The following is a 270,989-nucleotide window of genomic DNA, read 5'->3' on the forward strand; positions in this document are numbered from 1 at the left end:
ACGTAGATTGGCTGGTTTGCGAACAGACTGCTTCCCAAACTCCTCCGCACACAAGTTCCTGCTCAGTCTGCATAGCAACCACCCAAATGCAACTCTAAGGCAAGATGACAATTCTGTTAATGGTTCATAAAAGTACTTCAAAGATAAATGTAAAAAGTATTCAAACCACTTCTATCAAAGTTTACCCAACTAAATAAATGAAAATGTCTTTTAATAGTAAATCATAAGGATAAATAATCTTTTTAAACCAAGCAATGATAATTCATACACAAATCTTCCAACAGAGAAAGATACTAATTATTTAACATTTATTCAATTCAATTCAATTCAGTTTATTTATATAGCGCCAATTCACAAAACATCGTCTCAAGGCACTTCACAAAAGTCAGGTACATACATTCCAATTAATCCTAACCATTGAACAGTGCAGTCAGATTCAGTTATTTATTCAAATTGGATAAAAAGTTTTTCTGTCTAAGGAAACCCAGCAGATTGCATCCAGTCAGTGACTTGCAGCATTCCCTCCTCCCGGATGAGCATGTAGAGACAGTGGACAGTCACTGGTGTTGACTTTGCAGCAATCCCTCATATTGAGCATGCATGTAGCGACAGTGGAGAGGAAAAACTCCTTTTTAACAGGAAGAAACCTCCAGCAGAAGCAGGCTCAGTATGAGCGGCCATCTGCCACGACCGACTGGGGGTTTGAGAGAAAGAACAGAGCAGAGACACATAAAGAATACAGAAGCACTGATCCAGGAGTACTTTCTATGAGAAGGAAAAGTAAATGTTAATGAATGTAGCTCCTTTAGTCGTTTCATCTAGAAAGAAAGAACAGATAAACTCTGAGCCAGTTTTTAAGGTTAGAGTCTGAAAGAGAGCACAGAGTTTGTTATAGTTAAGCTCAGTCAATTGCCATGTCTAGGAGAGAGAAAGGGTTAACTTTTTTTATTCTGAAGAAAACATTTTTAACGCTTATGATTGCTGTGTTGATTTAGATGGTTTACATTACTTTACACAGTGTTTTAGCCGGGGGGTTGTCTCAGGGCCTGGCATCATCTGAATATTTTCATTTTTCTGATCTGCAGGTTTTGAGGCCTCAGCAGGGATAAAAGGATGCCAGCGAGATTGGACTGAATTAACCTGCAAAAAACCGTACAGTGGACAAATAAAAATAAATATTTCCATAATCAACCATGAGCAAAACAATCACATAAATGTATGTGAAGAAAGAATTAGTTTTCCCTTGTTCCGATATGTGAAAAATAAAGAACTCTGGTTGATGGTCAAACCAAAACCATCAATCCATGAAATGATAGAAATAGTAGCAGGTAAATGGCACTCAACTTGTAAATAAGGATGATTAAAATATTGCCAATGATTAGTATTATTGGTTTTACAGTTATGGAAGTGTATTTTTTGAATCTGATGCTTTTGTTTCAAAAAATAGATTTACTGTATGAAAGATAGACCTTTACTGCTAGAAAAGCTGATTTCTATATTGCCATTATGTTTTCTACAACAGTAAAATGTTAGAACACACAATTTGTCTTTCTGACTTGCAGATGGCTGTAATGCATCAGGTCAAACAAATAAAACCATCAGATGTGATTATCCAAATCATTACCAGTCAAAGATCACGTTTGTCTGCAGCAACAAAGAGTTCACCTGTGAAAATGTATCCACACACACATCTCAAGATTCAACTTGGAAATCCAATCATAAAAAGCCCTCAGTCAACGTTGTTTCTTGGTGTAAAATTAAAGAGAAGGAAACAAAAAAAAATCATGATAGACTCACTCTAAGGGTTACAGGTGAATCATTATGATGTTAACTTTTGAGATTGTGTTACTTTAAGGGGAGCTGATTATCTTATGCTTATTTTCCACAGATATTACAACCTTCACAAAATCACCAACTGTTGGAGAGAACTTCACCTACTTTTGCAAATATAATGTTGATTTCAGAAACCCTGATATATTCATCTGTAAGGGAGAAGATCCAACTGATTGTCAGGTTGTTCAAAACACTAAAACTGCACTTGAGAACCCGAGGTTTACAATGAAGAATAATAAGAGTAACGTCACTATAACAGTGAGAAAGGTAACAGCCAGTGACTCTGGCACATACTGGTGTGGAGCAGAAAACCCTGTCAAGAACAAACAAATATTCATGCACAGATTCTTCTTGAATGTAGGTGAGTCTGATCCTAGTTTGAACTGTTGAAGTGAAAAATGTTAAACATACATTAATATGAGATGAAGAAATGCCTGATTTATTTACAGGGTACATTTTATCACAATGATAAATCTTTTTGTTTTCAAGGTAAACACTCTGCTCACATGATAGAAATAGAATAGCATCTATTAGCATCTGCTAATGAAGAGATAGAAGTGTTTCTGGGCTAGACAGGAGGAAAATTACAGGATGTGGTTTTATTCAGTAGTCATTATTACAGGAAGGGCACAGCATGCTTGCTTGCGGTGGTGCTAATATTTTCATTTCCTGTTTGCAAAGTATTGTGTTAAACCATAGATTTTGGAATGATTCACCACACACCTTTACTTAGATCAAAAGACAGAATTATATGTGCACACCTCTATTAATAATTGTTTATATCAAGCTGTAGGGAAGAAAAACAAAAAAAATAGTCTTGAAAATCAGGATTTGTATAATAAGATGCACACTGTTGCTGCTACAATGTTACTTGTTTTCATTTGTTCCTGTAGTTGGTTGGAAGTTGTGGTGATCAGAACATAACATCTGTCACAATCGTACGGTGGCCCTGAAGTGCAAACAACATCAACAAGTTACTAAACACAACTACAAATTATAAAACACAACTACATTTTAAAAAAAACACACATTGGAATGAGAGCCTAAGAAGCAGAAATTTATTTCTAAAAAGAGAAACTAGAAAATCACATCTTAAAGCAAACAGATTTGTGGAGGATGTCATAGCACCACATAGAGGAAATTAACATTTAGCAAAATGTATTACACGCATGATGATGTAGATGAACTTGCATTTACATAAAATCTGATTATTTTTAAGATTATGAATGGTTTTTATGTAAATGCTTTTCATTTAAGTCCGAACGTCCACATCTCCTGCTCTTTCAACTACATCTTCAAGTGTTTTTGGTAAGATAACATTCTTTATATCCTTAAATTTATGTTGCTGCACAGGATTAAGGAGGATAAGCTGTTTTTTATTTAAATTATATGCATATTTTTATTTTGATTTGTTTGGGTATTTTTAGTAACAACGTCAATGCCCCCTTCTCCTATAACTGCAGCCGCTACAGGTGAGAGAATATCCTCTATATCCAAAACATCTTGTTGGACAAAAAGAAAAAGATGCTTACCTACCTACACAACAGTTTAACTTTCAGTTTCTGTGAAATATATTTAAACTTTTAAACATATGGTGATCATGTCATAATTATTGTTTCAAACAATGCTGTTTCATGCAGGTGGCTTGCGTCTGTGGGTAATGACATCAATCATCATTGGAGCAGTTGGGCTGATGCTGCTTCTGTTGGTGATAGTAACATTTTATCTCTACAAACGTAAGAATTTACATAATTTATTATCACAACATAAAGTAAAGATCATACTGATTAAATCAATTCACATACATAGGAAAAAGCAAGTTTGATTGAATTTTGAGGTATTTAAAAATGAAGAGCAACCATTCAAACCCTACGGAAGGGATCCCTTTGCCATTGCATGGGGATAAAATCTATTTGTTTTTGATGTATCAAGATGCAAACATGATTCTGAATTAGTTAACCAATGTCAGAACTAGATCATCTTTATTTATAACCTAATCTCGAGGAATGCCAAGGGTGGAACTCTGGTAAGTGGTACCAAAAACTGCAGCGTTTTTGAAACACGAATAACATGAGAAACCATATCACACTGTTTCACCCGGAAGGAATGGAAAAACTGCTGATCTTAGAACCATCAGTCAAGTGATGTCAAAGCTCCAAGCTAATTCGGAGAAGGCAAGATCAAAGTGAAAATTTGTGATTGTTGATAGTGAGAATCAGGGCTTTTTAGGCTATGGAGTGCTCAAGACACAATAATCCCAACACCACAAGACCAAAGCATCGGGAGTGTTATACAGGACAGCTCTGGCGTGGATAGCCATTGCAGTGAAATCTTTTTACTATAACATATGTAGTGTGCAATTTATGCTGTGTGGCAGCTATAGCATCTTGTGTGCCGCAAATGAGAGCAGTAAACGAGGCACACAGATGTAAATATAAAAGGCACTGTAACAGGAACCTTTCACACAAGATGTTTCTTTCATAAAACCAAGAAGACAAGCCACCCCTAATCTCTCTCTGATCATCGATAAATCAAGAGTAGACAGTGTTATTCCACAGAACTGTACGTTTACAAAGAATTTAGCCAGCAGGACAACAAAAAGTGTTTTGTCAGGGATGTTAGCAAAATTCATAAAACAGCGTCATAGTTCTTCCCATATCGTTTTTTTCAAAACAATAATAGGCAAACAAACTGTGTAGCGAGCCTTTTGATTGAACAAATGCTTCAAAATTAAATGCTATATCACACAATCTTCCTCTTCTCAAAATTATTTCTGAGTCTTGTTTAGGCTTGTACTGTATACCCTACTTCTGTCTGGTTGCACAAACTCATCACTACAGCATGTCCTCGACCAGCAAAGCCTTCTTGCTCCCATCCAAGTTAGCTGATGCAGGACTGTGACTAACGTGCTTGGCAGACTGATTTCTATCGCCTTTGCCACATTGGTCAAAAAACATGTGGAGCTCCTAAATAATGACCTTAATCTCACATTAAGGTGTTTAGTGAATCGGTCTAGTGTGGCAGAAAAAGGCCAGATTGGTAAGGACAGAGTTTTAGTTACTGATATGGTTTGAGATCTTGGATGTTCTGTCTGGTCAGGACATTTTATACTTCAAACAAACTCAAATGCAGAGCAATGGGAACTCTTTATATGTCCCTTCCACTGCAATGCTTTTATATAAAATGTTGTCAGACACCCCACAAGACAAACGTTACACAGAGATGTTATGTCACATACAAGCTGCAAGAACTTTGCAAACCAGCATTGCAAGAACAGAATGGCACAGAATAGAAAGGCTTTTTTTCAAATCATGCCTTTCTACCTGTTAATTCTTGCTACCCATTTTGCTTCTGACAGGATGTGTTTGTTCAGAAGAAGCACGAGACAGATCATCAGAACAACATCCCAAAGAGGTTAGTGTTTGTATGCCGGGAGAGTGATTTATTTATTTAATCTTCATTTTTTACTTTATTATTCTATACTGAGAAAAAATGGAATTGAATATGCATGTTATCTAAACTTCTTTAATTATTTTCTTAAAAGGAATGCATATATGAAGTGATTCCAGATGGCCAGCAGACAACAGTGACAAGTGTTTATGCCACAGCCAACTTTCCCACTAATGACCCAGCTTCATTGTATTATTCTACAATCAGTTTTCAAACCAGCTCCACTGAAAACATTGATGGAGAAGCTCTGGTCCTGAAACCCTCCACATCATCTTGTCAATATTCTGTCCTAAAGTACAGCCAGAGTTCAACTGCCCTGACTGATCCACCAACAAGATCTACAGACGAATCACTTCACTCAGCAGTCAAGAAGCCACATTAAAAAAATATACATAAGTGAAAGGTTAGACATAAATAGCTTAACTTGGTCGGGATAAATGTCTTAAATACGTATAGGCTGGGATCAGTTGATGTTTTAAAATCTGATACTGTCACGGAGTGACATTTTTGGACTTTGTTTGTGGCTTTGTGTATGTTTACCTTTTGCTTAGATTTTTCTATTTCGGTTTTTGTTTCATGTTTTCTTTTCTCCCTCTTCCGCCTCCTAGTGTTTACTTCTTAAGTTCTTTTATGGTTGTTTTCTTATTATTATGTATGGTTTATTATTATTAGTATTGTAATTATTATAGTTCTTGGTCTTCCCTGGATTCTCTAGTTTTATTTTTCTTTAGTATCTTTGTGTTTAGTTGTGTTTTATTTGTTCCTTTGCTCTCTTCTTGTTTACGAGTTTTTTTTCTGTTTCCTTTCCAGTTATTTCAGTCAGTGTGGTTAGGTTTGTTTACTTTTGTATTCAGGTTTTATTTATAGGTTCTTTGTTTGTTCTCAGGTTGTTATTGTTGTTCCTATGTTCCTTCTAGTTTCTCTGTTTACTTTAGTCATGATTATTCTAGTTTTCTTATTCCTCATTTGATTATTTATCTTTGTCTATGGGTTTGCTTGGTCTGTGTTTCTGTTTATTGTTTATTAGTTACTTTGCTCATCCTCAGCCTTTGTATTTGTTTCACCTGTTCCTTCTGCCGCCATGCCTCCTCGTCACACCTGTTCCCTGTTTTCTCTGATTACCTGCCCTTTGTTATCCCTCAGTATATTAGTTGGTTTTGTGCCATTGTTTGTTGCTGGTTCCTTGTGTTTGTCATACCTCGTTCTCAACCCACGTATTTGTGCTGAGTTTTTCCATGTTTCTGCAGAACCGATCTTATAGGTTTTTGGATCTGGACTTTTGTTTGTACCTGCAGTACCTTGTTTGGGTTCTTTGAAAACCTCTGGAAATAAAGCTGAAAACCTTTTACAACATCCTGCTGCCCAGCTCTTGTCTGCACTTTGGTCTGTCCACAAACCACATTATGACAGATACATGATACTCATCTGTACTGCACTGCAATAATGTGGCTCAATATTACAGCTGTAGCATTTTTATCCTACTTCCTCCACAAATATTGCAAATAATATTGCATATAACATATTGCAAAATGCATGTTAACTATATTTGATATTTTTATGTGTTTTATAACACTTGCAAACCACCAGTACTGCAGCTCTGTAACATGGTGGTAGTTTAAAGGGTTTTATTTGTTTTGGTTTTGCTCATTGTTCATGCAACTTTGCTTGCTGCATTTTTTTGTACCAGAAACAGATGCACCTTTGTCAACAATGTTATTGAAATTGACATAAAAATACCTTTATTCAGCCATTCTGTTTGAGATTTTAATGTTGCTGCGGAATAAAGGATCATTCACTATATGTGACATATTCAAGTATTTGGCCCCAAATGTTATGACAAAAATGTTTCACATGTATTTGTTAACCCAATAAATAATAAATGCTTGTGCACTGATAATAAGCTTTAAAGTGATTGTCCTCTTTATTTTTCAATGTTACCTTTTAGGCAGAACCTCCAGAACTACAGTTTATTAAATAGAAAATATGTAAATTCACACAAGTAAACAACAAGGTAAATTATATCACATGCATCACTTCAATATACATCATTTTAGATAAACACAGAAATTATGAACACATGGTTTTTATGATCCTTGAGTGTTTGGGTTGTGGTTTTCATTTATTTTTTTGATCACTTCTGAGTTCTTTATTATTGTTTTGAAAGGTTTTCCAAATTTATTTAATTTCTTTGTTTTTGTTATTGTTAGAATGGTGTTGCCATATAGGTTAATTCCCTTAGGTTTGGTTTCCTTCTTATTTCTTGTATTATGTTCTCTGTGTATTTTATTTAATCTTCAAGATCAGTGTAAGCATATTTCCCCCCTTGGTTTCTAGTTTCATTTGAGTCTAATTTAGTTCCCTCTGTGTTAATTATTCACCTTCCCTCGGTTTCTTTGTTTTGTTCTCTTCCACAACTGTTCCAAATACCCTTTCCCCCATTATCTCACCTGCATTCACTGTCATTTTCCGTCCTTTCCTCTATAAATAATCTCTGTGGTTGTCTATGTTTAATGCTGGTTCCTCATGTTACCTTGCCCATGTTCCACGTCTTGTTCTGTTCTCTGTTCTGTTTTCTTTTTCTATTATTTAACCTCCTCCATGGTCATCCCAAATTTGTGTCTGCATGTTGGCCCAGCTCTCAACCTGCAAAACATGACACGGGTGACCATGGCTCTTATTATAAATCAGTATAAGCCAGTATGACGTAAAAGGAAATTACTTTACTTGTACAATGATCACCTGCACTGTTGTATTGCTCTCGCACCCAATACTGCTCTATATTTACTCTCACTCACTTAAAACTGTGCACATATATTTATATTACATTGTAGATATGTTTATACTGTTTAATTTGTACTGTATTGCACCGACTATGCCAAAACAAATTCCTTGTATGTCCAAAAGCGTACTTGGCAATAAAGCTTTTCTGATTCTGATTCTGATTCTGATTCTGATTATTGCAAAAGAGATACCGGTGAATTCTTCTGTCTCAAAAATGGTTCCTTTAGAGCTAAACTGTGCTTTTGATACAGACAGGGAATCATACACAAGATGATGGGTGTATTTTTAAATGGTAGATACAAATTATTAAAATTTGTGAAGAGCATTTAGACGTTTTAGGGTCTACTGAATGCAACATGAGAAGAATTGATTATAGGAGGTGAATAAAGGATTTGTGTTATAAATGTAGAAAACGTTCGGCCCGAGGACATGTTTCTGAAAACCTCTACCAATGTCTCATGATGCTAACATTCATTGTTTTAGGCCTGGTGCTTCATCATCCTTGCTAATAAATGTTAGAAAAGACTCATACATGTAGGTTAGCACTAAATCAATAGACTGCTGTATCTCTACACAAGTTCAATACAGTAAAGTTGTAAAGTATGTACTTTGTATTTTCTAGGCACAAAGGAAATAGGGCAACAAATTTAAGTTTCTAGACCCTCACTTTTTATTCCATATTTTGTGGAAGAATAAAAATCTAAATTTTCTAAGACAAATAGCTCAAATCCCTTTCACAATAATTACAGTATATGTAACAGAGTCACTAAATATCATCCATTTTGGTCCATCTAGAAGTTCAAGCCAAACATGTTTGCTGAAAATATTTTTATTATGTTGTGTTACTGACTGAGACCTCAGAGACACGTGGGCAGTCATGAAACCTAGGTAGGTAACATGGTTAGACATTACTGAGGCAATAGAAGATGCTAACAAGGTTTGCTGTTCAGTTCACAGCACCTCCACTTGTTAAATAAACTTCTGTTGTTTCCCAGTTGCAACTATGTTAAAATGTGTAATTAAGTATAATTAGTACCCTCATGTCCAAAGTTTAATTGTTATACTATTGCTGGAAATGGTCATAATAATATTGATTATGATTAACCAAGACTTTTCTTTACCATTACATAATGCCCCCACTCTCAATGAGCTGTAGCATCCCAGTCACTAAATATATACACAGGTAGGAGCTTTAGGGGCAGTTAGAGTACATCCTGCACATTAGCAATATGGACACACCTGAAATCTGATATCCAATATAGGATCCAAATGGTGCTTGCTATTGTGATATTGCATGTACTGATATTGCAATGACGATTGCAACATGACATATGCAGCTCTATTTTGCTGTCTTTTTTTGTATTGTACAAACCTTTTTTGTGAAGTCACAACAAAGTAAAAAAATTATTTAATACAAACATTTTACTTGATGCTGTGTTTTTGTGGACTTAAAGAAACTCTCTGAAGCAAACTGATCTGAAGTGGTTCTGACAGGATTTAGAATGGTAACGTGGTGCTTAATCCACCTGTACCTTTACCAAAGCCTATATTAATAACAAATTTACATTAAATGCAACACATCTGTGAACAGAGTAACGGATGAATGTTTGTGCAACAATACTGGGCTTTCTATGTTATCTCAACAACCACATTTCCTTCCGAAATAAATTAAAGGTTTTTGTCAGTGGAGTTGTAATTTTGCTAAAAAAAAAAAAAGAGAAGAAATTCTTCTTTGTCTATCTGCAGATTAAAATATATCAAAAAACGTGTTTTGTGATTGTAGATCAGAGTGTGTAGTTGTAAAAAAAAAATGTAAATTTGTAAAGCATAAGATTAGGCTTTGTGCACCCCTAGAAAAGACGTTCTGTGTCTGTAAAAAGGATTGGTACTTGCATACACAAGCTACAAAATTATTTTTGCAAGGGTCTGTTTATAGATACAAAGCAAAAAACTGCATAAAAAACTCTCAAGTTCGGTTACTTGTGTGATTTTCAACTTGCAAATATAATTTATAAAAGGTGTCTTCCTCTCAGCCGATTGGTCATTGTCATGTTATTCACACATTTAACTATCCAATTAGAGAACAGATTGGTTTGGCTGTGGGAGTGGCACTTTACTATGTTGCAGGTCCTGGAGCACATTTTGAAGCTGGAGGACAGCACCAACACTTCTCTAGATCATGTAGGCATTACTTTATGGTTTAGCATGATTTACAAGCATAAAATATACATGATTGGCATCTATGCCCATTACTGGCTTGGTTGTTTTTCTATTAAACGTTTCAGCAGTAAATTAATATGACATAGAGTAGTCTTGCCATTTTATTTCCTGAAAATTTGATTTTCAATAAGAGATGGCAGAAACTGAAACTTCAACATCCATTAAATTTTTTGTGTTAGTGCCTAATTTAATGCATAGTTTTCCACTAAAAGGGTTCATTCAAAAACTCTCCAATGCTGGTTTAAGTACAATTAGGCTTAAATTGTAAAATTCGTCTTTAAAATGCAGGACAAGGAGACGTTAAACAAAAATATAACCAGATTGTCCTCTCAGTCAATGTCTCCCACATATGATCTATGTGGATCTTAAGCCCCCCATGCCCCTCCATCTGTGGCCCCTCTAGTGCATGAACATCATGTCAACTTGGCCATACTGGGGCTTCTCTTCAATAAATGTCCTCCATAGTTGCTATTGGGAAGGTTGGTGATGACGAAACGTATGGTACCTATGCCACTATACACACTATATAGTATAACCCTAACAGAAACAGCAGTGGAACTGAAAATTATTTGTGGCCTAGCAGTCTGTTGGTTAAATTTGTCATGCCACAATAACCAACGGAAATGTTCTCATGCTCCTCTCTGTCTTTGTCATGTTGGCATTGGTAGCTTATACCAACACTTTTAAGTATGTTTCAAATGCACAAAAAAGGAAAAGAAGACGCTTAACGACTACTGTGCTAAAATAACAAATGTCCCCTCACCTCCCACCATTGCAGAGTGTTTCAGGTATTTCCAGACTTAAGTTCACCACAGTCAAAAGACTGATTTAGACATAAAGTTACACATAGAATTTAGATATGGTAGCTGTGGACTGAGAACATTTTTCAGTAAAGTCCTAATTGTCATAAACCATTAGAACTCAGTAAGACCAAAATATAAATGCATTAGTGAACCACCAGTTGCCATGAAATGGTGGTTTGTTAGTGGACCAATATGCAGACAAGGGTGAGGGAGCCACAGGATGTGTAATATCGTCCTTTAATAATTTTAACTGGTGGACTTACAGGTAGCAGTGGAACATGAAACACAGACAGGGTTACAAAATATGGAAAAGGCAATCAACAGAGAAGTAGAGGTAATGGACATGGAGCAGGTAGTAGACAGGAGAAACCAAGTGGTGAGCAATGAAAACCAAAGGGTTTAAATACAGAGGTAGGGTGTAGAATGGACCAATGAACAAGGGGGGCTAATAAGTAGACGTATGGAGCAGCTGGTGACAGGGAGAATACATATCAACTGAAGGAGGGAGGCTAATAAACACAGATGAGCAGGGAGTCCCAGGAAGTAACAGAAACATCTGAACACAAGAATGAATCATGAACCTAAACTACAATGAATGAACTAAAATAACAGAAACTGAAGAACGTAAACAGAGGAGTGCAGAGAAAACAGATGAGGAGCTCATACTCACAACCTAACACAAGAGAGTTATGACATTAGTCTCACATTTCTCTTTATGTTGTGGCTAACCCAATATTTGGATTCAGGAAACACTCAAAAGAGGAACTCAATTCAAGAAGCTGGCTGTAAATGTTAGCACCCACAACTTTGCCACGAGTTCTTCAACATGAAGAGCATCTTTCTACTTATCCTCTCGCTGATGACAGGTAAATGAAAAGCTTCTGGCTGATTACATCATAAGGTTTGATTTGCTATGCTCTGATTATTAGCTATTTAAAGAAAGTTGCAGGAAGCTGCCTGCTTGCTAATCTTAGGACGAGAAACAGATTCCTTTCAACCCAAAAACACCGCCCAGCTTTAAAATAAAAATCATTCGGTAATAAACAGATTCCCTCCTGGAAGTGGATTGTCTTATGTATTTTTTTCAAGACACCCGATTGTAATTTTTAAGGAAATCACTCAAGCAAGAAGCAATTTCTAGGAAGCACCGACACACACTACAGTGTGGTGCTATACAAATTATTTAATCAACACTTATAGAATAAATATTTTATATTTAGTTCATGTTTTGTGTTGTGAATTATTAGTTTTATATCTCTTTTGTTGTTGTTGGTTGTGTTGGGATTTTTTGGGTTTGTTTTTTTACTTGATTTTGGCTGTTGTTTCCTTGTTCTTCAGTCCAGTCCATATATCAGACCATACTATGCAGTATGTGATTAATAAATATGGAATATGAACAAATGAAGGAAAGATTTCATATCAGGGCTATAAAACTGTCTCCAAAAGAAGGTGCCTGAAAGTCAAATAATAAAATCCAGCAAAGAGCTGATATCAGACCCAAGAGGTGCTGTTTATCATCAGTTGATCTTGTTGGATCAAAACAGATCTTTTTGAAATTACCAGCCAAGTTTTAAGCACTCAGCAACAGCAGTTGAAAATCAAACGTTTATGCAAGTAAAGTTATACAATTATTAGTTTGTTTAGATTTCATACTGCTGTCAATTAAATCAAATTAAATTTTAGTATTTCAAGATATAAAATCGCTAAAATAATAATTTAATTGTTTGTTTGTTTTTTAACAGGATAATTTTACCAGCGGTAGTCAGTTTAAAATAGATCTCTCAGTGTGGAATTGAGTAGATGACTGAAATCATCAAAACTTCACTTTCTTCTGCAGGTACTGAGTCCTTGACAGAAGTGAATGCATGCTGGGAAGGATGGGTGGAAATCACAAGTAAATATCCTCACGAAGAGAAAATATATGATAAAGTCCAAGTAGTTTCACCAGCTAGCACCATACAGAGCAATCAGACAGGAAAATGGGAAAAAAGTGACCAATTTTACCTGTACCATGATACAGTTAAAAAATATCTCAGGCTTATTGTTCAACCTTTTAAATCCAAGGACCGTGGAACATACTGTTTTAAATTTGGTCAAACCGCCCCAGCAGAAAGGAGAGAAGTAAAGATTGTTGGTAAGTGGCATTCAATGGGTGTTAAATGTATTAAACTTGACCTTCTGTTTTTCTGTTGAAATCTGGAATTATTATCAACATACAAAAAAAAAAAAAAGAGTAAACAATTTTTCCTTTACATAATGTATCAGTGTGACAATGTTTTACATGTTTATTTGTTTTGTTTTACGTACAGAAAAAAATCATTGCACGACAATCAATCAAACAGCTTACAGAGCAGCTAAAACCAGCATTAGATGTAATTATTCAGATCTGGATCAGTCCAAGATCAAGTTCATCTGCAAGGCCAACAATTATACTTGTAAGGAAATCTTAACAACACAGCTATCTAAGAGGTCAAAAGGAAGATTTAGCCTGACAGACATCAGCACTGGCTTCGATCTGTCAATCAGTCAAGTGTCTTTAAACGATGCTGGTGTCTACTGGTGTGGAGTGAAAGAAAAGGATGACAGTTACCGAGCTGGAATCACAAAAATACAGCTGAAGGTTAAAAGTAAGTCATTTGCATCTTCAGTTTTTCAGTAATTACTAAACAATACTAAAATCAATTTATTTTCCACAGATATCACGATCTTCAAAAGATATCCAACTGCAGGAACATCTTTAAGATTATTTTGCAAATACAGTGCAAATATCTCTAACCTTATAAAATTTATTTGTAAGGGAGAAAATCAAAACGAATGTCAGCACATTGGAAACACCACAAACACAAGTATGAAAGGCAGGTTTATGATGGACAACAAAATAAACCGAACCATAACAATAACATTGAGAAAAGTTATAGCAGCTGACTCAGGGACGTACTGGTGTGGAGCAGAGAACACTGACGAGGAACGCAGCAAAATATTCATCAGCATGTTTGTTGTGACAGTCGGTGAGTCATTATCTTTTATTCTGGTTCTGACCTGGGTTCAGACAGCTAAGTTGTATTGAAGTATGCCAAATATGCAGACATCCATGCAATAAGGAAATGGCAACTATATCGTTTTTCCTTGATTTTGCCTCGAAAGGTATAAAACACTGTTAAGTATTCTTAGATTACCTGTCTCCGATGATATTACAAGTAAACAATTTTAATTTCGTGAAAAAACTTCTATGTTTTTTGTCACTCATTTCAAAAAGTAAACTCACATATAGATTTATTACACATAGGGCCTGATCTTCAAAAGATTTGCGTGTACAAAACCGCACGCAAACCTGTTTGCGTCAGCAAAACTGATTTACAAACGAGGTGGTAATCGGATTGCGTGTGCAAAACAAGCGGACCTGCGGGCGCCAACTTTTTAGCTGTTCCGCCTTCATAGATATACGAAACATATGATAATGACCCAAACACGGCAATTCATGGGAGCAGAATATGCAAATATCATCCCTTACCATCCGCAATGCGATTTTCAAAGCCTGAAACGGTTTGCGGACGCAATTTATGCGTGTGGATTTAGCATGTTTGAAATGTAGGCGCTAACGTAAAAATGTCTGCTGTCACTTTGGCCAGAAGGAGGCATAGATAGAATGGCAGATGACAGGGAGAGGGGATCTTCTGTACATTTGCCAACAGACCTGGGTTATCAAAAATAAAAGTATTAAAAATAGATGAAAATAGAGGATTCTATGTAGGATTTTCTAAGCTTTGATTTGGAGCCAGTCACAAACAAAAGCCATGATATTTCTCCTATGGTAAAACTCCTTGTAACACTCCATACAATCCAGTTTAACATTGCTGCCAGTGATCTGCTGAATGCACACAAACCTGATCATGGCAAAATGCACACATAATTGATCAAGCGCGCACAGCCTGTAATCGCACATCATGCAAAAGTGTTTTGATGTTTATAATATAATTAATAGGAAAGAACTAAAGCCATTATAAGGCAGATTAAATCATTCATTTGAAAACTGGATAATAAAATCACTTCTTTAAAACTTCTTAGTGAGTAAAATCACTATTTTAAGACAGCTTTTTGTGGTGACAAAGACGGTGTATGCTTCAACCTTGTCAATAAACAAAACACATTGCACAGTAAGGTTATGTTTCACAAAGGTGAAATTAATGTTGGTGTTTATGGCATTCAATTTTACCATGCTCAGTATTTCACATCTTCAATTTATTTCAAGTTAATTTTTGTTACTGTGACCCCTCATACACACCCGCAATTTATTTGTAGTACACGCAAATTAGCAGCGCTGTTTAGGATCTTTGAAGATCAGGCCCATAGTGTGAAATAGTTCAAGGATTTATTTCTATTTTGATGATTATGGCTGACAGATAATAAGAACCCAAATAAACGAAGGTGCAAAAAAGTTGGTCCTCCTTTTACATCAATTATTGCTTCAACGTGACATGGTATGGAGGCAATCAGCCTGTTGCATTGCTGAGATGTAATGGAAGCCCAGGTTCCTTTGATAACGGCCTTCAGGTCTGACCCTTGACAATACCCCATAGGTTCTCTTTATAATTCAGGTCAGGTGAGTTTGTGGGTAAGTCAAGTACTGTAACCATGGTAATTGAACCAGGTTTTGATACCGTTGGCAGTGTGGCCAGGTGCCAAGCCCTGCTGGAAAATTAAATCAGAAAGAGGCATGAGGTGCCCTAATCTTCTTATTGTTGATGGCTGTGTTGACTGTGGACTAATTAAAACAAAGTGGACCAACACCAGCAGATGACATGACATCCCAAACCATCACTGACTGTGGAACCATTACACTGGACTTCAAGCAACATGGATTCCATACCTCTTCACTTTTCCTCCAGACTCTGGGACCTTGATTTCCAAATAAAATGCTAAATTTATTACAATCTGAAAAGAGGACTTTGGATCACTGAGTAACAGTCCAGGTCTTTTCCGCCTTAGCCCGGGTAAGACACCTGTAGTCCATGTGTTGATCTGTGCAAAGCTGCCCTTGATGCGTTGACCCCAACCTCAATCCACTTCTTAAAAAACTCCCTCAAATTCTTCAGTGGATTTTGCTTGACAATCCTCTCAAGGTTGTGGTTATCCCTGTTGCTTATACACAATTTCCTACCACACTTTGTCCTACCATCAACTTTTTATGTATATGGATGCAGCATTCTGTGAACAACCAGCTTCTTTAGCAAGGACATTTTCTATCTTACCTTCCTTGTGGAGGGTGTCAATTAGTGTCCTTTGAACATCTCTCAAGTCAGCAGTCTCTGTGGTTGTGTAGCCTACTGACCTGTCTGAGAGATCATCTAGAGGCTCAGGAAAGTTTTGCAAGTGTTCTGAGTTAATTAGCTGATTAAGGTGTGCCACAAGTTTCCAATATTTACCATTTTCACAATATTGAAATTTGTCCGAGATACTGAATTTTTGGGCTTTCATTATCTGTAAACCATAATCATCAAAAAAATAAAATAAAGGCTTGTAATATTTTGCTATATGTGTAATTAATCTATATAAGTTTCATTTTCTGAAATGTAGGGCAAAACGTATGGAGCTTTTTCATGATATTCTAATCTTTTAGCTTTTTTTTGTGTCCAATGTTGTCCCACATGAACATATTCTTTGTTATATATTACAGGTGCATCTCAATATATTAGAATATGATAGAAAATGTATTAATGTCTGTAATTCACTAATCAGAGGGCGATATATGTTGAATATGTATGTCTTTTAATTTTGCTGATTATGAGTTACAGTTAATTAAAACTAACCATTTTTCAACATCCACATCTCATGCTTCCTCAAACCACTCAGCAACTATGCCTGTAAATACATTTAGTGAAAGACTACTGCATTTGCGTTTTATAATGAAAAAAGATGATTCAATCATTTCCAACAATTTTATAATTGATTTATTTATGCGTGTATGATGAGTGCTTGATCACAACTGTATCTGTATGTTGTAGATGGCACGAAGAACTCTTTGATCATTACTACAGTTGTGCTGGTGGTTCTGCTTTTGGTGATAATTTTGATCCTTATTTGCAAACGTAAGAATATCCATTATTTGTTTGAACAGAAAACAGCCATTTGTACATGCCATATTATTAAATGAAACCACATTGTTACAGTTTCCATGCGCAGATTAAATTTAAAGAGCCACGGCAGAAGGATGACAATTTTTGCTCATTTCTCAGACAGATAGATTTTTTCCTAAATCTGTAATGAATAATAATAAATGAAGTGGTAGTCTTGGTTTAAATGAAAGTTTTTTTTGTTGTTTTTTTATTAAATCCTATCTATGACTTTCCATATCTTTTTCTTCTGTTTCTGAAAAGGACGTTCACATTCAAAAAACACTGAATCGAGAGCATCAGAACAACATCCTGCAGAGGTTAGTGTTTAAATGTGTATCTTTTATGTAAAAGTGTTGCTGTACAAATACATTTTGTCTTGCCTGTGACCAGGTTTCTGCAATTTTCAGTAAAAAATATGTGTTTTATTCCTACCTTAGGAGTGTGTCTATGAAGAGGTACAGGAGCATCAGCCAGCCCCAGTGACTTCTATTTATGCCACTGCCAACAATCCCACAAATGATACCACCTTGGTGGAGTACTCATTTATCAACTTTCAAAGCACTTCAGACAATAAAGCTGACAGAGAATCTCTGAATCCCAGATCTGTTCCGAAGTACAGCCAGAACCCAACCATCTCAAATGATCAGCCATACAGATCTACAGACAAAACTCTTTACTCCACATTTATGGAGACACAACAGAAGAAAAATCAAATAAACTGAATTCTGCTACACATTCCTACCCTGACCAATTGATAGAGTTAAATGAATCTGGAATTAATTTACCGTCTTACATTTATGTTTTCTGCTTTGTTTATAATTTACTTATTTGAGCTCATTATTTTATCAAGTTAGCATGATCACCTGTACCTACAAATTTAGCCAGCCTATTGAAGATTTTATAAATATGTTAAAAGTTTTGTGGTTCTACAAAAAGTTGCTTTATCACAGCTTAATGCACTTCTTTATAACTGCTTACTGGATTGTTATGTAATTATGATCATGTGATTGCTTATTTTTTAGTTTGGTTAGTTCCTATTTTTATGAAAAACAAAGTCTACCATATATCAGTATATACATTATTTTTATTACTTATTGGAATATAATAATTTTACCACATTTTGTTTGTATTGTTCAATTCAATTCAGTTTATTTATATAGCGCCAATTCACAACACGTCGTCTCAAGGCACTTCACAAAGGTCAAGTACATACATTCCAATTAATCCTAATCTTTGAACAGGGCAGTCAGATTCAGTTATTTATTCAAATTGGATAAAACGTTTCTCTGTCTAAGGAACATATAAATTCCCTATGTGTGTTAAAAAAAACATACCACTTATCAGCCACCTAACAGTTTGTCTGTAATTTACCGTAAATTGTCATAAGTACAGGAAAGATGATGCTAGGAGGTTATATATGGGGAAAATGTACATGGCGCCCTGCTGATTTTACATGTTTGCTCACAGAATAAAGTTTTTTGTAAGATCTTATGATCTTTCGAAATGGCACTTCTATGGTAAGGTTTTGTGAAAACAGTATAACATATCTGCAATGCTGTTTGCACAGTTTATGATTTGAACTTAATAGTCACTCCAACTGGAAAAAGGCAGTATATTCAGAAAAAATATATTTGAAAGTTTATTCAGCCCTCTTTCACAGCATATAATAAGATCTATTTAGGCAGAAACGAAGTTCACACAGTAACAAAGCATCTAAAACCAGCAGTCATTGTTTAGCTTATATCCATGCCCTCTGTGGGGCCCATGCCTCCTCCCTCCCCTCCCTGGACACTCTGGTAGATGGACGCCATGTCAGCGTTGGATCTAATCTGGTTGGCGAATTCGGCCATGCTAGGACTTCTCTCCACCTCCGGCACAGCCAGCAGGGCGGCGACAGCGCGCATAGCAGAGCGCCGCAGTTCCTCCTGCTTCTCAAACTCCTGCTTTACAGAGCCGGCTTTTACCTGCAGATTGTAGGAGGTGTCATACAGTGTATCTCATGTTGCTTTTTATATATATTTTTCGCCTAACTAGTTATCGCCCCAAAGTTTCAGGTCACCAAACTGTATCAAATGCCATTTGAAAACGGTCCTATTTTTGTATCTCAGTAATAATTTCATAGAAGGTGTGTATTTCAGTACTTTGGTGGTGCAGGTAGCTTTAAGAGGTTCCACCAGTCGGTCCAGTCTTTGGAGGACAGCAGCAGGGCACAAAGAAACCAGTCTGGCCAACATCAAGAAGGTCAACATCTACAGAGGAGAAAAAAAACATGATTACATGTCATGAAGAAATATAAGTACGCTTGACATTTAGCACTTGTGATGTAATTATATAACTTTATTTATTTCCTGCTCACCCTGATATCATAGTGGTCTTTAAGTCCTTCCTCCACATGATCCAGAAACTGCAGGACATCCAGCCCCTCTAGACAGCTGTCCAGCAGAGTGTACATACACTCAAATGCTGCTTTACGCACGTCCAAACCATCATCCACTGTGTGTTTGAAGGGACCCATCTCCACCTGTGGTGCACATGCAAAGCATAAGATCTGCACAGATCATTATTATCTTGAGAGTCTCCATCAGCAAACGCACCTCCCTGATGAGGTCCTTTCTGATCTGGGTTTCCTTGTAAAGGTGAGGCAAGACTGTTCCCAGGAGACCTTGGACCAGAGATGGTTTGTTATGAGCCGCAGAGTTAAACATCACCAAGGCGACACGGCGCACGTTAATGTCACTGTCCTGCAGGGTCTTCAGAAACTCTCCTATCAAAAAGTGAACCAGTGTGATTAAATCTCAGTATAAATACAGTTGTTCTGTGTTGAGGTGTGTGTTGTGTATAGTTGCAGGAAGAAAGTCATTGTTGAAAGAAAGCCATAAGAATTCCCCTCAATTTGCCACAAGCAGTGAAGATGACACAGCAATTATTTGCTCAGGTCAGATGAGACAAACATTGATCTTTTGGCTTTCTCACCCTGAACACCCCATTCCCACCATTAAACATAGTGTTAGTAGCATAATGCCATGAAAACCTTTTCAACTTAAACATAATGCACTACTTTGTGTTATTCGACCACATAGAGTAAAATAAAATTCTTTGTAGTTTGGGTGGGCAACACAACAAATGTGAAAAAGTTCAAGGGTCATGAACACTTTGCAAGGAATAATGTATTCAGAATGCTAAAACAAAAACTTCATGGCAGCTAAGTTCAACATTGTTGTGGCTAAAAGTGAAAGACAGCTTAAATTTTGAAAAACATTTTCTTGGAAAATTGACAGAGCCTTGAAACGAAATCGAGCTCGAGGCTTATGGCTGTCCGAGGCTTCAATGAGCACAGGCTCATCACAGCTGAAGAGCTGAGGCTGAAGAAGGTGGATCCGACGCAACAGAATCGAAAACAGCAATATGTCATGTTTTCTTTGACCTGTTTAATTGAACCTGTTTAATGTTCCAAACCAAATCTGATTATTTCTGAATTAGTATGTCACATTAAGCCTGTAAAACATTTAAAAAGTTATATCACCAGAAACTAAGCATGTATGCAACATAACAGAGGCTCAGCTGAGAGGTAACATGGTGCTCTTTACATGAGGTTCCTCAGAAAGTTTGTTGTTGGATAATCTTAAGTCTGTACACAAACTTTGGTAAGAATAATCACGTGTGTAATAAAAGGTTATTGTAGTTTTGTTTTCCAAAAGTGAACCAAAAGTAAAGATTTGCACCTGATCCTGTATTTTACCTATGGAGTCTTTCAGCAGTGAGTCTATGGGAGCAGGATGGTCAACGATAGTGAACTTTACAGCTGTTACCACTGTGCTGCGGGCCAGAGGGGAACCTGTAATACAACAAGTGAGGGAAGAGTATTAAAAGTTGCTGCCACTTTATAAGATGGCTTATCTACTGTAAGTTATTAAAAACAACTATGCAAATGATTTTTCTGTTCAATTTTCAGTTTCAGTTGCGGTGAACTTTACGAAGACATCAGTGCAAAGCTGGTTTGGTTATTTTCTACTATTCTCTGTAAAACACTTTGCTGTAAGTGGTTTATAAATAAACGTTGATTAAGTTTGATTGATTAACAAAAGAACACCCTTCATTTGTAAATGGGTTTTACTATGATTAAAACTGCGAGAGTGACAACCATAATCTCAATCATTCAGTTAAGATACTGGAGAGACACATTTCTTAAGAAGAGTTTGATTATTGCAGCTGTTAAAGAACAAAAACACCGTTTGACAATTTTCAAAACTGATCATTTCATATTTTCTCTTTTTATTCTATAACTGGGTATATTAAAGCTCTTTAGATTCTACAGCGGAACAAAATGTTAATGCTGTAAAACTTAACAGGTGAGATCCAACATGCTTAAGTAACAGGAAAAAATAACTCAGCCCCCACTGTACCAGCTTTAAGCTGTTGTTTTAGTCTGGGCAAAAGTTGTGCAGGGTTGACTAAGGTCAGTTTTCCCAGGCATTCAGCCACTAGGTTCCTGGTCCCCTCCTCCTGACTCTCACAGTGCTGAAACAACAAAGCCCAGATCGACTCCACATGAGGTGAGAGACTAGAGGCTGGGCATGCGCTGAGCAGAGAAAGAGAAAAAAAAATTAATTAATACTTAATATTAACTGTAGGGCACTAAAGAGCATAAACTTGCCCAGCTCTGTTAAACCTTTGATTTAAAATAAAGATTTTAGATGATGGAGAGAAAAAAACTCAGCAAAGTTACAACAGCAAATAATAAAAGAAGTGTTTTGCATATAATGCCCAACAAAATCGTGAACACCCACCTGATGACCTCTTTTAGTGAGTGAAGCAACAGGTATTGTCTTCGTGGCTGAGCTGAGATCTCCTTCAAAATAAATGGCAGAAACTCATTCAGGCTACCGACTGCCATGCCTCCTAAAGCGCAGGAAGCCGCTGTTTTTATCTGGAAACACAGAAATCTGTGTATGTAGTTTTTCTTACAACAAGCTGTTACAACAGGGGTGTTTTCTCTGAATATGTGAAGTCAAGCTCTGGAGACCAGAGAGTGAAATATTTATTTGTTCTTCGTGCCTTTCTGTTTTCTGCAGGTTTGGAGAAGCTATCAAGCATCCCAGTGAAGAGTAAAATCTAACATTGCTATCCAAAATGCCAGGGTTTGACAAAAGGCACACTGGAAATGTTACACTGAAAAGCTGCTGATTGCCAAATATGTGCGTTTAACATCCAAAACATTTGTAATCCATAACATAAAGAATAAACCATTATTTGTTTTTATTTTATTTCTATTTATAACATGTATAACTATTTATAACATGTATAAACAAGTTCAAGTATTTTTTTTAATCTTTTTTTATTATTTATGTTTTACCTCCTCATAGGTTGAGGAGAAGGCCTCTAAGATGACTCCCTGAACCTCCTTACTTCCTCCCAGACTGCCGTTCCTCCCAACCTCACCCAAACACAACAGAGCCAGAACACGGGCTGACTCTGGAGAGCTGGCAGTCTTCACCTGAGGGAAGAGAGAAAAGAGCGTTAATGAAACACCCAGAATGACATAACTGGTGCCATAGTTCACCAAAATAATAGAAAAGAGTCTGTGAAGTAAAATATATGTTTTGTAATGTAATAGGTGACAGAAATTGTCAGGATCTGGAGTCATCTGCTGCCTGCTGCTAACACCTTTCCAACACTAGGTGCCGCCAGTAGGAGAGTCCTGAGGCGACAGGTGTTGCGCATCTATTCATCAGCTGAGAAGCATAAAGAGGATGGTTTCCAACACTTCGTCACCTGAGTGTTTTGCCTCCGTGGCAATCTTCTGGCCAGCTCTGAAAAACTTTGCAAGAATTGCTGTGAAGGATTTTTTGAAGTATTTTCGTTGTGTGAAATTTAACTTCCCTTGTTACCTGTTCCAGGTGCGATTTCTGCCTGACCTGTCCCAGTCCTCCATTGTGGTACTGGCTATTTCCTGGAATTGGACTGAACCTGGCAAGCGGGGCTTCTTTCCTGACTCTTATCCTCTCCCTGGTGGTTTCCCCGGTGTCTCCAGTAAGAGAATGTTTCAGTTGGGTCATATTCTGAGGTTCAGCCACTAATCATTTCTCTTTGTGTTCTTTCAGTGACGGGAGATTAGATTCGCCGCTTCTGTTGTGCTTGACCAAGTTTTCAATAAACTTTTTTACTCTCTGCATGTGGGTTAAGTCGGCTGTAAAAATCATGACAGAACACTCAGGCCAGCCTAACCCAGCGGAGACCCTTCAGAGAACTTTAGCTGAACATAGTCAGCAGATTCATGCACACGGTTCCACTCTCCAAACCCTCCTAGACCGGCCGCTGCAAACAAACCAGCAGCTAGAGCATTTGGCATCGCTGTTTCGAGGTGCTTGTAGTCCCGAGTCTGCCGCATCCATTGGGGGCGCTGCGGAGCCCCTGGAGGTCCAACATCAGCCACCTTTCCGAGAGGTTACTTCTCCTCACCCTGAGAAGTTCTCCGGATTTTTACTCCAGTGTAATTTGATGTCTTGGTCTTGTTAACCGGGAGAGCGCTCCGGTGGGCGGAGGCACGATGTTCCAACTGCACTAGTTTCGGTGTGTCTTATGAGGTTTTCATTAAGGAGTTTAAACAGACTTTTGATGTAGCTTCAGATCAGTCCTGTACTGCCCACAGGTTGTGGGCGCTAAAACAGCGGAATCGTTCTTTATCTGATTTTTCTATTTATTTCCGTACATTGGCTGCGTCCTCAGGCTGGAGCGCATTAAAGGCTGCGTTTTTTCAGTCTCTGGACGAGCCCATTAAGGACGAGTTAGCCCTCTTAGAGGAACCAGAGGGGTTAGATAAGTACATTGATTTGGCTGTCCGCATTGATTCTCGCCTACGGGAGGGTTCGCTCCGAGAGGGCAGTGGGGCGGTCTTCCCCGTTTCCCTCGTCCCCATTACCAGTATCATTGGAGCCTCAAGTCAGCCACCCCGAGACCGAGCCCATGCAGGTAGGGAGAGCCAGTCTCTCGCCTGGAGAGCAACGACGACGCCGGGAGGCTAACCAATGTTTTTATTGTGGTGCCTCCGGCCATTTCATTTTCGCTTGTCCTGTCCGGCCAAAAGGGCGGGTCCACCGGCTGTGATGGGGCAACTGGTGGACCAATCCTCCAGTAGTAAAACCCCTCGATTCACGTTATCGGCTACCTTATTTTTGAATCATCACGCTGAGGTTTTATCTGCCCTAGTTGACTCTGGCTGCGATTTGAACTTGATTGATTATGATTTTGTTTCCAAGAAACAAATTGCCATAGAGAAGTTGGCCCAGCCCCATCGGGTTTTAGCCTTGGATGGGTTATCACTACATGAGATCCATCAGACACAGCCACTTGAGCTTGTTTTGTCCGGTAATCACCGAGAACAGGTGTCTTTTTATGTTTTTCCCATTGCTCAGAGTACGTTAGTACTCGGTTTCCCCTGGCTCCAGCGTCATAACCCCCATATTAATTGGGTGGATTTGCAGGTGGAGGCTTGGTCTGAGGGTTGTCTCAGTTCATGTTTGCAGTCAGCCGTCTGCCCTACCACCCCTGGTGAGGAAGGTGAAGAGGAGGAACTCCCAGATTTAACCAGTGTCCCCTCCGAGTATTACGACCTCAAAATGGTTTTTAGTAAATCTCGGGCTCTGTCTCTGCAGCCTCATCGACCGTACGATTGCGCCATTAACCTCCTCCCAGGTGCTCCTTTGCCCTCCAGTCGGCTCTATAGCATCTCTAGGCCGGAGAGAAGGGTAATGGAGAAATATATTGCGGAGTCTTTAGCCGCGGGAATTATCCGTCCTTCTTCATCTCCTTTAGGGGCGGGGTTCTTTTTTGTGGGGAAAAAGGACGGAGGGTTACGCTCTTGTATAGACTATAGGGGTTTGAATGCAATTACAGTAAAGGGTAAATATCCTCTTCCTTTGTTAGCTTCTGCAATTGAGCCTATACATGGCGCTGTTGTTTTCTCTAAGCTGGACCTGAGAAATTCCTACCACTTAGTCAGAATCCGCCAGGGAGATGAGTGGAAGACGGCATTCAAGACTCCCCTGGGACATTTTGAATATCTAGTTATGCCTTTCGGCCTAAGTAATGCCTCAGCAGTTTTTCAGGCACTCGTCAACGACGTGTTGAGAGATTTTTTGAATATTTTTGTATTTGTATACCTGGACGACATTTTGATTTTTTCCAGAAGTCTCGAGGAACACCGCCGCCATGTTAGACAGGTCCTACAGCGCCTCCTCGAGAACAGACTGTATGTTAAAGTGGAAAAGTGCGACTTCCATCAGTCGACCGTCAGCTTCCTGGGGTTTGTGTTGGAGGAGGGAAAGGTTCGTGCTGACCCAGGGAAGGTTTGAGCAGTGATGGACTGGCCAGTACCTGACTCCCGGAGGAAGTTGCAGCAGTTCTTGGGGTTCGCCAACTTCTACCAAAGGTTTATTAGAAATTACAGCCAGATGGCGGCCCCATTAACTGCGCTAACTTCCACCAAGACGACCTTCAGCTGGGGACCGGAGGCCGAGACCGTCTTCACCCGACTGAAGAGGCTGTTCTCCCAGGCGCCAGTTCTGATTCATCCTGACTCTACAAGGCAGTTTACACTGGAGGTAGACGCCTCGGATACCGGGGTGGAGCGGTTCTCTCCCAGCTCTCAGACCGGGATGGAAGGCTTCACCCCTGCGCCTTTTTCTCCCGTCGGCTGACCCCTGCTGAACGGAACTACCAGGTTGGCCCTAGAGGAGTGGAGGCATTGGCTGGAGGGTGCCGAACACCCCGTGTTGGTCTGGACAGACCATAAAAATTTGTCGTACATCCAGTCAGCTAAGCGTCTTAATGCACGTCAATCACGTTGGTCACTTTTCTTTTCCTGGTTTAATCTGTCTATTTCTTTTAGGCCAGGACCCAAGAACCTCAAACCTGACGCTCGGTCCCGCCAATTCGGACCTGAAGATTCAGAAAAAAAGGCCGAGTCCATCCTGCCGCCAAGTTGTACAGTGGGCTCGTTAACCTGGGAGATAGAGGACCTGGTGCAGCGAGCCCTCCCTGATGATCCTGGGCCAGGAACTGGACCCCCTGGAAGGAACTACGTTCCAGCTTCAGTGCGATCCAGATTGGTCGGCTGGTTCCATTCGGCCAAGTTCTCCGCCCACCCTGGTGTCAGTAGGACCATCGCCGCAATTTCCAGAAGTTATTGGTGGCCGTCGCTTCACAGAGACGTTAGGGAGTATGTGAATGCCTGCGCCACATAAGCTAGAAGCAAGTCCTCAAATCGACCTCCCGCAGGTTTGCTCCAGCCTCTCAGCATCCCCGGCCAACCCTGGTCCCATGTGGCCTTGGACTTTGTCACGGGCCTACCACGTTCTCAAGGGATGACCGTAATTATGACCATTATCGACCGGTTCTCCAAGGCCTGCCACGTGGTTCCTCTCAGAAAGCTGCCATCGGCCCTCCAAACAGCTAGATTGATGGTCAAACATGTTTTCCGCCTGCATGGCATCCCCAGTGACCTGTTGTCCGACAGAGGGCCTCAGTTTACTTCCCGTGTCTGGAGACATTTCTGTGACTCCTTGGGGGCGAAGGTGGCGCTAACCTCTGGTCATCACCCCCAGTCTAATGGCCAGGTGGAGCGCCTCGTAACGTCCACTTGTCCCGCTGAATGGAGCGACCACTTGGGGTGGATTGAATACGCTCACAACTCCCATGTCTCTTCATCCACCAGCTATTCCCCTTTCGAAGCCTCCTTGGGATACCAGCCCCCGTTGTTCCCGTCGGAGGAGAAGGACATCACTGTTCCTACTGTACGACACCACATCCGGGTATGGAACGCCGCCAGCCGGGCGCTTCACCGGACAGCAGCCCAAAACAAACGCTTCGCAGACCGTCGACGTCTACCCGCTCCTAGTTACCTCGCTGGTCAGAAGGTTTGGCTGCCCGCACGGGACATACCGCTTAAGTCCCTGTCCAGAAAGCTTTCTCCCAGGTTCATTGGGCCCTACGTGGTTGATTCTCTTGTTGGTCCTGCCTCTGTTCGCCTCCGTCTGCCTCCCAGTCTCCGTGTTCACCCTGTTTTTTATGTTTCTCAATTGAAGCTTGTCCAGACCAGCCCGCTCTGCCCTCCGGCCTTGCCCCCTCTGCCCGCCCGGGACTTTCAGGGCCACCCTGTTTACTCTGTTCGCCGCATTGTGGCCTCTGAACGACGGGGACGTGGATGTCAGTACCTCGTCGACTGGGAGGGGTACGGTCCGGAGGACCACTCCTGGGTTCCGGGTTCCTTCATCGTCGATCCCTCCCTGATCCGGGATTTCCGGGCCTCCCAAGCCGCGTCTTCTGGGCCGCCAGGAGGCGGCCGTTGACGGGTGGTGGTGTCAGGATCTGGAGTCATCTGCTGCCTGCTGCTAACACCTTTCCAACACTAGGTGCCACCAGTAGGAGAGTCCTGAGGCGACAGGTGTTGCGCATCTATTCATCAGCTGAGAAGCATAAAGAGGATGGTTTCCAACACTTCGTCGCCTGAGTGTTTTGCCTCCGTGGCAATCTTCTGGGAAGCATAAAGAGGATGGTTTCCAACACTTCGTCGCCTGAGTGTTTTGCCTCCGTGGCAATCTTCTGGCCAGCTCTGAAAAACTTTGCAAGAATTGCTGTGAAGGATTTTTTGAAGTATTTTCGCTGTGTGAAATTTAACTTCCCTTGTTACCTGTTCCAGGTGCGATTTCTGCCTGACCTGTCCCAGTCCTCCATTGTGGTACTGGCTATTTCCTGGAATTGGACTGAACCTGGCAAGCGGGGCTTCTTTCCTGACTCTTATCCTCTCCCTGGTGGTTTCCCCGGTGTCTCCAGTAAGAGAATGTTTCAGTTGGGTCATGTTCTGAGGTTCAGCCACTAATCATTTCTCTTTGTGTTTTTCAGTGACAGGAGATTAGATTCGCCGCTTCTGTTGTGCTTGACCAAGTTTTCAATAAACTTCTTTATTTAACAAGTTCTCTGGGTGTCTCTGCATGTGGGTTAATTCGGCTGTAAAAATCATGACAGAAATGTAGGTTTAGCAGTTTGATCATCTCTTATTTTTGTTTTTCTACAGAATTATTCATACCCCTGGAACGCTTTTATATTTTGTCATATTACAACCACAAACAGAGAATTTCATTGGGATTTTAGGTGACAGACTAACACAAAGTGGTACATGATACTTTGAAAGGTACTTTATATATATAACTGAAAATAATGAGATACTTTGTACCATTATAGAGTGGATTCAGGCATGTAGAGTCACGCACCTGCTGTATAAGGTTGGTCACGGTGCCAGGTGTCTCTTTTGGAGAAGCAGAGGACAGAGCTGCCACACAGCGAGCCACAGAGTGGTAGGACTGTCTGTGCAGGACGTCTGCAGAGGTCTTAGAGCTCTGAAACGGCTCCATTAGAGACTTCAGCAACTGACTAGAAAAGATTGGATGAGAGCGTTATCACAGATCCTTCCTCCCAGCATTTGTTTGACTTTACAACCATCACTGCTCCCAGTAAACTCAATAAGTGTTTGCATCTCTGATGTTATGTGCAGTTTTTGCATTTCTTGTAAGTCTCTTATTGTTTTTGTGCAAAAATGGAAATGAACATGTTGTATATTTTATATTTTTGCTGCACAGTATTTTTTTCTTATGCTATAAATTTGCCCTTACTGTACATAGTTATCATTTTTGTTTAATAAATCTAAATAAAGTGTGTATTTTTGTTTTTGTTTTTTTATTTGATGTCAGATTTCAGAACCGGGCAAAGACCAGATCATTGTTAATACAGGTCCTTCTCAAAATATTAGCATATTGTGATAAAGTTCATTATTTTCCATAATGTCATGATGAAAATTTAACATTCATATATTTTAGATTCATTGCACACTAACTGAAATATTTCAGGTCTTTTATTGTCTTAATACGGATGATTTTGGCATACAGCTCATGAAAACCCAAAATTCCTATCTCACAAAATTAGCATATCATTAAAAGGGTCTCTAAACGAGCTATGAACCTAATCATCTGAATCAACGAGTTAACTCTAAACACCTGCAAAAGATTCCTGAGGCCTTTAAAACTCCCAGCCTGGTTCATCACTCACAACCCCAATCATGGGTAAGACTGCCGACCTGACTGCTGTCCAGAAGGCCACTATTGACACCCTCAAGCAAGAGGGTAAGACACAGAAAGAAATTTCTGAACGAATAGGCTGTTCCCAGAGTGCTGTATCAAGGCACCTCAGTGGGAAGTCTGTGGGAAGGAAAAAGTGTGGCAGAAAACGCTGCACAACAAGAAGAGGTGACCGGACCCTGAGGAAGATTGTGGAGAAGGGCCGATTCCAGACTTTGGGGGACCTGCGGAAGCGGTGGACTGAGTCTGGAGTAGAAACATCCAGAGCCACCGTGCACAGGCGTGTGCAGGAAATGGGCTACAGGTGCCGCATTCCCCAGGTCAAGCCACTTTTGAACCAGAAACAACGGCAGAAACGCCTGACCTGGGCTACAGAGAAGCAGCACTGGACTGTTGCTCAGTGGTCCAAAGTACTTTTTTCGGATGAAAGCAAATTCTGCATGTCATTCGGAAATCAAGGTGCCAGAGTCTGGAGGAAGACTGGGGAGAAGGAAATGCCAAAAGGCCAGAAGTCCAGTGTCAAGTACCCACAGTCAGTGATGGTCTGGGGTGCCGTGTCAGCTGCTGGTGTTGGTCCACTGTGTTTTATCAAGGGCAGGGTCAATGCAGCTAGCTATCAGGAGATTTTGGAGCACTTCATGCTTCCATCTGCTGAAAAGCTTTATGGAGATGAAGATTTCATTTTTCAGCACGACCTGGCACCTGCTCACAGTGTCAAAACCACTGGTAAATGGTTTACTGACCATGGTATCACTGTGCTCAATTGGCCTGCCAACTCTCCTGACCTGGACCCCATAGAGAATCTGTGGGATATTGTGAAGAGAACGTTGAGAGACTCAAGACCCAACACTCTGGATGAGCTAAAGGCCGCTATCGAAGCATCCTGGGCCTCAATAAGACCTCAGCAGTGCCACAGGCTGATTGCCTCCATGCCACGCCACATTGAAGCAGTCATTTCTGCCAAAGGATTCCCGACCAAGTATTGAGTGCATAACTGTACATGATTATTTGAAGGTTGACGTTTTTTGTATTAAAAACACTTTTCTTTTATTGGTCGGATGAAATATGCTAATTTTGTGAGATAGGAATTTTGGGTTTTCATGAGCTGTATGCCAAAATCATCCGTATTAAGACAATAAAAGACCTGAAATATTTCAGTTAGTGTGCAATGAATCTAAAATATATGAATGTTAAATTTTCATCATGACATTATGGAAAATAATGAACTTTATCACAATATGCTAATATTTTGAGAAGGACCTGTATATCCTGATATGTGAAAAGTCTAAGCTTGAAAGTGGTTGTACTTTCTTTTCAACTTGATTGTAGTCTGTACGTAAAAGGCTGAATTAAATGTAAATATGGAAAGCTGGATTCAAAAGTCTTCGTCTTGGCCATTTTCTTGCATTTTGTATGTCCAGATTAGATACTTGGTTGATGTCATTTGGAGGAAAAACGTTCCACTTTTACGTGTTGCACAAACAGAAACGGTTGCTGTCTTGTCATAACAGAGCCACTGATTAACACACATGTTTTACAGAAGCCTTCAAACCTTAACTACATCTGACATGCCATCCTTATGTCACTTAAAATGTCCCCCAAAAGGAGCTGGAACACTCCAACAGGCAGATCAGGTTACTTGCCACCACATGAGGCCAACGACTGAGGTACGTTTAAGTGTAGGATATTTTATAGTCAAGTCATTTATCAGTTTTGGCACTGGTTAACGTTCTCCATACGTCAGCTTGGGACAGCCTTTATTTTGACAAAGTTCCTACAGAACCACAGAAGGCATTACACATCACTTTTACCAGACTGAGTATTACTGGCTGTGATTAGTAAAGTGATTTTTATCAACAGAATTTGTGGAGTTCCCCCTGAAAACAGTAATCACATCATTATTGATTTCTTGAAATAACAAAGCAGGCCTGACTTAGTTGTGACTCAAGAGTGATGTGCACACACTGGAGACATGATTTAATCTGGACTGGTGACGAGAGGGGAGCTCTGATTGAGTTTCACTGTTTTTATTTCTGTAATATAATATAATAGCTTCTAATCAGCTAAGGAGGCTATGACATTGTAAGTTTTGGAAGGTTTTCTTGTACCTTGATGAAATAACAGCTGTTTACAAGCCTGAGGGAAACACAACATTTTGGCATGATTGTAATTTTATACAGCTGGCAAAAAGACGCAGCTCTTTGCAACGTCATCTCTAAAATTACATGGTTATTATCTACAATTCTAAACCTTTGATTGTAAACCAAAACATTAGTAACAAACTGTTGGCAGTTGTCGGTCCTGAACGACTTTCCCACCACATCTGTTATGAGCCGAATACAGGTTTTTAGATGCTAAGACAGTTGAGTTCACCATGTTACCTGTAGCCAAGGTTAGTAGCCTTGCTAGTCACCAGGGCCTGAAGGAAGTCTAGTATAGCCAGAAGTGCACCGCCCTGCAGCAGTGGGGAGTGGATGAGTTTGAAGACTCCAGGCAGCACAGATGAGGTGATCTTTGCCAGAGAGGAGGGGCAGGCTTTGGCCATACAAGTCAGCAAAGTAATGGACACCTAAACAGGGGAAGGATTAAAGTATATAAAACCATGTTTAGCAACAAGGTACATTGAAAATTCACCAGAAAGGCAAGGATTCTGTACGTCTCCACCATCATCACGGGGGGACTAAGATGCAAAGTCATGAGTTAAAGCTTGCATCTTGTATCTTATGGCTGACATAAACACAAGCAGGTTGTGCTGATGTAAACAATGTAGGTTTAAAGAAACCATTGAAATATTCCCATCTGCTGAACTAACTGCTTACACCAATCAGGGAAAGCATTATGACCACTGGTAAAAGACAGAATATCTCTTTATCATGGTACCTGTGGCTTGTATATATTAGGCAGCAAGTGAACATTTTGTCCTATAAGCTGATGCGTTAGAAGCAGGAAAAATGGATAAGCAAAATTATGTTAATTTGAAAAGGGGCAAAACTGTGGTGGCAAGACAGTTTAGTCAGAGAATCTTCAAAACTGCAGCTCTTTCACAATGTTCCAGGTCTGCAGGGGTCAAAGTTTCAAATCGCAGTCATCAGAATTTTAGTTTGTGCTAAATCGCATAAGCAAACGACTGATTGAATGCAGTATTTGATAGAACATTATCATTCAAATGTCATGTATTGATGCTCTGCTAACTGAAGTAATGTTTGACTTGTTGGATGGACTCTAACTTGCCTGAATGGGCTCACATATCATATATAGTTTTAGCAGGTAAGATACTAAAGCTCACTGGGAGGGGTGGGGACATTGTGTAATATTAATCATAATTTACAGTAAAAGTATCGCAATTACATATTTTCCTGACATCTTGTAGCAGTTAATGCTGGTTCTGATAATAACATGTCAGAAGGCAAAGTGCATTAAAGTTTTTTATATATAGGGCTGCATAGCTGCAGACCAGTAAGGTTAGAAAGCATGTTCCCTGATAGGAAAGGCATTATCATTGTGTGAGTACCTGCGATACATGCATGTCGCTCTCATCCACCAGAGGGGGGATCTCACTTAACACAGGCTCCAGAGCTGCTGGCTTTATGCTGGCAGCATGATGGGTGACCAGCACGGTGAGACACGCCAACGTGCTGAGCTTCAGAGCTCGCTGGTTCTTCCGCAAGAAAGATCCCAACACCGACAAAGCCTCCGGGAGGATGGATGTCAGGTCAATCTGGAGCAGCAAGGAATGTAATTTTCATCTTTTTAAAAACAAAGTAAACTTTTATTTTTGAAACGTCATTTAGAAAAAGTTTCCTACTGAACCTTTAATGGAGATGCAGAGATGAGGGTGAGGGTCTTAACTGCTGTCAGTCTCGTTATCTCATTTTTTAACCTGTCCAAAAAGATCACCAAGACTCCAGGCAGCTCAGTCCCCAAGTGGTCGCCAAGATGACACACCATGTGACCCATACAGGAAATAGCACTCTCCTTCACTTCCTGGTCGATGTCTGTTGCTTTGAGCCTCTTCATTGTTACTGAAAACACCTGCAGGAACGAAGATTTAATAAAGAACAGGTGACAAAATAAAACACATCTGGAGCGAAACAACAGCTAATCCAAATGCAAATATATGAAGGAACAAAAACAGGAACAAATAATAAATTAGAACAAAACAATGTAAACAACAACAGGCTTATCCAGTTAAGGAAAACAATCTGTGAAATGGCAAAAAGTCTTATTTTCTGGAGGAAGCGAGGACCTAAGTTTTACTCAACACAAATAAAAAGCCATTCCCAACTCACAGTCTATCCATCTTACATTATAATGTAATCATTTAAAGATAAAATACAGAAGCAATGCAGATTCCTACAAGAGGGCTAAGCAAAACATAACATTCAGATATTTGTTGTAAATAAATCACAAATGCCTGTAATAAGTAGACCCACTCTGTTTACTTTACAGGTTTCTTTTAGACTGAAGCTGGTTTTCAAGCCCTAAAACAATAACTCATAACTCCAACTGGACGATCCATCTCCAGTGTGAGAACCACTGACCTAGCAACATACATTACACATAAAATAAAACATATATAATGTACCTCTTTGATAAAAGGTTTGGGGTCAAATCCTCCAGATGTGGCTGTCTGTCCCTGTGGCCTCATCACTTTGACCAGCTGCTGAGTGACTAGAAGAGCCTCCGAGGTGATCTTATAGAAAGTGTCATCAACGCATGTTAAGACTGCAGGCAGCAGTATCTGCAGGAGCCACAGAGCAGAGTATCATGAAAACTATTATATGATTGGGAAAATTGTACTTTCCTCTGTTGGTAAGGTAAGGTAAGGTAGGTGAGGTGAGGTGAGGTGAGGTGAGGTGAGGTGAGGTGAGGTGAGGTGAGGTGAGGTGAGGTGAGGTGAGGTGAGGTGAGGTGAGGTGAGGTGAGGTGAGGTGAGGTGAGGTGAGGTGAGGTGAGGTGAGGTGAGGTGAGGTGAGGTGAGGTGAGGTAAGGTAAGGTAAGGTAAGGTAAGGTAAGGTAAGGTAAGGTAAGGTAAGGTAAGGTAAGGTAAGGTAAGGTAAGGTAAGGTAAGGTAAGGTAAGGTAAGGTAAGGTAAGGTAAGGTAAGGTAAGGTAAGGTAAGGTAAGGTAATTTATATAGCGCTTTTCAGCAACGAGACACTTAAAGCGCTGCACATACAATTACAATACAATCACAAAGCAAATAAACACAGATACAGGTGAACTGCTGAACTGATCCTTTCCTTGCAACAGTGTAGAGGTAAGAAATGAGGTCAAAGCTGGAATAAAGGAGTTTTAGAGCAAAATATAAAATTTATCACAACGTAACTAATTACAATACAGAAGAAAATATCGTATTATCTTAAACTTTGGTTCCTACATTAAGAAGATACTTTCTACCGCACTTTGAAATTATCTGACTCTAATTGGATGACTACACTACAATGAGAACAATTTTCTAAATTTAAGCCTTTTAGATGTCATGTGTGTGGATTTGGTTTAACTGTTCAACCTACCTTTGTGCTTCAGATGTGTTCACAAAGTATTACATATTTAAGACAAATAAATTAAGGGTTAGGCAGTCTCCTACAGTATAACTAGTGGTTAGAGAAGACCAGGCAGACTACTTATTCTGGATACTGAAATGTCTCAGAGGACAGACAAGTCATATAGGAATAATACTATGAAACTGCAGAAGAAAAAGGGAAAACTACTAGAAAAACTGTTTCGAAGTTCTTTTTTTCCTTTAAACAAATCTAGAAAAAATGACAAACTAAAAAGTGATTCATATAGAACGCATAAACATATTTGTATACAATCTGTTCAGATTATACAGATAAAGCAAGCAAATTTGAAAATGTGTTTTTTTATAAAACTGTTATATTACATGCTTTAATTTTTACCTTATTATTTTTTTAGCATCACAGATTTAGTTATTCTGATCCTCACCCTTTGATTTAAAACCTAAAATTACTTCGGGGGAATAAACAAAAAGTCAAGCCTTTCTAAAGCATCTCTTGAAATTCAACAATTTTAACAAATTAAAAAAGTTTAATTATCAAAACTATTATTGAGATTTGTATTTTAGTTCAAACTTAACATATACTGTAATTACAGTCAATACTGAAGTTAACTTTAGTGTTTAAAAAGCATATTTCTCTATTTCACTTTAAAAATGTGTTCGACCGTTATAACTCTTCTTGATGTTTAGGCTTAACATTTCTGATCATGGTGTGATCTCAAAGACATCACTGAAATCATTAAGATAACTGAAATTGTTCTCACTTAAATGTATCACTTCCTAGAAAATGCATATTAAATATATTGCTTTAAAGTCTTCAGAGCACAGCATTAAAGGGTATTTGAACAACCTGCATGTGTGGCTGAAAAGCTTGAGGAGGGTGGGAGATGAGAAGAACGTGGAAGAAAGACAGAGCATCGATCCTCATGGTGGAGGAGGTGGACTTGTCTGTCAGGCAAAAGACAATCCCTGGAGGAAGGGATGGAGAGAAAAAGAAAGAGATCAAGGAAGAAGAAGGCAAAGGAAAGAGAAACTAAAGATAGTAAAGAAAAGAATAAACAGGTAGTTTCAGTGTGAAAAGCAAAAACAAATTAGAAAAAGTTGCAACTTGTATAACTCTGAAGGTTACTCTGAGATTTGCTCCAAAGAAATAAGGATAATGTGTCAAAATCACTGTGCATGTGTACCAGGTAAAAGGGCAGGTATATGCTCCTCCAGGGATCCAGGTACCGTGTGAGCTAGCTCTGTGAGAAGACAGAAGCAGCCCTGTCGAGATTTAAGACTCTTCTCCTTTAACTGTTTATGGAGAGCCTTCACAATCACTGGAATCTGAACAGATAAAGACACGCATTAAAAATTAATATGTCACAACTGGACCTTAGTTGCATAAGGTTTCCTTTCCACACAGGAAGTGTAAAAATGTTGCTTCATGGTCAATTTGGGAAAATCTGTAAATCCTTTGCCTCTGATCTTCAGCACTTGTTGGCACCCTTGGTAAAGTTGTGTAAAAAGGCCTAAAATAAACTCATTTTTATTACAGTATCATAATCTCAACCTAAAAATATTAGAAAAATCCAACCTTTAATTTCATAACATTTATTCAGTAGTTAAAGATATCCCATGTTTGTAAGAAGTTGCTTTTAACAATACTACTGGTGCTAAACCTATTAAACCTATGAAAACCAACATGCTTTCATGTTGTTGACGCCAAATTCTGACCCTACCATCCGAATGACGCAGCAAAAATCGAGAATCATCAGACCAGGCAATATTTTTCCAATCTTCAATCTTCCAATTTTGGTAGCCTCAGTTTCCTGTACTTAGCTGACAGGAGTGGCACCCGGTGTGGTCTTCTGCTGCTGTAGCCCATTCGCCTCAAGGTTCGACGTGTTGTGCGTTCAGAGATGCTCTTCTGCATGGCTTGGTTGTAACAAGTGGTTCTTTGAGTTACTGTTGCCTTTCTATCAGCTCAAACCAGTCTGGCCATTCTCCTCTGACCTCTGGCATCAACAAGGCATTTGCGCCCACAGAACTGCTGCTCACTGGATATTTTCTCTTTTTCGGACCATTCTCTGTAAACCCTAGAGATGGTAGTGCGTGAAAATCCCAGTAGATCAGCAGTTTCTGAAATACTCAGACCAACCTGTCTGGCACCAACAACCATGCCACGTTCAAAGTCACTTAAATCACCTTTCTTCCCCCATTCTGATGCTCAGTTTGAACTGCAGCAGATTGTCTTGACCATGTCTAGATGCCTAAATGCATTGAGTTGCTGCCATGTGATTGGCTGATTAGAAATTTGCGTTAACCAGCAGTTGGACAGGTGTCCCTAATAAAGTGGCAGTTGAATGTATGTGACTGAAAATATACATTTTAGGTTGAGTAACCCATGTCTTCTTGTATCCCTTGGACATAAATATGACATGACACAGATCTTATTGCTTTTTCAATTCTTCAAAATGAGAAAAAATAGCTAAAACATCCTATTCAAGTAAAGCAGATCTTTGGTAAATCCCGTAAGTATGAAAATGCAAAATGTGGCATCTTGAGGTCATCAAGTCCCCATAACAACCTCTATCTACATGCAACCTGTGTTTAGGAGATGCCAGGAAAAGTCTTTTTTTTTTCTCACTATCACAGATGTAAATAAGTGGACTTTTCTAAAACGACTGGCATTAAACTAAAACAGTATGCTTTGGTCTGGTAATACTATGTTTTCTGCAACAAACACCCCAGGTGGGGCTGGTATAAAACAAAGGATTAATATGAGGAAAGTTGCTTCTTGCCCTATGTGGAGTAAGATAGAAATATTGTGATGCTGTGGGCTGATTCACAACCATAGCCCCATTTGGGAACCTTGTTAAGACTGCATGGCATTATGGACTCTTTAAAATCTGTCAGTAAACCTAACATGCATATTGTTCCACAGCATTAGGCACAATCAACACAGAAATGGTTCAGCAGAAACAAAATGTACTTTATTTTAGGACAACCAAAGTCCCCAGACCTAAATTCAATGCAAACCTGTGAGGTGAGCTGAAGAAAACCATGGACTCTGAACAACCTAGAGAGATTATGAAGACACAAATTGTTTAAGATCCCTCTCTCTGTATATTACTACTGTATATACTGTATATACTAAACCTTGTGAAATGTTATAGAAGTGCCGTCCTTCTATAACACCGGCAAAATGGATTTGTACCAAATATCAACAGCAGGCGAGCCAATAAAAGATTAGATTTTAGGAAATTTTCATACATCTTTAACTGTGGTGCCTATAATTGTGAAGGGAACTATTTCTGTAGCACAATAAGAAAATGAATAAATTTGTGAATCTGAATTTTCTATTCATTCATTCATCTTATTCCATAGTGGGTCACGGGGGAGCTGGTGCCTAACTCCAGCAGTCTATGGGCGAGAGGCAGGGTACACCCTGGACTGGTCGCCAGTCCATCGCCAGAGACATACAGGACAAACAACCATGCACCCACGCATTCACATCTAAGGGCAATTTAGAGAGACCAATTAACCTAACCATCATGTTTTTGGACTGTGGGAGGAAGGTGGAGTACCCGGAGAGGACCCATGCATGCACGGGGAGAACATGCAAACTCCATGCAGAAGACCCCCGGCCAGGAGTCAAACCCGGGACCTTCTTGCTTCAAGGCAACAGAACTACCAACTGCGCCACCGTGCAGCCCTGTCAGAATTTTCTAATTAGGCAAAATCAACTGTGCCCAATTTTCAATAAGATATACTGATAGTTTTAACAATGTAAAAAGTTTGTTTCATGTAATAATAAACAACTCTTTTAGAATGTAAGAGTGAAATTAGGCAGATGAGACTTAAATTTTTCCTCTGATCTCAGTTCACACATATTAAAACCCTGGTTCAGCACCTGTGTCTTCAGTAAAGCGACCGCTGTTTCTTGATCCCGGCTCGCCCCCAGCTCTGAACCAGCCGTAATGAGGCTGTGATAACTTGAACCACCACGTGTTTGCCTCAGGAGGGTGGAAAAAGCCGCAAACACATCAGCCCTGACGTTCTCCTCACGCTCTTTGAACCGGGCCAGCAGAGCTGGACAGATGGAGGAGTAGAAGGAGAGGAGAAGGTCTCTCCGTGTGCTGATCCATGCTTCCAGACACTTTATGGCGGAGCGGCGAACCTTCCAGCTCATGTCGTCATCATCGCTGTACTCATCATCTGATTCTGGGTGGGGTTAGAACAGGATACTTTATTTAAGTATCCTCAAGATTTATTTAAATTCTTTTTTCTAATATGATGTTTATAAGGTGGTTAAACTGAGGAATGAAATTCAGAGTTTTGGATATTAGAACTTTTGACAGAAACCCAGATTTTTCTCCTTTAAGAAGAGCTGAGTCAGTATCTTCGTTCTTAACTGACTAAAAACCAAAGCACCCGAATTTATATCATTAATTAATATATGGGTGAAAAGCAGATTTAGATATTTTTTATCTTAATGTTCTGTAACAGCAGATCAGCTCAATCACAAACCTTCATCATCTCCGTCCTCTATGTCCATGCTGTCTTCATCTTCCTCGCTATCATCATAGTTGTAGTTAGGGTCAAAGGTCATAAACTTCAGACAGAGTTTAGTCACCATGGCAACGTGAGGTGACATCTCCTTTGGACACCTGGACAACAAACAGCACACCCCAAAACAGAAATAAATCTGTTCATGCATTACAGGACTGGAAGAGGGAAGGTTTATTGGAACTTTAGACCTGTTTGGCAAAATGTATAAATGTCTTTGTTCAGTCACACCTAAAGCCATGTAAACAGTGATGTTTGCACCTGGCTCTATTTTATTTTCATTTGTTAAAGCTCACCTTTTAGAGCACATCTTTGAAGGAGGGAACTTAAATGACTTATTTACTAAGGCGTAACCCCCAATTTACTTCAAGTAGTCAAAAAAGAAACACATGTTATAACTTACTGAGCCAATACTGTGCCTTGCAAAATTATCCATACCCCTTAATTCTTTCCACATTTTGTCTCATTCCAACCAAAAACATCAATGCATTTAATTTGGATTTGGGGTGGCAGACTAAAACAAACTAGTGCATAATTACAAAGTGGAAGAAAAATGATGGTTTCCAAAACCGTTTACAAATAAAAATCTGAAAAGTGTATTTCTAAACACCCCCTCACCCTTAACCAAGTGCCACCAGAAGTCAACTTCTTAGTAAACAAAAGACCACCTGTTTGTAATTTAATCCCAGAATAAACACAGCTGTTCTGCGAAGGCATCAGAGGTTGGTTAGAGAACATCAGTGAACACACAGCATCATGAAGATCAAGCAACGCTCCACAAGGGTCAGGGAGAAAGTTGTGGAGAAGTTTAAAGCAGGATTAGGTTATAAACAACATCGAAACAGTGCTTCATTCAATGAATCGTCCTAAAATTGAAAGTATACGGCAGAACTGTAAACCTACCAAGACATGCCAATTCCTCATAAACTTACATTATTTAGAGAAACAGCAAAGAGGTCTTTGATGACTCTGCACAGATCCACAGTTCAGGTGGGAAAAATCTGTCCACACCATTAGTCAGGCACTCCACAATTCTGAGTGGCAAGAAGAAAGCCATTGTTGAAGGAAAGTCATTAGAAGTCCTAATCAGCTGTTCAAGCCATATGGGATATACAATAAGCATGTGGATCAAGGAGCTCTGGTCAGATGGGACCAAAATTGAATTTTCAGCTGAAATGCAAAAGGTTATGTGAGGAGGAAAAATAACACTACACATCACCCTGAAAACATCATCCCCACTGTAAAAGATGGTGGTGGCCGCATCTTGCTCTGGAGATGGTTTTCATCAGCAGAGAATGGGAAGCTGGACAGAGTATGTGGGAGGATGTATGAAACCAAACACAGAGCAGTCCTCGAAGAAATCTCGTTAGAGGCTCCAAAAGACTGGAACAGAGGTTCATCTTAGGACAAACACTCTACATGCAACAAGGACCACGATGGAATAGTTATATCTAAACATATTAATATGGTAGAATTACCCAAATGATCAGGTCTAAATCAAGTGGAGATTTGGTGGCAAGACATGAACATGAATGATTCCTGATGCTCTCCATCCTCTCTGACTGAGCTTGACTGTTTTGCAAAGAAGAATTTACAGAAATCTCAGCCTGTAGATGTGAAAGCTGATAGAGTCATACCCAATAGACTTGCAGCTGTTAATAGTGGCTGTATAAAGTGCTCTCCCATAGGCCCTAAATACAAATGCACGCCACATTTTCTGATTTCTTTTTGTAAAAAGTCATTTTGCTTTCAATTCACAATTATGTGCTACTTCTTGTTGGTCTCTCACAAAAAATCCCAGTACAATGCATTCAAATGTATTGTTGTAATGTGACAAAATACTTTCAAGGGGTATCAATACTTTTGCAAGGAACTGTAAGCCTTACAACAACAGCAGGAGGAAGGAGTGGAATGTATGAAGGAACAGATTTACCATTTGTATGACAGCATTTGGACTGGTCAAAGAACACAATCAGGGCCACATCATCATTATTATTACCCTGAAATGCTGAAACATTTAAGTTAAGTAATGCAATACTCTGGGAACAAAAGCTTTTAGTTAGTGATGGTTTTGATACTTGTTTTCTGATGGTTGGTAGTTTGCTTTATTGGTGATTTCATGATTCATATTTAATACATAATTGTCATCATTTAACCCTTTGTTGCTTTGAAGCACATAACTATTTATCAAAGGGGGGAAAGCACTAATTAATGTAGGAACATGTTTCTGAATAAAACCTGTTTAAAGATTTTACAGACTGTGACTGTCATAACTAAACTATAAAGGCAAAAAAAAAAAACTCAAATGGTTCGATGTAAATATGTGAAGAAAGAACTTTTAATAACATTCATGTGATTGCTGTAAATATTTTTTATCAACAAACCCAAAAACCTGACCCAATAAACAGCCATTCTTGATCAGAGCCAAAGAACGCATCTTATTCTAAACAGGTGATCAGGTTACTTGTATTGGCTTTGTGGTAATGAGAAGCACACTGGGAGATAAAATACAGGACTCGCAACATCAACCAGTTTGTTTGTGACTCTGCATGTGACTTGTGCTGTGCGTGGTGACCTTTCAGTAAATTTCCCAAGATAATGAACCTGCCCAGTGGTTAAGGTTAGGGTGAGGTGAACGTCACATTTGCAGCATCAATTGATGGAAAGGAAATGGGAGAAATTTAATATAATGTTTTCTGAAGTAAAGGAAGCGACGTGTTTGTTTGTACCTTCGAATAAAGGCTTCAAAGGCCTGGAAACAATACTCCCTCAGCTCATCGTCCTCCACACCGGTGAACTTCACCACCATGGGGATCAGTTTCTCTAAATGGTCTCCTACAAAAAAAACAGGAAGGAAATCTACAGTCACAATGAACTATGACACAACAGTGCTTTGATTTAAACAATACCAGTCTGTATCATGTTTATTGATAAATTAAATGACATAAAACACCTACAAAAACGAAGTTTGCCATGACAGCAGGGAACTTTCTGTAAATGTTGAACTTGTATTGAACTTTTTTTGCAACATTTTAGTCTAGACTGTTATCAGACAGTTTAGAACAGAGCCTAATCTTCAAAAGGTTTGCGTGTACAAAACAACACGCACACCTGTTTGCGTCCACAAAGCTGATCCACAAATGTGGTGCTAATCGGATTCCGTGTGTAAAATCAGCAGAACAGCGGGGGCAAACTTTTTAGAGTGTTTGTCATCATGAATATGCAAAACATATGTGCAAATTTGTGGGAGGAGGATATGCAGATGTGATCCGTTCACACCCATTTGTCAAACCTGAAACAGATTGCAGGTGCCCTTTTTGCGTCTAGATTTAACATGTTTGAAATACAGGTAGTAACTGGAACTCAAAAATGTCTGCTGTCACTGTGGCGAGAAGGAGGCATAGATTGCAGAGCAATTGGAGGTGGATCAGTTTGATTATACAGTCACACAATTAAACACGCAAATTTCGTCATTCAAATAGAGCTATCTGCACCTATTTTGCACCTGTTATCCACTGCAATCTTTGACAATCCCGCGCAACACGCCCACTTACTGCACGTTCAATTTTTATTTTGTACAAGCAATTTAGTGCCCCCTATTTGGGATCTTTGGGGCCTTAGAGCTATTCTTGAATAGGAAAAGGCTGTCAGTGCTACATATCATTCATTTCTTCTTTTTGTGTAACCATAGTGTTATACCTGTGAATGAAATGTGGCTTCTGGATTCCCCAGATGTGTAAATGTGATTGGCTGCAGACTCACAACCACTTCCCAGATGAGACAGTCTTTTGAATGTAGGAAAAGTGCACAGGAGTTTGTTCAGCAAACCTGAATTGGCTTATCCTATGTCTATATGTCAATTACAATAAATAAATGCGCAAAGAACCTTTTTAATAATGGGAGGCACTGGGTTTAAAGAGAGAGGAACACCACAGAGCCAAAGGACAAAATGAACATGTTTAAAAGGAGTGTGGATCTGCAATGTCACTATCCTCCAGTCATTTCTGTTAAATTTCAGTGGAATGTATGGGAGCATTAATTGTTAATAAATTTGATAAATCTTCATTAAATAGTGTAATTTTTCTATTTGAACACTGAATGCATCCTGAGTAAAGTGAAAGATTCTCACCAACACGATGGCCGCCCTGCCGACTAACAGTGGCCAAACACTGGATGTATGTCCTCGTCAGTGATGTTTGCGGGTTCTTTGCCAGTTCTTTCAACAGGTGGTCAGTCAGCTGAGAGAAGAGGACGGGACTACAGCTGGGTACCAGGTGGCCGAGAGCCAAGATGGAACGTTTCCTGACAGCCATTCTGGAGCTGGTAAGCTGGATCATGAAGGTGAAAAATAAAATGCTGAATAAATCAATTGATATAAAGTTCAATGTTTTTAAAAAGCAGTAGAATAAAATAACATTGCCACCTGTTTAGATATCTATAATATTTAGTAGCCTTACGGACAGCGGTGGTTCTCATTTATACAACTGAGCTCCAGCTTCTGCTGCTCCTCCAACCAATTAAAAAAGAGAAATGATCTCAGAGTCAGGAGTGCATTTAAGGTTGTCTCCCTGTTCTCAGCGTAAAATTCTTATCATAAACTGCCACTACTCACAGAACCAGTACTCACCAATACTATGGAAATATTGAGTTTTCTATCTCTGAGATAAATATATTAGATTACTGCAGTAATACCAAGTTTAAATAAAGAAAAAAATAAAATCAGTTTGTTCACCACCTGAGGTTGGAAAACATCACATTCAGTGAACCTTTTTCCTCTAGAACTTGAGTTATCTGTACTTCAAGATAAGAGTAGAAACTACCCACTGTGTTATTTGGCTCTAGTGTACACCTACATAATCTGCATTTTCTGTAAGAGAAGTGGGAAGGTAATGAGTTCTTGTTAATGATTTTTGTTCAAATGTATTTTTCACTAGACTTCAAAGTACTTTCGTTTTGACACAATCTTACCTCATAACAAGAGGGTGCTAAAAAGCACAATCCCATCCCAAGACAGAGGCTATCTGACAAAAACAACCCAGTCAAAGATTTTAACTGTTTGCATACAGCTGGACTGAGCTCAGTTTGAAGAAAGATAGGTTGGAACTTCGGGCTCTTGCGAGTTGTAAAAATGCTTCAGACGTTACGGGATCTTTTTGTGTTTGTACAAGAGATATTGAAAGACAAAAGCTCTCAGAAGAGAGAGAAGTAGAGGAGTGTCACGGGACTTACTGTAGTCTTTTTTTGTTTGAATAAAACAGGCATCTTATTAAAACCACAAGAAAGCATGTGAATCTGGGAAGCGTGAAGCTGAGAAAAAAGGCACTACGGTTCCAAGTCCAGTTTTAACAGCAGAGGACAGTATGTCCTTTAAATGGTAACATCTTCCACACAATTTCAAATTTTCCAAGTGGTCTGATGCACAGCATTTATTCAGGTCCATGTTTTAGGTTTACTTTTGTCTTTTCAGTGAACCTTTGTTGTATATAACAGACATTTTTTTTTTGCTTGTTTAAATTTAAGCAGCAAAACACTGCAGTCAACAATCGCAGTGCCTTGTAAAAGTATTAGTAACTCTTAAATATTTGCAAACTTTATACAGCTATAACCATGTCATTGGAATTTTATGTCATAAACAACACCAATTAGTGAAGTGTGTCAAGAAGGAGGACACAGGTTGTTCGACCCTTGTACTCTACTTCACTTTATTCTTTGCTCTCACATCCCTAAATAAAATTTTGTACAACCAATTGCTTTCAAAAGTGATGCAATTAGTAGGACAGGTTCCTCTTGTGTGTGATTTATCACAGTATATATCCAGCTAGTTTGCAAAGGCCTCAAAATGTTGTTAGAGGTCATTAGTGAAGAAACAGCAGCATGAAGACAAAGGAGCACACCGAAAAGGTTTGGATAAAACTTTTTTTAAGTGTTTTTCTAAGCACTAGTGGTCTTATTTTAGTTATTTTTTAAGTAAGCAGATAGAAAGTGGGGTGGAGAGAGCAGGAAGACATGCAGCATAGATCTCCAGGGTCAGGACTTGAACAGCTGCGTCGAGGGCTAAAGCCTCCTTTTCTGGGTTGTACGCTATACTGCTACACCATGCGCTGCAGTCCTGAGAAAAAAACTTGTGAGAGGTTTAAAGCAAGATCCGGTTTTAAATAGAATCCCGGGCTATGAACATCTCGTTTATCCATCATTTCAAAGCAGAACAAGTGTGGCACAACTACAAGCCTACCAACACAAGGCAGCCTGCATAAACCAGGGGTGGACTATTTACAGTCCTTGTATGCCAGCATCCTGCATGTTTTCCACATTTTCCGCAAATCTGGCCTTTTTGAAAGATTTTCAAGAAGAAAGCAATACGAAGTTAGAGTTTTGTCACAAGCCATGTATGAGACACAGAAAACAGAATTTGCTCTGGTCAAACCACAACACTTTTTGGCATTCGTTGAAAATGTTTTGTCAGGAGCAAAACGCACACTGCTCAATACCCTGAACACACCCCACTGTTCAATATGGTGGTGGAAACACCATGCTGCGTTGATGCTTTCCTTCAGTAGGGACATGGAAACTGACCAGAGTTAATGGAAAGATGGATTGATCTAAATACAAGGTATATTCTGAAAGAAAACCCTGTTAGAGGCTGCGAAATGCTTTGACATTGAAGCACAGCTTCACCTCCTGCAGAACAACAACCATAAACATAGACTCAAGAACTTGGATCAAAGCATTTTCATGTGCTGGAATGTCCACACTTTTTTTCCATCTCCCAGTTACACACTGCTTTATGTTGGTCTATTATATAAAATCCTCATTTAATACATGTAGGTTTCTGGTTGTAAAGTGACAAAATGTGAAACATCTTAAAGGGGATAAATACTTTTGCAAGGAACTGTACACATTAGGTTTTCTGTTTGTTACCTGAGGCAGCAGGCTGGAGAGGAGAGAGCTATGAAAACCAACCAGAGCACCACCCAGCCTGTGGGGGGAAAACAAAATACTTAAAATATACAACAAATACTTAAAATACTTCAGTTTATCTGCTTATTTGCTTCTGTGCCTGACATGTTCTGTTGACCTGATAGCATCAAAGATGTCTAAGATGCAGACAAAGAGCTTTGCAGGTGTGTAGCTGATAAAACACTGACCTATAGTTAAAGATTAACTACCTCCAAAGCAGGAGAGTTAATGACCCCCCCCCCCCCCCCCCCCCCTACTATCTCCACCAGCTGTCTGCCCCGTATATGGTCCTATTGCTCAATAATATCTTGCCTCCAGCAGGGTTATTGCAACATACTTTTAATTACGATAATCGTTTTGACAACTAAGAGTAAAAGATGATACTTTATTAGCCTACATCCTATCTAATTTCTTTGATTTATTCCTCATGTGATTATTAAAACAGACTCATATTTACCTTCCTAACATGTCCGACAGGATGTCCAGAGCCTCCAACTGAACAGACACGTCTTCTTGTTTTCCCATGGCACCAATCAGCTGGGAGGTAATCTTCTTACAAACACTGGCTGTGAGACTCAAACCTATCAACCAATGTGGACACAAAAAAACACAGAGAGAAATTTAAGCAGCTCTTCTAAACTCAAAACACAAATTTAACGTCCATTCATCTATGTATTCAGCTTTGATTCCGTCATTTTATGCATCTACGCGTTTTAACTGCAAACTTCTAGCATGTTGGGGCTGCATCAGTAATGTCAGACAGAAACCTGATAATTGGCTCTTCTGGTGCAAGGACACAGCTAAAAGAACAACCAGCCCTCACCTGAGGCAGAGAGTGGCAGCTCAGCGATCACAGCCTTCAGTCCCATGCTGGAAATGTCTCTCAGCTGCTCCTTGTCTGACGTCATGTTGGCACACAGTATGTCCACCATCGCCTCCACCTGAGGCTCCTTCACCTTACTCACCAAAGGGGCCAGACTAAAAATCAACAATATTTTACTTCAGTCGTTGCCTTCACAGAAAGTTTCTTTTTAATGAAGAGAAACAAATGTATGTCTTATTTGATTGTTTAATTGAAATTAAAAGAAAATTTCCAGCCTACACTTGTATAAACAGTATACACACAGTATACACATAATGTATCCCAATTCCTTAATTACACACATAAAATGTTTGACTTGTGTCATGTGTGATTTCTACTGCTGATATCAAAATACTGGTCCAAATCTAGCATTGAAATATTTGGCAAAGTGTATCATTTCTTTACATCTAGACATATTGTAGACCCCCACCCTTTGGGTACTTGTCTGTTGTGAGTTTTACCATTTTACAGCCAGGTTCTGCACCTCTCCGTTCTTGTCCTCCAGCAGTCTGAGCAGCATGTTTACCACTTTTCTCTCGCTGTCCTCGTCCAGTTTAATGCTTTCTTTCTGCAGTTCCAGCATCAGGTCATTAGTGGCCATAAACCTGGATGAGCACAAATGCAACACGGCAAATACAAACATAAAAACAAAGATCCAAAAAATCTGTCAAAGTAAACATAGCAATAATCAAGAAAAAAAAAATCAACTAATAAATCAGTGAACAATATGACTACTCTTGTTTTCCGCACACATTGTGATAATAATCAGTATGTTACAGCTTCCCACACTGAGGATCAAGTCTTTTTTTTTATCACGTGATTGTAATTTTAAGATGTTTGGACTTTAAACTGTTATTTTTGTTCTGAGTGGTCTGTGTTGCACTGCAATTATTAGTCTGGCATGACAAACCACAGTAAAACACCTTAGTCCTTCATCAGAGAAACACAAATTATGTCAAATATCACATCACTTTTAAAGGGTCCAAACAAAACAAAATTCTTGTCATTATTTGTGATCTTGTTTATCTAAAGATAAGAAATCCTTAAAAATAAGCAGAGGACACATGCTTTCGTTTGTCTATCAGGGAACAAGGACACTCCTTTGTCATATAAATTGTGGCAATATTCAAAAGACCATATTGACAAACTAGACTGTCAGAAAAATTCTAGATATTTGGGTACAACCAAATATCTAGAATAACCACTTTACTTTTGTAAAGTAGTATGTTATTACAATGATGAGAAAGGCTGTATTCCAGCTTTTTAAAATTGTCCCATCAGTGAAACATGGCAGTGGTAGTAACATGGTTTGCCCTTGTTCTACTGTTTCTGGTCCAAGGAAAATTTAATGACAAATTAAAAGAATTTTAAAAACTAAGATTTATTCTGCAAAAAGTTCATTAAGTTGAGACAGGTATTGTGTTGTTTTGTTCTACAAATGTATTGTTCAAGACAACCAAACTTACAGAATTGGGACTAACTAAATGTTAGTAAAAGTATTATAAGTGAAATGCAAATGAGAAAAGAAAACAACTAAGATTAAGCAGCTGTATTCAGAGGAAAATACCAATACCAACAAAAAAAAATGTCTGAACCAACATTAAGAAGTTATTTATTCAAGTTCAATTATTAAAGATGGGGTTTTTTCCATAGGGTTTCACACACATGTCAACAGTGTGAAAATGGCATTCACATGACATCAGTCAGACTAAATGTGTCATGTCACTTTCAGAGGTGCTGACAAACTCTTACTTTACCTGAAATCTTTGTCAGTTGATGTCATTTTCTCCAACAAGCTGGAGATATGGTAGGACACACTCGACATGGCGGTAATTTAAAAGCTGGGATCGTCGCTATAAAAGTTTTGATCTGTGGCAAACCAGTAAAAGTGGAGCAACAGATTTACCCCGACAACATGGCGAGGCTGGTGGGCTGAAGGGAGAACAAACGGCCGGTGGAACCTGATACTTGCTGGGCTCTGATAAAAATAGATGGTAGGTCAAAGTGTATTGGTTTATGACGCCCCTATGTGGACATACAATGTAGCACATCTAAGTCATTCATATGTCAGACAAGACTAGACTAGACTCCAACAGAATACACAGAACTATGCAAAAATCTAAGAAATAAATGTATCAGTAACCATATAGGCTAACAAAAGAAATGTAAATGTTCAAAATGAATATGAATTCAATTATTTTAATAAATCAAACAACATAATCATAATTCTATTTTTTATAGCACAGTTAGCAGTTGTTGCATTGATAACATGTGCATCATCAAAATAAGATAAACTTCAATCTTGTCTTCAGTTATTCATTTAAAAACAAAAACAATGGACCAAAGTGCTTCATACTTTTACCAACAACCATAAAATAGCAAATAGAATAAAACTATAATAAAAAGGCTCTGCATTGTTATAAGGTAGTTCTCTGTAATTCTCTCTATTTATACATTTATGTTTCGCTTTTGAGCAAAAGTTGTGTTGCAAACTGCAAATTCGTTTCCATTCTTGTCAATAACAAAAATTGTCTGAATCTGTGTGACGTCTTTCTGTTTGTGGAACCTTTCTTGGCCATTCTTTGTTCCTTCCGGTAGAAAGTAAAGTGGGACTCGGTGGAAGCGGTTTCTTGTTGCCACGTCGGACTGCTTGGTGAACTTAGATAATACATTTAAAAGAGACTCGGGGAAAATATTTTCCGGAGGATTAAACCGCAGTCATGGTGAGTTTGATTACTTTTAAACTAAGCTGCAGGTCAGGTTGCTTCAGGACAACAGTGATGTTTATCGTTAACCGTTAGCTGCTGACTTGCTCACAGAGTTAGCAGTTCGTTAGCTCAGTGGCTAATGACTGGAGGCTAATCTCTCTGTGATCAGTGCATAATCATGATCTGTTTTTATTTTGTTTGTGATTTAAAGGTGTCCGTTATTAACACAGTGGACACCTCGCATGAGGACATGATCGTAAGTATTTTAGTTCATTTTTATTCTTTTATCGTCTCGCTGTTGCTCGAAGCTAACGTTAACCATTAGTGTATAGGATTATGTTTAATTGAACTATATATATATATGTATATATAGTCTTTAATGTTGATCGTAATTTAACGTGCATGTCCATTTGAGAAATAAGAATATAAACTTTGAACAAAAAGTGTAACATGTTTTACTTATTTTTATTTAAAATAGACAAGTAGCAATACTACTGCTAAAATAACATAACAGGGATTTTTACAGTTATAATAAAATTATCCATAAAATTTTTATAGTTCATTTAATTTTAATAGATTCACTTAAGAACACGTACAAAAGCTAAATTTGGAAGTAGTTTTCCAGTCCTTATTTTGCAGAATGTTATTTCGTTTTGCTGTTCTGTTTTTATAAAGTAACACAAGCCTAACAAGCTGAATTTACTGGTTGGGTTAAGAGCCGGCACTTGACTAAACTGCTTAACAGATTTGCCTCACTTAGCTTTACTTTACAAATTGACAGAAATTATAATATCAAGACCTTAAAGCCTAAACCAAGTGTGTTTGTTAATTGGCATAGGGGTGGTTTAACTACTGCAGCGCTTGATACGCATACAGTTACAAGGAAACCTTAACCTAACTTATCATTATAGAAGTTTAAATCAAGTTATAAGTGGTTTGCAAGCAGAAGCTAAAACCTAAAATTGAAACCTTGACAGGTGAAGTTTAGCATCATGTAACAACAGTTTTACATTATTTTAGTTTTATGTTTTGAGTTTATACTTTCAGTTTTTGTCACTGGAAACATGGAAATGATGGAAAAGTAGAACATTCATGGTTCTATTTGTTTCAGCACGATGCCCAGATGGATTACTATGGAACTCGACTTGCCACCTGTTCCTCTGACCGCACCATCAAGATCTTTGATGTCAGGAATGGAGGACAGATACTGGTGGCAGATCTCAGAGGGTAAGAAACAGAACCAGGAGGGCTGAAACTATGAGAAAACAACTACAGGTCCTTCTCAAAATATTAGCATATTGTGATAAAGTTCATTATTTTCCATAATGTCATGATGAAAATTTAACATTCATATATTTTAGATTCATTGCACCCTAACTGAAATATTTCAAGTCTTTTATTGTCTTAATATGGATGATTTTGGCATACAGCTCATGAAAACCCAAAATTCCTATCTCACAAAATTAGCATATTTCATCCAACCAATAAAAGAAAAGTGTTTTTAATACAAAAAACATCAACCTTCAAATAATCATGTACAGTTATGCACTCAATACTTGGTCGGGAATCCTTTTGCAGAAATGACTGCTTCAATGCGGCGTGGCATGGAGGCAATCAGCCTGTGGCACTGCTGAGGTCTTATGGAGGCCCAGGATGCTTCGATAGCGGCCTTTAGCTCATCCAGAGTGTTGGGTCTTGAGTCTCTCAACGTTCTCTTCACAATATCCCACAGATTCTCTATGGGGTTCAGGTCAGGAGAGTTGGCAGGCCAATTGAGCACAGTGATACCATGGTCAGTAAACCATTTATCAGTGGTTTTGGCACTGTGAGCAGGTGCCAGGTCGTGCTGAAAAATGAAATCTTCATCTCCATAAAGCTTTTCAGCAGATAGAAGCATGAAGTGCTCCAAAATCTCCTGATAGCTAGCTGCATTGACCCTGCCCTTGATAAAACACAGTGGACCAACACCAGCAGCTGACACGGCACCCCAGACCATCACTGACTGTGGGTACTTGACACTGGACTTCTGGCATTTTGACATTTCCTTCTCCCCAGTCTTCCTCCAGACTCTGGCACCTTGATTTCCGAATGACATGCAGAATTTGCTTTCATCCGAAAAAAGTACTTTGGATCACTGAGCAACAGTCAAGTGCTGCTTCTCTGTAGCCCAGGTCAGGTGCTTTTGCCGCTGTTTCTGGTTCAAAAGTGGCTTGACCTGGGGAATGCGGCACCTGTAGCCCATTTCCTGCACACGCCTGTGCACGGTGGCTCTGGATGTTTCTACTCCAGACTCAGTCCACTGCTTCCGCAGGTCCCCCAAGGTCTGGAATCGGCCCTTCTCCACAATCTTCCTCAGGGTCCGGTCACCTCTTCTCGTTGTGCAGCGTTTTCTGCCACACTTTTTCCTTCCCACAGACTTCCCACTGAGGTGCCTTGATACAGCACTCTGGGAACAGCCTATTCGTTCAGAAATTTCTTTCTGTGTCTTACCCTCTTGCTTGAGGGTGTCAATAGTGGCCTTCTGGACAGCAGTCAGGTCGGCAATCTTACCCATGATTGGGGTTTTGAGTGATGAACCAGGCTGGGAGTTTTAAAGGCCTCAGGAATCTTTTGCAGGTGTTTAGAGTTAACTCGTTGATTCAGATGATTAGGTTCATAGCTCGTTTAGAGACCCTTTTAATGATATGCTAATTTTGTGAGATAGGAATTTTGGGTTTTCATGAGATGTATGCCAAAATCATCCGTATTAAGTCAATAAAAGACCTGAAATATTTTAGTTAGTGTGCAATGAATCTAAAATATATGAATGTTAAATTTTCATCATGACATTATGGAAAATAATAAACTTTATCACAATATGCTAATATTTTGAGAAGGACCTGTATACTCTCTGGGCCAAAAATTAAATGGCAAATAATATTTTTTCTACTATAGTTATGGTCAGATGGTATTCAGATAAGTAGTTTTATAAAAATATTTATCTTGTGTGCATTTGTTGTTTTTAGACACGAAGGCCCCGTGTGGCAGGTGGCGTGGGCTCACCCGATGTTTGGCAACATTCTGGCTTCATGTTCTTATGACCGAAAAGTCATCATCTGGAAGGAGGAGAATGGAGCCTGGGATAAGATGCACGAGTACACCGGCCATGAATCGTCAGGTCGGTAGTTGGTCATGATGAGGATGGAATTTAATTGTCTTCCTCCTTCTGCTTAGCTGCTGGCTCTCTGGAGAAGAAAGCCAAGTGCTTGTCTGGCTTGGAAGGTTTTGTTAATGTTGCATCCATTGACCATGTGTTTCCTTTCATAAATAACACATTCAACAGCAAGGTAGTTTTATTAGTTAATAAAATGGAGGTTCAGGCAGTGGTGTTTGTATGTGGAAACATGAGTTTCAGCTATTTGTGTTTTGCTTTTCTTTTTAGGTCTCATCGCGTATTTTATTGGTCACTCTGAAACTAACACACTAATCTCATTCATAGGGGTTAGATAGTTTGCATTTAGGAGCACTCTGAGCTTTTAGGCTGGTTTGAGTATTTTTAAATAAGTGGAGAAAGTTTGATGTGTTTCCTGTCCTGTTCAACAGCAAGTTGTGTGCACATTTCATAGCAGACACCAAAGATCTGATTATGAATTGATTCTAAGAGAATCTCGAACAGTCTCAGATGATGCTGATCTTTTCTTTTCTCTACCCTTGTATGTCCCACAGTGAATTCAGTTTGCTGGGGTCCCTATGAGTTTGGTTTAATTCTGGCCTGTGGCAGCTCCGACGGGGCGATTTCTCTTCTCACACTTACTGGAGATCAGCAGTGGGACGTCAAGAAGATTAGCAATGCACACACTGTGAGTGAGAGATGCAGAAGTATATCATTCCTGTCATCATTCTGTTTGTTTTTGTTTGCTGTATGTTTTGAGGTTGAGTGTGTGTTGAGTGTAAATCTAAGGTTTACTTTTGCTGCAGATTGGCTGTAATGCAGTGAGTTGGGCTCCTGCTGTTGTCCCAGGCAGCCTTATTGATCAACCATCGGGACAGAAACCAAACTACGTCAAACGTTTCGTCTCCGGTGGCTGCGACAACCTAGTCAAACTCTGGAAGTAAGTCTCTGCTGTACTGTTGATTTGTTGTATTTCGGTGTGATTTCAGATGGACTCTAAATCTGATGGTTTTCTCGAAACAGTCATTATAAGGATGCTATAAGATCCTTATTTAGCCTTTGATATCTCAGTATTTTAGAAAAATGTTGTCAGTTTTGTTTTTTTATATTTAATAACATTAAATGAATGGTGGTCTCTGTTGTCTGCAAGGCAAACGATCCAGGAACCTCATTTTTGAAGAACTTATGTTTGAAGCATTAATTTCTATTGTTAAACTTCAATGCAAAATGTTTCATGTCTAGCTGCTAGTCTTTTGACAACTATTCCCTGGAAATTTTATGGTTTTCCAGGGGTTTTATTCTGCAGTGTATGGATAATTTTATGCTTTGAGTGTTGCTTTCTGCTTGCAGAGAGGAGGACGGTCAGTGGAAGGAGGACCAGAAGCTGGAGGCGCACAGTGATTGGGTGAGAGACGTTGGCTGGGCTCCTTCCATCGGTCTTCCCACCAGCACCATTGCCAGTTGCTCCCAGGTAAGATTCAGCAAGTTTTAAAGAGACGAACCAAGTGGTTTTATTTGAAGACCAGAGATGTTCTAAGATGTACTTTTTTTGACCGCTCATCAGTGAAATAAGAACATTAAAGAAAGACCCTACCCTTTCACTTTGTGCTCAGGTATTCACTTTTACCACTAGGTGGAGCTAGAGATGATATATCACAATTATTTGATTAGTGGTGTGGTAGTACAAAACTAGTTTATTAAGGTTTTTTCATGAGCAAGCTTAATTAAGCATGATTGCAAATAGATTGTGACATATATGCGTTTCATTGCCATAGGTACAGTTAAAGTAAGTTATAAATACTTGTTGAAAGGGTTAATCCCTTCTCTGTCGCTTTCAGGACGGCCGTGTGTTTATTTGGACGTGTGACGACCCTGCAGGCAACACCTGGACGGCCAAACTGCTCCACAAGTTCAACGATGTGGTTTGGCACGTCAGCTGGTCGATCACAGGAAATATACTGGCAGTTTCTGGTGGAGATAACAAGGTAAAATATAAACAGTACAATATAAATAATCTATTTGAGATCTTAATTTAATGTTCTTTTATGTCTTATTGTGCCTGTAGGTGACGCTGTGGAAGGAGTCCATGGACGGTCAGTGGGCGTGTATTAGCGACGTCAGCAAAGGCCAGGGCGCCGTCTCCGCCATCACAGACAGTCAGCAGAACGAGCAGTGACAATTTAACCGTACAGCGATGACCCCAGCTTTAAATGATTGATTAGCAAACATGCTGGACATTTGGACTGTTGTCCACAGTGACGGAGCTCAATCTGATCTGCTTATGACTGTTGGACGTCTGCTAAAGCTTACACAAGACAAGAAAATGTTTATAAGATTCACCATAAAAAAGATTGAAGAATAAATGTTTTTTTTTTGTTGTTAAAAAATTCAGCCATGATTTAGAAATGTCTTTTTTTCACTCCAACCTCAGTATTTTAGTTTCACCACTTTACACCTTTCACTTCCTCCTGAGAACTAGTCCAAATTAAACTTCAGTTGTAAAAATGTACACACCTTCTCTTCCTTTCCATGTACTTGTGTTTTTAAACATTCCACCTTCATCATTGATGCATCATCAACCTATAGATGATCTCAACCCCCTCCAATGCATCTGCCCATCCACCACATCAGTTTGACTGATCCAATTATGCTTTGAGTTGGAACAGGAGTACGTACTCATGCATGCACATATGTTTTTACATGAGTTTCTTGCTAATTCAGGCTGTGAACAGATCCCTGTGTTCTCCTAACACCATATTTAAACTTAATCTTTTAGATTAAAACCTGCCTTAATCAGTTTCAAACATAAATTAATAACTGAAATGGGTGCTTGATCACTCATGAATGCAACATAATTGTGAGCAGTTTGGATGTTTTGCCTTTAAGAAATAAACCATGAGTTTGTTTTTCACATTTGATATTAAATAACTTCATGTTAAAAGTCATCTGTCATTAAATTCATTGTTTATTATTCATCTAAAAATAAAATGTTTAACAAGATGTTCCTGTTGATCAAATACAAATCAGTCTTCTGCATGGAGGAGTCACATTTTAAGTGCAGCAGCTACGTTGATTTTCAGCAATGAATGTAGTGCCCGCTCTGCTTTCTGGGCGGAGCACCAAATCCAACAGGGCAGAAGTGGTGGGAGATCTGTTCCTTTGCTGCAGTATTTGTTCCTGTCATTTTTCTTAGTCCCAGACAGGAAGTCTAACATGCCGATTAAGGCCCTTCCCTGGATATCAGCTAAATGGTTGTGGTCAAGTTGTTAGAATTTCCTTCACTTTCTGTTTGTTGGTACTTGTCTCTTATAGGTTTAAATGTTTCCTTTAAGTGTAGAAGTGTCACTTAAAGGCTAATTGTAACATTTTTGTTGTTTTTCTTTTTTTTTAAATGATTGTTTTCTCTGAATGCAGCTTCTGCAGTAACAGTACATGTTAAAAGTCTGAAAATGTACAGAAGAATAATCCAACCAGGAGACTGATGATTTATGATCAATGAGCTTAATATTTTACTGTGTACACAAAAGGTCACTGCTGACAGACTGCTTTGATGGATTACAGGTCGCATAAATTATGCAAAAGAGAAAAAGTTATTGGCTGTTGTCTGTTGCCCTGATGTGTCTACAGCTGCTTCCCTTCCTCTTTTTTATTTGCTCTCTCATTTCTCTTTTAGAGCACCGCTGAAAGAAAGAAACGAAATTTTTTTCATGACACTGCTACTTTCAATGAAGAACCTCTAACGAGGTACTTATCCTGAGTCTCATGGGAAAATCAAAGTAACACTAGAAGTGTGTTGCTTGTTAAAACTTTCACAAACTTCACATGTGGGACAATGGTAGCCCTCTGAATTTGATCCAACTGAGGAAGATTTATTGCGTCTTCCAGTGTCAAACCTTTATCCCTATTGTCTTTGATACAGTAAACTGCCATTCACCTTACACAAACAGGAAACCTGTTTTTGATCTGATAATATACGCTGCTGGGCGTGCTAGTTCTCATGTATCTCTGTGTGTTTGTGGGCAACAGAGACACTTCCTGCAGGTTAGACAGCTGCTCTGTTACTGCACAGTACTGCTTGTTTTTTTAGAGGCACGCATTGTTGAACACTTCTGAATTTGCTTATTTTATCTACAACGGTAAGAACTCTACTACTAATAATGTACCTACATTTTCCTTCCTTTTTTTAATCAGTAATAGTCAGCAAGAGACGTTAGTTTCATTTTAAAAATCAGTAAAATGAAACAGTTTCTTTGTTTTTCATCCCCTTGGGCATTATTGAGACAGTTGTACTTCTAGTCAGCATTTCTTCAAGCAATTAGTGTTGTCCTTTTACTTCTACACAATGAAGAAAGAAACATCCAAATGCTACACGAATAGAAATGTTCCTGCAAAAAGTCTGGCGGTTTAACGTTTCTTATCTTCCTTTTTAATGTACGCACCATAATAGTTATCACTAAGCCACAGTTGGTAGTCCTTCAGCCACATTACCTATTTCTTTGACTTGATAAAAATAAAAAAAACATCGTGAAAATATGCTGTGTCTAAATGTAAAAGATGTTCTTATAAAAGAAAACTTCCTGGATTTTGTTTTTAAAGCTAAAGTTTCTTTAAGTTTTTTCAAAGTGGTCTTGATCAAAAGTCCTCAAGGCTTTCTGGAGCTCTTTCAAACTTCCTCTTTGGACTTTGACTGTTTTTTTTGCCTAGTACCTATTTTTAACAGCTTTATTTCATTGCTAAGCCAGTCAACTCTGACCCATGAATCACAAAGGGATAACAAAGTCCCAAGACTTAAATGATCAACCAAATCATCCATTTCCAATTTTTACTAAAAGTGACCGACAATAGCACAGTAAAAGATGTACAAATATATTTAAGCACTGTCAAATTTCCAATGGGCCATCAGCTGAAAACTTGGCCTACAATAGTTGATTAGCTTAAGGATTGTTTTCCTTCTTTTTAAATATGTTCCCATACTGTTCTCCTGTACAGAGGTTTTTAGGCCTGACACTCGTTATGATCACTAGCTTGTTTTTCTAAATACTATACACAGTGAAGCATCATTCCTCTGCCTGATCTGAGGTCCAGTGTGAAGTGTGTGCCATCAGTGATGATTTGGGGAGCAGAGTCCTGCTGATGTTGGTCCACTGCGTTTATCAAATCCAAAGTCTTTGCAGCCATCTACCAGGATATCTTATACCCTTCATGCTTCCTTCTCCTGACGAGCTTTATGAAGATGTTAATTTCATATTACAGCAGGACTTCACACTGAGAACTATACCAATAACTGCGCTTGGTTGGCCAGCAAACTGGCCTAACCTAAACCTGATATATGTAGTATATTGTCACGAGGAAGACTTGAGACACGGAACCGAACAATGCAGCCAAGATAAAGGTTGTTTTTAAAGTAACCTGAGCTTCACGTTAGCAAACCACAGACTAATTGCCTTCATGCCCCAAAGAATTGATGCAGTTTTTCATGCAAAAAGTGCCCTGACCAGGTATTGAGTGCATATACTGTTCAGTACATGGACATATTGTACTTTCTAATAGGCTGATATTTTTGCACTAAAAATCATTTTTTTATGTTAGACTTATTAAAATTCAATTTTCTTATTTATTGAGACATAGCTATGAAGAACTTAGGGTCTACAATTTTGCCCAACTCTTTCCTTTTAAATTTGTTTGTTTAGGCTGAATTGATAGCATCCTCTTTTAACTGGGGAATTTTGACTGTGTGAAACAAACAATTGCAATACAAAACGTAAGCAAACTGAATCACACAGGGTCCTCTGTGGTTATGTTCTCCTTTTACCAAATTCGTTCTGTATCAGTTTTTTCCCCCCCCTCTAAACAGGTCAAAATGAAAGTGGCAGCCTTCAATGTGAGGAACTTGGGACATCAGAAAGTCAAAAACAAATTAGTTTCCCAGTATCTTACTGAGGTAATGGTAACTTTTTTTTTTTTTTTTTTTGTCTGTTCAGCATTTAATAATGAGATACATGCTAAAATTGAAGCATTGTCTGTTGTTTAAATGGCTTGTGTTTTTCCCAGATTATTTCTCAATACAGCTTGATTGTGATATTGGAGGTGGTAGACAAAAGTGGCAAAGCCATGGAGATGTTACTGAAAAAACTCAATTGTACTGCGTAAGTGTAAAGTACAAGTGTAAAATACGTCTCAATTTTGACAACACATACAATCACTCATAGTAATGTTAAAAGCTTTCACAGTGTGGTTTGCATCAGACATTTTTTGTTGTTAGAATTTAACAGAGTTTTCAGCATGGCTGCAGAGTTTTATGTTGAACAGAAAATTAGAGGTATAAGTAGCTATGATGATGCCTTGGAAGTATTATGGTTTGTAAGAAAGATAAATCAGAGACTCATATAAACATTGTATGTCTCATAATGTCTTCTTGTGTTGCATTTGTTCCATCAGTGATCATCCCTATGAAATGATCTGCAGCACCAGTCTGGGCAGAAACACCTACAAGGAGCAGTTTGTTTGTTTCTACAGGTAGAGAGAGATTTACTGCATGAAATAAAAGGCTCTGTTAATGTGTCACACTTAGTTATATTAGACAATGAACGACAAACTCTAACCTCATGTGGTGACTGCAGGATTTAGAAATGTAAAGTCTAACATTCAACAGCAGCAAAGAACATTATACGTTTTTATAAGTGGAGACAAACTGGCAGAAAGAAAATAAAAGCTGTAACTGAATCTCCATTTGTCTGTAATTTAGATAAAAGCTATAGTTAGCCCTGAAGCACAGGTAGCTGCTACATGGAGTTAGAAAAGTAACCTCTAATTTGTTTATCTCCATGTTGAAGAGGATAATTAGTGTAACAAGTGTGTTCAGTGTTCATGTTGCGATACTTTCCAAATAATAGCCTCCTAGACAAATGCAAGTAAAAGTAATTTGCTATCTGTGTTAATAACCAGATAGATAAGATAGATAAACCCGTCTGTGAAAACTTACCTAAAAAAAAATCAACTATTAAACATACACTCAGCAGCCACTTGATTAGATACATTTGTTCAATATCTGCTACCACAAATAGTGAATCATTCAGATGGACTGGTCTAAATATTTCAGAAACTGTTTATCTACTGGGATTTTCATGGACAACCATCTCTTGTGTTTACAGAGACTGGTTTGAAAAAGAGAAACTATCCATGAACTTCAGTTGTGTGCTGATGTTAGAGGTCAGAGGAGAATGGGGAAATTGGTTTAAGATAATAAAATGCAAAAATAGGCAAATTAAACCTATAGGCAGATGGGCTACAGCAGAGGACCACACCATGTGTCTGTTAAGCTACAGGAAACTGAGACTATAACTCACAAAGGTCCACCAAAAATTGTATATTAACACGATGGAGAAACCACCCCTTCAGTTGATCGTAGAGTCAGAATTTGGAGTAAACAGCATTAAAGCGTTGACGTATCCTGCCTTGTATCTATGTTTAAGGCTGCTGGTGTAATGGTATTGTTTCCTGGCACAATCTGGTCCCCTTAGTATAAATTGATTATCATTTAAATCCCACAGCCTACCTGGGTATTGTTGTCCATCCCTTGATGACCATAGTTTTACAATCTTCTCATTAATAATTCCAGGAGGTTCATCGAGCATGTCACACAATTCAAATGATCTCAAACTGGTTTCATAAACATGCCAGCACTTCCGTCGTACTCCAATGGCCTCCACAGTCCACAGACCCCAATCCAGTAGGGCACCTTGGGAGATTCTTGGCTTGGATGTGTCGAGCAGCAATATATCACAGCAATAGGGACCAAAATGTCAGAAGGTTCTTTCTGACACCCTGTTAAATCTATGCCATGAAGATTTAGGACAGTTTTAGGCAAATCGGGTCCCAATACAGTACTAGCAACATGTACTGTACGTAATCCTGTGAGTGGATGTGCTGAACACGTTTATAGTTTGGATTTCTAATGTGCACTGACCAGGAAAAATATACTTGAAAATCGCCGTGAGAAGTTGACTTCTTGTGTACCTAAAAAGGTTTAAAATCTTGCTTATGCGCAAGTAACTTTTTTATCATCGTTTGTGTTTCAGAGCAGACGAGGTCAAGCTTACAGCTCAATATCAGTATGAAGATAATCAGTTTGGAGATGAAGATGCCTTCGCCAGAGAGCCCTTCATCCTGCGCTTCCTCTGTCCTTCCACGGGTTTGTCCTGTTTCATTTTAGTAAAACTTCAGATCACAGCCAACAACATATACTGTACATAACCAAATAATCAAACAATTTATCAGACAATTTTGTGCAAAAATATATTGTTGGGACACCAAGATTTGAAAGCTTTAACAAACCATAAAATCACAAAGATAAATATTTTTGCACCCTCAGTAATACTCAGTAACACTCTTTTAGGCAGACTTTAAAGCGTGCCTTTCCAGTTTTGAAGAGAGTTTCATTTAAGATGTTCAATGATAGATAAGTTATAAGGGTCATGATGCATGAAGCAATCCATTCTAGAAGGTTTGTTGATGATTGTTTACTAAAATAAAAACCATCTAATTTTCTAGTTTTATTTTGAGGTTATGCCATGTTTGTTTCCAGAATTAGCAGCTATTATATACATTTTTAAGAGACATTCCCATCTTAAGTCTTTTGCATCATTAACAACATAATCTCACAGCATGGATTAACTGCAGTCACAATGGTTTATCTTTATGAGCCTGCAACATTTGCTTCCTTTAAATGTTATAGATATGCAAAATAAAAAGAATGTTGTTGAAATAAGTGCTTCCTGAAAGTCCTATTTGTATAGCGATGTACAAATATGGTGCTGCACCACAGAGAGCAATTCATCATTACTCCAGGGTCTCCTAATTACTGCTAAAGGTCTTATTACAGTGGGATGACAGGCTTCCTACACAATTTTTAAAAATCTGGAACAATTTGGAGTTTGAGCTAAGTGTGTACATGTTTGAAAAATAGAGCATGAAAAAATATTTGTGTGCACTGACTTTTTTTTACCTATCCCATGGCATAGATTATGCCTCTGATTTACTATAGCCCTGAAAGATTTATTTGTGCTCATATCTATCTACTGAATGTGCACTGTGTGTTTAGGTTTCCATTATTTGCTTTAATGTCCACTTTCAGTTGTAGAAGACCTAGTCCTGATTCCGGTCCACACCAAGCCAGAGGACTCACTAAAGGAACTTGATGAGCTTTATGATGTGGTCCAAGCTGTCATACAGAAGTGGGAAACTAATGTAAGTTGTAAAATGTTTTTAAAGGTATGTAACTTGAAATTTTGATGGTAAAATGTATTAGATTTTATTGATACCTTTTGTAAAAGTCAGCCAGAAACTCTAGTTGTTACTGTCCTGTTCAAAATCTGTAAGTAATGTAATTAATGCTGAATAATATTTTTGGGCAATCACACATATGGTTGGTTGACACCTTCATTTTTTTCATGTAGTGGGTCATTTGTTTGTCCTTACAAACAGAAGTAAATGCTCAGTGGGCTCATTTGTAATCTATTTTAACACTAATATAATTGATAAACCTGCCCAACATAGCAGGATAATTAGTGCGTTTCAGTTGTGAGGTAGTGGTTTATAACCATATTAGCTGTTTTACTTAAGAACTCTGACAATCATCACTACTCTAAATATTTGTGTACACTAACGTGTGGTTTTGACTTACATTTTATGTCCTTGGCAGAACATCATGATATTGGGAGACTTCAATGCAGATGGGCGATATCTGTCCAAGAAGAAGAAGAAATCAATTCGCATATCCTCTGATCGCTTCTATTGGCTGATAGATGATGATGTTGACACAACGACTAGTAACAAAAATGACAACACATATGATAGGTGAGACACATGTGAGGGCATGTTGTATAAGCAGATTTATCTTCTGTGTTAAGGACAGCTATCTTTGTACAGATATGGTTAAAAAACACCAGATTGCCACTTTAAACTATGTCGAAATGTGTCAAGACAAAATAATAATCACTTTGTCTTGGAATTAGATAAATTACATCAATCCATCCATTTGTCAACCATACATGCTTTGCACTATTTATGTTTTTTTTTTTACTCTACATGGATAAAAGTAAAGATCAATTTGTTAAAAATAAAATAATCATCTTGTTAAGGAGAAAATTTGAATCCTCTTCTTAATAATGATTCTTTGTCTTGTTGAGGTTTGCAGAAACTTTTTCCTGGACAGTCAACTTCAGTCAGGTTGCCGTCCTTTACCTGCCATTGATTATCTTGATTTTTATTTTATTATTCAGTCATTCTGTTGTAGATTTACTTCCATCTTTGGGTTCATCGCCTGTTTTAACTGTCAGATAGATCACCTCCTATCCGATTAATACTAATACAAGCTCACATCATCACCTCTCCACCACCATGCTATTATTAAGCAGTTATTAAGAGGTCTTGGTGCTGATATGCTAAGTTTAGCTTCCACAAAACACATGGCTTTCTGATCAAACATCTCCACACTGATCTAATCTATACAAAGGACTCTGATTTACCAGATTTAGGATTTTTTCATATACAGTTTATCCTTACTAACAAAACGGGAACTGTCTCACACTGTTTAAAGTTCTATTTAATTATATTACTTGTAAATCACATTGTTTAAAACGACACCGATAAAATGCATTGTGATGCATCTTCTGCAAACAGGATTGTGGTGTATGGAGAAGAAATGCTGGATTACATCGTTCCCGACTCAGCAAAGTCTTTCAACTTTCAGGAGACATTTGGGTTGACTGATGAAGAAGTGATTATTATTATTATCCTTATTATTATTATTTAGCAAAGTTGTTCTTCTTGTGCATCACAGATAAATGGTTGACCCTGTTTTACTCTCCAAGGCTAAAGACATCAGTGATCATTATCCTGTGGAGGTAGAGCTGAAGACTGTCCAAACGTCAGCAAAACAAAAGAAGGATTTGCCCCAAAAAAGTAGAGCATCCGCTAAAGGAAAAACTCCACAGAAAGGTACCTTTTACTTTATTGACAGCAGTGACTTGTATTTTGGGGTGCAACTGGCCAATGAAATTGCATTTCTGTTTGAATTTTGTCAGCATTTACTGTAATAAAATATGATCAGTTCCTTTTAATTACTGTCTTCTTTATCTGGATCAAACTTATGTACTGATGTATGACGTGTCAAAAACTCAGATCAACTCCAATATGACATAAATTCATTTTTATGATATTAGCCCAAAAGCAGTAATTGTATAAAGTTGAGTTGTTGCCTAGTTATAAAGCATCATTACTCCTTCAGCTTTTTCACATTTTGCAGTTTGTCAATCACCAACTTAAATATATGTTGTTGGGAATGGAAGTGATACACGAACATAAGGAAGACCATAATTGTAAGGTGGAAGGAAAATGATAAATGGTTTTAATTTTTTTACATGCGTATTTAGACCCATGATTAATGGCGAGTAGAATTAGCAGCAAGTCTCTGGATGTATGTCTCTATCAGCTTTGCACATCAAGACACTGAAGGGTTTGTCCGTTTTTCTCTTAAAAACTCCTCAGATTTAATCAGATTTGATGTAGCATCTGTGAATTTCAATTTTCATGCCAGAAATTTCTAAATTGGAGTTAAATCTATAACATTTAAACAGATAAATATGATATCTAAACCATTCCATTGTAGTTCTGGCTATATGTTTAAGGTTGCCCTGCTAGAAAGTGAATCTCGACCCCAGCTTCCAGTTTTTTGCAGCATATAAACAGTTTTATTCCAGGATTATACTGTATTTCGTTCACTTTTATATTACCATCACATCTGACTGTCAGTTTAATAGTCTTAGCTGTTTTGCAGTAATGCCATGCTCTTTCTATTTTTTAGATGAAGTATTGAACAAGGCTCTATGAGATGTTCAAAGATTGGATTTTTTTTATTAATAACCATGTTTTACACATCTATATCTTTAATCCTGACCTATCTGCTGCTTTATCACCATGATGCTGTCTGTTCACAAATGTTCTCAAATAAATCATTGAGGCCTTCACAGAACAGATGAATTTATATTAAGATAACATTACACACACGAACTCTATCCTAAAATCAACTGGTTGAACTGGATTTTATTTAGAGGTATCATACTAAAAAGGGTGTGAATACGTATGCACACCAAAGTTTTCAGATTTATAAATGTAAAAACATTTGAAAACCATGTTGTCATTTTCCTTTCACTTCACAAGTATACACTGATTGTGTTGGTCAATCACATCAAAGCCCAGTAAAGCTATTAAAGTTTGTGGTTTGTCGATGATTTTATATTTGGCTGAGTGCAAAACTCAGTCTTTGTTCATTCAACCAACAGAAAAGCAGAAGACGACCAAGGCGTCAGAATCCAAGAATAAGAATTCAGCAGCGAAGAGGAGAGAAGAGCGACCAGGTGCATCCAAAACTCCAACAAAAAGAAGACGTTGAGCTACTTTAATTAATCATTACCTAATGCATTGTTTATAGGCCTTGTGTCTGGTAAAGAAAGGATTAAATCTATGCTTATTTAGCATAAATTTAAATTCCTAGCCTCAGAAGAAACTACATACATTAAATAAAATGTTTTTTTGAGATTACCTTTGGAGATAGAGTTATGTTTTACTTTAACTTAATAAAAAGGTGCTATTCGGTCACTATGATGCTCATGATAGTTTTTCCTCATTTCCTTGTTCATTCATTGCTAATGTGATATACACATGCGCAAACACATTAAAAAATCACACAGATCCAGTAATTGCATGACCTATGAACTATATTTTTTCAGAAAACTGCTTGGTGTTTGTTATTTACAACTGTGCACTTTATATATATCTGAAGCAGGTAAAACAAAAGAATGTAGATGCTTTGGCTTCAAGTGCAGCTTTTTCTTGTCTAAACCGGTCACATGACCCTGCTCTTAACTCCCACTGTTTTTATATAAATTCTAAAAGTTTGCAAACAAATTACTTCTACTCCCACTCCTCATAGTACATTAATGATTTATACATTAAAATGTAAGTCTTCATTTTGACCTCTAACTAGTAGCCTACTTGTCTTTCCTCTAAGAACTATGGTTTTCTGTCAAATCTTCTCAGACTACACAAAAGCCACCTCCAGACAGCCAGTAGGACCCAGTAAAATTAATGTGTCTCATCAGCTTTGTTCTCTTGGTGTTTAAACACATGCTTGTGTAAGTATGGGAGGGGCTGATCTTGTGACAAGCAGTAACAGTACCAAAATAAACAGATCCTGAGGTATATACATGTGTTCATACATGCATACTTGACAAGTACGTTCTTGACAAGTGTTGTGATTATGAATCTGAGAATATTATTTAATATTTAATATTAATATTTTATCAAATAATATTTCGGTCTGTTAAGGGTTGTCCTGTGAATACCACCCCAGTAAGGCGATGGTATTAGGACAAAATAGAAAGGTGTGAGACGAGCTCTGACATTATTGAACAGCATAAACTCTGCACACACATGGAATGAATTCACACAATTTCTTAAAATACAAGAATTTATTAACAAAAATAAGTCAACTCAAAGTCAAACATATTTCAATCAACAAACTCTTTACTATGCTAAAACAATCCAACTCAACTACCAAGCAGAATTAAAGAATAATGAAGACTAATGGGCTATGTACAATATAAACAAGTTGATTAAAGATGATTGGAAATTATGACCGAAAGAGTGATGCAATATTACCATGCAATGTTTATGTTTGAGAACCAAGGATTATCTTGAAGGATCTGGAAATGAAGTTAAGTTAGTCTTGGAACCAATTTAGGCAATAATCAGCAACATTTAGACAACCAATCATAATGCAAGATCAGATAAAATATTATTTTAATAAAATAATGTTTTAAAGAATGATCTGCTGAATAAAACCAATCTTCTAGATGACCATTTCTCAACGGTGTCTAATTAGCTGCCTTTATTTATTGAAATAATATTTGAAGAAATATTATTAAGAGAGTATTTTGGAAAAGAGCCAAATCTTTCTGGAGAAATGGGGCTTAATGGTGTTTACTTAGTTATCAAATCTAGTAAATGGTGTTTAGGAACTATTATTCACTAGCTTGAAAACTAACAACCTTTCTGTTAAATATTCTTTAGTAGCAAGCACGTGTTCTTACCAGTTAGCATTTCAGCTAACAAAAGAAGCTAATAGCTTAGCATCAGAATCTACACATACCTTTAAAATACCGTTAATAAAAGGGTTAAAATGCATAAGCGCGGACGGCGCGTTATGATCAATCTTCTGTTTAAAATCACCCTTCAAGTAAAGTTTGTCTTAACTTTAAAAACACACAAAGAACACAACCTGAACACAAGTGCTGCAGATAGCCTGCTAGCACCAAGATAGCTGAGTTCAACACAAACAAAACGTTTAGATCATTTCATTCTAAATCTGTCTCTGCCCAAAACACCTAACCTCATGAACCATGGTGAAGAAACGTTCTCCAAGGGGCAAAGCTTGAGGAAACGTCCACAGTCAACAAGCGGTTAGCTTTCAGCTAACCCCGGGGGTTGAAGGTGCATTCGCTCTGTGAACAAAAGGGTTAGCTCCGGAGAACTGGGCGGCACGTCCTGTCCGTCAACCAGCTGTGCATTACCGTAAACACGGCGGTGCGGGTCGTTGTCCTTTTTTTCAGACTCGGCTTGTAGAAACAGCTTCTCTACTGGGGATTTCTCTGCGACACAGTTTTGGCAGGCCTCGGAGAGAAAGTAAGCAATGCTTATACCTTAATTTCCCCTCTTTATGAATAAAATCACCAGGTACACAAACAGTGCTCCACTCATACTTAACTTGTGCATATGATCGCGTGATCTTATGACACTCTTGGATCCAGTTTGAAGAGTTTATGTCTTTTTGCCAGCAAAAGACATTAGCGTGCTGGGCCTCTCCTGACCGGTCCCACTCGAAGGCCGTGTGGAAAGAGGTCTGCTTGTTGGAGAGGGGTTGCTCTTATTCAGACAGTGGCATCATGGGAAGTCTGCTGCTGCCCCCCTTTCCTCAGTTGCTGGAAGTCAATTAAATGCAATTTATTTTGAAAGTTCCAGAAGAGTCCATACCAGAGTTTAATGTTGAAATCCATGGCTGTGGGTCCCAACAGGAAGTACAGCAGAAAGTGCATGCTGACAAGTATGGGAGTGGCCTATGGCAGTTGGAACAGATTGTACACCCCTCACATGATGGCAACATGTTTGTGGATGTTTGTTGGCTTGGAAACGTAACCTAACAGTTTAGCTCAGTTTACAACCGAAATATGGAAAATTCTTAAAAAGCAACAAGTTATACTAGCTACAGTGGCTGGAATGATGTACTGTGAAGCTGAAGAGAAGGCGACAGAATTAAGGCGGCGTATTCGGGCGAGGGTGAGGGGAGGCATTACTTGTTGTCTTGCCTCTCCGTGTTGGTACAGCCCACTCAACAGATTAAATATGTCATAACAGTGACACAAATTTAATGGCTCACTGGCTTGTGGATTATAACCCTGGTTAGTGTAGGTGTATATTTATGTATAGCAATACATATGCATTTCATTATGCTTACTTTGAGGAATATTAAAGGGAACAGCAATATTTAGAACCAAAGTAATGGCAGATTTTTCATTACTCAACCTTCTTATGCTCATATGACTGTACTCTTAAGCAGCCCTGTAGCCTGTTTAAGCCAACAATTCTAAGGGAAACAAAATGTAAAATGTTCTTTGTTCATCTTCTACATGCTGAATTTATGTATAATTTCTATATCTTTTCAAAATATTTTCTAATTGTCTCTCCATTTCTTATTTATCCATTTTTCTGTCTCTCTTTATCACATCTTTTATCTGTTTCTGTCTCTTTCTGTCTTTCAATCTTTATCTATTGTCTTTCTTTGTTTATCTACCTATGCATCATGTATGTATTTAATTACTAAGCTCAGTCTTAGAACCAGGGGGATTATTTCACCTCCGACAGCCAAACCAGGTCAGGCGCTTTTATTCTCTGGTGACTGGACTTTAGCTGCATGTCAGGGGCAGGTGATGAAACACTTTTGTGTACTATGTTTGTGTACTTGTACCTGACAGTCTGCCCTGGTGCTGCTAGCAGGAGAGGAAGTGCTGCCATTTCAAGGAAATTCGTCGCTTTTAAAAACTGCAGATATGCTTGCCTGCTTTCTAGGTTTTAGAGGTATGTTTTTCTGTGCACTCTCTGTCCGCTGTCAGGAGCACATGTTCACCTGCGTGCGAGCATACGTAACTCAGCCTGTCAGCATCAGAGTCTGTGACAGAGAATCTGAGGAGTGTGTTTTCGTCCAGCTTTTGTCAAGTTTGGCCATAGAAAGTAGAGTAGCGATGACGCAGGGACAGAAATCACTCATGAAGTGATCTAATAAAGTGAAGGACATTAACTGTGAAAACGTACTATTACTACCTTGTTGGTGGGGCGGGGCGCCTTCTTGGATTATTGTGTGTTTTTTGCTCTTTTGGTTGATTAAAGCTTAGTGTATTTTAGACCTGGGTCCTAATAAAGTATCACACATCCAAGAATTATCTATACTAACTGATGATGATATTTACCCTCATCTTGCAAAAAAATATTACACGTTTCCTCGTGCTCATGTACTACTAGGGGTATGCGTACCCCCTGTTGGGAATCACTTCTCTAAAGCAGTGGTTCCTTACCATGCTCCTCAAGGACCCCTGTCCTGTATCTTTTGGGTATCTCCTAGTAGAAAAGGCCCAAAGTCACCAGTTATAGTACTTCTAATTAACTGGTAATCAGAATAGGAGCTATTCTATCAAGGTGAGCTTGCTCAGGGGATTGGTCGTATTGTTAGTGACGTCACCGTTTAACTTTGTGTAAGAAATCTAATGTGAGGCTACAGTTGTGGGAGACCTGAATACTAGTTAGCACAACGTGTGCGTGAATGACAAGTGGGTATAATTAAGGGTTGAATTACATATTCTTTGTTAACTGCTGCAAATGAAGGTCCGGAGTTTCCTTACCCTAAATGACAACTGTGACGGCTCGGTACCTGTGCCTGCTGATTAGCCACGGGCACATCGGCGGCTGCAGTTTGGGTGTAAATACATCATGTTCATGCTGACTAACACTTTTATGTTCATTGTCTGGTTTCAGTACAGTTCCCAGACTGTTATCCCTGCACAAATATGAGGCGTAATTAGTTTAAGCTAACGTTTTATCGGCCGTTGCTCAAAGCTACTGTTAACGCTAACCGGAAGTAGCTTGCATGGCATTTCACAATAAGAGCGCCATGCCGTTTCTGCTACAAGAAGTGCAACGTTAACATTGACAGTGACTTGACACATTTGAGATATCTGTCTGTATAGTTTATTGCTCTGTTTACTAGTGTAATGAGGAGGAGGAATATTGTAATCTTTAATTACCAACCTTTTTTGTTTTATGCTGTTTATACCATGCTGTTGACAGTAATTGGTTAAGCTAATTTATGGATATGTTATTATAACCTAAGTTGTGTTTGTTATTTTATAGGAAACCACACACACACAAATATTCCCTCCTCATATGTTTCCTGGAAATAAAGAGAAGAGGAAATTATTGGATCAGTCTCCAGCACCTTTTCTGACCCGTACTCTGATTGGACTTAAGAAGTGCTCTGGCCAGCACCCTAGTATGAACTTGGTGATTAAACCTAAACTAGCACCTTACAGTCTCTCCAATACACTCCTTGTTGCCACACAAACTTCGTTCTCTCGAGAAAATTAACTCATCTCAAGAATCGTCTTTGATTTAAACAATTTTTAATATGTTTTCTCAGTTACATATGTGCAGAAAAGCACAAATTGAGACTGGAAGACAAAACTTGTTTATTTTGTTCAGATATTTTTGAGCATACCTCAAGAAGTCATATGTTCACACCACCTCACACCCGTTTTTCAGAACAATTCACTGATATCAAAAGGACAGGCTAATGTCAGACAACTGGTTCAAGCCAGAAAAAATATAACACTCCCATCACACACTAACAGCTGGACCATTTCTCATCCATGTGTAAACTAATAGACTTCAAACAAACATGTTACTGGTGTCTGTAAGAAAATCAACCAGGCAGCTGCAGTTCATCTGAAATGCTGCTACCAGAGTTCTAAAAAACACACTGTTACAGTGTCATCAGAGAGAAACTCCTGAACTTCAGACAGTCATTTCTAGGCATTTTTCTCCATTTTTCATTGACCCCAACTTCCCTGACAACAGACCTTGAGCCAGGCGAGAATTGTCCTTCATGATATGAGCTTTTTGGAGACAGCGGGAACTGTAAAGTTCTTCAAGTGTGGATAGAGGGCAGCCAATGATCTTTTGGGCCACATTAATGGCCCTCTGAACCACTTTCAGCTGATGTACCACACACAGATGCAGTAGGTCTTTATGCTCTCAATAGAGCACAGATAAAAGGACACCAGCAGTCTACGTGTTATGTTATTTTCCCCACGCACCCTCAGGAACTATAGCCTCTACTGGCCTTTTTCAGCAGCTCAGAGGTATTTGTGCTCCAGGTCAGGACCTCTTTGATGTGGACTCGCAGGACGCGGAAGTCACCCAACTTCTCCACACAGTTTCCGCTATGAATGTCCATCCATTTTCGGATAATGGACTTAACAGTGCTCTGTAAAATCTTCAAAGATTAGAAGGGTTATAATCTAACCCTGTTGTAAGCTTCTCCACAAATTTTTCCCTGGTGTCCTAATGTGTTGCTATGTCCTCCAGATCCAGACATTTACAGTTTGACTCGCACTGAGATTAAAATACATGCATATGGACTGTTTACTAATTTCTGAAGGCAAGTGAATGCACTTGATTTTCTTTAGGGGTATCAAATTAAAAGGGAATGAACATGTGTGAAGTTACTTTTTTAGGTTTTTTTTTTTATGAAATTTGAAAACCATGTATTCTTTTAGTACTTTGTGTTGGTCTATCACATAAAATCCTAACAAAATACTTGAAAGTTTGTTGCTCAAATGAACAAAATTTTAAAAGGTTCAGGGAGTAATTGTCACAGTGTGTCTCTTGGTTCTGTATTGGTTTACGTTTTAGTTAGGTGGTTGCTGTCCAGTATGATTAGTCTTTGAGTTCCAGTTCTGGTGTCTTATTTTTTAGGTTAAGTTCAGTTTATTGGATGTGGTTTTGATTCTGTAATTAGTTACGTTTAGTCAGGTGTTTTTTCTGTTATTGTTTGGTTAGTCCTTAAGTCCTCGTTTCTGGGTTCTGTTTCCTAGGTTCTCTTCTGTTGACTGTGTTTGTATTATTATTATTATTTATAGATCTGTTCCCCCCGTGTTCTGGTCCCTGGGTGTGTTTACAGTTTTGTTCTTCGTCTAGCTCCTCCATGTCCTCATTTGTCCCTATCTGGTTCACCTGCTCTCTCTGCTTCCCTGACTCCTTGTCTCACCTGTTCCCTGTTCCTCTGATTACCTGCCCTATTGTTTCATGTCCACCTTTGTCTGTATTTAAGTTTGCCTTCGTCCTTTGTTACACGCGGTGTCGTTATGTCTCTTTGGATTTTGTTCTTGCTCCGGATCCTGTTAAGTTCTAGTTTGAAATTGCCTTGTAATCAGGATTATCCTGTCATCCAGCACCTCGCCTGCATGTAAGTGGACTCTCTTTAAATTAAAGAAGAAGTTTCGAACCCACTCTGCTTTTCAATCAATGTGTTGACAAAAACGTTTTTATTTCAAAATATGTTATATATAATATATTTTAAGTCACAATTTTTTATCACATAACTGGTGCTGCAGCAATATAATAGGGAGATAATTATCATGTTTCCATCTGCTCACACTACTCAAGTGGCCTCAAAAATAAATTTGATTAAACTAATTTATCATTCTTGTCATAAACAAACATTTACTGCCTTCCAAACTATCCTCTCCTGCATCAAACATATAGTTACAGCCTTGTTTAGTGAGTGTAACACAGACGGAGAGGTAGCAAGATCTGGTTCGTTTCACAAAATATATTACAATACCTTGTTAAGGTATTGTAATATATGTGTGGTGTGGTTAGAGACCACAACTTATTTCACTATGATAGATTTTAAGATAAAGATTTAAAATTTTATTTAACTGAAATTATGTAGCAAGATGTTGTCACATACTATTTCCAAATATTATAAGAGCAGAGGAGGACTATCGGTCTGTATCTGTCTTCTGCTATTCTAAGCTGATGGCCAACATGAAATGATCCCCCCATGGCATAAAAAAAAATTAGTCACACATTTACAAAAGCCAAATAGCTCTAAAAATGCTTCCATCCCATCCACTCTGTCACAGGGTTATACATGACTTACACATGAGAGTAGAGGGAGACTGTCTCACTTTAAAATGTTAAATGTAAAAATAATCTATATTTAATGGAGGTATTTGAAAAAACACAACATCCTCTTGTTCAAATAAATATTTTGTGCTAGAATTGGTTTTAATGTATATTTTGTAATGTGCCACAGTGATGGCAAACTATGGATTCTTTTAAATTGCAACTACTCATTACAACGTATTATTCCTCATGGGCTTGGTGCAATATACTGCTGTTGTTCATCTATAACAGTATATTTCAGTACAGTTACTTTTATCATTTAGATTTTTTACCTCTTCACACAGCTAATACAGTATGAAAAAAATAACCAGACAAAACTGCTCCAGTGGTGGACTACCAGGCCTGCTCCGGCAGGGGCTGGTGGGAGAGTGTCATCAGTGACAAGATGATTTGACCTGGAAGGAGTGAAATTTCCTGCTATGCCAGTATAACTGATTGAAGATTGAGTTTAAACCTTAAACATCGTTTCAACCTTTGCAGCGTTTGCATGTCCACTAAGGTCAAGGGTACAGGATAGATTAAATAAAGTAGGGAAAGTCGCAAATTAAGAGTCCCCACCCACGACACTCTCTCTCATGTTAAACCTTTCTAACATTGATAAAACACTGATGATTTTATTCTATAGAATAAAATCATCATTTTATTGAATCCATTTTAACATTTGGTTGTATTGGTTGTTATGGCAACCGGTCCTTGAAATCAGAACAGTCTGTTCTTGTAAAAACTGCCAGCAAAATAATCAGCATTCATTAGCGCCCCCTGGCTGATATCTGGAACAGACAGATTGTGAAAACGGCCAAAATCATCTCAGCCAGCAGAAACCACCACCTTTCAGAAGAATTTGTTCTTCTTCCCTCCGGTCGGAGGTACAGGTTGTCAACTGTAAGAAGTGTTATGGAAAAATTCCTTTTACCAAAGAAAGAGATCGATGATCATCACTCAATCAGCTTTATTAATTTAACCTTAAAATGGAGACAGTTTCCAGCATCAGCAATGTGTTGCTGAGCTCAGCCAAACTGTTCTGCCGACAAAGGACACCTACTAGGAAGAGCAGAGGTGATAATTAAATTAATTCTCACCTAGACGTCTCGACTCCTCTGTATTAATATGTTCCCTTTATCATGTATTCTACAGTGGGGGTCCAGCAAGAGGAAGCAGGACGGGAAGTGAAGGGCCTTATGTCAGGCCAGCCAGTGTCTCACCTCAATAAGAACAAAAGGCACTTTGAAACATTTTCCATCACAGGTGCAATTGGTGCAAGTATGCAATAAAGTTCCTAATTAACTTTGACCAAGCTTGACAAATTTTAGAATGTTTAACAATTTTATTGTTTTTTTTTAAAGAAACCTTGTCAATATGTTTGATTGCTATTAAGCGTGGACATTGAGTCGACATGTGTGAATTATGCCATGATGTCTGTGTTTGACTGCTGCTGTGCAACAAAATTCCCCTTGTGGAACAATAAAGAACTGAACAGAATTTGGCATGAATTATTAAAAATCTACTGCTGAGACATCTAATATGTTGCACTCCGAAACTTAGAACACAGGCACAATTGTAACAAGAGGTAATCCTTTTTAAATGTTATCAATCAGTCAATTAGTCAGTTAACCAAAGTTTATTCATAAAGCACATTTAAAAGCTATTTGCAAAGAATAAAGTGAAAAAAGTTTGTTATATAGAAACAAAAAAAATCCAACTGAACATCGGAAAATCAAATGAGATTAAATAAATTATAAAACAAAAGTCTTAATAGCCTGCTCAGCTTGAAGCATAGGAAAACCATTGTGTTTTAGGCAAGGGTTTAAAACGGTCTAAGTGACTAACTGGTAGGACTGGTTCCATAGATTGGTAACCTCCACCCAGAAAACATTGTTTCAGCTTTGAGTATGGATCTGAGAATATTCATCAATAGGCAGTTTGGATATGTTTTTATGTGAATTGCCTTTGTGGTACAGTATTGGCAGTGCTGGAGCCTCAGTGCAGCAAGACGTTTTGGCAGATAGAGTAGTACGACACACCTTCTTGAACCTTCTAGCATTGGCAGGGTAAACAGTAAAGCAGAGACTTATATAGAAAATATTTACCTGTTTTTGATCAGCATTGACCAAAAAAACGGTCTCTTAAAAGTTGAATAACGTCATGCAGGTTTTCTGCTATCAAAAAATTAGTTTTCTTCTATATTTTGTATTGATATTTTGTCTCTCCATTAAAATTATCCTATTATAAATTGAAACTGGTAATTCTGTTGAGCAATTAAATCACTGAAATTAGAATTTAAAAAATCTGACATGATTTTTATGGTTATTTATTTATTCAGTCAATAATTTCTTAGGGATTGCAGCATGCAAAGGTGAAGCCATGTACAACCATCAAATAATCATCCAACTGATCTGGTTTTACCAAAATTATGTATCTAAATAAATTTACTGTGGAGTGTCCTTTTTGCATAGGATAGTTTAGAAACTTCTGTTATTTGCACAGAATCATTATGAAAGATACATTTTCGTGTTTTGCTTCATGAAATTGGTATCGATGTTTTTAAATCAAATAACATAAACAAATCTACAAAGGAGGAAGCCTTATCATTGCATCAGGAAACACCGAAGAATGAAACATGAGATACATAGGTTCATAACAGTAAAATATTACAATTAAAGAAAATATTCATGGGTAAATAAGAAAATCCTTGAACTTCAAATGTAGATTAATAAATAAAATGTCTTACTCATATTCATGGCCTTCCGCTTCATCCAGGACACCTCTCCCCAGACACCTCCTCCAGCCTGTCCAGGGGAATCCCATGGCGTTCCCTGGCCAGCCGAGAGACATAGTCCTTCCAACGTGTCCTGGGCCGTCCCCTGGGCCTCCTCCCACTGGGGTGTGCCTGGAACACCTCCCAAGGAAGGTGTCCAGGAGGCATCCGGTATAGATGCCCGAGCCACCCCAACCGGTTCCTCTCGATGTGGAGGAGCAGCGGCTCTACTCCGAGCTCCTCCCGGATGGCCGAGCTCCTCATCCTATCTCTAAGGGTGTTGCCTGGCCACCCTACGGAGGTAAGCTCATTTCAGCCGCTTGTATCCAGGATCTCATTCTTTCGGTCATGACCCAAAGTTCATGGCCATAAGTGAGGGTAGGAACGTAGACCGACCGGTAAATCGAGAGCTTTGCTTTTTGGCTCAGCTCTCTCTTCGCCATAACAGATCGGCACAACGTCCCCATTTCTGCGGCAGCTGCACTGATCCATCTGTCAATCTCCCACTCCATTCTCCCTTCACTCGTGAACAAGACCCCAAGATATTTGAACTCCTCCACTTGAGGCAGGAACTCACCTCCAACCTGAATAGGACAAACCACACTTTCCCAGTCGAGAACCATGGCCTCGGACTTGGAGGAGCTGATCTTCATCCCAGCCGCTTCACACTTGGCTGGGAACCGCCCCAGCGCATGCTGTAGGTCTTGGCTAGAGGGGACCAGCAGGACCACATCATATGCAAAAAGAAGAGACGGAATCCACTGGTCCCCAAACCAGGCCCCCTCCGGCCCTTGGCTGTGCCTAGAAGTCCTATCCTTAAAAATAATGAACAGGACCAGTGACAAAGGGCAGCCCTGCTGGAGTCCAACATGCACCGGGAACAGGTCTGACTTAGTGCTGACAATGTGGACTAAACTCCTGTTCCGCTGGTACAGAGACTGGATGGCCCCTAATAAAGGGCCCCCGACTACATACGCCTGGAGCACCCCCCACAGGACACCACGAGGGATACAGTCGAATGCCTTCTCCAGGTCTACAAAACACATGTGGACCGGTTGGGCAAACTCCCATGAACCCTCAAGTACCCTGCAGAGGGTGTAGAGCTGGTCCAGTGTTCCATGACCAGGACGAAAACCACACTGCTCCTCCTGAAGCCAAGGTTTGACTATCGGCCCCAGGGAGGCTGAGGAGTGTGATCCCCCTGTAGTTGGAACACACCCTCCGGACAACCATCTCATAAAGGGGGACCACCACCCCAGTCTGCCAGTCCAGAGGCACTGTCCCCGACCGCCACGCAATGTTGAAGAGGCGTGTCAACCATTACAGCCCCACAACATCCAGAGACTTGAGGTACTCAGGGCGGATCTCATCCACCCCCGAAGCCCTGCCACCATGGAGCTTTTTAACCACCTTGGTGACTTCAGCCTGGTGATGAAAGAGTCCAACCCTGAGTCTCCAGCCTCTGCTTCCACCAGGGAATGCGTGACAGCAGGATTGAGGAGATCCTCGAAGTAGTCCTTCCACCGCCCGATAATGTCCCCAGTCGAGATCAGCAGCTCCCCACCCACGGTGTCAACAGTGTTGGCGAAGCACTGCTTCCCCCTCCTGAGACGCCGGACGGTTTTCCAGAATCTCTTCGAGGCCAACCGGTAGTCCTTCTCCATAGCCTCACCGAACTCCTCCCAGGACCCTAGAGCCAGCCTAAGCATATGGAGATCGGGCCGCAAGGTCCCCTCTTTCATCCGCTGCCCAGTCCTTTGTGCACCGGTACCTCATCGTTCCCCCTGCAGGTGGTGGACCCACTGGGGGATGGCCTCGCGTTTCTGGTTCGCTGTACCGGGCAACGTGACGTGCCTCGATTTTGTGGTCTTACTTTTCTTGAAATTTAGGTTGCCTATTTTTCGTCATGACATCTGGAAACCCTTTTATCAACACTTAAACATCCAGTGGTTTCTGGAAAGCTTGGTTTATTACCATCACCTTATTGTCTTTTTTCCTAGTCCTGTGCGCTTTTATAGCTATTGTCAAGAGTGGTGTAGCGGAGGATCCCAGAATGCAGACGAGCAGGAAGCATCGGTGGTAAGTAAACTGATTTAATTAATAAAACTTACTTCAGAAGGTGGTGGCAAAAAACAGGCATGGACAGACATACAAGACAGGCTTGGCATGGGCAAAGGACATGGAATGAACAGAGAGTGAATGATCCAAAATGTTTCCGTGAGGAATAAACAGAACAAAGGTGTATAAATTGAGCATTGTTACAGGTGGAAAAACAAAACTGATTATCGTGGTACAGGTGGACCGAATGAGGCTTATTGTAAACAGACAGGAGAGAACAAAACATGACTGGAGCAAAACAGAAATTCAAGAATACAAACTAATCAAGAAAACATAACGTACAGAACATGAAGTAGAACACCAGAAACCAGAGCACAGCTAGGAAAATAATAAACAGAAACAAGATCCAAAGCATAAACTGAAAATAAGAATAACTTGAACCCAAACAAAGACCCAAACACCTTCAAATCATGACAGCTATTTCCTTTACCTTCATTTTTCCCTTCATCTTGTTAGATTCTAAATCTAATAATAAATATAATCAACATAAGCCCTTGTTTCCTAGTCCGTATTGGGCAGATACATATGTCTAATGTTTCAGGTATTACTCTACTGCAGCAAGAAATTGTACAGACCAGCATCTTATTACATCTTAAACTGCACAGTTTGACACAAGTTACTAACAATATTTCCCAATATCAAGCTTGTACAGTGTGACATGTACAACTCTTTTATGATTATTGAAAAGGAACATAGTGTGTCACCTATCTGGTGAAAGATTACAACTACTTGTCTGTGCATGGGATTCCCACCCTCCATTTAGCATGGGAAACCCACCATCTTTGTCACGTTCTTCTGATGTTTGCATGTATCAGCGTGGCTACTTGTGCCAATTACTTGTACAAAATAGTCTTACAGAAAGAGAAAAGTAACATTTGCCCATTGCTATTCAGTAAAAACAGTAGTGTATTTTTGTTTTCCCTTCAGTGTCACCAAAAAGCTGAAAACATAATATCAATGTTTGCAAAAATTGCATGTGCAATTTATGTCTTTTCTCAAAACTTAGGAAAAAAACAACAAAAACCTATTCCAAATAGCTGTAGTGGGTTGTTTTCAAGTTCTTGTTGTTTTAAATCTTACATTATAATAGAACCAAAGATACAGCCTCAAAATAAAGTCAAGAATTTAGGTAAATTCTTTAAAATCCCTGGTGACCCAGCCGTATACTCTTCAGTGCAGGATAAGGGGGTGACACTTTTGGCTAAAAAAAAACATCAGTCTGACAACTATATAAATGTAATATTGCATTATGTTGCTTTTTGTGTTATGGTTGTCTTTTTCTTTGCTATTATTAGCCTACTGCATTTTATTTATTTTTTTATGAAATGTAGTACTTTTTGGCTTTAAAGTCCATTAAAGAAAAGTGTTATGTTCCCTTTTTGGAAAGGAAGAAATAAAAAAGTAGAACATGGAAAACACTAAGATAAGACAATGTAAATATATGATGTAAACGTGTCCTCATATTATGGGAACTAAACACATTTTGGAGCTGTGTTAAAAAGAGGCTGAAAAAGCACACTGGCTGGAGATAATCAGTTATCACATGTGAAACTTTTATTCTTGTTAGAATTTGTTCATTGTGTTTTTGGCTTGCACTTTCTCCTACAGGTCCTTCTCAAAATATTAGCATATTGTGATAAAGTTAATTATTTTCCATAATGTAATGATGAAAATTTAACATTCATATATTTTAGATTCATTGCACACTAACTGAAATATTTCAGGTCTTTTATTGTCTTAATACGGATGATTGTGGCATACAGCTCATGAAAACCCAAAATTCCTATCTCACAAAATTAGCATATTTCATCCGACCAATAAAAGAAAAGTGTTTTTAATACAAAAAACGTCAACCTTCAAATAATCATGTACAGTTATGCACTCAATACTTGGTCGGGAATCCTTTGGCAGAAATGACTGCTTCAATGCGGCGTGGCATGGAGGCAATCAGCCTGTGGCACTGCTGAGGTCTTATGGAGGCCCAGGATGCTTCGATAGCGGCCTTTAGCTCATCCAGAGTGTCGGGTCTTGAGTCTCTCAACGTTCTCTTCACAATATCCCACAGATTCTCTATGGGGTTCAGGTCAGGAGAGTTGGCAGGCCAATTGAGCACAGTGATATCATGGTCAGTAAACCATTTACCAGTGGTTTTGGCACTGTGAGCAGGTGCCAGGTCGTGCTGAAAAATGAAATCTTCATCTCCATAAAGCTTTTCAGCAGATGGAAGCATGAAGTGCTCCAAAATCTCCTGATAGCTAGCTGCATTGACCCTGCTCTTGATAAAACACAGTGGACCAACACCAGCAGCTGACACGGCACCCCAGACCATCACTGACTGTGGGTACTTGACACTGGACTTCTGGCATTTTGGCATTTCCTTCTCCCCAGTCTTCCTCCAGACTCTGGCACCTTGATTTCCGAATGACATGCAGAATTTGCTTTCATCCGAAAAAAGTACTTTGGACCACTGAGCAACAGTCCAGTGCTGCTTCTCTGTAGCCCAGGTCAGGCGCTTCTGCCGCTGTTTCTGGTTCAAAAGTGGCTTGACCTGGGGAATGCGGCACCTGTAGCCCATTTCCTGCACACGCCTGTGCACGGTGGCTCTGGATGTTTCTACTCCAGACTCAGTCCACTGCTTCCGCAGGTCCCCCAAGGTCTGGAATCGGCCCTTCTCCACAATCTTCCTCAAGGTCCGGTCACCTCTTCTCGTTGTGCAGCGTTTTCTGCCACACTTTTTCCTTCCCACAGACTTCCCACTGAGGTGCCTTGATACAGCACTCTGGGAACAGCCTATTCGTTCAGAAATTTCTTTCTGTGTCTTACCCTCTTGCTTGAGGGTGTCAATAGTGGCCTTCTGGACAGCAGTCAGGTCAGCAGTCTTACCCATGATTGGGGTTTTGAGTGATGAACCAGGCTGGGAGTTTTAAAGGCCTCAGGAATCTTTTGCAGGTGTTTAGAGTTAACTCGTTGATTCAGATGATTAGGTTCATAGCTCGTTTAGAGACCCTTTTAATGATATGCTAATTTTGTGAGATAGGAATTTTGGGTTTTCATGAGCTGTATGCCAAAATCATCCGTATTAAGACAATAAAAGACCTGAAATATTTCAGTTAGTGTGCAATGAATCTAAAATATACGAATGTTAAATTTTCATCATGACATTATGGAAAATAATGAACCTTATCACAATATGCTAATATTTTGAGAAGGACCTGTAAATTGAGTTTTATGTAAAACTAATTCAGTTAGCTTAAAGAAGGCATGTAGGGAAAGTCAAACTAATCAAAATATAAATAGATGCTATATGCTCCAAGCTATGCTTACATTATTATTCATTTAGTGCATTTTTGTTTTCTGCTCCACAAACTAAAGATGCTTATTGCATTCATCTTATTGTTACGCTTGATCAATTAAAACAAAGTTTCTATTAAACATTATATGCATAGGTTAAAGTTTTTCAATGTTGATTGCATTATACAAACCCTGCTGTCAAATCAAGTGAATCCTTGATTCAGTTGTGATTTCACAGTTGCAAATTTTCACCTACCTGTGAGAAAGGAGTGTATGAATCACATATGGAGATAACATTTAGGTACATGATATCTACTCTCTGGTAATATGCTCTAAGTGACGCAAAGTAGGTCAAAACAGTTCTAAAGAATTACCTTCCCCCCCAGGGCAAAACGCTTGATTTTAGGGTGAAAAAATATGGAACAAAAAGCAATAACTGCATCGATGAATGGGTTAAAGATTTAAATTGTCATGCAGAGGTTTGTTTAGTCTTAAGATTTAATAAAAAGGTTGAGGTCAATAATTTCAGTCTGTAGTCTAACTTTTCTTTTCTTCCTTTACTTTCCTTTATCATGCTGCTGCAATGTACTTTTTTTTCAAATGTTTTTTGCCATCATTTAAAGCACTTTGAATTATCTTGTTGCTGAAATGTGCTATACAAATAAACTTACTTTGCCTTGTCTAGTGCTGTTACAAGGACAGACAAGCAACACAAAAAACTGACAAATAAACTTTCTTTATGGTGATGGGCCTTCAGGAGCTCTCAGTAGCATTTTTGCATTTTTGTGTATATGAAATCCTGTTACTGATAATGTGAGTTTCTGTGTGCCAAATGATGAACTGCTTAACTCCTTTAAGAAATTGGTGGATATTTGTTTTGATTAGTTTTTTGGGAAAGTTTTATCTGGGTTCTTGAGTTTTGAACTACCCAGATATTACCTTTCAGGTTTTGCTTTGATTTATTATTGATATGTTTTTTAAAATCAGAAACATTTAACTTGATGGATTTTTTTTTTTGTTCTTGGCTCTTCATTTCAGGAAATTTTGTTTAATGTTATGCCCCTCAATCCTCAGACAAACCCAGGGATCTTAACTGTATTTTAAAATCAAATTGCACATCTTAAAGTAACAGCTGAAGCCTGAGCGGTTTTGTCCATACCAATTCCTAAATTTGCTGGGCCTCATTAATACTAATCAAATGCTTAAACAGATTATCCTCTTGGTTTTTACTGTAAACTTCAGTGATGATAATCTATAGTTAGATTTTTTGTAACAATATCCTTGACAATAAAAATTATAGTTTTAGAAAAATTGTTTCTTTCCTGTTAAATAAACCTGTGATAAGGTTTTGGAGGAGAGAGTGCAATGATGTGAGGTGGCATCTTCCTCACTGGAAAAACAATCTCAAAACACAGAGATATTGAGATGAGATTATACAACCAGGGGCAATTCCTTATCTCCTTTCTAAGGGACTGAATTCTAGCCTCAAAGATGTCAATGTTGATCAGAGACTTCCTCCAGAATTTTGGAGTGAAGAGGAAGGACTGGCCTATCTGCAGTCCTAACCTCTACCCAGTGAACAGTTGTGAGATCTCCCTCAGGCGAGCTGTTCATCCCAGATGGACTGCCACAACCACATTGACTGACTTGCAACAAATTTTGACCAGCTTGTCTTAAATAAATTAATTGGTATTTCACTAGCATGTCTTGTTTCTTCAAGCTTCAAACATTTATTAAACAACACCAAGCAAGAGTCAATAGTAAAATAAGCAGTTTGTCATCACCAGAGGGGATTTTGCAAGTTTTTTATGGGCACAGCCTGCTCAATTCTGCTGCTCAACCTACAAATGCATTTTTTTTTTTTACTAATGTGACACCATTTAAAGGGAAATGAGCAAGTTCTCCTACGGCCTAGGAGTTGCTCCCAAGAGGCATTGTTATAACAAAAATAGTTAACCAAACACAAATCTCCCTGACTTTATGTGCTAAGTTTACATTAAGCAACAATTTAGACAACTTGAAAGAAAATATCCACACCCTAACTTGAGCCTATCTTATCTATATGTTCACCTTCTACACCAATGTGGTACTGAGACAACATTGAACAACATGAAATTCTAAGGTGATTAAAAGAGGTTTCCATTACAAACTGTTATTTATATTATCTCTGCTGCATGGCATTCATTTAACCCACTCCCAACCTAGTAAAATTGTCAGTGCAACTAGTCAGTCTAATTCCTTTGTCAATCATTTAATCTACTGTTTGATGTTTGAAATCAAATCTCTCTCTGTTTTATATGAAACTCAGAGAACAGCTTTGCTCACACTGACACTGCACAATAATTCAAATCTAGAGGTGAATTTTAATCTGAGTGATTTGTTAGCAGTAAATGCCCCAGTGAATGTGTGCATGAATGACTTAGAAAGTGGCAAAACAATTCATAAGGTAGTAATGAACAGCAATCTTGCTCTCAACATATGTTGTGTAGGTCAAGTGCATTTTAAGTGAAAATAGTAAAGGAAATCCTTTCCAGTGCCAACGATTCTTTGAAATAAATGGAGCCTGCCCTTCCTGCCCTGACAATAACTGTGGGATCTGCACAGGTGGACGTGGGTTGATGTTGGACACGTAATAAAACACTGTCGGGTTTACCCACCCTGAGTGTATAAAAGAGGAGTGGACTGAGGTTGCCAGGACAGAAAGTTTGAGGAAACTACAGACATGCTCAGGTTTCTTTTGTTGACTTCTCTTGCAGCCCTGGGTAAGTTCCTCCTTATTCCTTTTTGGAGATTCTGCACAGAAGCCCCAAATGCACTTAAATGTGATATTTCACTTGTCCTTTTTCCTGGATCTCTGTTTTGCTCAGTGCTGGCTGTGCCCCAGCCCAGGTACCTGGAGGATGAGCTTGGTGAGGGAAGAGTTGTGGGTGGAGAGGTGGCCAGACCCAACTCCTGGCCCTGGCAGGTATACTTCAAATCTTTTTTGACCTTATATCTCATGTGTTGCAAGCATGCAAACCTAATCAAAAACACTACAATACAAGATATGAATATCTAAAAGCAAGTTATTTTAAACTACAACAAAGTTTTCATAGACATATGTAATATTCTTTTGTCCTTATGCAGAACCTGACATTTTTTTTCTTCCTTCAATTAAAGCTATAACCAGGCAACTGATGTGATACCTATTAGTTGATATTAAACTTAAATCTATAACTGTGCATCAGTTTTTAAGCAGATCACATCCGCTCTACCTTTCCCCTTAAATCTTTTTCTAAAACAAATGCAGTTCATGAATCATGTTTGTTTACTGGTATTTCTAAAGCTCTCTGTTGGCATTTTTTCAGATCTCCCTTCAGTACAAATCTGGAAGCTACTTCTACCACACCTGTGGAGGAACCCTGATCAGGAGAGGATGGGTCATGACTGCTGCTCACTGTGTGGACAGGTAGGAGTCTTATGCATCACAGAAAAGTTGTAGAGGTTCTCAAAGACCTGCACATCATTGTTTCATTATACTCAAACTTATTAGATATTTAACTAAAGATAACCTGAAAAATACCTGAAAAAAAAGTTTCTCTTCTTCATGGCGAAAGATCCATGACTTGGCGTGTTATTCTTGGAGATCATGACATCAACAACAATGAGGGAAGAGAGCAGTACATGAGCGTCAGCCAGGTCTACGTCCACCCTAACTGGAACTCCAATAACGTCGCTGGAGGGTTAGTAAGAACACAGGTTCACTCATTTCATAAGGCGTAAGGAGAAAACATCACAGACCTATACATCATCTGCAACATGTTACAAAAATTACATTGCATTTAAGTTTTAAAGCATGAAAAATGTGTGTGATTTTTATATTTAGTTATTTATTTGTGGAGGTGATATCAGTAGTTGCTCTTTATTTATTTATTAGATGTGTATGACTTGCTTTGACTAGATCTATTATTTCAAGTAATTAGATTAACTTCAATGTAAACAAATATAACTTGAGATTGTTTTCTCTTCAGCTATTACTATAACTTCTAGGGAAGTGCAGCTAACAAGGAAAGTATAGGATTAAACAATTAAATAACTAACAGCATTATCTCTCTGAAAAAAAAAGTTTATTTTTCCTAACTTTTATTAAAAGATGAATGATTCCTGAAGAAAAACAGCATAGCTTTGATGGGTTTAGGATAGAGTAGCAATTTATTCTGATGGTTTGATTGCTTTTAAGAGAAAAAAATGTTTCTTACGTTTTTCTTTATAGTTTTGGTGTTATTTTTAAGTGGACATAGAGCTGAAAGCGATATCCTAGTCTAAGCTTTAAAAAAACACACCTATCAAGGATCTTAACAAAGTTCATTTTGCTTCCTGCTTATTGTAGTTACGATATTGCTCTGCTGCGTCTGTCCACTGATGCTGTCCTCAACAACTATGTCCAACTGGGCGTGCTGCCTCCCTCTGGCCAGGTTCTGTCCCACAACCACCCCTGCTACATCACTGGATGGGGACGCACTCAGAGTGAGCCTAACAGAATTTCACATTACCATGATACATTTAGGACTTACAAACAGGCTCTAATATGTTTTGTTGTTTTTCCCAGCCGCTGGTAGTCTGTCTGCTCAGCTGAAGCAAGCCTACCTGCCTGTTGTTGACTACCGAACCTGCTCCAGCAGCGGATGGTGGGGCAGCACTGTGAAGAACACCATGGTCTGTGCTGGAGGTGGCAGCGACTCTGGATGTCAGGTGAGAAGTTGGTTGATCTCCCTCTTTTCCACACAATGTGGATAATTAGATTTATGGTTGATAATTATGTACAGTGCTCTGCACAAGTATTAACCCAGTATTAATTAACTTTTTTCTCACCTTCAATCACAAACTTGAATATATATTATTGTGATGCTATGGGGCAGAACAAAAAAAAAGTAGTGTATGATTGCGAAGTGGAGGGAAAATTATAAATGGTTTTCAAAACTTTTCACAATAAAAAATCTAAACACTAAAGCACCTTTCAATCTTTACTTTGAAGAACCAACTTTCATTTTAATCACAATGGCTTTTAGGGTAGGTTTCTTCTAAGTTTGGACATCTAGAAACCAAATATTTTGCTTCTTTTTCTTCCCCAAATAACTCAGGTGTAGTCAAACTGGATGGAGAGCCTCTATGAATTTTCAAGTTTTAAAACATATTTTCAGTTGGATTTAAATAAGAACTTTGACTAGACCACTCTAACACATGAATGATATTGGAGTTCTGGCTGGGTGTTTAATGTCGTTGTCCTGTGGGAAGGTGAAACTCCATACTGTGGAGTCTCGAGTCTTTTACTGCCTCTATAAGGTTTTCTTTCTGCATTAACCTGTTTTTAACTCACTCTATCTCCCCATCTACAATGACTGGCTCCCATGTCCCGGCTGAAACAAAAGTTGCCCAATGTGTAGTGTTGGTTTTTCACCACATAGCTTTCCGCAAGTAGATGTGCTGATTGGTGTTGGCCTATCATATATTTTAGTGTTTGTAATGAAACAAAATGTGAAAAAGTTCAAGGAGCATGAATACTTTTCCAAGGATGTAAGAGTGAATGAAAGTAACCAAAATAAAGTCAGTCACAGCTAGTGTTAATGACTGAGTTTGTTTATGATTTTATTCATTCAGGGTGATTCTGGTGGCCCCCTGAATTGCAATGTTAACGGCCAGTGGGTGGTCCACGGAGTGACCAGCTTTGTATCTTCTCTCGGCTGCAACACTTACCAAAAACCCACCGTCTTTACCCGTGCTTCTGCATACATCAGCTGGATGAACAGCGTCAGTATTTGATAACTCAAGAATTACACTGATATAAATGGTTTTGTCTTTGAACATTGAAACTGATCATTTTGTATTTGCTTTTGTAGATCATGGGTTAAGAAGGGGAGCGTTATCTGTGGACATACGAGAACATTCTGGATTCATCAAAATAAAAGTCATAAAACTGGCATCTACCTTGCTTCTTCATGTTTGCTCAAAGTTTTATTGTGGAAAAGATTTGGTTGATTATCTGATTACTGCCTAAAAAACATTAGTCTGAAACATATTCAAATACGCATGAGATAAAACACATCTAGTCTACAACCAGATGTCACTGCAACATTTGTTACAATATGAGTTATACACTTACACAGCTTGACGCAAATACTGTAAGGCTGTAAGGCTATGTTGTCTCCCGGGGATGACACACATCCAAAGCCCAACTACTCTTCATTAATTTAGTGTACCTATAGTTTCTCGTGGCCAGCCTCAGGTGGATTTTATGTTACAGAGTTATTTCCTTGCTCTCAGCTGAACTTAATCATTCTTCTACTCTTTGTAATCATACCTAAAAGTGAAGAATATATCCGTGTCAGTTAAGACTTATTCCTAAATCACTTTTTTAATTAAAACCTTACACATGTTCATAATACATACACATACAATAAGGGAATGATTATTATTTTTCTTTTATTTCACCTTTATTTATACAGGTAAATATCACTGGGTCAGGAGGTCTTATTTTCAAGAAGGACCTGTTCTAAGTATACATAGAATAAACCAGTTTGTCACATCTTTGGTAAAGTTATGGACCAATCTGGCTGGCTGAAACCGATTTCTGGTATTCTTGGAGGTCTGCTGATTGTGATTTAGGGTGATTTTACTTTTTTTTCCCAAAGAACTATAACACATAGAAATCAGGCAATGTGTTAAAAACAAATGTGCTGCAGGTCCCTAAAAAAAGTTTGTAGTGAAATAAAAACCAGGACTATCCTTATTTGTACATAAAAGGACATTTCCCTTACTTTAGTCAGATTTTTACGAAAAAAAGTAGAAAACAAATATTTTAATTTAAATGAATAACAGTAAAAATCTGATTTTTCAGACTTTGGTTTGCTGATCAGAGACTGGTGCATTACCACCAAAAAAATATATTCTGTAAAATGGATTGCTGCCCTTTTTTTGTATTGCAATATTAAACTATGTCCATAAAATAAATTAATGTTAGTATAAGTAATTTAATCTGAATGACCAGGCAATCAGTTACATCAAATTTAATTTGTGGATCTAGTAACACTAAGTAACTAAACAATCGAACTCAACAAAACTAATGTAAAAAGTTACACAAGAGATTTTCATTAAGGTTTAGATGATGTTAGAAATACAAATTATGTTTAACAAATGTAGAATATCAATGGAGCACTTAATTAAAAAATAGTTGTATCAATATGTTAGATTTATAATGTTTTTGTCAAGCATGAACATTGAAATCAGCAAGAATCAATTTCTAACTTAATGAAATTTTAATTAAATTCATTTAATGAAATTTTTTATATGTGATAAAGAAAACCTTTAACATAAAGCAAGTGCACAACTCTTCTATAATATCCTTAACTTTGTGAAATCAATAAATCCTTGTTGATTAGGTCTTATGTGTCTATTTAGTGTATGTGGTAGTGATAAAAGCTCTCCGAATAAATGTCATGTAATATTGCCCTGTTGCAACACAGATCTTATCTAAATGTAAGCTGATTGAATGCATTAACAGAATATTTTAATTATGCAGATTCTGCAAGGAGCATTTCTGAATTTTCTTCCAAATATTTTTGTAATGCTTTTATAATCGTATAATACCGTAACAGATTTACACAAAAAAAGCAATGTTCATGGTGATTAATTGGCCTTAGTAAAAACTATAAGCAACTTTTGCCGGATTCTGACAAGTATACTGAAGAAAAACAAAAAAGAAAACAAGTGAGGAATTTCAACACTTCACATAATCAAAGCAGGCAAATTATTTTAGGAAATGTCCCTCCTGACTGTCCTTCAGGTGCAGCATGTCCCTTTTTATTTTTTCATAAGCAGTTAAACCAAAGTCTTACTATTCACATCCCCTGTGAACATTGAGAGCTAAGAATAAATCCTCTATCAAGGAAGCATTAGGATTGTGTAGAAAAATTACTAATTCTCTTTAGGTAACTTTACAGTTATAATTAACAGCATCCGAAGGGCCATAAAAGAAAAAGATAATTATATAAATACAAAGTTTAAAGCCAGTAAAAGCACTTTAATAACATATTATATGTTTAAAAATCATACAGAAAGTCTTAGTTTTAAATAAAAATCTAAGATACAAACATTGCAGCCAGACTCATTACAAAAATACAGCAGCACTAATTTGATATTGCCCTTAACTTTTTTACTTGACGTATTTTGAGGAAGTACAAATACAACAGCCTACACCCTTTATATATTTGCTACAGTATGCATAGTTCAATTACATTCATGTAGTCAGAATTTCTTTAGTTTAGCACTTAGTTCAAGTTTAACAATAAACTTTCACAATCGTTCTGACATGATACCGTTCTGCTTTAAAAATATCACACCATGCCCTCAATGGTATCCAGTTTTTGGGGATGTTCGGGCTCACCACCCTGCCTTTCCTGCTGCTTCCAGTCTTGCTGGTATTCTATGAGCATCCTCATGACTTCTTCATGCCCAAACTGCTTGGCATCATCAACTGGAATATTCCCCCACCTGCACATGTGCAGACAAATTTTAAAAAACTATGTAGGAGAATGATGCCAATAGATAGGAGATTTGAAAGAATGTTTGATAGCCTCTATGACAATAAGAATAAGGACAAACAAAGTTAAGGATTCAAGATGCCAAGGTCTGACCTGTCTTGCACAAATGGATCAACTTTGCAGGTTTCGGTGAGGAACTTTACAACATCTTTGTGACCTGAGAACAAACAGGAAGAAAAGATTACACTTTTTAACCAGGGCCAGTTAAGTCATTAAAAAAACAAAAAATCAGAATAGACTTTGTTTGCAGCAGAAAAGAAAGAATTTAACAGTAAGTATTTCTTGTATTTTACAGTATAATGAAACCACATATGGAAATGGATTGGTAAATACACTGACTTTCAGGGAGAAAGAAAGCAAACATAACATACATAAGTTGTTTATGTGTGAAAGATTCATTACAGGTACATCTCACAAAATTAGAATATCTTGAAAAGTTCAGTATTTTTTCTCGCTCATTTCAGAAAGTGAAACATGTGTTATATTGATTTATTACACATGGAGTCAAATATTTCAAAATTCACAATTTCTTGTAATTTTAATGATTATGGCTTACAGAAAATTAAAAACCCCAAATTCAATGTCTCAGAAAATTTGAATGTTACATAAGATCAATAAGAAAAGAATATTTAAAACAGACATGCCAGGCTTCTGTAAAGTATGATAATATTTCTGCACTCAATACTTTGTTGGGGCTCCTTTTGTATTAATGCATTAATGCAGCTTGGCATGGAGGTGATCAGCCTGTGGTTCTGCTGAGGTATAATTGAAGCCCATGTTGCTTTGATACTCGACTGTTGCTGTCCATGTGTATGAGGATGTATCTGTGCATAGTGGCTCTTGGTGAGTTGACCCCAGCCTCAGTCCACTCTTTGTGAAGCTCCCGCAAACTGACAATCCTTTCAAAAATGTGATCATTCCTGTTGCACCTTTTCATAGCACACTTTTTCCTTCCACTGACCTTTCTGTGAATACGCTTGGATACAGCCCTTTGAGAACAACCAGATTCTTTCGCAATTACCTTTTGTGACTTACCCTCCTGGTGGAGGGTGTGAGGTTGTCCATACCTTCTGTCTTCCCATGATTGTGTAGCCTACTAACCCAGACAGAGAGACAATTAAAAGGCTCTAGAAACCTTTGTAGATATTTTAAGTTAATTAACTGATTAGGGTATGACACCATGAGTTTCCAGTATTTGAAGCTTTTAGAATATTCAAATTTTCTGGAACAGTAATGTTTGGGTTTGCATTATCTGTAAGCCTTACAAGAAATGAAGGCTGGACATATTTTGCTCTAAGTGTAATGAATCTGTATAACATATAAATCTCACATTCTGAAATGAGTGACAAAGAATATTGACTTTTTCACAACATCATAATGTTTGCGATGTACCTGCAAAAAAGCTTTCACAGATAAGTAGTTTAAAATCCGATTTAGGAGTGAAGAGCTTTACCTTTTTAATTTGTTAGGAAAGAAAACAATTGGAAACCTTATGTTTATCACTAAAACAAATTTCTTATTTATGTGACTTGTAAAAAAAAATTTTTTTACAAGAGTTTATGAGGTAATTTATTTATTTATGTACAGTTGGACCCAGAGATAGTGAAAGTTGGCCATTAAACACAGTCTAAAAATAAGTAAAAATAAACTTACTTTGGACAAATTGCAGCCATGAGCATAAGCAGTAAAAATTTAATCAGTAGTTATCCTTCAGTCACATACCCAGAAAATAATTTGAGATGAAAAACTGAGGTAAAAATTGAGTTCAGTTTCAGGAAACCAAAAACCAGCAGTTTACATTTAGAGGGGTTGTGTACGGAGGCCGCGAGGGGACATGGGGGAATATATCTTTCTTTTGCGTCCCCATGCAATACTTTTGCGTTCGCTCGCAAAAGTTGTTAATCACCTTGAGAAAGCTGTGCATTTTGGAACAGCAGCACAGATGACAAACTGCTCACAAAACAAACAACACTGATATGGCATTTGTATGGTTTATTTGTCATATGCAGGTTAACATGCAGTCAACAATGCGATTAAATGCTTAAGATAAGAAGAACCGTTCAAATCACGATAAAAACAAAAGCACTAATGGCATGCAAAAAAAAAAGTACACATCATGCAGCAGCAATAAGCAAATACAGTGTCACAGATGTGGATTTGTCCAGAGTTCAGTAGTTTGACAGCTTGTGGATAAAAACTGTATTTTAGTCTGATTGAAGATCATTTTATTTAAGGCCAATTTCAAAATAAAACTCAATAAATCTCAAAAACGGGGGTAGTGTTTGTTCCGAACTATCCCACAGAGTATTGCGAGATAACGCAAAGACTATTGCGTGGGAACACAAAAGTATTGCGTGGGGACGCAAAAGAAAAAAAATTCCCACATGTCCCCTCTTGGGCTCCGTAGTTGTGGGCCCAAGTCAAAGTTTTGATGAGAAAAAAACTTCCAGACAATTTTTAATTGTTGCTGAACAAATTTTAAAACTGCCTGACAAATACCAAATAAACATTTGTCAGATAGTGACTATTTACACATGTTGACTAAGGTGCCTTTCTATTACCATGAGCTGCAAACTGGTATTCATCAACCTAGATGCAAAGACAGGGTGATGAATACCAGACAGCTGAACATTTTGTTTCCAAAAATAGCTGGTGAAATGAGATATGATGGAGGAGCTCACCCTCTGCTGCAGCAATGTGTAGTGCTGTTCTGGAGTCACAGTCTTTCAGGTCCATGTCCATAGATGAGAGGGCAAATCTGCAACATAAGCCATTTTGGCAGCTCACTAGTTGTGTCTGATAAACAATAAATACAATAAACATGAGAATGAAAGTACAATCTACAACCCTGTGGGATTATCATGAATATCAGTGGGAAAATATTTGGGATCACTCCGAAATAAAGAGAAAGCATAACCAAGGGATTGGTTTTTGAGCCCAAGTTAAGAGTTTCTTTGTGATACTAAAGAACAGAACTGTTTCTTGAACTTAACTTGAATTATTGATTTGAATCCTAAATTCCAAAATAATTTGTGATTTATATAAAGGCAAATGTTTTATTTGCACAGCTACAACAGTGTTGGTGAACAACTCACTAACAAAGAAAATCATACATTGGTCTGTGTTTATAAAATTCGAAAGACAAAGACATTTCTCTAAAAGCTTTAGGTGTGCCAACAAAGATAACAACACACTGGATCATTGTAAAATAGCTTTAAAAGATGTATATCAGGCTGTCACCAGGGCTGCTTTGGGACTTGCTTCATCTCATTCCAACCTAAAGGCAGAAATTAAAACTTCTAATCCTGTGGTTGGGACAGTAAGGAGGTCTGCTTTAAGTGCACAGATTGGAGTGTCTTTAAAGCTTCAATCTCTGACCTAAATGAACTTGCTGAAACTGTGACATCAAACCCTTATATTCAACATGCGGCCTGCAAGCTCATGTCTGTGTTTTGGTCTGCAACAACCTGAAAATTCATGACAGAACAACCCTTTCTTGGCACCTGAGATTGTCCTCACACACAGACACTGTTCGAAAGAAGGTCCAGTAGATAGTACCGCAACTCACGAGTACAATTTCCCACAGGAGCTGCAGGTCATCTTCTACACTGCCATTATCCCATCTTTGCACATAAAGTCCTATGCACATCCATCACTGTGTGCTCTGGCTCATCCACAAAACATGACAAATTAACAATCAAGTCTGCAGGGAGGATCATTAGGGCTAACCTTCCCCCTATCTAGTACTTGTACAGGTCCAGGGTCAGGAAAAGGGCAGGTAAAATCTCTGCAGACCCCACACACTCTGGACACAAGTTGTTTAGCCTTTTACCTACAGTTCACAGCTACAAAGCATTATTTGCAAACTCCAGCCACCAAGGAGGCAGTTTATTTCCTCAGGCTGTCGCTCTGGTGAACACCTAACAGTCAGAGTGCCCAGACTGAGGCCATTAATTTTTGTACTATTTCAACTTTGTGTTTCCATTTTTGTAAAAACGTTGTATATATATATATATATATATTTTGTTTTTTCAAAAAAACATTTCTCAGTGTTTTATCTTTATATCTAAATGTAAAATTTCTTCATTAAGAGCAAAGTGGTCACGTCCCCTGTGTCCCTGCTGGGATCTTTGGCTATGGTTTCACTGTCACCGTCTTTGGAAAAGTTTGTTCAGCAAATGAATGAAATCCTCTTTCAAGATTTCTCTTTCAAAATCAAGGGCTCCTGTGTGTGTGTGTGTGTGTGTGTGTGTGTGTGTGTGTGTGTGTGATGTGGTTTTTCACTGTTGGATGCTTATTGGTGGTCATCAATATTTTCTAAGAGATATCAGACACCATGTTATTGACCAAACTAAGTAATTTGGTGTTTTTCTTGCTGACAAAGCGTTTAATCTCACTGATGGTTCCATTACCCATTATTAGGGTTTGTGGCCTGGTGGCTGGCTGTACCTAACCCCGTTTAGGAGGAAATCATTTAGAGTGCAATCTGGTCTTATAGCTCCCGCTAATGTTTGAAGATGAGCTTTCCTTTGGAAAGTCAAGAGTCTTATACAAAGAGGGGCAAACAGGTTTTCTAGTAGAATTCACGTGTTTTCAGTTGCTTCACTCCTATCTTTTGTTGTGACCACAGTCCGCAGATGTTTTCTCCTTTGTTCAGGCGTTGAAGAGACATTTCTCTGCAATGACAATGTTTTTTGTTAGCCGTCTTCCCAGAGCTGAAAGAAGGTATTTATCCCTTGGCTATGGGCCGAGGGAGTACTGTTGGTCAGTTTATTCGCAATTATATCAGCATTCTGTTTCTTGATGGTGCTAGTTAGCTGTCTGTCAGTCTTATCAGTATTTTGAATCAGCGGTTGGGTCATTTCATTTCCATACCCAGCATTTAACTGTACATTCACTTCAAGCAGATGAATTTTCATTTCCATCACAGCTATTTTCTGGTGAAGTTTGTCACAGTCATCTGCGAAAAAGTGAGGCATCTTGTGCTCATCGGCTTGCGTTGCCATGAAAAATGCAGTTTCTTTTAATATTGTCTGGTCCTTCTCGCAAAAGCGGTTAAAATAAAAAAGTGTTGAAAAAAATCTGCTAAAAATCCTTGAGCGTCATTGATTTAAAGTAGTTTAATCCAACTTTTCTGAAGTTTTTGGCTTAGAGATAAGGAGTTGAGAGTAAAAGAATGCAAACAAACAGAGAGCAAGTGGAGAAAGTGTCCGAACAAGCACAGGGGCACAAGCAAAAAAAAAAAAGTGTCCCTTTAGGGAATTTTGCAGAGATGAAGATTATTTCAGTGCAATATATATATTTTTTCCAAATCTAGAATAAAGTAGCTCAGACATATAAACATGACACATCTTTTAAAAAAATACCTTTTTTGGGGGAGAAACATAAATAATGCATTTACTTCTTAAGACTTTTTAAGACTATGCTATGTTTCATGCTTTCTAAAATAATGCGTATCATAGACTTTAAAACTAGGTGATTCCTATACTAAGCAACAGTTTATGTTTATAAACCTAAATAGGGTTTCCCCTTGTTTCAGTTTGTTATTTATATTTTTTGTGTTATTACTCAGACCAGATTTTAACAAAAATCTTTTTATTGCCATACAAGTAACCAAAGCTTCTTGTACCTTCTCAGCGCTGACACATCCCCACTGAAGGCAGCAAACATTAAGTTGAAAACAGACTTGTTCTGCAAATACATTAAAGATGCATAAACAGAAAGTGATAAATGTAAACACATACAGTATATGACACAACACAGAACAAGAGCAGCCTACCCTGTCATCTCCAACCTGCCGACGGGGGTCTTGCTTCTTTACAAAGTGCCTCAGGTTGTCATAATTGTGGAAATTGAATTGTGAAACAAGTTCCTAAAGATGCAGAAGATCGAAACGTTACACATTAATTGCTTTATATAGTCTTCGGGTCAAAGAAATCAATACATTTGATTTATCTATCTTATCCTTTATGACAAATCTTTGTGATGAACAGTTAAGAAATTCTTGAAGTATGGCCAAATATATCATTTCAGAGGTAAAGAATTCTGGCCTTTGACTAAAAATATCTAATCAGTTCAAACCTCAGTCAGTGTGACAAAACATCTTTAAGATATTCTATTTCTTTAACATGATAGCATATTTTAAAATTGGTAAAAGTAAACATTGGATAATATTATGTCATAGAAAAATCAGAAAAAAGATAAAGGAAAAAAATTGTTTATTCTGCATCATTCTAAAGGGCAGACAGAAAGCAGGAAAACACTAGTTGTTCTTCTATGTTCTCGACAATGAAGTAAGATTTTTGCACAAAATGGTTGGTGTGGATATAGCACAAGTAAACATTTGGAGAAACTCAGCAACACAAAAATGTTAAACTTCTAGAGACTAGTTTAAAAATCAGTCTGCTAACCCATCCAAGCCAGAACAACATGGAAACAATTATTGAATGATCAGAAACATTACACAGGGTTCCTACACATTGTTTATGTCAGGATTACATTTTTCACCAGACTCAAATTACCAGCCTTTTCATTCAATTTCTTCCCAAATTTTAAAGTATAAATATCAAAGTTTACATCAAAATTACAGAAATATTTAGCAGTGAAATAAAGAACCCTTAAAAAACCCCAGACTTAAATAGATGGGTTAATAGAGTGATGATTATTCAGGCAGGAATAAAGTCTGGAAATACATTTTTTAATCCAGAAGTGGAAAATATTTAAATCAAACTTCTGAATTTTTCAAACAGGAACCCTAAATACAAATGTCTTTGTTCTTGCCTGACAGAAGTGTATGCCCCGGACACTGTTCCCAACTCTGTCCAAAGGTGGGGACCAACACATCACTCCCATTACGTTAGGGACCACCAGCAGTATTGCGCCAGACACTCCAGATTTAGCTGGCAAGCCCACCTGGAAGATAAGATCAAGAATGCTTCAGGTGAACAGAAGAACATAATTACAGCTATAATATGTTCACTCATACTCACATGAAAAGCCATCTGGCCAGAGAAGTCGTACATGCCACAGGAATGCATGAGGCTCAAGGTGTTTCGCACTGCCTCAGCACTCAGGACTTGATCGCCTGTGATTGGACAGATCCCTCCGTTGGCCAGAGTGGCAGCTAAGACACTTCCCGATTCACAGGTCACCTCTATGGAGCAAAGCTGGCGAGAAAAGAATCATTGAAGTTGCAAATAAATTAACTTATTATTTTTTTTTTAAGTTTAAGTTTAGCAATCTTAAATCAAAATGGCAGATTTTATCTGTCTGATAAAATCGAAGCAGTTTACCTGGAAGTAGAAATCGAGGGAATCAATCATGTCAGCTCCTGGGGGAAAACACTGGTGAATAAAATATGAGAATCAGAAGAACGTCAGCTTAACAATGTCATTTTACATAGCAGTTAAACATAAAATGTCAAATTGAAAGGAACACCAGCAAAACAAATGCAGCAGAAAAAAAGACTGCAATGTGTTTTAGCAGACCTTCTTTTCTTTCATGTAGTATCCAATAGCGAAATTTCTGTCACCAGTTTCCTTTTCTGACTGAAACCTGAGAAAGAGAGCTAAGCTCAATAATGGATTATTAGTAACGCATTGAAGAAGTGGAAATGTAATAATTCCAAACAAGTAACTATTGCACCATACAAAATGGCCTTTTAAGGTATGATGCACTGAAGATTTGTACATGAATTATCATTGCTTAGTTCAAAAAGATTCTTTATCTTTATGATTTACCATTAAAAGACATTTTCATGTATTTAGTTTGGTGAACTTTGATACAAGTGGTTAGAGCATCTATGTGTCTTTGAATGCCAGATGTGGACGTGTGTGCTGTATCAGTACCTGGCCAGAACCAGTTTTATTCAGTAGGACTTGTATTTGTGAAACTGTGTGTAGCCACACCTACGATGCTGTAACATGACTGTTTTTTTCCCCTTTCTTTAATAAAAGGCTGTGACACAGGGCAGCTCCTCTGAGAGAATGAACTGTCTCTCCCTGGCCAGCCAAAGATAACTTTGACTCGCTTGTGTCTTCATTGCATACCTTCTCTGAGTTTATTAGTGTGTCTAACTCTGACATGCACTCACGTGGCATTGCTAAATCCAACATATTCTTGGCCAGCCATCTTTTTCACAAACTCCATACACTGGAAAACAAAAAGAACAAAACTTCTTCACATCAGTACACTTACAACAACCATGGGTCCACGATTTTACAGTAATGGTTTCATAAGACAAGAAAATCTGAAGCGCACTACTTACATAATCAAACTTTTCTGCCTTATTTGAGAGAGGCTGAAAATAAAGAAAAACCTTTATTGTAACAGTAAGTTTATTTGTGGCATGCTACAAATAACACAGTGTGAGCAGTTTCATGAAGGTATTACCGATTGCATAATTTAGTATCCTGCTATCGCTTAGGACAACCAAAAACAGATAAGCAGTGATAGCTCAGCCGTAGGTAATAGCTCAGACAGATATTGACTAAAGAAAAGACATACATTTTTTAGGTTTTTGATTTTAAATTTCTAAGATTAGTCATTAAGAAACTAATGAAAATCATCTAGATAAAGACTGTACATTAAGATGTTTAACATAGTTATAAAACGCATCAACACTAAAGCTGACTCAGTGATCTGCAGGGTTAAATATTACCTATTGCTAAATTTCAATAAATAATATGCTTTTTTTTTTGTTTTCTCATGTTACTCCAAAGCAGCAATATCAGGTAGTATATATGCTTTCATCATTCACTTTTACTAGACATACGCAGATTTATTGTTTGTACATGACCCGAATGTGACAACAGAGAGGTCAATCTGTTTACCTTGATAAGAGAGCTGATCAAAATGGCTCCTGCATTTACCATGGGGTTGTGAGGCTTATCTACAAGGGAGTAAAATGAGATAAATACAAAGTTAAAGAGGAGTTTGGACTTTACCTGGAAATATACTGTAAATTAATTAAACCTCCAACTTAAACTACTTAAGCTTAATTTAAAAACATTGTACAGCATTATCACAGACTGAGTGATGAAGGTGTGATGAAGGTTTTAGTAGTGAGACAAGATGGTGATAACCTGTTACATACCTTCCTCGTCAAGAGAGAGCACATTGAACTTTAGTCCGCTGGGCTCCATGCCGACATAGCTGTGAACATTTTCTGTTCCAGACTCGTGGACAGCGATGGCATACTGCAGAGGCTGCACACATGACTGCAGGCAGAAAGGCTGCTTCGTGTCACCTACAGAATGCCTGAAGAAAGAAGATGGAAAACACAAATAAAGACTACAGGGAAAAAACGTTTTGAGTAACAATGTTTGGGACTGACTCACTGTGTAGAACAAAATACTTAATTAGATAATACTGGACATTTATGGAGCTTTTTCTGTAGTTTTTGATTGTATTACACCTATGACTAGGACTGTTCAAATCAAATCCTAATCCAAATGACTGCATGATGTGCATCTACAGGGGTTGGACAATGAAACTGAAACACCTGGTTTTAGACCACAATAATTTATTAGTATGGTGTAGGGCCTCCTTTTGCGGTGAATACAGCATCAATTCGTCTTGGGAATGACATATACAAGTCCTGCACAGTGGTCAGAGGGATTTTAAGCCATTCTTCTTGCAGGATAGAGGCCAGGTCACTACGTAATACAGGTGGAGGAAAACGTTTCCTGACTCGCTCCTCCAAAACACCCCAAAGTGGCTCAATAATATTTAGATCTGGTGACTGTGCAGGCCATGGGAGATGTTCAACTTCACTTTCATGTTCATCAAAACAATCTTTCACCAGTCTTGCTGTGTGTATTGGTGCATTGTCATCCTGATACACGGCACCGCCTTCAGGATACAATGTTTGAACCATTGGATGCACATGGTCCTCAAGAATGGTTCGGTAGTCCTTGGCATTGACACGCCCATCTAGCACAAGTATTGGGCCAAGGGAATGTCATCACTGATCCACCCCCATGCTTCATTCTGGGCATGCAACTGTCTGGGTGGTACGCTTCTTTGGGGCTTCTCCACACCGTAACTCTCCCAGATGTGGGGAAAACAGTAAAGGTGGACTCATCAGAGAACAATACATGTTTCACATTGTCCACAGCCCATGATTTGCGATCCTTGCACCATTGAAACCGACGTTTGGCATTGGCATGAGTGACCAAAGGTTTGGATACAGCAGCCCGGCCGTGTATATTGACCCTGTGGAGCTCCTGCTGGACAGTTCCGGTGAAAACAGGAAAGTTGAGGTGCACATTTAATTCTGTCGTGATTTGGGCAGCTGTGGTTTTATGTTTTTGGGATACAATCCAGGTTAGCACCCGAACATCCCTTTCAGACAGCTTCCTCTTGCGTCCACAGTTAATCTTGTTGGATGTGGTTCGTCCTTCTTGGTGGTATGCTGACATTACCCTGGATACCGTGGCTCTTGATACATCACAAAGACTTGCTGTCTTGGTCACAGATGCGCCAGCAAGACGTGCACCAACAATTTGTCCTCTTTTGAACTCTGGTATGTCACCCATAATGTTGTGTGCATTTCAATATTTTGAGCAAAACTGTGCTCTTACCCTGCTAATTGAACCTTCACACTCTGCTCTTACTGGTGCAATGTGCAATCAATGAAGACTGGCTACCAGGCTGGTCCAATTTAGCCATGAAACCTCCCACACTAAAATGACAGGTGTTTCAGTTTCATTGTCCAAACCCTGTAGTTATTTGAGCTCATTTACACAAGTTTATGGTTTTCAGTTTCTTTAAGGAACGTTCTCTTAATCATCTTTACACATGTTTTTATTGTCTTTCACAATATGATCGCTTAACATCTCAAACACCTTAACAAACAAATCTTTCTAGGCATATAAATGTTCAACCTGAACTCTGTCCTGCTGAACTAATGTTTTAGTTACACCTGAAGTCCTTCCTTTAAATTACATTTTGTTGTCTAAGTATTAAATGGTTAGCTAAAGAAAATGTAAATCCTACCTCTGGCCATCAACTGTACATAAAGACACACCCCAAAGTTTTGGGCTGAACTTGGCCAGCTGGGGGATATAGTCGGCAACCTGAAGCCACAATTTAAAAGAAAAAGGGAAAAAAGGATGGAAATTAAAGATAACCCAGCTTATGATGCACAAGCCTCATATGATTATTTTTAGGAATTACTAAAATGACTAAAAATTTTAAATGTTATATTTAAGATGTCAAAAATTGACACTGTAACGGTTTAACAGTATTAAACATCATCATTAAAGTTTTGATGTAATAAAAAGTCTAACAAAAAACAAGATTACCTTCCCATCACTTTGGACTTGCGCTATCTTGTAGAGTTCATTGATTTTTTGTGCAAACACATCAAACTCAGGGATGATAAACATTTTTCGGAAGGCGTGGATCAGCAGAACAATGTTGCCACCCACACATCTAAAAGTAAAACACATCACAGTGTTGGGGGTTAGGTCCAACAACGGAGTTAATCAGACAAAACTATTATCATGTTTTAGAATCTACTTGGGCTTATTTATCTAATATGCAATGCAAAACTAACAATCAGGACAAAAAATTCTAATTATATTCAACATATGGGGTTTTCTAAACATGACAAAGCATAACAACACAAGCAGTAATTATCATGTCAACCTCTTGTTAGGAAACTGCAAATTTACTCGCATTTTATATAGAACAAACCTGAGAATTCAACTTGTCTAAAGGGGGAGGATAGCAAAGCATTTTGCAAATGGGCTTACAAATGCACCTCAGTGAGGTAGAAGGGAGAATGAAAGGGGCAAGTGAGATATGAAATCATATGGCATAAATATTCTTATGGTACTATTCCCTAAGCAGAAAGACAATTACAGGTACCATTGTCCTTGTATTAAAATGGAAAAATGGATTATTGTTTGAAGGTCAGACTAATAATAATCTGGTCTCATGGCTTCAGCAGCCTAGTGATGAATGGAAACAAAACACCACAAGGCTGTTAGTGCTGGGATAATGCCCAATATGAAGAGCTGTAGAGAACAGCAATGAAAATAAATGCATGGCCGAAAAATATCTATATACAGTCTATATATATATATATATATATATATATGATCCCAGAAGCTATGTTGTGCAGGGCTTAAATGGCAAAGAGGCTTTGGTTTACATGTCAGACAATGAGCAGTTCAGAAGCTGTCTTGACGACCAGTAAATCAAGGCACGTGACGTTACCCGGAACACAGCTAGGCCAAGCCCAAATGAGGCCATCCCCATGGGGGACCAGTGCGAAGAGGATTGGGAGGTGGGCAACAGCGGAGACCTCAAAGACCTGATCACCACATGCTTAGACTGGCTCTAGGTACATGGAATGTCCCCTTGTTGGAGGGGAAGGAGCCCGAGCTTGTGCGAGAGGTCAAGAGATATTGGCTAGAAATATTCGGGCTCACCACCACGCACATTGTGGGCTCTGTAATCCAGCTTCCACTCTGCAGTGGGCTGCAGGTAGAATGTGCGGGTCGGGGTGGGTTTACCTGTCACCCCCCAAGCTCAGTTGTCTCGTATTGGGGTTTACCCTGGTGGAAGAGAGGGTCACATGCCTGCGCCTTTGGGTCGGGGAGAGGTCTCTGATTGTTGTTTTGGCCTATGGGCTGAGCAGCAGTGCTGAGCTGTCCATCAATCACGACCTAATGGTGAGTTGGATCTGCTGAAAAAGATAAAGGCCAGACAGAATTGGCAGGCCCAAGCTTAAGTGTCTCTTGGGAATGTCTGGAGCCCTTGGTTATGGAAATATTCATTGTCTACCTCTGGGAGAGCTTTTCCCAGATCCCAGGGGAGGATAGGGACATAGAGTCAGAGTGGACCATGTTTTTAACCTCTATTGTCGATAAGGCCACCCGTGGCTGTGGCCGTAAAGTCGTAGCAGTAATCCCTGAACCAGGTGGTGGACACAGTCTGTAAAGGATGCCATCAAGCTGAATAAGTGGTCCTATCAGGCCTGGTTGGCTTGTGGGACTCCTGAGGAAGTGCACGGGTACAATGAGACCAAGCGTGCCATGGCTCAGGTGGTAGCAGAGGTAAAAACTCGTGCCTGGGAGGAGTTCCGTGAGGCCAAAGAGAAGGATTTGCCAAGACTGTTTACAGTTGGTGTGAGGAGCTGCTGACATTATCAGGTGGAAGGAGTAGTTCAAGGATCTCCTAAACCCTGCTTTCACACCTTCCATGGTGGTAGCAGAGACTGAGGACTCAGACTTGAACTGATTCATCAACCAGGCCAAAGTCATATACAGGTCCTTCTCAAAATATTAGCATATTGTGATAAAGTTCATTATTTTCCATAATGTCATGATGAAAATTTAACATTCCTATATTTTAGAGTCATTGCACACTAACTGAAATATTTCAGGTCTTTTATTGTCTTAATACGGATGATTTTGGCATACAGCTCATGAAAACCCAAAATTCCTATCTCACAAAATTAGCATATTTCATCCGACCAATAAAAGAAAAGTGTTTTTAATACAAAAAACGTCAACCTTCAAATAATCATGTACAGTTATGCACTCAATACTTGGTCGGGAATCCTTTTGCAGAAATGACTGCTTCAATGCGGCGTGGCATGGAGGCAATCAGCCTGTGGCACTGCTGAGGTCTTATGGAGGCCCAGGATGCGATAGCGGCCTTTAGCTCATCCAGAGTGTTGGGTCTTGAGTCTCTCAACGTTCTCTTCACAATATCCCACAGATTCTCTATGGGGTTCAGGTCAGGAGAGTTGGCAGGCCAATTGAGCACAGTGATACCATGGTCAGTAAACCATTTACCAGTGGTTTTGGCACTGTGAGCAGGTGCCAGGTCGTGCTGAAAAATGAAATCTTCATCTCCATAAAGCTTTTCAGCAGATGGAAGCATGAAGTGCTCCAAAATCTCCTGATAGCTAGCTGCATTGACCCTGCCCTTGATAAAACACAGTGGACCAACACCAGCAGCTGACACGGCACCCCAGACCATCACTGACTGTGGGTACTTGACACTGGACTTCTGGCATTTTGGCATTTCCTTCTCCCCAGTCTTCCTCCAGACTCTGGCACCTTGATTTCCGAATGACATGCAGAATTTGCTTTCATCCGAAAAAAGTACTTTGGACCACTGAGCAACAGTCCAGTGCTGCTTCTCTGTAGCCCAGGTCAGGCGCTTCTGCCGCTGTTTCTGGTTCAAAAGTGGCTTGACCTGGGGAATGCGGCACCTATAGCCCATTTCCTGCACACGCCTGTGCACGGTGGCTCTGGATGTTTCTACTCCAGACTCAGTCCACTGCTTCCGCAGGTCCCCCAAGGTCTGGAATCGGCCCTTCTCCACAATCTTCCTCAGGGTCCGGTCACCTCTTCTCGTTGTGCAGCGTTTTCTGCCACACTTTTTCCTTCCCACAGACTTCCCACTGAGGTGCCTTGATACAGCACTCTGGGAACAGCCTATTCGTTCAGAAATGTCTTTCTGTGTCTTACCCTCTTGCTTGAGGGTGTCAATAGTGGCCTTCTGGACAGCAGTCAGGTCGGCAGTCTTACCCATGATTGGGGTTTTGAGTGATGAACCAGGCTGGGAGTTTTAAAGGCCTCAGGAATCCTTTGCAGGTGTTTAGAGTTAACTCGTTGATTCAGGTTCATAGCTCGTTTAGAGACCCTTTTAATGATATGCTAATTTTGTGAGATAGGAATTTTGGGTTTTCATGAGCTGTATGCCAAAATCATCCGTATTAAGACAATAAAAGACCTGAAATATTTCAGTTAGTGTGCAATGAATCTAAAATATATGAATGTTAAATTTTCATCATGACATTATGAAAAATAATGAACTTTATCACAATATGCTAATATTTTGAGAAGGACCTGTAGGTGGTCAAAAAGCTCCATGATGGCAAGACTTTGCGGGTCGATGAGATCTGCCCTGAGTACCTGAGGTCTGTGGATGTTATGGGGCTCTCATGGCTGACATGCCTCTTCAACATCACAAGGCGGTTGGGCATAGTGCCTTTGGACTGGCAGAGAGGGTTGCCCTGCCAAGGGTATTTGGGAAGTTTGTGGTCACCCCTTCTTGTGAATGGGGACCACAACCACAGACTTCTCAATATAATTATCACATAGATGAGGACAGCTGTAGCTTAGGTGGGAGAGCAGCTTGACTGTCTGATTACTGACTTTTCCTGTCCTTGTGAATTAGACGTAATTTTAACTATTTATGTTGCGCAAATGCATTTTGTTTTTTCAACATGATCTGGGATTATATGGATCTAATTTTGCCTTTAGGTTTGTGAATAAAATACAGTTAAATAATCACCTGTGAAAAAGGTCTCTGTCCATCATCACCTCACCAACCGAGTCCTTCACAGCCTGCCGCAGCTTCTCCATGCACTCTCTGAGCCGAGGGTCTGAGGGCTGAAGGCCAGTTTTTTTCAGGGCCTACAAATATCAAATCAGACTCAACCTCACTGTCTCTGCAGATAATTTTATAAAAAACATATTATAGCATTTGTGGAATTCAATTTCACCAGTTTCTACAGGGCATATTGAATCACTGAATGCTTAATAGGCAAAGAAAAGCTATATTTACAGCATTAAAGAATGAAATGGGCACTTGGTCTCTTCCTTCCGTGATGGTGTAGAAAAGCATGTTTTCCACTCCAGAACTGGGAGATATGGAGTGCATGCTCCTGAGATAAAAAGTAAAGGCTTGAGATAAGAAAGGCAATCATTTTTCCATGGCTTTAAATAGAATAAAATAGAATAGAATTACCTTTATTGTCATTTTATAATCATTATACAATTGAATTAGGATAGATTCTCAGCAGTTTTGTGCATTGCAATACCAAGACAAATAAATAAATAAACAAATGAAAAACAGAAAAAAAAAGCATACTGAGTATTTTCATTTTCAGTTTTTTTTTACTGAAAACTAATTGCATTTTAAATGTAACTGTAATTTATAAATTAGATTTTTTATAACAAATGAACGATAGATTTCGGCTAACTGTCAGGTTATTTTTGAAACTATATCAACAGATAAGAAGTAAATAAAACAGGTAGAGTTGCGGCATTAAACAAAAGTACTTACATTTTATTACGGAAATGATCCGTATGGATAAACGTCCGTCGCTGGAAGGTAGTTGTTGATTTTGTAATCAGACAACATGCTGGATGAATAAAGAGACAATTCCTCCTCGTATTTGTAGTTTTGCAAATAACTTGTAGGAGGTCTGACAATCGCAACGCTCTAAGGCGGTGCATGGTTAAATGGCAGCAACTGACAACCCCTCGATGTGGAGCTGGTCAGAGCAGCACTTTACGGCACCCCATAGTAAAGCTCCACCCGAATAGTCTGAAATGTGAAAACTTTAGGTTAAGGATTTAACCCCGGTTCTCTGAAACATGAGTGAGGTATCTCACTATGGGACACGCCTCCAGCGCCTGTCCCCCAGAAGCTCTATTACATTACGCCAGTCTTGACTGGCAGGCGGAAGTGACGTCCGCTCCCATGGGAGGGACTTCCTCCCAGTATAAAAGTCGACGTCACGTAGGTGATCTTCAGTTTAATAAGCACACCTCTTCCTCGCTCCCTGCAAGGAGGGTGATCTGGTGAGATACCTCACTCATGTTTCAGAGAACCGGGGTTAAATCCTTAACCTAAAGTTCTCTTTCAACATTCATTTCGGTATCTCACTATGGGATATTACTGCTCCCGTATTGTCAGATAAGCTCACTCGAAGACCAACAGATTGCATCTTGTATTCATGGCAATGTGGAACCCACACCCAGCACCGTGTGAGCCAGTGTGGGCCTGGTGACATCCAGTTTATAGAACCTAGTGAAGGTGTGAGGGGTCGCCCAGTTGGCAGCCTCACATATTTCCTCCACAGGTATACCCTGGAACAATGCCCAGGATGATGCCACACCACGAGTGGAATGAGCCCACAGACCTGCAGGGGGTGCAAGGCCTCTGCTCTCATAAGCCATAATAATAGCCCCCACTACCCAATGTGAAAGACGTTGCTTTGTGAGAGGCTTTCCTTTATGTGATGAAGCCCACGACACAAACAGCTGCTCTGATTTGTTCTTTTCACATATACTGGGCAGAGTGTATGCAGTCGTTCATGCTCCTGAGAGGAGAATGGTGGTGGGTAGAAAGCCATTAATTCAAGGGCACGGCATGGCAGAGCCGTAGCAACCTTAGGTATAAAGGCAGGATTAGGTTTCAGTAAAACCCTTGACTCACCCAAAAACTGCATGAAGGACGGGTTAACTGAGAGCGCTTGAATGTCACTCACACGCTTAGCAGAAACCAGAGCAATCAATAAGACCGTTTTAAAGGAAAGCACTTTGAGCTCAACCTGCCGCAACGGTTCGAACGGTGCACGTGACAACGCATCGAGTACCATAGGTAAATCCCATGAAGGAGTGAGGCTCCTCGACACTGGACGGAGTCGTCGTGCACCTTTCATGAATTGACACACCAGGGGGTGCTGCCCCACTGTTTTGTCACCAAAGCCAACGTGACAGGCTGAAATAGCAGCCAGGTACACCTTCACAGTGGAAAAAGCCAAGCCTTTATCCAACAGTGCCTGCAGAAAAGTTAAAACATCCGACACAGTGCTTTGCTTTACGCTCACCATAGGTTTTGCGCACCAACCCACGAATGCCTGCCATTTACCCTCATACACGTTACGCGTGGAAACGGCCCTTGCATTTTGAATTGTGTCAATAACGCTCCGGGGAAGCCCACTGGCAGCCAGATTTAACCCCTCATAGGCCAGGCCCATAGGGCCATGCGCTCTGGATGCGGATGAAATATTTCTCCACGTACCTGCGTCGGGAGATCTCTGCGGAGGGGAAGCCGCCATGGCTCACCGTGTAGCATCTGAAAAATCTCCGCTAGCCAATGTTTCCCTGGCCAGCAGGGAGCTATCAGAATGAGTGAGTGTTTCCCCTCTCGCACCCTGGCGAGAGTAGGAATGATCAGTTCCAGCGGGGGAAAGGCGTACAGTAGGACCGGCGGCCATTTGTGCGCTAGAGCATCCAGCCCAAGCGGAGCTTGTTGCTCTGTCAGTGAGAAAAACATCAGACACTGAGCATTTTCCCCTGATGCGAAGAGATCGACCTCCGCTCGGCCGTACCTCTTCCATATCTGGGACATCACCTCGCTGTGGAGTTTCCACTCTTTGTAGCGGGGATTGCCTCTTGACAGCAGATCCGCGCCTCTGTTCATTACCCCTGGCACGTGAGTTGCTCTTAGCGACAACAAGTGTGAGCTGGTCCAGATTATCAGTCTGTATGCCAGCTCGTGTAAATGACGTGAGCGCACACCCCCCTGTCTGTTGATGTAAGCAACCACTGTTGTGTTGTCCGTTCTGACCAAAACATGGTGCCCTTTGATAAAGGGCAGAAAGTGTCTCAGTGCCAGCATCATGGCCAGGAGTTCCAGACAATTTATGTGAGCTGTCTGTGTTTGTGGACTCCAAACACCGTTTACCATCATCCCCTCGTGAGTGGCTCCCCAGCCTGTCAGCGAGGCATCTGTGGTAATTACCTTCCTCGTCAGGATGGTTCCCATGGTAACGCCGGTGTTGAGAAAACCGGGACGCTTCCACGGGCTCAGCGCGCGTGCACATATTAGAGAAACCAGGACGCTGCGGTGAGCATGGCGTGTGGGGCTCAAGCTGAGTGACGCCACCCACCTTTGAAAAGGGCGCATGTGTAGACGGCCGAGTGTGATGACCGCCAGCGCAGACGTCATCAGACCCAGCAGTCTGAGGCATAACCTGAATTTCACCTGTGTGCCTCTGCGAAAGAGTGCCAGACAAGCCTGAAAGGCTTTTACTCGTTCCGCTGAGAGGCGCGCTCTGAACTCGACTGAATTCAGGGACAGGCCAATGAAGGTGATTGTTTGTACTGGGGTTAAAATGCTCTTTTCCCAGTTTATTGTGAATCCCAGAGCTGTCAGATGTAAAGTAAGCATCTCGGCATGCGTCCTGAGCTCCTCTAAAGAGTGAGCTGCAATCAGCCAATCGTCTATATACGTCGCCAGACGCATCCCCCTTTCCCTCAGAGGCGCGATGGCTGCCTCGGTGCATTTCATGAACACACGTGGGCTCAGTGAGAGGCCAAAAGGAAGTACCAGGTACTCGTATATCTCTCCCTGAAACGCAAATCTGAGGTATTTTCTGTGAGGGGGGTATATAGGGATATGGAAATATGCGTCTTTCAAGTCTATGGAGACAAACCAGTCTCCTTGACGCACAAACTTTATCAGAGCTGCGTGTGTTAGCATCCTGAACGAATACCGTCTCAGATATGTGTTCAGAGCCCGCAGATCCAATATCGGTCACAGACCCCCGCCCCTTTTCGGCACGAGAAAGTATCTGGAGTAAAACCCGTCTCTGCTTTGCTCCTGCAGTACCAGCCGGACAGCTCTTTTGTGCTGCAGGGAAATTATTTCCTCTTGCAGGACGCGAGCGGACTCTCCCCGGGCGTATGACTGTACTATGCCCTTGAAACGGGGTGGGGCTGTCACAAATTGGAGCCTGTATCCCTTGGATACAGTCTTTATCACCCAATCTGACGCTCCACACGCTCGCCACAGCTGAGTGTTGTTTGCCAGTGGGCCTAAAGGTGCTTCCGTGTAAACACTGCGCAACACCGGCTGAGGGATCTGCTGTTCCGCTACAACTGCCAGCTGCGCTCGTCCCAGGTCTGCTTCTTCCACAGAAAAAACAGCCTGCTGTGTTAGAGGTAGGGTGAGAGCTCCCCCTTGAGGCCTCATGTGCAGCTGTGCCAAAGCTGGAGCGAGAGCTCCCCCTTGTGGCCTCATGTGCAGCTGCATGGCCATGTCCTGTCCTTGTGTTATTTTTAACATATTTTTCATGTTTTTTTGTTGTGGCTGTGCCCTCGGCTCCAGGCCTGGATGCGTGCCAGAAAACAACTTTATTGAACATGTTGTGAAGGGGGAAGGTCGTGTTTTTAGACACTGGCGTGTGTTTGTGCACTGGTGTGTGTTTTCTGGCCACAGCTGCGGCTCCACTGAGCTCTCGGTGGCTTTGATCCTCCTCCGCTTCGGTCGGCTCTGAACGATGAGCTCCAACGTCGGCTCTGCAGGCCATTTGAGTTGCCTTGAATGTGGCGTTCTGAACTCGAACTGGGACAGGATGTGTCCTGGTAGGGGGGGTGCAGGTGTCTGGCAGATCCTGCTCTCCCACCCCAATGACGGCTCCCTAGGTAGCGCGCCTCTTTTTCTTTGCGCTCACAGTAGCGGAAGGGGTCGCTTGGTTTCCCGGCGTTGTCGGGGGAGCGAATGGCTTCCTTCCCCAAGCACCTTTGAACTCGGTTTTTTTCCCACGGTCCGCTGACTGCGGCTGAGGCTGGCGTTTGGGGATGCGGTAGGCCGGTTGAGCCGCCGCTTGAGCGAACGGCACACGGGGTGCTGGAGGGGAAGGAGGCTGCGCTTTCCTGGGTAGACACAGCTTTAGCGCTTCACCTTCCCTCTTCTTTTCCTCACAGCGTTTTTGCATGGCTGCCACAGTGGGTCCGAATAAGCTCTTCGGGTCCACGGGGGTGTCGAGGAGCTGGTTCTTTTCCCTCTGAGACAGGCTAGACAGGTTCAGGCATCTAGCTCTCTCCTGAGTGACCATCAGGGCCATGGCTCTCCCGGATGCTTGGACAGCACTTCTGTGGAGACGCAGGCATAGGTCTGTCACCACGCACAACTCATCCCACAAATCGGCCATCGGTGTGCCAGTCATCTGCTCCTGTAATTCCGCTTGGTAAGCGAGGAGAAGAGACGAAGCGTTTAAGGCTTTAACAGATGCAGCCACCGCCTTGTAGCTTTTCTCATTCAGAGTGGACTGAAAAGAGTCAGCTTTGAAGGGAAGGGTGGGTCCTGCCGCTGTCAAGGCTGACTTTTGCGATGGGTGCAGGTGAGATGCCAGCAGAGGTTCTACGGGAGGCAGATGTGAAAAACCGCCGGCCTCCATGCCCGTCCAGTCCAGCGCCGACCCTCCCAGGGCGGGGTTCTTGGCGGTGAGAGGATTGCTCCAGGACCGGGTTGCTTCCTCGAGGCACTTGGGAAAGACCGGCAACAGCTGTCTGCCGGAAGATTTGGCTCTCGGAAGCCGCTTCCCCTCATATCGAGATGTGGTAGTTTCGGTGAGGGTTTCCGGCCACTCGATGCCCAGCTTCTTTGCTGCCCTTCTGCAGACATCATGCAGGTCTGTTGCAGTCGGGTTTGGGGAACCGCAGCGGCTGGTGTCATCCGTCACCGAGGGCTTTGCAACCAACTGGATGGCATAAGGCCCGCAGTCCAGCTCGTCGTCGTCGAGACTGATGGACTCCATTTCAGATTCGGACTCGGCATTAGCAAGAGTACTGAAACCTGGAAGTGCGGCCTCGTCTTCCTCTGGGTCAGTCAGTGGCGCGACAGCGTCGAGCTGATCACCCCAACTGGCTCCAGCCAAAGTGTGCTCTCTCTCATCAGTACCAGGAAGCTCCGGTGGCGGGGGATTGGCTAGCCCCATCATAGGATCAACCTCCGACAGGCTAGCTTGGCGTGCTAGCCTGCGCTGACGAGACTTAAGGGAGAGCCGTGCACAGTGCTCGCAGCTCGCCGGTGACGCCAACGCGTCCTGGGCATGTTGCAGCCCCAGACACGAAGCGCAGACAGAGTGGGTATCTGCCCCAGCTATGAGATTGCCACATGTGCAGGTTCTAGATGGTGGCTTGACTCTGTTCATGGTGAGAACGAGTGCAAGTTACACAACTTCTTAAGCTCCGTTAAAGTTGCAGCTAGTTTGGTGACCAGTTGCAGCGCTGCTGTTTGGCGACAGACCAGCGTAGAAAGGGACTCAGAACAGTCAAGCACAGTTATTGAGAAGCGCTCGGCGACCGAGTTGTTAGCTCGCTTTGTGAACAGTTAAGCTAGCTCAAGTTATTGTAATGACCGTCTGAGAGGTGCTTCTGGGAGCGAGAAGAGGTGTTAGACTGAAGATCACCTACGTGACGTCGACTTTTATACTGGAAGGAAGTCCCTCCCATGGGAGCGGACGTCACTTCCGCCTGCCAGTCAAGACTGGCGTAATGTAATAGAGCTTCTGGGGGACAGGCGCTGGAGGCTTGTCCCATAGTGAGATACCGAAACGAATGTTGAAAGAGAACAGTCAGTATGTCCTGTGGGGTTGCTGGTTTCACAAGTTCAGGGATGCAAACGCTATGCTGCCTTCAGGTTCTGTCGGAATTTTTGCAATTGTCCCTATTGATCGCTCCTTTGCACATTTTGGGTATGTCCCAAGTTTGCTTCTGCTTTTCATTCTTTCCTTGTTGATGTTTCCAATTAATAAGGTAACACATCTGATAAGTAATCAAGTAAGTTATTTCAGTGCAGGTCAGTATAAACTAATATAAGTGATATAATGCTTAATGAATTTTAGTTTGCAGTTCCAATAAGTTAATTAATGGGTGTCTGTAAATAACAAGTATTAAAAGATTCAATGCCATTTTAATTGAATTGTTTCACTATGCTGCTGTTGGCTGACAGTGGCAGTGCTTTGATCAACTATAGTCTTAAAATTAGTGTAGATTTCAAAATATAAGTTGAGACATGGGCATTAGCCTACTTTTATCAAGGTGTAGCAACCATTGCAATGCTGCAGATTAGTTTAACGTATGCAGAGTGTTTAATACTGCTGCTTCTATGTCTAAAATATATGTTGTAAGAAGAATCTTAGTTTAAACTAATAATATTTCACTACATTAAATGTAACTTTGTTTTTATTGAAAGCACTGGGGACAGACCATTCTTTCTTGAAAAATTATACACACATAAAAATGTACATATAAGTATCATAGCATACAGTATAATATACACAAAATACATAAAAGCACAGCAATCTGATCATTAAATGGACAAGGTAGGCTATGGATAGCAGGTACTGTGCTGGGTCAAAGGCATTTTTTTAAAGTCTTGACGAGTTAAACGCTCTTGGAAGGACGAGGCAGCACCAGCTTCAGTCCGATATCAACTACAAAGGAAGGCATGTAGGAAAGAGGGATCCACAGAAGCTTGGCGTCCCAGCCAGCACTGTATCGAGTGCGTGGGTGCGCCGCAGTGAGAGCGTGCTCCATGCAACTGGTCACCTTGGTGAGGTCTGAGTCACACACGGCATTCATGATCAAACGCTGGATCTTGATGTCTGAAAAAAAAAAAAAAACATTTTCAGGTTCTATATTCTACCTAGAAAGGATATTAGTTTGTGATTTCAGAATATTGTAAATTTGTTCTTGATTTATCGTACAATAACCTTGCTGTTATAAATACTGTCATTAACCTAATTTGATCTCATGTATTTTAAAGTTTTTGAGATGGTCTGTTTTATTATTTTGGGACTGGGGTTTTATTAAAAAAAACTTCAGAAAATATAAATGGTTCTTGTGTTTTGGCATTTTAAAATGAGCAATATTTAATATGAAATTAGATTTTTACAGCTTGTGTCATGGGGGAAAGATGTTTACAACCACATTTCTGAAACCAACTAAACTATAAATCATAAAACAGACAGACAGCACTTGGATGAATGGTGTCCTGGGAGAGCCCTTGTTCTCTGCCCACTAAACCTACATCTGTTTATCATTGTATTTCACAAACAGATTCAAGATTTCGTAAATCTCAGATGGCGTTTTCAAGAATCCCTATGCAGTGCAGAACTACTCAGTCCAGATTTGAGTGATTTAGAAGTTGAACTAGAGGTGATGAAATTCAGTCCAGATTATATACAGCTCATTAATTTAGCACCAAAGTGGAAGCTGGAAATTAGATCCCAACTTTGATGTCATTTGCCACACAGTATAAGGCCTTATTTTTTAGTATGCTTAAACAGTGCACAATACAGGAGGGAGCTCACTTCATATTGAGGAAACATGCAGTAAAAAACTTGTTCATGGAGCAATTGACAGATAACTTTTTCACATTACTTATGCCGCCCCAAAACCCTGTACCGCTCTGGGCAGTGAGCCATATCACACATATTAACAACAGCCATTAAACAGACATGCATAAGGTTTTAACACACATTGCTGATGATAGTTCATTATATAAGGCTTTCTTCCCTTTGAAAGTCTGATATGCTTACAGTTGTCCAGGTACTTTTCTCCATAGCTTGCTTTTACTTCGGGGCTGAGCTGATTCCATAGACGGTGCAGCTCCCTCTCGATGGGATCCAGGCTGGTCACGGCTGTCTTGAAAAACCCCGGCTCAATGATGCACACTTTGATTCCAAAGTAGCCTATATCTCTCCTGAAGAAAAGGACATCATACCGTTGTAAAACTTGTTACTTACAATAGAGCTTCACATGCTGCAAGTTAAATTCTTACAAGTCAAACTTCTATGAAGAAAGTTTGTAAATTGCCTTTTACTCGTTTCAGTGTTGATCTTGTAGTTTACAGGTGCTTTGGTCAAAACTAATCAATGGGAATTGTCGGATCCCTTTACTGCACTTTGAACAGTGTTACTTTTATCATTGAACAAAAATGTATTCATTAGTGCCATAATGTTACACCTTTCAGGGAGCTAGAAGTATAAGCTAAAAATGTAAGAGATGGACTTGACATGCCAACAAGTTCTTCTCACAGTGCGCATCAAAAGATAAGTTATATGAATACTACTGTTGAATGGACATTTTCTATCATCATATTGATCAGTTTTACCTGAGGCAGTCAGAGAAACACTCCACTGCAAACTTGGAGATGCCGTATCCACCACCATTTGCAGCCACCCTGCCAAGGACCGATGCCACATTTACAATACGTCCTTGGGCCTTTTTAATGAGGGGCAGGAAGGTCATAGTCATGGCAATGACCCCATTCATGTTCACATTCAATGTGCTGTGGAAATCTTCCACTCTCATCCACTCTGAAGGACCCATGGGTAAGGAACGTCCAGCATTGTTCACTATACCCCAAAGTCCTACAAAGAAAATAAAAGTGAAAAGTTACAATTTCAAAATATGTCACAAATGGCAAATTGATTTCTCATGTATTCATTATGTGATTTAATCCTACCTCTATCGCCAACCTCCTTCTTGGTCCACTCCATGGCAGTCTGGATACTGTCCTTACTGGTCACATCCAGCAGGACCGTCTTAAGGTGAGGCCCCGCTGCTCTTTTTAGATCATCAGCCCCCTTCTCTGTGAGACAGCCGGCCAGAACGCGAAAACCTCTACGATCAAGCTTCTTACACAGTAGGTTCCCAAACCCCGTGTCACAGCCGGTCACAAAGACATACTTGTTAGAGATATTGTCTATCTCCAGACTGTCTCTGTACAGCCACACAAGAATCCACAACAAAGCGAAGGAAGCTGTGATGTAGTACCAGGCATTTTCACTAAAAGAGACAGAACATTGTGATATTATGTCCATATCTGGGATTGGCTCTTAGGTCTAAATTGGAAGCTTATAATATTTTGTTTGGCATCCAAAATTCTTACCCTAGCAGTTCGTATATAAACCGTGTATTCATGTTGCCTTCGGGAGTTTGTTTTTGGCTTCCAAACTGTTCGAAAAACATTCTGCAAAAATGTTTAAAAAGTGAATAAAATGCAAATTACAAAATACAATGTGAATCATCTGAAATCCCATTTAACCAAATCCCTATCGGATTTCATAACATTGTAGTGGAACATTCTTGACAGCCACTGAACACAAGCACTTTGTTCACTAAGACCCTGAGTGTAAATACCTCCTTATTGCAGAACTGTTTCAGTTGCTTTGGGCACATGAGTAATCTTTGGATAATACTCTTACAGAAGAAAGAAAGGCATTTGTAAGGAAGCAAGACCTAAGCAAGGGATTATTTTATTTTTGGGTATAATTTTAATATCCAGGATGGAGCTGCTTGGCTTACAGAACTCCAATTAATTTGCGGGCTTGTTAGTAAAAATAAAAAATAACTTATGCCGCCATCAAAAATACCGTAGCCATTGATAATTACTGTATACAAACACAGTTGGAATAAATACAAATATGTGTTGTATGTGCTTGTAAAATAGTTTAAAACACCTGTATTTTTCAGCATTTTATCATTATTAACGTAATAATGATAATGAACAACTGGAGAGAAAAGTTAACCAAAAAGTGTTCAGGTAACGTACACAAAATAGCTTATTCCAAAAAATCACTGAGTTTCTGAGAAAATTTCACCTTCAACTCTTTAATTCTAATTTAAGCAACACTGTATATTCTGTACATATTGTTTCACAACCCTGTATCTTTGGTTTTTATATTATTTATGTTTTACTGCACAGTATTTAGATCTTTTTAGAGTATTTAGAGGTAAGCTTTCGGTGACCTCAGTCCACAACAAGCACATAATACAAGAAGCATTAATTAATTAACTGCATTATTCAGAGCTGAGAGAATCAAGACAATTGAAACCGTATTCCTACCTTATTCTCTTATTGGGTAATGATGGATCCCCACGGTCATTCCCCTTCCTTTTCCCTTTCTGGTTATTCTTCTGCTTCAGCTCAGAGGGGCTGTGCAAAGAGAAGCTTTATGCCTGAGGCTTATCCCTTAAGACACGTTCACTATTAGTAATCCTCAATCCGTAACTATTTTGTAAATTGTTTTAAAGGAAAAATGAGGGGGGAACAGGGCTGGAAAACTAAAACCCAAAGAATGTTCTGCATTTAGGTAACAGAATACTTTTTTTTAGTTTAGAACACAATTCTTATAGATATAACTGTTCTCAAAATTGGTTTTAAATGACACAGGATTGTATCACACATTAGTACACACCCATAAGCCAAACTTCTCTGTCATAGAAAGGTTTCAGGGGCTCATTCAGTTCATCAGCTCCATAAATAGTTAAATATATATAGCTACACTTTACAGTGGATCTCAAAAGTGTAAATACCCTGTTGGAATGCCAGGTTTTTGCAACATGTAAAGTGAAACCTAGAACAAAACTTTTAAAAACTTTCCCACCTCAAATTCAGCTTAAAAAAAGGTGCCATAACCTGGTTGCATAACTGTGCGTGACCTTGGACAAATTCCTTGTTAATGACCTTTTGATTCAAAAGCAACTTTTAATATTCTTTAGCTATATACTATGTGATGACTGTAAGGACATCTGATGTTCACAGCCCTCTTAAGGTGAGCTTACGTTGTTGCCAGTTTTGGTTCTGGACTCAGCAAGGCCTGGTGAAGCTGTTCTTTGGTTGACTCGGATATATGGTTGGACTCACTGTGACGCTGATAAATAAAATAATGTTAGATATTTACCCAAGACAACTAAATGCTGAAACTGAATTAAAAGATACATTAACTGCTTTTGTCTAAGCTTGTGTGCACTTATGAAACCAGGTTGCCTGTGTTATTTTTACATTTTTTTTCTAGAAGATTTCTTCGCATTTCAATTGATTAATGCAGTATATGTCACATTACAGTTTTGAAATTAATCTTTACTGTCTAATTTTTTACATTTACAAAATCTGCAATTTGACAAGGGTGTGTGCACTTAGAGATCAGTTTTATATACTGTAGACAGTATATAGCCTCTTAAACTGCACATATTGTAACTGCTTTACAAGGTTCCTACCAATTTCTTCTGAAAAGTCCATACTTTTCCATATTCTAATTTTTTAGCAGTTATAACATTCTGGATATTCGAGTACAAAACATTGACTTAATTAGGTTTTTTGTGTGAATGCTTCCCAAACGACAAACTGATAAATTGGGAATCTGAAGCAAACTTCCTAATCTATAATACTTTACAAATCTGGACTGGATTATCCTAGAGGAGATGCCGATTCTTAAAAGATCTTAAAATGTCAGTTTATCTGTAATACATTTTTTTTTATTTCTACAAATAGACAAAATAATTGTCAATGATTTGCTTGACATCTAAACTAGACCCGGATTATGAACCATGGGTCCAGTTGGAACCCTGATCTAAGGGCCTATAGAATCCAAAAGCAGTAAAATAAGTGTGTATTCACATTAGGGTTCTATCAGAATGTCTATATCAAAACATTAACAAATAAAATATGACATTTGGTGTTGCAAATCTATGACAAAAACCATTTCAATATGAATCAAGATAAAAAGCTCTTAATTTTTCACACAAATTGTTATCTGTTAGATAACTGCAGTTTGGAAACTTGAAATTTTTTCCATGCTCAATTTTCTTTTTTCTGTAATTATAAAAACGTGGAAAGTGATCAAATCTGGAGTGCAATTACAGACTTTTTAAGACTCATTGAAATCTCTGGTTGTAATCTTTATTTATACAGCAGAAAGAAAGGGTCAAGACACACATTAGTAAAATATTTTACCTAGACAAGAAGAACTAAAGTAAAAGTTTCACAGCTGCAGCATCAGTCACAGAAAGGCTGCATTTGCTACAATTCGTTTAATGACATATCGAACTGTTAAATAAACACAAAAGCATGAAAGAGGGTGTTATTTGCTGGATTAAAAGTCTTAATAAGTTACCAAATCGAGCTGCAATTATGTGATGGTACGCTGTACCCGGCTGCACTGTGACATAACTTCTACGTCACACATTCCACTGATTGTCCAGTCGTTGTGGTTCTCATGTGTTTTTGTTGCAAAACTTTGTAGAGAAATATCCAAGCTCTTTGCAGCATTTGACAAGAATAAAACCATCAGTTAAGACAAGGTTAAATAGTTACCTACTCTTCACACCATTTGGCTTTATTCTCATATCTTTCCTTCCATGCTGTAGTTATTGTCAGAAAGAAATAAGCATGAAAACACAACTTATGCTGTCATTGTTTTATTATTTATTATAACAGTCTATTTTTCATAACTTATTCAATAAGAAAAAAAATAATAATTATTTTTGTCAAACTTTATTTGACAAAACAACTGAAACAATACAATCCTCACTGCCTGTAGATGTGCATACTGGAGAGGTGAGATGCAAAACGCTAATATGTCCTATTAATGGTTTTTAAGAGATACTTTTAAGAAGAATGTACCAGAGGTTTTATTATGTGGAATAAAAAGATCTGTCTATTTCATATTTGTATTAAATATCCCCCCATAAACATAGTTAACACAGAACACAGAAATATGCTAATAAAATATATTCTTGATGGATCTTCAGCATCATTTTGAGCTCACTCCTTCCAGGTCTGGTGCTAAAAATCAAACATCACCAGTGAGACGTGTCTGAACTACATCGTCAAATGCAAAGTCAACCTCAGTCCACTTCGAGGGATGCGTTGACATGCAGAATAATTTCTTTACTGAAAAAAAACTCAGCAAGGATGGAGTAATGTCTTAGCCAAGTCTGTGCATATATATTCAGCAGTAAATGTACTTTGGAAACACATTGATTTTTATGAGCAAGTGGACTGAAGATGCCCCTTGTGTACATACTCCAGAGCTGTGGCGATCGTTCTCATATCCATCTCGATGCTGCGGGCCCAGTTTTCGACATCTCCAATTTCCTGTTTGAGAGAGGGCACGCAAGAGAACGTTAAAATTTGTCACCTTGTCCAACTTCTAAACAAAGTGAGCATCTAGAGCAGCTTAAGGTCCCCTCCACCTGTATGCGCATGGTTTAACTACATCAGCTCTGAAGGCAAATTGTGATCCAGTGTGTACCTTATACAACTGTGATGTGGAAATCATAAACCTTTTAGGTTCATGTGTCGGGAATACACCTTTTTTTCATAGTTACATAATTCAAATGAAGTTCAAGTTAGAGAACTGTTCACCATTTTCAGGCATCTGTTCCCCTAAACTAACCTTGTTAGGATCATGTAAGGTAAGCTGAGCTTCAAGAGTGAGTGCTCACTATTATTTTCCTAAATAGTACTGAAACCAGTATATTAAACACCCAAGTCAATTCAAGATGATATGTAGAATGCAGCTGAGACTTATTGTTTAGAACCAGCCTTCTAAAACTGTGGTACAACTACCAGTGGTGGTAAATAGCTTTGCCATTATTTGTATATATAATATAAACAAGTTAACTATCATATAGAATCAAATGCAGTGGAGAGATTTATGAGCACCTCAAAGCGGATTTGTCCACACTGGGATACTTGGAAAACATGGAATTCACCAAGATGGTATTTGTTATAAAATGTTGGAGAACTGTTGGTTTCGATAAGCCAGCATTATTTATTTTATAGTGTAGATTAAAAAATAGTAATGAAACAAACATCTGGTTTAGGGCACAGATTGAGTGCAGTATAATTTACCTTTAATGCCTGATTGAAACCCTCCACCATGTTGATCCATTGAGCAGTTTGCTTGGAGAACTGGCTCGCTTGGACTTGGAGTGTCTTAACTTCATGGTCCAGTTTGCGTTGGTTTACGTATGCCTGAGCAACACTAAAGAGAAAAGGGCAAAATAATGAGTTGCCTATCGTTATTATTGAATATCGGATAGCCACTGAGTCGTGTAAGGGGAAATGACTTAGTGCTAAACAATTGGCTGCTCTAGCTCTTACCATGTCCCAAAAGGACTAAAAGCCCTAACCTTTTTCATAAAGAACCAGCATAACAACAGTCTTTTTATAAGCTGACTGTCTTGAATTATTTACTTCTTTAACAATAGTAACAGTGTTATCTCTGTTTGAACTGCATATATGATCAATTATTTCCAGCTAGGAATAGATTGCTAAATTTTACTGGCTCATAGGAAAGTGTAGGTGGTCAGAAAGCCATAGGATAAAGCTTTACTGACACCTTCATGATTCCTAGTGACACTGCAAAATACTGTTAGGGAACAGACAGCAAATGTGGTTCAGATGTTATCGGTAATTTATTTTTACAACCATTTACAAAAACATGCAAGCCTGTCAGTACATTCTGGACCTCTAAAGCTGTCCTTGAACCTAAGCAGGTTGTTTTAGAATGTTAATGCTATTTGTGTAGACTTATTTTTAACTGACTAACCAAAATTAATGAACTGTTAACTTATTGTTACATAATATTTTATAACTTAGATTAATGGTTCTCCGACTTTCCAGTCTCTGGCCAACAAAAAAGAAGTGTCATAGATTTTACACTTTGACTTATGTAAGTTAGAGTACACGAGCACTTCTAATAAGCCAATTAAACAATTGCACAATATACACATACACCATTCTATTTTCATTTATTTTTGTTTACCATTTTCATCTCTTGGAATAACTATCAAAAATATGACTTTAGCAATCTTTATCAAAATCATCCCAAAACTGTCCATTTGACAACCACAATCTAAAGTGGGGTCCTGACCACTGGCTAACATTACATAGACAATAAATTTGCAATCAGTTAACCAAATGTCTATTTACTTCTTTAATTTGATTTTACATCTGTTCTTTATTTTGATAAAAATAACAACATAAAAAGCCATGACTGAAGCTCAGTAAATCAGGCTAAAAGTGTCTCAAACAGTACAAGCATACACTGACACGACACTGACTTAATGTTGAAATGTTAAAGTATAAAGTTAGGACTGCACAATGTAATAACTACAAGAGTGCATCCTCCCACACTGTGATGATTCCCCTTTCTCGCTGACAACCTGCAGCTTATTCTGCAGGTTTGAGAGGACAGCATTTACCCACATAAAAGGACTACCCGCACCACCCACTAACAAATCTGTATCCCTAAACCCCTCCCCTCCTCCTCCGACCCCCAGCCTGCACTAAGATCTCTGAGGACGATATGAATAGGTTCTGGAGCTGTGTGACAATGATGCAGTCAACTTGGGTTTACACTTGATCCTTCCCCATCTCGACTGCCCAAGGACCTACGATAAGATCGTGTTTGTGGCCTTCAACACCATCAATGCAGATTTCCTCGACCACAAGCTCACCTAGCTCACAATGCTGGTCTCTAAGTATCAGTGGATCACCAGCTTTCTGACTGACCGGCAGCAGCGGGTGAGGTGCCCGCCCAGGGGTGTGTTCTCTCCTCTCTGCTTCTGTCTTTGCACAAATCACCCATCTGTGAAACTGAAGCTTGCAAAGGACAATACTGGCATTGGTTTGATCTGAATCTAAATACAGACAGGAGGTGGATAGGCTGGTCCGCTGGTGTGGTCAGAACCACGTGGAATTTAACAAGCTCAAGACTGTAGAGATGACGGCATACTTCCAGAGAACACCCCCCTCACCATCCTCAACAACACCGTGTCTACTGTGGTTCACTTCTGCAGAGAGGATCATCAAGGCTGACCTTCCCTCCAGGACATCCACAGGTTTAAGCTCAGGAAAAGAGTCACTAATATCTCTGCATTTCTCACACATCCTGCACTCAAACTGTTTAGACTTTTATCTTCAGCTCAGCACTACAGAGCTCCTTTTACCAAAACCAGCCACCAAAGAGACAATTTCTTCCCCCAGGCTCTGTCTGATGAATGGAATACCTTACAGCCTGAATAGACAGCTAATGTACTGTCAAACAAAATAAGCATATTTACAATATTATAACATGCCTGTTAAAAAGAACATTAATATATTAGTAAAACCCAACCATTAGCAATGATTGTAAGTTACATTGCCATTGATTCAACAGAAGTATGAACAAACCCACACTAATCTTGCATGACATAATTTTCCATACCCTACGTTGAGGTGATCTACCAGTGCTTCAGTTAGACAGGTGGCAGCAGCAATCGCTTCACGTCTCCGTTTCTCTGCAGGAAAGAATACGTACAGTCGGCATTAATGACTGCACCTTCAGAGATTTGTTTTTAGCATGTGCTAGCATCACGGCTAACCAGCTTCCCCACCCTGTAGATCCTTCCGCTCATTTTGCTTCGCTTGGTGTTCCTTCAGGAGGCGAGACAACATATCGCTTAGATAAACGTTTGCTCTGTATCAGAAAAAAGCTCACTCATTTAACGATTTTTTTTTTTAAATTGTAGGACAAGAAACAAGCGATCAACCGATCAAAAGCGAGGACATCTAGCCTGTCACGAGACCCATCTCCCGGAAAGCTCGTGAGTGTGTCCTTAAACACATCTACACATTTTACATATAATTACATATTATTAAACAAATTTAATTACCAATTATTTTTCCAAGCAAGCTAAAAATTAAAAGACAATTCTTATTTTGTATTATTTGTTAAACATTGTCAAGAAATGACATCAACAATGAATCGTGACCGCCTTCAAAGTAAAAGCGTAAATGTGTGCAAGCGAGTTCTTAACGTGCATGGAAGAAAGCGAAGACATGTTTCCATGCTGTCAAGAACAACCATACTAGCTTATCAAGTTAAATTTCCAATTAATTCACTAACAACCGGTTTGAGGTGGAATGTTGATTCATTTATTAGTTTATGTGTCCTTTATTTAGGAATACAACATTTTATTCTGAAAGGCAAAAACCGGAAAAGCTGGAATTTTAGCTGGCGATACTCAAGTCCCGTTAATGGCTGATAGCTAACTGTCAACAACCCTGTGACAGCTGAGACCGAAGCCCTTTTGCGCTCCATTGCCAACTGTATTTGACAGGTAAGGGTATTTAGTCTTGGCCGGATTAAAAACAGTTTATGGAACAATCGATGTTGCTTGAAGGGCCCGGATGCTCGCAGCATTTCTAACGCAAGCCAATGCACGGTTAGCTTATCCTCGTCTCGAGCAGAACCTCTTTGAACAAAGTTCCCGATAGATGTTTAACTAACTACGAAACCAACAGATCGCAAGACATGAATAGATAATCTTAACTGTCTCGTTATGCTATTCCTACCCTCGCAAGAGTTTGTTGTTGTAGTGTGACTGTTGGCTTACACGATATAAATAAGCTATTAAGACACGTTGTTTACGAAAATTTATGTTAACCCTAACCCAACGTGGTTATGTGGGGTAACAATAAAACGACCGGGTATTTGTTGAATCTCGAATACCATTTACTGTAATATAATGAAATGAAATATCAGTGAAGGTAGGTTGAGTCAGACCTAATTAGCCCAACTGGTTGATGATGGGATTTTCTGTTGTGGAAGGGACTAGACGGGTTCTAGAAATAGACGAGATTAAACCAAGTCACCTTGTGAAGTGTATTGTAATGCGTTGGATTGCAAAATCGGATCGTTGAAGTAAAGTTGGTTAAAATCTATTCACAGTATGCATTGTATTGTATGTGTTAAGTGTATATGTGTTGAGGTGAGTTAAATAGAGCTGGTTCTGCGCATCAATATATAAATTAGGTGGTTTGTTTTTATCCAGACAGAAAAATTCACCGCGAATGTTTTTCTTAGATTTCCTGAAATATGAAAGTTAAATCTATGTCTAAGTTCTTCATAAATAATATATCTAGATATACCACCTTATTTAAGTAAATGAGCTTGCTTTCTTTATCCCTTTGCATGGCTATTGTTTCTATAGTTAGGTTATGACTGTTCTGCTGCCTGTTTAGGCTCATTAGGCAGCATCCTGGTTAAATGCAAGCAGTGTCTTTTGTTTATATCTGTTATCACTATTTCCAGGTTCACTCTTAAAGGCAACTTAGAACCAAATGTTATGGATGAACCATGAAGGCCCAATTGCAAGTCACAGGTAAGTTATTTCTAGGACAAATTGATGAACTACAGATAATGTTGAAACCAGATATTTGCTGCATTTTTTTCTCTCAATGTCTGAAATCAAATCAAAACTAAACCTTTACTGTTTTAGGTCGTTTTGGATTACCACAACTATTTCTGTAGGCTAAATGTGGACATCCACAAATCTGGTTGCTCCTTGGTACAGTCTCTATATACCCGAAACTGTCACTTTTGTCTTTTCACATAACTATAAGCAATTGTAAACACAATGGGAATGTCCAGTAATCATACCTTTCAATGAAGGAGACTGGTTTCCGGTCCCAAAGATGATTGCAGTGTGGATATGTGCCCAAAAATAAAAGCCAAAGGCCTTGTTTGTGAAGATGCTGGCTGAAGTTGGTAAAATGTCATTATGTGCAGTGAAATTAGTCCGGTACTGATAAGGACTGAAAGGCCACTCACAGAGAGCCATTACTCCAAAAGCAATATGAAATCCCAGATCAAAGTCTGCAAATGCACTCAAGGACAAAAAGCTTTTCTGAGACATGTCTTGTGGTCTGATGTAACCAAAATGTTAAATATTTGGCCATAATGACCATGACGAAGCATACATGCCTGAGAATACCATACTAACATTGAAGTAGGGTGGTGGCAGCATCATGTGTGGCTGTTGTGCTGCAGGGACTGGTACACTTCACAAAATAGATGACATGATGAGGAAGGAACATTATGTGGTAAAACTGAAGCAACATGTCAAGAAATCAGCCAGGAAGTTAAAGCTTTAGCACAATTAGGATGGACAGTAACTACAAGCGACTGGTTACAAAGAGGTTAAGGGACAACAGCGCCACTGTTTTGGAGTGGACGACACAAAGCCCTGATCTCAGTTCCATAGGAAATTTGTGGGCAAAGGTTAAAAGGTGCCTGTGATGGCGGCCTATAGACCCGACTGTGTTACACCAGTCCTGTCAGGATGGCAAAAAAACAAAATAATCTCGCTTATTTTTCTCCCATTAAACAAAAATAAAACTTTTTTGGTAATTTTTATGGACCTAACACAGAAAAAAGTTTAGTGTGATTTAGTTTTAGACTGGGAGAAAAAAATGGTTGCCTTTCTTACAGTTTATTTAAATATCTGGTTTCAACTACAGATAGATACTTAATTATCATTTCCATTTACACAATGACATAAAGATGATCCTAAAGTGTCAAAATACAATAAAGTCAAACAAATAAAATGTGTTTAAAACAAATATTTGTAAAGACTAAACAAAAAAAAAAACAGTTTTATAATCAGAAAAAAATCATCACATGTATTTAGTCAAGATGTACAGGCTTAATTATACATGTACAAACTGATGATCTATTAAATATATACACCACAGAACCTATACAGCACATTAGGTAGATTACCTAACTGAAACTTGGTATAAAGACTTATTAAGGTATTTATGTTCTAGGCTTTCCTTTAGCTCTCAGAATAAACCATCGTTTTTCTGCATTGGAGTTGTGTGATTATACCCAGGGATGATTGAAGAACCAGTCTTAACCTGTCTTTTATTTCCACTGATTAACTATAAAAAAGCTTTTGGTATACACACAACTTCTAAAACATACTGTGCCGTGATCTGTCTTTCAAATGGTCAGTAATAAAATTAGCGTGACAGGCCTAATCGCTTGAAAAAATCTACATGAGGTCGGTAAAGTGAATTGTTTAGTTAAATGTCTGGAACTCACAAGAAGATATTGCTTAGAAATTAATAATAATAATGTCTTAATATCCCTTCCAAATACAACTTCTGAATCAGTCTGATCAATGTCGTGTTGTTCATGCTTGTTTTCCTCTTTCCAGTGCTTTCAGCTAAGCTAAAGGAAAACAAAAAGAACTGGTTTGGTCCCAGTCCATATGTTGAGGTAGCTGTGGATGGCCAGTCAAAGAAAACAGAAAAATGCAACAACACTCACAGTCCCAAATGGAAGCAAGCCCTCACTGTGTGAGTACAGCTGTTTGTCTCTAAGAAAGAAGCTACTTTGTAGCTAGCTGAAATACTGCAACTCAAAACGGGAATTGTTTAAGCATTTCTGTTTAATTTTATTTAATTTTAAAAGTCATTATTGCAACACATGCATAGAATTGAATCAAAATATGAATTTAAATGCAACGTTTAATGCACACGATACATGCTTTTTACTTGTGGTCATTTATATCATTGTGCAAACTGGTAGTCATAAAAGAAGTTGTGGTATTAACATAGAGTTATAGTTTTCAGTTCAGTCTAGCTGTCATAATCTAAAGATACAGTTTAACATTTTTGAATATCTGAATCTTTGAGATGCACACAAGATGTTTTCAGGAGGTCCCCTTATAGTGATAAGTACAAAAATGGCTTAAATGTTTAAAATTGAATTTAAACTTTGGATTACATTTTAAAATGCTACCTTTTTACTTCCGCATGCTTGATTATGCACACATAAACTGTACTACAGGCAATTCCATGCCCCCTACTTCAGGATTTATATTAATGACAGCGATGCTCGGTTATGGAAAAGCTATAATCATATAATTTTGGTCACAGTGAAATTACAAATATTTAACACATATAATATATTGCATTCAGTGTACTTTAAATATCAAGAGGACGCTACACTTTCAAAGCAGAATGATAGCTTTCATTTTTAGCTTTATGTTGTTTCTGTGATAGTTTGGTTAAAGTGAAAAGACAGATTTGATTATTTGCACATTTTCGAGTAATGGTCCATGAAAAGCAAGTTAAAACAGCTGAATCTAGAGCATGTTAAAACACTGCAACACCATAGATTTTCAAACAAAAACAAAAAACCCTTGAAGCTTAAAGCATAAACATGTCTGCAAGTAATGCTCTATTAAGGACATCCATGTTTGATTTGCTCGCCTACACATAACAAACATCAGTAGTCAGTCTCTTCTTCAGTGCACGTTCTTACTGAATCTTATCCCTGCAGAATTGTGACTCCAGTCAGCAAACTCATCTTCCGTGTTTGGAGTTATCACACACTGAAGGCAGATATTCTGTTAGGCATGGCTACTCTGGAAATCAACACAGTCCTCAAAGCCAATGACCTTAAATGTGAGTTTACATGTTAACATGTCTTCCATGAAGCTATTTCTTTTTTTTATCTTCTAAATGTTTTGTGTACTGTAAACCTGCTCCTCTCTTAATGTCTAGCATTTGACAGTGACATTGTGAATTTGTTGTAGGATCAAATATTTTGATGAAATTTGCAGATATTTGTTTTCTCAGTTGTTGTTGAGTAAAGAGCTCAAATAAAAGAAGCTGATGTAAAAAGATTTCCTTTGTTGTTTCACTCTGAATTTCTATCAGCTTTATGTCACTGTGCTTTCAAAATCCTACAACTCCCATCCTTTCTTTAGATTTTCTTTTAAAGAACCAGCCATTTATGTCAAATTTTAAGCACTCCTAAGTTACAGTTCTGTTGTCATTCTGTGGATCTTTTATCTCTTTTGCAGAGAACTGATTATTTAACAAGTTCTGCACACATCGTAGTCTCTTATTATATAAAAGTGCATGCCTGTCTCTGCTCACTATCAACATATTACCAACCTTATTCTTTTCTGAAAATGTGGACTTAGAGGAACATTGTTTGCTGTTTCTACTTTGATCCCCAAGTTCAAATCTGAGTTTTGCTATAATGCTGCTGTTGAAGCTTTAGCTTAACACCACGTTTTCTCCTAATCTCAGTGTGTGAGGTGGTGCAGACGCTGCAGCTGTCCTCTGACAGAGACCCCCAGGATGTTGTTGGGGACCTGTCAGTCTGTCTGGATGGCATGCACGTTGACCCAGAAGCCTTTGCACTGACAGAGAGGGAGCTAGGTAAGGGAAGCAGAAACAAACTTACCGTAGAAATAATGGAGAAATTAAACACTTCCTTTTTTGAATTAGAATAGCCAATGCAATATCCTCTTTTACAAATGATTAAACTGGTTTAGTTTACGCTGCTTAACCCATGGAGGACTTCAGTTAAGGTTTACACACCTGCACTACATGCATTAGCCACTAGAGAGCAGTAGAAATGCAGTATATTATTCATCTAGTTCCTTTCTAGGACAGCTTGCACTAGATAGAGAAGTTTTTAAGATAAAATTATTGTATTCGATTGAAACATCACTATCTTTTAATTTAATTGCCATGTAATCACTAATAAGAATATAGGCAATAAAACACACCTTTTCCAAATTAGTTGGAATGGCACTATTAAAGCTAATCAGTGGAAATATTATTAAAAATGATCTAACATTATCATATATGATGTTACAGTTTTTTTTTCTTTTCTTCCTAGCACCTCTTCCAAATGGAAATGCAAAACAAAATGGCAACACAAGCAACAGGTCTTGTAAACCTTTACTCAAAAATCTAAACTTGATTTTTTTTTGTATATCAAGTCGATATTAAAAGATTCCAGATAATGTTTTTTTGTCTTGCACTTTTAGATCAAGCAGGGACACGTCTCCATCCAGTGACTCAGACGACTGGGTCATTGTACCCAATGGTCTTACGGTCAGCGGTAGAGGTTCTCCCTCTCCGTCTGCAGGGGGCTCCACCTCTTTACGTCCTCCTAGGCCTGCCAGACCTCCCCCTTCTATGCCACGAAAACCTGCTGCCTCACCCAGTAGGAAAGCACAAGACTTCATATATTAAACAGCTGTAAAAATATAGATAATACATAAAAAACATACATATTCCTCAGTTACATAGACAAAAGGGCATTAGGCCTTTTGTGTCTACTGACTTCTTTCAGTTAAAGAGAATTCTGCAAAATATTTCATGCCTAACGCATTTCTTTTTGCTCCTTATCATCTCCTTTGTCCCCAGGCTCCTCCAGTAGTTCTTCCCCCAGTGAACTGAGTGAGGCACCAGCTTCTGATGGCTCTTCTCAGGCATCTGCAAGCGGGTGTTCAGACCAGCCAGATGACGCGGGTGCACAAGCAACAACGGCCATTTCCTCACAGACGGCTAGTGGTCCCAAACCAGATGCCACTGTAACAGCCGCTCCAGCTACTACAGCTCCCAGAATCAACCCTATTAACAATGGCCCCCTGCCACCAGGGTAAGGAGCAGAATTAGTAGAACACCAATTCTGATTTAAATTAGGACTGAACTTTTTTATATGTAACTGGATTTAAAATACATTTTTGCATAGTGCCCAATGACAACTTTTCTTGTGAGCTGGTGTCACGCAACTAGAGAGAACTAATTAAAACTTGAAGACACATGGCACTTCCCTTTTGCCGATGCAAATTTGCATATGATATTTCAGGATCTTAGGTTTGTTAGATATTTGTTTGTATTTTTTCATTAACGGAAAACGCATCAGAATTTGTTTGATTTTATTTGTATTGTAGGTGGGAGCAAAGAGTGGACCAGAATGGACGAGTGTATTATGTTGACCACATTGAGAAAAGGACAACCTGGGATAGGCCAGAGCCTCTGCCTACAGGGTACCAAAACAGTTTTTCTGCTTTATACATTGAATACTTATGTAGCAGAATACAATAATAAATAATAAATATGCATATTTATAGCCTTATTTATGGCAAATGACTGTAACAGCTTAAATTTACAACCAGGTTGGAATGTTTTTGATCTTTAAACATCTTGTTCTTCAGCTGGGAGCGAAGGGTCGACCCGATGGGCAGAGTATACTATGTTGACCACATAACACGAACCACAACGTGGCAACGGCCCACTCAGGAGTCAGTGCGTAACTATGAGGAATGGCAGAACCAGCGCAGCCAGCTGCAGGGAGCAATGCAGCAGTTTAACCAGAGGTTCATTTATGGGGTGAGAACAAACACTTTAACTACTTGTACCTTGAATTATGGCTTGGTTTCTTTCAGTTGGGATCTATGAAATATTTTAGTGGATTTCCTACAGCGTGGGCAAAGCTGGCTGCTCCTGATTTTGCGAAGCAGATGAGATTGCAAGGATTTAGGGTCCAAAATCTCATTTTTTATTTTTATTTTCTCACAGTTCTGTAAAACACATCTGGTTATTTATGTATTGTTTGTTTACCTACTCACAGATAACTATGGCTATTTTTAGTACATTTACTAAAATGAAGGTAAACACATTTAATATCTATAAGGAAAAGATAAAGAATTTAAGTTAGATCAGTTTACTTTTTTATAAATTTGAATTTTCTTCTATGTTTCTGTTTTATTAACAGAGACTTTTAATGTCATGTTTGTTTCTGGCTCAGCTGCAGGACCAGTTGGCTGCCACATCTAGTAAAGAGTTTGACCCATTGGGACCTCTGCCACATGGTTGGGGTAAATATATTTTCACAGGGATTCACTTTCAAGTCACTGAGTTTTACAAACATGATAAGGATCTGTTATAGGAATGTAAACATGTAATGTTAGTAGGAGTGTGCAGCAGTAAATTGAGACATAAATATGCACAATGTGTTTTACTTCAGAGAAGAGAACAGACACCAATGGCAGAGTGTATTTTGTTCATCATCCAACTCGGACGACACAGTGGGAAGACCCAAGGACGCAGGGGTGAGGGGATATCATCTTGTGTTTTATGAGTGTAACTGTCTTTAGTAACAGAGCTGTAGATCCATGTTGTACCGTTGAAAAGCAATAACAGGCCAGTGTGTTGCTTAATTTATGAGGATGAATTTGCCTCAACTTGCAAAAATGATTCCTCCTGCCATATGTCGATGTGCCCCTGGGCAAGGCACTTAACCTCAAGTTGCCTACCGATCTGTGCATCGGTGTATGAATGTGTGAGCGTTAGTGAGTGCGATTGGGTGAATGTGGCTCTAGTGTAAAGCGCTTTGAGCGGTCTGTATGACTGGAAAAGCGCTATATAAATTCAGTCCATTTACCATATATATACCTAAATTTACATTTTTACATTAAAAATGTCATGTCGAAAAGCATTTTTTTGTACCCTTCTTAATAATCAATAGGATTTTTTTATTGGTATTATATAAACCAATCCCCTCTTATAACTACTGACCATCTTTTTGAATGTTTCCACTTTTGAGTGATTTGTCTTTGGAGATGATCTCCAAGTCTTTGTGTTTTGAAGGCCTCCTTGCCATCACCCTAATCTTTAGCTTCATCCAGGCAATCTCTTTCATACTCAAGTCAGGACCCTGGCTGGGCCAGTCCAGATCATCATTATTTCATCTAGGGAGACCAAACAAGATTGATTTAAGCCTAAATCTGCCAGGCGTGTGAATCATTTTGGGCTAAAGTTTAAGTTTTATTTTCCATTTTCATGTCCTGTATATTTTTGTTTTTTATTTACATGCTTTGCTCAGACTTCTGAATGACAAACCCCTGCCAGAAGGTTGGGAGATGAGGTTCACTGTTGACGGGATTCCCTACTTTGTTGACCACAACCACAGAACGACAACCTACATTGACCCCCGCACAGGGAAATCTTCCCTGTAAGTTGCTGTTTATAATGTTTATTCTTGCTTGTAAAGGAGGTGATCAACCTGCAGGTCATCCATTCTTGCCACACCAAAAATATTTGTTGTCTTTTTTTTTTTTTTTTTTCAGCGAGAATGGTCCACAGATCACTTATGTTAGGGACTTCAAAGCCAAAGTGCAATACTTCAGGTTCTGGTGTCAGGTATGTGCTTCGTTTATAACATTACACAGCAAAGTGATTTGTTCTTTATTCACTGCGTCTTGTTTTACAATCATAGATTTTATTACTTCATCATTCAGAGAGAAAAAAATCTAACTACTGTGTTTTGTGTTCATTCTCTTAGCAATTATCGATGCCTCAGCATATCAAGATTACCGCCTCCAGAAAAACCTTGTTTGAGGATTCATTTCAGCAGGTAAGGTCTTTCCTTTATACCAAGTTTTGAGGTGTACCCCTGGTCTTTTCTTGTTTGTGGATGAGTTATGTAACTGGTTTAATTTTTGGTTTGCTTTAAAAGATTATGAACTTCCACCCACAAGATCTGAGGCGGAGACTGTGGATAATTTACCCTGGAGAGGAAGGCTTGGACTACGGAGGCGTAGCCAGGTAATCCCTCAGACATTTTGTAATGTAGGTGTGTGATTTTTTTCCATCACAAGTTTGGTATGCAAAGATTTCCTTTGCGGATGTTGATTACATCACCCGATGTTGAAATATCACAAACCATGTTTTAATAAAAGCGTTTGATGTTCCATGAAAATCTGGATCATGACGAATTTCGTCACATCTTTTCATCACTCAGGATTGCTTACATGTTTTGTCATTTGTGGTCACATTTTCAGAGAATGGTTCTTCCTCCTCTCCCACGAAGTGCTAAATCCCATGTACTGTTTGTTTGAGTACGCTGGGAAGGACAACTACTGTCTTCAGATCAACCCGGCTTCCTATATCAATCCAGATCACCTTAAATACTTCAAGTTCATAGGTCGCTTCATTGCCATGGTACCTGTGCTATGAATTTTAAAATCAATTGTTGGCCTCATAAATTTGGATTTACATGTATTTCATTTAAATGCACTGAATGTACATTTCTTTCCTACATCTTTTTCCTTTAGGCCTTGTTCCATGGAAAATTCATCGACACGGGTTTCTCGCTGCCTTTCTACAAGCGGATTTTGAACAAACCCCTGGCTCTTAGAGACTTGGAGTCCATAGATCCAGAATTTTATAATTCACTCATTTGGATCAAGTAGGTAGCCTCTATGCATAACGTATGCAAGGTATAATTTTAAAAAATATCCAGGTTTTCTACTTGGTTGGGAAAACTATGGCATTTAAGTATTTTCCTGGTCTGGACAAGTAATGAAATAGAAAATGGAGTATAGGAAAATATTTGTATTTCCAGATTATTTTCAAACGTTTTCATCAATTCATTCTGCATCTCATCTATTAATCCATCACAGGGCAGGTTCTGTGTTTAACACTAGACCACAGGAGAAATATCTGCTATAAATTCAAAGTGATGATTTATATTTATACTTTAAAATATCTATGAAATCCCTCTGGAAAAATGAGTCTGGAAATTACGGAATTATGACATAATTAGATTTATATGAACTCTGGATATCAGATTTGGTGCAACCTACATTATTTAAAAAACGGGTTGGGAGTTAGGTGGTTTCTTAGATATGCTCTGTTGAATGTGAACCAAATAACAACATTATTGTTACACTCAGCACTTTCAAATAGTCTCTGATTTTGGAAATCTCTCAAGAGTCTCTCAAACCAGTCTTTTTTTTTAAATTTGTAAGTTGTCTTAATTTGTGAGCATGAATTAAGGCTACTTTTAAAAATTGTTAATGTTACCGTTAACTGTGTAAAGTAGTTCAAATAAGTTAGTTTTGTCTTTCTTCGTATTCACCCCCTTAGTTTAGGTCATCTATGCATAACCTAGACTGGCAGCAGTTGGTAGCACTGTTGCCTTGCAGTAAGAAGATCATGGGTTTGAATCCCAGCCTGGTGTTCTCTCTGCATGGAGTTTGCATGCTCTCCCTGTGGGTTCCCTCCAGGTACATTTGCTTCCTCCCACAGTCGTGTTTGGTCAACTGGTCTCTCTAAAATGTCCCTAAAGATGTGTGTGCATGGCTGTTTGTCCTGTGTGTCTCTCTGTTGCCCTGTGATGGACTGGTGACCTGTCCAGGGTGTACACCGCCTCTCGGCCAGTGACCACTGGAGATAGGCTCCAGCGAGATAGATATGTGGGTATAGACGATGGATGGATGGAAGTTCATCTATGTCACATGAATTCACTCATATGAATATCAGACATTTCATTTCTGCCCATAAAACCTTTAAGGATCTGTAAGTGTGTTGCTCCAGTTATTTAAACTGGATTGGTTATAACATGTTTTTTATGTCTTGCAGGGACAATAATATAGAGGAATGCGCTCTGGAGATGTTCTTCTCTGTTGATAAGGAGATCTTGGGAGAGGTCAGTACTCATGAGCTGAAACCAGATGGAGGAAACATTCAAGTAACTGAGGAAAACAAGGAGGAATACATCAGGTACAGCTGCATTTTCTTCCACTAGTTTTCTACTTATGTTTTACTACGTTTACATTCTCCAAAATATAACATTTATGCCGATAGATTGTATTTATTTCTTTCTGCACAGGTTGGTGGCAGACTGGAGGCTGTCCAGAGGTGTAGAGGAGCAGACCCAAGCATTCTTTGAGGGCTTTAATGAAGTTCTTCCTCAGCAGTACCTTCAGTACTTCGATGCAAAGGAGTTGGAGGTACAGAACTATTTGGACTGTTTCTTAACAATCTTTAAAAAGCAGGAAGTTTTAAATATGTTGGATGATTGTGACTAAAAATTACATTAGATCTTGCTGTATTTACTGTGATAACGGAAAAAGTGGCAAAAATGGTTTAAAATTCAACAAAGTATTTTTGGCAATGCATCTATCTCTCTGTATATATTCAGAGTCCCAGAAGCACACATACATCCCTTAAAATAAATTTCACCTAGTATCAGATGGCCTACTTTAATACACAAGTTATATTAAGCAAGAGTACCTCTAAACAGCACAAAATAATTGCATACGATCAAATATTCTTATAGTATGATAACGATAAACAACATGATATCTGACCTAACAGGAGAAGAGAAAAAACTCTATTTCCTGCAGCATAAAAAATGATACTGCAAAGTAGTCTTTCATGGTGGTGCTATTTTCAACCTGTTGTGCTTCTCTCTTTTTTTTTTTTAGGTAATGCTCTGTGGAATGCAGGAGATAGACCTAGTGGACTGGCAGAGAAACACAATTTATAGACACTATGCTCGAAGCAGCAAGCAGATACTTTGGTTCTGGCAGGTTTGTTCTATTACCATTATATTTGTTCATATGATAAGTAAAGCAACGCCTCTCAGCTCTTAGATGTACCCAACCTTAGCAAAAATCTTTAAACATACATTTTCTGGTGCAGTTTTGGAAATAATCTCCTCTTTCATGGAACGCAAATGTTTGTAAACTAAGATCCCACTGTGAACTTGTAGAAGAAAACTTTGTTAAAGAAAATAACGATTGTGGCAAAAGGGTTCAAATTAGATGGTTATTTCTTTAGATTGATGATGAAGTTCAGAAAGTAGGAGGTAAGCCTGGCGTTAAATGTATAAAGTCAGTGTATGTTTTTATTTGTTTTGGCCCATACAGAAGGAAATATACCTGTAAAGTTTTCAAGTTAAAACAGCATTGGCAGCGTGTGGTGCTGGAGTTGTATGAAAGCTCAGCAGAAATATGCTAACTTACATTTTCCAATAAAAAAGAAAATGTATTCCATTTTTCTCGACTGAAGCTATTAGGAAATGTTTCGATAATATGAATATAAATGATGTGTTTGCAGTTTGTGAAAGAGATGGACAATGAAAAACGAATGAGGCTCCTGCAGTTTGTCACCGGCACCTGCCGTCTTCCTGTGGGTGGCTTTGCTGATTTGATGGGTATGCAAAATCCACACAAACATGTTAAAAAGTATGGAAGCAAATGTGTCCCAATATTCAAAAGTAAAATGGATTAATATAGAAATACTTTTTCATTTTCAAAATGAAGCTGCATTTTTTGACCCATAAATAGAATTTAAAATAAATAATTCAAACTACATTTTCATTTTCTTCTCCAAGACTGCTCAATTTGTAAATTCATTTAAATGATAAATAAAATAACCTTTAACATTTCATTTTAAAAGACATTCCATCAAAAAGTGACCAAAATTCATTTTGAAATGTCAAATTTGAAAATTAAAATGTATTAAGAGAAATGCTTTTTCATTTTAAAGTCATAGCTGCTTTTTTTGACTCATAAATGAAATTGCTAATAGATCTTTGAAACTGCGTTTTCATTTTCTTCTTCAAGACTGCTCATTGTGTGACACAACTAAAGAGGCAACGAAGAGGAAAATGCTTTTTGTTTTCATGCCCGCCCTGCAAAAAGTGTTCCATAAATCAAGGCCCTGTCCCAATACCCACCCTACGCCCCTCTATTAAGTGTGTACTTTGTACAAGTGCATGTAAGGGTTGAAGTGCGCAGGTTACAAGCGTGCAAAATTGGAGAATTGGGACAGTAGGGGTTACGTCATCGACTTGCACCTCTGCACCGTAACTGCAACATCAAAAAGGGCAGGAACCAGCGTCTTGTTGCTAAAAAAACTATTTAAAACTGCAACAAACAATTGTTTTGAGGAGAAGAAAGTGCAGGAAGCAAAGGAGGCTTATGCATCAGACTCTCACCGTGCCAGTGTTTGTTTGAAAGGTAACTTCAGTGTTATGACCTACTGACTGCCCAGACTCACTCTGAACCCAGTGGTATCTAACAATGTTGAGGCTGGAAAACCAGTAAAAAAATATATTTGTCGGCTTGCTGTCTAAAGTTTACGCAGTTCTTATTATTCTGATTTGATGGCTGGTTACGTTGACGGTTGTGATTGGTTTTTGCTCAGAACGTCATCTGCAGCAGTGAATTGTGGGTAATATACTTCGGCGAAGTCCGCTTCGATGCAGGCTTTGCCGAAGGGCAGATGTGGGGCACAAAGGGGGCGGGGCTAAGGACCACTCTGGAGAATTGGGACACACTACGCACTCGAACCCATCAACGGGAACGCGCAATTCAGGGACACAAGGGTGGAAGTGCGGGTATTGGGACAGGGCCCAATTTGACTTCGCAATTCCAAGCGGCGCAGGAGAGTGATGTCAGTGGCAACTCTTCTTCTCCTGACCCCTGACCGCACCATTACACCTCTTGCACGTTAGGGAGCGGTGTGCATTGCTCCCGAGATGAAATGAGAGTGTGAAGGTTGTGTTCAGAGACGGTGGGAAATTACCATGTCCATATCTGTGCCAGAGCTGCTAAGGGAAGCCGCAGCTGCCCTGGAAAGGCAACAAAATCTAATAGGGTATGTCCCAATTCAGGGGCTGGATCCTTTGAAGAACCCGGTCTACATGGGCTGGGTCCTTCGTTGACTGCTAAAACCACGGAGGCCGGAAGTGAGCAGCTGCGAATTGGGATGGTCTAGCCTCACCGCCGGGAAGGCTGGCGAGGCAAGCCGGCAGTTACTATGGCGCAAGCGGAAAACTCCGAACACGTCAGAGCACGTTTGAAATTACATTGTAGATTAAAAACTTCTACAATGAATTAAAAACATTTTAGAAGTTCATTTGTGTCACAGAAAGTGTAATTTTTCACAATTTAATCACAGCTTTTGCCGCTGTGGTCCGCCATGGCTGCCACTGGTTGACCAATCTGCTTCGACCCACAATGAATCATGGGAAACGATGGACCGCGCAAGATACTCACGACCCATCCTTCAAATCGGGCAAAAGAAGGACACATTTGTTGGCCGCATTTGAAGTAGTCTCGGAAGGATTCATGAATTGGGACAGCCTTCGTCGCCGCGTTGTGACGTAATCGGCCTACAAATACGGCCTTCGAAGGATCCAGTCCCTGAATTGGGACTGGATCATACTACGTGGGCTGGGTCCAATGTTGACTGCTAAAGCCACGGAGGCCGGAAGTGAGCACGGCGGGAGCGGAAAACTCCGAACACGTCGGAGCACGTTTGAAATTAAGCGATGTCTTGATAAATCAAGCAGATATTTCATGTCTACAGAATTATATTCCTGCACTAAAAACATTGTAGAAGTTCATTTGTGTCACAGCTTCATTTTGAAAATGAAGGAGCGTTTTATTAATACATTTTAATTTAAATATTGGGACACATTTGCTTCCATAAAAAAGATTCTCTTTGCACCATCATGAGCTTTTTCTAATTCAGTTTTCTTGTATCTGATGAAAATAGGAAGCAATGGTGCACAGAAGTTTTGTATCGAAAAAGTAGGAAAAGAAAACTGGCTTCCACGAAGCCACACGTGGTGAGAACATTTTTTATGCTTTTAGAAATGTTGCTTAGCTGCAGGCATTTGATAAAATCCAAAATAATCTTATCATATTATTATATCTTATTAAAATGGAAACTTTAGGCTTTTTAGCTTTTGTTGTCATATTTGAAGTCAGAAAATGTTTATTCAACAGATGCTTTTACAGCATGCAGTCACATGCAGCAAAAGACAAAACAAAAAATTTCACAAGAGTAACATTGTTTCTGTTCTTTCTTTGTTTAGTTTCAATCGTCTGGACCTCCCTCCTTATAAAAGCTATGAGCAGCTGAAGGAGAAGCTCATGTTCGCCATTGAGGAGACAGAAGGATTTGGGCAGGAATAATCCAACGGGAGTTCCTGATTTTCATCCCAACAACCTGTGGATGGATCGGAAGACTGTTGGCCTTCAATGAGCCGGATCCATTTTAGAAAGAAGCACTTTCAGTAGTTTCTCTCTGCAGCCCAGAAATGCTGTCACTCTGGTAGATTCTGTCTGTCTCAATAGCATATTCACTGATAGAAAGCTGTTTCATAATAGGTTCATTATTTAACAAGTGACCTGTGAATCGTCTACACCTTAATGATTTGTTCCTCCCTGATCCACCTAATCTCACATTGCTGCACAAATCCCCACAGTAAGGCGAGGATTCAAAGAAAAATAGACGCCTTTCTCATTCTGGCATGCCTGCACTTGCTGTGTGTTGAGTAGGCGCAGTTTCTACACCTGGAACACTGATTCTGCGCAGTAGTCCTTTCTTTAGAGCCACTTTGTGGGGCCTATGCACCAGTATAATGTATGAGGAAAGAAACTTGTCTGTGTATTTTGATTCAAAATATTAAGATTAATTACCTGAAAGATAAAACACAGTCCTTTGTGATTTGAGGTCATTGACATTTTGTTTTCTTTCTTTTGATGTAAAGGAGGATTAATGAATATTTTTCTAATAGGTGACTGACATGAATTCTGTAGCACATATACAGTTTTTTATTAACTTTTGCTAAATGTGATGACTTTAATTGCAATAATACTTTCTCTTGTTTTGACAGGTTATTTTCTTAACTTTTGAATGAGTTAATATGTTCAACTAGTTTGCACATGGTTTTGTGAGCGGTGAGATTATGACTGCTATTAGAGGAAGCTATTTTTAAGTGCAATAGATTTGTAGAGAACATCATTTTGCCAATATTAGAATCAAACATGGCTTTGATTTGTTTTCCTAAGATTTAGCTTTTACCTTCGAGTTAAATCCCAGTACAATATAAAGAACAGTTGCATACTTTGAATTTTGTATGATTGCTGTGGTTTGCCTTCCTGTAATAGATGCTACCGTAATATCTGTATTCTAGACCATAATTGTTTCCTTAATGTTTAAGTAAGGGAGGAGAGGGTTCTGTTAACAAAGCTGTTACTGATGATCTATTCCCACTGAATGATAGTCGGTTCTCAGCTTGTTATCAAGAGCCCAAATCACTTGTTCGACGCAGGAGTGTGTCAGTTGGGTTCTGCTAAGCTTTGCGGGTGGACTGAAGTTAAGGTGTAAAATCCTAAAGGTCTCATCTATTAAGTGACAGTTGCAGCTTATGTAGAGTTAAAAACAGATTCTTTACAAAAAGACATCTATGCTTTCTTTTCTCCTCATCGTCTGACATTAAATCAGCCTGAACTTCTGCTTTAGAACAGTTGGAATTACTGAAATTATTTCTATTTGCTAAATGCCAGAATAAGGAGATTTTTAGATAACTATAAACTTTCTTCAAATTCAGACGTTTACATACATTCATCTTCTAAATGGATGGATGGATGGACTTGGATCAAATGTTTGGGGTATCTTTCAACAAATAGTTTGCTGGAATTTTGGTCCATTCCTCCAGACCAACCTAGTTTAACTGAGTCAGTTATGCAATCTGCCTTGATCGCACACACCAATTCTTTTTTTATGCGATTAGATAAGAGTTTTGTAATAGCCATTCCAAGACTTTGACTCACTTACCTCTTTTGTAACTAATTTGGCAGTATACCTAGGGTCATTGTCCTTTTTTAAGACCAAAGCTTTGACTTTCTCTGTACCTTGAAATGTTTTTTCAATATATTTAAATATTGTTCTTTCGTCAAAATGCCATCTATTTTATGTGGTGCATCACCCCTCCTGCATAACAATTCCCACACAACATGATGTTGCCACCCCTGTACCTTACAGTTGGGATGTTGTTCCTTGGCCTGCAAGCTTCCCCCTGTAGGGATTGTCGTTATGGCCAAAAATCAAAATTTTAGTTTGATCACACCACAGGATTTACAAAAATTGAGGTGTTTGGCCCTGAGTGCATTTTCTAACTGTAATCTGTTTTTTATGTTACTTTTGGTGTTTCAGCCAATGTTGGTACAGGACATTTTTCAGTATATATAATCACACTTTCTTACTAGCTTCAGCAAGCACCTTAACAACATGTTAAGATGCTTTGTTGTGGGGGTTGATGCTCACATTTCACGCTGAAACAAGTTCATATCTGGACCACCACTGGACATACCCATGCTGTTAATATTTGCACCTTCAAGCATCTGGAAATGGTCAGATGAACCAAACTTGCGGAGGTCCACAGTTGTCTTCCTGGTTTCTTGGCTGGTTTCTTTAGATTTCGCATGATCTCACACCAGGAAGCAGTTCGATTGAGGTTTGCCTTAGAATACATCCACAGGTTCTGCCTCCAATTACATCAGATATTGTGAACTAATGTATCAGAAGCTTACAAAGTTATGACATATTCATCATCTGAGCTTTTCCAAATGGTGCATGGTAATTAAGATTTAACAATTTGAATCAATTTAATCTTGGTGTATATGAAGTTCTGAATTTGAAGACTCGCAAATTTCTTTAGAAAAAATATCTACTTGCATTTAGCAAATAAAAAAAATTATTTGGTAATCCTAACCTAATCTTTATCCTAAAACAGGAGGATATTTGTCTGATTTAATCAGAAGGGTACATGTATTTTTATACAATGTATGTAAATATCTGGTTTCTATTATAAATACACTGAGGAAGTATAAAGAAACTCATCGATCAATACCCCAGGATTGTCCGAGTCAGACATAAGACTTAGTTTCAGAGAACCCTAGTTTTATAGGGTGAGTTGCTCAGACTTGTACATTGTTTTCAAGGATTACAGTAGAGCCAGGCAATATAGAAACTAATTAGTAAAATTTTGAACTTTTTAATGTCAATGATATCTATAATGACCAGACCATCTACAGCATCCTCCCTGATTTATCGTCACCGCTGGTAAAGATGTGTCAAAAAAACCTTAAATCAATCTCTTATTGCAGTAGCATAATCTGAATCCACTAAATCCAGCCCTTAATTTGAGTGGATTTAGTATGTGTGTTGGAACAAAATGCTCCAATAAGAAATAATTTTAATAAGATCTTCAGTAACACAGAGGGTGTCAGCCCTAACAGTTACAGTGAGATAGATGCAAGTGAAGCATTTTTGGAATGTCTGCTTTCTCAAGTTGATCAAAGTTTTTAGGGAATGTGATTTAATAATCCATGACTTCCTGTTTGCCTGGAGCATCACTATGTTGTGACACGAAAGTCCACGTCTCTATCTTCAAAAGTGGGAAAAGTAGATGTGTGCTGCTCTACAATAAAATGGCTATTAACCTCGAAGAGTAAGAAAGAAAATCTCTATTAAGCAACAGATTTCCAGTGTGAGGTTATTCAACTGCAATGAAAGATTCATTTATTTTAAGGCTTTGCAAGGGGCTGTAAATCTAAATTGTCGAATTTCAACTTTCAGCGTTTACTTTCCCAAATTAAAAAAAAGTAAAAGAAATGTTTGTTTCATTGAGGCATCAAAATACAAAGCTGATTTTGCCAGGAGGCTATCATTTAAAAAGTTTTTAATCACAGTGACTGGATTATTTTCAAATGTTTCTAACAATTTGCAGTTATAAGATTGTGGCACACAGGCTTTACTGTTTAGGGAAGATGAGCATTAAGCAGTTTCACACACACTTTCAGACTGGTCTATTTTTTTTTAATTTTTATGTAGTAATGTCATTATTAGCAATGCTCCAATCTTTAAATTGTGATTGTGCTGCAAATTGAGGACTAAAATTTAAAAAAACATATATGTATGTCTGCTGATTCCCTTTTAGGTGACCACTCATATTAAAAATAGACAAAATTCTTGAATTTTGAGTTTGAATTTACTTGCATAAATCACGTAGCTGGTTATTTTTGTTACCAAGTTGTACTTGGATCCAAACATTTTTTTCCCCCTCCATTTACCATTTAACGCTTTCTCTGTCCTTAACTGTATCCAGTTATTCTAATTGTCATTCACCTATTTTGTGTTGGCAGTAAATCAGTCCAAGCACAACAAAGACTGGCTGGTGTTCAAGCTAATGAAGAGATTAATGTAAAACTGTTTGTTTACCCTTTCACATTTGACCAGATTACAGCTCATAACAGCATAATGACACGCAAAGCTGATTGTATTCACTCCTTGTCTCTCTAATCACCACTTTGTTCATGGGACAAACAACTCTGTAGAAATATACAAAAGTGTATTTGAGTTGTAATGATTGCATTGTTGTGAACCAGTGTCAATTGTGTAATCACTGTTTATTTTTTAGCTCTAACTTTTTGATAAGTTAAAGTCAATGGGTGAATTCTATTTATTAAGAACATGAGTTTCATGTATCGATGCTCTAAGCTGACCAATGAAAACAAATGATAGTAAAATGATTAAAATGCTGAAATGTTATTTCAAACATACCTACCTGTACACTCCCTTTAATGTCTTACATCATTTTTTAAACATTTCTTCTACATAAATATAAAGCAGTAAGTTGTTTTCATTTTGCATTTTTTGGAAAAATCCACGTTTCTGGTTCATACCATTGTTGAAAATTCTGACTTTCAAGATTTTACGTTCAAATTTCAAAGGTTTATTCCTGAAACAGTTTTTGTACACTTACAAAATCCTAAAAGACTGCAACCAGCATGAGTAGCTTGATGTTTGACCTTCAAAGTACACATGCATTTCAATAAACCAGAGTATCACAAAGAAGTTAATTAATTTCAGCAATTAAACTGGAAAAGTGAACCACTTATAGATTTATTTCACAGTTTCATATTCTAATTATTTATGGTCATGTTGATGAATACAGCTTGCAGCAAATGATTCCCAAATATCAGTTTCTCAGAAAATCTGAATATTACAAGAGAACAATATAAAAATGATTTACAGTACAGGAATGTCAGCATACTAAAAAGTATGTTCATGTACTCTACAATATATGCACTTAATACTAGTTGGTCAGGGCTGCTTTTGCATGAATTACTGCATGATTGCAGTGGTGTTAAAAAAGCCCTGAATGCTTTAACAGCAGTCTTCCTCTTACAGTTTTGAATCTGCCGTCTCTTATCTTCCTCCTGACACTACCCTTTTTCTCTTATGAGGTTTTGGGAGATTTTCCACAGATATAAAATGGTCGTTAAACCAGGTAGCTATTGGTATTTTTGGCAGTCTGCGTAAGTTCCATGTCTGCAGTCAGTATCTTTATAAAACCTGTGAGTAGAAGGACGTATTGAGTGCTCTAAACCTTCCTGATATCTATTTATTTTCGGAACAATGCTTTTGTCTTGCACTTTTTCCAGCAACTGAAAAGACTGAGAAGCAGATATTGGCTTCACTAAAGGCCACTTACTATTAATTCGCAACCAAGGTCTACATATTTGGGTTTATATTTCTGCTTCTTCTGTTTTATTTTTACTTTTATGTTAAGAGAACTAAAATAAAGAATGTTCCATAACACTTCCTAATATTAAATTTGTTTTTATTATGATGAAAATACAATTGTGGCTTAAACCTCTTCTGAAGGATGATCAAAGAATAAACGTTTGTATTTAATTTTAAGTAAAATCTTACTTCATGTAAAATTATACATAAAAGGTGCCGTCACAATCCATTTAGTTTAAGCTTGTTTTAACAACAAATTTGTGACGCATTTAAAAGCTTACACAAACTGTGTGATTTATTAGAAAGTCACGGAACCTGTAGTATCGACGCAACTGCGGTCGATTTTTAATGTGACACGTGAGTTGCAACCTTTATTTGTGTCCCCTCAGCTCGACTGAAAGTCATGGCAGGTCCTGACCTGATAAGAACTGTCCTGTACACAATGAATAACCTTTTACAGCAGGAGAAATACAAAGCAGCCTTGGCAGTAGTGAAAGGATTCAGGAACGGAGCTGTGTGAGTAAACACTAACCGTGAGCTAGCTTAACTAGTTTTACTTCTTGAACATTTAGCTAAAGCTGCTTATCAGTTACAGTCCTGCAGGAGTTCTGTCCATCCCATACTAGGCCTAAGAAAACTACCATAAATATTATTTGCAGTAGCAGACTTTTATATTGTTAGACTGTGATATTACTTTAAAACAGATGTGTTTTAACTAACTAAACCATGTTTGTTTTAGATATGGAGCAAAGATCAGAGCACCACATGCCCTGGTTATGACATTTCTGTTTAGAAGCGGCAGGTCAGTAACTAATGTGAGCATTTACCTAATAAAGGAAACAACTTTATTTGTCCATCTGCTGTTTGAACAGATTACTTTTTCCCATTATAGTTTGAAAGACAAACTTCGGGCCATTTTGAAAGCCACCTACACTCACTCCAGGAACCTGGCGTGCTTCGTCTTCACATACAAAGGACTTCAAGCCTTACAGCAGAAGATCCAAGGAAAGAGTCTGCAGTCCCACTCCTTCCTCGCTGCCTGTGTTGGAGGATGGCTGGTGTTCGGAGACAACAACAATATTAACAGCCAGGTAGAGAACAATGCACTGTTGGCCAGAAGTGTCTGTTTCATGGTTTTGTCCCTGACCCTATCTGCAAGATTATACATCAGAAAAAAAAACAAACAATTAAAGATGCTCAACGGAAGTTCATTTATCTGCTTAGTTGTGTTCACCTTCTAAAAAACAAAATCATATATATAAATATGCAAACAATAATCAGTGCAACTTTAGACTAAGTCAAAAAAATATATATTTTTAAAGCACTCACTCCTTCATTAGAGGAAAATATACTCTCTTTACTGTGTCATCAACAATCAATCAACAAGTCCTACAGAAACAAAATCAGTTACTAATTCTAATGACACCCGTCATAAAGTTTTGAGATCTGACCATTAGTGCTTCTTCTTGTATCTGCATCTTGGACTTCTTGACAAGCCGACCACAGGTTGTACAGATCCTACTTCCTTCCTACTGCTTGTCATCCCTGGTATTCCACAGGGATGTGTACTAAGCCCTGTGGTTTACACTCAGTTCACAAATGATTGTACTGCTAAATATAAACTGAACACCATCATTGAACTGGCAAATGACCCTACCATTAACGGCTCCATATCAGAAGGAAATTAGTCCTACATAGAAGAGATGAGAGCCTTGTTGTCATGGTCCAGGGAAAGCAACTGGCAGTATACGTCAGCAAGACCAGTTGTGTACTAGAGCAAGCTGCAGAATGAACAGCATACCCTGTCTGCCTTAAGAGATTTGAAGTAGAGAAGCAGCTGATTTAAGATTGCAAGGATCAACATCGGGGAGTCTGAGCTGGGTACATCACATAAATGTAATCACAAAATCAGAGGCTTTTCTTTCTGCTGCAACTGCTAAGATGTTTTCGTGTGGACTCCATAGTACTCAGCAACTTCTCCTTGTGGACCTTGGAAGTTATTCTAGTGGGCTAGGCTAGACCTGGTATGGAAACTTTACTTCTCTATCTAGTAAAATTCTACGGAAGACAATCAGCTCCTTGCAGTGTGTTACCAGGACTCAGCCAGTTGTCCAACATTTGTACAGAATGACCCATAAAAGAAAGACGAGATCACTGAGCACATTACCGCCATTAGTACATCAAGATCTGAACACGTATCAGCAAACTGAAGAACAGTTTCTATCAGCAAGCTGCCAAACTGCTAAAGGGCAGAACACCTGTATATTCATTGAGTAATGTCTAGACTTGACTTGTCTTGACTTTATTAATCCCCAAAGGGGAAATTCATTTCTCCCAGCATAAAACATGACGATATAAACCAATAAAGGTCTAGGAGATACATACGCAGCTGCAGTTATCTAGGACGTACATTTCTGGAGGCTACATGTAGGTTAAAGTCTGACAGCCTCAGGCAGAAAAGATGTGTTGTAGCGCTCCCTAACACATCGGGGCTGCAGTGATCGTTGGATGTGGCTACTCCTTAAGGCGTCCATGGGCTGAGAGACATTGACAATAATGATTTTGATCTTCTCCAACATTTTGTCTCTCACCACCTCCTTCAATGGAGCTAACCTGGTCCTAACAGCTGACTCAGCCATTTTTATGAGTTTAATTATTCATATGGAATCCTTCACCTTTATTCCGGCATCCCAGCACACCACAGCCAAGAAGATGGCACTAGCCACCGATGATTAATAAAAAATCTGGAGCATCTGACTACAGATATTAAAGGATTTGACCTTGTGAAGAAAATAGTCTACTTATACCTTTTTTGTACAGTACCTCAGTGTCCACTGCAGCTTACAGTTGAGGGTAACACAGAGCTACTTGTATGATTCTTGCTCCAGATCTGCCCCTGAGATGATGCTTTCGTGCGGCTAAAATTTACCACCTTTCCTTGGTCTTATCTATATTTTGCTGTAATTGGTTCTCCCCACACCACCTCACAAAGTTTTCCACCAGCTTTCTGGTTCTCTCCACACACCCCACTAAAGACGCGTCATCTGAGTACCTTTGCGGATGACACGACTTGGAACAATACTTAGTCATTAGTCGTTAGTCAGTAGGGAACAGTTTTGTTCCCTGGGGTGCCACGACACTGCATATCAGATCTGACACACAGCTCTGCAACTTCACAAACTGCGGTCTGTCCGTCAGATAGTCAGTGATCCAGGTTATGAGTGATATAATAAGTTATGATGTTACATTGACTTAAGAGTTAATTTTTACATTTATATTAGATTTTTATATTAAATTTATATTTGATCCTTATACTCCTTCTTCAGATTATTATTATATATTTTCTCTTGTTCTTATGTGGTTAAAATACTCTTTCACAATCATTACTTGTATTTCTTTCTTCATTAATTTATCAATTTATTAGTTAGAGGTTCCTTTGTAAAACTTCATTTTATTTATGGTGTTTCATTGCTTATTGAACATAATGAATTTGAATAGAACTAAGTTAAGTTTTGTTTAATTTCCATCTTGGTTCAATAATAATAATAATTTAGACATTATTCATCTCACATTGGATAAATTATCCTCTGCATTTAACCCATCTCTTAGAGATCAGTGGGCTGCCATTGTGCGGTGGCTGGGGAGCATTCAGAGTGGCATTCTGTGGGATTTGAACCAGGGTACTTGTGGCCTCTCCAGGACCAAAATGCCCATGCAATCTAACCACTAGGCCACCACTCCCTTTCACCAACCCCTTTGTCCATCCTGCTCATTCTATATGTGTCCAGGGGCTCACTAATCTCCTGGGTTTAATGGTTTCTTAAATTTTACCTTCTTACTTCAGATCAATATGTACCTACTGTCCAGAATCCTGTTCGCCTTGTCTCGGCTGGCTGTCGAAAAAGGATTCATCCCTGCACCAAAACAAGACCCCTTCCCACTCTTTGCCACACTGGTGTGGGGCATCGTGTTGTGGTTGTTCGAGTATTACCCGCACACCCTCCAACCCTCCCTTCAGTCCTCCATGAATTATCTTTACCATGACAGCAATGTGTGGCACGACATCTCGGACTTCCTGGTTTATAATAAGCCAAGGACTGCTGGTTCTCAGAAATAAAGCTTAAGGCTTTTTTCTTCACTGATTCCTTTCATCTTTTTGATGGAATGATTGTATAATTATTTTATAATTAAAATGTCATGTATCATTAATTGTTGCCTTTTTTTACTTTATCTTGATATGACACTGTACCCCATACCATTTAATGACACTGTTTTCATTTATTTAACTGTGTATATGAAATTTCATCATATTTTCAAAGCCCTTCTTTCACTTCCAATGCAGGATACCTTGTAGAAAATGGAAAAAAAGAAAGAAAATGGGCTTAATTTTAAACCAGGGAATATCATCTTGTTGGTTTAAAAGTTTGAGAAAGAAAAAGTTTGATAAATAGGTGATTTGGGATTAAAATAGAAAGTATTACACCTGGGTATGTGTATTCTTTATTGTATATTGTCTCATTATAAAATTCAACAACTTGCAAACATTTATGGAAACTAAATAACCTGACTCAAATTAATCACAAAATGATGAATCAATTAAAGAAATAAATGGTTCTATGAACAGTTGTATCTTTCTGTGTAAAACTAAACTGGTGTAATAATTAAAACACATTTACCAGGATGAAATATTAAATTAATGGTATTTAAATGAGATTTCTAATAACCAGAAAAACAGTAACTAATGAGCTTTGCCTTAACTTTCACACATAAAGCAGCTATGTGTATACTATCGTTTTTGCAGCTTGTGATAGTTTAGGGTGTTTTGGGTAAATGTAATAACACATAATATATGGCACTGAATTTCTTCAAACTATTTTTGCTGCTTATGTCAGATCCCTAAAGTGATAACTCGAGGTTTGTCTTGAAACGCTTTGCTCAATCCTGAGAGATTCTCAGTTTTCCCACTAATAATATGTCTGTGTTTGGACATTCAGACTTATAACAATGAGGCAAGATGGCGTTGCAAACAAAACTGCAGCTCTGCTCTCCCAAGTGGTTGTTCGACTTCCTGCTCAGGACAGTTCTGACCCAGGGAGCGTCTTGTTCACACTGAAGCCACTTGGGGAACACAATAGGTACATCAGAACTCGCATCACTTTAATAGTTTCTATCCAAATGTTGTTAAGGAACTTCTAATGAGAACGATCAAAACGGACTGTGGAATTCATTTTATGGCGCAATTATATTATGTTTTTGTGTGTGTGACTAATTGCGTGATGTGATTCTTTTAAATGTTGTAATTCCATATGTAGTTTATGTACAGTGACTTGTTTAGTATTGCTAAGTGCTTACATTGTTTTATGAGCATTTGTAGAACTGCAGGAAGTATCATGTTTTTACAGTACATTGTGCAAAGACAAATAAGGAATTTAAAATTGAATTAGAAGCATCAGGGCCACATGAGTCTCATGGTTCTTGTATTTTTAGACAAGATAAGATAAATAATTTTTTTTTAATTTTTTGTCTTAACCTTTAGAACTTTACATGGAAAGGCTTCTTCCAATATTGCTGATTTGGTTCATATACACTGCTCAAGAAAATAAAGTGAACACTCAAACAACACATCCTAGATCTGAATGAATGAAATATTCTCATTGAATACTTTGCTCTGTACAAAGTTGAATGTCCTGACAACAAAATCACACAGAAATCATCAATGGAAATCAAATTTATTAACCAATGGAGGCCTGGATTTGGAGTCACACACAAAATCAAAGTGGAAAAACACACTACAGGCTGATCCAACTTTGATGTAATGTCCTTAAAACAAGTCAAAATGAGGCTCAGTATTGTGTGTGGCCTCCACGTGCCTGTGTGACCTCCCTACAACGGCTGGGCATGCTCCTGATGAGACGGCGGATGGTCTCCTGAGGGATCTCCTCCCAGACCTGGACTAAAGCATCCACCAACTCCTGGACAGTCTGTGGTGCAACGTGACGTTGGTGGAGGGAGCGAGACATGATGTCCCAGATGTGCTCAATCGGATTCAGGTCTGGGGAACGGGCGGGCCAGTCCATAGCTTCAATGTCTTCATCTTGCAGGAACTGCTGACACACTCCAGACACATGAGGTCTAGCATTGTCCTGCATTTGGAGGAACCCAGGGCCAACTGCACCAGCATATGGTCTCACAAGGGGTCTGAGGATCTCATCTCGGTACCTAATGGCAGTCAGGCTACCTCTGGAGGTAGCCCTCCAAAGAAATGCCACCCCATACTATTACTGACCCACTGCCAAACTGGTCATGCTGAAGGATGTTGCAGGCAGCAGATTGTTCTCCACAGTGTCTCCAGACTCTGTTACGTCTGTCACATGTGCTCAGTGTGAATCTGCTTTCATATGTGAAGAGCACAGGGCACCAGTGGTGAATTTACCAATCCTGGTGTTCTCTGGCAAATGCCAAGTGTCCTGCACGGTGTTGAGCTGTGAGCACAACCCCCATTTGTGGACGTCGGGTCCTCATACCATCCTCATGGAGTCGGTTTCTAACCATTTGTGCAGACACATGTACATTTGTGGCCTGCTGGAGGTCATTTTGCAGAGCTCTGGCAGTGCTCCTCCTGTTCCTTGCACAAAGGCGGAGGTAGCGGTCCTGCTGCTGGGTTGTTGCCCTCCTACGGCCTCCTCCACGTCTCCTGGTTTACTGGCCTGTCTCCTGGTAGCGCCTCCAAGCTCTGGACACTACGCTGACAGACACAGCAAACCTTCTTGCCACAGCTCACATTGATGTGCCATCCTGGATGAGCTGCACTACCTGAGCCACTTGTGTGGGTTGTAGAGTCCGTCTCATGCTACCACGAGTGTGAAAGCATCACCAACATTCAAAAGTGACCAAAACATCAGCCAGAAAGCATAGATACTGAGAAGTGGTCTGTGGTCCCCACCTGCAGAACCACTCCTTTATTGAGTGTCTTGCTAATCACCAAATATTTCCCCCTGTTGTCTATTCCATTTGTACAACATCATGTGAAATTGATTGTCAATCAGTGTTGCTTCCTAAGTGGACAGTTTGATTTCACAGACGTTTGATTTACTTGGAGTTAAATTGTGTTGTTTAAGTGTTCCCTTTATTTTTTTGAGCAGTGTATATACTTCCTACTGTAATCTGAGGTACTTGAAACAGGGACTGTCTCATGCATTCATTGTAGGACTAGAGGTAACTGATATTTTCCAGGCTGTTTTATCCAGCCTGTGGCATGTAAGGATTTTGGACTCTGTGGATACTTTTACAAGGCAACTAAAGACATTTTTATTTCAAGAAGCTTTAGGTTAGACTTGGGCAGTTATTATTGGCATTTACCATTATATTGTCTTCTGTATTGTACACTGCTGTGTATTTTGTTGGGTTACCCTTTGTAAAGCACTTTTGACGTCTGTCTATGAAATGCTGCTGTTAAGGTGAAAACTGAAACTCCTCTTTGACTTCAGCTTTCTAACAGATTAAAGGTTCTGCTCAAAACGTATTGATATTTATAACTGTTCATAATTTCCTCCACCTTGACAAGAACCTTATTTGCATCTGAAGAAAACCACCACAGTCCATTTGGTGATTGTTAGCGCTGTTTGTGTTCCAAACATATCGTCTGGAATTGTAACCCACATTGTCTAGTTTGTGGCGCAAGGAGTGAGCACGTGACCCCTAATCTTTGACACAGGCTGTCGTGGGTTCGATTCTCAGCCCATTTGATGTTTACCGCAGGTCCTCCCACCCTATTACCTGTCAACTCACTTTAATATATCAAGGCCTATTGATGAATTATTTTATCTCTAATTAAAATATGTCCTAGTTTCTAGTTCGGCGGCTACACTAATGATAATGTCAGCAGATAAACTTGGCTTTAACTTGAACACATGGAACCTTTCCAAGTAAGCAGAGGAATTCGGAACTACCCGTCTCTCAATTAAATTGCTGTCATATGCTGTTAACTGTGCCAACATTAATAATGTTCCTGACGTCAATACAGCAGCAGACGAAAGGATTGTACAGTTCTTTCTGCTGGAATGAGGATTTTTCCGGTCTCTTTGATGGTAGGGACATCATGTTCATTGTCATCGTAAGCATTCATCTGCTCACATGTATCGCTATAAAGACACATACACATCGGTTGATGATTTTGACCTGCTGGAAATGTAAATAATAAATGTTATCAGTTTTATTAGTATTCTTCAAGATTTTGTTGAAACGAGATATATTATGAATTATTATTAAAACTAGTTATTTGTCAAATTTAAAATAGCTAAAATTTAAAATTAAATATTACACCTGTGCTAAAACCAAATGTAAGACGCAAATGCAAGCCGTCAATACTTTAAAAATAAAGTAAAAAAAACAAAGAAAGACGTGGGTTTAGATTGTCGTCAGGAATGAGATCGGAATTCCCAATTTGGCTGATTTTAGTCTTTAAATATTAAAAAGGAAAACTCAATTAGTAAATGGAAACAATCGCCTCTGCTGCCCACAATTATAGGCATAAACTGAAGATCAGATGTTAGAATATTACTGAACAATTATCTTATTAGTTTATGTGTCAGAGACATACAACAAATCAGCCAACAAAGACACCTAATCAGAATAATATTTTCTAAACAGCGATGTTTTTTCATCTTTAAAATAGTTATTCCTTAAGTTAAAACATCTGGACATCTCTAGAAGCATCAAGTTCCATCTTCTGGGGGAAAAAATTAACATCCACTCTGGCCATCATTTGTAATGCTGCATTTCCTGTTATGATAAGATGATATGGGAACATCCGATTGGCATAATCCTGAGTCAACACTCATGGTTCAAAAATGCGTCTCACCCTTATAATGCGTGCTTGCCTATTATTATTAACTGCTGATTGCAACTAGTGAATTAAACTAGTAAAACTAGTTTGTTTTTTTATGGAGGGTAAGTCCTCCACGTCAGTGAGTAATGACCTCAAATCAAACTCCCACGCTTGCATTAAGTGATATCCTTTCATTACTTTTTCCACTCAGAATGTGTTGATGGAGCTATAAGAGAAAGAAAATGCCAATCAGCTATGAAAACTTTGTATTATGCTTCTGGATTGCAATGGGCATTTAAAAATACAAGTGCAGTAAATGCACTCGTAGGCATGAAGGTCATATTAACTTACATGTTACATATTTAATAACTAGAACTGTATGCAACTATGAATATATCTTGAATTTTCTCTAATCCACACAAAGTCAAAAATATACATACTGTGCAGTTTAAATATTTACATAAATTGTCTTTATGTAAAGATTAACTAGTGTTGGTCAGAAATAAGCTTCTTCTGCTAAACTGACAGCTTCAAGCATGACTTAGATATATCGCCACAGAGATGGACCACCCAAATGTCTTCTGGAGCAAAATATCAAGGTTAGATAAATGAAAGATTAGGGTGTTTGCAATAATAAAGTTGTGTGAAGTTTGCAGGAGTCAATGTGAGACTTTCAAACCTCAGAAATTGTACCATCTGATAAAAGATGAACCAAATCATTACAATAAATAATTGTTTTCATTTAGCAAATATGTAAATAAGGACTGCATGGTGGAACAGTTGGTAGCACTGTTGCTTTGCAGTAAGAACACCCTGGGATCAAATCTCAGCTTGGGGTCTCTTGGCATTAGGTTTGCATGTTCTCCCTGCGCATGCATGGGTTCTCTCTGGGTATCCGAGCCTCCTCCCACAGTCCAAAAACATTGGTCTCCCTAAATTGTCCTGGGTGTGTGCGTGCACGATCGTTTCTCCTGTGTGTCTCTGTGCTGCCCTGTGATGGACTGGTGACCTGTCCAGGGTATATCTCGCTTGTTGCCCAGTGACCACTGGGGATAGGCACCAGCCCCCCCAGCAACTCTGGTATCGACAATGGATGGATGAATGAGATACGTGAATAATGGAAATTCAGCAGAAACGGGCTTCCCAAACCATCTAAAGCTCAGAACAGTAAATGGAAAAAAAGGCAAAAGATTCAGTTTGTAATCTACTTTAAGTCTACAAACTTTTTTTTCTAATTTAGAATCATGTATATTTTAATGCTTTAAGACCAAAGTGCATCCCATATGAAACTATATTAGAGAATGAACAGTTTTAATCTTCTCTCTTCATGGGAGCACTGATATATTTCAGAAATTATCAATAGACCTTCTCATGTGCATCCTTAGATGATATACTCTTAAAAAACAGCATACCTATGTGTACAAACAAGTGGGTAATTAGGTACAGTAAAATGTTAAAAACCTAAAAAAGTAAAATAAATAAAAGGTTTCTGGTTCTCCCTTAGGTTTCATGCCTAAGCTGCTACCTAACATTCTACAACAGTTCACACAAACCAAATTAGTAACATTTTGTTAGATGGGTGAGTCTAATGACACATCAAGTCTGTGTACAAAATGTAACTGTACAAATGTCACAAAACGGAGGGGAGTGTCATGTTGGGGCTTGTTTTTGCTCATACATGTGCTGAGAGCCTTGGTAACAGGAAAACATTTCACTTTCTTTTTCGCAAAATCAACTAGCCTAGGGAGGGGCTAAGGTCTATATAAAGGAGGAAAGTGTCTGTAGGAGCACATTGCATTGTTTTGAGACAGAGACACCAACACATGGAGGGTGAGATTTGTCTCAAAATACGCTTTTATCTACTTTCTTCTTAAATTTCTGAGTTTACAATCAATTATTCACTGGCTTTTGTGTTTCTTGTTGCAGACTTGAGCATTCACCACGCCAACCTGGAACTTTCTGAAAATCTGGGGAGACATCGAACAGATGGCTTCAAGAATGCCAACGCTCTGGTGGTGCGAAGAGGGGCCCCATTTAAAATCAGCGTCCAGCTCAAAGGCCGACCCTTCAACCCCAGGACGGATTCTCTGAGGATTAAAGTCACACTAGGTATTACCAGACTTACATTATGGTTCAAGAGTACCAGGCTCAAATCTGCTTTTGCAACCAGCTTGAACCAACGTTTATCTCCTCGCTCATTTCCTTCCGTTTCTTTACTTGCTCAGGTCAGCTTAATGTAGAGATGCCAGTCACTTTTTCCACAAAGCACTCTTCCTCCCACTGGAATGCCTACATTGACCCAAACAACTTGAACTTCCAGAAACTCTCCATCTTCATCTATTCTCCTGCTTCAGTCTCAGTGGGATGCTACTCATTTCAGCTGTCTGTTTCCACGCAAGATGGCCAGAAGAGTACCGTGGTGGGCAATTTCATCATGCTCTGCAACCCCTGGTGTTCGGGTGAGTAGAGGTCGAAAGAATTGGTGCAAAGTTTTTTTTCAGTTCATTTCCTTTCTTTTTGGAAAGGTTGAAAGTTTTTTGTCTGTTGCTAATTTTGCAGTTGGAGTGAGTCAATCAAGACAGAACTTGCTGTTTTGTATTGATAAGGTTTATCTTGCGGAATAAGTCTTTAATGATGGTTTTGAATTAGTTTTTTAGCCAATATTAATGAATTAAAGTTAATATGAAAAATACATTATTTGAAATGCATAAAATGAGTATTTTTAAAGACAGGTTTTAAAGCTTACTGATCCTTATTCTGAGCCTTAATAAACCAATTAGACTCTTAGATCATCTAAAAATTTAGATTTATTCATGGTAACACACCTTAAAAGTATTCCTTATGACCAGCAACACTATCAGTTAGTATTCTGACTCATTTCCTTGACAGAAATATAAATACTAATAGATATTGAGAATGTTGACACCTTTGATATAACATAAATTCAACAGCATGCAGTCACCCAGAAAATGCAATGCGTTTCATCATAAACATTACTCTGCAGCATTCAGGAACCCAATGGTTCCACTAAGTCTGGATGCGGATAATCTTTTGCACTAAAAATTAAAATAGACATAAATTCAAAACAATAATTAAATGTAAATAAACTGCACTTACTCCCTTTTCTAAGCTTGTCTTACAAATGTGGCACTTTATCAGAAGCCATATTTACTCATTGGCTGTAGATGCAAGTAATTTTTACATCACATACAGTCTTCGATGTTGAGCACATTTTGGCACAGTATTTAAGCTAGTATTGTACCCAGTTACGCTTTACAATACTTACTTATTATTTGATCATCTTTGTACAGTCATGTTCAGTACCAACAGTATCATTTCAGCTGAATTGTCAGATATTAACCCAGTGAGCTGTTCTAAGGAAAGGTTTTCTGTTTTTCAGAGGATGCAGTTTATATTCCATTTGAGGACCAGAGGGAGGAATACATCCTGAGTGATTCTGGATTGCTGTTTATGGGGACCCCGATGAACCTTGTCTCAAGACCCTGGTCCTTTGATCTGGTATGACAGTTATTCCCACCTAACAGAACATATTTATTGAAGATTTTTGGCTAACTTAGTGCCGGAATGTCTTTTACTGCAGCTTGTGTTAAATTTGCTCCATCTTTGCTCATGTGTAAAATGTTTTATAACTTTAAACTATGGCAACATTTAGGAGCTAGTAAAGTAAAATGTTCTTTTTCTTTTTTGCACAGTATGAGCCTGGTGTTTTAGAGGCCTGTCTGGATCTGCTCAAAGTCAGCCCTCAGCATCAAAAAAATAAAAGGAAGGATTACCTGAACAGAGGCAACCCTGTCTACATCAGCCGCGTTGTTTCTGCCATGGTGAGTGCAAACAGACCTCAGAAACAGCATGACAGAAAGTACAAAATTGGAACGAATCACATCCAAACAGTGTTCCTTCGCACAGCTTGAAGGGTATCATTAACATAAAAAAAAACAGGTGTATCCTGAACAGGGACGTTGTGTTTCAAAAGGTTGTAAAGATAGTTACACACCTCTTGGCACGACCTCAGCTGAAAAACGTCATTTGGCACCATACTGTAAATATAGCTTCCTCTCAGGGTAGTCAGCAAGCTACTCCTGTCTAACTCCTGTCTAACGTACAGCATGTGAAATACAAACTTGCACATCGTGTTTTACAACTAAAGAGCAAGGTTGGGAAATAAAAAATGGGTTGTGTTTTCACTTTAGATCAACAGTGAGGATGATCGTGGTGTGCTGAAAGGGAACTGGACTGATGACTTCAAACAGGGTGTCAGTCCCTCAAAATGGACAGGAAGCAAGGACATCTTGAGGATGTGGGCCCAGTCTGGTTACAGCCCGGTCAAGTATGGACAGTGCTGGGTGTTTGCTGCAGTCATGTGCACAGGTATTTATAACAGATTGACTTAAAAACCCTTTCCATATATTGCCTTTGGCAATCTGTGCCCTAATTCTAAATTTTCCAAATATGATCAACATCATAGACATACTTATTGCTGGAAAATATTGTTGATATGTTTTTGCCTGTTTGTGAACATCTGTGTTTTTATTACACCTTTCAGTCATGAGAGTTCTTGGCATTCCTTGCCGTGTCGTCACCAACTTCAACTCTGCTCACGACACCAATGCCAACCTGGTGGTTGAAGAGTACTACAGTGAAACTGGACAGAAGCTTAACCGTAGTCAAGACAGCATATGGTCAGTTGTGATCAATACCTGGATAAATGTGTAAGAATTATTGCTTATCTTTCTATATTTGTGAAATAACCACCTTAATGCTGGACTTTTTGAACAGGAACTTTCATCTGTGGGGGGAGTGCTGGATGACCCGCAAAGATCTTGGGCCAGATATGGATGGGTGGCAAGTTCTTGACCCAACCCCACAAGAGAGGAGCGGAGGTGTGTGAGATGTTTTGCTATTTGGTTTTTTATTTGTTTTTTTTTTCCTTTTGAGGTTTGTTAAACTTTTATTTTAACTTTTCTGTCTTATCTTTCTCCTAGGAGTGTTTTGCTGTGGGCCAGCTCCAGTCAAAGGAATCAGGAATAAGCGTACAGACCTGATTTATGACATCCCATTTGTCTACGCTGCAGTGAACGCTGATGTGCACACAATCATCTTGTCAAGCCAGGATCAGGTAGTTGGCTTCAGCAAAGACACAGAGAAAGTTGGATCCCTAATCTGCACTAAAGCAATTGGCTACCCAAGAGTGCAGAACATCACAGGAGACTACAAATACATCAAAAGTAGGAGCCTCAAACAAAATACATTAATGCATTTCCACCAAAGCTAATTTTGGAAACTGGAATGATGCTAAATCTACCTATTCATTTCTTTACAAAACAGGTCCTACTTCAACGCTTTCGTCAAGAAGCTCCACAATTTCAAACGACTCAACACTTCGCAGAGGTACATTTTCATTTAACGTTTTTCACTTAGGTTAAGGGTTAATTGTTTGAGGACAACATTTCAATTAATTCTGGTTTTCTTCATTTTTCAGCTACTGCACCTGAGGGGGTCTTAGTCTCCTTGACGCTGAATAAATCTCCAGCTCCCGGAGAGCCAATCGCCTTCCTTGTGAAAGCTGTGAACAAGCAGAAAATACCCAAGGTGGTAAAAGTACATCTGAATGCTCAGGCAAAAGAGTACAACCACAGCCCCTCTGAAACCTTCTGGGAAAAACACGGCATCATACAGCTAGCACCAATGGAAGGTAAATCTACTCTTCTCATCTACGCTTCTTACTGTTTGAACCCTTTTTTTTGTCATTATCACAAAACAAATGTTATTCAGTGGCATTTGAAATTATACACTGTACTTAAGTTTGACAGACAAAATTGTAAAATTATAAAAAGTTGCCCTAAATCGACTCTTTGGAGTAGTTTTACATTGAAGCAAAGATCTGCTTGCTTGAGCAACTTCTAGCTGTTTGTTGTTATGAGCTCTGTCTCACAGTTTGGCTTGAAATTATAAATTAGCTTCATATTTACCCTGTGAATAGTACACAATCTGATTACAACTACAGGTTGAATCACAGATTGAAAACTACAGTTGTTATGCATTAGAGATGGATTTGCTGCTTATTTTCACACACCCTCATTATTTCTTTACCTTCTCTCTGTTTCCAGTCAAAGTCGTCCAGGAGCAAATCCTTCCAGCACAGTATGAGCACGTGATGGAAAACAACCTCATCAACCTAGCAGTCGTCCTGGAGGACATGGCCACCCACAAGCGGGTGCTCGCCTCAGAGGAGTTCAACATCGCCAGCCCAGAGCTCATTATCCAGGTACTTATAATATGCCAGTCAAACATTTAGTCTTTTAAAGGTCCGAAGTTGCAGAGTACATGTTGTGGGTTTACTCATCTTTTTATTTATATTCAGGTTGCAGATGAAGACTCCATTGTGCCAAACAAACAGCTCACTGCCACCGTGACTTTCACCAACTCTTTCTCTCGCCCAGTCAGTGGCTTACTGACTATAGCCGGGGCCGGGCTAATTGCTGGCAAAAAACAGTTCAGGTAGGATTGTAGTTTGATTACTTTAACCTCCTGATCCTGTGGTGAATGTTTAGCCTCACATACCTGCCTGTAGTTTATGTATGTAACAAAAGATCACAATTGAGATGGAATGTTGCAAGAGGGGAGTGTCAATGAACACTACATTACAGAAAAGTTAGTCTACTCTAAAGGAATGAAGGTGTGACTGTGTGAAACAAGTCAAAAAGAGAACTCTGTGCCAAAGATAACATAACTCACATAAAAATTTTTGGTTTAAAACTTTAGCAAGCCCTGTATTCTAATTGTTATTTTTTGTCTTGCTGCAGGATGCCGTCACTTCGTCCAGGGGGTAAGGCAAGCCAGTCCATCACCTTGACCCCAAGCATGGCAGGTGTAAAGATGCTGCAAGCCAGTATATCCCTTTTAGACACCGACACAATTAGATGCTTCAAGATGATTTCAGTCAACAGTATTTAACACCTGCAAAATATCCCATGTTTTATTATGATGTGAATATTATTTATTATACTATTTATTTCTGCTACTGATGTATTTGTGAAATGTAGATAACAGTGTGTAAAAAAATGTGAGAAATGATTTTTCATTTATTTAAATAAAAATAATTTAATTAAATGTGTGTTGCATTTTATTTGAAAGCCATATAGTAAACAAACACAGTTTAATACAATATGCAGAAATGTGGAGTTACTTTGTTGCGTTCATTTTTTTGTCCTAAAGAGTGTGACATATCCTCCAAGAATAAACTGGCCATTAAGACTGGAAGTAATGGTTCTAATCTGGGTTGCAGCAGTGAAAATTGGCTGTTTGTGAGCCTGACTACCTTGGCCAGCTTGACTGTGTTTTTATTTTGATTTTCTAGTTTGCATCATTACTGCACAACCAATTTGTGTGCAATCAACACCAAAGACAAATCAACACCAAACTTGGGTGAGGACATTTTCAGATTAGAAATTAGATTTCAGTTAGAAATCTGTGGCATTCAGAGACAATATTTTCTATAGAAATACATCAGCTGCTTGTATGAGTGAAAGATTTTCATTGAAGTAGCTCCCAGATGGCACTTAAACAGGTCCTTTATACACTACCCACTTGTAGAAAGTTGTAAGAAAGGTTTCTATCTTCCAAAAGGATTAAAAGAATAAGACTGACATGGAACATGCTGGATTTGAAAATGTTTGCAGTCTAGGATATAATACCAACCGGTAAAATCCTGAGAAAGTTGTTACAGTTAGTTGTTACAATGCTTTTACCACTTTTTGTGCTACATGTCTAGTAATGACACACATCAAAGATGGTTAGAAAATGTAAATTTCATTATTTGTTTTTGTTTTGATAAAACAGTAGCATTCTCTTTTTCTGGTTAGCTACCTCACATCGATTCCACTCAGTCACATACATAATAGGGTTGTATATCACTTTTCTTTCTAATATGTATAAATTTATGTATAACTATAATGACTATTTAGAACAGGAAGACCAATTAAATTACATGGTATAGTTACAGAAATGGATAAATGATTTAACAATATAGTAAATCAATAACAATATGGTAAATCTTATTTCCTTAAACGTTTTACATTGGAATTCTGTCATTTATTTGCTAAGAATAAAGGTAAATAAATCTTTGAAATGAGATCCTTCTTTTTCATTTAGGCTTTATTTGAACACACACATCTGATCACTTGCACGGAATAAATTGTCTGCAGTTTTCAAACAGAATAAAAAAGCTCGGTTATGTATTTTTGCACTGTAAAACATTTTACATGGAACACTTGTTTAATTTGATTAGAAATGACAAAACATGTTGAAACCACACTTTTACATACACTACATAAACACTGACAATGGGACAATGTTTTTGTCCCATTGTTTGACATTAAATTAGACTAAATATCTTCTGTTTTAGGTCAGTTAGGATTGTCAAAGATTTACTAAATGCCGGACCCAATGACTGAAATAAGATTTTTGACATTTTTTTATTCCGACATTTCGCACCAAAATATGTTCATCTCAGGAACATTATGGTTCCTGGACATTTTCATGGTGTTTATACTTACATACAATTGTTTAAATGTGGCACCATCAGACATCTGGAAATGGTACTCAAAGAGGAACAAGACTTGTGGAGGTTTATAATTTACTTCCTGTTATGATTTTTTTTCAAATTTTCCAATTGAAGTGGCATGTTTGTGGTAGCCACAGGTGTGCCTCCAAATAACTCTGTTATAAAATAACTTGTCAGAAGCTTGCAAAGTGAGAATAATCTACTAAACATCTGAATTTTAAATTCTGTTAAAACATCTCTCAACAGGACTCATCTTTTGCCAAATGGAAATAATTTTGATAATCCCAACTGACCTGAAACAGGAAAGGTTTAGATTTTAAATCATGAAGAAAAAAATGGTTGTTTCATTTTATACAGTGTGTTGGACCATTTGACTGCCACCAGGATCGACACTGGGTCCAGGTAGAGGTGAAAAAACCACTGGGTGCCACCAGCAAGCCATTCTTTGTGACCAACCAGGTTGCCAGTTTAGAGGAGCCCAACGAACCTCTCAGGCCCTCGTCGGTGCCAGACATGGGCACCTCTGGGACACAGCTGGCCTCCAACGTCTCACGACACTCAGATCTACATCCAAGGATGCTCAATCTGCTGCCAGTTTCAGCCATCCCAGCCAATCAGTCAACCTCCGCGTCAGCAAAGGGGGGTTACATTACTTTGGTCCCACCTTCAGACCAACCGGGTCGAACCAGCTCCAAAATTAGCAGGAGGTAACAAATTCCTCCTAACTGTGACAGGCAACTTCATTAAGTGGGTTGAATGCTTGTCAGTACCAAATGACACTGTCATCCCAGCTGCTGCTCTTTATGCAAACCAGATCAAGCCCTACAACAAACTCCTCCACAGGAACAGGATTCCCCTCTGGACAGGAGGAAGGAGAGATTAGTGCATAGGGTCAGCCAGATAGGTGCATGTTTAAAATAAACCAAACTAACATGCACTAATCACTAACAACTTTCTTCAACAGAAACAGTTAAAAATATAACTACCTTTTAGGACACAGTGTTAAACTGTAAGTTGGCATGATAAGCAGACCCTCACAGAAGTGATTAAGAATGATTTAATGGACACACACGTTGCCAGAGATTTCATGCAAAATCTTATTAAGAGAGGTTGGTTCATCTGTAGACAGTCCCACCGAGGCACAGATACCTACTGGCCTAGTTCTGCTGAACTTAATAGAGAAAATCCAAAGTCCACCACAGCAGACACCTTGCAACCTCCACAAACACACCTGGCTTATAACCTAAGTACTGCAATTCAATAGTTTTTTTCTCTCTCTTTTTGCATCTAGATAGTTTAGAGACAGGAGTTATGTTAAACCCCATCATCATTTGAAAGAGCTAATGTGTTTAAGCCTAAACCTGTTTCAAACGTTGATATTTGTTAAGATAACATACTGTATAGTCGCTTACAAACCAGGATTGACTCCCTCACATTTATTTTCCCATGGTTCATAGCGCCACCTATGCCAAAGACACAGGCAGATTCCCGTGCCTAACTGGAATTGGATGACTAAGCTATGACCCCATCATTTGGTTAGCTTGTTTTTTATTTTTTTGGGGGGTTTCCTTTTATTGTTGTTTCACTTTGTCTCAGGGTTATTAAAGCTAATGACCAAAGAATGTGATGATGATGTGAATGTACTGTTTTTGTATTTTCTCATTGAATGACATAGACAGGTATGAGTTAGTCAGAGTTTAGTCCTGCCCAGGCTAACCACTATCCTGCCCAATCATAGGCTTTTGAGGAACGAACTGAATTGTGAACCTCCATTCCTGCCAACAGGAGCACAGAGACAGTTTTGCTGTTTGCTTTGCTTCGCCATGGATCACTGATTTTTTTTTTTTCTCAGCTGAGGACAGAATGGTCCCAGTAGCTTCAAAGACTGCCATTTATCTCACCCCTGAACCTAGGGGGGAATACTGGACCATTTGTTTATATAACCCAGTATGGTCTGCTACCACAACTCCCAGCAGGGATTGCAGCTGATAGGAAGGGGCGTCGCAGCTCTGATGTCACAGTGGACTATATAAGGGCACCGGAGACGCCCACCATTGCTTTTCACACTGGAAACCGAGACCGGTTACCACACAACGGAGGCACGCATCCTTCTGGAGAAAAAAACTCACACGTGGGTTTTCATTAATTGTCCCCACTGGCCAGAAACTCAACAAATTAAGCTTGCGAGGATAGGGAGACTTGTAAGTTTTACTTTACCGATTGAAGACGTGAATTTAACACGGGACCAAAAACCCACGGAGGTTTTCAAGGAGACAAAATTTTCCTCCTTGTTTTATTCCAGTGGACTGCTGACAGTCAGTCATATTTTCCCCCTTTGCCAAAGGAGGCAAACCGACCGTTTTTCCTCTGAGTTTGTTACGGATGCGTAACTACTCCCCCCTGCTACATTTCTATTAGAAATAGCTTGGGCAGGCTAGAGTAGGATTTTAGAGCGATTTAGAATCGCCACTTATAGTCCAATGTGTTGCAATGTCTTATTGAAACTTTTTTGCTTTTTTTCTTCAAAGAATTTTTTTGGCACTAGAGGCCTTTATTTTGATAGTAGACAGACAGGAAGGAGGGGCAAAGAGAGGGGGAGACATTCGGCAAAGGTCGCCGGGTCCGAGACTCGAACCCGGGACGGCCGCTTCGAGGACTATAGCCTCTATATGCACTAACCCCTACACCACCATCTTATTTAAACTTTGATTGCTGTTGGACTCTGAAAGCCACGGCGCTTTGAAACTGTGCGTGTCTCACTGTGTTTGAACACCTGAGCGCAGACTCAGGTGAACTTAAAGTTGGACTGCTAGAACCTCATGGTGGAATATTAACCATTCCTCTGTCTTCACTCTTCGTGTTTTTCCACTGGTTGCCGCCTAAAAGTTTTATAACCCTTTGTGTTTCACTGAGCTCCAACTTTGGGGGTTTTATGACTGCAGCCTGGTGGAGGCCGCTCACAAAGCTTCGACCAGTACAATATTTTCTCTTGTTTTTGCCATAACTGCTGGTTTGACTTTCATAAACACTCAATGCTGTTTTATCTTGTTTAGTTAGTTAGTTTACTCCATTTGTGTAGAACCTTTGCATGCTTGATTAGGTGAAGATTATTGAATCAGAATAGCGAGGTGTATCAGGGCAGTTGATTTAATAAATATACATGTAGATAAAGAGAAAGCGTTTGTGGTTTTTTTGAGTAAGAGTGATTTGTCTGTCAAAATAAGGTCAAAGTTCCCCCCACCTTCAGTGAAGCGGTTGATTAAACAGTGACATCTAGTAATAGTTATCAATTATTACTGAGAACTTAATATTTGTAATTATCAAATGCCTTGAACCATAATTACCACATACCACATCATCTCTGGTTTCGTTTCGTAAGTAATGATTTTTGGTTAAGAAATACATTTTTGTTCAAATTATGATTTTAAATTATAATTCTTGATTAATAATGATCAATAATCCTAATTCTTACAAGTGTATGCAAGTGATTAGTGCATCTTTACTTTGCATAAATCTTTTAAAATATGTAATTTACACAGTGATTGCTTTTGTATGTATTTGTTACTAATGAATTATTTTGCTTATCCATTGACTGAGCAGTTTTGTGCAGAAAGATGAAATTAGACTCCGAGTTCCCCAAAATGGAATTAATTTATTTTTATCATTTCTACTTAAACTGTCAAAACAAATGGACAATAAAGCATTATATACAAACCATGACTAAGCTCACGGGCTTTGTAATCAGCACATGCACAACCATAGCCATAACACTTTATCTACATTACAAACAGGCTATTTGAAAATTAAAGAGCAACAGAAAAGACATCAATGTACAACCCAGAATTACAAAGTACGTTTTCAAGCACCGGTCTAAAATACAGCATTTGCATGTCAGTTTCTTATCAAAACCTTTTTACAATATCATAGCTTTACTCTTTATGGATGATTTTTTTTCATATTCATGCCAAACTGTCACACTAACTCACTGTGATGTAGAATTAAAGCCAATAAATAACTGTCATTCTGGTGCCAAAATATAGACCATATCTAAATATACGAAAAAGCTATTTGACATGAATTAACTACAATTTTAGTAGAAGCAAGCTATTGTGCATTACATAAAATTTTCTAGGTTTAAAAATAGCATTGTCCAAAGAGATGACCTCTTCACAGAGCAGTACAAGACTGGACAAGCGGAACATTTTATCTATCTTGATTCCCCCACAGAGCTCATTTAACAGAAGGTAATATTTTGCATTCAGTGCAACAATTTGGACACAATTCCATAAAATTGAAAAAGTTAAAAAGAAAAGAAATCTTGTTTTTTATATTTTGTTAAATACTTGCAGTACTAACCATAGTTCCCTGGGATTAGTTAAGCTTTGGTCCCTTTTTTTTTTTTTTACATCCACACAGTTTGATTGACACATTTTTGGCTTCACATTTGTGTCCTTTTCTGCAGCTGTGCTTTAAACTTCCCACGTTTCCTCATGCTCACATTTCCTGCTGTTAATGTCTCTGCTGCGATGGTCAGGAATATTGACTCCAAATCAGTCCCAACAGACCAGTTCACAAATGCACTCAGGAAATGAAGAGCGCAAACCTTGACAGCTGCTGCCCTCTAGAGGTAGTCCATCTCCAGTGCATGGCTCAAAGCCTCCAGATCGGGCCGGCAGGACACCCTCCAGAATGGCATGTTCTTCTAATTATACAAACAAAATGCAATATTCGACTTAGGGTTAATGCATAGCATGTAAACCTTCTGCAGATGTCTCTTAGTAGCTAGCAGTAGTACTGGAGATGTTGAGTAGCTGTTAAATATAGGCAGGGGTTTGGTCCTATTGGAAACTACTGACAGATTCCAAACCCTAACAACATTCTAACATTTCAGTTTGAAATATAAAAATTAACAAGAAATGTTTTACAAATGGAGACTTCATAGGTTAGCAGATTTAATGGGGACCCTTTCCAGCAGTCAGTCATAAAGCAACAGACTGGATTATATACATATATTTATATATACCTTCTTGGCTACCGTCTCTTCTTCAGCTCCATCTCCTATTACCACATAGACCGCTCTGCGACCAAACCTCTGAGACACACGCTCAAAACAGCTCTCCTTTCCTTTAAAAATGAAACATATGTATGTATTTTAATGAACAAAACAGAATGTTTGGGTAAAATAAAAGAAGAAGTTAAGTTTAGTGTTTAAGTTTAGACAGTGTTACAGCAGTGTAACGCTGTCTTAGGACAATGGTTTCCAATCTCTTTTTATGAGAGTCTTGCTCCAACAAAAATTATGCCCCAGTGGATGATTTTTATGTCTTCAGTATCACACTTTCTTTAAGAACCGGACTCAGTATAAACTTATCATGTAGCAAATTAGTGCAAAAAGTGACACTTTTTACTCCAGTTTGTCCACAGTCTTCGATTGAAGATGCGGCATCTGTCATTTGCTATGATTTACTATTCGTTCCAAACAATCATAATACAGTTATCCATATGATACTAGTGCGTTTTTATTAAGATATAGATATCTTTCCCAAGGTTGGGAATAATTGCCTTAGGGAATTATTCTCTTTCCCCAAATTTCCTTACCTGTCTTTGTTGCACTGTAAATGTTCTCTATTGGGAAGGCTGAGCCAAGACCGTACAGTAACACCTTGGACAGAGCCGGGATAAGCTGGGTGGTGGTCACCAACACATTCACACAGTTAGGCCTGGGGACAGGATGGTGACAAATATATAAATTGTCACATTTAGCATTTATAGAGAATGTAATTTCTTACATTTCATAGTGTAATATTTGTGAAAACAATCAAATAAACAAAAGCACAAACATTAAAAAACAAAATAGCATTCCCCATTCCTATAGAGAACACAGCAGTAGGATGAACTAACCTGGAGTTGATGAGAGCCAGGGCTTTTAGTGCTTGAGTCAGCCACAGGTCAGTCAGGACTTCCATCTCTCTCCTCAGCTGTAACCATTCCTCTCGCTTTGGACTGCCCAGTAGACCTGAAAAATATATATAGCAGTGCTTGAAACTTTCTATATGTGTGCATACATATAATCAAACAGTTCCAGGCCTGATGCACAAAAAAAGTAGATAAAGATAACTAATTTAACAAACTTTATTTTAATGCCTATAAAGTTGGAATAATTTTTCTTTCAGACACACTTCTTTTTGAATTTTCAATGTAAAATGTTTGGAAGAGATTGACCAACAAGGTTTTGAGAAGATATAGACTGTGCTCAGCCTTGGGGGTTGTTTGAGTTTGAAAAGTATGAAAAAGTTGAACTGAGTTGAGTCAATAATACTAAATCACAATCACTAATCTCTTCACAATAATAGGTTATAAATTCTTTATTCCACTTTATGGGTGACACCGTATACATTTAAAACACATAAATAGTACGGTAGTAACAAAAACTAAAGGGTTTGTGGTATCTGTCTCTTGCAACAGCTTTTCGTTTTGATGTTTTTAGCAATATTACTCCTGAAAAAATATGATCAAACTTGATAGGTTGCCAGAAATATCTGATTGGTTTATCTCATTTAACCCTTTGACACATAGTCTTAGTGTGTCAGTTGAGATTTTTCATTTAGAAATTGGCATGGAATATACGGTGGTTACAAAATGTTAAGAGGAAGTAGGACAAAGGTCAGGCCTAGAAGTGGAAACAACACCTTGGTGGAAAGTTATTTTGTACTGTCTCTGTCATCTCTCTCTGCAAAGTTGATAACATGCTAAAAGCTACATAGTACAGTTAAGATGCATTTTGATCTGAATGCATTGTTCCTTAAAACTTATTTTAGAGGAATTTCTTGTTCATGCGACTGTTTTCAGCAAATATCCAAGGGTTACTTTTCTAGTTCAATGTAATGAACCGTGGATCTAATTCCACATCCCATGGTATTATTAGCAATATTTCACTTTTTTTTCATAGTGGGACTGAGAAACTTTCTTAAAATTTTACATTGTGTTGGTCAAACACAAACCAACTGTTTTGAAGCTAACTGTAATTACTACAACACTTGAACACTTGAAATACATTCCCACAAAAGTGCCAAACACAATGAGGGTGTAACAGACCTCCAACATTATTTTTGTAAGTGTTGTAGATCTCCTTGACTCTGCGGTATCGGAAAGCCAGTTTTCTCATCCAGTCCACCCCTCCATGGACCCCTGACCCAAGGCACAGAGATCCTGCTCCTGCTGGGCTCTGGAAGCCATCCGACCCAAAGTTGTAAGTGCTGCATGTTTTAAATAAAGGAAAACCATCAAAAAAAAAAAAAAAAAGAATTTCAGTTCAAGCCTATTTCATTGTTACACTTTCATCAGCTTGTTAAGGTGAGGCTTTTGGAAATGCATCCATCAATACAACTTCAGTCAGTTGAGGTGATAAAAAACAGTAGTTGGACCATACATCAATAACAGGGGAGTATGCTACAGTAATAAAAAAAATGGTCAATCAAATAAAAAATGCATTTGAATAGTCTCTTTGGTTTTAAAATTACTCACAAAAGTACCCTGAAATGCCCACAAATGATAATGTTTAAAAAAGCATCTTGAATGAAGAACAAAAAAAAAAGCACAGGGAGTAAGAGATATTCTGATGAGAAATCAAAGTACTGGATAATCCTGTGACATATGATACTGCTAAGGAAGTACACAAAATAAAAGCCATGCAGAAGCTTGCATGCTTGAACACACAGATGCACACAAATTATCCTGTTCCTTGCTTCGTCTCCTTACTGTGATTTTTTTTTTTTTGCTAGGTGCATTAAAACTTGGAGGGCAAGTCTGGGTCACATTCTGCAAAGGAACTGGCAGTGTCCCACATCGAAGCTCTCCAGGAATACAAAAGAGGTTTTACCTCAGGTCCTGTCCATTGTCATCCGATGCCACGTCATCAATATGAACCTGGTCACATTCCTAGGAAACGAGAAAGAGAGCAGATCCGTCAAGAGATCTATTTCAGAATGTGTGAGGTGCCAAAGTTAAACAGATTATTGTGGCAAAGTTCACATTTTTCTATGTAGTAAGTTGAAGGAAACTAAATGAAAGCTTTGTAAAGTGTATCTCAGATCTGGGCTGTTAAAACAAGCGTGTTATTGTTTCTTTTGTCGGAACCAGTAATCCAACCAATCACAGTGTAGGCAGTAAAACTTGTGCTTTTCCATTTTGTAAGCAAAATAACCTTCAGCAATAAGAGGGAGAATTTAAAAAAACAAACTTTAAAATAAGATCTATTATATGAATCCAAAGCAGGTAAAAAGCAGAACCCCCCCAACATATATCATATAACAAAAGCATATGCGAACGAACTTCTGCAAAAAAGTATCTTTATGGTTTTAACCAGACCCCAGCTTCAAGACTAATTCTCAAAACCACCTGAAACTGTGCCTTGATTTTTCCTAAAACTACATAAACACATACAGCATACATGTGTAGGTTGTAATTGTCATGCATTGACCCAGGACAGACAGGCTCCCCTATCACATTTCAGTCATCCAGACAAAGACACTACCTCATCCTCCTTACATTGCTGCATACCTCGGTTCCCACTGGCTAGTCGCCATATCCCACTCAGGTGGTATTTGCTTCATCAGAACAGCAACTGGTGACCATATAAATGACCACTTTAATTCTAAACCTGGACTAACACTTAGACTAAAAAACGTCTTACTTCTCAATTGGGAGACCAGACACTGTTCTCATTTCAGAGGTACAGAGTATCCAGAGTTGTATTGGTCATTCTTTTATTTGTCATTTACCAAAAAGTTAAATAAAACAGATGTACCCCCTGTGGCACTGTTGACACAAGTAAGCTTGAGATTGGATAATTGCCCCAACTTGACAGCTGGAGTTGTCAGCCAGTTCCAAAGAACTGCTCAGGAGATTTACTCACCCTCAACTACATAAGAGGGGATGAAAACTGGGTCTGCAAATAGCTTTGTTGGCTCCTTTCACTCCTCCAGACTGCTTCTCCTCCCGTTTAAATAATTTTCCTATTGGATGCTTAGACACACACCTATAATTATGACACAAAGTGTTCCCTTTGTCCCTCTTTAATCTTTTTCTTTTTGTCAGAACAAGGCAGAGGAATGTGATGAAAAACACATGTAGTGTTCAGTCTCTAGTGTGTATTAAAACAGCATTTTTATTCTGTTTGAGTCATGGCTTTCAGAACCTGTATCAATGCCTACCTTATAATTAGTTACACTTTAAGTTGACATATTAGGTCTAATTGTGGAGCACTTATTTGAGCAAAAATGTCCAATTAATATTCTTGCTCTTCTGTTTGTCCAGGGGGGATTTGTTTGAGAAATTAGTGTGGAAAATAAATTAATACAGGATAAATGTTGTGTGAAAGGATTTTTAAATGTATTCATATGAAATACATCAACATGTGAAACCAAGTTTTTGCAAGGAAGACTTTATGAAGTGTTTCATAAATTCTCAGAGCAACAGTTTTCCAGCATACTGGAAAGGTTAGACAACTGTTTAATAATACAGTGAGATCTACTGTACATTGAGGCAAATCTGGATGTGGAAAAGCAAGATTTTTGAACTGGGCTGCTTAACTGGCTTCTTGGATGAGAAAAACAATATCTACAACCTTTTAGGTCTGGATGATAAACCGAAAAGTTACAAACACTGAAATTTGCGACAATGACCCACGTCATTTTGCATGTCGGTATTTCCGGTGTTTTAAAAAAGTGAAAAGAAAAGTAGGTTTTTGTTTTTTAGCTTTAAGACGCTGCGCTACATGTACAGTCTGTAGTCACATGACTCCACCCCATTCAGTCTGTAACAAGAAGTGAAAGAGACAGAGATGTTGAGAAAATGAAGGAAATTTCAAATGTTGAAGCGATGGTAGAGCTGGTCGAGGAGGAAAAGGAGCAGCTCATCCCCCCCAAAAATATGTTAACAGTCGTTTGGCAACATTTTGGGTTCAGCTTGGATGGTAAAGCAGATACTGTAATTTGTGTAATATGTGGTGGGGAGGGGTGAGGGGGTTAGGTTATTATCCATTCATCATTATCGAGGTAAACTGCTCAAAATATCAGGATATTGATTTTAGGCCATATCGCCCAGCCCTACAACCTTCTCAGTTTTAGCCTGTTCTTCTTCTGCTCTGGATGTGTTTAAATTTAAGAACTCACCTCCAGGTCATTGAAAAAGAGTCTTGAGTCGGCTAGATTGAAGATCATTTCTTCCATCCACAAACCCAGAGACACCGCCTTTGATGAGTCCTGTTCAACAGACAGAGGGAGGAAAATGAATACTCCTGATATATAATCCATCTATAAAGCCAAGCAAAATACCGTTGGGAAGACAGAAATCTTCTTTAAACCAAAATATTAGTTTATTTCAAATTACACAGCTTCTTACGTCACTTGAAAAAGTGTCTCACTGCGGGCTTGTATTTATTTATGTATATATGTCTTGTAATTTGTTTAGTAAAATATTGGTGGTTTGGAAACTTCAAATGTGTTCTGATCTTCTTCACAAAGATGGTGACAAATAACGATTTCAAATGAGGGGTCTGCAATCTTTTAAACTTCAAAAACAGGATACAAAATCATAAATTCAGTGTGAGATTGTTTGCCTAAGATGTGTAGATAAGTGTTCAGTTACACAGAATTCCCAAACAACATTTCTCTCTCTGTCATGTCAGTGCAGCTGCCTGCTTGTCTTTATTAACTTCCTGCTCATCAACTGCACTGACAAACAGGTTTCAGGGGGAGACAAGTGTTCATATTTTACTGTCAGTCATACTGCCAGCCAAACGTGAAGTTACGGTTGATTTTCCACCTGATTACTGATTTCAGACAGTTTAGTTTTTCCACTGTCTTCTGGCACTGTTCCTGAGTCCACTGAAGCATTTCAATCTACTAGTAAAAGTCATATCAAATCATAAAAAAAGTCTGTTTTTTCTTTTTTACAATATTCAACTGAATAAAGAAAAATATTGTACAAGCATGGACAGGGATACATCCCTGTCTATCTACAGCTACAGTATGAAGCATTATCTGCATAACCACAACATGAGATGGTTAGCAAGTCGGTGGAGTTATAGCAAAATTGCTGCAGCTGAGTTATCATGTCTAAAGTCTTGTCCACAATCATGTATGGTAACTCTAATGTTAAGATAAAGGCAAACTTAAATTTCACAGGGGTGAAACAACTTTTGAATCTATATGTTTTCTATGTAATATGTTTCTAATTTGGCGACATTAAATTCCTACCAGATGTCCGTAACAACCCAAGCCATCTACATGTAGAATAAGCCCATAATTGATCCATTCATAACAAACTGGATTGACAAAGAGAAAGGTGATGAAAACTCAAAGAAAAAGCAGCAAGAATAGGCATGAAAAGCCAAAGAAATTGCTGAAATGTGTCATTATTTATAAAACAATTCTGCTTCTTATCAGTGCTATTTAACATTAACTGGTTTAGTTCCAATTGAGAGCCCAAGTGCTCTCATAATGACTGACTTACAAAGATGTCAAAAGTATCGTCAGAAGAGTTGTTTAGGGGCCTACGATCTGCAATAACGGGTACAGTTTTTCCATTAAAACAATAAGTAATTCAGCTGACTGCCATGACCTCTATGCCTGTTAACTGCACCAGACTCCACTGCCAAATAAAAAAGCATGTTAAAACATGTTCAAAGTTAAAGGAGTTGCACTGCACTTCACTCCAAAGCACCATTCAAACTGTGAAGTTTGCTGGTGTGAAAATCATGGTGTGGGGTCGTTTCACAGCATAAGATGGTACAGGTAGACCTTCCATCCTTGAAGGAAGGACGATGGTGTTTTTTCTTCTATGAGTTTTTTGGATGGATTGGACTGGCGAGAGGAAAAGCCTGGACTGGCTTATTTTTGTTTGAACTGAAATTGACTGAACTGAGTTAATTCTTATTGTATAGACTATTATTGATTTTTGTTGTTTTTTGCTGGGGACAATTAAATTGTGGTTGTTGGGTGATTCTCCATCAATGTTTCGGGTGATGAGCATGTCTCTGTTTTTTTTCCCCTTGTGCGGGGTTTTGGATTGCAGAATAAATATGTCAGGAGAGAGACCTGGCTGGCACCCCAGAAAGAATGTTTCAAACTCTGATTCCATAATACCGCTACAAGGTCACATACTTTAACTTTATTATACATTGAAACTCCTTCAAAAATGTTTTAATTTCTTCCATCTTGTCACCCATCCTCTTTACTTTGTTCGCTTTACATACTGATAAACAAGCCAGCTGTGGTATGAAACCAGCTTCTGTTATTAGATTGATGAAGAAACAATGAATCCTCACTAACAGCAACATATAAATCATAATACGGAACTTGTCAGCATGGGTGTGCAGTAATTCTAGACTGCAAAAGGAGGTGTGTGAAGTTATGTGTGCCACATTGTTTTATTTGCAGCCATGGGCAAGCCAGAAGGCAGCAGTGTCAGCCAAAGGTGAGCATCTCATTAATGCATTTAGAGTGACAGAGCGGGGCTTTTTCCTGGCTTACAATTACAAGCCACAAGTAGGATAAAAGATGACACAAACAGGGCAATTACAAAATATACCTCTCAAAAATAGGTGTAACATAGAATGAATTGAGAATGAAGGTGTGAAAAAAAGTTCAAGAATGAGAATGATACCGTAAGTATTAGGACAAGAAGAGGGAGACATCAAAGGTTTAAGAGATCATTTTTTCTGGTTGGTTGAGAATTAAAATAATGATCTCTAATGATCTAATGATCTAATTCTTCACACAGGAGCTGCTTCTACACAGTCAGAAAAAAAAAGTTTTTTTTTTCTTTAAATCCAAAAGGAATGAAGGATACATAAAAAAAACCTCAGTTCTCACCTAAGCTCTTAAGCAAGTGGTTTGCTGATATGAAAGAGAGCTGGGGGAATAGAATTCACATAGCAGAGGACAGGATGGGGTGTTGCATGATGAATGAGATAATAGATGACATGATATCAGAGGTTCTCCGGTAACTTCTGGCTCAACAAAAACTGTTGAAAACTAGCATCTTTCAGTCTGCCCTCCGCATTTTTCGAAGAATAGTTTTCTGCTTTACTTTTTAAACCAACCATTTGTTAGTAATAAAAATTCACTCCAGTCCAGTTGGTGGGATCATTAACAAGCCAAAATTTAGAAAGCGGATTACCAACAATAAATGAATTAAACATGAGATTGCTGTAAGAGTAGAATGAAATTTGTGTAAAATATGGTTTTACAAGATTTTAAGCAACATTTAAGTCCTTGGCTGTTTTCTCTGCTGTTACTTATTCAATTCCTCCACTGCATGTCTGAGTTTTAATGTCAGAGTCTGTCCAACCAAGCTCCCCCAGATCCAGCAGTGGGGTGGGAGGAATATTTGGCACATGAGTCACATTTCAACACATCCGCAAGGCCCAACTCGCTCTTTGCCTCTGCCTTGCTCTTTCTTTCCAGACCTTCGCCGGGGCAGAGAAGAAAAAAAAAACATCGACACACAGGGGCTGCCAGGGAGCTTAAATGATCTGCAACGCTGCTCTCAAACTCCCATCAGCCTTGTGTCAACCCGCAGGGGGGCCGTGAGAATTCAAAACACTGCGCCTCGGCCAAAAACAAGAAACGCACCACTGTCCACCCCTTGTCAGCTGCCGGTCTCTTATGTAAAGGTCTTGCTGGCTGTCAATCTCGCCGCGGGCTGTCAGGGTAGCCAAACAACCCTGTTGCATTATGAAAAGAAACAAGAGGGCAGAAGGCAAAACATGGCCAGCGTGTGAAAATGTTCAGAGATGAGACCTAAAGGTTATGGACTTCAACTGTTACTCAAATAACCAGGTGCTCATAGAGACAAAGGAAATATTTCAGAAAAGTAGGAATCTGTGTTCACTGTGAAGACTCTGAGCAAACAAACTGTCTGCCTGCTATAATCACCTACAGTACTGTGGGACTGGGATTTGTCACAGAGCATGACTCTTATGGTAATTGACAAAGTGAAGGGTCAGATATTCGTACCTTGCCAAACCGTGAGGAGAAAGTTCCTGTAAGGAGCGAATGGAAAATGATGATGGTTTCATCCAGATCCCAGATAAACACACGCTGCAGTGAGATAACAGATATGTTAGCTTCATGACAGTTTGTGTACGTGAAAGGGAGAAAGATAAATGTTGTTGGGAAATACCAATAATTTCCAACACAGTGTGAGAGGGTCTTTACCTCTATATCAGAGTCAAGAGGTGGAGCGGGGTCAATAACTCTTTTTCTTCCTCTCAACTTACTATCGGATCCCCTTCGTCCTGGAATTACCTCTTCTTTACCTGGTGTTGGCGGGCTGGGCGGTGGGTGGTAATCTGCTAAAAGAAAATAACATTAATCTCTATGAGACATCTTGCAATTATTTATGTTTCTTTCTACAGGTCAACATCTAATTAGTAGCCACGGAAATAGTACAGGGTTGTGAGTATTGCTTTGAACTAATTTATCTTAACTACAGCAGTTAGTTTTTAAAAAGCTGTCCAACAGAGATTATCCTAAATTTTTGAAGCAATCCTTTGATGGAATACACAGCACCTTTCAAATATATTCAGTGCATGTTTTTAAATATTGTCATGGTATAACCACTAGCTACAATGTAGTTTATTGTAATATTATGTTAGAGCAACACCAAATAGAATACATAGGGATTAATCCTTCTTACTCTGATATTCCTCAGTGAAATCTAGTCTAACAAATTTCCTCCAGAGGTTTTCAATCCTCCTGAGTGAAAGTTTGAGATTTTTGTTTGTGTAAAAAAATTTAAACCATGTATAATAATACCTCTTACTTTGTGTTGGCCTGTGACATAAAATCCCCCAAAAAGAGAGAGAAGTTTATTGTTGTGATGTGACAAAATCTAAATGAAAGTTTAAGGGGTATGAATACTTTTACAAGACACCATATATTGCAATTACATTAATAGAAAGTCACACAGGCGAAATTGTAAACTATAAAAATACAAGAAAAAAACATTCCTCAAAACCGACCAGAATTTTGGCAATTAAAATGGACATTTAATATGGATAGGTTATGTCTATGAAAAGAAAAAAGCAATTTCTGTTCTTAACCATCTTTGTGTTATTGATATACCAATTTATTCTTCATTTAAGTACACTGAATAAATGGTAATCTTATCTAATGAGTAACTAACATCAAACACTGGTTAAGGAAAAGAACTGACCCCCTATCATTTCCCCTGGACACTGACAATCTGCAAACAAGCAACACATTGGTGCATTAAGCTTTACTGTTCAGCAGAGGCTCTAAAAACCTTAGTATTAGTTTTGACTCTGCTTTGTCTCTTGATCATCATTATGGACAAAAAATGAACAAACTGTTTCTTCCAGCTAAGAAACATCTCTAGGCTTTGAAGTGTTTTTTCAAAGGTTTTATCTCTTCTTGCCTAGACAACTGTAACAATATCATAAATGGTTTGAATAAGATAAGATAAGATAAGATAAGAAAAACAAAGTAAAAACTTTGTTTTAAAATAAATTATCCTTTAATATGGTGTTTTATGTTAAGTAATTGTGTTTTTGGCAAGTTTAATGTAGTTTTTTGTGCGTTTTCAACCGTGTTTGTCCTAACTTGGCGTTTTTTAAAGCGGTTAGTTTTTTTTTCCATTGAAAAGTGTTATATAAAACCATTTTCCTTATTTTCTGAGTGTTATTAAGGTCTAAAAAACAATTTCACAGAAAAATAAGAAAGCAAGGAAAAGGAAAGACAAAGATCTTAAAAAGAAAATGACTCCTTACTACCTATATGTGACTCCGGGCTGGGATTGGGCATCATAACTGGGTGCTCTGGGTGCTGATAGGCCAATGGAGCTGCGATTGCAGCAGGACTGATGTTGCTGCTGGTTATGTAGGGACTGTTGTAGTGATGAGAATTATAATAGGGAGAGTACTGACTTTGACTGTAGCTGGAATATGCAGAAAATTCCTAAGAACAGAGACAATAACGTTATGCAGTAGAATCAAAATGCAAAAAAAGGAAATGTTAACAGTTAGTAGGTTGATAATAATTATTAAGCCTATTATCAAAAGCCTCTACCTATATGCTTTCTATAACAGATTCATCTCTTTGAATATAAATCCTCTAAGGGTAAGTTACTTACTTGTTGGGCTGGGTTGAATGGGGTTGAATTTGAGATTGCATGTGTCCCTTGAAAGAGTCCAGATGAAATACCAGCACCTAAGAAAATAAGAAATGAGGGGAAAAGGAAAAGAGTGACAGTTTTCCTTAATATGAAGCAATTATAAAAAAGAAATTATGTGATGCACTAGGAGAATGTTTGACTGTTTCCATCTGATAATAATGCTTTGCTGTAACTTTGTTGCATCTGATCTGATCTGTAAAGCAGTGTGTAGGAGGAAGTAGTGAGGCTCCACTTCTTTCCCGGTGACAGCTCAGAGCTGCAGGAACTTACTCTGGGATTTATGACTGACATGACAATACAGGTGGGAAAGTATACAGCTCCTGCTCTGCTTACAGCTGTGGGAATCTTCAAATAAGATCAAGCTAAGACAGGAATGTCTTCCTCTAAGCAATCTCCCCTCACCTGCAACATACTGTCTATCTATGCTGTTTGTGAGGTTATAATATTTTCTTGTAGCCCTGTCATCTCCAGCCACCACCCTGTGCAACGTGTTTACCTTTAACTTTACCCATGTGTGACTACATTTTCCAAACTTGAATTAAAACAAATTTCGATAGATGTTGGATACAGGCCAATATGAAACAAATGAGCTATTGAAAACACACAGGCAAAAGAAGAGCAGCTGTGTTAGACTTCTCATAGCATGCAAAAAACTTCCGTGAAGATTTAAATTTGACCAAAACAGCATATTTATTCAAAACATATCTTTGTGGGACGGCAATTTATCATGGGGCTTCCAGTTTAATGATTAGCAACTATAGAATTAAATATTTTACTGGTATTAAACATAGGCATCACTGTAGCTGATGAGACAATCTTTAGATTTAAACTTGCAGGTATTTGGTCTTAAAACAGAAATTAGTTAGAAATCACTAAACTAAAAACAATTACTTATAATTAAGTTTAGTTATGCAATATAAGTTTTATCCATCCAGACATTTCAAACAATAATATGAATGTAAATTTCTTATGGATTGTTTATTTTAAAGAAAAATATTTATCCCTTTCATATATGAACAAGTTTTAAAATTAAATAGGTGAATATTTTTACCTGTTTGGGTTTCAAGTGAAAAAGAGTCTAAAGATAAAAGATAAAATGTCTTAGGAACAGGGCTGTACGTAAAATTATTTTGCTTCTGAAATCTTGTATTTTTCCATAAAAAAAATATTATGCTATCATAGTTAGAGATGCGCTGACCAGGCTTTTTTTCATGGCCATTACATATTTGTGATTTTCTATAAGGTCTGACCTCCAGATTTAGATTATTTTCCTAACTACTGTAGCACATAAATTACATAAATCTGCTGCAGGTTCTTTAATAGAGGTGCTGGCTTTGAATCCAACAGAAAATGAAAGAACAACAAGAATATGGCAATTTATACATCCAAGAATCAAAACACCGATTTGATGAAATATCTTATTACATCAGAGAACTGGGACAGCAAACAAAAGATTCAAACAACAAAATACACTTCTGTCCTTTTCTGGAGCATAATCTATTTCTGACTGTAATAAGGTATTTCACATGATATTTTTCAATTTATTTTGTCATCTGAGTAAATAAACTGATAAATCTAGCATGGCTAAAAATTCTATGCGAAATATCTGTCGGATGAAATTAGTAGTCTACTTTAAAATATAAAATGACCAATTCCAAAATATTTCTTAATTACTGAAGATTTTATTAGAAATCTTAGATCAGTCAAGGCATGGGCCAGCCACCAGTATCTGGGTATACCAAGGTTTTCAAGAGTCAAAACCACTAAAACGTCCTGTAATACCACTCTTATGGTTCAAATTACTTCTTATAAGATGCCAAAGAATAACCTGAAGTGACCAGAGTTTTCTGCTACTATATGGAGAATAGAGTAACAGAACACTACCCATCCCCCACCTGTTGCTGTGCAGTGCTTTTCAGTTGGTTCTAAGAAGACTCCTAGATTTTCCTGTGCTTACAAGACAGACAAATTAGGCAGTTATTTTCCAAATGCCATAACTTTAATAAATAATCCCTGATCATAACACCCCCAAATAGCAGCTTTTGTTACATTGTAGAAAGCAAAACTGCAAAAAGGCCCAAATATTCTCTGCAATACATTTGAAAATAAAAATAAAATACAACATTTAGTGGTGGTGTAGGGCCTCCTTTTGTGGCTAATACAGCGTCAATTCGTCTTGGGAATGACATATACAAGTCCTGCACAGTGGTCAGAGGGATTTTAAGCCATTCTTCTTGCAGGATAGTGGCCAGGTCACTACGTGATACTGGTGGAGGAAAACGTTTCCTGACTTGCTCCTCCAAAACACCCCAAAGTGGCTCAATAATATTTAGATCTGGTGACTGTGCAGGCCATGGGAGATGTTCAACTTCACTTTCATGTTCATCAAACCAATCTTTCACCAGTCTTGCTGTGTGTATTGGTGCATTGTCATCCTGATACACGGCACTGCCTTCAGGATACAATGTTTGAACCATTGGATGCACATGGTCCTCAAGAATGGTTCAGTAGTCCTTGGCAGTGACGTGCCCATCTAGCACAAGTATTGGGCCAAGAGAATGCCATGATATGGCAGCCCAAACCATCACTGATCCATCCCCATGCTTCACTCTGGGGATGCAACAGTCTGGGTGGTACGCTTCTTTGGGGCTTCTCCACACCGTAACTCTCCCGGATGTGGGGAAAACAGTAAAGGTGGACTCATCAGAGAACAATACATGTTTCACATTGTCCACAGCCCAAGATTTGCGCTCCTTGCACCATTGAAACCGACGTTTGGCATTGGCATGAGAGATCAAAGGTTTGGCTATAGCAGCCCGGCCGTGTATATTGAGCCTGAGGAGCTCCTGACGGACAGTTCTGGTGGAAACAGGAGAGTTGAGGTGCACATTTAATTCTGCCGTAATTTGGGCAGCCGTGGTTTTATGTTTTTTGGATACAATCTGGGTTAGCACCTGAACATCCCTTTCAGACAGCTTCCTCTTGCGTCCACAGTTAATCCTGTTGGATGTGGTTCGTCCTTCTTGGTGGTATGCTGACATTACCCTGGATACCGTGGCCCTTGATACATCACAAAGACTTGCTGTCTTGGTCACAGATGCGCCAGCAAGACGTGCTCCAACAATTTGTCCTCTTTTGAACTCTGGTATGTCACCCATAATGTTGTGTGCATTTCAATATTTTGAGCAAAACTGTGCTCTTACCCTGCTAATTGAACCTTCACACTCTGCTCTTACTGGTGCAATGTGCAATCAATGAAGACTGGCTACCAGGCTGGTCCAATTTAGCCATGAAACCTCCCACACTAAAATGACAGGTGTTTCAGTTTCATTGTCCAACCCCTGTATATATAGCTAAAACGAAGCCAGAGGAGGAGTTCTGGAAAAAACATATTTACAGACAAAAAGGTTTTTTAATTTTAAATGCAAAATGTAAACTGCAAAATGTAAAACTGTCCTTAGTGGGCTGTTTTTTTAGCAAATAGGATGTTTTAGAGTCTGTACACTCCTGTTCCCGATTATTCAATTACTATATTAGTTGCCGATTATTTCAATAATCGATTAATCACGATTAATATATATATATATATATATATATATATATATATATATATATATATATATATATATATATAAGCTGTGGCAGTAATTGTACCATAGCTTTCACCACAGCCGATTTTTTTCCAAAGCCAAAAAGATGACAAAAGAGAGATTATGACTCAGAGACAGAAACCTTCCCAGACAACACAACAGTCCTTTAAACAACAAGAAAAATAGAGGTGGTCTCTCCAGTAAACACAGAAAAGCCTGCATTTGGTTTTAGTTGTGTACACAGTATACAATAAGCTTTTGGAAGGGTTTTGTGTGTGTGTACAGTATCTTTGTGTGTATTGTGTGCAGTATAATGAACGATGAAAACATTCTAAATACATCAACTATATGAATGTTGTGGAAATCTATTACCCTTTGAAGTTCACAGTTAATGATTTATATATGAGAATATTCAAACAAATTTATTTTGTTTAGGAACACTGTCCCTCAAAGTCTAATTACACTGTTAAAAAGTCTTTGTTGGTCCAACTGCGGTGCTCTAACAAAGCTGTGCAGTTTGTCAAAGGGTTCCATCAAAACCCTGTTTACACAAACATTTACATTCCTCTGTAATGTCTCACATCTGAATATTTCATAAAAGAGAAAGTACAATAATAGAAAAATCATGGATTTTCCTTAAATGCATGAAAAATAGCTGTTTAGGAGTTAACGTATGTCTCGAGAATGATTAAGCGTGTCATTCACATTAAATGGCAAATAGTTTTGAACTCAGCCCTTCAAAAAACCACATTTTAACACATAACATTTCTAAACAGTAAACAATACTGTGAAGACAAGGCAGCTAATCAGTTGTTGATGGAACTGGGAACCAGACTAAAACTCAGAAAAAAGATGCGCAAGGAAAACAATAGCATTATAAATAATTAAAAAAACAATATGATACTGATTGACTTGGATCTGCACACATCTTTATACTGGCATCCATTTCACAGTGACATGAGCATAATGTCTTATTAAGTCACATCAGTTTATTACTAAAAACAGAAAAAGCAAGAAGCAGAGAGTAGCAAGACATTCATATTTTCTTAAACTTCCTGAACATCCATCGTGTCACCTATTTTAGTTTTAATATTAGAGACGCTTTGATTATAATCAACATTAATTGATAATATAACAATGCTAAACAACACTATATAAGTAAAAAAAACTACAGAACACACTTACTAAAAGAATTATGTGTATAACTATCAGGCGGCAAAAGTTAATCCGTGTTAGAAGAAAACATTTGACTTCTCGCCTTACTTTTTAAGCACTGACTTGCGGGTAGACACAGACCTGTTACTGGTAATAAGAAGGCTCCTGCATTTTTCCGTCGCTTACAAGGAAGACAAATTCACCTAATATAATTTGTTATACTTATTGTAGAGTGCACAAACACCTCAGATTCAGTCTTTCACCTATGTTAACTGATCACTTCAAAATGTCGTTGCCATGGCTCTAGCAAAAATAACCTGGTGTTACTACAGGTGACGATCTGCAATCTTCAAAATATGATTGTCTTCATGACATCAACACTTATGCTCAAAAATGTTTTTTTTTTCTGAATACTTTTCAATACATGTCAAAGTTTCACCTAAATAGATAATTTCATTTTAAAAATTCAAGAAGTCTCTGAAAATCTTAGAAATAATCCATAATTAGTTGTTTAGCTTGAGTCTGAACCTTTATTTTATTAAACAGAATGTTAACTTGTTGAAAACTTTGCTACTGAAGACAGCCCCAATTGTGAGATAGTATTTTGGCTACAGTAATAGGCACTGTAGTCTAAAGAAAGTGTTTTTTTTTTTCATTAGCCATCCAACATGGCATGGCATCAAGTTATCCCAACGCCCCCTCTGATTGGTTGATCAGCCCTCTTGATGTCTCCTCTCAGAGGGCCTGCTCCAGAGGAACTCAGCTAAGTCTGGGTAATGAACAAACTGAATCTCAGAACAAAACACTCTTGTGGATTTGGTTGAGATAAATGTTTTTGTTTGCATCATATAGTATGCCACTTTCGTCTTTTGTTGAGTAAAACTGTGCAAGACTCCAATTTTCCATCTTGAAAGTGTGTGCTGAATCACCTCATAACTTCCTTTAAGAGAGTTACCCAATTCTGAATCTAATGGGACGGAGCCTTTGAATATCCAAAAACCCAGTGCCAGAGGAGACACTATCGCCTGGCCATCTGAGAATGATATTAATCATATCAAGCAATCATTATTGCTGCACAAAAACTAAAATACCAGTGTTTAAATATCTGGAATTTACAGAGACGGTTTTTAACTCTATGAGGGATACAGAATCATGTCCGAAGATGATCTGTTTATGGTTATTTAACATTGTTTCTCTGCTTCCATGCAGTGGGAACAGCTTGTGTAGCATCTGCAACATTCAGCCAGCTCACCCCTCCGTAAAATGCCCCTTAACCTCTCCCCTATCACACACAAGGTCAATTTCATGCTGGTCTCAAAGCCATAAAGTCTCACCGAGCAAGTCATGCTTTGGGCGCCGGGCGACTGAGGAATGTGTACAGCACAGTCGTTCGCACTCAATCACAGACGCACACTGAGATGCAGGGAGCTGCACACCCTCCCAGGCCTGAAACATCTTTATCTAAGTACCTTTATCAGAAAGAACTTCTGGACAACTTCTGTTAGAGCCATAAATATTGCTTTTACCCTTCTGCCTGCTTTGTTTATTTGCTTCGGTCTGCAAATACTTTTCAGTCCCTCTTTCTTTAGAAAAAACAGAAACAAACGCATGCATGCTGTGTTGTTGGTCTGAGTGGAGAAAGGGGGCCTGACCCCCAGAAAAGAGGAGGGGTGAAGAGACTTTTGACGCCAGAAGCCCAGACCGCAGCTAATAGAGAACAGGTGTGGTGGCGAGGATAGAAGAAGAGAGGAGAGGAGATACAAGGACTACAGCAGCTACAGACACTCCTGTAGCTGAATCAAATATGATTTAGAAAGGGGTGGTCCATGAGTGCATGCAGTGTTTTAAACTGACCATGTGTGTGTGAGTAGCTGTAGAGGCTTTGACTCGGAGGGGTGCCGCTGAAGTTTGAGTACCCCAGTAGTCCTGTCTGTCCTGGAGAGTGACTCAGACCATCCTCTGTTTTTATGTCTAAAATAAAAACAACAGAACATTTATGATATCTTCTACAAAAAACAAAGCAGTGTTCAGGATGGTAAAATAACACTAGAAGAGTTTTATTTACTGTTGTCAGCTACGAATAACCAGCATTTAAATATTTAAATATTCCACCATTTCTTATTGGAATCTCAGACTATGACTAGTAATCTGGAAGTGAAAAATCTAGAAAACATGATAGCTGTGGTTCTTGATTTTATAAGTCAATAAAATGTTTATGTGTTTGTTTGCTAAATTAGACAATATTTTTACCAGGCAATAAAAGTGATTTTACTGTTTAGCACTACAAGGCACAAGCTGAACTGCGACCCTCCATGGGATAAAGCAAGAATATGAAATTAACGGAAGTTTAGTCAATGCATAACCTTTCACTTCGCCTTGAATACCTGCGTCTAAACTTGGGCTATATCCAGCAACCAAATGCAACCAAAGATGCAAATATGCCAAATGAGGCTAGTCTGGATTTGAAAACAAATTTAAAGGGTTGTTTTATGGTTTGAACTTAAACTTTTGTCAGTTTAGTGGTTATAATACTGAAATATCACAAACCTCAATCCCTTTCTGTTTGAATAGCTAAACAGTGTTACAATAGTGGTTTAGACAATGTAGACATCAGCTTTTAACAGTATTTGGCTACTTATACTAAGCCAGTTCTGTTGGAGGTTCTTTTTGTTAAAATGAAGAGGTTCATCTTCCTTGTCACCATATTCTTGGCAAGACTGATAAATTCCTACCATGAATGATTACTTCCTGCAAAGATTGAGAACTTCCTGCAAAGGATGATAATTTCCTGCAAAAGACGATGCACATGAACTTCATGCATTGAAGAACAATTGCCTTAAGTTGGCATTTGTTGTTATTTGGTGCTATACAATTAAACTAAATTGAATTGTACTGGCAGATGAAAGCATGATACAACAACCTGTCTCAGAAAGACTTAACAATGAGGATGTCAACCAGATGCCCCTGGGACATCATAAAGTATGATCATTTTTGCACAGCTTCACCCAGGCCTGACTACTGCCAGTCATTTAGAATCAAGAAATTACTTAAATAGAACCTTTCTGGCAACATGAGGCATGCAGAAATATCTCAAAAAGAAACACATGAATCCCTATTCTAAAGAAACTGAACTGAAAAAAATGTCATTCATATCCTTAAATCTAGAAAGGACTACAAAGCAATTTCAAAGGGTTTGTGACTCCAGTAATCCACAGTTGACAGCCATTATCTACAAATTGATAACACATGTATCAATGATTAACCAGCCCAGGAGTGACTGCTCTGCCAAAATTACTCTAAGAGCACTTCCATGATTCATCCAGGAGGTCACAAATAAACCCAGATTAATATTTAAAATAACATCTAAAGCACTGCAGACCTTACCACAGTTAAGGTCACTGTTAATGATAAAGCGCTGTGGATTGTTTTTTATGCCTTGTTTCAACAACAATTCATTAAATCAGATGTCAATTATTGCCCCAACTTCTGGTGTCTTACAGATAAATTTGATTAAATACCCAAATTCTCCAACAAAACATTGGGTTGTTTGTACTCACTGTAAGAGGGCATGCCGTAGCCTTGTGTGTGGTGCGTGTACGCTGTGTATGGTCCTGCGGGTTGAAGGGCAGGGCTGTACTGAGTCTGTCCGTATGCTGCCATCACTGTGATCCTATAGAAGGAAAACATAAAATGCGATTGTTACAGCACAATTGTTTCTGGGAAATTTAAATGTAGTGAGAGTGGGAAAATCAGAAAAAATTAGAGCTGTTGCTTCCCTCCAACTTCAAAGAGCTACTAAAAAGCACAAACACTCTGAACAATGTTGGAATAGCCTCGTCCAAATTAATTTCTTTTTATTTTGTTTCTATATTGAAAAGCAACAAGACATAAATATATTGCTTGAACAATTATAACACAATTCCTTTTCAATATAAGTGACAAAGGTCATTTTGGACATACATACCAAAGCTCTGAATGTGAAGCAGTCAATGAGAAGAGCTGTGAATGAAGTAAGCAGATAACTTTTTGTTAATAAGAATTGGTTAAATTTTTAAATAGGCTGGATAACCTCACTAAGGAAGCATTGTCTTGAGTAAACATTTATTTTTCATTTTTTTGCAATGTGGTTTACAATAAGGTGACAAAACCTGTTTGATAACTTCAGAGACTGTTTGCTCTTTACTTTTTTTTTTTTATTCTCTCACCTGAACCTATAGAAAGAGCTGTATCTTCTTAATCTTGTCACCCTTCTCTTAAATCAGATTCGGCTGAAGACATCAACTCGCCTGTGGAAACAATCAGGGCACAGATATGGAGCTCAGTGACCCACGATGACCTGCATTTCTGTTTCATCAGTTTTGTGGTACCTAAAGCAGGAGAAAAGAAAATTTAATCAACTCTAGGAGGTAAATATGTGTAAGGATGGAAAGACAATGTGTGATTAAACATTGTATTAATTTAAAAAGTTTAAGATACTTTGGCAGACAAAATTGTAAATTAAGAAACTGTTGACTCAAACTCCTGTTTGGCACCTGTACTCCCTAATGTCTGTCTAGTCACAGAAGGAACTCGAACAACAAGAACTAAGCTATGTTCACTGCCAATGACAGTCCCAATGACAAACAACAGAGCTATGTTAAACAGAACAAGGTTAGACTGCAAATCCATTATAAAATACATGGATTTTTGATAGAGTTTTAAATTACCTGATTATCCAAAACTAAAACTTATTTGGGAGTTTATCTATGAATTCTGCTTAACTTGAATTTCAAGAAAATTACACAAATTTCTCAAAGCCTGCAATACAGTTGTAATGAGAACTATACATACACCCATCATGGTTATGAATGCCATACTAATTTATCACAGTTAATGATTTTTCTGAATTGCTCTTTACCCAGGGAATAATGAACACTGAGGAAAAAAAAAAACCTCATAGAATTTTAGAAGTCAGTGAAGATCTAATGAGAGAAGCCAGTAAGAAGACCCAGAAGGCCAACCTTTGGTCAAAAGCAAACTGGCTAGGATCTTGAGGAACAATGCAGAAACTACCAAGGTTCAAGCCTTCAATGAACTGGAAACTGCAACAGTGGCTTTGACCACAGAGCAACTCTTCAAACCTACCAACCAAGAAGGAAGTCCCTGCTTCAAAATCCACATTTTCAAACCCGACTACACACATGGACTCACATGGACTACCTTCTTCCACACAAAGTAAACTTTCTCAATGCTTTTGTGCAGAACTGATAATTAGCTACTGGAAATGTTATCTTGCTGCTTTCGCTGCACAGAAATGTCACGTAGACAGTTGGAACAAAGGTCCTGCCAATCATAAATCACAATTACTTATTTCTCCTCTGTAAAGTAATAATGTTTCAGTATTTTTCTCCCTTGTCTAATTAAGTCTTGCTTTTGCACTAATGAAAAATGTATGTTGTTGAAGGTTACTGTTTCTTAGAAATTTAGAACATTCTTCAAGGTTTACAAACATTGAATGGCCAATTCATTTTATGTTTTATGTTGAAGCTAAACAGGCTGATTAATTTATGAATTTCATCAGATGTCCATTCTCTTTTCATTTCTTCTGCATTCAGCCTCTACTGTTTTTGCAGTTGCCTTTGGGCCACTCTGTTGTATCAATGATGCAACTGACCTACAATCTTGCTGAAAACCAGACCAGAGATAATGATGACAGTCATGATTTGTTAAGGCAAAATGTTTTTAAACCAGCAAAGTGGTAAGAATTAAAGAAGATAAAAATACATTTTGTTGTTTTTTTTCACTTTCAGAAATGCAATCTTTAATTTTAATACTTGCGTTTGTGTTAATCCGCTGATTTCATCACAAACCATAAAAAGTCAACGTTTTTTTTTCCACATATCCTGGTATGATCTTATTCACAGCAGATTTTGAAGCTGCACATCTTCAAAAACCGTGTGTCACTGCCGAGGCACTTCCTTGTTCAGGGTGAGGCTCAAGAGCAGGCCGTCCAAGGCCACGGGAACTACGGGACACCGGAGGGGAGATGAGCACAGCTCAGCAGAGCTGTGGAGAGCCGAGGTCTGAAACTGAAGCTAAAACAAACTCAGCGGGGCCACAGGGGGCCACAAGGGCACAAGGCCAGTTCCACCACCTTCACCTGGGTTCCAGGGATTTGCTAGACCGCTGCTTCTTTCACGGATATCAGTTTCTAGCTTTTGTGTGTTGTGCATAAAGTGAAAATAAGGTTTGAAACTGTTAAAAGGAAATGCTAATAACCTAACTATACAATAATAAATCGATGACTGCACAAGACTGAATGAGTTTTGAAGACTAAAAACTAGCTTTTTCATATTTTCACTGACGACATTTGAAGCCAAATGAGAATATATGTTAATGTGATGATTCATGACATTCAGTCACAATCTTGCATTTATGTATACATATTTAGATGTGGTAAAAAGAACCAAAAAATCTCCAAAAGCCTAATTAAAACATTTCCTATTTGTATGGGCAGCTAAAGAGTACATATTCATAAACTTAGCCAGGTACCTTTAGTGACTAAGTAATAAATTACCTAGGCATGAGTAAATAAAATGGCAACTCTGAAATAAAGTCTCTTGGTTAAAAGCATTCTTTCTACTTTGATCTGTTTACTTCAGCAGTTTGTGGAAAGACATCTAAGTCCTTCACAAGAAGGAACATCAAGTGGTGACCAAAGAGTTTTCTGTTTCATATTACATTTCACAATGTTATAATTCAAAGGCTATGTCCATTTCATCAATTTTTGTAGGACCCAGTGAGTCTAAATGACAACTGCTGGAGTGATTGTGCCAGTTGTTTGAAACATACTGACAACCTGAGCTACACAGTTAAGCTGAAATTTTTCAAACCCCTTGCAGATTTAGATTTTAAATGGTTTTTATTCAGTCAAATATTTTTTTTCTCATAGGAGACAGAGCTATATCAAAAGATAATAAATCATCTAAACGGATTAATCCTAACAACTGATTTCTCTGCTTTTATTTAGAACTTATTTTAAAATGAAATGCTGAAAATTATTTAGTCTTCTCCATTATCCATGGAAAAATCTTTAGTTGCATCAAAGCAATCAAACCCTTCTTTCAGTTGCTAACCAGCTTTTTGCATGTTTACAATGGTATTTTTGATGATTCCAAAATGTTATATTACTTCAAAATAGGCCGATATGGACGTAACAGTTTTTGACAACATTTGTGGTATTTATTGGGATAACGTTATAAAGTTATAATAAAAAGTATTCAAAAAACATTTTTTGGGCTTTAGACTTTGGCTAGGATTGGATGTTACTGGAGGTAAAGCCCCAAAAGCACAAATACTGCTCTAATAAAAATGACAACCAAAAAAAATAAACAAAAGGAACAGTTGACAAATTTTTGTATATGGTACTTCAGGACACCAGTGACATTGGGCAGTGCAGTTTTATCACTAAACATCAAACACAAACTGCATTTAAGTCCTTTTTTAAGTCCTTGTTGTTCTTGTCACTCTAATGAAACCAACGGTTGAAAAAATGCTTTTAGTTTTTGAAGTTACCAAACATCATAATGTAGTTTATTGTCGTTTTGACAAATCAAAATTCTAACGCTTCTATGCTGAAAAATATTACACGATAACAATAAATAGTATGATAATTGCCCACCCCTACGTCCAATCAAAAGAAAAATGTTGGTGAAATAAAGGTTACTTTAAACCTAAGTCTGCCAGGGGTATACATACTATTTTATTAAAATTTAGAAGCCAGCATATGGTGAATTACTGACTAAAAAGTCAAAAACCGACGGTGGTACCCTTCATATAGAAACATTCTTCCTTTATTTATTCATACCAGCAATATAAGAGGTTGGGGGTGTCATTAGTTGACTGGTGGTTAATAGTGAATAAATTAGCTTCAGCTGGCCTTTTAATTATTTAGATAGGTCAAGTTATATGACATTGTAGATGCTTGTCTAATTAGATATGCATTTGCACCCTTAATATTTTAAATGTGCTCCAATCTGTCTGAATATGATAAAAGAGACATATGACGCATTGTAGTGACGGTCTAATGGTTTGACTTTAATCGAAACAGCCAATCAACAGCCTGATAAGGTGACTTGCTGGTCTATAATCATACCATATGGAACCCCACCTGGAGCCCTTGATTTAGACGGTCAGCATAAGTGCCTAGGGGAAAACTGGAGGGGCTGAATCACTGTTGCACAGAGATGTCTCTTCTTAGTTGCTGATAAAAGACATGGAACAATGGGGCCCCTTATCTAGGTCTGTGGGACACTGTCAGGGTTTTTTGTGTGGGTCAAATGGTGCCATCTGCCAACTACTACCCTCTTTAAACATCACTGATACACAGCTGATACACAGCAGGGTAAACAGGAGAGGAAAAAGACAGTCAAAATAAACAAGATTTAACCATTTTGAATTTGATATGGTAGTCTTTGATTACAGAACCAACACTTCTTAGAATAAATGAATATAAAGGATTTACACACAAGCTAGAGTATTGGATTTCCCCAGCTGTTTTTCTTTACAAAAATCTGTATGTAAAAAGCAAAGACAAAGGCAGTTAAAAAAATAAAAGGAAGTTATAACTTAGCAAACATTTTCTGTTTAAAATCTAAAATTCAACCTTGTTACCAGGTTCATGTGGTTTTTTTTAAGAGCAAAATTATTAATATTTGTTTGGCTTTTCCACATTTTGTCATGGACAAACTAAGTGTAGCTAATTGAGAAGTAAAGTGACAGACCAACTTCATAACTGAGAAGTAAAAGGAAAATAATGCATTGTTTTCAAAATATTTTACAAATAAAAAATCTAATTGCACTGTGTACATAGGTAGCCTCCCTTTCAATTTAAAATCCCAAATAAAATCCAGTGAACCAAATGCCTTCAGTGGTCAATTCAGTTCATTTTCAAGAACAGTTGAGTTATAAAACACATGTCAGAAGCTTTGAGCATCTCACAGAGCACTGTTCAATATTTGATCTAAAATAAAAAGAGCATGGCACATTTGCAAAGCTTCAAAGACATGGCTGTCCACCTAAACTGACAGGCTGGAGAAGCAGCTGGAGGAGTTGCAGAGATCCACAGATTGGGTGGGAGAATCTTTTGACAGGACAATCATTACTTGTACACTCCACAAATCTGGCCTTCTTGGAAGAGTTGCAGGAAGAAAGCTATTGTTGAAAGAAAGCCATAAGAAGTCCCATGTAAAGTTTGGTACCGGCCATGTATGTAATACAGCAAACATGGAAGAACAGATGAAAGCAAAATAAATGGTTTTCCTGGAAGAAATCTTTTCCAGGAATAGTTTAGAATGGTTTAGAGCAATGCTTATTCATGTGTTAAAATAGCCCAGTTTAAGTCCAGACTTCAATACCATTGGAAATCTGTGACAACACTTGGAAATTGCAGTTCACATATGCAAAGTTGATCGAGACATACCTGCATGCAGTAAAAGGTAGTTCTACAAAGTAAAGACTCTGGAAAGCTGAGCACAAACCATAAATTACTTTCCATCCATTTTCTTTTCATTTCACAATTATGTTGGTGAGTCGCAGAAAATAATAAAATACACTGAAGATAGTGGTGGAAATGTGAAGCACTATGAAAACGTTCAAAGTGCAAACACTCTTGCAAAGCACTGTAAGTCATTAGTAAGGCTGAACCTAACTTAGAGGTTTATTGCAAGTCTCCCTAATCAAAACTAGAGCTGCACAATATATCAAATCACAAATCTGATGTGTGCAACATTGCAATCACAAAGAACTGCTTGGACACAACGTTTGACATTCAATGCTATTTCAATTTACTGATCATGTATTTAGCTAGTTAGTTGAACTGGCCTCAATTCCCACAACGGATATAGATTTCGGTGAAAAGTTGCTAAAGCCCCCAGAGTATGGTGAGGACATTGTAAACATGGGTAAAAAAGGGAGAGTGAAGAGCAGCCCTAATCAAAACCATGTGCCGTTCGTTGAATAAATGTAACCATGTTTTAATTGGGACTGAACTAAATACTTCCTATTTCTAAACAAGTATCTATTAATGTCTAAACCATACTAAGTACCATGTAATGTACACAAAATAGAAAGAATGCCAAAAAAACTGAAATTACGCAACGTTTTTTTGGTAAATTTGAAACATCACTTATCATCACATATATTGTTTCAAGTATGTGTAGTATGTACCCAAACACTCTAGCCTCCAAGTATAAATTTTTATGAGATGCAAAAGTCTGAAGAAGACAACAGTGATAATCATTTCATGGATTCAAGGATTGTTATTGTCGTACTAGTTTACAGTCTGATTTAGAATTCCTCTGTCTGCTCTGGTTCAAAACATTTTTGGAGCCATGCCTGGAGTTTCTGAACATTTTCACTGTTGTGCAGAAAAATGTTCCTTTAAAGCAGAGTGCATTTTTTCAATCAAATGTTAATCTGTTGAAACTGAGCTTTCATTTAGTTTTAAACTGTCCTGATTCACAATAAAAAAAATAAATAAATAAATAATTTACTTCCCAAATGCCAACATTTTTATGACTTCCTTGTCAGAACTGTAGACATGTTTAACTGGTGATCCTGAATCAGACAAATGAGTCACACACTAGCAAACAGTTGAACCAGGGGTTTTGTGGTATTCCCCCACCCCTAAACGACTAAACAAAGCATCCTTGTTATTTGCAGTTTTATCACTAAGAAATTATGTTCAGGATGGTTAGGTAAGGCTTAAATAAATAAAACATTTTATACTGAGCCTCATCGGCCTTTTATATTAGTTTCTGGGTTTTCTTTGATCATTTCAAATTACTTAATATGGTAAAATATTTAGGAAAATTGTGAAAAGAAGCCAAAAAGAATATAGTCCCAACTTATATTGACTGGGCTATGTTTGCATTACCACCTAAATAACTGGTAAACATGAGTGACCATTTAGGACCTTCATGACAGAATAATCCATACATGCATGCACACACATACACACAAACACCTTACTAACACTCAACTTACACTAAATCGAAACAACACTGACTACATATAACAGCAGGCCAAGAGCTCCTGTTCCAGAAACAGAGGGATTCAACAACAGGGTCCAATTAATCTCTGGCAGCACTGAACCTGTTGTCGACTCTGTCTGCACTCTGTAACTTTATCCTCGGACCTGATGGACTTTTCTTTTCACTTGAGTAACTCCAGTAACAAGACTGCTTCAGTCCCAGGACTCCTCTCTGTCTCTAACAAAAATTGTCCTATACGACAATCTTTCCCTCTGATGCTTAAACATCCACCATTTGCTTGTTTCTAAATTCCATTTAAAAATAAAATGCCTCCTATTCCCAGCATTCTGACTCTTGTTATTTTTATTTTTTTTATTTTGGGGACAAATAAAAATTTTTTTTTACATATCCCTCTTTAATATTGCAAAATTGCAGCAAGACCACCTACTCCATGGCCCAGACCCTGTCTCCTTCAGAATCAGTGCCCCGGGACGGGGGTCAGGAACAGAGACAGCTGGCAGACCTCCCACCAGCCTAGAGGAGAGGGTGTGGGGTTGGAAGACTTGGCTGACCCCAGTCAGATGGTGGTCTGGCTCCCAGGTAACAAACATCTGGTCCAGTGATGGGAGGGTGGTCGTACATTCAGGAGTGACACACGCCTGACTGCTCCTGCCTTCTCTAATGAACTCGCTCTCACACGCAAGGGCACACACACTCTGAGACTCTGGTTTATTAGTCATTAGGATGAAAAGGTTCGTCCTCAATCAGGCTCTTTTGCACTGGATGGCAACTGGCCGCCCTAGTTGCTAACAGCTGGCCAGACAGAACTCATTGGTAGGCGAGGCTCACAGGCCCTACAGACGCACTGAGGTCCAGTTACATCTTTACAAGTAGAATCAGTAAATAACTGTGTCTTATGGGAACAGAGACAGCAAGAATGATGTAGAGTAAGGTTGAAGAGGAACTGAAATTACGTTACCTGACGGAAAAACTATTTTTACAAAAGCCGCACAAAGAAAAGGTTTTGCTTGAAAAAATTATTTTGAGAGCCAAAGATTATTTAAATTAAAAAGGAAAAATATTTTTATTCAAACTATTTTTGCGACATGTGGGGCTTTACCATTTTCAAAACGAATTAAAGACTGCAGAGATAAGAAATGGGGATAGCTTCTGTCTGTCGACAGCCCAGGATTTATCTGGGGACTAAAAACATGGTAAGAATATTTCGTTATTTATAGAAATTCAGAGAAAAAATTGGTAACATTTCAGTTGCAAGCTCTTTGATGGTAGTATCTCACAAACCCTCACTTTCTATGACAGGAATTGCCATTTTGTGCACATCTTCAGTATCTAACATGAAATCGAGAATCTTGCAACTGAGTAGGACTTTTTTATATAAACAAATATGTCCCCATTTATACCATACGATTGGGTTCATATATTAAAAAACTGAATGTACATTTTCTAATTTATTGGTGTTTAAGGTAAGGAAGTCCAGAAAAATATGTTGAACTCTTTAACCTTTAAATTTTACACTACATTTCCATGTTGCTTAGATGGAAAACAGTGTCCTTATGTGTTTCTATTAAAACATTTTTATATTATAAATTATGATGATATAAAAATGGATGACTAAACCTTATTTATTCTAATGTTTTAATTAATTATTATATCAACAAGCAATTGTTTAAACCTGGCCAAACTAACTTCCTCCAATAACTATCACTTCTTGCCTTTCTTACACTTTACAAAGTGTTCTAACACGGTCATGCAAATATGTCTTAAATGAAGCAAGTAAATGCAATTACGACACCTATACTTAGACAAATTTACTCAGCACCCAGAATGCTCACCAAATATGAGAAACAATGAAACAGAGAATTAAACAACACTTCCCTACCTGAGCATTTGCTGCAGCAGAATTTAGCAAAACTAAGAGACCTTCTGAGAGATCTGAGAGACCTTCTGTAACCTTGAATTCATGCAGGTACAACTCCCACCCAGCAAGAAAGGCAAGGATTGAAAGAAAAAGGAAAGGAGAGAAGGATGCACAGAAGCTGAGAGACATTAAGACCCAAGCAGCTGTGAAGGGGTATAATAGAATTGGTGCAGATAAAGTCAGGAAGAGCAGAACTTATGAACCTATGAAAATATTTATCATTCCACAAACGTTTGGCTACAGAGAGGTTTGGAATTAATTTGTGTTTTCTTGGGGGGGTTCAGTGTACAGGATGGGGAATTCTCCACATCCCATGACTTTTTAGGTTGCTGCTTATTCACAATTTATTAGACCGGGTAATAAGAACCATGAAGGCTGAGGGGAGAGAAGAGGAGATCAACTGAGAAGGGCTTCAGGTCAGCCACACAGAGGCAGTCCAGAAATGGGGCCTGGTGTTATTAGGAGAGGAACCACAGTGTTAAATCAAACACAGTCGAGCCCACACGTTTGGTATGTGGTCTAAGCGCACTGCTCGGCAGCCTCCAGCAGACCCCTGGATGTTATTTGTGGGGCTTAAAATGAAGGAGATTTAGTAGGATTTACAGCCCATTGAGACTAGAAATATGATATCGGTACTATCTAAACTAATACCTATTTTTCTCTGAAGGTTTGTCTTAGATAATCAAAACTGACAAGAAAAGATGTGCATAGATTCTGTAATGAAAAACCTAAGGGTGGGAGTGAAATTACTGAGCATCAGCCTCGGTGCAACCTATTTATGCGTTTTTACTTCCCAACAGGAGCGTTCGCAAATGAAAACCTGCTCTAGGGCCTATGAAAATATCTGTAGACTAGGTTCGTATCATATAAATAACCATATAAATAACCTTGAAAAATCTAGAACTTACAAGAATATACAATTTAATTAAAATATTTTTATAATTCTCTCCAAATGACAGAGCCAAGTTACGAGTTGCAGCTCTAATTCTGCAGTTGAGAAAAATGACAGAGAGACTTTCTGGTCTAAAACCATGAACGGGTCCTTGGAAAAGGAAAAGAAAAAAACATGAATACCAGCTTTGAAAAATGCTCAAGTGTGGCTCCCCTAATTTCCTTTAATGATGGTCTCTGCGTGGCTGCTAGAGGCCTGTCAGTGAAATGGGTGTAATCTTCTGTAGTTACTGAAAGTGAGAAGAAAGTGTATTGATTCAACCAGAACCAACAAAAACAAAATGTTCAAATAAAAATGAAGATCCTCTTGAAAATTACCCTGCACATTGAGAGCCAAATAATCCATTTACTGATGAAAAGTCTTCAAGTTTTCCTGCTCCTTGAAATTACTTAAAAAAAATCTGAATGAATGATAAACGTAATTGTGTTGTATAACATCTGACTTAATTTCATTACTATTATAACTAATATTATTATTATAATTTTTATAACATTTGGTAATAATTAAATTGAGAACATATTTACAGCGCAAAATGCGTTCATATGAACAGAAATAACAGTTTTTCTCAAAACCCATGAATTACAACAAAAATACAATTCTTTAACCATAATGATAATATATGACATAATTCAAAGAGTCTTTAGTTATTTTAGGTCTGTTGTTATTGAAGTTTTATTAGGATTGTTCATTAAAAGAAAAACAAATGTAAATGTAAAATGATCCAACAATTTTTACCTGTGTATGTCAATCAAGTTGTATGTCCAATTAAGAAATTAATTTATAAAATTTTGCGACGAAGTGCATTTTAAATGAATGACGCTAAACCCGCTTTGAAAATAGGAAGCGAGATGAACACGTTAAAAGACGCGAATAATTCTTGGTATCAGAAACAAATTTAGACGTCATACACTCACCAATATTTACAACTAAACGAATGCAGGAAAAATCCGGTAGTCAATCAGAACAGCTGCCGCTCCATGCCAAGAGGAGCTTCCCCGCAGACTTCTCTAGGGTCCCGAAGAGAGCGCTCCCGTCGTCTCGCAGCTCCTCAACGTGTGCGAGAAAAGAGAAAAAACTCAACAGTCGCTGTTGGTTTGCGGGCTCCAGGTGACGGCTTTCTGCAGACAATCAGTCGGCATCGATCTTACTTCATGCTCCTCTACAGCTCCAGGAGGAGTGTTTGCTTCTCCGGAGGTGGGCAAGTGTTAAGTAAATGAGCGAAGATTTTCGGTTCCTCCTCCTCCTCCTCCTCCTCCTCCTCCTCCTCCTCCTCCTCCTCTCTCTGAACAGAGTGCGCGCGCCAGACGTGTTATTTGTGTGCGCGTGCCCCCTGTTTTCTCTCAGCCTTTGGTCACTTTGGCCGTTGCAGAAAGTGCTTTTTCTCCGTATCTCCGCTTTAAATCTTTTGTTTGGTCAAGAGCTCTTGTCCGCGCCTGATTACACAGCAACCCTCCAACTATTCACAGGGACTCTCTGATGCTGCAGACTCTGCATTTGATGCAGATGTGAAGATTTCCTACTTTGCGCTTAATGACTCCAGGGTGTTGACAGGTTTATCAAGACTGTCATCTCCGCTGTATTTGAGCGTGGGTGTATTCTCTCTTCACCTCCAGAGCCTCGATACTCTTGAAATCTTGACAAATGTGAAATTGTATTCAGACAACATTGTTTTACAAGAATTCCGTCGTATTTAAAGTTAATTTTGCTAATTTCTATAGTTGCATGTTGTTTAGTTTTCATTTTTCTTTTGTTTTGGGAAAAACAAAGTAAACAGAATAAGAAAAATATCATTGTAGACTAAAGGAAGACAACAAAATCCTTTCTAAACCCCTAACTGTGAAAGTTTTGTATTTAATCATTGGCCATATTTTATAACACTGAGGCACCTCATTAAAAAGTGCTTTGTTAAACATACTACCTCCCTAAAATATTTTTCCTCATAAGTTATGGGTTTTACATGTACATTCTTTACTGAATATGTGGCACATTCAAACAGTGAAAGTCAAAGATATTCTGTTCTATTTACTATTAAAAAAATACTTGATGCTTTATGCAAGACATGCTTGCCTTTTTATTTTTAAAATAATTACACTTCACGCTAAAATTGTGAATATTCCTGCTTTTGTGTAATTTTACCTTCAATTTTATTATTATTATTGTTATTGTATTTATTTTTAAGATACATTATTCTGTTAAATCATCAAACAATTAAATTGTTTTCCCTGGTTATTAGAACTACAAAGCATATTTAATATTTTTATTATTTCAATGACTTCAATGATGCTGTAAAAATACTCAAAACCTATGTTTTGGTTAACAAGTTTACTTAAGGCTTAGATATTATCACTTATTTCCTGCTGCCTGTGGAAAATGTGACAGATACTGCAAGGCTACCAAAACAAGGCACATCAATGTGTGGTCTTAACGACACCTGCTGAGCAGGAAATCAGTATTTGCCTCTTGTCCGTTAGAGTGCAACCGTCATTTCTTGATGATCCCTTAAAACAGTGGATTAGTGGTGCAGGTGTTTCTTCCTCTCTATGTGTGTTAATATCTGCATGATCAGCATGAGCAATTGTCTCTGTGTAGTTTTTGTAACTTGAGAGAGGCCATTTCGCAGCAAAGAACTATGACTTAGGAGGAAACAGGTCCTCCTGAGCAGGGACAACAGGAAGGTCTTGCTGAAGTCATCCCCACAGCCACAGACATGGGATATGCGAGGTCACCTGGGTGAAGAATCCTGCTATTTTACATCTGGGATGGTGTTTACATGACTGACCTTTCAATGTAGGAGGAAGATTACATCTTCTAGTATTTATGTCTTTTAGAAACTAATGAATAACCCAATAAATTCTTCAGTTTTGGTTTGTTTTTTTGTGATCAAAAATTCAAAACAACCAAACTCTAAGAAGATGTGTTGCAATAATTTTTATTTTTCTTCTCATATTTATTGAACCATTAATAAAACCAAGCTACGTATCCATTCACATATTAAGGATTTCTTAAGATTTCCTAATAAAAAGTAGATGGGCAGGTGCATTACAGAAGACAAATCCAAATCAAGGATCGAAGCTTGATATAGAATTAGTTTCAATTCAGAGAGATTTCCACCCACATCTCCATTCACTCTCACCTAGCAAGAATTTCTTTGGTTAAACTTTTAACAACAGTTGTTTTGGGCACGGCATAAAGCATAGGCCTATTTTATTTGGCATGTTAGATGTGAAAATACCAGCAAGTAAAATGAAACACATGTCTAAACCTATAACTTCATAAACAAAAAATATTTCTGCAGCAGCAAACATGCTGGTGTTTTGAGACAACAAAAGATGGGGAAACTTCTGCTGTAAATTGTGCCTTTAACTCTTCTGATTTGGATGTAATGATAGTGCTCATAAGATGTAGCTGTGTAGCATAAGGTTAGGCGTTACAGAGAACAAAAGACTAATAATTCATATGTATTTATCCTTTGTGTTTTAAAATAACATATTTCTGGGAAGTCAGTTTGCCCCTTTTAGACCTAAATACTCCATTTATTACATTGTGATAAAGTACAGTGATCCTTCTTAAACTTTATGCCTGCTCTGCAATTATGTTACACTGTGGATCTTACCGGTGTCTACTTTCTTTGCCTCAAGCTAGGAAATGTTTGAATAAAACATTTCCATAACTACACTGCTTACTAAATTTTTTTCCATCAAAGTGGCAGATCTGGCCACTGGAAAATACTCATCAGACTATGATTAAGGCTAGTTGAGGTATTGCTATCGATTTTAATTGTTATAGATGTTTAGAAGTTTTCAAACAGAAATAATATTAAAAAGACCTAGCTGTCATGGAAATGTCAACAAATATATATATTTTTTAAATCACACATAAGGTAAATAAAAGGTCGGTAACACTTTATTCAGTAAGCATACAAAATGCCTTATTTGCATTACATAAAAAACATCATAAAAATACTCCTGGATCACAAAGTTTACTATAATTACACAGCGTTTAGAAAAATATCTGCTTCTATTTCCCATTATAGTTTTGGGTTCACTGAAAGTTAAATTAATTGGGGTTGCAACTAATTTGGCCACAGATCTTTTTACAATTAAATTGAATAGCCATACAACTACTGAGAACCTTTGTGCCTTTATGTTGTCATATTCAACTGATTTTTTTAAAAACGAAACGAAAAAAAAGAAAAACAAAGTGACATGATGTCACTAAGGGAAACAATGACAATATCTCAGGAATGTACAATATGCCCAGTCATAAACTAGTCTGCCTTTGGTTTCAAAAGTGTCGAAGCAGGCTGGATCATTTCTTTGAGTGGAATGTGCAGTGGAGAAATAAAATATACCATTGTCTTTGTTTTCCTCTTTATGCCTCAGCTGCCTGCCTCTCCGTCTGCTCTCACACATAGTTACTGTCATTGTGTATTGTTGATATTCTGCTAATTGTTAACTGTTGCTTTGTTAATTGCTCACAGGATTTACACAATAAAACTGTTTTGTGAACAAAACAAAAATTTGTAAAAAAAAAAGGAATCACCTTATTACAAAATAACATATTTAGAAAGAAGAAACACACATTTCCAAATCTCAGTTTTTAATATATAATATAGAACCTTTGAAACCAATATTTTCAGTGGGTAATGTACTATGTACTGTGCACTTAGAACAGTGCAAAGTACTTCCAGGGACAATATCTTCTCTTTATTGTTTGTTCACTTCCATCCTTTCTAAAAAATAATGTTATAATCACACACAGTCTTTCTAATTCTGCAGACATTGAGACCACTGATTAATCAGTTCTGTCATCCAATAGGACAGCTTTTAGCAAGACATTTTCGCATGGCCTGTTCGTTTAACCAGAAGCCTCACCTGTGAATAAGTAGTATCATTGAAAATGTTTGATAGAAATAGCAGGCATCTCTCTAAAACTTAGCAGAGTTACAAACCTTGATTAGAAATTGTGAGGTAGAAATGTACTTTTAGGCTAATGAGAAAATCATCCCTTGTAAATTAAAAGTGTAACTGCACATATATTAGCAGGCAGACACAATCTATCAAGACTTATGGATGCAGATGGACATACAGTCATATTTAATAAATAAATTAGAATACAGGTCCTTCTCAAAATATTAGCATATTGTGATAAAGTTCATTATTTTCCATAATGTAATGATGAAAATTTAACATTCATATATTTTAGATTCATTGCACACTAACTGAAATATTTCAGGTCTTTTATTGTCTTAATACGGATGATTTTGGCATACAGCTCATGAAAACCCAAAATTCCTATCTCACAAAATTAGCATATTTCATCCGACCAATAAAAGAAAAGTGTTTTTAATACAAAAAACGTCAACTTTCAAATAATCATGTACAGTTATGCACTCAATACTTGGTCGGGAATCCTTTGGCAGAAATGACTGCTTCAATGCGGCATGGCATGGAGGCAATCAGCCTGTGGCACTGCTGAGGTCTTATGGAGGCCCAGGATGCTTCGATAGCGGCCTTTAGCTCATCCAGAGTGTTGGGTCTTGAGTCTCTCAACGTTCTCTTCACAATATCCCACAGATTCTCTATGGGGTTCAGGTCAGGAGAGTTGGCAGGCCAATTGAGCACAGTGATACCATGGTCAGTAAACCATTTACCAGTGGTCTTGGCACTGTGAGCAGGTGCCAGGTCGTGCTGAAAAATGAAATCTTCATCTCCATAAAGCTTTTCAGCAGATGGAAGCATGAAGTGCTCCAAAATCTCCTGATAGCTAGCTGCATTGACCCTGCCCTTGATAAAACACAGTGGACCAACACCAGCAGCTGACACGGCACCCCAGACCATCACTGACTGTGGGTACTTGACACTGGACTTCTGGCATTTTGGCATTTCCTTCTCCCCAGTCTTCCTCCAGACTCTGGTACCTTGATTTCTGAATGACATGCAGAATTTGCTTTCATCCGAAAAAAGTACTTTGGACCACTGAGCAACAGTCCAGTGCTGCTTCTCTGTAGCCCAGGTCAGGCGCTTCTGCCGCTGTTTCTGGTTCAAAAGTGGCTTGACCTGGGGAATGCGGCACCTGTAGCCCATTTCCTGCACACGCCTGTGCACGGTGGCTCTGGATGTTTCTACTCCAGACTCAGTCCACTGCTTCCGCAGGTCCCCCAAGGTCTGGAATCGGCCCTTCTCCACAATCTTCCTCAGGGTCCGGTCACCTCTTCTCGTTGTGCAGCGTTTTCTGCCACACTTTTTCCTTCCCACAGACTTCCCACTGAGGTGCCTTGATACAGCACTCTGGGAACAGCCTATTCGTTCAGAAATTTCTTTCTGTGTCTTACCCTCTTGGTTGAGGGTGTCAATAGTGGCCTTCTGGACAGCAGTCAGGTCGGCAGTCTTACCCATGATTGGGGTTTTGAGTGATGAACCAGGCTGGGAGTTTTAAAGGCCTCAGGAATCTTTTGCAGGTGTTTAGAGTTAACTCGTTGATTCAGATGATTAGGTTCATAGCTCGTTTAGAGACCCTTTTAATGATATGCTAATTTTGTGAGATAGGAATTTTGGGTTTTCATGAGCTGTATGCCAAAATCATCCGTATTAAGACAATAAAAGACCTGAAATATTTCAGTTAGTGTGCAATGAATCTAAAATATATGAATGTTAAATTTTCATCATTACATTATGGAAAATAATGAACTTTATCACAATATGCTAATATTTTGAGAAGGACCTGTATGTGTTCTGATGAAGCTAATTTTTTCAGTATAAAATTACCTTTTAAAATAACATTTAAGCAGGTATTAAACATACTTTTCATTAAATCCACATCTTGCATTGAAAAAGTTATTTTTATTGGTATGATTTAATATCCTAATCTTAAATGTCATATTTCATTCGCTGTAAGCAGAAAATCATCGTATGTAACAGAAATAAAGGTTATGTTTGTAATATAATATGTTTCACTTTGTGGATTGAGTTAGTGAACTAAGATTTTTAATAATATTAAAATTTTTTGAAAGAGTGTAAATATAGTTTCCTGAAGATTTTCCAATGCTCAAGTTTAGCCTTAATTCTATCTTCCATTTTTAACATTAGGAAGAATAAGTCTTCATCTAGACTGCACCTTTATGCAGATGATACCATATTTTACTCAGTTGGCTTGACTCTGTGGCAGGTTGTTGAAGAGCTTCAAACTGTTTTTCAGCTACTTCAGACATCACCATATGGCATAAAGTTGGTTTTGTGTAAAGCAAAATTAATGTTGTTTTCCAGAAACTGATCCCATATTTCAAATAATGTTGGTATTTTCATCCTAAGGGTAGAATATGGATCTTTTTACAAATATGTGGATAACTGGCTGGAAAATATTAAGCATTTAGTAAAAAGGCTGAAGGACAGACTTGGCTTTTGCCATTGAAGTTGAGCCTGTTTTAATTCTTTTTTAAGGAAAAACAAAAATAAGCTTAGGCTTAATTTCTGAAAGTCCATAACTATGGAGATATATTCATATGCATGCTGGTTCTTCCAGCCTTTGCTGTTTAGAGTTTGTGTAACACTACTTTTTACATTTGATAATAGATTAATTTATAGCACATACAACTCTATACTTTATCATATGGTTTTTTGGCCCTCTTTAAGCCTAATGAGACAGCAGCAATGTAAATGTCAAAATTTTAGCTTAGTGATAACAAAATGCATGATACCTGCTACCCTTCTGCTGCACATACAGGATTAGAAAACCATTAACCCTGGAAATCACAAGCAGGAATGCTTAAAATATTTGTCTACCAAATGGGACACGGGATATGAAATGATAATACATTCTTAGTTACTGCTGTTTTTTATTTTTACATAAGAGACCAAAAAAAAACCAAATCATACATTTCAATGGTTGTAACTATAAAATACCTTTTAATGTAAAATATAGACTTACATGCACTTGTGATTTTTTTTTGCTAGCATAACTATTGTAGCACATAATATAAGGAGTGTATCTAAAATCTCAGAATCTGAAAGCATTACTTTGCCATTCTCTGATGTGTACTAAAGTTGGAGAGAGGCAAGAAGTAAAATGAGATTGAATCAAAACCTACATCAGTGATAGTAACAAAGAAAGTAATTCATCATGAGTGAGGGCAACAAAAGAAGTTTAATGACCGCAACAAGTCTCAAACTTCAGAAACTGCATAGAATCTTTACTTAGAGAAACATAGAGATGATACACACACAACATAATGCATAAATGCTTTCCAGTTCAGTCCCTGCTTTTCTACACCCCTACTCAACCCCTTTCATTACCCCCTATGTCTAAGGAATGTGGGAATGATTGCCTTAATTTTATACCGTGCACGACTTCCTTTGGTTCAATTTTCACCAACACCATAAAAAAAGAAGCAGTTGTAAGGTCAGCAAAAACCCATCTGGTTTTGCCATTGCTGAGACTTTAATGACCAGGTAATAAAAGTTCAATTTGACAGAAATTACAACAGATGTTTTAGGCTGGAAGCCTCAGACATAGTTGGTTTCCAGGGGAGGATGAAACTCCAGCCTGAAGAAGGTGCCCACTCGTCTGATATACAGTATAAAATGTTTGTACAGCATGAGAAAAAGCATTTGAAATATAGATGGAACAATGCATCAACACAGAAATAGAGGTAAAATCTGTTGTTCATCTATCTAAAGTTAGCATAATGTCCAAAACAACAGTTGTCATCCAGTCATCTAAGAGCCAGTAGATTTTCATCTCATCCCTTCTGCCATCGTTTGTGTCACTCTTCAGGCGTGAGAAAGTGTTGTTGGATGTCACTTTTCTCACCAAACACAAGAAGAGCACCAAGTGCATTAAACATTTAGGAATGTCTCAATGGAAATGTGAAATTGAACACCCTCAGGGCAGGTATTCATTTGGCCTTTATGAATGTTTTCCCATGTGAACAAACCTATCTGTGACTGTGTCAACCTGCATGAAAAGAACAGTTCCACTCCATGTATTACATCTCATTTCAGTCAACAAGGAATCCACAAAATGTAACTTACACTTGTAACAATATTTGCCATTTCTAACAGACAAGCAAAGAGTGCAACCAACTTAAACCTGTAAACTATAATCAAGTCAAGAAATGTTTCTGAAATACTGGTGCTGAGATGACAGCACTTGGGATTGACAGTTGTTCTCAGTTCTCTTGATTTATAAATCCCTGATGAACCCAAATGAAGCAAACCTCAAGCAGTCTCATATGATGGATGATCTCCTGAGAGAATTCCAAAGGGTTTTGCTTTTTTAAAGCCTCTAGCCACAACTGGAACAGACACACAAAAACGTACTTTCAAGTCTTCCATTTCCTTCACACTAGCTCAGAGGTGAGACAGATTCGGTCTTACTAGTTCCCACGAATCCAGGGAAAGCGTCAGACTTAAAAAAAAAAACCCTGCCCTGAAAGAGTAGGGTTTTTTGTTCCAACTCTCTCTTTCTCTCTGTCAGACAAAAACAAGGCAGGTTTAGAGTATTGCATTACCGTTTTGTCGATGTGACCACAGGAACAGGGAGAAATATTTTTTACCACAATAACAGGCACTATTGTTTAATTCACAGGAAATGCTTTAGCTTCCTGGTGATTACTGCGAAGTTACATTGCTGAGAGATGACAATGCTCCCCTGAATGTTTTTCCTTCAGGTAATTGTTTTGTGAGACACTGCCTTGTGTCAGCTAGAGTTCAGATATAAAGAGGAATTATTTACTTGATGACTTACAAATTAAAAGCACTTTTTCTGATTTACAAGCAGCAAGTACCATAACAAGGATGTTACAAATTGAAGATTCGCCCTAGTTATAGTACTGGGAGGAGACCAAAGCAGATGAAACACAGACATTTAAACTTCACTCTTTTTACATTTGCAGTGGTTTGTTTACGGTTTGGTAAAAAAAAAGACAGCATTTAAGTTTTATTTCAGCAATGTGGTTTTGTTCAAATGTTTTTAGATCTTTTATTGCTGTGTAGAGTTTTTTCCTCAACTGGTAACTTTGTCTTTAATTCTTCTTTAGTTATTGGGATTGTTAGATTGATTCATATTCCTTATGCACCACAGAAATCTTTTGAGGCAAACCCTACAAAAATCTGGGACTGGGATCTGGAATCAATATTCAGGCCTTATGCTTTAATATATGCACTTTTCACATCCATTAATTGCATTAAAAACAAAGAGGCATGGACCAGTTACTGGGATCAAGATTTGTCAATGTGTTTAAAAGTTAGGGTTAATTAAATGTTAAATTGTACCAACATACTTTCTTTAAGGCTTAAAAGAAAGTGTGTATGTCCCAGTCTAAAAATATTGCTGTTTTATTGCTGTAGGCTGGTACCGGAACATATAACTGGAACATATAACTCCGGTACCCAACTAGCTAACCAGCTAATATCAGCTTTTTATTCTTGAGCTCATACTCGTACTCCTCCTCTTCCGCTTTATCCAGGACCAGGTTGCAGGTGCAGCAGACTCAAACAGAGACACCCAGACGTCCTTCTCCCTAGACACCTCCTCCAGTTCCTCCGGGGGGAGCCCAAGGCGTTCCCAGGCAAGCCGAGAGACATAGTCCCTCCAGCGTGTCCTGGGCCATCCCCTGGGCCTCCTCCCGGTGGGACGTGCCTAGAACACCTCCCGAGGTAGGCGTCCAGGAGGCATCTAGTATAGATGCCCGAGCCCCTCCTGGATGGCTGAGCTCCTCACCTTATCTCTAAGGGAGTGCCCGGCTACCCTACGGAGGAAGCTCATTTCAGCCGCTTGTATCCGGGATCTCGTTCTTTCGGTCATGACCCAAAGTTCATGGCCATAGCTGAGGGTAGGAACGTAGAGGGGGCCAGCAGGACCACATCATCTGCAAAAGAAGAGACAAAATCCACTGGTCCCCAAACCAGACCCCTCCGGCCCTTCGCCGCGCCTAGAAGTCCTGTCCATAAAAGTTATGAACAGGACCGGTGACAAAGGGCAGCCCTGCCGGAGTCCAACATGCACCGTGAACAGGCCCGACTTAGCGCCGGCAATGCCGACCAAACTCCTGCTCCGCTTGTACAGAGACCGGATGGCCCCTAATAAAGCACCCCCCACAGGCCACCACGAGGGACACAGTCGAATGCCTTCTCCAGGTCCACAAAACACATTTGGACTGGTTGGTCAAACTCCCATGAACCCTCGAGTACCCTGTAGAGGGTATAGAGCTGGTCCAGTGTTCCACGGCCGGAACGAAAACCACACTGCTCCTACCTGAAGCCGAGGTTTGACTATTGGCCGGACTCTCCTCCCAATACCCTGTCGTAGGCCTTACCAGGGAGGCTGAGGAGTGTGATCCCCCTGTAGTTGGAACACACCCTCTTATGAAGGGGGACCACCACCCCAGTCTGCCAGTCCAGAGGCACTGTCCCCGACCACCACGCAATGTTGAAGAGGCGTGTGAACCATGACAGCCCCACAACATCCAGAGACTAGAGGTACTCAGGGCGGATCTCATCCACCCCCGAAGCCCTGCCACCGTGGAGCTTTTTAACCACCTCGGTGACTTCAGTCTGGATGATGAAAGAGTCTAACCCTTAGTCCCCAGCCTCTGTTTTCACCAGGGAATGCATGATGGCAGAATTGAGGAGATCCTCAAAGTACTCCTTCCACCGCCTGATAATGTCCCTATTGAGTTATTGAGCTCATATACAGGTCCTTCTCAAAATATTAGCATATTGTGATAAAGTTAATTATTTTCCATAATGTCATGATGAAAATTTAACATTCATATATTTTAGATACATTGCACACTAACTGAAATATTTCAGGTCTTTTATTGTCTTAATACGGATGATTTTGGCATACAGCTCATGAAAACCCAAAATTCCTATCTCACAAAATTAGCCTATCATTATAAGGGTCTCTAAACAAGCTATGAACCTAATCATCTGAATCAACGAGTTAACTCTAAACACCTGCAAAAGATTCCCGAGGCCTTTAAAACTCCCAGCCTGGTTCATCACTCAAAACCCCAGTCATGGGTAAGACTGCCGACTTGACTGCTGTCCAGAGGGCCACTATTGACACCCTCAAGCAAGAGGGTAAGACACAGAAAGAAATTTCTGAACGAATAGGCTGTTCCCAGAGTGCTGTATCAAGGCACCTCAGTGGGAAGTCTGTGGGAAGGAAAAAGTGTGGCAGAAAACGCTGCACAACGAGAAGAGGTGACCGGACCCTGAGGAAGATTGTGGAGAAGGGCCGATTCCAGACCTTGGGGGACCTGCGGAAGCAGTGGACTGAGTCTGGAGTAGAAACATCCAGAGCCACCGTGCACAGGCGTGTGCAGGAAATGGGCTACAGGTGCCGCATTCCCCAGGTCAAGCCACTTTTGAACCAGAAACAGCGGCAGAAGCGCCTGACCTGGGCTACAGAGAAGCAGCACTGGACTGTTGCTCAGTGGTCCAAAGTACTTTTTTCAGATGAAAGCAAATTCTGCATGTCATTCGGAAATCAAGGTGCCAGAGTCTGGAGGAAGACTGGGGAGAAGGAAATGCCAAAATTCCAGAAGTCCAGTGTCAAGTACCCGCAGTCAGTGATGGTCTGGGGTGCCGTGTCAGCTGCTGGTGTTGGTCCACTGTGTTTTATCAAGGGCAGGGTCAATGCAGCTAGCTATCAGGAGATTTTGGAGCACTTCATGCTTCCATCTGCTGAAAAGCTTTATGGAGATGAAGATTTCATTTTTCAGCACGACCTGGCACCTGCTCACAGTGCCAAAACCACTGGTAAATGGTTTACCGACCATGGTATCACTGTGCTCAATTGGCCTGCCAACTCTCCTGACCTGAACCCCATAGAGAATCTGTGGGATATTGTGAAGAGAACGTTGAGAGACTCAAGACCCAACACTCTGGATGAGCTAAAGGCCGCTATCGAAGCATCCTGGGCCTCCATAAGACCTCAGCAGTGCCACAGGCTGATTGCCTCCATGCCACGCCGCATTGAAGCAGTCATTTCTGCCAAAGGATTCCCGACCAAGTATTGAGTGCATAACTGTACATGATTATTTGAAAGTTGACGTTTTTTGTATTAAAAACACTTTTCTTTTATTGGTCGGATGAAATATGCAAATTTTGTGAGATAGGAATTTTGGGTTTTCATGAGCTGTATGCCAAAATCATCCGTATTAAGACAATAAAAGACCTGAAATATTTCAGTTAGTGTGCAATGAATCTAAAATATATGAATGTTAAATTTTCATCATGACATTATGGAAAATAATGAACTTTATCACAATATTCTAATATTTTGAGAAGGACCTGTAGAACAGGAATGCTAAGTATGGCCAGCTTTGGGAACAAGAAACTATTGAAAAGTACTACTAAATTTAGCTGGTGTTTACCAAAATAACAATAAACAAACATTATAGATTATGTTTTTTCTAACAGTAACAATAGACACTCACCAGCCATTTCATTAAGTACACCATACAAGTACTGGGTTTAGACCCGCTTCTCAATATTTGGTAATCTGCTTTCACACACACATGAACTTGAGTGACATCCAATGTATAGTATGATCCCTCAGATTTAATATTATATCAACATTACATTTGCAGCTATAACAACTAAAATCATCTCAGAAGGCTTTCCACAAAGTGTTTGACCATTTGTTGAGAAGCGGGACATAACACTGGACGAGAAGGCCAAGATTTCAGGGTCTGCTTTAATTTAGTTTTGTTTTTAACTGACAGAAATGGCTCCCATTGTGGTCCCCTGCTGCTGTAGCCGATCTGCTTCAAGATTTTTTTTTTTGCATTTAGAGATGGTATTGTGTATATCGTGGTTGTATGGGGAGGTTATTTGAACTACTGTAAATATTTTTAAACCAGTCTGCCCATTCTCCTCTGACCTCTAACTTCAACATTGTCATCTTGTATCAGCCTTCAACAGACATGCTCCTCCACACAAATACTGCTTACAGGATAATCCCCCAAACATTTTCTGTTTAAAAAATCTGCAGTTTGGTATAATTGAGTCGTTTTGTCAAATTTTGTTTTGGTTGGACACATAATGGGTGCTGGACCTGATATTGATGTACAGGTTACTCTTCTAATCTTCTGAATTTTCTTATTAAATAAATTAGCAAATTCACTGCAGGCCCTGGTAGAGTGGAATTCAGATGCTACATACACAGAAGGGTTTGTTAACCTGTCATCTGTAGCAAACGTGGCACAAGCAATGTTTTTGTTGATGGCTTCAGGACATAAAGATTCCCTTGCATTTTTTAGTTAGGAGCTACATCTGTGAAGTCTCTCTTTATAGATGTCATAGTGAAACTTGCATCCAGTCTTTTGCAAATGGCGTTCAGCTTTTTAGCCCTGCCTATTTTCACTTCTTACTGGTAGCGCATTTCTCCATAGAGATTTCTTTTTACCAGCGACAACCTTCACCTTAATGGGAACAATGGAATCAACGATGTCCGCAATTTTAGAACGGAAGTTATCTACCAGCTCATGTACTAAGTTACAGGACAAAGTGGAAATGGAAGATTAAGCTTGGTTAAATGTTGCACTGTCCTTTTCTTATAATATCTATTTGGCTAATTAAGTCAATGGAAATGATGCTTTCAAAAACAGCATAATTTCAATTGACTCTTTGGTGCACTCTTTTCTCCATTTATTGTTCGATGTGAACTTCAGCAAGTCCACCTCTAGATGTCTTAATACATTTAGTTGTTGCCATGTAAATGGCATATTTACTTTTTTTTACATGTAATTGAAAAAGAATACCTAATAAGGAGGTTGGTGAATCTATATTTGGTGGTGTGGTGCTGTTTGTGAAGCCAGGAACAGCTAGGATTAAACCACCTTAAACCTGTCTGTATATGATCTCACAGTTGATAGGGTAGCTTTTAAAGAACACTTTTACAGAAAACTGTAAAAGCGCCGAAACCCTAAGTTGCTTTAAATCAAGATTAAAAACGTATTTGTTTAGAGTGGCCTTTGACTATGCCATCAAGGCATGATTAGTTGCGTTTTCAGTCCAATTTTCCTTTCATTTTCTTATCCATCATTCTATTCTCTTTATTTTATTTTACTTTTTTAAATTACCTCTGTTGTTTGATTTTATCATTTGATTTGTTTTTCTGTGTCTTTATCTGTGTTTATTTGCTTTGTGATTGTATTGTAATTGTATTTACAGCGCTTTGAGTGTCTCGTTGCTGAAAAGTGCCATATAAATAAACTTACCTTACCTTACCTTACCTTACCTTAACAGGACCACATTATCTGCAAATATCCCGAGGTCATCGGACCTGACCCCTACTGCCCCCTGGCAGCACTGAGAGATTCTGTCCATAAAAGTTATGAATGGAATCTGTGAAAATGGGGAACCATGGTGAAGTCCAACCCTCACCCTGAAGTGGTCAGACTTACTGCAGGCAATGTGAACCAGACTCTCACACCACTTGTATAGAGACCAAATGGCACGAAGTATAGGACCACCAATTCCATACTTACAGAGCACCCACGGGGTATCCTGGGGAAGATGTCTGAAGTCCGCAAAACATATGTAGAATGTTAGGCAAGCTCCCATGACCCCTTGAGAACCCTAGCGAGGGTGCTCCAGTGTTCCACAGCCGGGACAGAATTGGCAAGGGTCCTCCTGAATCCAAGGTTCAGCTACTGACCAGACTGTCAGCCATGATGCAGCATTACCAAGAAATCTATTGTGGGAGGAGAAGGGGTTTTTTACATTTATTTTTATTTCCTCCTCTTTTGACTAAATGGTGCCATTGTAAAATCAGCTTGTGTGTAATGAACAGTGGTAGAGAAAGATTCTGTTTACCCAAAAATTGTACATGAACATTGCATGCCTGTACAAGACTCATATTAACTTCAAATTTACTAACCTATTTTATCTTTGGGGTCGATTTGACCTCAGCAATTTAAACAAAATAAAAAATGTTCCCCAGATTTATGTGTCAGGTACCTCATGTTTGTTTGTTGACAACTCACATAGGCCTTTAAACAAACCCCAATACCCCGCCACCCCACCAACAACCTGCCTTATAAATCTAGAATACTAGTTATGCGACCATGGCGATACATGCAGATCACCATAAAATCTCACTGATTTAACTAAAATAGGTAGGAGATATTGTTTTGTTATTCTAATGGCTTTATATTATTTTATATTATATTTTGACTGAAAATTTCTGTTATCAAGAATAGGAATATGTTTTATATTCAGGGTCAATTTGAATGCAGGAAAAACACAATTGTTCGTCGGCTCTGCCTTGTTTCTTTGCCATAAAAGCGTATGACAAGCAAAACAACAGAGAATGTATTTAGAAATATGATTGCTTTAAATATTGTCCTTCCAGTGTCAGCAGTCCAAACACTTGCCTTTTGACTTGTACATTCCTGCCAAAATGAGTTTTCTTAGAAGTAATTTTCAAGAAAGCATAAAGGAAGAGTACATAGAGCACCAAAAGAGATTGTTCAGAAGGCTGCTGTGCAAGCTTTTATGTTTACCCCTAAGTTGTGTGAAATATCAATATCTTCACAGGAATGATATTTTACCACCCCAGCAGCATGGGAAGTATCAAACTTCTCACTATGTTTCCGCTTCTCCTTGTCGAGTGAACTATCAGTCGTTCACGCACTTCTGTAGTTATGGTTACATGGGGTTATTACCCTAAAGTTTTTTGAAGACCAGATTTCATGTTATACTCACATCAGTGTCAATGAAAACATCCAAATCACATGTGTAAAATATTGATATATCTTATATGTTTTATAGAGCAAAACACTCTGTGGTCAAATTGACCCCAAAGAAGACCAATGGGTACAACATGTTCACAGGACATAAAAAAAATATTGTCATCAAAGAAAATGATATCTCATATTTATTTAGAGATGTTAAATATTGAATGGTGTCAAATTGATAATAGTAGTGTTAAACCACGTAACAGTAGGGTTTCATGTTTAATGTGTTGTTTTTCTAACTCCTTCCGTGTCAGTTTACCCTGTGAAAGCTGAGCATGTCCAAATAAAACGGCTTCTTCAAATTATCTCATTTTAATTTGTATTGATACAGGTGAAGTCAAATTACTCGTGTCCATATGAGCCTAGGTTCTTACAAAATCAACTGTTCAAACCAGTGACATAACTTGAAATAACAAATAAACAAAATGTGGTTGTTTTGATGTTTAAAATACAGCAAACAACGAACACTGGAAAACTTAAATAAAACAGTATTATTTTTATGAAAAGAAAACATCAAATATTGTAATTTTTTTACAATGCACTTGAATAACCCTAAAATTAAACAAACACTTTTTTGTTTTTGTTTGAATGGAGATGATGGAATGTCTACACAGCATATAAATAACAATGACAACACTGTACACAATGGTTAAATAAGATTTGGAAGCCTGGTGTAGATGTTAATATAAAGGGTCGCATACAAAAGCTGGATAAAGAAATGGTTTATATTTTTTTAAGTTAGGCAATATATTTTTTAACTGATTATTAGCAGAACACCCTTTAAGACAGTTCTTGTCCAATCAGTTGCACGAATGGTTGCTATTCAACCATTTGCTGTTGAGTTGATTAACCATCTGCTGTGGCTATTTAAATATTGTTTAATTCTAAATCAAACGTAGGTGGGAGACCCACATTTGGCTTTTGACCCTTTAAACCTGACAAACACAAGCTAACCAAAACCATCAAACTGATCACTGCAAATCCATCATCTACAAATTGTAGCTGGACAGGAGGCATGCATTGATAAATGAAAACATGTTTGTGCTGAAGTGTTTTAAATTTTTTAGTATTACTTTGTGCTCATGTTAACAAGTGAGACAGATGGATATTTTATTGACCATGTGAGGGCATTTGTTTCGATACCATCAGCAAAGATAAAGTAAAAACATACATTAGAAAAAAATGAAGAAGAAAAATGAAAATGCTGAATCTGCATCTTAAAGTGGCAATTTATTTAAACAAAAAGGTTGTGTACAGATGACAATAAGGTGGAAACCAATTTTACTTCCTATGTAATGATAAGCTATAAGGTCTCAACATACTTTTTCATATGTGCAAATGTACACTGGTTGGACCCCGCTGGCTCTCACATGCCTGTATTCATACTATGTTCGTCAGCATTTCGCTCAGAGATATTTTTCACTACAACCTCATAGTGCATTGGTCTATAGAAGAGATAAAGAAGAAAATAAGGAGGAAAATACATAATGACGTACTTTCTAGCCAGGTCATCAATTCAGCTTCTGTATTCTTGTTTTCCTATCCCAGTCACGCTATTGCACATTAGCTTTGCATTTCAGTGACAAAGAAAGACAAGCTGCCTTTGCTAAATAATGCTCCTGGATCGCCTACGTATTTAACAGCACATAATTTGCTTACCAGATAAACCAGGATGCCACAGATGTTTTGGACATATTAAAAAATTCTGCATTACAAGCAGCTCACACACCATGTATACCATAACCGTGTGTCACTATTGGACCATTTATCTGCTACTGAAATATTGTAGTAATAATAACATTATTTAATTTCTTGCTAAACTGTGCATTATATGCTCTTTTGTGCTGATAAAGATTCACTCACCTTAGGAGGCCAGATGCTTGGAAAGTATAACTGATGGCATGACCTAGTGTAACCTTTCTCGTTCATTAGCTAATAGTTGTTTGACCTCTTGAGGGCATTCATAGAGCATTCACATTTCATGTCTAGATGGCCAGTTGATTAAACATGATAACAAAATACAGTAAAACAGTGACATCAGGCCAGAAGTAAGTCCCCCCTTCTAACAGACTCGAACACTGTGAATAGCACACTCTTGATCCCTATACATGCACACTACTCAAATCGGTAGTGCATTAAAACCAATGAGCATATATTTAAAAGAGGTGACAAGGCTTGATATTCCACAAAATTGGCTTAATTTGCTTTTATTTAGACCTGCAAAACATCCATGTTTTTAATATACCAACAGGTCGAAGATATGAAGCAGAGTGACAGCAGCTTAAGAAATAAGTATCCAAATGGAGCGAACTGAAACTGTATGGACAGTATATATTTTTTAAACTAAACGTCGTTGCTTTTCTTCTTCTGCTTGGCAACTATTCTGCTGTGTATTTGTCACCACTCTGTAAATGAAAGGTTTATTGTTGCTGCAGGCAGCACGGTGACCAAAATCTGGCATGCACACAAACTCCTGCAGAGAGTCCTGGCACCCTTGGACAGGTATTGGTGATGGAAATTCAACCTGGAAAGAATCACATAACGGAGAAACAACAAGAAGACGATTAAAGAGTTTATTAATGAAAGATTATTTCTTTGGCGCTCGGACCCCTGAGGAAGACGTAAACGCTGAGGATGAAGTGGGTTTGAATAAGCATCTTAGGGTTATGATTAGGTACGTCTTCCCCCCCTGGGATCCGATCCTGGTGGTGGCGTAGGCCTTGGTATGGAAGGAGTTGGGAGCCTATGGTGGAGAAGGGGTGGAGGAGGGTCAAAGCTCAGCAGAAGAGCGGTGTCTTGCATGCAGAAGGTCTTTAAATGTGATGCCCCGGGAGATGATTGGCCGAGGAGGAGTGCAGACCTGCCGTTGATTGGAGCAGCCAGTGAGGAGTGATTGGACGTGGCGGGGTGGTGAGTCTTCCATGTTGAATTTTTGTTTAAACTCCATTTGTCTTACAATTTGTTAGATTTAATTATTTTTTTCCAAAGAATTCTTAATAATGTCACAGGCTAAATGCCCCAGGATTTAGGGGAAAAACATACAGTGGAAACATATAAAACAGAAGTGCCCATATCTTTACTAGAGTGACTAGGGTTCAATATGGTATTTGTAAAATATATTAAGATTCAAGTGCCTTTTCTTGGAGTTTGAGGTTTGGTTTTTATCAACACGAACAATTCCCCAGTTTTAGTAGACATTGTTCTCAGGCAATTAGAGGAGATCAGGTTTGTTAATTATTTCAGAAATGAATCACACGCTCACATTTTGTATCCTCTGAGTAATCTTTGTAAACTTTTCACCTTTATGAATAAGGAAAGGGAGTTCACAGAACATGGATATCATGTGGTAGAAAAATGCTCTGAGAAGAGGAGACACTTACCAGAGTTACCTGCCCTGGGTGATGAAGACTGAAAGTCCCCCAGGCTTGTTTTGTCTTTTTTTTTTTTATTGTGGAAGAGGCATAGAAGGGAAGGGTTGGAGTAGTAGTAGTGCCATTGGTGACCTTTCAGATTATCAGTTCATTGCCTGGGGTGAATGAGTGGGAAGGAGTAAACCAGAGGAGAGGTGGGGACAGGTTGAGGTAAAGGTAAAGAAGCAATGTGTTCATTTCCTTTTCACACTGCTTTAGGCAGTGGATTTTCACCCAAGCCTCAACTTGGTGCACATTGTCTTGTCACTGCAAAGTGTGTGAAAACTCCGCCCATAACAATCTAAAGGCAGAGGAATAGAAAGCAGAGTTTAGACTTTTACACTCTATGATTAGGCATACATTTCCTCATTCTCGTTGTTGAATGAGGAAAGAACAAACATAGACACTTATGGAAAGATACTAAGGATGAGAAAAGAGAAAACTTTACATATACACTATAAAATGGAGGTGTCCAAGATAATAAAAAATTAAAATTTAATAGTTTCATTTTATTTGCAGAATGACAAATTAGATTAAAAAAAAAAGAAATCAGATTCTTACAGTACAGATTTTGTAGCTTAATAACCTTTTTTTTTCTAGTTATATAACAAATAGAAACAGTCAGATTTTGCAAGTTAGCTTTTCACATAATCTGCTGTTGGTTTTATCTTTGCTTTTAGATTGTTGAATTGCCAAGTGTCAATTGCCAACATTAGATATAATGTCACAGATGCTCTTTTTGGATTGTTTGATGAATGTCCTAAATTAATCAACTTAACCCCCATTTTTTGGTCTGACAAACAATTATTTTACTGATTTTGGATGTAAGGCTGACTTTGCTTTGGTAACCTAAATGACTTGTTTAAGTACTTAAATATGAGGATGCAAGAAATGTTGTATAGTTTTAAGCCAAACAGTGGTCGAGACCAGTTTGTCATAATGTCTCTTCAAAGCTCAGGTCCTCTGTGTCATTTCGCCATTTTGAAAAACACTTGAAAGGTAAAACCACACTCATCATGGAGACACCACAAATTTTGAAAGAAAGCCAGTCAGCGACTGTAACTCGGATCTAATTTCACAAAGTTACTGTTTTGTTAGTGGTTGTCTAGTATAAGAGCTGTTGATATGAAAGGTAAAGGATTTTCTTTACTCTTTACATGAAACAAATGTCTCTCTTTGAGTTTAAATTGCTGTGTGTTTTTTAATCTTCTCATATAAATCCTTTTTGGATTCATCTATGTACCATGCACTGTGCTGTGCTTCCACTGAGTGGTGAGACCAATGTGTTTATGGTCATGTCTGTGAGCGCTCGACAGGCACTGGAACACCACATGCAACCACCCATAATTAGTACAAGACTGTTTGACTTACTGCATTACCCTGTTATTACTCAAACTGAAGGACCAGGCTTGGTTTTAATAAGTCTGAGTACAACTGAGGGAAATTTCAAGCAATCAAAATCAGATGACTATTCATAGTCATGGCTGCTTTTTTTTTTCTTTTCTCATTGCTGCCGAGGAAAAAGTAGCGTGAAACCATCTTACCACGTTTGACGGCTGGATGAAAAAGTTATTATTCCTGTGTTAACAAAGTGAAAGATTCAGTTTGTGAATACATGTGCAACAACACCGGTCCATATTAGTGCAGATTGCTTGCATACATTATTAATGACCTCTGGGTTCACTCTCAAGATTCCAAAGGCTTATCAATAATTCAAAAGTCTGGTCGAGAACAGGCTTGGTATTGGCTGATTTAATTATCTCACTAGTAAGAAGGCTGGTAAAAGGCAATGGTCTTTCTATTAAGGTTATCATCTTATTGATAAACCACCAGGGTATACAGCCAGCTGTCCTAAAAGAAAACAAGTAATGGACACTAAGTGTTTTTCACCAATACTGTGACATGCCATCCATTCCAACTACCTCCTTCCCCCACTTTTCACCGCTAGGCTGTGTTGATGGAGAACAAAAGTAGCTAACTACAGATTCCATCTGACAACATCATGGCAACTCGAAAATGTGTAGCTCTCAGTGAGATATAAAAACTATGTTTAACATTTGAACTTCTTTGGATTTTGCAACTTAATTGGTGCTACTGACACAACACTTTTTAATCATAAGGTATAAACTTTGATTCTTTTAATCCACCTTATTGAGATAGGGTTCTTATACTTATTTCCCTGACTTAGCGCACCTTGAGAAGGAGGGTGGTGAAATGAAAGAGATTTCAGCAGGTCTTAACAGTTCATAGAGAATCATGAGCAGGGTAAAAAAGCTGATATTAAACCTGACTAGCTGTGCCAAGTGATAAAGCTTTAGATCAGGCTGCAGGGCTGTGATAAAGAGACTTTTGGGATTCATAAAATAACCAATGGCTGCAGGGCTGTGTGCAGGTTTCAGTGTGCGAACAACGTTTCTGGATTTGAAATCTTACTGCTTCGTGGGTTGAACTTGTGGGATATGAATTTTGTGTACTGTTGTTATCATTAAATTCAGATGTTTTAAAATAATTCATGAACACTTGGCTTTTATTTTGAATTACGTATGGACATTATGTGGACATTTACATATAGATTGTTTCAGATGAAATTTGTTACAGCTCTATGTTCACTATAGTTTTGTATTTTCAAAGAGTACATCTGTGACCTTTCCTGACAATTTATATTAATATTGCATTTTATTAACAAGGTTAGTCAGATAAACTGAATCCCAACTATATAGCCTCATTCTTTGCTACACCCTGAGTGTTGGGAGTGATACAAGTATGATATTTTTTTGAGATTATGGTAAGGTAACAAGTAATAAGTAATATCCACTCAGCTAAGAGAATGTTGATCCTCCTTTTTCTTCAGTAACACTACTGACCCACTCTGGCAAGAACTCTAGTAGATCCCTAGGGAGTGATTCAATACCTGGCACCAAGATATTAGCAGCAAACATTGCATTATAACATGGCATTCTGCCCAAAAAAGATGATATTCTGTGGCATTCTCACTTAGGTTGGTCAGCTGGCTGCCTCTTCAGCAGGTGTTCATGCAGCTTCACGTTTAACTCATTTTTTACCGAAATGTTGTGGTTTGGTGTAAATTATAGCTAGTAAGAAAACATACTTGATTTATTTAAGTTATGTTATTTCAGGCAGTAGTTGCTCTAAAACCCCTCAGGGCTTAACAGGTTAAGACAATCTTGATATCAAGGCCTTTTAGAAGACAAAAAAAGGGTCTGAACATCCAGTTATATCCATTTCAGTCCAGTAGTGCTTCAGAATAGCTTTAGAGTTCACAATGATTCAACATCTTTTAATATTCTCTCACCTGTCTCAGTGTTTAGCTGATAACCACATTATTGCTACCTGGTATAACATTTTCAACCTGAACCCCAGGCATTAAAAGCCTAGTGGGTTTTTTTTGTGTGCACTTTTTCAAAAGCTGAAGCTTTGTGACACTCTTGCTTTGTAACCCAGCTTTGTTTTTTGTCGTCAATGTACAACTATCAATCAAAATAAATACATCAGTAGCTTGAAGATAGTGAGATGGTCAAGTTTTTCACTGACTGACAATGTCACAATTGTCACAACTCAACTGATTATATTTTATGGTTTATTTATAGTTTTTTTTTACTTTTTTGTCACTTATGGGTTAACAATTATGTGATAGAGTTTACATGTCAAAACAATCAATAAGTAGTAATGTCTTAAAAGAAATAAAATATTAATTCTAATTATTATTTTTTTATATAACGACTCTTGAAGCTGTTGCATTGTTTTTGTTATCTATTATATATATATATATTAATTAATGTATTCCATTGTAAACAAATAGTACTTTGAGCCAAACCGCTATATTATAAGAAACAGAAATTCCGTATGTCCAAACCTCACTGAGGAATGTCTCTTAACTCTGTGAGCTGGGCACTTCATGTCAAGAATGAAGCTCTAAACAGCTGCTGCATCACTTTCTCTCTGTGATGTAGCAAGGAAACCTGAGATGAGCTATTGATCAGACTTCCAGGTTGTTAGCGAGCAGCTTGATGTCTCCATATTCACTTTATGACCCTAGCTGTCCTAGAAGAAGTGGGGGAGTGATGAACGATTGATAAAACGGTGCCAGATAAATCTTCAAGTAAAACAAAGTTAAAGTGTTTAAATTAATTTATTTAACTTCACCAGTTTCATAAAAAAACTAATGTGGCTATCTTTTGTAGAGCATTTTTATGATTTATCTTTAAATAACCACAAATCCCAGCATTGAAACCAAGATTTCTAGTAATAAAATTCAGGGAAAGGCTGGTTTAGCCTCCTTACTGTGATTTTAAAGGTTCATGGGCATATGCTGTGCTTGAGGCAAACCAGGCTAACTTGGATTTATTATTTCATATTTTAATGATTATCTGGCTCACTGTACTCAGCATAATTTATCAGCTTGTCACTCTGGCCTGAAACTGAAGACAAGGCTCTTTAGATTTGCCTACTGCATAAGAAACAGGAAAAAAGAGCAACTGAGACAGTTCAAAAGAAAAGCATGGGGCACAGGGGTGCTAAAGAAACATTTCGGAACACCATTTTGAAAAAGCGCTTCTTAAGCTAAGAAAATAAAGAAGTTGAGGAGGAACAGCTGTGTGCACTGAAGCCTGGCATCCTCGGGATAAAAAATATAGGCAGTTCATAATAAAAATTATAAGTCTGCAGAGTTCCTAATAAAAGCATCCAGATGAGACTATACAGTCAAGTGAAGGGCCCTCTTTGCATCCCTGACTGCACATCCCACCCACAACAGAAGAAGAAAAAAGGTAAGGTTTGGCAGAGGTGAGGAGATGCTGCTACCAAAGCTTTAGACTTCATCATGTTACAGTTGAAGCAAAGCCAGCAGCTGGACAGATTCTGGACTAAACACTTTGGTATTTATGAGCCAGGATGAATACGTGTGCATGTGTGTTTGTGTATGTGGTTTGCTTTTCTGAGCTGAAAAAAGAATGCCAGGGAAACCCCAAACCACCCAGTTTGAAATCTCGTCCCATACTTTACTCATTTTTGCCTTCCCTGTCATCTGTCTCTTTCTCCGCTTTCGCTCTTTCTGCCATCTGGCCTCAGACATTTGACAGATGCACTCAGACAACTCAGCATTAATGGACTGGTCGTTATTATATATATATATATATATATATATATATATACTTTTATATATACTGTATATATAGATTTTCTTTATATATATATATTATTAAAGTGGGTGGAGCACATCACCCCGGTTCTACAGTCCCTACACTGGCTCCCTGTAGCTCAGAGTAGACTTTAAAATACTTCTGTTAGTCTATAAATCACTGAATGGCTTAGCATCAAAGTACATTACAGACTTGTTGTCAGTGTATCAATCACCCAGACCTCTCAGGTCTTCTGGCTCAAATCTACTCTGCACACCCAGAACCAGAACTAAACATGGAGAAGCAGCTTTTAGTTCTTTTGCTCCACTAATCTGGAATAAACTGCCAGAAAACTGTAAAAGTGCCGAAACCCTAAGTTGCTTTAAATCAAGATTAAAAACGTATTTGTTTAGAGTGGCCTTTGACTATGCCATCTAGGCATGATTAGTTGCGTTTTCAGTCGAATTCTCCTTTCATGTTCTTGTCCATCATTCTATTCTATTCTATTCTATTTATTTTATTTTACTTTTTTAAATTACCTCTGTTGTTTGATTTTATCATTTGATTTGTTTTTCTGTGCTTGTATCTGTGTTTATTTGCTTTGTGATTGTATTGTAATTGTATGTACAGCACTTTGAGTGTCTCGCTGCTGAAAAGCGCTATATAAATAAACGTACCTTACTTACCTTACCTATTAATGGTGCTCTTTTTATTCCTCTAAATCTTACTGCAAAAATGTCGATGACAGTTGCAACAATAAAGACCTATAAAAAGGCCATAAATAAGGTTGTTCTCAGAAGTCCTTTATTTTTACAAGGAATACCAACTAAATAAAAACATCTGTCTTCCATTGGTCCTTAGTGAAGTGTAAAAAGTTATGGGAAGATGGCATAGTTGAATTACAAATTACTGAAAATATTTCTTTATTTATAAACATACCCAGTAGCCTAAAATAAAACAAGTGACTAAAGTGTTACTATTGTTACTACAGTAAGCAGGTGAATTCCATTTACATGAATGTAAAAACCAAAATTTTCATTCCTAGCTAAGATTATTTCTTAATTTTAAGCATAATTTTGTAGATTTAACCAAAATGTGACAAAAGCCTTTAGCATCATACTTGAAGTTTAAAATAAGTCTCAGTTTGGTTTTTAATTTGCATTCCCTGAGTAAAAGATGTCCACATAATGTGGTCATCTTTATCTTGTTAAATAGTTCAGAACGTTGTTTGGGAACACTAATATAAATTGCTCTGTGTGACTCTTGGCTTCTGAGACATGCAATGCCTCCTGCTAACATTGCTATTCTTGCTAATTTATTATGCCATGCTCTAAAGGTGCATTTCAACAATAGATTCTTTAACATTTTTTTCCCAGAAGTTAATTCCACAGAACTTTTTTATTTACTGAGGCTATTTCTTGTGTGCATTTCCTCTGTATAGATTACGGATCCCGTCACTGATAGGCTCCACTTTCAGGAGGTGATCTTGGAATACAGATTCAGGTTATACAGAAGAAAGAAAATGAAAGCTCCAATCAGAATTACTATACAACCTGATATGATTTTTTTGGGGATGATTGATTGCGAACCGTAATCTGATCTAAATAAGGCTAAAATAGCTAATTTACAACATTTAAAATACAACTATAGAATAGATGAAAAATTAGTAAACTTTAATTCTGTCTCTGTGTGACTGCCTTTATGTCTTTATTGACATACTGTATGTCTGGTTTCCATTATGAAGAAAGGTAAAATGTTGGCTCATACACCTAAGGCTACAACTAACATCTGTTCTGTTACTGAAACCTTTGTAGAAATTAACCACATTTTTAACAGTTGCTTTAAGTAGTCAATTGTGCCTTAAAAAATGTTTTACCAAGCAAGAGTTGACTCGAGTCATTTGGTGGGATTGTGGCTCAGTGAAAAGGTTGGTCATTTTCTGATTGGAATATTCTGGGTTTGATTCCAACACCCTTCCCTGCTCCATATTGATTTGCCATTGGGCAAGGCTGTTACGTTACCTACTGATATTTGAATTCGTGTAATAATGTGTTAGAGTTTGTAAGTGTGGCTGGGTGAATGTGTCTCTAGAGTAAAAGCTCTTTAAGTGGCTGGCATGACTAGAAAGGTGCTTCAGTCCATTTTCCTAGTACAGGCAGTCATGGGAAACAATTGTCAACACGCAAAAAGTATTTGTTCAAATTTGTCTATCGTCCAAGAGAGTCATGAGGTAAAGCCTCTGCTTATCTGCATCATAGTGAATCAGTTGAGGTGGTCTCATCATCTAAATAAGGTGTCCCCTTGGAGCCTCCCTTTGGGGTTTCTTTTTAGCATGTCCACCTGGTAAACCAATAACATGCATGAGAGACTATATATTGCTTCTGTCTTGCAAAGCCATTACTTGCTGGAGGGATTACAAATTTCTTCTTTGTTGGGAGCACCTTAAGAATACCCTAGAATACGTTTCTGGGGAGATGGAAATAGGTGGGTTTCCCTCCTGGACCTGTTGCTTTCATGACTTGATAAGCATAAGACAGTGATAGATATTTCTCATCACCCACGATTTGCTGATACATTTTACAATTCAAACGGAACATCCAGGGTTTTTAAGTGTCACCAGGCTTTGCTTTTACCAGCTTAACTTCTGGCAAAAATGCATAGTTTGAAATTTTTTGTTTGGGTTGTAAGAATTTGTTACAAAACCAACAGCCTTTATTATTTGACAATATTCCCTTATCATTTCCCTAATCCAACAACAAGCAGTTAGAGCGACTCATGGGGGATGACCTAGATACACTGTGTATAAAAAAAGTGAGTGGTTGATTGCTGTAGTTTTTGTTTAAGGTATTGACAGACATATTTTGGGTAAGTGATGTTGTGTGTATGTATTTGCTTTTAAAACATTTTACATTAATCACAAAAAATGTAAACAAATTCAATGTAAGAGAAAAAAATGACCAAATGATGGCAGGAATATTTAAATATTTTTTGCACATGACTCTGTGTTTTCTTTAACTCTGGCTTCTTCCATAAGCAGTCAAGCCTAGCTCCATGTTCACAGATTTATGGGAACACAGGGAGTCAAAATAAATGAGAGAGAAGAGAATGAGACTATAAATCGCCATCATCACAAGTAATTCAAAGATCACAAAATTTCAGCCAAATCTTTGGTGGAGCTAAAGAGGAAATCCGTAAAGAAGGTAGAAAAAAGAGAACTGTGAGAAAAAGAACAGAGACAAAAAAATGACCAGTAAGATAATACTACTATGATTAGTCATGCCATCCATACTCTTATAAAATTACCCCGCATGCCCTATACACAGCCAGTCACGCAGAACCATAAATGGATATGTCTGTCTTTCCTCTCATTTATATTAATCAAAATGAGTATTATTCCTGGACAGATTTCATGTGTCTCATATAAAAGTATGCTTAATGTAAATACTGATAATATTCCACCCGTATATTTATTTTTCAACTCACAAATCTCCTGTTACATTAAACTCCATTTTTGGGGTTCTCTTTGTGTAATGATGGGACCATTGTAAAGACTATAATGGTAGTTGACTAAGTATCAAAATAGAATCAATCCATCCATCCATCCGTCCGTCCGTCCATCCATCCATTCACATTTTACTTAGAGTATTGAGTTACTGAAATAAATGAACTTAATAAATGAACTTTTCAATGATATTGTAATTAATTGAATGGGTCTGTACAGTTAGACTGCTCTCCGGTGGTTGTTTTTTGATGTGTTGGGTGCTGTGCAGCTAGTTTTAATCTCTGAAAGGGACAATGAATATGGTCCTAGGTTAGATCTGTTTTCTAAGTGCTTAGGCAATTCCCTGGCAGATTTAGGTTTAAACTGATCCTTTCATTCTACCAACATGTTGATTGGAAACAGGAGGCCTTACAGTCTCATCACATAAAATAAATGTTCAAAATACAGTTGGAAACATGCAACAAGCCGGTCAGCAGTTAAAAGAACGGTTTGACTTATGTGATGCATATTTTCCTATTGATCGTTGAAAATAATATAATGGATTTTCACTCTGACAATTTCTCATTGTTGTGATTATGAATATTAATATATTATTTAATATTTAATATTAATATTTTATTAAATAATATTTTGGTCTGTTAAGGGTTGCCAGCCCAATAAAGTGGTGGTATTAGGACAAAACTGAAAGGGATGAGCCAAGCTCTGACATAGTTGAACAGTAAAACTCTGCACACACATGGAATGAATTCACAAAATGTCTTAAAATCCAAGAATTTATTGACACAACTCAAGTGAAACATATTTCTATCAACAAGCTCTTTACTATACTAAAACAATCCAACTAAACTACCAAGCAGAATGAAAGAATAAGGAAAACTAATGTGCTATGTACAATATAAACAAGTTTATCAAAGATGGTTGAAAACCCTGACCGAAAGAGTGATGCAACATTACCATGCGATGTTATTTATGTTTGAGAACCAAGGATTATCTTGAAGAATCTGGAAGTGAAGTTAAGTTAGTCTTGGAACTAATTTAGGCAATAATTGGCATACCTTTCTCTTCTGCTCTTGGTGAGGTCAGACGCCTTTCCACTCTCTCCTTGATCCTCCCCCATTTTTTGCCCTGCTTCAGCTTTTGTCTATGTTTTTCTTAGAGCCTCTGTTCGCATATCCTCCTAATTTGTTCATTATGGGTTTGGTCAGCTGGTCTCTCAACGCAATCGATCAAATTTTCCCGATGGGAAGACAGGGTAAAGGGGAACCCTCTTGTCCCGACAGGACGTTCTTCTCCGGATACGCAATGGATTCCTGGCAGTAGTGGAAGATTGTGGGCCTGACAACAATGTCAGTCGAGGATGTGGAATATTTGTACATAATTGGATTTCTGATAACAGGATTTCTGCTTTTTGGTGTTGGCAGTTACCTGGCTCATCGAAAGATTTGTAAAATAAAACATCAGCAGCTGTTCAAAGCACTCCAAAGCTGCCTGGGATGTTTGAAGGGATCTTTAGAGCTCTCAGCACCCAGACTGATATGTTAAGAGAGCAGAATCGCAAGCTGGCTGCGTTTCCCGGACTCAAAGGTGATATGATTTAATCTTGGAGAAAGTTGTTTGCTCGTTATCTACCGAAAGTACTGGAAATTTTGAAGGCAGGTGGAAAATCACAGCCGGCCTGAACCAAAATATTTATTGTTGGTCTAATTCAGGTGCCCCGATATGGCCTTCACAGGCTTCTTATCAAAATATTTCCCCTGGATGTTCTGTAAATACGACGCTCTGCCCCAGCAACCCCCCTCATCTGTGAACTGAACTGTATGGCTGTTTGATAAAACTTCCATCTCTTCTTCAAGGACAATGGCACCTTCGTCCGTGTTGACAGTCTAATTCTTTGCACACATGATTATACTTAAATATTGGCACCCTCACGAGTCCACCATGCCCCTGCAAAATCTTTGCTTTCTGTGTGTTGCTTTCCTATGCTCCTTTTTTTTTTTTTACCTAAATGTGGATTTCATTTATTCATTTCTTCTCCTTTTCATAGATTTTTAGATTTACTAGTGAAAGGAAAATAATACTAGTCTCTTAAAAATTTGAACAAAAGCTGTTTTTACCCCAGTGACTCAACTTCCTTAGTTAAAACTCAGTGATTGCTTAGTTAAATTTCAATGGATGCAAACGATCGTTATTAATTTTTTGATTTGTCAGAAGGATTCATAGATTTTTAGATTTCTTAGAAGGATTGTAGTATCATTTGATTTGTTTTTCTGTGTCCGTATCTGTGTTTATTTTCTCTGTGATTGTATTGTAATTGTATGTACAGCGATTTGAATGTCTCGTTACTGAAAAGCGCTATATAAATTAAATTACCTTACCTTACCTTACCTTACCTTACCTTACCTTACCTTACCTTACCTTACCTTACCTTACCTTACCTTACCTTACGACAACCATTTACAATGCAAGATCAGATAAAATATTATTTTGAATGAGAACCAAATCTTTGAGAAATGGGCTTAATTGTGTTACTTAGAAAAGAGGGAGAACATAAAGTTAAAAACGGAAATAACAGCAAATAATGTAGAATTAGAGAGTAGTGTGAGAATGTAGCGAAGAGGGTGAAAGTGGTCATTATGTCCTCCAGCAGCTTAAGCCTATAGCTGCATAACTGCAGAGATAGCTCAGGATAACCATTCTTACGATAAGCTTTATCAAAAAGGAAAGTTTTAAGCCTAGCCTTATAAGTAGACAGTTTGTCCATCTAGAGCCCACTGATGGCCATTGTTATACTAAAAAATCCCAAGGATCAGGATACCTCTCTCTGTCAGACTGATTATAACCATTGGAAAAGAGAGGGGGTCATACAGGTAGCAGAAAATCCTCCTTACTCCATCCAAAAGGGAGTGAAGAAGATGGAGGTAAAAAATAAGGAAGATAGCTCAGGATAACCTAAGCCACTCTAACTATAAACTTTATCAAAAGGGAAAGTTTTAAGCCTAGCCTTAAAAGTAGACAGGGTGTCTGCCTCACGGACTAAAACTGGGAGCTGGTTCCACAGGAGAGGAGCCTGATAACTAAAAGATCTGCCTCCCATTCTACTTCTAGAGACTCTAGGAACCACCAGTAAACCTGCAGTCTGAGAACGAAGTGCCCTGTTAGGAACGTATGTAACAATCAGATCTCTGATGTATGATTGAGTTAAATCATTAAGGGCTTTATATGTGAGGAGGAGAATTTTAAATTATATTTTGGATTTAACAGGGAGCCAATGAAGGGAAGCTAAAGTAGGGGAAATATGATCTCTCTTTCTAATTTCCATCTTCTGTGTTTAAAATCACCCTTTAAATAAAGTTTGCCTTAAATTAAAAAAACAAACAAACACAGAACAGAAACTGAGCATGTATGCTGAGCAGATAATCTCCTAGCAATAAGATGGCTGAGTTTTCAACATAAACAAAACCAAATGTCATAAAACGAAAAATGTTTAGATTATTTCACTCTAAACTACTTCTCTCTGCCCAAAACACAGCTTCTTACGTGAACCGTGCTGAGGAAAAGTTGTCCGGGCGACGAAGTTGAAGGAAGCATCCACAGTGAACAAAGGGTTAACTGCAGTTAACCTCTGTAGCTGTGGGGTGGGGCGGCTGGATCTGTCGGCTGGCCAAACTGCACATTACAACTGTAAACACAGTGATGCGGTCCCGTTGTCCTTCCTTCAGAGAGACAGGGTCTCTGCTGGGAACTCTCTGGAACACAGTTTGCTTCCGTAGACCTCAGAGAGAAAAGTCAAGCAACGCTTGTACCTTAATTACCCCCATTCATGAATGAATACCGGACACACAAACAGCAGTTCATTCCTACTTAACTTAGTGCATATGATCGTGTGGTCGTATGACACTCTTGGATCCAATGTGAAGAGTTATGACTGTTTGCCTGCAAAGAGACATTAGCGCGCTGTGTCCCTCCATCCAGTTCCGCTGGGGACCTGCATGGAAGAAGTCAGTTTGTTGCAAAGGCGGGGTTTTATTCGGACAGTGATGTAACAGGAAGTCCGCTGTTATTCCCTTTCTGGCTGTGCTGGAAGTAGGTTAATGTGATTTATTTTGAAAGTTCCAGAAAAGCTCGTACTGGCCATTCATGTTGTTCCCAAGGCTGGGTCCCAACATCATAAAATATAAATATTAACTGATAAGTTCTTTAAAGTTCTTTTAAAATTGATAATTCTTTGAATTTGTTTAATTATCTTTTGAGACATCTCTGTCTTTTTCCTATCATCAACAAACTTCCTTTAATCTAATTTTAGGGTTAAGTGCACTATTCTGTGTAGTTGTAGAGTATAGCTTTCAAAATCTCTGAACATTGGGTTAGAGATTTCAGAGATATAATTCTAAAAAAACAAACTTATGGCTCCAACAACTGTGAATGGTGCAGGTTCCTGCAAACATTGCATTTCAGAGGAGAGCAATGTTGTTGCTGTGTGTTATTTCATGATCAAATTGCACAAAGAAGCAAGCTTTGCTTTGCAAGCTGTCCCATACCACAGATTCAATTCAATTCAATTCCATATATATAGCGCCTATTTATGATAAATGTCATTTCAAGGCATATTACAAAACAAAGGTCAATTCAAACCAATCATACAGATTCCAAGTAAATTACGTACAGTTCAGTCCAATTTGATTCCAGGTATCCAACAATCCAGTCAAGTTTAGTATTTTTTTCAAATTGGTCAAAAGCTTTCTTTCTAATGAAACCCAACAAATTATATCGAGTCACTGATGAGTACTGAATGTCCAAGTCTCAAAACACTTGAGAACTGACTTAGAGTTTATGTTTGAGACTTATAAACAATTTTTATCTCCTATAATCAATTAGGGTAAGTTAGCTACAAAGCTCTCTCAGTGATGCATTTATTTCTGTGAATACTGCTATCCCTGATATAAATCATTTTCATCAGGGAATTTTCTTTAAGGAAACATCTTGCTATTGCAGCAAAACAAAACATATCTTGTGACAACATGTTGAAACTTGGTTTCTCCTGATAACGAGAACTTTCCTTGCTTCGCTCAAGAACACAAGCTCCTGAAACACTGATAAACTAGTCTGAAGCATGGCAATACTAAATGATGGAAGTGGCTGGAAGACAGATCTACAGATATTTGCACTGTAATCATCTTTTGAATTGAAACATGGTTTATTTTTATTGAAATGTTTATCACACGAAAAAGAAAGCTGTTATCTCCTGATGATGCAATATGTTTTTTTCTTTCTATGTGAAGAAAAACACACGGAAAACATTTATGCTCCTGTTACACTGATTCAGACATTCAGCATTGGTGTCAACCTATTTTCACCATATTTCTTTGAATATAAATGCATATTTATAATTCTGGTGATATCATTACAAAAATCTATTTTTAAAATAGTACTTAATTTTATAAAGGTTTCTTCGCATGTTGAATGAAATAATATGCAAAAGAAAGATAATTGTTAAATTGTCTTGAGATTAACAAAACAAACACAAAACAATAAATGCTTTGAATTTCAGAATCAGAATCAGCTTTATTGCCAAGTTCATACATACAAACAAGGAATTTGACTCTGGTACACTTTGCTCTTTGGTTTTGTTTTTGTATTACAGAATATACATATTTACAATGTACAATATACACATATATAATAAAAAGGTGCATTTACAACATCTGTATGCTGTTGTTTTGTACTCTATTGAATGTTCAGCAGAGAAACAGCCTGGGGGAAGAAACTGTCTGTGGGGATAGAACACACCCCTGGGGGGCACCAGTACTTATTGATCTGGTTCGGGAGAAGATGCTCCCCAGTCTCACCTGCTGCTGCCGGTCCATCAGGAAGCTGTTGATCCACTGACAGGTGGAGGCTGGGACGTTGAGCTGGGTGAGCTTCTGGTGGAGGATGTCTGGTATGATGGTGTTGAAGGCCGAGCTGAAGTCTACAAACAGGATCCTGGCATACGTCCCTGGGTGGTCGAGGTGTTGCAGGATGAAGTGTAGACCTAGGTTAACAGCATCATCTGCCAACCTGTTTGCTCGGTAAGCAAATTGCAGGGGGTCCAGCAGGGGGCCTGTGATGTCTTTCAGGTGCTTCAACACCAGCCGCTCAAAGGATTTCATGACCACAGACGTCAGGGCTACAGGCCTGTAGTCATTTAATCCTAGGATGGTGGGTTTCTTGGGCATCGGGATGATGGTGGATCGTTTGAGGCAGGAGGGGACCTCACATTTCTCCAGTGATTTGTTGAAGATCCTTGTGAAGATCGGCGCGAGTTGATTTGCACAGGCTTTCAGGCATGATGGGGAGACGTTATCAGGTCCTCCAGCTTTCTTTGTTTTCATGCGCTGAAAGAGCCTATTTACATCTTCCTCGGAGATCTTTAGTGCAGGCAGAGGATCTGAAGGTAGGGGGGTTGGTTGCTTTATGGGAGGAATTTGTTCCTGAATGGGATGTGGAGGGGATGATTTGAGGTGTGAATGGCTTCTTGTCATGTCTGCAGTAGAAGCCATTCATACGGTTAGCCAGGAGACGACTCTGTTCAGGATGGGTGGGGGGGCTCCAATAGGCAGTCAGGTCTCAGACCGGTCCATACAGCTGAAGTGTCACCAGTAGAAAGGCTGTTCTTAAGATTCTCACTATAGCTTCTCTTAGCTGCTTTAATCTCTTTTGTTAGTCTGTTCCTGGCCTGCTTGTACCGCGCCCAATCTCCACTGCTGTGAGCTTCTTCCTTTTCCCTGCGCAGATTCCTGAGGTGTGGAGTAAACCATGGCTTGTTGTTCCCAAAGGTGCAGAAGGTCTTGGTCTGCACACACATGTCCTCACAGAAACTGATGTATGATGTCACCACATCAGTTAGTTGGTTTAAATCAGTGGCTGAGGTTTCAAAAACAGTCCAGTCTGTGCATTCAAAGCAGGCCTGTAGCATCTGCTTTGATTCCTCAGTCCACTTCTTAACAGTGTGAACCTTGGGTGTGGAAGCTCTTAGTCTCTGTCTGTAGGTTGGGATGAAATGGATTAGATAATGATCCGAAAAACCCAGAGCAGCCCTGGTAACAGCATGATATGAGTCCTTTAAAGCTGTGTAACAATGGTCCAGTGTGTTTTTGTCTCTGGTGGGACACTTAATATGCTGTCTGTATTTGGGGAGTTCATTGGAGAGGTTTGCTCTGTTAAAATCTCCAGGTATTATGATGAAAGAGTCCGTGTATTTTTTCTCCACATCTGTAATCAGCTCAGCAAGATGTTTTTCCGCAGCAGAAGTGCAGCCATGCGGTGGAAAATATGAGCCAATTATTATAAACGAGGAAAAGTCTCTCGATGAATAAAACGGTTTACAGATTATAACTGATAGCAATACAGTACCATAAGTAGGCTGGATGGCATCATTTGTAACTGGTGAGAAAACATTTACTTACTCTTTAGAGAGATGACACTTGTAACAAATTACTTCAACCTTAATAAACTTGTTAAGCACTTTGGTTAAACTCAAAGGGGTCCCTTGCTACTGTTATGTGTGGAATAGACCTTGATACTGATGTTATTTAAGCCTTAAAAAAAGAGTATTCTACACTATCAGTTTTGCAAGTTTTACCACTTACAAAGAATGGAGAGGTTCTGTAATTTTCATCATAGGTGACTACTTCTTGCAAACAGAATACTAGTAGGGGATTTCAAAGCAGAGTTAGGATTAAAACAGAATAGCTTTGGGAGCACCTTTCACTTTATCCTGCAGGCTGCAATCTAATTCAGTTAGGGAAATGCAAAATTCTGCCTTAGAAAGAAAAGGCTATTTAATCCTATGTAAGCCTTTTCAGTTGGACATGTAAAGAATAGCACCTTACGTCAAGAGTCAAATTCATTATTTATTTTACTCCTTTCAATTTACTCTTTTCTTTTTGACTTGGAAATGGCTTAAACAAAAACAAAACACCACCCTTCCAGCTCTTGTATGTATAAACCTTGACAGACCTGCTGTGACAAATATCCTGTGTTATTGTTCATGGAGTATGCTTTGTGTGCTTTATCAAAATAATAAAGACACGAAATTCAACAGTCATTTTAGCGTGTCAGAATGGTTATCCCACTGTTTGAATCAAAATTAAAATTTAACCATTTACATATTTTTAGTATATTATCATAATTTGATGTTGCTTCATAGAGACAAGTCTTTCACTCAGTATCTAACTACAATGTTTGAGATTAGTACATAGACAGGGAGACTAATGTAAAATATGTGCCAATCCTGTATATATACAGTCAGTCATTTTCTACCGCTTAGTCCATAGTGGGTCACGGGGGAGCTGGTGCCTATCTCCAGCAGTCTATGGGCAAGGGGCAGGGCACACCCTGGGCAGGTCGCCAGTCCATCGCAGGGCAACACACAAACAACCATGCACACACTCATTCATACACCTAAGGGCAATTTAGAGTGACCAATTGACCTAACAGGTATGTCTTTGGACTGTGGGAGGAAGCCAGAGTACCCGGTGAGAACCCACGCATGCACGGGGAGAACATGCAAACTCCATGCAGAAGGACCCCAGGCCGGGAATTGAACCCAGAACCTTCTTGCTGCAAGGCAACAGGGCTACCAGCTGCGCCATCGTGCATATATATATATATATATATATATGTCTAAACTCGTCTCATAGATATATGTTTATTTTATTTGTTGTTCATTTATATTTATGATGTAGTGAAATAAATTGATAAATAAATAAAACCTTTAAGAAAGGGGGAAATTTCTTTCTAGTACTATTCTTGTTCACATGTTGCTCATTAACCTGAATTTCAGGATGTGCAACCATGATTCAGTTGTTTGAATTAATAGTTTGAAGTGGTGTGATTCCTTGTTGGAACTCCCCGAACCAACTCCAGTCTCAAAGCACCCAAAACATTAGCTCTCCAGTGTTAACACATGCAAACACTGACTGCATGCAAACATAAATCCTCACACACATACACATACACACCAGTGCATGCACACAACGTCCTTTGCCTTTCTTCCTGAGGTCCTTTTGATTGACAGTGTCTGCCCCAACCAGGGATTATAGTGGAAAATTGTGGGGTGGGGTGAGTGGGTGTCCAGGGGAGGGGTGATAGGGTTTAAGGCCAGAGTGAGGGAGAGTGAGAAAGACGTTCGAGGATTAGGCCACTGAGCTCCACTAACCTGAATGTTTACACAAGCTGATCTCTCACAATGAGACCCCTTTTCTTCCCACAAGTGTCCCCCTCAAGAATATGTTGCCCCATCCAGCATTGATTCAATACAACTGAAGCAGTAACATTCACATTTAGCAAGTCAGACATTCTTTTCTGTCTGATAAAAATTCTTATGATTACAAAATGTTTAAATATTCAAAGATTTGAATTAACATTTGTCTATAAAACCCAAGGAACTCTTGGATAAGAGTTGGATAAGTCAGTCTGTTTTGGAATACATTTTAAATTCAAGAAGTAAAAATCAAACAGTATATTGACTTATTAGTTTTAGTTTTTAGTTTAGTTTTTTCTTTCAACAGATTCAACACTTTTTGTTGACCTAAAAAATATGAGTGTTTAAAATTGTTTTTAAACTATCTCTTTTTTCTTCTGAAGTCTGTTGAATGTGGTATATGTGCAATGTACATGGCATTCCTCTGAAACACATGGATGTGTCTTGTGACACACCCAAATTTAACCACTATTTAATTTGTTAAACATTCTTTTCACTCTTTCCATTGCTTTCACTGCTTGCTTTTCAAATGGACGGTGCTGTGAAAAAGGTTTGGATTTTGTTTGTTTTTGCTTTTTTATCAAACTTAAATGTTCCTCATCATGAAACAAATGTACATCTCAGACAAAGATAACCAAAGGAAATACAAAATTCAAATATTAAATGATGATTTGATTTATTATGTAAAAAAAGCTATCCAAACTAACCAAAACCTATGTGAATTGTAAATGGCCTCTAAACCAATGTTGACTGTTGAGGTGCATCCTTTTTGGCAGAATTTTCTTAGGCACATTAGATGGTTTTCAAACAAGAATGGTCTGTTTAGGGACATGTCACAGTCTCTCAGTTAGATTTAACCCTGGACTCTCAAAAACCTTCTTTTTTAACAGTTAAAATGACAACCTGCTGGTTTGTCTCAGATCATTGTTCTGCTGCATAAACCAAGTGCGCTTGGGTTTAAGGTCTCAAATAGATAGTCAGAAATTGTCTTTCAGGATCTTCTGGCAGAGAGCAGAATCCATGTATAGTAAATTCGAGGTCCTGAAGCAAGCAGCCCCAGTTTGTACTTTAGATGTAAAAGTACAAACACTTTCAAAACAATCCACTCTTGTCTCAGTCCACAGAATATTTTTCTCAAGGTCTTGGGGATCATGAAGATATCTTTTGACAAATGTGAGATGGGCCAACGTGATCTTGTGGTCAACCGTGCTTTTCACTATGGACCTCTTCCATGATTACAAGTTTTGCCAAGTCTCTATCTCATATTTGAACCATGAACACTGACCTTATCTGATGCAAGTGAGGCCAGCAGTGTGTTAGATGTTGTTCTAGATACTTTTGTGACCAACTGATGAGTTGTCAGTGTGCTCTTTTGTAGGCTGGTGACTTCTGAAAAGGTTCTTCCCTGTTCCATGTTTCCTCCATTTGTGAATAATCGCTACTGTGGTTCACTGATGACCCAAAGACCTTAGAAATGCCATTGTAACCCTTTCCAGACAAAAGTCAGTACCTGTTTCTCATATGTTCTTAGATGTCTTTAGATTGAGGCATGCCATGTTGTTTTTCTGAGATCTTTTATCCTACTTCGATATGTCCAAATGACTCTATTTAAGTAACTTCTTGACTCTCAGTGACCTTAAAAATATCATTAGATGAGGCTTTCTTGGCTAAATTTCAAAGTCTCTAACAAGGATCAGGTTTGAATAAGAAACACCAAAAAGTGCAAGTACAAATGCTGTATTTCAGTTTAATGTAGAATGTAAACTGACACTGAGGTTAAACTATTAATGAAAACTATCACACATTGTGAGGGCACATGATTGTGATTATTTTTAGAAAACCACAGCAACTAATCCTGGTTCAAATATGCAAATGGCTGCAGCAGTTTCTTAAAGGAGGACTGAATTTTTGTTTCATCATAATTTTTTAATTAGAGATGTGATAAAATCATTACTGGGAAAAATTGTCATTCACAACTAAAAAAGTAAGAGAGGTAATAGGAAGTTTTACATTTTGCTGGACTTCTTTAATGGCCTTTGCAATTACAAACTCAAAGGGTACAGTTATCAAAAGATGAAGATTTTACACAATTAACAAAAACTACCAAAGCAGATAAAATCTTGGCTATTGTTTTAATGCATTACAGTATAATGTCATTCTAAAGCCCAAATGGGTAAAGAGCCAGTATATTAGTGCCAATCATGAAGCAGACTTCAAACACATTAGCTTGTGCTTTCGTTGCTTCTCTCCAAGGACCCATTTGAGCTGTCCAGAGTTGTGCTGGGGCTCCAAAGACAACACTGGGAGCTATTTGCTTCTCAGATTAAAGAGGCTGACTGAGATAGCCACCTGAGAGCAGCGGTAGTAGAACAAAACCAGAGGTTTTCCCCAAAAAGGGCAATTAACAGAGCAGAACTGCCCATAATGTTTAGCATCACTCACATGAGGTTGTTTTTTCTCTCCACTGAGGTGGAAAAGTAAATTAGCGATCACTCTATGTGTGGCTCTGCCACTGACAAACTGAAAATGGTGTGTTGACAGGCACAGGATTGCTTTCTTTCAAGAGCTGTAACTAAGGGGACATGGCTCGTGGCTAGATAAACACAAAGCAGTCCAGTACTCTTAGACAAGCAGGTTGTGGCATGTATTTTGAAACTGCAATGACATCGAACGAGCTGGCAACTGGAAGTTACTCTGCAAGAAGCTCTTCTTAGTGCTGTGTGCCATGTGGGTCTGATTTTTCATCTTGAATAATTGCAAGTGCTGGGGAGGTTCACTTTGAGTCCATGCCTGTTTGACAAGATGCTGATTCTAGAGACAGAAAAAACATGAAGAGAAGGAAACGCTTTAGACCAAGCCAGCAAGAGCCAAATCATGTCTGCATAGGACCAGCCGTCTACACAATCTCAAACAGGAAAGAGAATGTGGGGGGAAGAGAAGGGGAATGAGATATTGGAGAGGGGTGCTGGGAGCAGAAAAGAGAAGAAAAGTTTTTTAAGGAGGACATCTGGCATTGATTATGAGGGGGCAGGATGGACAAGCATGGTTTTCTGCTTGTTTTGACTGGGCTTTTAAGGGGGAAGTCTATGTTGTTTGTTTTTGAATTGCAAGTGGCTTGTTAATTGATGACTATGAGCCAGGGACACAACAACTGAGCAAAGAAAAGACAGTTTTAAAAATAGATAGTTTTGGTGTCCCAAAATGTATTTTTTAATCATCTGTTTTTCCAGAAAAATTGTTATAGATCAATATGGCATACTTAGAAACTGATTGAAGTTCTGACAATACAAATGAGGAGAAACTGGAATCCATACATTCCTATCTGTCAATTTTTTGCTGACATATTGAGTGTGAGAGTAACCACATGGCACAGCGTCCCGCACTGCTAAATATTAATAAACCATCAAGTGTAGAGATTCAGGCCAAGCCAAACTCAGCACATCAGCATCACAGCAGAACAAGATTGGAGCCTCTGGAGTTTTATTCTCAGCACAGCCAGACTCCATCTACAGAAACATCTTTCCCTGGAGTCAATTGCCCATCAACCAAACATAATGGCTTAAATGAACATCATGCTATCATTCCTCTCACCACTACTTTTAGTTGCTAGAGTTACATGCATTCATAAAGTGGAAGATTCTGTAAATTAGAGAGAATAAAAATGTATGCTTGGGAGGTTGGTTATGGAAAAGAATTGGAGACCAGGAGAAGGCTGCTGGTTTTCCACTGGACTTTGAGGTTGTGATGATAATTGGAAGTGATATCTGCTTCTGCTTCTATGGCAGATGTATACATGTCAGAGGGGTTTGACCTAGGTCTCTGGCACACACTGTTAGGTTAAGAAAAGCCCAGAAGTGGGAGAGGGACAAAAGAAAGATTAGCACTGGCATAACTTCCTTCTGGATATTATCACAAAGTGTTAAGTTTATTTTGTGGTAAAATCCTATAAAACTCCAGAACTTTTATCTCTTGTTATGGAGACTTGATGATCCAAAATAGCCATTCTTGGTTGCAGTTCTCTAAGAGCGAACTTTCGAGTCTTGGGTGTTGGCTGGGTATTGTTTTTCCTGCTCCTAGCAAGGCTTTCAGGCATTCGGCTGGAGCTCTGGGTAACGTCACTTCCTGTTTTCGCTGTTGGTAAATTGTTTGGTGTGTGAAGCTCTCTCGTTTGATCTGATTTCTCTCTACGGTGATATCTCTTACTTGTTATAATACATAAGCACGTTAAAACATATACTTTCTGTTGCTGTATTTAACATTTGGGGACTCTCCGTGTCTTACACGGTTTTTTCTAGTAGTGGTAAGGGGTCGCTAGCTTAGCGTTAGCTCCACCATGGCTACTCGTTCTGCTGTTTCTCTCTCTTAGTCTCCTCCTCTCTCCTGCTCTCTCTGTCAGATGTTCAGTTACTCCTCTGCCTCCTTTAGTGATAATGGTATGTGTAATAAATGTAGCATTTTTGTAGCTTTGGAGGCGAGGGTGTCGGAATTGGAGGCCCGGCTCCGCGCTGTTGAAAAACCAGCAGATAGTCGAGGCCCCGTAGCCAGCGCGGAGCCACCGAGGGTAGCTCCCCGTAGCAGTCCTCCAGCAGAGCCCGCGCAGCCGGGGCCTCAGGCCGGCTGGGTGACGGTACGTAGAAAGCATAGTCCTAGATCCCACCCCACAGGTCACCACCAACCCGTCTGCGTTTCTAACAGATTTTCCCCGCTCAGCGACACACCCGCTGAGATGCCAACTCTGGTAATTGGCAGCTCCATAGTCAGAAACGTGGCACTTGAGACACCAGCGACCATAGTCAAATGTCTGCCAGGGGCCAGAATGGGCGACATTAAATCCTACCTGAAACTGATGGCTAAGGATAAGCGTAAATACAGTAAGATTGTTATTCTCGCTGGCGGTAATGACACCCGGTTACGTCAATCGGAGGTCACCAAAGTTAGTGTTGCTTCGGTGTGTAAGTTTGCCAAAACAATGTCGGACTTGTTGAAGCACCCCCTCCGAGAGGTCTTCTGCGTGTTCGTTTATTCACCGTAAGCTGAAAGAATTCACACCCATTGAAATAACACACTCAGACACCGTTGTATTGAATTCAAAGTACCTGGCCCAGGGAAGCTCTCATGTGACACACACACCGAGACGACTTCGGAGCTTCTCACTTGGGCTCATTGCTTTTATTAAAACACACATGAAAATGGGCAGCGCCCCTGTTTACAGTTTTTTCACACATAGTTACGTACAAACTTTTCCGGCTTACCATATTAAGAAAGTTATTATTCTGCATATCCTGCACCTGCACTCTGCTTTTCTGCTGATATGAGAAGGGAGTACTTGGCCCGTTAATCTTTTCACATCCTTTTCCCACCCCTACAGTTCTTCAGTATTTTTCTGCTTCACCACACTCAAGGCCAAGTTTGTGCAATAACAATTCTGCAGGCCACTAACACAGGTTATACATTTTATTTTCCACACTGGTTATGAACATAATAATAATAATGCACACTCATAATATATCTCCACAGACTCCGTAATTTTTTCTGGTCCCCTCCCCGATCTGACCAGTGATGACATGTTTAGCTGCATGCTGTCATTCAACTGCTGGCTGTCTAGGTGGTGTCCAGAAAACAATGTGGGTTACATTGATAACTGGCGAACATTTTGGGGAAAACCTGGTCTGATCCGGAGAGACGGCATCCATCCCACTTTGGATGGAGCAGCTCTTCTTTCTAGGAATCTGGCCGAATTTAGTTCTCCAAAACTCTAACAACCCAGGGTTCTGTACTGCTACCCACCCATTACCCTATTAAGACAGTGTCTTGACCACGGCCAAAATTAAATAGGTTAAAAAATAATCTAAAAGGAGGAAATCAGGAAAATCTCATAAAAATAAACACAACTCAGACTGAAAAGAAAAAACAATTAAATGTGGCGTACTGAACATAAGATCTCTCTCTTCAAAGACATTGCTAGTTAGTGACCTGATTTGTGACAATCAGATTGATTTATTTTGCCTTACAGAAACCTGGCTGCAGCAAGATGATTATGTTACTATAAGTGAGTCAACTCCTACTAATTATTAAAATTTTCACATTCCTCGAAATACTGGGCGAGGAGGAGGAGTAGAAACCATCTTTCACTGCGATTTATTGATTAGTCCCAGACCAATCAATAGCTACAACTCTTTTGAATATTTAATCCTTAGTTTTCCTCATCCAAATTGCAAAGCACTAAAACCACTTATGTTTGTTGTTTTGTACCGTCCATCAGGCCCTTACTCTCAATTTTTAGATCAGTTTTCAGACATCTTATCTGGTTTAGTGTTAAATACAGATAAAGTTATTATAGTGGGGGATTTTAACATTCATGTTAACGCTGAAAGTGATAGCCTAAAAATAGCGTTTAATGCTATCTTAGACTCAATTGGCTTTGCTCAAAACATTAACAAACCTACCCACCTTTCTCTTCATTCTCTGGATCTTGTGCTGACATATGGCATTGAGTGTAAAGACATAACAATATTTTCTCATATCCCTGTCCTGTCTGACCATTTCTTAATAACCTTTGAGTTTAATTTAACCGAGTACTCCACACCTGAAAGAAAATGTCATTATAGTAGATCATTATCAGGCGATGCTGTAACAACCTTTAAAGAATCTGTTCCACTTTTAATTTCCTCATTATCACTGAAAACCACAGTGGAGGGCAACAATTCTGTTTCTTCCCCTTCAAAAATTGATTCTCTTGTTCATAGTGTTTCTTCATCACTGCGTGGTGCATTAGACAATGCAGCCCCCTTGAAAAAGAAGGTAATCATTCATAGGAGGCTACCTTCTTGGTTTAATTCAGAGCTGCATACTTTAAAGCACAATGTTAGAAAATCAGAGAGAAAATGGCGCTCTACACACCTAGAGGATTCCTACTTAATCTGGAAAAATAGCCTACTGTTGTATAAAAAGACACTTCGCCAAGCCAGAACAGCTTATTTCTCATCATTAATAGAAGAGAACAAGAATAATCCTAGGTTTCTCTTTAGTACAGTTGCTAAACTTACACAGAGTGATAGCTCTGTTGAGCCATCCATTCCCTTAGCTCTTAGCAGTCATGACTTTATGGGATTCTTCTTAAATAAAATTGATTCTATAAAAAGAAAATCTTTGACATACTCCTCAGCAAGTGAGACAACATTGGAAATAACTGCATAACCTGATTTGTGTTTGTACTGTTTTGATCCTGTGAAGCTTCCTGAGTTATCAGAAATATTAGCTTCATCTAAACCTTCAACTTGTATGTTAGACCCAATCCCAACCAAATTATTTAAGGGAGTGTTCCCTCTGATTACCAGCCCCATTTTAGATATGATTAATCTATCTTTAGTAAATGGATATGTACCACAGGCTTTTAAGTTAGCTGTAATTAAACCTTTACTTAAGAAACCTTCGCTTGATCGAGATGACTTGAACAATTACAGACCTATATCCAATCTTCCATTCTTATCTAAAATTCTTGAGAAAATAGTTGCTAATCAAATGTGTGAGCATTTACACAGCAATGACCTGTTTGAAGAGTTTCAGTCAAGCTTCAGAGCTCATCATAGCACTGAAACAGCTCTGCTGAAAGTCACTAATGATATTCTTATGGCCTCAGATAATGGACTTGTGTCTGTACTGGTTCTGTTAGATCTTAGTGCTGCATTTGATACAGTCGACCATAATATTCTCTTAAAAAGGCTGGAATATGCTGTAGGGATCAGGGTGATTCTAAATCACCTTCACTATGCCTTATCCTGCCCAGACCTCTAAATGCACCTAGTCGGTTTAATATGAAAAGAACAAAATTACTTTGATGTTAATTTCTTCTCTCCATCGGTTGAGGAGGGATCAGGTTTGACGGAAATGAGTGGAGGGGGGATCAAGCGTCCGTGATCAAATTAAGAAAAAAAAAAAAGGGTAACTTCTCATCCGTCCAGGAAGGGAAAATTAAAACCGTTAGTCGACTGAATCACAAGGAGGGAAACTCATCTCCTTGGAATTAAACCCTATGTGGGTTTCACCTGCGCTGGGTGTGGCATGGTCTTCGATCGGCATGAATAAACCTGCTGACCTTCTTGTATCAGACAGATTTCTGGCTTTCAAGCTCTTCTGGGAATGGCCTTGTGGAGCAAAAGTTCGCCTGCGAGCTTTTGTCTCTCCAGATATGTGCCTCCGATGTGCTGTCCTGTGAGACATGCGGGAAATGGCCACGAAACTCTCCAGCTCAGCCGGTTTATACTCCCAGTGACGTCAGAGCTGCGACATCTGTTGAGCTGCGTGTGTCAAAATGTGCGACCAAAATGGATGACCCCAACAAGTAAAAACACTCACATTTACATGACATTAACCTTTTTAAAGAAACATTCTTCTAAGAGTATTGTTACTGCACCATACTTTTTACTTCAAATTGAGTAATATTATTTTGAAGTAGCGCTACTCTTACTTAAGTAAAATTTTTGTTGACTCTACCTACCTTAGGTTACTTCACTGAAAGAAGAACAAGCATGTTTTAACCAAGTATGCACAAGGCAGATGCAGACACACCCACAAAGTTTATGGTAAATTTTACACGAGCTTAATTATTATAATGTTTTTTTGGGGTTTTTTGTTTGTGTTTTTGAGGAACCTATTGTGCCACTTGGAATGCAAATATAGCTTACAGTATATCTTGTCACTAGAAGTGTTTTGCACTGTTCAGATATATGTATGTTCACTGCTTTAGATATTGGTTTCGCAAGCTTAATGTTGAGAAAAAGTGAGATTTTGAAATTTGTGTTTATTGTGCATTAACTTTACATTAACTTTGCACTATTTTGTAAATATGTTATTCATTTTCTACGTTTTTTATTTTATTTTACATTTTGAAAATACCAGAAGTTCCATATCATTTTATATTTCTGACTGCATTACATTACATGTCTTTATGATCGGTAACTAGGTACTAGAGCTTAACTAGAGTCTCTTCATCAAATAGTTGATTGCTACTCTAACTTCAGTCCAGTCTTTTTGCTACTTTACCCTCCTATGATTATTTTTTTATCTCCTCTGATCTGGGTCAGGGGCACAGGAATTCATAAGATACTAATTTGGACTTTAGAGACATTCAGATCAACTTGTAAAACAAAGGTATACATTGACAAAAATTACTTTGGATACATTTATTTTATGTTAACTTTTAGGGCATTTCTCAAATTGCAGCACAAGTAATTTATAAAAAAAAATTATAATTTTTAGGAATGTGTTTTTCTTACTAAATACATTTATGCAATTCAAAGGTGGGATTTCACACAATTTTTTAGTGTGTGATGAGTTCACTGCCACAAATTGTATTTTTGTTTGATTTATATCTTTATCAGGTATTAACTGCGAGGAGGTACCATATACAATATATTTAGAATACATCCTAAATTGAATAGATGTTTTTATTAGATTTTTTTCTTAGTTAAGAATTATTGCATCAACTGATTTATACTCTGATCACTCTGATGCAATAAACTGGCTCTGAGGTCATGAACTGCTGACCACTGTTGGGACCAGCAATGGGGACAACATGATAAGAACTTTTCTGGAACTTTCAAAATAAATCGCATCAACCTGCTTCCAGCACACCCAGAAACGGAATAACAGCGGACTTCCCGTGACGTCACTGTCCGAATAAAAACCCCGATTTGCAACACACTGACCTCTTTCACGCAGGTCCCCAGCGGAACTGGACGGAGGGACGCAGCACGCTAATGCCTCTTTGCTGGCAAACAGACATAACTCTCCAAACTGGATCCAAGCGTGTCGTATGCACTAAGTTAAGTAGGAATGAACTGCTGTTTGTGTATCCGGTATTCATTCATGAACGGGGTAATTAAGGTACAAGCGTGGCTTGACTTTTCTCTCTGAGGTCTGCAGAAGCAAACTGTTATAGAGAGTTCCCAGCAGAGACCCTGTCTCTACAACACCGAGTGGAGCAGTTTTTCTGGTCTGAAGGAAGGACAACGGGACCGCCCCACAGCTATGGAGGTTAGCAAGTTAACCCTTTGTTCACTGTGGATGTTTCCTTCAACTTCGTCGCCCGGACAACTTTTCCTCAGCACGGTTCATGTAAGAGGTTGTGTTTTGGGCAGAGAGAAGTAGTTTAGAGTGTAATAATCTAAACATTTTTCGTTTTATGACGTTTGGTTTGGTTTATGTTGAAAACTCAGCCATTTTAGTGCTAGCAGATTATCTGCTCAGTATATGTGCTCAGTTTGTGTTCTGTGTTTGTTTTTTTAAGTTAAGACAAGCTTTATTTAAAGGGTGATTTCAAACACAGAAGATTGGCCATAACACGCCCTCCACACTTAAGCATTTTAACCCTTTTAGTAATGGTATTTTAAAGGTATGTGTTTGATTCGGATGATAAGCTGTAAGCTTCTTTTGTTAACTTCAACCGCTAACAGCTAAGAACACTGCGTGCCTACTAAAGATCATTTACCCAAAAAGATTGTTAGTTTTCAATCTAGTACAATAATATTTCCCAAAGTGTTATTTTTGTTATGATTTGGGGTTGTTTGGTTTTTGGTTTCTGGGCTTTTGTTGGTCTTATTCACAGTTCAAGTTTTGAATCATGTTTCTGTTTATTTTCCTGGTCATGCATTAGTTTTGTCGTCTTGTTCATGTTTTGTCAAGTTTGGTTTTCGGATCTGGTTATGCTTTTGCTTCATGTTTTTCTAGTTTTTGTTCAAGAGTCTCTGTTTTGCTCCAGCCACGTTTTGTTCTGTTAATTCGGATCACCTGCACCTATTAATCTGTCTTCATGTTTCACCTGGTCACACTCCATAAATACACACCTGTTCTGTCATTCATTGTGGAAACATTTTTCATGCTCAAGTCTTGTTTTCGGATCATGCCATGCTGGAGTCCTATATCTCGCAAACCATAACAATTTTACTAAACTTTATAACTAAGTAACACAATTAAGCCCATTTCTCAAAGATTTGGTTCTTATTCAAAATAATATTTCTTTAAAAATTATTTTAATAAATAACGGCAGCTAATTAAACACAGCTGAGAATTGGTCATCCAGAAGGTAGGTTATATTCAGCAAATCATTCTTTAAAATATTATTTTATTAAAATACTATTTTATCTGATCTTCCATTGTGAATGGTTGTCTAAAGGTGTACTGATTATTGCCTAAGTTTGTTCCAAGACTACCTTAACTTCACTTCCAGATTCTTCAAGATAATCCTTGGTTCTCAAACATAAACATTACATGGTAATGTTGCATCACTCTTTTGGTCATGGTTTTCAACCATCTTTGATAAACTTGTTTATATTGTACATAGCCCACTAGTCTTCCTTATTCTTTCATTCTGCTTGGTAGTTTAGTTGGATTGTTTAGCATAGTAAAGAGTTTGTTGAAATATGTTTGACTTGAGTTGACTTATTTTTGATAATAAATTCTTGTATTTTAAGAAATTGTGTGAATTCATTCCATGTGTGTGCAGAGTTTTGGTGTTCAATAATGTCAGAGCTTGGCTCAACCCTTTCAATTTTGCCCTAATACCACTGCCTTATTGGGCTGGTATTCACAGGACAACCCTTAACAGACCAAAATATCATTTAATAAAATATTAATGTATTAATATTAAATACTATATAATATATTCATATTCATAATTACAACACCACCACAAGTTGGTAGCAGCAGGAAACAAATTGCGTTTGAGAAAAACTGAAACATTATCCAGAGGATGGGAAACCAGCTGGAACAGGAGAGCCAGAGTAACAGGAGGATGTTCTATCTGCTTATCAAACAGAAATTCAAGAAGATCTATTCCAAGGGTGAGGAGAGAAGTGTTAAAGACAATATTTGTATCCTGACACTTTCCCCTCATTCTCGTGGCCTTCGATTGCAAGTTTTTGTTAGCCTGTGCAAAGAAGAAAATACATGACCAGTTAGTAATGATCACAAAGATAACATCTGAAACCATTCTAAGTATTATATTCCCGCGGCATTTGTTTAACAGACAAATTGACTCTGCCTTTCACAGAAACCACAAAATAAAACTTTTTTTTTTTTTACAACATCACTATTAATTACAATATGTCCTCATGGGAGCATACTAGTTAGATAGGAAGTAAAAGGTAGTTAAAACAGTGCATGTTAATGTTATGTCTAGTTACTAGGGGGGGGTTTGAATATTTAAATTACATTAAGTTTGAACATTAAAAAGAGCGATTGGAGAGAATACTACGTTCTTTAATTGTGTATACTTTATTTGTTTAATCCACCACAAGCACGTATTTATGTTTCCAACATAAACCTCTTGTAAAAATAAGCATGTTAAGTGTGCTGCTGAGGACATAACAATAATAAAAAAACAAAGAAATCACAACAAATTCCAGACCCACATTAGAAATATATAGACATTTAAATTAGCACCCACAACAGCAATTAACATTTAACATGATTGAAAATCAGATAAGTTAACAAAAACACAGACAAACATCAACATCTCAGAATGATTAATGATTTTGATATTTTTAATTCTTTTGTGTTTTAGCTCAGATTGAGGTTGTTATACTTTGTAAACTGGATATATATATATATATATATTTTTACTAATTTTCTGTGCAATGCCTGATCATTTTTAAAGTTTGTTTGTTTGTTACTTAGAAAACCACTTTAATCTGGCCTATGAAGCATAAAATGGGTACTTACCTCACAAAATGAGCCAGGGCTACTGTACAGGTCCTTCTCAAAATATTAGCATATTGTGATAAAGTTCATTATTTTCCATAATGTCATGATGAAAATTTAACATTCATATATTTTAGATTCATTGAACACTAACTGAAATATTTCAGGTCTTTTATTGTCTTAATACGGATGATTTTGGCATACAGCTCATGAAAACCCAAAATTCCTATCTCACAAAATTAGCATATTTCATCCGACCAATAAAAGAAAAGTGTTTTTAATACAAAAAACGTCAACCTTCAAATAATAATGTACAGTTATGCACTCAATACTTGGTCGGGAATCCTTTTGCAGAAATGACAGCTTCAATGCGGCGTGGCATGGAGGCAATCAGCCTGTGGCACTGCTGAGGTCTTATGGAGGCCCAGGATGCTTCGATAGCGGCCTTTAGCTCATCCAGAGTGTTGGGTCTTGAGTCTCTCAACGTTCTCTTCACAATATCCCACAGATTCTCTATGGGGTTCAGGTCAGGAGAGTTGGCAGGCCAATTGAGCACAGTGATACCATGGTCAGTAAACCATTTACCAGTGGTTTTGACACTGTGAGCAGGTGCCAGGTCGTGCTGAAAAATGAAATCTTCATCTCCATAAAGCTTTTTAGCAGATGGAAGCATGAAGTGCTCCAAAATCTCCTGATAGCTAGCTGCATTGACCCTGCCCTTGATAAAACACAGTGGACCAACACCAGCAGCTGACACGGCACCCCAGACCATCACTGACTGTGGGTACTTGACACTGGACTTCTGGCATTTTGGCATTTCCTTCTCCCCAGTCTTCCTCCAGACTCTGGCACCTTGATTTCCGAATGACATGCAGAATTTGCTTTCATCCGAAAAAAGTACTTTGGACCACTGAGCAACAGTCCAGTGCTGCTTTTCTGTAGCCCAGGTCTGGGGAATGCGGCACCTGTAGCCCATTTCCTGCACATGCCTGTGCACGGTGGCTCTGGATGTTTCTACTCCAGACTCAGTCCACTGCTTCCGCAGGTCCCCCAAGGTCTGGAATCGGCCCTTCTCCACAATCTTCCTCAGGGTCCGGTCACCTCTTCTCGTTGTGCAGCGTTTTCTGCCACACTTTTTCCTTCCCACAGACTTCCCACTGAGGTGCCTTGATACAGCACTCTGGGAACAGCCTATTCGTTCAGAAATTTCTTTCTGTGTCTTACCCTCTTGCTTGAGGGTGTCAATAGTGGCCTTCTGGACAGCAGTCAGGTCGGCAGTCTTACCCATGATTGGGGTTTTGAGTGATGAACCAGGCTGGGAGTTTTAAAGGCCTCAGGAATCTTTTGCAGGTGTTTAGAGTTAACTCGTTGATTCAGATGATTAGGTTCATAGCTCGTTTAGAGACCCTTTTAATGATATGCTAATTTTGTGAGATAGGAATTTGGGGTTTTCATGAGCTGTATGCCAAAATCATCCGTATTAACACAATAAAAGACCTGAAATATTTAAGTTAGTGTGCAATGAATCTAAAATATATGAATGTTAAATTTTCATCATGACATTATGGAAAATAATGAACTTTATCACAATATGCTAATATTTTGAGAAGGACCTGTATATCTACACATAACATACAACTTAACAAAGAAGTACATTGGTTATTATTCCCCCAGTCATACTATTGCATATCTATTACTTATCTTCCTTCCTTCTCAATGGTGTAGGAGGATACACAGCTAGATAATGCTAAAGCATTGGCTTTCTTCTCATCTAACACCACAGCTTAAACAACTGGATCAATCTGAGATTTCATGTATAGCACAAATACGCTCCATTGCTACAAAAGTTGCAGAAGTGCTACACAATTGTTGCACCCTGTCCACACTGAGGAACTCTTCTCCATATGCTAAACTGCTGAAGTTGCAGCAGTGTGAACTAATTTCTGATTATTTCAGCTTATAGTCTTTTCACCAGTTTGGTTAAACTCTATGACCCTAATGGTCAGTAAATGTTTTCATATATATTAAAAAAGATAAACAATACACTGACTCGTCATCGTTGTCATCTTCTGCTTATCTGGAACTGGATTGCGGGGGCCGCAGACTAAGCAGAGACATCCAGGCTTCCCTCTCCTCATACAGAACCTCCAGCTCCTCTGGGAGAAGCCTGGGGTGTTCCCAGGCCAGCCGAGAGACATAGTTCCTCCAGTGTGTCCTGGGCCAACCCCTGGGCCTCCTCCCGGTGGGACATGCCTGGGGGAATCCTTGTGGGGGAAGCATCCAGTAGGCATCCGAAACAGATGCCCAAACACCTTCAACTGATTCCTCCCGATGTGGAGGAGCAGCGGCTCTACTCCAAGCTCCACCCGGATGGCCGAGCTCATCACCTTATCTTTAAGGAAGTTCCTGGCCACCCTTTGGAAGAAGACCCTTTTTAGCCTCTTGTATACGGGATCTTGCTCAAGGAACGCTACATTCTCTCCCCACTTGTGAACAAGACCCCGAGATACTTCACCTTTTCCAGCTTCCCTCCAACCTGAAGAGGGCACACCACCTTTTACTGATCGCGAACCATTGCCTCGGAGCAAACCGATCTTTATCCCAGAGGCTGCACACTAGAAACCGGCTCAGTGCATGCTGTAAACCTTTCTTAAAAGGGACCAGAGATGAAATTCACTGGTCCCCAAACCAAACGCCCTCTGACCCTTGGCTGTGGCCAGAAATCCTGTCCATAAAAGTTATGAACAGGACTGGTGACAAAATGCAGCCCTGCCGGTGTCCAACATGCACCGGCAACAGGTCCGACTTAATACTGGAAATGCATTCCAAGCTCCTGCTCCACTTGTAAAGAGGCCGGATGGCCCTATAAGATGGGGTCCTAATTAAGGGCCCCTTACTCCGTACTCCTGGAGAGTCCCCCACAGGGCACCATGAGGGACACGGTCGAATGCCTTCACAATACCCCTCGTTGAACCGCCACCTTATCGTGATGGAGAGGTTTGAGTGCTCGAATAATCCTAGAGGCTATGTTGCCTGGGGCTTAAATGCCCCTGGCAGGGTCTCCCATGGCAAACAGGCTCTGGGTGATGGGTTGGACAAAGGGCGTTTCAGACAATGAGGCACATGATGTGGCCCGTTGATATGGCCCAATAATGTCCAAAGAAAAATGTTGACAGTTGTCAAACAAAAGGAGGTTAGATATTTCCATGTATCCATGCAGAAATTATTAAATTCTCACAATTAAAATTTTGAAATTTAAATCAGTGAATATTCACATTCTGAGGCTGTAAGGACTGGGGAGGCCCATTTGAATTCATGTAATAATCCTTTTTCTTTTTGCAGAAGAGTACCATTATGACTGAGACTAAAGTAATATATGATGAATTGAGAAATGAATCTTTAGACTATTAAATGAATAATGATTATACTACATGGATAAAATGCCATGAAGAAGAGAATGAAGGACGATTTCTTTCAAAATCACATATTAAACATATCAATGATGGAATTATTGAATTATGATCCTATACTTGTCATAATGCTGTATTTTTGTGGTGGACCAGAGGCAGACAAGTTTGGAGAGAGCAGAGTAGGATCAGTGGGAAAACTCCTTCTTTAATTCTCAGCGCTTACTTACAGGCGAGTGCAGGGCAACAAACTGTCCAGATACAGGCATTGTAAACAGGACCCAAATAAGGGTAAATCCAAAGCTCCAACAAGACGTGGAAGACGTAACCCAAAGAACATATCACGAGGACATGGAAGAGACATAACGACACTGCGTGGAACAAAGGACGAAGGCAAACTTAAATACAGACAAAGATGGGCATGAAACAATAGGGCAGGTAATCAGAGGAACAGGAAACAGGTGAGACAAGGAGGCAGGGAAGCAGAGAGGGCAGGTGAACCAGATAGGGACAAATGAGGACCTGGAGGAGCTAGACGAAGAACAAACTGTAAACGCAGAAACCAGAACACACATCTTAGAACAGAAATACGAAGGACAGGGCAGAAAATACACTTCAATACTAAAAACGGAGGAACAGATCTAAACAGACAATCATCAAACCCATAAAAACACAGAACCTAGACAAATCAATAAGAAACCCAAAAACACAGCTGAAGCATAGAAACTAAAACTATCACCAGAAGTAAACAGGAAAAACACCTGACTAAATGAAAGTAAACAAACACCAAACCAAAAACTTCTAGCTAAAGTAAACAAAAACCCAAAACAAAGTCCAAAATGTCACATCCTGACAATACTAATGACTATACTGATGATTGATGAGTAGAAATGCAACAAGGTTTGATCTTCATGATGATAATTTTTACTGGACTTTGTTAATCAACTATATATGTAAGAGAAGTATTGTTAATTACTTTAATGTCTGAATAAAATAAATCAAGTTAAAGGGATAAACTGAAGTAAATGCTGTAAATCACTAAAAGTGAATACAGTTGAGCAGCAACGATGTTGTAAGATTTAAAGTCAGTGATTAAGAGAAAATTTAAGGTTGTCGGCAAAGACCGAGAATTGGGGAAGTGGGAGCGGTGACTAATAGAAAATCCCTGAGAAACAATTGAAAATTGTTAGCACAAAGCTATGTGATGTGAACCACAAGACTCTGGGAATCTAGTGGGAATCCGGAGAGAAGGATAAGCTTAGCTGCAAGTGACCAATAGAATAATTGGTTACTTGCAAGGCAACAAGAACCAGCCAATAAAGTTACAATCTGATTTATAAAAAGGGCTTTACAAAAAGGGCAAAATAGAGGAACTGCTTGGTTGTTTCTAGCAAGAATTCTTCAAGCAGGATCAAAGACAGGAAAGAACACTGTAGATAGTTTAAAGGACCCGGAGTTGCAGACGAGCTGAGAATTCTGCAATCCAAAGAGGTTCAACCCGTGAGACTTAAAGGACTGTGGCTAAAAAATTGTTTTTGGCTAGAACACTGAGTAAACTTAGTCAGTGGACTCAACAAGCCTGGTTTTTCCAAGTCCCATGTTTCTATACATGCTGGTCAAAACCCTTTTGCATCCTAAGGGGTTTTTCTTAACTCTTCAGACTCTGAAAGCTTCTGTCCCTCAAGATCTAGGTCATCAGTGCGTCTGACCCTCGAGACCTAGGTCATCAGTGCTCTTCTACTCAGTGGAAGGGAACTGAGGACTTCAATTTGCCTTCTGTCCAAGAAATCAAGTTGTTGTCATCAGGGTCGGTTCCACGCATGCAAGTATGAGAGGGCAGACAGAAATGTGAAGGGAGCATCATCATGGGATGCAAGTGTCGGGCCGAAATGCCCCCCTCTTCGGCCCTTTTTCTAAAGAAACATTGGGCCAGAAGGTACATAATTTTTTCAGCAGCGCTATAATGTGAAGCATACGTGGTTATTATGAGAGTATGCAGTCGTAAAAATTGAGCTTTGTTCACTGTGTCCCTTAAATGTAGGAGGAGGGGAGAGAGGCAAGGCGGGCTTGTGCTTGTGTGATTGAGAATTGCTTTGAGGGGGCCAGGCATTTGTTTGGCCCTTGTGTAAAGCCGGCCTCGGTTGTCACCTGAAAGATTCATCTGAGTAGGTGTATGAAAGGTCCTCCATCCCTCAAAACCTCCACTTTGAACACCCCAGTCTAAGCATTAGGGAAAGTTAGGATGAGTTGATTGATTACTTTCGATTACCTGTTCATTCTGTGTTGCGGAATTTTATGCCTTGATTTAGTCCTTTAATGGTAGTAAAAACATCTTGGTGCATGGTTCAAATATAATTATAGGAGGTTTTTAAGGTTTATCTTGAGCCCAAACTTGTTAAAACAACATCCTTGGGACTCAATTCCAAGTCACTAAAACTAACCTAGCCCATTTACCAAGTACAAGTTGTAAAATTAAGGAAATGAGCAGCCATTAACAGATGTGACCATTGTGATTTGGCTACTCAGTCCAGCCAATCCTCGGTTGAAAAAGGGTGTGACTTCTGGACGTAGGCATCAGAGACATTGTGTGTCCTTCCCAACACCAGCTTAAATCGGTTCTTAAGTAATCCTGTTCAGTGTAATACTTGTTAGGTTAGGAAGATCTGGACTCTGTAGATGGAGAGCTGGTTTGCGCAATCCTCTTAGAATTAGGGAGCAGGAGTGGTCAGAGGCATCTAAATTAGGGAGCAGGAGGGAGGGGTTTATCTCATCTGACAACAAAGCAGCCCCTTAGAAATCTCAGAAAACTTGCTCTAGGCCTGTTTTTACTCCTATTTTTGTTTTTGCAGCACTACAGGCTTTTATGATTTTATTTCTTGCAAAGCAGGCAGACAGGAAACAGGTTGGAGAGAGCAGAAAGACATGTAGCATAGGTCTCAAACCCATAATGGGTGCGTCAGGGTCTGAGGCTTCCATATATGGGTCGTGCGCTCTGGTGCTAGGTGCTGCGCCCTTCTTCTCAATCTTTTTAATGAGAATGAGCACTGTTGCTTTGAAGCAGGGATGTCCTTGGTTCAAATCTCAGCCTGCATTTTCTCCTTCTCCTTCCCTGGGTTCTCTCCAGGTGCTCTGGCTTTCTCACAGTCTAAAAGCATGACTGTTTGGTTAATTGATTACTCTAAACTGACTTTAGGAGTAAGTGTGTGCTTGCATGGTTGTGTGACCTGTGTGGTCTACATTGCCCTGTGATGGACAGCTCACCTCTCCAGGATATATCCAACATTGTTCTTCAGATTCTGCCCCCTCTGTGCTGCCAGTCATTATTTCTGCATAACTTTCTTGGATCACAAGACATCTGTAAATATATTTATGAACCCTCTTGCCTTAAGTCTCTGAGTTTGCATGTAGGGTTAAAATCCCCTGTGGTGTGATGGAATTGATTGAGACCACTTTTAAAATTTTGGAAGAAAGTCAAGCTTCTTGGAAAAAAAAAGCATTACATAAAGCACATCCAACAGATTTAGACCCAATGTAGCCTACCACTGTCAGTGTGTGAATGTGTGTATGAGTGGGTGGATGACTGATTGTAGTCCATTTACTTTTTTTTTCCTCAAATATGATTACCTTATAAAACTGTGAAAAGAAACACATTATTATGTTATAAATGTGCACAGTTGCCATGGTTTTAATGATCAGTGTTACCAGGTTAATCTACTTTGCAGATTATAAGTGATAAATCTATCATTGTATATATATATATATGGAGTCTTTCTGCATGGAGTTTGCATGTTCTCCCCGTGCATGCGTGGGTTCTCACCGGGTACTCCGGCTTCCTCCCACAGTCCAAAGACATGCCTGTTAGGTTAATTGGTCTCTCTAAATTGCCCTTAGGTGTATGAATGAGTGTGTGAATGGTTGTTTGTGTGTTGCCCTGTGATGGACTAGCAACCTGTCCAGGGTGTACCCCGCCTCTCGCCCATAGACTGCTGGAGATGGGTACCAGCTCCCCCGCAACCCACTATGGAATAAGCGGTAGAAAATGACTGACTGACTATATGGAGTGAACATGCAGTGTCTAACTGGTACCTATTTAATACATACAGGTCATGGGGAAAGTTTTTAGGTCTTTGGTTGCACACATCCATTGCTTGTGTGAGATTAACTAGACTTTCAACATTTTAATTTGCAGTTAATAAAGGTTAAAAAAAACAGTTCATTTCAGAGGTTATATTTGTAATATAACAAAGCCAATTATTTATCCCCAAGGCTTTGGCAGTCAAACAATGTAAGACTTCAGTTACAGTTGCTTTTTTCACTGTAGTTTCAGTCATGTTGTTTACTAGATTTGGAAGGTCTCTCTTATGCATTAGACAAAATGTGTTGAAGTACATCAGCAAACACAGTTGAGACTTGTGCCTGTGAGTTATTATCTCATCAACCCATCAGTCACCTTGAACCACAACCCTTTGGGGAATAATTGAGAGTAGGCATGCAGCTGAACCCTTGAATCAGCTTTAATTGCCCTGCTAAGTAACAAGAAGCGCTGAAAGGTATGGGAAAATGGCTTAGATAACGTTATTATGCACTGAAAACAAAATGTAAATAGTAGTGGTAGATTTAAATACACTTCACTGCATTGTTTTGTAACTTGCATAGAACTGGAATGTATGTAACATACTGTCTGTATGACTGTAATGAACTGACTAAATATTTCTGTATATAAACTGGATCAGAATTGAAATTAATTTCTATGGACATAATTAACATGCAAGTAGAATATCCAAATCCTAATCTTTCTGATATATTTTTTTCTGATATCCTAGACAGCAACATTTGACAAGAAAATCATACAGCACTATACCAAATTAAAAAAAATATTTTCCTGAAAAATATACAAATTTTCATGGAGGCAGTATTTTTCAGACCAGATTTTGTTTCTGAAAATAGTCTCCAGCTACATAGTGACCAGGTTCTACAGCCAAGGACACACCCAGCCCAGTAGCACAATGTTTTCAGCTCTTGCGGATAGCTCTTTCAACTTCACTCTGCAAATTTATTGACAGCTTTTAAAAATATTTACTGCCCTACTTCCTCTCCCCCTTGGGTTCTGAGCCTGTAATCTCCCCACCGATTCTCTGGATCATTTATCTAAGCCTTTTCTCTCTCCTTCTTCTTTTGCCTTCATCTGGTGCTTTCACTTTCTGGAGGATGGGTGACTGCAGCGTTTGTGAATGAGGGAGACTTATAGAGGTGAACAGAATAAAGGGAGACAGAGAGAGCAATAAACCTTGAGGATTAGCTCCTTCCATGCACTTCGTTTCCTTTTTAAACTTAGAATTTACAGCTGATTAGCCTCCACTGTAAAGACAGGCCCCAGTTCGCGGGAGGAACGCTACAAAACATTTATGCAAGGCAAGGCGCAAAGACCCTTATAAAAAACATGTGTTCCTCAAAGACCCTTCAGAGAGAAGTAAAAGTCTGCAAATGGTTCTTTTTCAGCACGTCACTGAAAAAAGCTATTCCTTGAAAAACTTCTTACATTTGGAGAGTAAGAACACAAAGAAAAACGATTTTAAAGTAAAATGATGTTATAACATTGAAGGAATATATAAACATTTTGAAGAGTTTGTCTTTTTTGTAAACAAATTTGTAAAGACCATATGACAGCCTGCAACAAATTAAGTCAGCCAACTCCTGTCTGGTTTATAGGCTTGTTGCTTTTAACTAAGAATAGCATCCCAACTTCAGTGCATTTTATGTAATAATTTAATGCTATCCTGTCTTTTAGAAAAATGGTAAATTAAACTATAAATATGTGAAAATGGTGATGACCAAATGCAAAAACAAAATGTATTTAAACGAATAAAAAAAACAATTATCACAACATGGCCATTCCATATCTTTTTATATAAAAATGTTGACCCAAAGCAGATTTTCAAAACCTACAGAGCAACAACAACACAAAAACCTAACAGATTTTCATATAACTTTACATTCCACAGAAAAACTTAACAGCTGATTCTCTTTATCATCTTAATGAGGACTGCGAGATAAAACTAACAAGGCATTAAACATTGTATAGCCTCAACATTTTTATTTCAAATAGAGCTACTATCAACAGGGTAAAGATTTAAATCAAAATGATAATTAAATGTGTGCAACGCAGATGAAAAAAGGTTTCCAGAAAGTGCTTAGAGATGAGATTTTGAATGTCACAGTCAGTGTTTAGTGAAAGTACCTGTCGTCCAAAGATGAATATTAGGAAGTGAGATGAATGGCTTAGCATGGCACTGATGATTGATGAATAAAAATGCAACAAGGTTTGATCTTCGTGATGTTAATTTTTACTGAACTTTGTTAATCAACTATATATGTAAGATAAGTATTGTTAATTAATTTAATGTATGAATAAAAAAATCAAGTTAAAGGGATAAACTGAAGTAAATGCTGTACATCACTAAAAGTGAATACAGTTGAGCAGCAACGATGTTGTAAGATTTAAAGTCAGTGATTAAGAGAAAATTTAAGGTTGTCGGCAAAGACCGAGAATTGGGGAAGTGGGAGCGGTGACTAATAGAAAATCCCTGAGAAAAAATTGAAAATTGTTAGCACAAAGCTATGTGATGTGAACCATAAGACTCTGGGAATCTAGTGGGAATCCGGAGAGAAGGATAAGCTTAGCTGCAAGTGACCAATAGAATAATTGGTTACTTGCAAGGCAACAAGAACCAGCCAATAAAGGTACAATCTGCTTTATAAAAAGGGCTTTACAAAAAGGGCAAAATAGAGGAACTGCTTGGTTGTTTCTGGCAAGAATTCTTCAAGCAGGATCAAAGACAGGAAAGAACACTGTAGATAGTTTAAAGGACCCGGAGTTGCAGACGAGCTGAGAATTCTGCAATCCAAAGAGGTTCAACCCGTGAGACTTAAAGGACTGTGCCTAAAAAATTGTGATGAAAATGAGATGAATGGCTCAGCATGGCATGTTTAGCCTGGAGCCAGTGTTTTCTGCTTCATAATGGTGGCTCAATTGACTGAATGTATTAATATGTTATCTGGTTAGGTGCAGTTTGTATTCAGCATTTTGTAGGAAATTATCTGCAAAGTATTGTGAATATTTGAGAAATCACTTATCTGGAGATGAATAAATTCAGTCATCATAAAGTGACAATGATTTCTGACTTTAAGGAAACCCTAGTGTTTTGTTAAAGAATTGGTGATCTTAGCTGAAAAATGCACCACATGAAATATAATAAAATAACAATAATTATATTTAAATGCTATTCAACTGGACTTTTGGCTGCAAAGAAGCTAACAGTTTCAGTAAAACAAATTATAAGCTGTGCTTAAGTTAAAATGAGAACCATCTGGAGAATCAGAGAGAAAAAAAAGTACAATTAAATTTATGTTTGGTACTCATTCTCTAAAATGTTAGCTCCATGACTTATGTCAAAACTAAATGGTCATTTCTTAATTTTCCACAAATAAAACAAATTTTATTTTGTTTTGTTCTGGGTGTTTAATTTAATTTAATTCTCAAAATCACATCACTTCGGACCTTGGGGTCGTCTTACTATTAATGATACCAACCTCCATTGAGATGGTACTCTATTGTCATGGCAAATTAAGCAAAACCATGTTAAACTGATCCGATTCGACACAACCTGACTGGATTAGGTACTAATTGAAAAAGGGCATGAAAATGTGCAGTTAATTGCAAACTAAAGTTTTTGTTTGATCTCATTCCAGTTCACAAGAATAAAAGGCTAAAAGAGGTACATTTGGAAATATATTCTTATTATTCCTCAATAAGCATAAAGCAAAGCAAAACAAAACAGGTATGCTCATGTCTGCTGCAGGAATAATAACTGTTGACACAACATAGGCCCCAAATTATTCATACGCCTGTCAAGCTATTACTTTCATTCAACTAAGAAGTTTTTGTATCTTGTAGAAAATGAGGCAGGCATCACTCAAAGGATAATAAAACAATACAAAAAGGGTACCAATCTTAAAAAACAGTGTCTGTTTTTGCATTTGAATATAAAAGTGGCAGGTTGAAGATTGTTTATCCACTTCACAATAATCAGTGGAAAGACTTTCATTAGCATTAAAGCTTTCAAACTCTTTTTAATGTTGTTGAAGCTGTTTGAATGTTTCCAGCGGTATTTTGATGTTTTATCTTTTGTGATGAGCTCCGAGTTTTTGAATTTGGAAGCCCCCTTGCCATCACCCTAATCTTAACCTCCCTCAACAGATTCTACATCAGAATCAAATTGTGACATTGGCTGGGCCAAACATGATAGTAAAATAATAATAAAAAAACTTTAAACCAAACCCTTTTAAACTGCATGTCAAGTTGCATATGTTTACATGGAACAAATCAGCAGGAACTGTTGATGTACTACCACCTTTTGTAAATAAATATCTATCTTCTCTTAAAATAAAATTTTAAACTGGTTGTTTTGTCAGAATCAGGGCTGATCTGATCATGACATTGTTTAAGGCACTCCAGTTTCTTTACTTTACTGTAATTTGAGTTCATGTGGTCAAAGAAACTGAATGAGAGCATAAAACTGAAAGTGTGAGCAAAAAATAAAATGCTTCAAAGACGTTTATTGTTGTTAAAGACACATACATAGCAGTAACAGCTGGAGTGGACTTTCAGAGCCAAAGCTGCTACGTGTGCTCAGCCTTCCCCACATGCCCACAGAGTACACAAGCCAGCCACAGGTATGTCCCCATCACCCCAGGCCACAGCAGTCCCAGCCAGGGGGCTGTCAGATCCTTTCGGGTACCACGTCAAAGCTAATGGATTGTGACTGTGAGGTGCCAGAGCAAAGGCATTTCTTCCATTCATATACTTGCTGCTGATGCACACAGACTTTCCTTGCTTACTCCCAGCAACCGAAGAGGGACTCTGGACCACGTGTGTGTGAGCTATGTCTGTTTGTACAGACTGAAAATTTCAGTGTTTCAGCTGAGTGAGAGTGCATGGATCCATTTATCTGCTGGAGGGTTTGTGTCTGTGGGTGTACAGATAGTTTTGCCTCACTAAACTGGTTGGCTGATGACTAAATGAAACCTACCCGAGGGGGACATTGTGTGTGTGTGTGGGGGGGGAGTTTGGGGGGGGGACTGTGTCTCAGTTTGGCTGGCTCCACAAAGGTCCCAGTGCCTACAGAAATTTGTGGCAAATAAAATGTTGATCTGTGTGGGTCAAATATGTCACACAATAGGATGGTGCAACAAGGGAAAATAACCTGCAATCTTTTGCTGGAACAGTGATGCCAATACTAGGCTAATTTTCTATTTTATATAGTAGAGTGCCTTGCTAAAGTGTTGAACCCCTTTAACTCTGACTAAACAGTGTTACATGAGATCTCCATAGTTTGGGCCATTGTTTTATAACCCAACCCTGCTTTACACCTCTGCACAACTTTATCCCTGAGCTGTCTTTTGTGTTCTTTGGTATGCATGATGCTGTTTGTTCATAAATGTTTTCGTAAACGCCAAGAACAATTGTATTCACACTAAAATTTAATTATACATATTTTGAGTCTACTTGCTTATTATGTGACTTCTGAAGGAAACTGGTACCACTAACTTTCAAAAATGTAGAAATACATGTGTTTGTTGTCGGCTGCCCAGTTGCACAGTTGGTAGGACTATTGCCTTGCAGCAATAATTTCCTGGGGTCTTTATGCATACAATTTGCACATTTGTGTTACTCTGTCACATAAAATTGTATTCAAAAACATTATTTGTGGATATATGGTGATCAAATGTGAAAGATTTAAATAACCATGTTTGCACCACAGTGTAATTAAAGTTAAGCAATGCAAGCAAAACCTGATTAGTGACTTATCTGCTGTGTTTCAAAACTCCATCTGGAACCATCTCACAAAAATAATCTCTCTGATTTAGCATTTTAATCTGATCATATAAAAGAATGACTGTTTAAAACAAACCTTCTGCCTTGTTTCCTTTTTTAGAACTTGACGTCAGGCCACATGGGGTAATTTACAAAATAATCAATTAGACATCAGCTCCAGTATGAGGTAAAGAGTTGAGTTAAGAAGAATGCTGGGACAGAGAGCTAGAGGATAGAAACTTTAGTTTTGGGCATTGTTTCCAACAGACTTGATTTCAGCTATGCGAGTTTCAACAAAAACAGAAAAAGAATGAGAAAATTATTGTGGTTGACTGCTGTGTGTGGTAACTGGTGTCAGTCTTAATGTTTTATGTAATGCAGTTTTTCCAGGGTTTTGAATTTCTCAGAATGTAATTGAGATGAACTTTTGTATGCCTTGATCCATGTTGTTAGAGTTGAGAGAGTTTAGCAGTGATAGCTTCCTTGAATAAGCTCTTATTATTGTACACTATGTACTTTTTGCTGAGGAGGAATGTGGTGGTGAAGAACTAAAGTTTTAGGTATGTTACATCCAATTTTGTTCCTCAAGGGCCAGTGCTCTATATGTTGTAGGTGTTTCCTTGATTCAGCACACTGGAATTGGATAAATTGGCCATTAAAAAACTTTTGCAGAACCTGCTGGAATGGTGAGGAGGTAGTTCAACTTTCGGAATCAGCTGTAATATAGGAGAGACACAGCCAAAAAATGTAAAACAAAATTGGGCACCACTCGATTTGTTCTTTATGTTAACAAAACTTTGATCCAGATAATTGTTTTTCTAATCAGATGTTTCAGTATGCTTAATTTATCTCAAAGAAATGCAATATATTAGTTAAAATTACAGGTTTGGGTCAAAATGTGATGGAATGGCAACCTTTCCAGGTCATACCCCACTTTAGCCCAATGACCGTCCCCACTGGAACCCTGACAAGGAATAAGCAAGTATATACAGCTAGATCGGTCCAAAAGGAAAAAATAAAATATACGTCTATTACTGTGCCTTTATATCTATTTATATCTCTTACAATTTTTCACATTTTTTCCATGTTACAACCACAACCACAATTAATTCTTTTTGGAAACAACTTTTGTTGTGACTACAGTTGCAAGTTTTCTGAGGTATGTCTCTGAAAGCTTAGCACATCTAAAGACTGAAATATTTGACCATTGACCATTTTGTACAACAGCTTACATTTGGTCATATTGGGTGTAGAGCATCTGGGAACAATAGTTTTCAAGTCTTGCACAAAGTTTAATTTATCTAAACTTTGACTGGGCCATTCCAACACATGCCTTTGGTCTGATCTAAAGTGTTCCATTGTAGCTCTGTCTGTATGTTTAGGGTCACTGTACTGCTAAAAAGGTAAACCTTCATCCAAGTCTCAGGGCATTTTCACACCTATAATTTGTTTACTTTGGTCCAAATGAGTTGATGGGATTGTTAACATGTAACCTCTAAATGTGTTGCGGTTTGTTTTAATACAGAGAAAACTCATAGCGAACCAAAACATGTCACTACAAACCACGTGAGAATGTTCAGTCTGTTTATTGGTCACATGTTTTCAAGGCTGAGGGTACAAAATGTAAATAGATCGTCAGAAACTTGGAGAATGTAACCCTCTTATTAAAATTTTTCTGGGTAATATTTTGGGGAAAATTAGCTGAGCAGTATAGCGAATGGATTTTGAGATGACATTTTGAAAGCTGCAAAGGGTGCTTTACGAAAAGGACATGCAGCCATTGTTTAGTAGCTTTTTTACTCTACCACATCCCACAATGCAACATATACCTGGCTACAGTAAAGCATTTGCCTCAACCCTGCAGCAGAAACCTGTTTGCTGTGTCAGATCAAGGTCGGATAACATTCAAACCAGAAATGAACAGCTCTAGAGTTAATTTGGAATTGTACCAAGACCACCTCTTCCAATCAGTCTCAGTATGATTGTTTTGCTCTACACCTAGCACAGTTGCACATAGCAATTTTACATGTAGGCTTGGTCCGCTACTTTAAACATATCTTCTGACTGTCGTTCAACCGTGGCTTTCTTCTTGGCGCTCTTACTTGAAGGCCAGAGTTGTGGAGTCAGCAACGGAAAGTTATTCTGTTGACAGATCCTCCCATCTGAGCTGTGGATATCTGCAGCTCCTGAAGAGCTAACTTGGATATCTTGGCTGGTTCTCTGATTAATGGCCTCCTAATCTACTGTGTCAGTTTAGGTGGTAAAAAAAGTTAGAAAACCACAAAATCAAAATCCAACTTATTTATAAAGCATATTTAAAAACAACAAGTTTGCCAAAGTGCTGTTCGTACTAAAATAAATATATGAAAGATAAAACAAGACATCCAACAGACATTTAAAACATATAAAATGCAATAGATACAATAGGAGAGTCAACTCACAACTGGTCAGATGCTTTTGAGAAAAGATGTGTTTTTAAAAGAGACTTAAAAATAGGAAGCGAAGATGTCTGTCTGTTGTTTAAAGACAGTGTGTTCCTAAGTTTGGTAGCCAAACTTAGCTCCTCTAAAGTTTTTCCTAGTTTATGGGACAACTAAAAGAAGCTGGTCGGCTGATCTAAACGCCCGCGAAGGAAGATAAGGCTGGAGTAGATCCGAAATGTACAATGGTACAATAAGCTAACAATAAAATTTAGAAATTTATTCTGTAATGCACAGGGAGCCAATGAAGAGAAGTCAGGCCAGATGAGATATATTCATATCTCTGCATGCTAGAAAGAAGACAGGCAGCAGCATATTGAGCAAGCTGAAGCCGTGATAGAGATGCTTGAGTGACACCAGCATACGCAATACGGTAGTCGAGACGAGTTGAGATAAAAGCATATATCACTTTCTCCAGGTCGTGCCTTGACAAAACTGACTTGAGCTTTGCTACTTGCCTTAACTGAAAAAAACCTTTTTGCAAACCAGATCTGATTTGTTTATCACATTTAAATTCAGTCCATAATTATTCCCAGATTTGTTATGTTCTGTCTGAAACATGACTAATGCTAGGCCTGAATAAAATAACCTCTGTTTTGCTTTCATTAAAGCTCAGAAAGTTCAGCACCATCCAAGCTTTGACGTCTTCGAGGCAATCTAACAAGGGTTGGATGAAGCAACGAAAGAAGGCCATCTTTTCTAAATATGGACCCCGATGGGAGTACGTATAAAGAAAACAGAAGATCACCAAGAACTGAGCCCTGAGGAATCCCGCAATAAAGAGAGGCAGAGGCAGACAAAAAATGTTCAATACTAACGCTGAACCTTCTCTTACTCAAAAAGGAATGAAACCAACCTAGTGCTGCACCTTTGATACCAACCCAGTCTCCAAACGAGAGATAAAAATACTGCGGTCCACAGTATCAAACCATAAGACCTAAAAGCACAAGAATCACAGAGTTTCCAGAGTTGTTTGTAAAAAGAATGTCCTCAAAAACCAAGTCTCATTTCCTTTCCTCTCCACATTTTTGTACTGCATTCTGTTGCTATGCTGCATAAAACCCCTATTAAAATACTTTGTGATTATAATGTGACAAAATATGAAAATGCTCAAGTGGTATTTATTTGTTTGAAAGATATTTTTTTCAGTATTCTGTTTAAGTTTTCATAATTTGACTTTGTTGTTTGTTTTAGTGATGGTACTTTAATCAGCTACAAATTAATCAACCCACAAAACTCTGAGAACACTGCAGAGAATAGCAGTGCCGGTTATCAAAGTCATCTCTCTGAATGGGAATACGATGGTCGTCATTGACTGGCACAATTACATCAGCAAAAATGTCAGGCAGGAGCTAGAATAACTGGTCAACATTTTTGTCTGAAATTAGCCTGCAAGGTAGGTTACAGATTGTTCCTTTTTCAACTGTATCAAAGAATATTAGGGTCCAGGGTTGGATAATCTTATTTAGGTTAAAATAAAATAAATATTTGCTTCTTAATATCTTTGACCCGATTAACCATAATGCAGATATACAGGTCCTTCTCAAAATATTAGCATATTGTGATAAAGTTCATTATTTTCCATAATGTCATGATGAAAATTTAACATTCATATATTTTAGATTCATTGCACACTAACTGAAATATTTCAGGTCTTTTATTGTCTTAATACGGATGATTTTGGCATATAATGAAGACCTAAAAGAAGGTCACAAAATGTTTTTATGTAGGTTCACAACAGGTTCTCAGGGGTTCATTTAATAGTAAAACGCCCTTTAGAAATTCTGATGCCACTCTTTTTTTACAAGTACTGATAAACACCTGCAAAAGATTCCTGAGGCCTTTAAAACTCCCATCCTGGTTCATCACTCAAAACCCCAATCATGGGTAAGACTGCCGACCTGACTGCTGTCCAGAAGGCCACTATTGACACCCTCAAGCAAGAGGGTAAGACACAGAAAGAAATTTCTGAACGAATAGGCTGTTCCCAGAGTGCTGTATCAAGGCACCTCAGTGGGAAGTCTGTGGGAAGGAAAAAGTGTGGCAGAAAACGCTGCACAACGAGAAGAGGTGACCGGACCCTGAGGAAGATTGTGGAGAAGGGCCGATTCCAGACCTTGGGGGACCTGCGGAAGCAGTGGACTGAGTCTGGAGTAGAAACATCCAGAGCCACCGTGCACAGGCGTGTGCAAGAAATGGGCTACAGGTGCCGCATTCCCCAGGTCAAGCCACTTTTGAACCAGAAACAGCGGCAGAAGCGCCTGACCTGGGCTACAGAGAAGCAGCACTGGACTGTTGCTCAGTGGTCCAAAGTACTTTTTTCGGATGAAAGCAAATTCTGCATGTCATTCGAAAATCAAGGTGCCAGAGTCTGGAGGAAGACTGGGGAGAAGGAAATGCCAAAATGCCAGAAGTCCAGTGTCAAGTACCCACAGTCAGTGATGGTCTGGGGTGCCGTGTCAGCTGCTGGTGTTGGTCCACTGTGTTTTATCAAGGGCAGGGTCAATGCAGCTAGCTATCAGGAGATTTTGGAGCACTTCATGCTTCCATCTGCTGAAAAGCTTTATGGAGATGAAGATTTCATTTTTTAGCACGACCTGGCACCTGCTCACAGTGCCAAAACCACTGGTAAATGGTTTACTGACCATGGTATCACTGTGCTCAATTGGCCTGCCAACTCACCTGACCTGAACCCCATAGAGAATCTGTGGGATATTGTGAAGAGAACGTTGAGAGACTCAAGACCCAACACTCTGGATGAGCTAAAGGCCGCTATCGAAGCATCCTGGGCCTCCATAAGACCTCAGCAGTGCCACAGGCTGATTGCCTCCATGCCACGCCGCATTGAAGCAGTCATTTCTGCAAAAGGATTCCCGACCAAGTATTGAGTGCATAACTGTACATGATTATTTGAAGGTTGACGTTTTTTGTATTAAAAACACTTATTTTATTGGTCGGATGAAATATGCTAATTTTGTGAGATAGGAATTTTGGGTTTTCATGAGCTGTATGCCAAAATTATCCGTATTAAGACAATAAAAGACCTGAAATATTTCAGTTAGTGTGCAATGAATCTAAAATATGTGAATGTTAAATTTTCATCATGGCATTATGGAAAATAATGAACTTTATCACAATATGCTAATATTTTGAGAAGGACCTGTATAAAGCCCAAGTTTAGTTCAGAAATTAAATGCTTTAACTACATGTTAAAAGCAGTTCACATGTTCCACTGTAGTTTAGCTACTTTTAGAAAAAAAAATACTAATAATAATGAAGATAAGAAGAATAAGAAGAAAAACCTGAGTATTTGAATGCTTCATTCACATAATTTACTTCAATTAAGTTTCAAGAAAGAAAGATTCAGGGAGCTTCAGCCTAGTTAGTTGCATGGCTAAGGGATCTGGCTCCATTAAATTGTGCCAATATAAACACAGCAATTCCTTCCCAATTAGAAACACTAAATGCATTAGACTCGGTGCAATACCAGGGCCTTTTAATGCAATTAATTCAGCCTTACTCTACAGTCGGTGCTTGGAATGACTGGGATAGTATAGGAGGGATACAGTTTCAGTTCAAGGCCAGTCTCTGGAAGTCTGATTGGGCACATTGGAGTCATCATGGAAGTATAAACATCAGGTCGGATGGGTGTTTGGGGTTTTCTTTGGGTCAGCCATGGAACAAATCGTCCCATCGACTGACATAACTTACTTACTGGGCAGCACTGGAGTCTTAAAGAGGAAAGGGTAGATCTGATGAAAAGGAAGCGGCATTTCAGCTGTGTAAATTAGATACAAAGAGGATTTAATGAGGATAAGTCACTACAACTTTGAACTGCAGTCACTCTAAATCTGAAATGACACCTTTTTTTGGTTAGCTAGAAATCCTATAATATCACGTGTTGCCTCATTGTAACATGGAAATATTTTAACGATCAGAAATAAAATTTTGAAAACAATATACAATGTTTATCAATGCAAAGTTTAAAAAAAATTCTTGTCATATTGTGACATTTAATGGTATGGAAAGGCATCACAATTCGATTTACTAAGGAAAGTGTTCAAAGGGATGATGATATGGGGACCACTGATAATTTTTCGAATGACGCACCAAACCAAAACCCATAACAGAACTTAATTTTGTGTCATATACAGGAAGGTGGGGTCAGGCCAGGAGTGACTGAAAGATTTAAAAGTTGCATCCTATGCAGATAAAAAATAAAAACAATTGATAGATTAATTTATTAAATTAACAAATGTTTTAACTCCAGAAAGATTGTCATTTTCATTTTAAAATCAATTTTACCACAAAAGCTTATCAGGCTTTGTAGGGCCCCAGTGTTCTCTTATTGGCTTCACTGTTTGAATAAGTACTATCTGGTTTATTTTTTAGAGGACATTTATTTGTAAAATCTCTTTTTATAATAATCTAAATATAAATTATACATAACTTGGATAGACATATTTCAGTGCTCTAACAAGGTAATGCAGACTGTTCAAAATATGTTGATTTTGGTTTAAAAGAAAACTGCAACACAAAGTAGTGAAGTGTTTTCACAAAGTTGGATATCACCTCTAACTTGTGACATTTGTGTGGCATTTTTAGGAACAGATAGCAAAATAAAACTGGTTAAGTAGGTCTGAACAACACAAGGGAAATAGAATATAATTGTCCTAGGCCTCCTTTGTCCAGCAGGCATTGTTTCATGTGTGTTCCTGGTGTTGTTGGTTTGCCCATCTGCCCAGGGTGCTGTACTCTCTCAAAGATAGTTTGCTAACAGAGCTTTTACTCCATTGCCTCTAATGAAAATCCATACTAAACATTTAGCTCTGTGTGAGAAAGGGAGGAAATTCAATAAGACACATAACACAATTTATAAATTACAGGAAGAACTAATCGAACCAACAGGCAAAATGCTGAGACATTTCTATGATTCTGTTTGTTAATTTTGCCACATTTTGAGGAGAGAATTTGAATGCCTGAGTGAGATGTGTGTGTGAGACGAGGCCAAAATCTATTTTTCCTTACAAAATGAAGTCCAGCTTTGTTTTTTATTCAGTCTGCTCTTCCACACAAATTATCAGTAATGCCGCCAGCAATGTCTCCACTAAGGTATTCCCCAAACTAATGGTCGCTCTTGGACAGCACCGTCGATAGTAAACTAATCTGCAGCCTGCGAGGCACAGGAAACAGATCTCATTAGAACTCATTGAACTATCTTCCAAGGAAACTTTCATCTTTAGACCACTCTGACAACAAGCCTGAAAGCCAGACTAATGTCACTTACTAGTTCTGAGTTTAATGGCTGCCTGAAAATGTCTCGTAGATGGATGAGCAGTAAAAGAGTAAAGTAATCCATGTTAATTTTTTTTTCTTTTCCATTCATGCAGCAGTGAACACATTATGCTATAGTGTGACGTGCTGTAGATGGTTATACAGGAGGTTTTCATACTGTTTTAACGCGTAAAAATATTTGTGACACCTGAAATCCATATTTTCCTTTTAGTGTAAAATGTTAAACAACCATATAAAAAAAATATATATATAAAAAACTAAAATAACTGTAGTCTTTAGAAACATATTTTGCACTTCTGAAACACAATGCATCATCAAAACATAAAAACACAATATTTGTTCTCGCTTTTGTAGTGAACTGATAATTGGAGTTAGGGCTCCACACTGTGGCCAAGGCACAAACAAGCAACTACAGAACTCTAAACTAGATGAGTAATAGATATTCAAAAGCTATTTTCTTGTGGGTGGGTGGTGATGGTGTCTTTTGTATGGAAGCCACTTATTTTGACTCCAGTGTAGAGGGGTCCAACTACAGCCCTTGAGAGACACTGACCTGGAACCTTTATATGCATTTCCTGCTCCAACATACATGAATCAAAACTACTGAAGTTCTGCAGAGGCCTTGTAATAAACCATTCATTCTATCCAGGTGTCTTGGAACAGGGATGTATCTAAAAGTGTCAGCAGAGTGGCTCTCAAGAACCAGAATTATATATGTACAAAATGCTAAGTGAGCGAACCCAAACTGTGGTTAGTTCTCCAAGATGTTTGAAACAACCTACCAGCCGAGTTCCTTCAAAAACTCTGTGAAAGGCGATAAGTGGTCACACCAAATATTGATTTGATTTAGATTTCTCTTTTGTTCATTCACTGCATTTTGTCGATTCATGAAAATAAATGATTAACACTTCCTTTGCTTCTTGCTTCTGGCTTGTGTGTGTGTGTATCTATCTATCTATCTATCTATCTATCTATCTATCTATCTATCTATCTATCTATCTATCTATCTATCTATCTATCTATCTATCTATCTATCTATCTATCTATCTATCTATCTATCTATCTATCTATCTATCTATCTATCTATCTATCTATCTATCTATCTATCTATCTATCTATCTATCTATCTATCTATCTATCTATCTATCTATCTATCTATCTATCTATCTATCTATCTATCTATCTATCTATCTATCTATCTATCTATCTATCTATCTATCTATATATCTATATATATATATGTAATGGGGTTTATTTTAACATCACTATTGATGTGAAGTTTGTCAAAATTGGTTTATTTATTCTTCAAATTCATTTTATTTAATCGACAATTAATTTTTTTCCTGACTTTTATTGATATATACATTTTTTATGTTACTCTTCTCAGTTGGTGGTTACCATAGCAACCAGAAAAAGTCAGCTCTTCTCCTTTTTCTGTTGCTGTCTGTTACTGTGGTATGTATTAGAATCAGCTCTGTATTTTCTTAACAAATATGATTTGTTTACATATATTTTAGATTAATTTAATTATATAAATATTTTCATATTTGATTTTGACATATTTTGTAAATGTTTTAAACTGTTATTGTAATTCATGTTGTGTATTTCAGCTGTGTTTAATGTTACAACTGCTAACTGTTCTATCAACTGTTCATTTGATTACTCAGTAGTTTGTCTAGAGTTATTTATTGTATTTTATTTAATGTATAGGGGCAGAAGCTGCTGGAGCTGCTAACCACCAACTTGTTTATTTGTCTCTTGTTAGGTATGTTTTACTTTTTGATACAAAGTAACAATTTAGTTGCCAAATGTACGATAGTCTTTGAATGTTAAATATTTGTGTGTACTATGTTTCTTTTACCACACTATATGTATTCATTGCTTACTGTGTTAAATATAATGTAGAAAAGTTATGTAAATTTATGTTACAACCACTATACGATCACAGTCAGCTCACCTCTTTTTCTGTTGCTGTCTGTTACTATGGGGCAGAAGCTGCTGGAGCTGCTAACCACCAACTTGTTTATTTGTCTCTTGTTAGAATAAATACAGAGAACCAGAATGTGTCTGTTGTGAAGTCAACCTGCTGGATCAGAACGAACAAGATGGGTTACATATATATATATATATATATATATATATACAGTACAGACCAAAGGTTTGGACACACCTTCTCATTCAAAGAGTCTTCTTTATTTTCATGACTATGAATATTGTAGCTTCACACTGAAGGCATCAAAACTATGAATTAACACATGTGGAATTATATACTGAACAAAAAAGTGTGAAACAACTGAAAATATCTTATATTCTAGGTTCTTCAAAGTAGCCACCTTTTGCTTTGATTACTGCTCCGCACACTCTTGGCATTTTGTTGATGAGCTTCAAGAGGTAGTCACCTGAAATGGTTTTCCAACAGTCTTGAAGGAGTTCCCAGAGATGCTTAGCACTTGTTGGCCCTTTTGCCTTCACTCTGCGGTCCAGCTCACCCCAAACCATCTCGATTGGGTTCAGGTCCGGTGACTGTCGAGGCCAGGTCATCTGGCGCAGCACCCCATCACTCTCCTTCTTGGTCAAATAGCCCTTAC

General features: G+C 38.6%; 12 protein-coding genes, 1 long non-coding RNA gene and 1 pseudogene across 19 annotated transcripts; 8 read left to right on the forward strand and 6 right to left on the reverse strand.

Moving 5' to 3' along the window:
* Positions 1-11,346: 11,346 nt before the first annotated feature.
* LOC124857403 lies at positions 11,347-18,361 on the forward strand. Of its 3 annotated transcripts, XM_047348657.1 has the most exons (8): positions 11,349-11,953; positions 12,925-12,981; positions 13,152-13,221; positions 13,397-13,714; positions 13,784-14,095; positions 17,090-17,173; positions 17,462-17,517; positions 17,638-18,361. In XM_047348657.1, exons 2-8 carry the CDS (start codon positions 12,949-12,951, stop codon positions 17,920-17,922), a joined length of 1,158 nt encoding a protein of 385 aa, XP_047204613.1. In that variant the 5' UTR covers positions 11,349-11,953; positions 12,925-12,948; the 3' UTR covers positions 17,923-18,361. The 3 variants fall into 3 exon arrangements, with proteins under 3 accessions (XP_047204612.1, XP_047204613.1, XP_047204611.1); XM_047348655.1 differs by having other exon boundaries at positions 12,925-13,221; XM_047348656.1 differs by lacking the exon at positions 17,090-17,173 and having other exon boundaries at positions 11,347-11,953; positions 12,925-13,221.
* A 465-nt stretch (positions 18,362-18,826) lies between these two features.
* Positions 18,827-49,184, reverse strand: cand2 (cullin-associated and neddylation-dissociated 2 (putative)). Its single transcript, XM_047348654.1, has 24 exons — positions 48,979-49,184; positions 47,683-47,826; positions 47,183-47,337; positions 46,817-46,940; positions 46,321-46,378; positions 43,532-43,730; positions 42,132-42,237; positions 39,364-39,503; positions 38,747-39,057; positions 36,036-36,177; positions 35,699-35,817; positions 33,914-34,069; positions 33,139-33,360; positions 32,840-33,046; positions 31,710-31,897; positions 28,468-28,627; positions 22,554-22,694; positions 21,988-22,127; positions 21,604-21,779; positions 20,940-21,035; positions 19,795-19,964; positions 19,557-19,721; positions 19,342-19,449; positions 18,827-19,164 (listed from the first exon to the last, which is right to left on the reverse strand). The coding sequence occupies exons 1-24, from the start codon at positions 49,044-49,046 to the stop codon at positions 18,934-18,936; spliced, it is 3,726 nt and encodes a 1,241-aa protein (XP_047204610.1). The 5' UTR covers positions 49,047-49,184; the 3' UTR covers positions 18,827-18,933.
* Positions 49,185-49,795: 611 nt separating this feature from the next.
* Positions 49,796-56,080, forward strand: sec13 (SEC13 homolog, nuclear pore and COPII coat complex component). Its single transcript, XM_047348200.1, has 9 exons — positions 49,796-49,944; positions 50,141-50,185; positions 51,041-51,156; positions 52,935-53,086; positions 53,635-53,768; positions 53,887-54,020; positions 54,431-54,551; positions 54,919-55,065; positions 55,146-56,080. The coding sequence occupies exons 1-9, from the start codon at positions 49,942-49,944 to the stop codon at positions 55,254-55,256; spliced, it is 963 nt and encodes a 320-aa protein (XP_047204156.1). The 5' UTR covers positions 49,796-49,941; the 3' UTR covers positions 55,257-56,080.
* A 150-nt stretch (positions 56,081-56,230) lies between these two features.
* On the forward strand, positions 56,231-65,737 carry LOC124857089 (deoxyribonuclease-1-like). Its single transcript, XM_047348199.1, has 10 exons — positions 56,231-57,216; positions 58,935-59,021; positions 59,132-59,226; positions 59,519-59,596; positions 61,159-61,271; positions 62,214-62,326; positions 62,781-62,935; positions 63,761-63,857; positions 63,952-64,078; positions 65,422-65,737. The coding sequence occupies exons 2-10, from the start codon at positions 58,941-58,943 to the stop codon at positions 65,529-65,531; spliced, it is 969 nt and encodes a 322-aa protein (XP_047204155.1). The 5' UTR covers positions 56,231-57,216; positions 58,935-58,940; the 3' UTR covers positions 65,532-65,737.
* Positions 65,738-69,167: 3,430 nt separating this feature from the next.
* On the forward strand, positions 69,168-74,914 carry LOC124857219. Its single transcript, XR_007035543.1, has 3 exons — positions 69,168-69,271; positions 70,598-72,710; positions 74,570-74,914. It is a non-coding gene; the product is annotated as an uncharacterized LOC124857219 (long non-coding RNA).
* A 9,289-nt stretch (positions 74,915-84,203) lies between these two features.
* On the forward strand, positions 84,204-87,556 carry LOC124856859 (elastase-1-like). The gene is made up of 8 exons (XM_047347782.1): positions 84,204-84,361; positions 84,467-84,564; positions 84,947-85,047; positions 85,196-85,321; positions 85,969-86,105; positions 86,188-86,330; positions 87,237-87,386; positions 87,476-87,556. The coding sequence occupies exons 1-8, from the start codon at positions 84,322-84,324 to the stop codon at positions 87,485-87,487; spliced, it is 807 nt and encodes a 268-aa protein (XP_047203738.1). The 5' UTR covers positions 84,204-84,321; the 3' UTR covers positions 87,488-87,556.
* Positions 87,557-89,629: 2,073 nt separating this feature from the next.
* Positions 89,630-106,660, reverse strand: gls2b (glutaminase 2b (liver, mitochondrial)). The gene is made up of 18 exons (XM_047347780.1): positions 106,271-106,660; positions 105,770-105,869; positions 105,497-105,618; positions 101,482-101,611; positions 101,174-101,253; positions 99,270-99,433; positions 99,007-99,065; positions 98,442-98,474; positions 98,268-98,326; positions 97,663-97,729; positions 97,468-97,518; positions 97,165-97,341; positions 96,956-97,087; positions 95,955-96,047; positions 95,805-95,866; positions 92,857-92,933; positions 90,269-90,332; positions 89,630-90,125 (listed from the first exon to the last, which is right to left on the reverse strand). Exons 1-18 carry the CDS (start codon positions 106,441-106,443, stop codon positions 89,969-89,971), a joined length of 1,800 nt encoding a protein of 599 aa, XP_047203736.1. The 5' UTR covers positions 106,444-106,660; the 3' UTR covers positions 89,630-89,968.
* Positions 106,661-107,947: 1,287 nt separating this feature from the next.
* LOC124857559 lies at positions 107,948-110,717 on the reverse strand (annotated as a pseudogene).
* Positions 110,718-112,950: 2,233 nt separating this feature from the next.
* On the reverse strand, positions 112,951-117,076 carry rdh5 (retinol dehydrogenase 5 (11-cis/9-cis)). Its single transcript, XM_047348260.1, has 6 exons — positions 116,639-117,076; positions 115,682-115,762; positions 115,256-115,578; positions 114,902-115,160; positions 114,327-114,490; positions 112,951-113,390 (listed from the first exon to the last, which is right to left on the reverse strand). The coding sequence occupies exons 2-6, from the start codon at positions 115,759-115,761 to the stop codon at positions 113,170-113,172; spliced, it is 1,047 nt and encodes a 348-aa protein (XP_047204216.1). The 5' UTR covers position 115,762; positions 116,639-117,076; the 3' UTR covers positions 112,951-113,169.
* Positions 117,077-118,452: 1,376 nt separating this feature from the next.
* bloc1s1 (biogenesis of lysosomal organelles complex-1, subunit 1) lies at positions 118,453-123,179 on the reverse strand. The gene is made up of 4 exons (XM_047346540.1): positions 122,959-123,179; positions 122,790-122,862; positions 120,431-120,563; positions 118,453-119,671 (listed from the first exon to the last, which is right to left on the reverse strand). Exons 1-4 carry the CDS (start codon positions 123,017-123,019, stop codon positions 119,561-119,563), a joined length of 378 nt encoding a protein of 125 aa, XP_047202496.1. The 5' UTR covers positions 123,020-123,179; the 3' UTR covers positions 118,453-119,560.
* Positions 123,180-123,559: 380 nt separating this feature from the next.
* itcha (itchy E3 ubiquitin protein ligase a) lies at positions 123,560-142,791 on the forward strand. The gene is made up of 24 exons (XM_047347590.1): positions 123,560-123,684; positions 124,659-124,728; positions 126,568-126,709; positions 127,698-127,822; positions 128,456-128,587; positions 129,054-129,102; positions 129,205-129,383; positions 129,587-129,821; positions 130,117-130,212; positions 130,381-130,555; positions 130,974-131,043; positions 131,193-131,277; positions 132,051-132,179; positions 132,295-132,367; positions 132,510-132,581; positions 132,684-132,772; positions 133,009-133,168; positions 133,282-133,415; positions 134,591-134,731; positions 134,841-134,961; positions 135,439-135,543; positions 136,073-136,169; positions 138,521-138,593; positions 138,843-142,791. Exons 2-24 carry the CDS (start codon positions 124,704-124,706, stop codon positions 138,940-138,942), a joined length of 2,607 nt encoding a protein of 868 aa, XP_047203546.1. The 5' UTR covers positions 123,560-123,684; positions 124,659-124,703; the 3' UTR covers positions 138,943-142,791.
* Positions 142,792-144,700: 1,909 nt separating this feature from the next.
* pxmp4 (peroxisomal membrane protein 4) lies at positions 144,701-148,964 on the forward strand. Its single transcript, XM_047348030.1, has 4 exons — positions 144,701-144,859; positions 145,083-145,145; positions 145,236-145,434; positions 148,188-148,964. The coding sequence occupies exons 1-4, from the start codon at positions 144,747-144,749 to the stop codon at positions 148,458-148,460; spliced, it is 648 nt and encodes a 215-aa protein (XP_047203986.1). The 5' UTR covers positions 144,701-144,746; the 3' UTR covers positions 148,461-148,964.
* Positions 148,965-154,961: 5,997 nt separating this feature from the next.
* tgm5l (transglutaminase 5, like) lies at positions 154,962-160,301 on the forward strand. The gene is made up of 14 exons (XM_047348290.1): positions 154,962-155,000; positions 155,097-155,279; positions 155,396-155,629; positions 156,571-156,689; positions 156,884-157,012; positions 157,382-157,559; positions 157,735-157,870; positions 157,968-158,071; positions 158,174-158,416; positions 158,517-158,579; positions 158,671-158,883; positions 159,299-159,456; positions 159,553-159,689; positions 159,995-160,301. Exons 1-14 carry the CDS (start codon positions 154,994-154,996, stop codon positions 160,143-160,145), a joined length of 2,055 nt encoding a protein of 684 aa, XP_047204246.1. The 5' UTR covers positions 154,962-154,993; the 3' UTR covers positions 160,146-160,301.
* Positions 160,302-165,386: 5,085 nt separating this feature from the next.
* On the reverse strand, positions 165,387-197,787 carry eya2 (EYA transcriptional coactivator and phosphatase 2). Of its 5 annotated transcripts, none has more exons than XM_047346438.1 (16): positions 197,517-197,787; positions 186,905-186,985; positions 186,664-186,698; positions 186,257-186,369; positions 184,554-184,670; positions 177,913-177,989; positions 177,551-177,737; positions 175,977-176,113; positions 175,776-175,859; positions 171,927-172,016; positions 169,634-169,692; positions 168,850-169,010; positions 167,656-167,770; positions 167,353-167,474; positions 166,778-166,878; positions 165,387-166,456 (listed from the first exon to the last, which is right to left on the reverse strand). In XM_047346438.1, exons 4-16 carry the CDS (start codon positions 186,357-186,359, stop codon positions 166,376-166,378), a joined length of 1,434 nt encoding a protein of 477 aa, XP_047202394.1. In that variant the 5' UTR covers positions 186,360-186,369; positions 186,664-186,698; positions 186,905-186,985; positions 197,517-197,787; the 3' UTR covers positions 165,387-166,375. The 5 variants fall into 5 exon arrangements, with proteins under 5 accessions (XP_047202394.1, XP_047202396.1, XP_047202395.1 ...); XM_047346440.1 differs by having other exon boundaries at positions 175,977-176,110; positions 177,554-177,737; positions 186,905-187,066; XM_047346439.1 differs by having other exon boundaries at positions 177,554-177,737; positions 186,905-187,066.
* Between the last annotated feature and the right edge of the window lie 73,202 nt (positions 197,788-270,989).

The sequence above is a fragment of the Girardinichthys multiradiatus genome, chromosome 20 (assembly GCF_021462225.1).
Source record: "Girardinichthys multiradiatus isolate DD_20200921_A chromosome 20, DD_fGirMul_XY1, whole genome shotgun sequence".
Taxonomy (NCBI): Eukaryota; Metazoa; Chordata; class Actinopteri; order Cyprinodontiformes; family Goodeidae; genus Girardinichthys; species Girardinichthys multiradiatus.

Bases quoted from the DNA above. Each gene is read 5' to 3' on its own strand.
- LOC124857089 (XM_047348199.1), top strand. From the start codon at position 58,941: ATGAAAGTGGCAGCCTTCAATGTGAGGAACTTGGGACATCAGAAAGTC. The intron at 59,022-59,131 runs GTAATGGTAACT...TGTTTTTCCCAG, and splicing joins TTTCCCAGTATCTTACTGAG to ATTATTTCTCAATACAGCTT. The intron at 62,936-63,760 runs GTGAGACACATG...TTCTGCAAACAG, and splicing joins AATGACAACACATATGATAG to GATTGTGGTGTATGGAGAAG.
- tgm5l (XM_047348290.1), top strand. The intron at 157,013-157,381 runs GTGAGTGCAAAC...TTTTCACTTTAG, and splicing joins GCCGCGTTGTTTCTGCCATG to ATCAACAGTGAGGATGATCG. The intron at 158,580-158,670 runs GTACATTTTCAT...TTCATTTTTCAG, and splicing joins CGACTCAACACTTCGCAGAG to CTACTGCACCTGAGGGGGTC.
- sec13 (XM_047348200.1), top strand. The intron at 51,157-52,934 runs GTAAGAAACAGA...TGTTGTTTTTAG, and splicing joins CTGGTGGCAGATCTCAGAGG to ACACGAAGGCCCCGTGTGGC. The intron at 55,066-55,145 runs GTAAAATATAAA...TTGTGCCTGTAG, and splicing joins TTTCTGGTGGAGATAACAAG to GTGACGCTGTGGAAGGAGTC.
- rdh5 (XM_047348260.1), bottom strand. From the start codon at position 115,761: ATGTTTTTCGAACAGTTTGGAAGCCAAAAACAAACTCCCGAAGGCAAC. The intron at 115,579-115,681 runs GTAAGAATTTTG...TGTCTCTTTTAG, and splicing joins TTTATATACGAACTGCTAGG to TGAAAATGCCTGGTACTACA. The intron at 114,491-114,901 runs GTAAAACTGATC...CCTTTTCTTCAG, and splicing joins TGTTTCTCTGACTGCCTCAG to GAGAGATATAGGCTACTTTG.
- LOC124857403 (XM_047348655.1), top strand. From the start codon at position 11,914: ATGAAGAGCATCTTTCTACTTATCCTCTCGCTGATGACAG. The intron at 11,954-12,924 runs GTAAATGAAAAG...TTTCTTCTGCAG, and splicing joins TATCCTCTCGCTGATGACAG to GTACTGAGTCCTTGACAGAA. The intron at 17,174-17,461 runs GTAAGAATATCC...GTTTCTGAAAAG, and splicing joins TTTGATCCTTATTTGCAAAC to GACGTTCACATTCAAAAAAC.
- cand2 (XM_047348654.1), bottom strand. From the start codon at position 49,046: ATGTCGAGTGTGTCCTACCATATCTCCAGCTTGTTGGAGAAAATGACA. The intron at 39,504-42,131 runs GTACAAACAAAC...TTTGTTGTCCAG, and splicing joins TTTGAAGCCTTTATTCGAAG to GTGTCCAAAGGAGATGTCAC. The intron at 22,695-28,467 runs GTGCGTGACTCT...CTCTTCCCTCAG, and splicing joins TGACCAACCTTATACAGCAG to GTGAAGACTGCCAGCTCTCC.
- eya2 (XM_047346438.1), bottom strand. From the start codon at position 186,359: ATGGCAGCATACGGACAGACTCAGTACAGCCCTGCCCTTCAACCCGCA. The intron at 167,771-168,849 runs GTCTGTTACACC...TATATTTTTCAG, and splicing joins TTACAAAAATAATGTTGGAG to GTCTACTGGGCAGTCCAAAG. The intron at 166,879-167,352 runs GTAAGGAAATTT...TCATTTTTAAAG, and splicing joins TTACAGTGCAACAAAGACAG to GAAAGGAGAGCTGTTTTGAG.
- itcha (XM_047347590.1), top strand. From the start codon at position 124,704: ATGAAGGCCCAATTGCAAGTCACAG. The intron at 127,823-128,455 runs GTGAGTTTACAT...TCCTAATCTCAG, and splicing joins CAAAGCCAATGACCTTAAAT to TGTGTGAGGTGGTGCAGACG. The intron at 131,044-131,192 runs GTAAATATATTT...GTTTTACTTCAG, and splicing joins ACCTCTGCCACATGGTTGGG to AGAAGAGAACAGACACCAAT.
- pxmp4 (XM_047348030.1), top strand. From the start codon at position 144,747: ATGGCAGGTCCTGACCTGATAAGAACTGTCCTGTACACAATGAATAAC. The intron at 145,146-145,235 runs GTCAGTAACTAA...TTCCCATTATAG, and splicing joins TTTCTGTTTAGAAGCGGCAG to TTTGAAAGACAAACTTCGGG. The intron at 145,435-148,187 runs GTAGAGAACAAT...TTCTTACTTCAG, and splicing joins ACAACAATATTAACAGCCAG to ATCAATATGTACCTACTGTC.
- LOC124856859 (XM_047347782.1), top strand. From the start codon at position 84,322: ATGCTCAGGTTTCTTTTGTTGACTTCTCTTGCAGCCCTGG. The intron at 85,048-85,195 runs GTAGGAGTCTTA...TCATGGCGAAAG, and splicing joins GCTGCTCACTGTGTGGACAG to ATCCATGACTTGGCGTGTTA. The intron at 86,106-86,187 runs GTGAGCCTAACA...TGTTTTTCCCAG, and splicing joins TGGATGGGGACGCACTCAGA to CCGCTGGTAGTCTGTCTGCT.
- gls2b (XM_047347780.1), bottom strand. From the start codon at position 106,443: ATGCACCGCCTTAGAGCGTTGCGATTGTCAGACCTCCTACAAGTTATT. The intron at 99,434-101,173 runs GTAGGATTTACA...TTCTTTCTTCAG, and splicing joins TGTACAGTTGATGGCCAGAG to GCATTCTGTAGGTGACACGA. The intron at 90,333-92,856 runs GTGAGCTCCTCC...GTTTGTTCTCAG, and splicing joins ACACATTGCTGCAGCAGAGG to GTCACAAAGATGTTGTAAAG.
- bloc1s1 (XM_047346540.1), bottom strand. From the start codon at position 123,019: ATGTTGTCTCGCCTCCTGAAGGAACACCAAGCGAAGCAAAATGAGCGG. The intron at 122,863-122,958 runs GTGGGGAAGCTG...TCTTTCCTGCAG, and splicing joins TGAGCGGAAGGATCTACAGG to AGAAACGGAGACGTGAAGCG. The intron at 119,672-120,430 runs GTAAATTATACT...TCTCTCAAACAG, and splicing joins GTTTCAATCAGGCATTAAAG to GAAATTGGAGATGTCGAAAA.